The 288,358-nt window shown below is 45.0% G+C and overlaps 2 protein-coding genes across 4 annotated transcripts; one reads left to right on the top strand and one right to left on the bottom strand.

Annotated features, from left to right (window-relative positions):
- Nucleotides 1-6,860: 6,860 nt before the first annotated feature.
- SNX33 (sorting nexin 33) lies at nt 6,861-37,532 on the top strand. 2 transcript variants are annotated; one of them, XM_029574872.1, is made up of 3 exons: nt 6,861-7,737; nt 11,519-12,952; nt 35,121-37,532. In XM_029574872.1, exons 2-3 carry the CDS (start codon nt 11,527-11,529, stop codon nt 35,372-35,374), a joined length of 1,680 nt encoding a protein of 559 aa, XP_029430732.1. In that variant the 5' UTR covers nt 6,861-7,737; nt 11,519-11,526; the 3' UTR covers nt 35,375-37,532. The 2 variants fall into 2 exon arrangements, with proteins under 2 accessions (XP_029430732.1, XP_029430731.1); XM_029574871.1 differs by having other exon boundaries at nt 6,862-7,737; nt 11,516-12,952.
- Nucleotides 37,533-72,385: 34,853 nt separating this feature from the next.
- CSPG4 (chondroitin sulfate proteoglycan 4) lies at nt 72,386-287,022 on the bottom strand. Of its 2 annotated transcripts, none has more exons than XM_029574975.1 (10): nt 286,912-287,022; nt 115,715-115,878; nt 110,141-113,731; nt 108,568-109,044; nt 103,927-104,103; nt 93,936-94,137; nt 92,734-92,865; nt 89,066-89,238; nt 84,625-84,808; nt 72,386-75,611 (listed from the first exon to the last, which is right to left on the bottom strand). In XM_029574975.1, the coding sequence occupies exons 3-10, from the start codon at nt 113,621-113,623 to the stop codon at nt 73,672-73,674; spliced, it is 6,768 nt and encodes a 2,255-aa protein (XP_029430835.1). In that variant the 5' UTR covers nt 113,624-113,731; nt 115,715-115,878; nt 286,912-287,022; the 3' UTR covers nt 72,386-73,671. The 2 variants fall into 2 exon arrangements, with proteins under 2 accessions (XP_029430835.1, XP_029430834.1); XM_029574974.1 differs by lacking the exon at nt 286,912-287,022 and adding an exon at nt 224,209-224,392.
- Between the last annotated feature and the right edge of the window lie 1,336 nt (nt 287,023-288,358).

The raw sequence follows: 288,358 nt of genomic DNA, 5'->3' as shown, positions 1-288,358 counted from the left end.
AAGCTACGTAGAAATCTTTACAATATTGATAAAATATCTGATTTCTCTACTAGAGTGCACCAAACCCCCAGATTTGTCTTGCAAGGCAGTAATGTAGGCTTTACCTGTTTTATGTCTTAGTAGATTCATCCTTAATGCATCCAGGCTTATTACCATATAGGAAAAAATTGTGTTATAATATAGAAGACCCTTCTTAGCTCTCTGAGGAATAGGAGTGTTCAATTTTACCTGCATCACTAAGTACTGTCTTTTATGGTCTACTGTTGGGTTTCTGTGAAATTTGCATTTAACGCTCTATAACTGATGTTCCAGTCTCAAAAATCTCTTTAGCTATCATTTGCTTTTGTATCATGCTACACACGCAATAATGTCTCCCCTTAGCATACTTTAGCTGTTTCCCAAAACCGCTATGGATCTGAATGACGTTGTTCATTAAGGGGTAAATTTTAAAACCCACGCGCGAGCATGCAGGTGCGTGGAGCTCCCGACGCACGCACATGGACGAGGCCATTTTTTTTTAACATCTGCGTGTCGGCGTATGCATGCTATAGAACACGATTCCTGCATACACATGCACACCCGATTTTTATATCGGCGCACGCATGTTTGGGCGGGTGGTGTCTCGCTTGTGTAAGAGGGGGGGGGGGGATTTTTAAAAAATTTGCGCGACGACGCAATTGGGAGGGAACTGGTGTAGGCCCAATTAAAGAGCGGACTGAGAGGGAACTTTCCTAGCCCCCCCCCCCCCCGAATAGATGAAGTAAGTTCTTTGTGCCGGCCAGTTGCTGGCAGCCGCTGTCCCGGTCGGCCCCTGACCCTCCCCTTTCAAGGAGCCCGGCACTTCCACACGTACTGGGGGATATGCGTGTGGCCAGGCTGCTTTTAAAATGCACTCGCCACGCACACGGCCCAGCCTCCAGTTTTTGTGCATGCTGGGCTTTTCAAATTTGGGCTTAAATGTACTGAAGTCTACCCATTTCCCTGGTAGATATTCTCAAAATATGTTTATCGTCATATAGTTACAGAGGAAATCATCATAATTGAAAATGAGATTGTGGAGCACAACTTTATTCACCCACACTGGAGCATGATCTGAAATCTCTATTGGGCCAGACTCTGACCCCAATACCTGCAAAAACTGGAGATGGATAATAGTATATAGCCAACCGAGAATGAGAATCATGAGCCCTAGATATGTGAGCACGATCCCTTTCTGTTAGATATAAACTTCTCCATACATACAATAAATTCCAAGAGGTGCAAAGATAGGGAATCCCCTTGTTCTGAGAGAAAGATGCCAAGAGGTTTGTAGGGGATTTATCCTTGCAGGGTCAAGTGTAAGGTTAAAGTCTCTTCCCAAAATAATAGGTATATGAGAATATTACACAAGGGGATTAATCAACTTCACAAAAAAACTATGGATATAATAATTTGGAGCATATACATTACCATCGCATTCTTCATCTGGAAAGGAATTTGGTGATACATCAAAATGGCTACTCCCACTCTGTGCAGACCAAATGAAACATAAAAAATTTGCCCCTTCCAATTTTGACGTAATTTACTATGTTCTTCATCTGTTAACTTTGTCTCCTGTAAAAATGCTATGTCAGTTTTAAATTGTTTCATTGTTTGTAGCAATTTATATCTCTTAATGGTAGACCCTATAACACAAACATTCCAAGTAAGTATTCTGGATTCTTGTCCCATCTTATCAGCAAAAACTGTAAATATTGAACAGAATAATGTAGATGAATACATGAGGAAGTGTCCCCCCAGCCTGAACGCATCCTCTCCGGGGCTGGCGGAAGCACTAAATGAGCTAGGCCTGGCCCTAGGGTGCCAACCATTAGGGGGTGTGAGCGGCAGCAGCAAAGAGGATTGGGGATTCAAATCTCCACTCCTCTTTGCCGCCGCTGCTCGCTAGCAGCCGAGGTCACTCGATGTCACTGATACCAAGCGGGACACGAGGGTTCTAGAGAGAGGTTCCCTGTCCTTCTTCCTCCCTTCCCCTTCCCCAACCCATCCATCCCCCCTCCTCTCCCACCCTTTACTGCTCCTATCCTTCCTCCCCCTTGAACCCTCATTAAATTTATCATGCTCTCTATATAGAGAGTTAGTCATTAGCATGTGGGAGCAGGTGCCATCCCTCCATCTCCCTCATTGAAGTAATCAACTCTAAATAACAAGTGTCGTTATATCGTTGTTATAAATGATAGTTAACCAATAAACCAGGTGGAAAAGTCCTGGAAGAACTCATAGATCATATCTTCTTGTAAAGAACTGTAGGCACAGTATCTTGGCACCTTCGACAAATAAACAAGTGTACAGCCTCTCCGATACAGGAAATACTGGGAAGTTCGTATTATTCCAGTAAAAATACATGACTCTCTACTAATAAGCATTGTAATGCTGAACCAATATAAATACCACTTTACATTTCATAGTTCTTCACTGCTTTCGCATTTGATAACTTCCTACATACTTTTCAACATAAAATTAAGCCATAGGTTCATAAATCACTAACGTACAGTCAAACTTCCAAAGATTTGATATATATTTTTGCATCTGTGAACTTGTCAAATACTTGTGTTTTGCCATCTTTCCAGATGCACAGCCTTGTTGGAAGTTGTAAAACAAATTGAATCTGTTTCATAGCTAACTTGGAGCACAACAATGTAAATTCTTTCCTCATATTGGATACCTTCAACAAGTAATCTTGAAAGATCCTTATGGAGTGACTGTGATATTGCAACGCTGACTTCTTATGATAAGCTTGCAAAACTAATTGTTTTTGCACAAAATTCAAGAATTTGGCAATCACCACTCTAGGACTTTGATCTTTATCTTTTCTCGGCCCAATCTTGTGCACTCTTTCAATGAGGAGGAGACCTGCCATGTCTGGTAGATCCAGCACTGCAGGTAGCCAGGCCACAATAATCTCCTCCAGTTGTTGCTCCTCTATCAACTCCTCAAAACCCACAAAGCATAGTATATTCCAACAAGATCTATTTTCCAGTTCATCTATTTTGTTGTCGTGAGCTGCTATCAGCAATTCCAATTTTTGTAACTTCCCTGCTGCCACAAGCATGTTGTCTTCTGCCATCAATACACGGCCTTCCATTGCATCCAGTCTTGGCCCATATTCCGTCAGCAAATTTTTAAAATCAGCTATTTGTTCAGAAATTGAATCTAATTTGCCCGCAATTGCCATGGCGACTGCTGCGGTTATATCGCTTACCGATGAGCCCGCTAGAGAATTTTGCGCACTGTTTTCTTTCCCGGGGGATATCTTGTCTTCAACAGGTTTAGTCTTCTTTTTCTCCTTCTTGTTAAGTTTTACCGGCATTCCACTTGGGAATCAATGTATATATTTGTTGATGAATATGCAGTGCAACCATAAGATTGAGTTTTGCTCTTTTGAAGTCATCTAGCTTGCAGATGTTCATGGATTTGTGGGAGGTGGCACCCAGAGCTCTGACAGACATGCCTACTTGAACTCACTATATCATGTGATTCTTCTGGGCACCAGTATTTTAATTGTCATTTATCTCCTTTCCAATTATAAACAGTACGAGCTGTCCTTCTGTCAGCATGTGGCATATTGCTTAGTTCTGCCATCTCCTTGTAGAGCTCCAGTGAGTCCAAGCTTATGAGCTTCCACATCCTGACATAATTGCTGCCTGGGGTTCTGCCTGGCTCGAAGGATCTGGCAGCCTGGTGTAGCTCTTCCAGTGAGAGGCTAATACATGGCTGCCTTTGCTATAGAATCTATAATTTCAGTGACTCCCTCCAGGAAGTTGTCAATCTGGATTGACTTGGTCTGCTTGGGGGAGTAGAGGTTCTCTTAGAAGTCAATCAAGACCTTCATGACATCCTCTGTCTTGCCCCTGAGGTTTCTGTTCTGGTCTCATGGTTCTGTCAAGGGAATGGCATAGACCCATTGAAAAGGAGGAGTTGCATTCATCATCCATCTCTAATTGCACTATTTTGGACTGGAAGATGAAGTTCATGAATACTTCCTGAAAGGACTTTTTCAGGCCATGTTTTGTTTCATCCAGGTCCTAATCCACATTATATATTGTAATTTTGTATGTGGCATTTCAGGACATATGCACAATGCTGACTTGTGTGCATAGACACACATGACAATCACCTGCATCTCATGCACAGTGGTGTATCTAGATATAAGTATTGGTGGGGAAGGGCGGCATAACACGAGGCAAGTTAAGTATGAAGGGGGCAAGCCAAAGTGACCAAACAACTGCCAGCATGGTTAAATGGTGAGGTGAAAGAGGGTATTAAAGCCAAAGGGAATCTTTCAAAAACGGGAAAGTGGATCCAAATGAAGAAAATAAGAAACAGTGTAAGCACTGGCAAGTTAGATGAAACGTATTAATAAGGCAAGCTAAAAGAGAATTTGAAAGAGTCATAAACTCAAAATAAAATCTTTTTCAAAAATATCCAAAACAAAAAGCCTGTGAAGGAATCAGTCAGACTGCTAGATGACTGAGGGGTAAAAAGATTGCTCTGGGAAGTCAAGGCTATAGTAGTAAAAATGAAATGAATGCTTTGTTTCAGTCTTTACCAAAGAGAGTATCAAGGCAATACCTACACCGGACACATTCTTTAAGGGTGATGATTCAGAGGAACTGAAGCAAATCACGATGAACCAAAAAGATGTAATAGAAGAAAATGACAAACTAAAGAGTAACAAATCACCAGCACCATATGGTGTGAAATGAAGAACAGCAGGCAAAAGGCATAGCGTGAAATCCCTTTCTGAGAATGCTGTTGGAGATGTGGAGCAAAATGGATGTAATAAAATGTACTGGGCTAGTATAAGCATTATCCAAAGACGTTGCATTTAGGGTCCTTCTCCAGCTGTCAAGGATACCAGAGAATCAATGAAGCACTAGATCACTACACCACTGTAGAATAACAAATGATTTCTGGATTGTTTGAGCCCTAAATTTCTTACCAGTAATAGTATTTTATACATTACACTGAATTAGGTTCCCTAATGCTAATATTATTATATGCTAATTATGTCTTCCAGGCAAATATATTGTATATATTATTTAATATTTCATCTTATTACAATATGTACATCCCTCAGAACCAGGGCTGCAGTCGTGCTGCTGACACAAGCCAGAGGCAGCCTTCTTAGTTCTGATATTCCAGTGTATTTACTCCTGGGAGAATTCCGCACGACTGAACAGTGCAGAATTCCCTTCATGGCATGCAGTATTCTGTATTTGACATGCAGAATTAGGTGCAGGGATCAGAAGCCAGCAGTACGGGCCATGTGGGCTAAAACAAGGACTTGTCAGCATCAGCCCATGCAGCCAGAATGAGGACTCAGAGCAGCAGAAGCTGGAAGATGAAGGAAGCTGCAGCAATAGGAGTCCACTCATGTGGCCAAGACAAAGGGAGCAATGGGTGTAGAACCTGAAAGAGAGAGAGAGCTAGAAAGGAGCTTGGGGGTAGCGATATCAGAGACCTTTAAATATTGGAAGCGGATGACATCATCTCAGGGTGATGCCCCTGAGGTTCGTGCTCTTGCTGGTACATCAATCAGAGCGCATGTGCGCGCCCTAAGTCTTCAGGCAATATGGCGGATCTGCAACGTTGAGCTGGTCCGGGGACACTGGAGGGAGATGGCATGGAGATGCTGCGGCAGCCAGCCGTCCATCAGACCCAGAGGGAGTCGCCACAGAGGTAAAGAGGGCGGAGTGAGGACCTTGAGCAGCGATGATCGCAACAGTGCATTACCAAAACAAGCCCTGAAGTAAAATCCTGCTGATCCTCTTCCTGCTCTGAGCCCTGTGCTTCCTAAACCTTCCTGTGGGTGTCCCAGCAACAGCTCCAAGGCTGTGGAGGAGCATCTTGCTAGTTCAACAGGGCAGGAAGCGCTGCCTCTGGAGGGCCGTGTGGCTCCAGGATCTCTGCTCTTCCTGCATTCCCTTCCCCTGCTTGTGCTGCATTTGGCTCAGCCCTGTTGCAGCTCCTGCAAAATGACCCTGCCACCGTAGGCATACACTGGGTCATATATCTCACACATTTTAGATCCCGGTCCATATCTATTCCAGGGAGGGGGGGGGGGGGGGGTGGTGGTCCTGGGTGTGCCTGACAGTCACCCTGCTAGCCTCGGGCTGTGACATGTTTTTTCCCCCCCAAGCTTCTTAAAGGTACAGAGCACAACACTGCCTTTATCCAGGAAAGGGAAGTTTGGGGATCTTACCCAGATTGCTCTGGGAGAACAAAAGCAGCCACCCTTCTCTACCTTCCTGCTACACTAAATGTCATCTACTGTCTGCTGGAGGCAGAGAACTACTGATGCCTTTCCCACTGTCCCAGAATACATAGGGAGGGATGTCAGGTCAGATGAGCTCTCTGTCTCCCATCTGCTGGCAGAGGGGACAGATCTCACTTGTCTGGACTGGTCTGGCAGTGATTATTTTTCCCTCTCCTGACGTTCTGTCCCATGCCAGATCTGGCAAGGTTGTACATGTTTTACATTTTGTTCCCTATCTCATGTCATGGTAGATTTAGTTTTAGCTTATTTAAGTTTTGATACACCAGTTTTTCCCATTTTATGTCTGTGGGAAAAACGCTTCGCATATAGGCTGCTAATTGCCTCTTTCCAACCAAGAGGTATTCCCTGCAAGATCAATGCAGTTTTGGGCATTAACGAAGGGCCAGTGCCTGCAGGAAACCCAAGGAAGAGAAAGCAGCATGGCAGGTTGTGGGCCTGCTGTCTCTAGAGGGCAGTCTGGCTCTTCTCCTTACGATTGTCTGCTTTTTTTTTTCAGTTCCGTACTGTGCCTGGAAGGGTTTTTCAAACTTTGCGTCATGGAAAGGTTGCATTTCATTGTGGCAGGCGCGGAGGAGCTGTGGAGGCTGGGAGAGCAGCGAGGAGCAAAACCGGCCCAAAGGAGGAGCGAAGGCGAAAACTAAGCGGAAGGAAGAGCGCGTTTCGGCTTGGAGGCTGGGGCTGCGATGCTGGGAGCTTGGGCCGGGCCGGTGAGGCAGGGCTCGGCTGCCGGCTGAAGCCCCCAGGCAGATCCGCCATGCTTCGGCCCCGCCGCGCCGGAAGCCCCGCCGATCCCGGAGCCGGAGGGACGAGGCTGAGGAAAGCGAGCAGCTCTGCTCCCAAACGGAAGTGAGAGCTCGCTCTCCTCCCCTTCCCTGGGCGCAGGAACACTAAAGAGCTGCTTTTTTTTTTTTTCTCTGTTCTCATCACTGGAAAGTTTAGTATTGTTTAGTGTTTTGCTTTTTTTCATCAGGGCATTTTATTTTTTTTTGGAGCGCAGTTAGAACGTAGCCTTTAGGATTTTATATAAAAATAAAAAAAGGCAGGGGGTGGGATCGAGCTTCTCGTGCAAATCATATTTCTAGATCAGAATTTGATACCTTTTTGTCAGGTATTCATTAGGGTTTGGGGGTTTGTTTTTTTTGGTTCCTAAACTAATTATTCAGAGTTTCTTTCCCTCCCCAAACTGTCAGTTTTGGGGGGTTTGTGTGCTTGCCTGGTTTTTTTTTCTTCTTTTTCTTTTTTTGTGGTTCTGTGTTTTGTCATTTTAAACGCATGGAAACTGACCAGGAAAGCAACAGCTCCCGAAAAGGGGACTCGAGGTTTGATCGTTGGAGCCCCCAGCCTTAAAAACTCTGCAATAAAGTAATAGTTTACGAAAACAACCAAGCAATCGAGCTGGCTTCGGAGAGCTAACTTTGGTGAGTTGCACCTCTCTTGCCTCTCTGCGCTGCTGTCCGTGGCTGAATTTACTAAAATCACTTTCCCGCAAACCTGACCTTTTATTGTAAAATTTGGCAACTTGCATGACTTTTTCTTTGTCGTTTTTAACTATGTTGAGATTTTAATTCTTGATTGTTTTTCCCCTCTCCTGACGTCCTGTCCCCAGGCCAGATCTGGCAGGGAATAACTCGAGCATTTTGCAAGGCAGCATTTAAAGGCCCGGAGGACAGCGCGTATAAGTTGCATTTTTAAAAACGTTTAGCAATCCTTTGCGGGGAGTGCTTCTAATTTCTGAAAGCAGTGCGACTTTTAGTGGCACCGAATCTCTCTCTTGTGAGGCTTTATTCCGGTTTTGGGGAAAAAAAACAACAATACAATTAAGCAAATACCTAGTCTTGATTTTAGCAAGTTGTTTGTTTGAATATGATCTGGGATACAGCAAAATCGAAAAACAAAGACAGAGCAGAGAGGGATATCCTGTCAGGAAGACGTCCGACTGATAAAAAATATTAAATTTTAGCAGAATACTGCTGATTCCCCCCAGCGAACAAGGGTATTAGGACCTGAAGGAAGGAAAGAGGCACGAATCCAACCAAAACAATTAGGCTTTTGACCTATTGTCATACCCATGTCAGCGGTGCATATCTGCTGTCACCTTGAATGTCGATGGCTTTTAAATCTGGAATCTGAGAATAGTCATCTCTGTACTTTTCATTTAAGGGGTAGCTGGCAAAGATCTGTTTTCTTTTGCCACCGTGGAAACCTTGGAATAGAGGCAGCTGGTTGATAATTTGATACATCGGAAAGGACTTTTTTTTTGAGTGTTTTAAAGCTGTAATATTACACAAGAGCCAATATTCACCAAAAGTATCTGTACAGCTAGCCCACTGGAAGTAAACTGCTAATCTTTATTTCCTGAATGCTTATTGTCAGGAGCTCTCTAATTTAATATTTGTCTATTATTGCTAGTATAACTGTTTTAGTTAGCTTTCAGCTAATGTTTCTGTCTAAATCATAACAAAATAAGATGTGTCATGCTGGGTTAGGACAAAGGTTTATCAATCCTGTCTCTGGTGACAGTGGCCAACCCAGATCTCCAGGAAGTATCCAGCAGATCCCGAAGAGTAGATCCAGTTCCTTGTTTCTGACCCTCAGTGATAAGGGATTTCCCAGAGACCACTTTGGTAAATAACTGTTCATGGGCTTTTAACTTGTCCACATCCTTTTCAAACGCAGATATGCTAGATGCCTTGACCACATCCTCAGGCAACAAATTCCACAGTTGAATTGTGTGCTGAGTGAAAAATCCGGAGCAAGGCTGGAAATAAAATAATATAATTTCCAGTGCAGCATTTCTCTCTATGTTAAAGCCTAAAGATACAGAACTATGAAGCACAGAGACCCGGGTTCAAATCTTACCTCCGTACCTTATGCTGTGACAGAAAATTATTTAGCACCATCCTATCCCACTATGCATAAGTTTGGAACTACAATGCCTGAGGCTTTTCTGTCCACTTTTTATTTTGTAATATTATGATAGGAGGACACTGATAAGTAGCAACAAACCTTAGACAAGATCAGTAACATCAGATAGCCCCAGATCCTGAAAGTCACATCATAATTAAAATTGTTGGTAGGAAAATAATATTTAAAGAACTATCATAATATTCCCTGTTGTGCCTCGTCCTTCCCTTGTGCAATTTCCCCTGTTTTCATCCTCCCTCCCTCCCTGGTACTTGTTCTAAAGGCAAAGAATTGTCCCCAAGCGTTGCCTTCTCCTATCTCCTACTCTGAGAGGACCCAACCCTTGAGGGAAGTATCACGGAGACCTTAGATAGGTGGAAGAGGGGTTGATTGATTTTGCCACTGGTGCTACCTCTGTTCGCGCTCACATTTAGGCTGTAGGCCGCTTGGAAAGGTACCTGTGAGATCAGCCAAGCGGCTCACCTTGACAAGCACCCCCCCCGTCCACCGATAGCCCTCTATAAATAATAAATATCATTGCAGTTAAAACGTCCCACCTGCATAGCTGGCTGGAAAGTCGAAGCCCTCTTGCCTGTTAACATCTCTTGATGAAAATCCCACACTGACATCTGCCTCTGGGATTTTGGGGGAGAGTTGCTTAGGGAGTGGGGACTATCCAGCAAGGGCCTAGGAGGGTTGCCAAGGAAGGAGCAGAGTTTCGGTGCCTCGCAGCCCCTCCAGATCTGCAGCGCATAACTTTTTATACATTAACGATAGTTTGTTTTCCTGGGAAAGGATGCCTGTGGTCACTTTTTAGTGCTGTGCGTTTCAAAATGGCCCACGCTCGAGGGTTAATAAAACCGCAGACCGATCTCATCGCGCCCGGAGCACAGATCCCTTTAGCTCAGGAGGGAGATGCCTGTGGAATGTGAACACTTTTTTCTACATGAAAACGTCTCTTTATTATCAGAATCTGGGGGGATGCGAGGAACCATTGTGTGTTGATGCGGCCCAGCCCGGGCTTAATGATTTTAAAATGGCATCTGGCTTTTAAATGCCCTATTGAGCCTAGTTTAGCAGAGAAGTAGAATGAGGATATTTAAAAAAAAAAAAGTTATTTTGTTTTACCTTAGTTTGCTTCTCAGTGGCTGGTAGGATCCTTATCGACAGGTTTTCCCTGGACGGTGCACTAAATGGTAAACATTACTGTTTACCCTTGTTGTGTGTTATAATATAGTCTTTACTTGCATTTCTTTGCTGAATTTTTTTTTTTTTGTGTGTGTGAATACTTGAGTGGTGCAATCGTTTACTCTCGGAGGTGCCGTGAACTCACCAGCAGGATAGATTTTGCGGCCCTGTACTTGCTGGCATTAATTGCCCCCCCTCCCCTATGATTACGCCATGGAATTTGCCCAAATACATTCCTCCCCTCTGCCGGTTTTCATCTTCCATTCTTACTGCGCTGCAATAGATGAAGATTTTCCCGCAGTTCTACACAAAAGTGCACTCAACACCCACACTTTACAAATTTTCTCTGTACATTTCTTTGACCCTGCAGTTTCCTTCCTTCCTCCTGTTGGGCTTCCGGCTCAGACCGAACCAGGGCTGGGATCCTGGTGCCATAAGCCTTCATTCTCACCTGGGGTTCCCCCCCCCCCCCCCCGGGGATGCGAATGCCAACCAGGGAATGGGAGACCCGGCTCGGGTATCGACCATCGGGTCCGCAGCACTCACTTTAAACGTGTCCGGTTTGCACTTTTCCAGGCTCAATGGAAAAGAAAGCTGTCCTGGTGCCACCACGCTGCATTTACCCAGGACCGGTTTTTATATTTTTTTCCTGGGAAGTGGCTGTAGGAACCTCTCTCCTGGGGAGTGGCATTCTAAGCGATGTTACCCGGTGCTTTTTTTGTGAATGCATTTGTGGCCTCCCAATAGGAGCACAGGAATTTTAACGAGGTGTTCATTAAATAGAGTTGATTTTTTTTTTTTTTTAAATCACAGAGCCAGTGGAATGGAGAGTTCCTTTGTATAGGGCAACTAAAGAATGAAAGACTAAAGATTAATGAAGGAAAAACTAGTAAGAACGCCCCGCAGGGACTCTGCGAGCGCTTGACTAACAGGATATGGCTGTAAGAAACATTTTTGCTGTGCTAGATTGGACCTGATGGTGACAGATTTGACATGCAAGGGCAGCAAGTAGAAACGATCTTTGTTTCTTACTTATTTTGTTTTATTTATTTATTTATTTATGTGTTTGTTTGTTTGTGTATTTATTTATTTATTTTTTTGCAGCAGGGACAACCATGGTGTTGAAAGCCAGAGCACTTTACAGCTTCCAGAGTGAAAACAAAGAGGAGATCAACATCCAGGAGAACGAAGAGCTGCTCATCTTCAGCGAGAACTCCTTGGATGGATGGCTGCAAGGGCAGAACAGCCGCGGAGAGACCGGTCTCTTCCCTGCCTCTTATGTGGAGATCCTGCGCTCAAGGGGAAGCTCTGGCTACACAGACTACTCCAACAGCCCGTCCAGCTCCCCGGGAATCGATTCCTCCTTCTGCCCTCCCTCCTCCAGCGCCAGCTTCTGCCACCAGGGCAGCTTTGAGGATGACGACGACGATGACTGGGATGATTGGGATGATGGCTCCACGGTGGTGGATGAGCCCAGGAGGAGCCCTGGCACTAACGGACACCCGACCCCCAATCAGCCCTATCGGAATCCCAACGTAAACTATCGTCTAAAACCGAACTTGGAAAGGCAGGATAGCATAGCGAGCTCGAAGAGGGGCAGCGTCGTGGGGAGAAACCTCAACCGGTTCTCCAGCTTTGTACGCTCAGGGGTGGAAGCCTTCATCTTGGGCGATGTACCCATGAACTCCAAGAACTCTGAGACTTACTGTGTTGAGATGGGCTCCAAGGGTCCTCAGTGGCGGGCCAGTCCTCACCCTTTTGGATGCTCCGTGGAGGATCCCACCAAGCAAACTAAATTCAAGGGCATCAAAAGTTATATCTCCTACAGACTGACCCCTGGTCACACCAACACGCCAGTCTACCGGCGGTATAAGCATTTTGACTGGTTGTACAATCGCCTGCTGCATAAGTTCACAGTCATCTCGGTGCCACACCTGCCAGAGAAGCAGGCCACAGGGCGCTTTGAGGAAGACTTCATAGAGAAGCGAAAGCGGAGACTTATTCTCTGGATGGACCACATGACCAGCCACCCAGTACTCTCCCAGTACGAAGGCTTTCAACACTTCTTAACCTGCTCCGATGACAAACAATGGAAGATGGGCAAGCGCCGGGCAGAGAAGGATGAGATGGTGGGTGCTAGCTTCTTGCTGACCTTTCAGATTCCTACAGAGCATCAGGATCTGCAAGATGTAGAGGACAGGGTGGACTCTTTCAAGATGTTCAGTAAGAAGATGGACGACAGTGTTCTACAGCTGACCAACGTGGCATCGGAGTTGGTTCGCAAGCACTTAGGTGGCTTCCGGAAAGAGTTCCAGAAATTGGGCAACGCTTTCCAGTCCATCAGTCACTCCTTTCAGCTGGACCCACCTTACAGCTCTGACCCGCTCATTGGTGCCATTTCCCATACGGGCAAGACATATGAAGTAATTGGGGAAATGTTTGCAGAGCAGCCCAAGAGCGATCTCTTTCAGCTGCTGGACACTCTGTCTTTGTACCAAGGACTCCTCTCTAACTTTCCAGATATCATTCACCTCCAGAAAGGTAAGCCACACGCAGCAACCCTTGCAATTTTCCTGAAACAAAAGCAGGTGAACATTATAGCTCCTTCCGTTTTGTATTGATCAAATCAACAGCTTGAGCTATAAATAATAGGCGAAAATGTGAAATGATTTGATTACATAAGGGATAGGGAACCTATTTTGCTTAGGAGCTGGTGGAATCTTGGGTCCTTTACATCATGGATCAAGTGACCAACCCCTTCAAATAACCTTAAAAATTGTCGGATCATTTCTGTGTATCCTATTGGAACAGGAGAAAGACATTGGTTCTCCCCCCTGTTGTTGATTTAGTGTTCTTTCTCTTTCCTTGGGCTCTTCTCCTTTCTCCTGTGTTTTACGATAAAGCTTTATGTATGTGATAAGTTGCGAGGCCCTTGATGCTTCCTTCAGTGCAGTGGATACTGTGAGAAGTGAGCTAACAGAGGGGAGAAAGAAAGAGTGGGCTGTATGATAGATTTTAGGCAATGTGCCGTCAAAAGAGGTTGAGATGCTTGAAAGCTACCTGTTGAGTCTTTAAGGCTATGTAAAATCAGTTAGTGGTCTGATTTTAGTTTGCAGTGGAAAATGCATGCAGCACTGACAATTTATCATTAACTAGCACTGTAACAGGAAGGCTGAACTTCCTTCTTATCTTTAAAAGTGTTTGTTTGTTTTTTTTTGGGGGGGGGGGGAAAGGGTTGTGGATTGTTTGTTTTGTGGTGTTTTTTTTTTTTTTAATTGGCTATTTCCTCTTGCTTCTTTGGGCTTGCAGGTCAGTTGGCACTAGGGTTGGGAACTGACGCCATGAGCCTCCCAGTGTCCCTAGCCACGGTTGGCTCGGGGAGCAGGAGTTGAACCTGCTTGGTGGTGCCACCATGCTGCCACCGGCCCTGGTTCCGGAACGGTATCGTAGGGTTTGTGGGAGACGATTGCACTGCACAGCCAGTCTAAAATACCAACTTTATGATTTATGAGAAAGAAGGTAGATGCATGGAACAGCCTCCCAATGGAAGTGGCGGAGGCCAAAACAGAATCTGAATTCAGGAAAGCCTGTAGAGAGGATACCTGGTTGTGAAAATGTAACGTTGGATCTTAAACAGCAAAGGAAACTGGGCTGACTGCAGGGGTCTTTCTCTGCCATCACGGCCTTGGTTTTGTATTGTTGCTTTTGTTTTAAATTGGCGCATATATGATAGACTGGATGCAGAGCCTGACTCTATGGTTCCTCAAATTGTGGGGTCTTAATGCCTGCAGTGATAACAGCTTTGTCTCCTGAGCTGTCGTGTCATTGGAGGCGGTGTAGTAGCTCTTAGGACTTATTTGCTGCCGTTGGTGCTCCTGGGCCTCTCTAGGGGCTGATGGCAATAAAACCAGATTTCCCAAACTCTTTGGTTCCTCTCAAGGCAGTTTTGCCAAATGGGTTTGTTCTGCGCACACCTTGACAGGAATGATCCCCATTCGTAAGCCAGGCTATGCTGGGAGTGATCTCAGTCTCTCAGATTCACTGCTAGTGCATTGTGCTGAAGAGAGCCACCTTTGGAGTTCATAGGGTGTAATTTTTATAGGCAACATATCAAGGTACACGTGGAAATTCTGCGCACACCTTGACAGGAATGATCCCCCCCCCCCCCCAATTCGTAAGCCAGGCTATGCTGGGAGTGATCTCAGTCTCTCAGATTCACTGCTAGTGCATTGTGCTGAAGAGAGCCGCCTTTGGAGTTCATAGGGTGTAATTTTTATAGGCAACATATCAAGGTGCACGTGGAAATTCTGCGCACACCTTGACAGGAATGATCCCCATTCGTAAGCCAGGCTATGCTGGGAGTGATCTCAGTCTCTCAGATTCACTGCTAGTGCATTGTGCTGAAGAGAGCCGCCTTTGGAGTTCATAGGGTGTAATTTTTATAGGCAACATATCAAGGTGCACGTGGAAATTCTGCGCACACCTTGACAGGAATGATCCCCATTCGTAAGCCAGGCTATGCTGGGAGTGATCTCAGTCTCTCAGATTCACTGCTAGTGCATTGTGCTGAAGAGAGCCGCCTGCTGGAGTTCATAGGGTGTAATTTTTATAGGCAACATATCAAGGTACACGTGGAAATTCTTAATCGGGCCACTGGCACCCAATATAATTAGGGCTATTTCTGTATCTTTCTGCCACATTTTCTTGGGCTCTGATTGCATCTCTTGCTGCTTAAGGATCTTTGCTTTCTCCATACAATCCACAGAATAATCTCTGGGCACTGACACCTCTATCAGACACTGCAGTACTTGTGCTCTTCTCCTTCACCACAATATCTGGTTTTCTAGCATCGATGTTCAGTTGATGAGATTAGGAATGTCCCAGGCGATCCTAACTTCTTGGTTCTATTCTATTAAGGTTGTGTTCCCAGTGAGTTTTTTTTTTGATATGCCAATGTTATCTATACACAATTTACAATGCTTAAGCCATGCCACCTTGTTGTGCCTCGCATACAGGCTTTCTGACCTCATCAAATCCAGTTACAAGATGTGTAACCCTTTCCAGTTCTGCTCCAGAGCATCTGTCTGGTTTTACCAGTCTTTTCTATGCTGGCGCTGTGCACCATCTCATGCACAGACCACCGTCCTGTGCTGCAATTATCAATCTCTTATCCATAGGTTTGAATTCACCTCTCCTCAGCCATGGTTGTGCCAAATCTTGTTCCAAGTGGGGCTGCTGAAGTAGCTCTCTGTACCTGTGCTTCTGCCAATTATCCTTCTTTGTTTGTTGGTCTGATTCCTTAAAGAGGATTTTTTTTTGTTTTTTAAGTTTCGTTTTGCTAATTCTGTACCTTCTTACCCTTACTGTACTTGTGGATTTGCAATCATTCTCTCTATTCGCTGGAACAGTTGTGCAGTGCGGAGATTGCTGTGTTTGTTCAGACGCACATTTCGCTAGTGGTGCCTCATAAGGGTGTGTGTTGCATGCGATGAGCCTGTAAATCTGGTAGCCCTGAATACCTGTGACGCCATAAAGCTTCAAGCAAAAAAATAAGTTGTGCTTTCTCTTTTTTCCAAGTAAAATACTGTGTATTACTCACATTGCAGTTTTAAAGACAAATACATCTTTGAGCTTTTTGACTTGGCTTACAGCAGTTTTCGTACGCTGGACTGCTTCTGCCACATTTTGGGCTATTTCGTTGGTGCTTGCAGTAACTTCTTGGGTGTTTTGTAATCTCCTCGTAAGCCTTGTCTGGATCTGACAGTATTTTCTGTTGACTTTGGGTAAAATATGGACACCTTCCTTTTGATTTCTTATAGTCGAATCTGTGTGGTGGTTGTTTAAGATGGTAAGTGTGTATAAAGAGTGTTTATCATATTCTTATTTCACATTTGTACCAGAAGAATCGAGGTTGTCTTTCCCAATATGCCCCTCTGTGCCTGTGAAAGTTCCAGATTTAGACATTCATGGCTGACTTAGTACCAAGGATCCCCCATCATACATAGTCTGATATGCAGAGATGAGTATATGCACGTTTGTTTGTTTATTTATTTATTAGCTTTTTTATACCGACATTCGTGGGTGCATCATGCCGGTTTACAATATAACTGAAGGAGGGAAATACAAAAAACCAGGGTGTTAGCACTGATGGTTGCTCATCTTCATCCTCCAAAAAGAAAGTGCAGTTTGTTACCATATAAAAGGGGATTCTCCATATAAGCATAACAGAAGGGCGATCAAAATGATAAAGGGGATGGAATGGCTTCCCTATGAGGAAAAGCTAAAGAGATTAAGGCTGTTCAGCTTGGAGGAGATGGCTGAGGGGGAAATATAATAGAGGTCTATAAAATCTTGAGTGGGGTGGAACGAGTAAATGCAAATTGGTTGTTTACTCTTTAAAAAAAAAAAAGAAAGAGGACACAAAAGTTACAAGGTGATGCATTTAAGACAAATAGTAGAAAATATTTTGTACTCAATGTATAATTAAACTAAGGAATTCATTGCTGGAGGATGTGGTGAAAGCTGTTAGTGTACAGTAGCTGGGTTTAAAAAAAGTTTTGGACAAATCTCTGGAGGAAACGTCCATAAACCATTAACCAGATAGACTTGGGGAAATCCACTGTTTATGCCTGGGCATAAGCATCATGGTATCCTATTTATGTACCTTTTGGGATCCTGTCAGGTACTTGTGACCTTGACTGGAAACCGGATACTGAGCTTGATGGAGAAGAGACGGCTGAGGGGGAATATGATAGAGGTCTTTAAGATCATGAGAGGTCTTGAACGAGTAGATGTGACTCGGTTATTTACACTTTCGAATAATAGAAGGACTAGGGGGCATTCCATGAAGTTAGCAAGTAGCACATTTAAGACTAATCGGAGAAAATTCTTTTTCACTTATCGCACAATAAAGCTCTGGAATTTGTTGCCAGAGGAGGTGGTTAGTGCAGTTAGTGTAGCTGGGTTCAAAAAAGGTTTGGATAAGTTCTTGGAGGAGAAGTCCATTAACGGCTATTAATCAATTTTACTTAGGGAATAGCCACTGCTATTAATTGCATCAGTAGCATGGGATCTTCTTAGTGTTTGGGTAATTGCCAGGTTCTTGTGGCCTGGTTTTGGCCTCTGTTGGAAACAGGATGCTGGGCTTGATGGACCCTTGGTCTGACCCAGCATGGCAATTTCTTATGTTCTTAACATTTGGTATGTTCCAGTATGGCAAATCTTATGTTTTTAACATTTTTTGCTGTACTATATGATTAAGTTCCTGGTTCAGGTATAATGAAGTATCCTATCAAGATAAAATCCCCTTACTGTGGGTAAGGCCTGGTGCCTTAGTGCTTGGTGTCCAGCACTGCCAAGTGGGAGACTTGAGTTCAGTTCTTGGCACAAGTTCATGCTCTTTTGGCTGAATTCACACTTGCAGGTGGAAGGGAGAGGGGAGAGCTGGAGTAATGTAACGGCTTGTGACAGCTCAAAGCTTCATTATAAGTAGCTCTGAAGGGAGCTGCATTTTGCATGGTTGCAGGTCACTGCAGGACATGACCCGCACATTGGAGGCCATGTGGACACAAACCAGAAAAATAGTAGAGGCGGTGTTATGGTAAATGTCTGAGGAGAAGCAGATGGGAACGAGTAAGGGCTGGGGAAGATAAGTGGAGAGGCAGGCAGGCCTTCCCTATTCGTTTTTGTTCAGAGCTTGCAGCTGTAGACCGAAAACATTCCCAGGTAGCTTAATGTGTGTGTGTGTGTGTGTGTGTGTGTGCGCGGGATACAACATTATTTAAGCCTTTCTGCACTGCCATACGCTTTGTGCTCTGATGAATAAACTACACTTGGAAGCTAATATTATAAGGATGTAATTCTATCTCGGGTTTCTGGTGACACAAATAACTCGCTCAGCCTTCAGTCTGCTGCTTTTTAAAATCAACAGAGCACCTTGATAGAGTTACCTCCCTGTGTTGTGCAGCTGGGAGCCTCTCCTTTATTCCCTTTCTTGGAAAGCTTCCCGCGCGCTCTTTCTCACCCAGCTTCTTCTTTTTGGGGGGGTGGGGAGAGAGGGTGGCAAACGTTTTCTCTTGCTCCAGTGGGGCTTCCAGCTCCACCAGAGCCAGGGGCTGGGATCTGGTGCCACGACCCTTCGTTTGCAACTACCTCGGATTTTTTCCCCACTATTTTGTATCCCACCTGGCCCAGCCTTCCTTGGCTGGGGGGCCATGCACTAGGACTCCTTCTGAAACCCTGCAGTCAGGCCCTAAATCCAGCCACCCAGGGAGCAGAGGATGTGACCCACGAATTGAACTCTGCAAGTTAGAGCCGTTGAGGTGCCGACAGGGCCGGTACAATGGTATGAGGCATGTTAAGTGAACCTTTTAGCTGTGTGCTCGGCTTTCCCCAAGTTGCTGGATAAGTGCCAGTGTTGACCGCAGCCGTCGACACGTCTACTGTGAACTGTTAAGTCCTGAGTTCAGTGGATAACGTGGCTACGTGCTCTGGATCACCTCGCCTAACAGTTACTTGCTAAAAAACGCCTACACTCAAAACAACATTACCATTCTGGCACGCTTCGCTGTCGTGCACAACTGGGAAAAAAAAAACCAACCCACCACCCAGATCCCTGTTTGATGCACAGCATTTATTCACCAACCTCCTCAACCATGCCGTCTCACCCGAAAGTTTCATTCTTCCATTCAGACTATCAGTCATCATCTGACTCATCCCACGTCTCCCCTTCCAGTCTGTCTGTCACCAGGGCAGGTGGAGGTGCTGACTCGCTGACAGGCCGAGGCAATATCGGCACGTTAAACGGGCGCCTGCTCTCTGAACGCACCACGCCACGCCACTTCTCACGGGCGCCCGGTTTTAATATTTAATTGGGCTGCCGGGGTAGAAAGAAGGTGCTGGGGGAAAATGGTGCGTCCTTAGTGCCTCCTTGGCATCAGTCGCCCAGGAGAGAGGAGGCCGTCAGTGGGTTAGGAAAACGGATGCTCAGTTGTGCGAGCATCCATTTTCCTAACCTGACCGCTGGCAATGCTTTTTTTTTTTCCTGTATTCTTTCGTTAGGTTCCTCCAACTTCATATTGCAGTAATATTAAGTCGGAGGAACTTCAGAAAAGCAGTAGAAATCTTTCCCCAAAAGGTGAGGTGCCAGATTTCCAAGCACAGCATTAGAGCTAACTTGTTCCATATTTTGGGGCGGTGCAGCCGAATGTGCATGGGAGCCTGGCGGAAGCCAGTGGAGGGAGGAATAAAAAGGTTTGTTAGGAAGGGACGGAGGGGGTCGGCTGGGGGTCATGTGCTTGTGTATGTGTGAAAGGGGAACAGGAGGAGAATTTTTCTTGTGTGTGTGAGAGGAAAGGGATCTGTGCTGGATTGGGGGGAAGGTAGAGAGGAGATGAGCATGCAAAGGGAAGTAGAACCGGCACAGGGTAGGAACCCCATTTCCCCCCCCCCCCTTCCCCCACTATAATTTGGATCCTCTCTCCATCTGGATTCTGTTCCCCCATATCCTAGATCCTTCATTCCTTCTTCCTCTCCTTTCTCCCTAAACCCTGGAACCTACTCACTACCCTAATCCAAGGTTCTTCCTCTTATGATCCCCCTCCTACTCCTTCCTTTCCTTCCTCAATCCCAGAATCTCCCTCCCCCCCCTTTTCCTGGATCCATCCCATCCCCTACCCTCGGTGCCCTCCCCTTCTCACCCCATTCCTCCTTATTCTCCCAGATCCCTGGTTTTTCCCTCTCTTCTCTCCATTCTTGGTCCTCTCACCCTCGCTGCCTTCTCTCCCCATCCCTGAGATCTCCTCCTTGTGCTGATACTTGAGATCTCTCTTCCTCATCCAATAAAAATAAAATAAGGTCTGCGGACACAAGCAAGCTTGGGAAACTGTTTTGAGCTTGATATTCAAAGAGTTTGTCCAGCTAACTTTTGTGCAGAGAAGAGCAAAAACAATGATAAAAGGGCTGGAATGGTTTCCCTGTGATGAGAGACTGCTAGGTTAGGTCTCTTCAGCTTAGGAGAGAGACGGCTGAGAGGGGCCATGATAGAGGTTTATAAAATCATGACTGGGGTGGAGCAGGTAAATAAAGAAGGGTTATTTACCCTTTCAAATAGGACTAGGGGACACTCCATGAAACTGACAGCAAATAGTATAAAGTACTTTTTCGCTTGGTGTACAATCGAGCTGTAGGACCTGTTGCCAGAGGACGTGGTCAAGGCAACTAACATTGAGGGTTTAAATACGGTTTCGACAAGTTCGTGGAGGTAAAGTTCATAAAACATTATTAGTCCTGGGAGTGAGTAACAGGAATTAGGTCTTCTTTATGGTATCTGTCAGGTATTTGCAGCCTGGATTGGCCGCTGGGCTCAATGGACCTTGGTTAGACCCAGCATGGCACCCAGGATTTGCCAGGATTGAAATATTTCCCTTGCCCGACACACAAGTTTTACCCGAAGCACATCTCTACTAGTTATGTTCTGACATATAATTTATGTGCACGATTTCATTTGATTTTTGTTGGTGGTTGTATGCTTTTGACGGTTATTTTGTGTTTTGTTTGTTGTTGGGTTTTTTTTTTTATTATGTATGCATTTGTGTGATCCACACTGAACATATTGGAAATTACGGAATACTGGATGGATAAATAAGCAAATAAAACCCCAGCGGAGATGCAGCAGAATAGCACCGGCCTCGGGGACGACTGTTGCCTGTGGGGCTGGAGTGACGGGGAATTGCTTCCGCCCCAGTTGGACTTCGGTGACCCCCCCCCCCCCCCCCCCCCCCCAGACAAAGATGCCTCCAGGAGCGGGGAGGGGAGAAGGAGATGGGGACAAGCATCTCTTTCACCCCTGCTACTGCCTTCCTTTTAGGCCCTCGGCACTAAGAGCTGGCCAGACCAGTGCAGACCACTGCTGGTGCTTATGCAGTGCTGCGGGGCCAGCTTTGGATCGGCAAATTACATTGCACCTAGCAATTTTCCTGTATTGGAAGAGTCACAGCAGGCTCAGTTTACGGTTCAAAGACCGTCGTGCCCCTCTCTGTAGCAGGCCTCCCGCAACTGATGGTCTTTTTTTTTTTTTTTGGTCCAGCCCGGAAGCGTGGGTCCCTTCTAATGCCATTAGCCAGATGGGTCAAAGTGTAGCCGAGTCGGCTCGTTATGGGCTCACGAAACGAAAGAAGCCGAAATCGCCGAATCTGCTTTTGAGTCACTTTTTTTTGCGGCGATCCATTCCTGAATTCTGAGGTTAGGCCCAGGGCGTTGAGGCCTGCCTCGACCTCCCGCATTGTCTGCAGTAAATTGGGTTTCACTAATGCAGGGAGATCCGCCGTGCTTTGTCTGTGGCGGAGGCAACTGCCAGGGACTCTGTTCTAACTTTGAAACAGAAGCTGCTGTGTTGTTTTAGAAAGCCGAAGGAAGGCTTCCTTCCTTGTCGTCATCCTGCTAGAACTATCCAGACTGGTGGATTTGCTCCAGCTCCCTTTTCCCATGACGACATGATCGGATGTAAGGGAGGTGGCAGCCTAGGCCCGTGCATGGACCGGTGCAGCAGGATATTTAGTTTTTCAGAGCCTCGGTTAGACCTTGGCCTGGTCGAGCAGGCATTGCATTGCTCTTTGGGGGCCCGATTCCCCTCGTTGAGCAGCGCTCTCGGGGTCTCCTTGGTTAAGCACAGCCTCAGGGTTGATCCCTAGCAGGTCCCCTGGCCTGATTTGAGCCACAAAGGCAGGAGTGGGAACCTCAGTGAGTAAGACCCCCCCTCCTCTCCCACTCCCTCGCTCCTTTACTTCTTTCTCTGCTCAAGGTGCAGCATTGCAAAAAAAAGAGAAAAAACAGCGGAGCCATTTTGTAGCAGCTTCCAAGAAGGGGTTTAGTGACAAGAGGAAGCCCTGGGGGAGAGGGTCCTCGCTGGCTTGTGACCCTTGGACCTCCTTTCTTTTGCCAGCATGAACTGTGTGGTCACAGATGCGAGGCCTGGGGGAGCCAACATGTCTCCAGCATCACAGGCTCTTATTTTTTTTTTTTTTGCCCCACGTGCGATGGGGATGAAGGGCCTTCCGTTTCTGCCCAGGATCTACCACCCACAAGCCTCGGTCTCTCTCCAGGGCCTCCAGACCCGCAGAGCAGGGGGGGGGGGAACAGGAAGCCGGGGGTCCTGCCTGCATGAGGCCTCCCTGTCTTCAGGCCTCAGCCCCGCTCTCTTGAGACGTCTGCTTCCCTCTCTCCCTCCTGAGGAGCGAGGCCTGCTGGTAATGGTTTTAAAAGGCCAGAAACAGAGGGCAGGCCTCAAGGGTCAGTTTTCCAAATGGAGCAAGGTCGTTAGTGGAGTAGCACAAGGATTGGCACTGGGACCTGTGCTGTTTAACAGTTTTCATCAATGATCTGGAAAAGGGAACGAGAGAGACGATCACATTTGCAGACCCAAAATTATTCATATTTTGTTAAAACAGGAGCAGATTGCAAGGAACTGCAGAAGGATCTTGTGAGTCTTGGACTCCAGGCAACTGAATGGCAGATGACATTTAATTTGGAAAAGTGCAAAAGGATGCACAGAGGGAAAAATAATCCCAACTACAGGTGCACGATGCTTTGGGTTCTGTATTGGGAATCCCTACCTAGGAAAAGGACCTTGAAGGCCTTGTGGACAATACGTTGAAATCTTCAGTTCAGTGCACAGCGGTGGTCAAAAAAGCACATAGAATGTAAGGAATGATCCAAAAAAGAATGGAAAATTAAAACAGAAAATATTATTTTGCCTCTATATTGAGCCTTGGATGAGAGCATGATGAGCTGGAGAGTCCATTGTCACAGTTAGGTGACCTAAGGTAGTATCATGGCCTATAAAGACACTGGAGACCAGGGTTATCCGGTTAGCTATGTCAATCAGTGCTATCAGACATCATCACAGCAGTAGCGTATGTGAACAAGCAAGGGGGCAAGTCTGCTGTTCCAGTGGGCAAAGCAGAACTTACTTCCTCTCTCAGTGGCCCGTACTGCAGAAACCAAGAGTGTTCAGGCTGACTTTCTTAGCAGAAACAGGCTAGATCCTAGGGAGTGGGAACTCAGCCAGGAAGTCTTCCATATAATAGTAAGTCAATGGGGGTCTTCAGTTTATGGACCCTGATGACAACCCGCAGGAAAGTCAAAGCTGCCAAGTTCTTCAGCTGTCGGAAGGAAGTGGGATCGGTGACTTGATCCTGCCTGGCCAAAGGACAGATTCCTATATGTATTCCCGTCCTGGCCTTTGATAGATAGGATATTGAAAAGGCTAGAAAATCACTCCTCCATGGCGATCCTCATTGCTTCAGTTTGGAAGAAGGCCTTGGTACGCAGATCTGGTAAGATCACTAGCCGGAGCACTCCTTTGGCTGTCTGACGGTTGTAAACTGTTGATGTAGGGCCCACTGCCAATGGAAGATCCAACTCCATTTGGTCGTACAGCCTGGCCCTTGAGAGTGCTTGCCTATGCAGGAAGGGATGTTTTCCTTCCTAGTTATTGCAACCTGCTAAAGGCTCGCTAGAGTTCCACCTCCCTGGCATATGGTCAGGCATGGTGCCTCTAAAAACATTTTTGTGAGGAACTGACAGTTTCCCCCTGAGGGCGGACATTGCGTCTGTTTTGGCTTTCCTTCAGAGAAACCTGCAGAAAAAAGTTTGCATTTAATTCTCTGAAGGTTCAGGTCGCAGCTGTCATTTACTAAAGAGGCCAGCTCAAAAGGATCTTGATAGCTGCACATAGGGATGCAGTCTGTTTCCTATGGGGCATAAAAGTATTCAACCTCCTTTCAGGTCCCTGCTCAGTGCTCTGGTGAGTCCACCCTTTGAACCACTGAAACAGACTTCTCTAAACTAAGGATCTCTCTTTAAAATGAGGGTTTTCTGGTGGCCATCTGTTCTGCCAGCCATATTTTGTAACTTCAGGTTTTACCTTACAGAGACCCCCCTGCCTAGTTTTTTTTTCACCAAATCGATTAACTTTCGACTAGTCCCCCATCCTTTATACCAAAAGTGATGCCCTTTCACATCCAGCCTTTTGGGGGAACGAATGTCGGGGTGAAAACAGCCCACGTCATCTCTTAGATGTTCCTCGCATGCGCCTCGGGTATCTGAAAGTGACAGCATCCTCTTCAGAAAACAATCACGTTGTTTGTCCTGTACAGAGGCCCTCCTAAGGGTGAGGCAGCTTCCAAGGCTACCTTGGCTGGAGGACTAAGGAGGTGATCGCATCAGCATACTTACTGGAGGGCCCACAAGCGTGAGACATGCTTTGTGCACATTCCATGAGGGCCCAGGCGTCCATCGTGGGCAGAATCCTTTGCAGTGGCCCCAGAGGATATCCATAGGGAAACTGCTTGGTCTCTGCACTCCTTTGTTAAATATTTCAGGCTGAACGTACAAGCCAAGGCCAACACTGCCTTCAGAGCAGGGGTTCTCAGGGCAGCCATGTTTTCTTCTCATCCTAAGTAATTTTGGATTGGGTACTTCCCGCTTGTCTGGGTTGGTCTAGCAGGGTGATAAGGAGGGAGAAATTGAGTTTTACTTGTTAATTTCCTTTCCTTGAGTCTTACTAGACCAGTCCAGGATCCTCTCTGGAACATAATGGCTGCCTATATGGACTATCTGTCTCTTCTTGGCTAAGCCTCTCAGTAAGGCATAATGATTATATTCGCCTTACCTCTCTTCTGTTGTCAGAAGTTCCTCCTGTGCCTCCCAGCTATGTGCCATGTTGTAATCGAAGAGAGGGTTTTTTTTTTAATTTTTTTCGCTCGATTGCTTTGACAGAAGTGGCTGAAAGGCAGAATATAAATCAAATGAATAAGTGAATCCACTAGTCTGGACTGGTCTAACAGAACTCAAGGAAAGGAAAGTAACAGGTAAAACTCATGTTTTTCCCTCCTTATCACCCTGCTAGGAATGCAGCATGCAGTATAACCACCAGAAACATAAAGTCAATTGCATCCTCGCACTATGGCAGGAATACCACAGGGGTGGGAACAGTGTCGTCATCAGTGCAATTGTTCTTGCCTAGTTACATCTGGATCAGTCAAAGCACTGCGAGGCGCAGCAGTTTGCAGCAGATCACCCAGAGCCAGTGACAAAGTCTGGCTTTCCAGTTTTGTGCTCCAGCTATTAGCCCATACCTCCCTATCTGTGGCCAGGAGTGGGTGTGAGACGGTGATATTAGACAGAAAGAGACTAGGAGCAACACCTTAAGAAGGTACTTGCAGGCGTGTGAGGGGAAGCGAAGGGAGGTGGCTGCTGTGTGCGTGCCTGAAGAGGGAAAGGAAGCACTAGCATGCCGATGCAGGAAGGGGCATTCAGTTGAACGCACATTTTCTGTGCATAAAACTTACTGCCGACGCAGGAAGGAGATTGGCGCACAGAGAACGTGCGTTCCTAAACGGGAGTACTGCTTAGTGCTTTTACATGGAAATCCCATGCAAATGAGGGCATTAAGCAATACCCCCCCCGATACGGGGAGACTGCATCTGGCCGGCGCACCTTTCTTGGTGCTGGAAAATTAAGCCCTGATCAGAGCTGGAGTTAAGTTTCGAGCACTACAGCGCTGGCCACAAAAAAAAAAGGGGGGGAAAAGTTCTGAACACTATCCGAATAAGTGCCAACTTGTCTGATTGCGGCAAGCTACTGTCAAACAGCTGGGTAAGTCAGTACTTATCCCGGGAAGTGGTGCGGCCTGTCAGGGATGCCTCCCCCTCCCCCCCCCCCTCAACCTTACCGCAACGTGCTTTTTTAACGTGCATTATCCTACTGCATCGGGAGTTTAAAAAAAAAAAATTACTCTGGGTGTTAAAAATGTGCGCTGAAAACCAGCACACGATTTCTTAACGCCCAGATTACTACGTCGGCCTATTAATGAGCTGATGCAGAGGCTCTCGGTCATGTCTTCTGGTTTGCAGAAGAGATCTGCCTACATTGGAGACAGCCTATGCAAATCTGTCTCATGCATATTCATTGTGATAGCCTGACTAGGTAGTATGCCTCCAGGGCAGGGTTGAGAACCACCCGGAGATGTTCAGGCCCACTCTTCATCGCTCCACAGCCATGCACACGCACTCTGTCTCCTGGAGTATTTACACTGCTATGCACGCGTGCGCATTCGCTTTCCATACGTCCAGTGTTAACGTTTGTGCTTTGTTTTTGTCGTGGTTCTCTTGGCATCTGAGGGCTCGAGGCAAAGTCAGATATGTGGTCAGCTGCAACTTCCTCCTGGGCAAATGTTTTATGAGAGGAAGTCTGGGACAGGTAGGACTGGGTTTGCTGCCAGCTGAGTGTCTGTGCAGATGGCCTGTGGAAGAGGCAGGGCTTGCATCACCTGATACCTTTGCAGGTATGAGTCACACTTGGCAGGGCCGAGGAGGGCGAGGAAGGTGTGTATGAGTACACACAGACACACCAGGAAAAGTGTGAAAGATGGGCGAGGAGTACACACACACACACACACACACACCAGGAAAAGTGTGAAAGATGGGCGAGGAGTACACACACACACACACACACACACACACACACCAGGAAAAGTGTGAAAGATGGGCGAGGAGTACACACACACACCCACCAGGAAAAGTGTGAAACATGGGCGAGGAGTACACACACACACACACACACCAGGAAAAGTGTGAAATATGGGCGAGGAGTACACACACACACACACCAGGAAAAGTGTGGAAGATGGGCGAGGAGTACACACACACACACCAGGAAAAGTGTGGAAGATGGGCGAGGAAGGTGTGTATGAGTACACACACACACGTTTTATACCTCAGTCTCCAGCTTTTCTTGGCTGGTCTCCCTAACTTGGGCAGCCTGTATTAGATTTCTAAATGTCGCTGTTCTCTGTTTTCTCTTTGGAGAGAAATATGAGCTATGACGGGAGTTGGGGGGCGGGGTTGGTAGCAGATGAGGCAGGGGCTTTGTCAAGTTTTATTGTAGTAGGTTACAGTATAACCCGCTCTGCGCGTTTTCGATGGGATGGGTAAATTATCAAAGTAAAAAAAAATAAATGAGGGAATGACGAGGTTAAACTCCCAATTGCTAAAACAGTATAAAAGCAGACTTTTCTGGCTATCGACACTGCCAGCCATCTTTAGCTGTAATGTCTGTAACTCCGTGGCATGCAAGCACCGTCTCGATCATTCTGAGCCCTGGCACAGGAGTCTGAACAACTGGAAATGCAATTCTTGGATTTAAAATGGCATCTGGATTCCAGTAACATCAATTTTTACAAATAGCTATCTTGACATTTGGAGCAGGCATCCAAATGCTTTGAAATGATTGATCTCAATGTCAGGATGGCAGTGTCTAGTATAAAAATAAAGTTTAGAACTAGTACTAGGATTTGGGGGTCACGCCACGGAACTAACTGGTATCCCAGATAGAAAAGTAATTTACGAAAGTAGTCGTGGCTTTTTTTTTGGTCAATGCACAATTAAGCTGTGGAATTTTTGTTGCCGGAGGATGTGGTCAAAATTAATAATATAGCTGGGTTAAAAAAAAATGTTTGGATAAGTTTCTGGAGGAGAGGCCCAATAACACTTATTCATTAGCCAGGCATGGAGATCTCTACCTCCGACATCTGGGAATAAGCAACAGGGAAGTGCTTTCCCAGGTTTTCTAACTACGTGGATTAGCCACGGTCGGAGATGGACCATTGGTCTAATCCAGCATGACAAACCTTATGTTCCTTATTGACTCATGATTTCACAAGCCTCTCTCATAGCCCCTCTCAGCCATCTCTTCCCTAAACCGAAGAGCCCTGACGTGTAAAAGCCTTTCCCGTTTTGGGTGTCCAGATGCATCCTGGGTTCCTGACCCTTGGATGGGATGGAGTGGCATGAAGTTGATATCACAGAACCATGTGTTCCAGCATTCTGTTTTCTGTCATGTGCCACTAAAAGGGAAGGATGTTTGAGTTTGTGGGGGGAGGGGGGGGTAGAAGGTACCCCGGGAGAGTCACTAGCAACAGGGTGGCTTGTGGAGGAGCTGCAGAAGAGAGGGAGAGAATTGTGTCACAGGAATGAATTCCAGTAACCTCATTGGTCTTGAAGGAAACTGGATTATTTGCAGGTTGTGTTGCCCAACAGAAGAATAAGCCAAAGATAATGCTCGTGAACTTTCAAGGCCACGTGGGTCCCTTCTTCCGATGAGCCCTCTTTAGACCTGTCAAGAAGGATCCTACGTAGGGTTTTGAAAGCAACAACCTCCTAAGACAAGTCCATGGGGGTAGTCCAATAATAAGTGTCACGGGGAAGAGACAAAAAACCAAAACACAAGCACAGTGCATACATAGCTCAGCCATTTTCCTCTTCCTGACATCTTGGCAGTCTGGATGCCTGCATGGTGTATGACGGCTGTGGCACAGACAAGGGAGTTAAGCACATCGCAGGGCGAGTCAGGTCCCTCTGCCTCCTGGCCCCACTGTGATCCTTCCCCCCCCCCCCCCCCGCAGCGAGCATGCAGAACAGTGGACAGGGTGCCTTCCTTAAGCGACCTGTGCTGGTATTTTAAGGGCCTGCTGACGGAGAAACAATTGCAAGCTGCGCTTTTGCAGTTTGAGCAGAAGCCCTTGCTGGCAGTGCAGGCCGTTTATAGGGGACAGCCCCTCCATTATCCTCCGATGTACCTCTTCCTTCCTGTTAATCCATGGTGTCGGTGATTATGGAGAGAGAATTCCCAGGCGCATGTACACGGGTGAACACTATCTGCTTTCCCCCAGGGAGTTCTCCTATCTATCCCCAGGCAGTGCCTCACATAAACAGAGCAATTTGAAAACCTCACTACATAGGAGGAAATGTCACCTTACCATGTGGCTGTTTGCATAATTGTGCTTGGATTAGCTGGAAGGATGAGGGAGCCTGTGAGTGAGGGGATAGGACTGGTTTTTTCCCTCCAGCTCTGTGTGTTCATGCAGGTGTGGGGTGCCAAGGACTCACAACCTGGCACTTTGTGTGTAGAGAGAGAGTCCCCTGGGGGGATGGAGTTTGTTCCTTGCCACGGTTTTAAAAGACCTGCCTGGTTTGCACTCACGCTGTCCATATTGTCTGAAGAATCCTTTGCTGGCAGCCGTAGTCCTGTTGCGTTTTTTTGTTTTGTTTGGGATTGTTGGGAGCTGGCTGAGTGGCATTGCTTCGGAGCTTTGCTTTTGCTCCCCTTTTCTCCAGTCACTTCTGGGCATGTCAGGTAGGCCGAACCGGGTCACCCGCACGCACAAGAACGTAAGACGGGCCTTGCTTTGTCAGACCAAGGCTCCTTCGAGCCCGGCCAGCAATACTGTCTTGGAGAAAAGCGATGACCCGCAAGGGGACCGGCTGCAGAGGTGCAGCAGTACCTGGACGCACACGCGTTCGTTATGGGAGCGAGGGCATTGGATGGCATTTTCCAAATCTTGAAACGCTAATGTGCCCTTCAGAACTGAAAGCAAAAACCAACAACCCCCACCCCACCCCAGACATTCAGGTAAAGCACAAGAACAGGGTTACTCCAGGAAGTGCCGGTACCAGGCGGATCTTCTGTGGAACATGTGGAGAGAGAGAGAGAGGAGATTTCCAAGTAGCTAAAGATGCAACTGGAGACCACGAAGATGAGGCAGAAAGATAAAGAAATAGTCCCAGTGGTGTTGGGGCAGCACCGGCCTGATTAAAAAAAGAGCTTCCAGGTCCACCCTGATACGTTGTCTGTGCACCTTGCAGCTTACGAATTCCAGGAGGGAGGCTCCCTGGATTTAGAGAGCCTCGGGCTGTAAATTGAAGAGGCTGCAATCATAGGCAACATCCTTTGGCTTGCAAGTGAAGTTCCCTTCTGTCATGGTCTGCATGAAAACGACACTAGCCCATGAAAGCAGACGACAAAACGGGAAGGGAAGCATGGGATGGAGTTTATTAGCTCCCACTGACCACTGAATTGCCTTAAAAATCAACTTCTTTTTTTTCCCCCCCTTTGACTGAAGATTTATTGTGCCCTGTTTGGCCATCACCTCAGCAGTTCTGGCCGCTGCTGGGATCGGCTGTCTGACACCAGTTACCCTGAGAGGCGCTGCTGTGTGGGGAACGCGGGGATGCTCTTTCCGGGTAGCTGCGGTAGGGCTGCGCTCTGTAAACAAGCAGAAAAGGAGCGAACGCCTTTTCGCTGGGCGTCCTTTCATGCACTGGTGGTTTTGGAAGGTGGGGAGTGGGCTCAGAACCAAGATTCAAACGCCACTCTTCCCGCCGACACTCTCTTGTGACCTTGGGGCAAGTTGCTTCAGGTACTCCCTGAGTGATAATGCACATTGTTAATACATTAATGCCCAATGGGGCCTATTTGTTATCGTGTTTTGGGACGTATGCTTCTTAGACTGTAAGCTCTTTGGGGATGGGACTTATTGCAGAATACTTATCACTGTTGTACAGTGCTGGCTGGATATGTCCAGTAGTGTTATAAAAAATATGCATGGGAAGGAGTACAGAGGTACTTTCTGTGACAGTTTCTGAAAGCTGGGCAGTGATGGGGCAGCTCCCTCCCCTCTGGGGCATGACCCAGTCGTCATAAGCACGGAGGGCAGCAGATTGTGCTTTTGCACTGCCGTTGCCTCAAGCAGCCGCCCGGAGGGTGCGGCACAGGAGTGAGAGGAGCCAGCAAGAAGGGTCACCGGCGTTGTTCTCATTACCAGTTTTGAAATCGCGCTGCGATTAGATGGGCCTGATCGACACGAAGGCAATTATTTGCCGAAGGAACAGTGCTGTGGCTCCACATTGGGAACCTTTCTGCAGAGCCCAGGTCAACTGGGACCCTGCACGCAAAGGGTTTTGCTCGTGTGTAAGGCTTTTCTTTCGGGTTTTTTTTTTTTGCCTCTTATTTGGTTTTTCTTGTTTAGTACAGCTCCAGGCAGTCTCATCGCAGCAATGCCTCAGGGTGTGGGAGCCTGTTCCTCAGCTGCAAGAGCGCCCAGATTAATCCATCTGCGCTCTCCACTTTCTGAAACTGTATCTGCTGTGTGGAGGATTTTGTCAGCAGCTGTGTAAAACCAGCCTTGTCCTCCACCCAATAATTCTTTAAGTGAGATAAGCCAGTAGTGCCCTTCCCTACAGTAGTGCAGTTGTTCAGCCTCTGATGAACAGTGCACAGGGTTTGAAGAAACGAGTGAGATAAACAAATTGTATCTGCAATTTTTCATCCGGCGCAAACACAAGTCCTCGGCTGCCTGCTCTGCTGGCTCTCTTTCCGCGCCCTCTCCCTGCCCCCAGCCTCATTTCAGGTACCACCCAGAATGGATCTACTCTTTCTGAGATCTGCTGGGTACTTCTGACCCAGATGGCCACTGTGGAGGACAGGATGCTGGTCCTGATGGACCTTTGACATATCTTATGTTCTTCTTAGGCGCATCATGAGCCGTGCCAGACGGGGCCTAGCCTTGGAAGGAATTAAAACGAGCCCTGTCCCCTTCCACCGGCTAAAGCCTAACGAAGGATTTCACCCAGAGAACAGCATGTAAACGAGACCCATGAAGAGGCTTCACAAAGGTGGGAAGAGGGTTGAGGTGGTGGAATCCGCAGTGGCAGTGAAATTCGTGGAAGCAAGGTCATTGGTGGGACCCCCTTGAAGCAGGCCTACATGGGGCCAAAATGTGTGCATGTTTTTTTTTTTTAATCTTTTTTTGCAATATGAGGCCAACAGGGCTTTGTGGAAAACTTGTTTATAGATCTAGAAGACTCTTTAAATACATTTAAAATGCTTTCGCTGACAGACTCTTCTAATCTTGGGGCCTATGATTAACGTCAAGGGCTGATGCTAGCCTTTGCTCCCGCTTTAACGTTTTTTGAAGACCTTTCAAATGTTTTATTTAGATGCCGTTCTCTAAGTGAAAACCAATATAATTACTACTTCAGAGGTTAACTGGGAGGGACGCTTCAGGCCCAGCCTCAGCCAGCATGATGAGCAGAAGCTGGGCTTGGGAGCCAAATATCTGGTACACTGACGTATCTACTCTGTTCATTTCTGCCCCCTCTTTTTTTTTTTAAGGGGGTCTGTGATTTTCAAGCTGCTGCGGTGAATTACTGATGTTTGAATTCAGCTGCTATTACTTGGGCAGGCCATGGCTTCCAGGATTGAAGCTGGGAAGTAGTATGGCTAATGATTAGGCGTTTTGATGGCTTTTTAGTTGTTAGTTTATGAATGTTACTTGTAACTGGCATGCTAATTAACATTTTAGGAAGCTGTTAGTGACTGGAGTGCTATTTGTTGTTGTTTTATGATTGGTTGTTTTTATGGTAGGTAATTGATTGTTTTTATGTTTGAGGTTATGATGATGATTTCCATGGAGTGTTGTGTTAGGGTATTTGTTATATGTTCTGTTTATTTTTTTGGAGTTTTTATATGTTTTATTATGTTAGTTTATGAAATGCTATTATGATATTGTTTTATTTGGAACTGGCTTGGAGCATTGTAGCATAAGGAGAGAGAGAAATATAAATAAACAGATGCTCAGAGAGTAGAGTGACTAGGAGCCTGCAGCTATGCTGATTTTCACTGAGCAGCAGCACTGGAGGAGCAAAACAACTGCGTAAACTCTACAAGCTATAAACAGTGTATACACAATAGGCTTCATCATTCTATTGTTCTTGTGTCAGAAATGCAGGCAGTTAATTGATATTAGGCCATGCAGATCAGTGCTTCAGACCTGAACTCTAGCACTGTGAGAAGCCTTCAAGGATCCTTTCTGCCTTTACATGGTAGAAGAGCAAGTGCAGTGCCCAAGAGATTGTCTGACTCCCCATCCAGCAGCACTTCCTTCTCTTTCTCACTGTATATTCAGTGCATGTGTTCTCAGAAGACCCAAAATGCTGCATATCCATGTTTTGGGAATATTGGCTTGTATTTGAAAATCAAAATAATCATTCCCGGTTTTTAAAGGGAGAAAAAAAAAAAAAAAAGCAATTTTCAAGACTTGGGTCTTTATAGCTATGGGGTAGGATCTTATTGACTTGGCTCTTGAAATACCCTCCTGACCTTTTTTGTCCTTTTTATCAAACATTTTTAATGTATAAATAACTATCCAATAGGAGCTGATTGATTGATTGATTTGGTTTAATATGTAACTCGCTTCATCATTGTCCTGTGCCCAAGCGAGGAATGAGGATGGTACTGCCCTGGGAAAAACAATGGCGACTGGGCCGCAGGGTGGAGCAGGGTGGAGCAGGGTGGAGCAGGCACGGCCTCTGCCACCCAGCTGCACAGTGGAGGAGCCATTGCCCGAGTGTGCCCCCTGTCAGCAGGCCACATAGAAGAGGGAATTACTGGTGTTGCCCAGGGCATCCCTCTACTAATGAACCGCATCTAAAATAAAATACAAGCAAGAGGGGAGGAAGAGAAAAGCCAAAAGATGTTTAACCTCTCCCCAAAATAATGAAAGAAACAGTAAAAAAAAAAAAATTAAAAATTAAAAAAAATAAAAATTTTTAAAAAATATACATGGAACCCCCCTCCCCCCCCAAGAATTTTCCCTGGCTCCTAAAACTTTTGGCTGCTGCCTAAAAGTTTTTGAAATAGTTTTCCAGCACTGACTGCCTCAGTCCTCCTCTGCATATCCAGTCTGCACGAGAAACTGATCTCTCATGGGCTCGTGTACTTTAGAAATGTCATCTGTAGGCCTGGGTTGGGCTCTTGGGGCTCAGCCTTTACTCTCTGGGCTGGCACCGACTCTGGCTGGGAGGAAGGGAGTGGCTCGGTAGTGACACTTGCTTGTTGGTGCCGTTGAGGCCCAGCAGGTTCCACAGAGCGCAGTGGTCTGTGGCGATGGACTGGGGGGGGGGATGGCCCGTGGTGCCCGCTACCCACTAAGGACTGTCTCTCATTGAGCTGGACGCCCTCCGTCATCACCAGACTCAGCCAGCACAAGGAGCTGAAGCTGGGCTTGGGAATCAAACCCATCTCCTGCGTGGCAGCGCGCACAGCACCGCCACCGGGCAAGCATCCTTTCACACTTATCTGCTTTTATTTTGGTATCTACCAATGCACTATAACCTTCCGCACCCCTTACTGTTCCAGTGCTGGTCTCCCCTTCCCTCCCCAAAACCTAGTTCTGCGGGTATAGCTCAGGTATGTTCAGGTACCGGGCCTTAGGATCTGCTTTCTCTTGCTATGTGTGTGTTGGTTTCCTGATCTGTCTCACTTTCTAGCTCCCCATGCCATCCCTCTCTCCCAGTTGTCATTTTCTGTTTCCACATTTGCTCTTAGGCTCTCGGTAGCAAGGCTGAAGAAAGACTTGTGATCTCGGGAGCCATTGTCCCCTGCTTGTCTGCAATAGCTTAACCTGCTTTTTTGCTGCAATACATCACATGTCCGTTGTTGTTAGTACTATGGACTGCATACATTCGACTCTAGCATTTTGAGGGATATGTTTTGGATTAGAGGGTGTTGATCGCACCCACTCACAATGTCTTTGCACTCAGGTATTCCTGCCCCAAGTTCAGGCTGTAGGCAGTTGCTAAAAATAACGCTCTTGAACACTTACCCACTAAATTTCACCCTTGATGTGTTTGGTATTTTTCTCTTTTTCTCCCTCTGCATTTGGGCATTTCACTTTTTTTTTTTGCTTCTGTCTCTTTCTAGTCTCCATCTTCTTTAGGGAAAATGAAAAGATGAGCAAAGGGTTAAAAAGGGAGAGCATTTGCTTCCAATGTATTAACTCTCACTTCCTTTTGTGTTGCCTTCTCATCAGGAGCATTTGCGAAGGTGAAAGAGAGCCAGAGGATGAGCGATGAGGGGAAGATGGACCAGAGTGAGGCCGATGGCATTCGGAAGCGCTGCCGTGTGGTGGGCTTTGCTCTGCAGGCAGAGATGAACCATTTCCATGAGCGGCGCATTGAGGATTTCAAGCATATGATGCAGGATTACCTGAAACAACAGATTATCTTCTATCAGCGAGTGAGCCAGCAGTTGGAGAAGACCCTACGCATGTACGATGCCCTCTAGCCCTTCTTGTCGTTGTGCTGTCCCGCCACCCCTGTTCTCAGGCGTCGGCTTTGCAAGACAAGACTGAAAACAAACATGAACTCATTTACGCTAGCGACCAGTTTTCACTGTCTGTGTTTCCTAATCACTTAATTTGCTGAAACCAAATGGGAATCCCCAGAGTCTCAAGATTTCGGCATGGTAGTGTCTCCTTTTCTCATGACAGCAAGACCTCAGCGCTCCAGGGAAGTCATCTCTTTTGAGATAAAGCCATCAGGAAAGTCTAGTACAAAAGCACAACTTTGGAACTGAAGATCTGTTCAGCCTTCTGAAAAAGAAATATGCACATATGTAATCTGTTGATGGAGTACAGCAACACACAGATAATCAATGGATTGTGGGCTTATTATGGCTGTCAGGGCTCATGCTTGTCTGTTATGCAAGATGACTGTCCCTACTGGGATGCACAAGTGCTCTCTTGCTATTTCAGGATCTGGCTTGGGAGCTGATTTAGTTACTGAGAGAAATGGTTGGAGAATTAATTCTGTACTGGAGCTTATCCAGGCCAATCTGCTCAAACACATGGTGAATGCTAGCTGCACGTTTTCTTTCTGTGTGAGTCCCTGGGGGAGTGAGAGATTTTCAGGCAGGACTATCTGAGGTGGGGGACAAGGTCCGTAGCCCTGGCATGCAATTCAGCCTATTCCTTCCTCCTAAAAAATTCAGTTTTCCATTTTTTCCCACAGTTAAGAACACCCTACTGTCACTTTGTATGACGGGTTTTCTTAGGTACCACTCGGTTCTGTTAATCCCAATTTACATTCCAACCTTTCTCCTCCTATACAATAGAGTAGCATAAGCTACTTTCCTCATGTTGTTTACTCTAAGATACTACTTTAAATTCCTCCCTTGTTCTCGTTTCTCTGCATCAGTTTGATCCAATTTGTCTCTCAACTGGAACTGCATTCCAAGTGTAATACTCTCCTTTAGTAGGCTGAGCTCCTCAAGATATACATTCCTGTTCTCGCTTGGGGTGTGAGGCTCCAGGTGACATCTTCCCAGCCTGCATCTTTGGTCAAAATGGTTTAGGAAAATCTCTCTTCCTTAGCATCTCAATATAGCTCTTCCTCTTTTGAGACCCAAACGTGAGACTGTAGGCTTTTACAATGTGAATTAGTAAGAATCAACAGCAATAGTAAATGAAAATTGGAATTATGGGAACTGGAGCAGCCCAACTTGATGTTAGCTAACAGTGGGGAAATCCACTGCTTATCCCTGGGGGAAAAACAGCTTGGAATCTGTTGGCCTTCTGGGATCCTTCCAGGTATTTGTGACCTGGATTGGCCACTGTTGGAAACAGGATACTGGGCTCAATGGACCCCCGGGTCTGACCCAGTATGGCAAATCTTAATGTTTTTGTGTTCTTATGTGCTTTCATTTGAAATCATCATCAATGAAACTGTCTATATCGTTTCTTGTTGTTATGCAAATGAAACAATACTAAAAAAAAAAAACCCCCCACAAAATTTTATTTTATTTGGGTAGTTTTGTTCGTTGGTAGTGCAAACTGTTTGAGTTGGTGTGCACTATTTTGACTTCATGCACCCTAAAAGCAAAAAAATGAAAAATCATACAACATGAAACTGAAAAGAAAACCAAAATGAAAATGATTGCCTTGTTATACCCCTAGTAGCTGGGGGGCCTCAGAATTGAAGACTTGCTGGGACTTTGAAGTCCAGCATCACAAACAATAGCCATGGTCCCTAGACTATAGGGCAAAGACAGTAGCCAGAGCCCTACGACCACAGGAGAACTGAATTAGCTTTTATCCAAGGACTTGCAAAGTTTATATCTGTGGACAATTCAGTTGTGCTACTGCTCACGTTCTTCTTGGATGGACAGTGCTGAGTGGCTCCTCTCCCCACCGGACATAAGGTAATGAAAGATGGGAGAGAGCCGTAGTCTGAGACACCTTATTTCTGGGGGGGTTTGGATGAACTTTTATATTTTGTGGTATTTCTTGAATGACCAGCCTTATGGGGATTGATTTCTTTTGTCTTAGAAAATATATTTTGATGAGGTGCTGCTAAAACAAAACAGAAATAAAATGGATTTGTGTTTTAGATATATTTTGGAAGATGTTTAAGATAAAATAAGAAATAAATCCATTTCCAACTCAATGGCAGAGCCAAAGGTGTTTGTGAAGAGAGGAAATATTTCTTCTCTATTGGAACGGAGAAGATGGATGAGAAGCCTGCAAATTACTACATCTGCTAAGAAAACCGTGATTGCCAGACGTGGCAGAGTAGATCTGAGCAGGAGGGGAGCTGTGGGTAGAAGCCAGGGACCCTCGTTTTCCAGTTTTCATTTGATTTTTCCTGGGAATTTCAATGTTGCAACAACAACAAAAAAAAAATCAGTGGAACCAGTGACCTTGCTATACACATGGGAGATAAATCAGTAGAAAAGTCATTGTGCCGCTGATTTTTATTTGTGATAACCTATTAAATTCCCAGGAAAATGAAAATAAAAACTGAAACCGAGGGTCCCTAGGTACAGCTCCTCAAGCTGGGCCCATGTGCGTGCTGATCTGCCCCAGCCTCCTTGCCGAGCAGTCCTCAGCTTCCCTTCCATTTGTTCACCTTTCCTCTGAGTTACAATGGCTTCTTACATCTCTTCCGACCTTATTCAGGATAGAATTTGTTTCCAAGGCACAAAGTTGGGGGGTCTCCATCACCTCTAACCAGCCATCAGGTTGGAAGATCTGAACTGAAAGCATCACTTTCTGTTTGAGCAACAGGGAATCATCTCTCAGATGGAAAGTCTGACGGGAACGTTTTAACGTCTTATCCTGCAGTGTGGGATGGTGGCTATGAGATTAATCACGAGAATTACTTATCTTGGGGGAAATATGGGCGAGGAGCCTTTTTGGGGGGGTCTAGCACATCTTTCTGCTTCACCTTGTTTGGGAGTTGAGCTTTGAGTCTGATCTACAACCTCTTGGCCAGCAGGGGATAGACGCAGCTACGCATGGCATCGCCGGTCTATGACCATGTCCGCATTCGCTTTGGGTGCAGCTTGGGTATCCAAGTGAAGGCTGGAGTCAAAAGGATTCTTTAAATGCTGCAATATACGAATACTGGCACTTGAAGGTGGGAGCGGAGGATTTATGAGCTGCTCCAAACCCTTCTCTGCAGTGACTCCTGGAGGGAAGGGGTGCAAGTCTCTCCTGTAGCCATTCCCTGCAGTAATCTGAACCTACAAATGTCTGATTCCCAATCGGGAACTCTACTGCTGAGCTCAAGCAGCTGTAGGAGAATGCGATCTATTTCAGCCGAGTTGCTCGGAAATCAGTCCCCTACACCCTGTCACACCCTCCTAGCTCTTCCGAGCCTCCCCCCCCCCGTAGCCTGCAGTGAAGAAGACCAGAGCAAAGGTCTTGCCCGCTGACCTCTGGGTTTCTCTCTCTGCTTCCGCCTCAGGGTGTACTTGGTGCCATTCTGGCCAGTGCTTTCATCCAGCAGGGTAGATAGTGCTGGGTTTTGCATGCAAATGTTAAAGGCTTGCACAGTCCAACTCTTCAGTTCTTGTTTGGTTCTCCTCCCCTTCCCCCCCCCCCCCCAAAGAATCCTTCATGAAGGAAAATGGTAGATGTTTAACCCCTTTCATTCCAAATTAGTGTTGGCCATTTGATTGACTTTATTCCCTCAATTGTTCCAATCGGAAACAGAGAGACTGCATTGCAAACAGCCAAAGCATGAAAGTGTGCAGTGTGCAGCAAGGGAAGTGGATAGCAAAGCACCAGGCAACATAAACGCTCTTTCTCCCTGAATAATCTTGCCTAAGTTTCTTGGAGCTCAGGGAAAGAGCTGGCACCCGGTGGCTCCATCCCTGGGGCATTTTCTGCCCAGTCCGTGACTGGGCCCAGTGCTGGCTCCACCTCATGAAACCCACCCTTGCTGAATTAACCGGACCCGATTTATCTGGTACAAGCAAAACAAGCCGGGTCTTGCGTTCAAGGTGGCGCCGTTCCTGTTCCCTGCCATCCCGAGTGGGCCGGGGGGGGTGGTACTCGGCCTCGGTTTATTCAGTTCCTTTAAAGATTTTCCCAGAAAATGCCAAGAATGTGCAAAGTTCTGCCAGAAAAGGCCGCAAGACAAAAAGAAAATGAAAAAAAAAATCTGTTGTGTATTAACATTCCTGCCTTCTCCGGGGCCAGGCCCATCCGTGGCAGGAGGCCCTGCTCCTGACAGCCCTGGCCCCTCCCTGCCCGGAGTGCACAGTTTAGCAGAATGAAGCTGAAATGACTCAGGAGGGATGAACGTTTTTTTTTTTGGGTGTTTCTCTTTGTTACCTGAATCTCCCAAACTATACCTTTTTTGAATAACCTCAGCCTTGCCTTTCAGGGTTTTTTTTTTTTTGGCATGGGTTGGGGGATGAGACGATCCGATCCCATTCCCTTTTGTTAGATGCTTGAAATCACTGGGCATGCTGTTTGCTTGCTGGCGGGTGTGTGGCACGGAACCGGCTCCTGGAAAGGTGGACAGGACGGTGCAGAGAGCCTGGGCCACCTTGAGAATCCGAAAGGAGACCCTCTGGGTGCGGCCATGAGGGCATCGGCAATGCCAATATCTTAGCGCTTTTATATTCAGACCCTGTTATTTTTATAAGAGGGTCTCGAATGCAAATCGCTGATGTCCCAATTGAATAACAGGGTAAAATACAGCAAAATGTTTAACATTGCCACTCGCTATTTCTGTGTTATGTTTTTTTTTTACCCCTCTCCCCTAGGATTATTGTCCTGTGAGTGAAACTTCATAGGACTTTCTTGTCCTGCGGTGGTTGGTCTTACTTTTCCCTCCTTTGAATGTCAGAACCTCTCAGCCGTGCTTTGCAGTTCTCACATGAATAAAGGTTTCCTGCAACCAAAAGGGCAAAACTTTGGGTATTTATCCCCATCTGCGGGGATGGTTGGGGGTGGGGGTGGGGATAAATCCTCAGAGACTATTCTGTTCTTTTCCAGAGGCTCCAGCACAATTCCTGAAAAATGTCTCCGGCGCAGATGATGGGAAAGCCGTCGGGAGCGAGGTCCCCCAGCGAGATGAGTGGAGATGATACCCGAGGCTTTAGGTGCTGTAGGGTCTCTGGGTGCACGGTCTGTGCTCAAACCACTACAGTTTTCTCTGCTGTGTGCCTTTAAAAAGAAGGCGGTAAAGCAACCGGCTAGATCCATGCCAGAAGGTGAAGGCCAAGCCAGTCCTGTTTTTTACCCTCTTGCAGAATTTTAGTTCTGATTTCCCTTAAGGAAAACAGGGCTAAAGTGCAGAGGTCGGGCAGACTCGGACCTTGCTAAGCCCGTCTGCCTTACAGCATGGAGCTATCTGGTCATCGTGTAGGACGGTAAGAGGTACATTTTCAATAAGCTGCAAAGCACATGGGCCCTTTCCGGACGCCCCCTCTCCCCCCGCCAAAGCCACCTCCTGTTCAAACACAAAAGTCCTCGCCTAGTTAGTGTTTGGGCAGTAGGTTTGTTATGCGCATAAAAAATAACGCACGTATGTTAAATTGTTGTAGGCACGCAAAGCGTGTGGCTGAGCTACGCATGTACGTTTTTAACCCTTCACTGTACATATGGAGTTTTCTCCTAAAAGGAGCTACATTGTGAAAGTCCGGGCAGATGTTTAGCCACCTGAAAATCCACTTGGGAGGACCCAGCCCCCACTTTTGCTTGTGTAGTTCCTCACTATGACTTTGAAAATGTTCCCCGAGTTTCTTTGGTTGGCGAGTGACTCTTCCTCTTGCAATGGTTTACAGCTATCAATAAAATATGCCCCTTCATCACGCTAATGCTTTGTGATTAATTTCTTCATTCCTTTTGATCTTCAGTTTACGGAAATGTGTGCCTTCTCGGACACTGACGGGATGAGGTTCCCTCATTTTTCTGCCTTGCCCGTCGATGCCTAGCAGAGCGTCCTGCTCCCTTTGCAGTACTGGAGGAAGACGGGACAGGTAGAGTTTCTTTTCACAGTTTGTGGGCCTGTCCTACTGTGTTTACTGTGGCCGCACCCAGTCAGGTGTGTGTGTACTTAATGTAGGCCTCTACCTGTTGCTTGGGAGCAGGAACAGGTGGGGTGAGAAGTTCAAACAATGCACTGCAAGGGGTTAGTCTTCTGCTCCCTGCCTTGGGATCTCCGTTCAGGGCCAGTTCTGAGATCAGAGATTACAAAATTCAAACCTTCTGCTTCCTGCCCCGGGATCTCTGTTCAGGGTAGGTTCTGGGATCAAAGATTACTGTCTTCAGATCTGCTTCCTGCGCTGTGTTCAGGGCAGGTTTTGGGATCAGAGATTACAGAAGTCAATCCCGCTTCCTGTTCTGCGGTCTTTATGCAGGATAGAATCTAGGATCCGAGATGAAAGGCTGAAACTTGTTTTTGCATATATCTAAAATTAGTCTGTGACTGGTAGTGAGAGCTCGGTGTGTGCTATCCCTGGGTCTGGAAAAAGCAGTAGGACTGAATGTGCTTGGATCAGTGACTGTAACAGTGTGTATAAATGTACAGAATTCCCGAGGGTGTGTAATATGCACATTTTTGACTGCAGCATGACAAGTATGCATTATGTACATGTGAGAGAAATAATCCATGCATTTGTGACTGTGTACTGTGTACAGTATTCTCATGCATGTGCCTGTAATATTTGTTACTATTGCAACACAAGTTTACAGTATTGCATGTATGTGTAATAAACGGCCCAAATGACTGGCATCATGTGTGTGTGTGCACAGCATGTGAAGCATCATAACAGTGTATGGGAGGGCTCAGTATGTGTAATAGGATTGGGAAGCCCTAAATTAATGCCAATCTGTGCCAGTGCTCTACAGCCGGTTAAAAGTTTAGGTTAGCCACAATGATTAGGCATGAGATGAATTTGCATACATTGGAGACCCAGCATATGTAAATTAATCTCATGCAAATTAAGTGTGGATATCCTGAAATCCTAACTGGCTGTGTGGGGGTCATCAGGACGGATTTGACAAAGCTGTACCTTAGTGCAAGGGTAGGCAACTCCTGGTCCTGGCGTGCCACAACAGAGTCTGGTTTTCAGGATGAATATGCAGGAGGTATATTTGCATGCATTGCCTCCATTATGTGCAGCTGTATTTCATGCATCGTCATGGGGGATGTCCTGAAAATCAGACCTGTTTGTGGCACTCCACCCTGCATTAGTGACTAACTGTGTGTGTGAATACACTGTACAACAGATCAGTGCTTCGCAACCCTGTCCTCAGGGCATACTGAGCCAGTCAGGTTTTCGGGATATCCCCAATGAATATGCATGAGAGAGATTTGTGTGCACTGCTTTCATTGCATGCAAATCTATGGCTTGCATATTCATTGTGGATATCCTGCAAACCGGATTGGGTAGGTCTGCCCTGAGGACTGGGTTGAGAAGCATTGAAATAGAGCAGTGGTCCCCAAACCTGTCCTGGAGGGCCACCAGCCAGTCGGGTTTCCCGGCCCTCCAGGACAGGTTTGGGGACCACTGAAATAGAGCATGCATTCATAGCTAGTAGAGCAGGGCTGCCCAAACCTGTCCTGGGGACCCCACAGCCAGTCGGGTTTTCAAGATATCCATAATGAATATGCAGGAGACAAATTTGCATATATTGAGTTTCCATGATAGGCAAATTTCTGTCTTGCATATTCATTGTGGATATCCTGAAAACCCAACTGGCTGTGGGGTCCCCAGGACAGGTTTGGGAAGCCGTGTAGGAGAGAGAGAGTGTGTGCGTGTGTGTGTGTGTGCGCGTGCGCGCACAGCATGTAACAGATTATGCATTAGTCACTCATTGCATTAGGGACTAGCAGTGTATGTGAGTGTGCAGTGCATAACAGATCATGCATTAGTTAGTTACTAGCAGTATGTGAGTATACAGCATGCAATGCACGATCATTGTGTACAAATGTGCAGTGTGTGCGTGCATGCGCGTGACTGCTTTCTGGATGGGTCACATAGCTGAGCTGTGATGTAATGGTCCTCATGGCACTGGAACCTTGGAATATGTTGCTCTTTGAGATTTGCTAAACAAACAGCCTGAGCTGGTTTGCAGCCCTGCCCCCCCTTGCTCACAAAGCACATAACAAACAAGAACCCAGCTGTCAGCTGCTCTAGGCTTCTGCAAGCAGCTGAGCGTCAGTCAAGGAGGGAAAACAAGATGGCAGAACCGACCTTGTCGCTCAGGCACACATGGTGTAAGCCACTGATGTGCCGTAAGCTGGAAGTCATTGAGAAAAGGATCTCATTTTTTTCTTTTCACAGTAGGCTGAAAATCAGTGTGAAAAAGAGTCACTATTTTAGCACAGAGAGAAAGGTTAACAAAAAAAAAAAAAAGTGATACCTTTTTATTGGATTAAATATTTTTTTTATAATTTTTTATTTTATTGCAGGTGTGAACAAACTGACAGCACATAATATTAACAGCCAAAAGCAAACATCAGTACGCCAGTATGGGTTAAGTTTGTTATCTTGCAATGAAAAATAATTCAAAATAGAGCAAATTAATTATCTACTGCCCCATATTATAAAAATTCAGAAATCCCAAACTCACTTACATTTGGATATCTTCTCCTTGACACAGCATGATAACCTTTCAATAAGAGTAATTTCACTGATTTCACCAATGTGCAATTGTCAGAATGTATTTTCAGTGAAGAGCAATAGTAAAATGAGCTGACAAGAACAATTGTGTAACTAGAGACATATTTATTAGGCATTAAAGAACCATCCTAGCAGACCCAGAAGTGGTGAGCTATCCAGCGGGAATTTAATCATTATGGAAATCTATAAGATCACCACGTGTGAATGTTTGTCCCTAGCCTCCTGCAACCCTGCCAACACAAATTAGAAGCAACAGAATCAATTTTGGTAAAAAAAAATAAAATTATGGGTTTTTTAAGTCTGAAATTGCCTAATTCGGAATGGTTTGAGAGAACTGAAAAACAATTGAATGTTTTCCGAAATTTCAGAAAAAATTCATTTTCGGGTTAGTGCGCACTAACTCTGCCACGTTAGTGAGCACTATCGGGAGTTAGTGCGCACTAACCCGAAGCACATCTCTACATTCTATGCCCTATCTTCCAGATTTTCCCCCACTCCAACTCTTTATTCCATTTAATCCACAGATCACAGAAATATTCTGGTCCTTATTTAGTGTCCATGATGCCCTTGTAAATAAGAAAAGTCTCGTGCAATGACAGCTGTGCCTAACATAGCACCACCTCACCCAGTGTTTGCTCTGTAATCACCCATCCCTCAACAATATGATTTTGCAAAGCTTATCTGAATTGATAAGCACTCAGGATCTTGGAAGATCAAACTCATTTTAGAGATTCAAAAGACCTCAGAAAGGGAACACTGTAAAGCTGCCAAAGCTATTTCAAAGCTCTAACCTGCCTGTCGCATAACCCGGAAAGAAAAGTAGTTACACCCATACTTGGATTATTTCTGAAAGGAACGATGGGAGAAAGGCTGTGTTAGGGTGGATAACATATTGGGAGCAGGGGCAGTTCTATAATGAGGCGCCTGTTTTAGGTGGCAAACTTTGGAAGCAGCAAAATCTGCCCTCCCAAACTCCGCTAATGGCCGCCTCACCCTGCCACCAAAAGAACAAAGGTCCCGCGCAGAATTCCCCCCTCCCGTACAGCTGGGGTCTTCATCTTTGCCATTTTCTGTGCAGAAAATGTCAAAGATGGAGGAGACTCTGGCAAGCCGTGAGCAGAGAATGTCCCACTCGTGGCGAAAATGAAGGCCCCAGTGAAAGTGTGTGTGTGTGTGTAGAGGGGTGTGTGTGTGTGTGTGAGAGAGATTGAGACCTGGGGGGGGGGAGAGCATGTGTGAGAGTGCTTGGGGGGGGTGGGGGGAGAGAGCATGTGTGAGGGTGTTTGGGGGGGGAGAGAGAGTGTGAGGGTGCTTGAGTGTGGGTGCCAGCGAGAGGGAACCTATTGGGGGGCAGGCAGGGGAGCACCATCTCATCCCTTGCCTCAGGCAGCAGATTGCATTGAGACACCTCTGAGTGAGAGAGTGGGATGGTGCTTTTATGTTAGGGATGGCATAGAATCCAGCAGGAGTTAAAATGCACAGTAGAATTTTTATGGCTGGAAATTCCATGTATGGTGGGAAAAATATAGCAGTAGGGATATACTTCCACCTGCCTGGCCAAAATGAACAGACCGACAATGAAATACTAACAGAAATTTGGGAAGCGAACAAATTTGACAGCATAGTAATAATCAAAATTTCATTTACCCCCAATCTTGACAGAGTAAATGTCACATCAGGACATGCTAGGGAGATAAAGTTTCTAAATATAATAAATGAATGCTTCATGGAGCAGTTAGTTCAGGAACCAACAAAAGGGGGAGGTATTTTAGACCTAATTCTTAGTGGCATGCAGGATTTGGTTCAAGAAGTAACCGTATTGGCACCACTTGGCAATAGTGATCATAATACAATCACATTTGACTAATCACTGGAGAGAGGACATTAAGTAAATCTACTACTTACCATTTAATTTTCAAAAGGGAGATTTTGATAAATTGAGGAAAATAGAAAAAAAAAACTTAAAAGGTTTACTTCAGGTGTGGACATTGTTTAAAAATATGATCTTGGAAGTCTAGACCAGATATATTCCATGCATTAGAAAAGATGAAAGGAAGGCCAAATGACTGCCGACATGGTTAAAAGGTGAAATGAAAGATGCCATTTAAGCCAAAAGAACTTCTTTCAAAAATTGGAACAAGGATCCTACTGAAGAAAATAGGAAAAGGCATTAGCATGTTAGATGTAAGGCAGGCAAAAAGAGAATTTGAAAGGAAGCTGGCCGTAGAGGTAAAAGCTCCTAAAACGTTTAAAAATATATCTGAAGCAGAATGCCTGCGCGGGCGTCATTTGGACCGTTAAAGTAAAAAGTCATGGGATAGGTGGCGATGTCCTTTCGTGGATTGCAAACTGGCTAAAAGACAGGAAACAGAGAGTAGGATTAAATGGGCAATTTTCTCAGTGGAAGGGAGTGGACAGTGGAGTGCCTCAGGGATCTGTATTGGGACCCTTACTGTTCAATATATTTATAAATGATCTGGAAAGAAATACGACGAGTGAGATAATCAAATTTGCAGATGACACAAAATTGTTCAGAGTAGTTAAATCACAAGCAGATTGTGATAAATTGCAGGAAGACCTTGTGAGACTGGAAAATTGGGCATCCAAATGGCAGATGAAATTTAATGTGGATAAGTGCAAGGTGATGCATATAGGGAAAAATAACCCATGCTATAATTACACGATGTTGGGTTCCATATTAGGTGCTACAACCCAAGAAAGAGATCTAGGTGTCATAGTGGATAACACATTGAAATAGTCGGTTCAGTGTGCTGCGGCAGTCAAAAAAGCAAACAGAATGTTGGGAATTATTAGAAAAGGAATGATGAATAAAATGGAAAATGTCATAATGCCTCTGTATCGCTCCATGGTGAGACCGCACCTTGAATACTGTGTACAATTCTGGTCGCCGCATCTCAAAAAAGATATAATTGCGATGGAGAAGGTACAGAGAAGGGCTACCAAAATAAGGGGAATGGAACAACTCCCCTATGAGGAAAGACTAAAGAGGTTAGGACTTTTCAGCTTGGAGAAGAGACGACTGAGGGGGGATATGATAGAGGTGTTTAAAATCATGAGAGGTCTAGAACGGGTAGATGTGAATCGGTTATTTACTCTTTCGGATAGTAGAAAGACTAGGGGACACTCCATGAAGTTAGCATGGGGCACATTTAAACTAATCGGAGAAAGTTCTTTTTTACTCAACGCACAATTAAACTCTGGAATTTGTTGCCAGAGAATGTGGTTCGTGCAGTTAGTATAGCTGTGTTTAAAAAAGGATTGGATAAGTTCTTGGAGGAGAAGTCCATTACCTGCTATTAAGTTCACTTAGAGAATAGCCACTGCCATTAGCAATGGTTACATGGAATAGACTTAGTTTTTGGGTACTTGCCAGGTTCTTATGGCCTGGATTGGCCACTGTTGGAAACAGGATGCTGGGCTTGATGGACCCTTGGTCTGACCCAGTGTGGCATTTTCTTATGTTCTTATGTTCTTAGATGATCAAGGGGGTAAAGGGGCACTTAGGGAAGACGAGACCATAGCGGTAAAACTAAACGATTTCTTTGCTTTGATGTTTACCGAAGTGGAGATTGAGGCGATAACTTGGCCAGAAACTGTATATAGTGGTGATGATTTGGAAGAACTGAAACAAATCATGGTGAACCTGGATGGATATAATAAGGCGGATTGGTAAACTAAAGCGTACTAAATTACCTGAACCAGATGGCTTGCACCCCAGAGTTTTGAACTAAAAAAAATGAAACTGCAGTTCTATTACTAGTAACTTGCAACCTATCATTAAAATCTTCTATTGTACCTGAAGATTGGAGGGGAGCCAATGTGATGCTGATCTCCAAGAAGGGCTCCAGGTGTGAACCGGCAAACTATGGGCTGGTGAATGTCACTTCAGTGACAGGAAAAATCGTAGAAACAATTTTAAAGAACAAAGTCATGGAACATATAGAAAGACGTGATTTAGCATGGATTTACATAAGAGAAGCCTTGCCTTCCCAATCTGCTACATTTTTTGACGGGGTTAATAGACGTGGAAATTGGTGAGCCAGTGGATCCTAGTGTATTTGGATTTTCAGAAGGCATACGTTAAAGCTCCCATGAGAGACTCTTGAGAAAAATAAATAGTTGTCGGATAGGATGCAATGTACTACTGTGGATTGCAACAGGTTAAAAGAGAGAAAACAAAGAGAAGGACTGACTAAATGGTCAGTTTTCTCAGTGGAGAAAGCTAAACAATGGAGTGCCCCAGGGATCTGACCTGGGACCGGTGCTTTTTAATATATTTATAAATGATCTGGGAAAAGGTATGACAAGTGAGGCGATCAGATTTGCAGATGACGCAAAATTATTCTGAGTTGTTAAATCACAAGCAGATTGTGAGAAATTTCTAGGATAACCTTGAGAGACTGAAAGATTGGGTATCCAAATGGCAGCTTAAATTTAATGTGGACAAGTGCACATAGGGAAAAAGTAACCCACACTGAGGTTACACGATATTAGGAGTTATCCAGGAAAAAGATCTGGATGTCATCCTGGACAATTACTTTCAAATCTTTGGCTCAGTGTGTGGCAGTGGTCAAAAAACAAACAATGTTATGAATTATTAGGAAAGGAATGGAGAACATCATTATACCTCTGTGTTGCTTCAAGGAGTGACCACATCCAGAGTACTGTAAAATCCTGGTTGGTGGAACTGGGAAAGGTGTAGAAATGGGCAACCAAAATGATAAAGGGAATGGAATGGCTCCCTTATGAGGAAAGACTAAAAAGGTTAGGGCTGTTCAGCTTGGAGAGGAGATGGCTGAGGTGGAATATGATGGAGGTCTATAAAATCATTAGTGGAGTAGAAGAGGTAAATGCAAATCAGTTGTTTATTCTTTCAAAAGATAAAAAAAAAGATGAGGGAACACTATTGAAGTTGCTAAGCAGCATATTTAAAACATAGCAAAGAAAATATTTTTTCACTTATAATGCACAGTTAAGGTCTGGAATTAATTCCCAGAGGATGATGTAAAGTCAATTAGCATAGCCATAGCTGGGTTTAGAAAAGGTTTAGACAATTTCCTGGAGGGAGAAGTCCATAAATCGTTATTATCTAGGTAGACTGTTTGGGATTCTTTCAGGTACTTGTGACCTGGACTGAACACTGTTTGTAACAGGATTCTGGGCTTGATGGACCCTTGGTCTGACCCAGAATGGCATTCGTATGTTATTGGTGCCACTTGCTTCTCTGTAGGTGCCTTGGAGTGTTCTTACCACTATTGTTGGTGCCTTTAGTCCACTATAGGTGCCTTGTGGTGTTCGTGCCGCTATTGGTACAATGTTCTCCTCTGTAGTTGCCTTGTGGCGTTCATGCCGCTATTGGTACAGTGTTCTCCTCTGTGGTTGCCTTGTGGCGTTCGTGCCGCTATTGGTACAGTGTTCTCCTCTGTGGTTGCCTTGTGGCGTTCGTGCCGCTATTGGTACAGTGTTCTCCTCGGTGGTTGCCTTGTGGCGTTCGTGCCGCTATTGGTACAGTGTTCTCCTCGGTGGTTGCCTTGTGGCGTTCGTGCCGCTATTGGTATTCTCCTCTGTGGTTGCCTTGTGGCGTTCGTGCCGCTATTGGTACAATGTTCTCCTCCGTGGTTGCCTTGTGGCATTCGTGCCGCTATTGGTACAGTGTTCTCCTCCGTGGTTGCCTTGTGGCGTTCGTGCCGCTATTGGTACAGTGTTCTCCTCGGTGGTTGCCTTGTGGCGTTCGTGCCGCTATTGGTACAGTGTTCTCCTCGGTGGTTGCCTTGTGGCGCTCGTGCCGCTATTGGTACAGTGTTCTCCTCAGTGGTTGCCTTGTGGCGCTCGTGCCGCTATTGGTACAGTGTTCTCCTCGGTGGTTGCCTTGTGGCGTTCGTGCCGCTATTGTTTGTTCTCTTTGCTCATGCCATGGCTGCTGCTGCTGCTTCATCCCTCTCGCTTGCTATTGTTTGTGCCATTTTCGCCTCTTGTGGTGCCTTGAGCTATGTTGCCCCTTACAGAGCCTTGAGCTGTTGATAGCACTCTGCTCATGGCATTGCTCTGCACCTAGCTTTGTGGTTTGAAACACCAATTCTCCTGCTGCTCTGAGCCGCTCTTGGGTCCGTGGGTGTTTCTGTCTTTGCTCCTACTGTCTCCAAAATCCTTTTTGCATTCTCTTACCATACTTACTGACCATTGGTCATGCCGTGCCAATCTGATGCTTTATAAATTTGCTGCACCACTCATAGTCCCTTGGTGTCTTTATACAATTGTTGTCAGTGCCCTTTGCCCCGCCTTTGGAGCTTTGGGTTGTTCTGCTTAGCTCCTCTCATGGTGCCTTGGGCTGTGGATGCCTCCGTTTGGACTGCTTTACCCTGTCACAGGGCCTTAGACTGTGCATGGTCACTCTTGATGCCACTTTGCCCCACGTTTGGTATCTTGGACTGCCCTTCTCTCTGCTGTTGAGTTCTGCCTGTGGGTTTCACTTAATGTGACTAGGAAACCCCAGTTTAGGAGCTCAAAATAAAGTGCATTGCTTCCCCCATTGACTTTGATTGGAAACAATTGAAAAAAATAGCACAAATATAGACCAATTTGTTTTGGTTTGAAACAAATTGTGGAGGCCTACACAACAAATTAATGAACTGAAATGAAAATTTGTAGAAATTTGCGTTCATGGTAATGAATGCCTGTGGAAATTTTGTGTGTTTCATGGGCATGAACCTTCTCATTCTTGTGTCCCTTTCACAGTTTCCCTGGCTTTTGATGTCCTTTGGTTTTCTCTGAAATAATTATCTAGTCTGCCCCTCTCCTCAATTATGCATTCCCCAGTCTGATGCCTATTGTATTCTGAGCCAGATGCACCATGCCCGGCCTCTGTAAAATCTTGTTATCTGCTTTGCCATAAGGAGATCCAAACTTTACATGGCATTCCTGCTGTGCCCTCAGAAGGCCCTTGCACATAGCTGCTGAAGTACTAAAGCTAGTTGACACGCTCCTCAGGAGATTACAAAATGGCTTAAAATCCAATTCTTGTTATTGCCGACCTCCAAGTACCAGTTAAAATGTTCTCTGCATCCCCTCTGCCCAGACTCAGGATGCCCCCCCTAACACTCTTTCACACTGCTGTGGTTCCTGAGAAACGAGAGATCAGGACATGCTGGCACTAACTGGGTTTCTCCTTGACTGTGCCCTTTAAGCTCTCCATATTTTGCCCTGCAGAGAAGATCAGGAAGACAGAAACAAGGCGGACCACACCCTGGCCATAGGAAGCGGCAATAAGTGTTGAAAGGGGACCTTCCAACCAATGTGCACCTGATCTACTGCCTTTCTATTTTGAACGTGTCAAGAAAATAATGGTAAAAGTAGGAAACATCTTCTACATTTGAAATACTTCAGAAAGCCCCATTCTCCTTAGACGAGCAGGATGCGTAGGGCAGCTGGACCGGGCATTGAAGTGTGAGTAGTCCTGCTTTTTATATATGAAATCAGCCTGGCAGGTACCGCCATGCATCAGAAAAGATTATGAAACACTATAGGACTGGCCCAAGTTCTGCCTCCGAAACCCAGGAGGGCATGAGACGCTCATTCAGATGGCTGCTGCTGTCTTCCAGGACTGAGGCGGCACTTCCATGAAGGAGCACTTCTCAGAAGCAGATCACTGCATCAACGACTTCATGATCAGGATAACTGAAGGAACATTTAAAACAATCCAGGCACGCAAGACGTATTTAGTTAATATGATCAGGCACTTCAGAACTGACAAGATAGGACTCCCCAAAGACCTAGGTTTAGTAACTCTTTATGAGCCAAAACATTACGCAGCCGGTCACCTTCTGATCTCTCATCAATCCCCGCCACCACCACTTACATCCTTCCTTTCCTCTTCATCCTGTCTTTGGAATGCCGTTTATGATTCACTTATTTTTTTTCTGGTAATGTCATGATTTGTTACATAGTAATGATGGCAGATAAAGACCAAATGGTCCACCCAGTCTGCCCAGCAAGCTGCTTATGGTTGTAACTGCTGCACTGTCCAGGTCACCCCCATTTCTTCTGTTAAAGGTGGTAACTGCTGCTCTATCCAGGTTACCTCTAACCTTTTAGGGATCCGCAATGTTTATCCCAAGCCCTTTTGAATTTATTTACTGTTTTTTTTCATCCTCATCACCTCTTCCGGGAGGGCATTCCAGGCATCTAGAACCCCCCCTGATGTTGGTTCTGAGTCATCCCCCCTCCTCCCCCGGAGTTTCATTTCATGACCCCCTAGTTCAACAGTTTCCTTACCAAAAAAAAAAAAAAAGGTTTGACGTTGGTGCATCGTTAAAACCTTTCAGGTACCTGAAGCTCTATCTCCTATCTCCCCTGCGCCTTCTCTCTTTCAGGGTGTACATTCTGTATTTAGATCCTTTACCTATGCCTCCAATACAGACCCCCACACCATTTTGATCGCCTTCCTCTGGAGCGCCTCCATCCTGTCTCTATCCTTTTTGAGACCCAGACTCCAGAACCGTACTCCAGATGAATCCTCAGCAAGGACCTGTACAAGGGCATCGTCCGTCCTTTTCCTTACCGGTTCATTCTACTCTGACTCGAGGAAGGATGTATTAGCTCCTGAAAGCTCGCCAAGAGAAGTATTTCGTGAGTCCAGTAAAAAAAAGGTACCACCTTATATCTATTTTTTATTTTGTTTTTATTTGTTAATCTTTACTTCCATGAATTCAGATGGCCTAGCCCTGCAGCCCACACTACTTGGTCAGCCAGAATCAGCAGCCTCCCCTGCCTTTAGAAACCGGTTTTAGCAGTTCATCCAGTGGCTCTCCCCTACCCACCCCCTCCTCCTCTCACCATCCTCTTTGTTCTGCCTCAAGACAGTCTGTTCTGTTCTCTTTAACTTGACAGCACCTCTTGGAATTTGGGGAATGTGCTCTCCCGCTCCCTTATGTGAAGGGAGGGCTCTGGAGCAGGCACTAGCAGATGGCCGTCCTCCTCTTTCTGCTTATCGTTCTTCCATGTGCTTGGGGATTATATTTACTAGGCTGGGTTTAGAGAGCTGTGAATGGGGCTCGGTTTCTGAATCTTTTTGGCCTTTCCTGGTTTTTTTTTTTGGAATTGCATCCCGTTGCGCTTTGGAATTTGCAGTACTGCTGTTTGCATCTGAAATGACCAAAAGGCTTCATCATGAAACTGAGCCACATCACATCTTTGGTGTAACAAATCCATCTGTAGCATCTCTCAGTACCTGGCTTTGCACCCTAGGCTTTTCAGGTCACCAGGTGCCACAAAGTCAGTCCTAGTTTTCCCTATGAAGTGTGTAAGGAAGACAAATTATAAATTTATAGCCGTCATGGGGTAAACCTAATACTGACTCCATCTTTCCCTGGGAATATGGAGCTAACAGAGAACTTTACAAGTCTGGGCAGTGCTACCTGCAGAAACCTCGCCAGGTCACTAGGAACGTGTTGGTCCGGGAAGACCTGGTTTTTTTTTTCACTAAATGACCCTGGAAAAATAAGAGCTCTGACTGTCATGAGAGCAGGGTTGCCAGATGACTCCGGGTAATGGGGAAATAAACCAGGCTTAGTCACTTCTCGGCTACTTTCTCCAATGCCACCACAAACAGGGACAGTCCTGCCTTCTTTAGCAAAATCACAACTACACATCCCAGAATGCAACTGAAAATGAGTCAAGAAACCTAGACTGGAGTCGTCCCTGATGCTCTTGTAATCTCTGCCCAGCAGTGGTTGGAAGATGGATCCTTTAATGATCTCACATGAAGAAGGAAGGGGTAGCAGCGTCCATCTGTACTACTCTCCATGCTGAGATGGGGGGGGGGGGGGGGGGGAGGGATGAGAGTGGAGGAGAGCAGAAGAGGAAGGAAAAGAGAAGAAAGGGATACAGAAGGAGAACTGTGAAAGTGTGAGATAGCGAGCATGTGGGAGAAACGGCGAGAGAGTGTGAGGAAGACCACGAGGAAGTACAGTACTATAGGTGTCTGTGTGAGGGAGTGTATGGGAGGAGAGTGTGCGTGCATGAGAGGGTGAGTGGCAGGGAAAGAGAATAGTTAGAATTACACCAGTCTAGAAACATGGAGATCCCACTCACTATAAAAGAGTTTGTGTCAACAGCAATATAAATATCCTCACCAAAAGAATACCTTATAGACACATTAATAAGCCTGTAAAAAACACCTTCTCCAGGAGAATTATTTGCATGTTTTATTAACTAAAAATGTTTGTGACTATTTGGCATCCTGGCCTCAACCTCGTCACTGTAAATGGGGAGGTGGAGCTTGGAACCTGTGATCTAATTTAATTCATGAATTCATCCATCAGCTGTAACCCAAAGATAACCTGTAGGTAGCCAATTTCAAGTAGGAGTGAGTAAGGAGAGAAGAATTATTGCCTCAGACCTACCCTCTAACATCTATGTCCACGATTTCCTCACGCTGCTGGAGAGAGCCTCAGCTCCGGGGCTGGAAGAAAATAACTCGGAGATCAAATGCCTGCTGTATGCAAACGCTCGGTTATTTTATCCTCTAACCCAGAAGGTGTGCAAAGGAACAAAAACCTGCTGGAGAATTATTGCAAATCTTGAGCCCTACCGGTGAACGAAGAGACGTCAAAAATTATAATTTTCAAGAAAAAGTAAAATGTCCAACAAAAATTCAAATTTTTACCTAAATAAGCAAGAAATAGAGCACATCTAGACTGTGCAGTCCTTGCCTTGACAGTATGTGCATCTGGGAGCTTTAAAGTTGGCTATAAAATGAATACAAGGACCTCCTATGCAATAAAGAAACACCTGGCTAGTATCAACTTGCAGTAACATTATTACAAGTATTCAATAGCATTATCTAACTGATTCTTCTAAATGGAGGTAAAGTCTGTCATCATTAACCCCAAAGTGTATAGAATGATAAAACCCCCAGAAAAAGCTTGCATGTCATTGCCTCACCAGGCCCTGCTTCCGCCTAAACACTGCCTTGACTGCTGTAACCCCTGGGTGCATAGTCCTGGATAGGGCCCAGCTATTCACTGCTCAGTCCTCAAAAGGAGGGTCAGAATGCTCTGAGTGTCCAGAAGCCCCTGCACGGGGGGGGGATAAACTTCCAGGCTCTGAAATGTGATGATTGGGTTGAAGCCCTTTTTAGGCCATTGTACACAGCAGCACACAGGATTTCATAAAAGCAGACGGCAGCAGCAATAGCCACTCTGCAAGCTGGGTGCTTTCCAACTCAGTTAATAAGATGGATGAAAGTTCCTTACAACTCACTGATGTTAAAGTCCAGCTGATTTACAATCAGATTTCTACATAAATTTGTGACCTTCAGCTTCCAGCAAATGTCTTTTAAATGAATAAAGCCAATTCCTCCAATAATTTAGCTCCTTCTCCTTGCCAGTTTGTAAAATGATTTGTGGGGTTCTTCTCAGTGTGAAATGAACAGAAAGTTCATTTCTTCTCCCAGACAAAGTATGAAACCCAACGTTTCATTTCTGCTTCTCTATTGCAAAATGGATAGATATTTAGTCCTCCCTGAAATCCCAGTTCCTCTCCTGCAATCTTCCTTATTCTCCTTTTTATTTTCCTGGCAGTCCTGGACTGATACAGCATTACTCCTTTCCTTCCAAGTGATACATGCTCTTGAATGCATCTCTCAAACTCCTTTCTGGTAATGCTTGTGAATTCGTTCTTCCCTGATGATATAAATACTCTTCAGGTTCTTTCTAGGCGATATCCTCCACATGTTAACATAATCTGAATCCCCTGGGCCTTAGGATACTCAGCGGAACTCAAAGAGAAAATCTTACCCTAAGGGAAACCAAACAAGAGGCAGGAAGGGTGGAAAAAAACCAACTTCCTCCTCAGACAAAGAGGTTCCCAAAACCATGGACAAAAATAAGGGTGATCCTCCCTTGTCTCCACAAAAATAGTCAGAAAGTAGGAGCAATACAGACAGGCTGCCCTGAGAGGGTTAACTCGAGTAAACCAAGCTATAAAAAAAAAATCCCTGTTCTGAGACGGTGGCAGAGGTTTATACACTGTTAGAACAAACCATCTGAATCTCGCACATGGCAGCGCCCCAACTCACAACTACTGCTAACTACATCACTCTGCTCCCCTCCCAAAGGACTGGATTAGTTCTTCTAGGTGAGGAGCCTTTAGGTTAGGTCCTCTGCACCAGTGCTTCTCAACCCAGATGTACCTACCCGGTCAGGTTTTCAGAATATGCATGAGCTAGTAGAGATGGTTCGGGAGCGCTCAAAAACGAAAGGAAGTTTTCCGACATTTTTGCAAAATTCATATTTCGTATTCGCGCGCACTAACTTTAAAATGTGTGCGCTAACACGAAATTTGGGAACCACAAAAAAAAAAATATCCCAAACCGCAGAAAAAAAACGAAATTAGCTGCGGGGGACCCGAACCGAACCAAGAAACGAAAAAAAAAAAAGAAACATCTCTGAGATAGTGAGCAAATCTATCATTGTGGATATCTTTAAAACCTGACTGGGTTGAGAAGCACTGCTCTTCCCTACCAATCTAACTCCTATTGCAGAGTAGGGTATGCATGACAAAAAGTTTTGTTTTGTTTTTAGTTTTTCATTTTGTAACATTTCATTTTGTATGAATTTTTTTTTTTTTTACTGTGTGCTACCTCGAAGGTCACTAACTCAAATGGTGTGCACTATTTTTGATTTAGTGGAAGTACAGCCATTACACAGAAATGTGTGAGCATGAAACAGGATGCTAATGTGTGGGTCTCTCACCCAATGCACGAGGCTGGATAGGTCTGGTATTGGGAGGTGCAGACTGGAAAACAGATCAAGCTGGATCACTGTTGATCCCTATAGAGAAAATGCGCATTAGCAGAACCCTTCACCATAGTCACACATGCAGAACACAGACAGACCCTTACCAAATGCAGAATAAGTAACTACAAATTTAAAAGATAGAGACACGTAGATAAAAACTTACCTGGAAACCTCCAGAAGCCAGCCTGTGCATGCAATGCACCACTGGAGAAATAGAAACGGAAATGCATTTCCTTCAACAAGAGATTCAAATTTCCGAAAGCTAGCAGAGAAAATAAAAGACTTCCCACAAACGAATGAGCAGGATAAACTCTGGTTCTTCCTCTGAGAATTAGGAGAAACAGCAGCGAACGCAGCAAAAATAGTGATCTCAGGACATGGAGTTGGGTTGGAGGCACTGCAGATGCCCCCAGTTCAGTGACCTGATCAAAGTGAGCTTATTTCCAACAATGCTCTGGGGAACAGAAGGACCTCTCCTCCCTGAAATAGAATCAAGTATGATATTAGGAGATGGTGAAAAAAAGACCAACATAAAGCAGCAACCTGGGGTAAATTTCAGGTTGGCGGTGGCTGCGACAGTGTACCCCCCCATGACGCCATCAGAAGATTAGTTTCTGTTCCCATGGCATATATGGGAATTGCTGTAGTCTTTCCCTTTCTAAAGGAAATCATCACTGCACTAATCCCCAGACTCTCCTGTTCCCTTGTGGCAAGGGTTCTGATTTATTTATTTAAAAATCTTATATGCCACAGTCTGCAGTTTTGCCCAATGCAGCCTACAAAACAACATACATAAAGGCCGATCCAGTAAGGTCGCATGGAAAACGGGTGCTCTCTGTGTTGACGAAAACGGACGCTCAATTTTACGAGCCAATTATGCACAGCCATGGGTTAGGAGAATGGATGCTCGTAAAATTGAATGTCCATTTTCCTAACCTGACCACCGGCACACTTTAAAAATAATATATTTTTAAACTTTTCGTTCCTCCGACTTAATATCGCCACGATGTTAAGTCAGAGGATTTTCTGCTTTGCTGTACACTTTTTTGGGCTGCTCAGAAATGAACGCCTGCTCTCGGGCAGGCGTTGATTTCCGAACATAAAATGTGCGGATCGGGCGCACATTTTTTTTCCTATATCTGGGGCAAATAGCTAATAGCCTCATCAACATGCATTTGCATATGATGAGGGCTATTGGTTTCAGTGGGGTATGGATGCACTAAACCTCTTATTATATAAGGGGTAGTGGACGCGTATCCAAAACGCGTGTCCAACCGCGAATTAAACAGCGTGCTCATCTGAACGCACTTTACTGTATCGGCCTGATAATGATATAAACAACATATCATAAAATTGACAAGTAAACAATGCTCATGTCAAAAGCGATTGAATCTGTTGAAAGGAAGTGCCTCATTTATCACGGCAGTGGCTTAGGTGCTGAAAGCCTGTTTAAACAGGAAAGTTTTTAAGTTCATTTTACAAAGCTTGATAGCTGCCGTCCTTCTTAAATCTTCAGGAAGTGAGTTCCATAATTGTGGAGCAGATCATTTAGAAACCCCCCCCCCCCCATCACAACTGGCACAAGGTCACTCAGTGCAGTGGTAAAAGTGAGCTTTGCTCTCCTTGATTCACCAGAGAGGACTGGATCGTGTGCCGAAAGAACACAAGGTTGGGTTTTAGATAACGTTTTCATGTCAAAAAAAGAGCATGTTTACTAGAACTGGAATACATTTGGGAATGAGTAAGAAAACAGGGAGAGCAGAGGGCTTTGATTCCCCCTGAATTATTCGCTTAACACCCCCCCCCAGGCTGATAATAAGTGGCGATTTATCCGGCTAAGTGACAGCGGCTGAATATCTGGCTCCATTCAGTGGTCGGCAGGTAACCGGAGAAGTACTCATGCATCTCAGTGGTGGGTGGGAAATGGGTGTTACAGGGAGGAGTTCTTATCCGGTTATCTGGATAAATGCCAATACTAAGCTAACCAGATAAGTTAGACCCGCTCGGTAGCAGGTCTAAAGTTAGCTAGATAAGACTTATTCGACTAACTAGCAATTTTGGGGGGAATGTTCAGTAGCATAGACGTGCTGCTGAACATCACTTGTAAGTCTTAGCCAGCTAACTTATCTGAATTTTTTTTTTCTTAATATTGAGCCTTTAGGTTGTAATTTTTCAGAGGCGAAAGTTTTTCTACAGCCCCCGTGAACGCTATTGATGTGTCGGGTAACATCGAATGATCTGGTTGGCTCCTGGAACGAGCCCGGCCCGTCTTACCCCAACCCAGCTTCATTTTACTGCCCCTTGCGGAGATCTTGCTCTGCGGAGGCTTCCTGCCAGGCGCGATGCCCTCCTACTCCCGGGGAACGTGAGGAGAAGCAGAATTCCCCCGACTGAGAAATGCGGCCTTTATTGTTTCCATGGAAACCGGAGCTTTAGTTTAACTTTGAAGCCGATCTGAGTAACTCCATCAGGAGGCTCTCGTGCAAGTTAAAAGCACAGTACTACAGTGCCTGGGTGGAAGAGAAAGCTGGCAGGCAAGTGTACAAGCAAGCGAGAGCCGAGGTTAGGCCTCATTTTAATCTTCTGCGGATCCTTTTCCAGTGCCTCTGCCACAGCTGCTACTGCTGTTGCTACCATTTATTCCTAAAGTGCTACCAGATATATAGACTTTTAAAATGTATTTGTGTTATTTATATTCAGCCCCCTATACAGATGCCCGCAAGAGAAAAATCCCTGCTTTGTAGAACTTAACAATCAAGACAAACATACAGGATGATACATGAGAGATTTCAGGAATTTAATTTATAATAGAAAATAGTTGAAACCAGCAAGGATATGGTCAAGAGAACTAGAGCTTAAGATTTAAGAGCAGCCTCAAAAAGTGAGTTTCTAGGCTGGATTTGAATAAGGCCAGGGGTAGCGCATGGTTCACTGATTCAGGAAGTCTGTTCCAGGTGGTACGGGAGAGGAAGACGGGAAGCTTGGAGTCTGGCAATGAAGAAAGGCACCGTGCTGCCCAAATGGCAGAAGATGAGTTGCACGTGCTGTCTGTAGGCAGAGGAGCCAAGGGCTGGAACGGAGGCATCGATCTTGCCTTTCCTCCTCTCCTGGGGCAAGTTGGGGCTTTTTGAAACAATGAGACAAGCTCTGATGTACCTCTGTACATCAGAAATTTCATCAGGAATCCAGTCCCAAATCTCAGCCTGCTTGTCTGACATTGCTGCCTGGATGGGGTAAAACCATCCTAAACTCAATATGGCCAAGACAGAGCTCCTCATCTTTCTCCCAAACCCATTTTCCCTCTTCCTAGGGATGTGCAGCTGGAATTTTTTTTTATTTGGTTCATTTCATTTTTATTTGCTTTGAGGTATTTTTCTTTCATTCCAGTTAGTGCACACTAAAAACAAAAACGAAAAAAAAACCCCAAATTCACATTCCTCCCCTACCCCTTCCCCCTCTCTCTATCTCTAGAGAGAACACTGTCATCTTCCCAGTCTCCTTTGCCTGTAATCTTGGGTCATCTTTGGCTCCTCGCTTTCCTTCTCTACATGCAGACAAAACACTGCTAAAACGTGTCATTTCTTTCTCTGTATCATCACCAAAATCCGACCCTGCCAAAACCTTTCTCCACTCTCTCATCATCTGCCTCTTAGAGTACTGCAACCTGCTCCTCACAGTTCTCGCCCTGAACCATCTCCCTTCAATCTATCCAAAATTCAGCTGTGCCCCAATCTTTTACCAGAGTTGCTTCACCAAACCCCTCTTCTTAAAGTCGTTGCATTGACTTCCTATATCCTTTTCCGCATACAGTTTAAGTTCCTTTCACTTACTCTGAAGCTCCTCACTACATCTCCGTTCTCCTCTCTTCCTATTCCCCTCCGCTCCCCAGGGAAATCACTCTTATCTATGCCCTTCTCCTTTACTACTAACGCCCGACTCTGTGCTTTCCACCTGGCTGCAGTGTACATTTGAAATAGACTTCCTGCGTTGGTACCTCATGCTACCTCTCTTGCCTGAGTCAAAGCCAGTCTAAAATCCCACATTTTTAAACATGCTTTTAAATCATGCCCCCTGATTGACCCTCTCACAGCCTTATTGACTTTAACCATTTTCTTATTAAATAAAATTCCCAGTTTTTCCCTGTATGTTTGTCTTGATTAGACTGTAAGCTCTACAGAGCAGGGACTGCCTCTTATGTGTTTTTGCAGTGCTATAGTAGTGATAAGTAGTTGTAGTAGTAGAAAAGGCTAGACTGACAGTACTGGAAGTTATAAGTACTTTCGCTCTTGCTGTTGCAGCCTAGGGTACAGTGCCTGCTCTGTGGTATAATACCTGAGCGTGAAGGCATACAACCACACGCTTATACCTACTGTATTGGTTTAAAACGTTTCAGAGCTACGGCACCTGAATAATCGTATGAAGGCCAGATAACATTCTTCTTCTATCTCCTATGATTGAAAGGAAAGAGTGTAACTCTCTCCAGTGCTGCATCCATCCTTAAGGCACCATAGGAGTGGTATCTCTTCTTAGTCATCTTCAGAAGGCCTCTGATGAGGTACCCAAGGAGCAAGGACCAGAGCCCAGGCTCAGCTTAGCAATAGCAGCCGCAAAACAGAAATGAATGGAGCAACGACTACTTGATGATCATTCAACCAAGGGAGGATGCAGCCACACAGTCACATAAGACTCCCCCCAGGTCAACTTCCCAGAGCCAGCAAAGAGGGAAAGAATAATGCAGGACTGTACGGAAAGGGACAGAAAAGATCTACAAACATCAAAATCCTTCATTGTCACTGCCATTCCCCCCGACGCTGGGATGGCATCTGTCCCCCTCCTCTTTCTCCGTCCTCCTCCTCCCCTGCTCAGCAGGCAGAGGCAGCTGGAGGCTGTCACCACTCTGAAATAAACTGCCCATTCATTGCAAAGCTGACCTCCCGGGCCCTGTTTCCCGGAGTGATGGACACCACCTCCACTGTTATGCTGCCCGGAAAAGCAGCTCTGAGCTTAGCCGCTGCCTCTTCTCATGCCCGGGCTGACAGCTGGGCAGCTGCTGCTGCATCCGCTCGGGTTGTGCAAGATAATGTGGAATGCGCTCCTGACGTTCTGCACTGAAGGGAAAGGGGGGAACTGCGGGATATTATCAGACGCTCATGAAGGCCTCATCCAGATAAAAGTGATGCACACAAATGTAATCTTACCCCTCTTCAAATGGGGGCTGTGGGCCTCAGCTAGATCGCTCTCGTCCTGTTCTCGTGCATCGGTCTGCGGAATCCCCCGCGGAAGCAATCATTGGGGGGGCACGAGAATGACCCTTGGTGGCTCCTGAGCAGTGTCTGTACCCCCACGGCGCCAGGGCATGTAGTGGTGCTGCTTGTGGGGGAGAACACACAACCTGGGCTCCTGGGGCAGCTCGGGAGCAGATTCTGTAGCAAGGGAGCCCAGACTTCTGCCCTGCAATTTTGTCTTACATTTACATAAATAAATATGCCCAAAGCTAATATTTTGATTGCACAAGTGTCAATGTAGTGTTTTAATTTTTTTAAAATAAAGTGTGTTGGAATCTTTGTTGAGCACATCTGGTTAATTAGGTTTTTTTTATGTTCTCTATTTCTATTCTTTATTCCCTTTTTAGTTTGTTAATTTTCATTTCTTTTTTTCCTCCTCCTCTCTGCGCTTCTCTCTTCCCTCCAAAATCGCCTTTGTTTTCTCCTTTCTCCTATAGTCTCTCCCTAATCCCTCCCTTCTATTCTCTTTCCATCCCATCCATCTCCCTCACCTCCTAATCCTTTTCTTCTCTCCTCTGCCCTCTTCCTTCCCTTCCTCTCATCCACTTGCCCTTGGCCACACCGCCCTATCCCCGTGGCTCTGTAGCGTGGCGCCATCTGGCACTAATGCTGAGTTAGAGTTGGCACTGCTTGGCCATGCAGCTGCTCGTTGGGCTGGCAGGGGAGCTGGAACGCTTTTCGTAGTGGGGGAGGGGTGGGGACAGAGAGCGATTTTTTTTTTTTTGACCCCGTGTTTGATGAAAGACCGCGCTCTCGGGGAGAGCTGCGGCACCCTTAGTTCCGACGCCTATGTGGGTGGGGAAGTGGCGGCAGCAGCATTGGGGTCTGCAGACTGCAGGAGGCAGAAGTATGGACCAGCTTAGGAGGAAAAGGGCTGTGTGGGCCGTTTCCCCCAGCTCTACGGTATGGACCCTCTATTCTTCAGCAGGAGGCTGCTTCTGTGGTCATTGCTGCAGCCACGGAATCGTGGAAAACTGGGGGTCCTACCTCTCACCCCAGCTCTGTACCTTCTACTCTACTGGAGTCACAATTTTTTTAATATTCTGTTTTTTTTGTGGCACTTCAACGCAGATTACATTTAGTTACTTCCCTCTCCCCAGAGGGCTCACACTCTAACTTTGTACCAGAGCAACGGAGGGTAACGTGACTTGCCCCAGGTCACAAGGAGCGACAGCGGGATTTGTACCCTGGTTTCTCTAGTTCTTAAGCCCCCTGCTCTAATCCCTAGGCTACGACAGTAGTCATACAGGGCCGCTGGGGGTTCCGTAGGCTGATGCGAGGGTGGCATTTTTGAAAGCAGCGAGCGAGGGTGGAGAGGCATGGGAAAGGTCACAGTGTGTGTGAACGGAGCTTTGGAGGTTTGTGGTGTGCGGGGTTCGGGTTGGTGCAAGAGGAGAGAGGGAGAGAGAGATCACGTGAAGCCGTTATGTCATCGCCACCTATGGTGGCTGCAGACCTTTCCACCGGCACTGTAGTCACATAAAGTATAGAGGCGTTCCCCAGTGGCAGAGCTGGGTCCACGGAAATCCGTTTAGCTGTGCGCATTCAATTTTCACAAGCTGTGTGCATAAATGTTTGTGTAGACATTGACCCCTGCTCTCTAGAGGGTAATTCTGCTTTATTTTTATGGATTTAGGGGCACTTCAGAGCAGGTTCATTTATTATTTTGAATTTGCTACTGCAAATTCTATGTTTGTAAACCGCCTTGACATGTATTTGAAAGCCGGTATATAAAGTTGAACAAATAAATAAAATAAATAAATAACTTCAGAGCAGATTGCATTCAGGTTCTGTAGGTATTTCCCTACCTCCAGAGGCCCTGATTCATCAAGGTATTTTCTCATAGAGGCAGAATGGGAGAAAAGCCCTACTGGTCGATTTTAAAAGCCCTGTGCGTGCCAAAGTCGGGAGATACGTGCGCGACGCGGCCTGGCGCGCACCGTGTAGATTTTTTTAAAACTGCGCAAGTCGAACCGTATCTCCCGGGACGCGCATAAAAAAACGTTTTCTGAAAAAGGGGGCGGGGCCGGGACCGCACCATGAAGTCAGCACGTAAATAGTTACGCGCACGAGCGCGCGCCGGAACCCCCTGCCGTGTAACGTTACTTCTGCTGTGGACGGCGTGTAAGTCATGTAACAAAAAAACCAAGGCTAGTCAGCGGGGTTTTAAGGCTCAGGGCTAATAGGGTAAAAGGGAGGCAAGTTAGCTAGGGGGTGTAGGAAGTCCTCTCCTTTACTGGGGCGAACTGGGAAAAAGGCCTAATGCGACGCCGCACTTACCTACTAAAATTCTCCCACTTAGGTGCTAGAGAAAGCATTCGCACTCATCAATATAAAACGCATGCGCATGTGTCTTAAATTTTACTTCTTAGTGAACGAGGCACTAAGGGATAGCTTTTGAAAGGTGCGCACGGGTGTACATGTGCGCGTGCTACCCAGTGCACACATGTACGCCCGATTTTATAAAACGCGTGCACAGGCGTGCGCGTGTTATAAAATTGGGGGTCGGCGCGCACAAGGGGTCGCGCAATTGCTCACCGAGCCGTGCTGCCTTCCCCCGTTCCCTCCCAGGCCGCTCTGAAATCGGAGCGGCCTGGGAGGGAACTTCCCTTCCCCCCTAGCCTGACCTTCCCACCCCTTCCCCTAACCTTCCTCCCCATCCCTACTCTAACCCCCCACCCCCACCCCCCCGACCTTTGTATTACCTGTTGTGCCTGCCTCCGGGCAGGTGCAAGTTGCTCGCGTCGGCAGCCTGCCGGCACGCGATCCTCCGACGCAGCGGCAAATGGCCGCTTTGTTGGAGGCCTCTAGTCCCGCCCCGGGACTTACACGCATCCCGGGGCTTTATGTGTGTCGCCGGGCCTTTTGAAAATAGGCCCGGCGCGCGTAAGACCGGTTACGCACATAAATCCTGGTTTCTCTAAATCCTAGTCCATTGCTCTAACCATTAGGCTACACCTGCCCTTTGAGGAATAGGACTGAAGTCCACATCAGCCTATGTGAGCTTGGGCCATTATGAAATTACCCTCTCTATGTATCTGTCCATTTAGAACAATATTACAAAAAAAAGTAATATTTATAAAAATATTCATAACACACAGGGTTTTAGACATTTCCCTTTTATAGTCGCAGTACTCCTGACCTAACAAACTGGTATTTTTCATGGTAGTGCCTGACTTTTAGCAACCTGTGCTATCTTTTATTGGTCCAACATAAAAAGCAGAGGCAAGGGAAGAGGTGAGAAGGACAAAAAAAAAAAAGAGCAGTTAAAGGAGGTATGACCTAGTGAAAGCACAGACCATCGAAGGGGCTGGATTTCGTTTAATTTGATTGATTGCTATTGTAATGAAAACAGGCAACATGCATAAAATTTGCACAAAATAAATCATTACAACAAAACCAACTAAGCAATACATAAAAATAAACCAACAGAAAACAACCAGGTCAATGCGATCAGATCAGTGGTAGCTGAGTTCTATTCCGCAAGGCCAAGGGAATTTAGGGAACTGATTCTTCAGGCACTGACCTCACTAGTTTTTGTAGCTCTCTACACACAGTTTGGTGATAAGGTATGGGGGAGCTATTGGAGTAGGTATTGGAACTTGCATGCTCATCTAACCAAAATGCTAGAGAACCAAGGAGTAAGATAACAGCAACTGATCTGGATAAGAAGTGATATCCTACAAGCAGTCTAGCTTCTACAGCAGGCAGCTGAGATATATCCTTAGGAGTGTGGGCAGGAGGCAGGAATAACTGGGCAGATTGGATGCATCAATTGTTTTTTGTTTTTTTTTAAATCTGCCATCACCTACTACGTTACAATGTTACTCTTATCCAAAAATGTTGTTGGACTGCATGAGCTTTGGAGACTATTCAGGTCTCTTCTTCAGATGTAGGTGTTGTGACCCTGTCAATTGACCCTAAGTCAGCACGGAGGTATCCATTATGTCTTGTAGTGCCTTGCTTGATCAACGGGAACACAACAGTCCAGGTTCTCCTGCTGATCTCCCTTCTCTCTTGAGTTCTCATGCTCTGAAGGAAGAGCGATAACAGGAAAATGAAACTATAATGGGAAGAGTATGGTACAGTGAGAGTCAGGAAAAGGTCGTGGAATGTAACTTGGATGTCATTTATCACAGACTTCCTTGTGACTAAGTTTACCGAACTATAATTGGATAATAACAACATTGTTCCTTCTCTCTCTCTCTGCCCTTTGGAAGTTCTCATGCATTTCAAATGCCAGAAATGTCCTGCATGCTATCCACCCCAGAGATGGCTTGCAAGCATGTTTCTGATAAAAGCAGGGCCCTATCTTTGCATCTTGCACAAGCCTAGGCATGGGATTGGCAGCATCTTTCCTGTCCAAGCCCTCTTTGTGCTTTCCATTAAAAAATGAGACCATCGGGGAGTAAGGTGGAGAGGAGAGCCCCTCTGAAGATCTGGGAGAAGAGACCGGGAGGAAGAGGGGGGTTCCCCCTCCAAATATGGTGCAGGGACTGGGAAAGCATTGGACAGTGATCCGCTATTCCAGGACTAAACCTCCTCCTCATCCCCCCTCCCCCCCCCCTGTCTCTCTCATCTTCCTCTGGCAGGCTCAGGTGATCTCTCCTCAGCTCTACCTCCAGCACACATGGGGAATGCTGAATACTCGGTTGTGGATGATCATGTAATGGTGACAGAGGTGGCGGGAAGGAGGGGGCATGGCCATGGGCAGGCTGTGTCTGTGCAGGAAGAGGACCAGGCTGGGAATGGACGAGGAACTCTGGAAAGGGGTGACAGCGCGGCACCACCCCCAGTGCTGTGTCATTTGGCACCACCCCCCTCAGCCCAATGGCAGATCCAGCCCTGGATCAAAGGATGCTTTGTGCCTCTAAATTGTTGCCATTCTTACATTCAGATTAGGAAAAATTAACAGTGCTTGTTTAGCCTCTGTGTTTTCTGCCTGCTTGCAACGTCTCACATTATCATTTGGATTCTGAGGAGACTCTTGGGAATCGGGGAAGCCACAGGAATGCATTTTTTGCAAAGCCAAAAAAAGAAGGCACTTCAGTGGCACCCAACGGAAAGGAGAATTGGGTTCGCTGGGACACTCACCGGGGAACAAAGTTTTCTCAGTTAAGGAGCAGCGACTGCCACCTTATGGGGACATGCAGTTGCTTACTGGGGGTCCCTTATCCTAGTGCTGCAGTCAGTTCATCCATCTGATGATGTGCCCGCTAAAATAAGAGACCATTTGGCTTTCATCATTTCTTTTGATTTCCATTCACATTTTCTCTAGTACATTGAGCTCCTCCATTTCTTGACTGTTCCTGCTCATAAAAACGGGGGGGTCAGTTAATGAGGACCCAATGTGTGCCCTCCTCAGGTGAGTCCTTCAGGCAGCTCTCTCCCTCCCTTGTTAGCAGCACGGTAGGACTGGGCCTAGCTTTGCTGCTTCAGCTGTTTCACTAATTTAAAGCAATTTCCAAATCTCTTTGCAAACAGCGTTCTCCAGCCTCTCATCCACGGCACGTTTTGGTGTGGGCTGCATGCGGAGCTGCCTTTGCGGCGGTTTTCCTTCTGGTGCCCCCCCCCTGGCGAGCACGAATCCAGTGGTTCACAAACCATGACCAAAGTCACGAATACAGCAAGGGAAGCAGCTTTTCTGCCCCAGATTTATTTTACAAACAGCCAAAACTATCAACATTAATTGCTCTGTATCTGATAATGTGAGAGGCGGGTGATGAATCCCACTTGCAGGCAAAATTCTGCTAGTGGTGAATTTCTTAAAAAAAAAAAAGGCACTGGGTCAGGATCAGAGACGTCCTCCATCTGCCTCTCCTTCTGTAGTGGAGAGCAGAGCCAATGTTTCCATTACGAAAACTAGGTGGTCGCCTACGGTGCCATTCCTTAGGTGGCAGCAACATTGCCCACACTAGCTCCTGACTATTGGTCAAAGATAGAGAAAGACCTGGATAGACTACAGGCACAGCCCATCCCACCTGCGGCCGGAGATGAGGAGAGAAACCCAGTGGAGTTAAGGGTGGAGCCCATCCGGCCCTCAGCTGAAGATGAACAGGAGAAAAGCCCAGGAGGGCCGCAGGCAGAGCCCATCCTACCCTCAGCCGAAGAGAGGAAGGAGAGAGACCCACAAGGTCCATGGGCGGAGCCCATTCCATGTGCAGCAGAAGACAATAAGGAGAGGCTGGAGTGAGAAAGCAATTTGCGTTTGTATGTAAGTGAGAGAGGAAGGGAGCCTGTGTGTGTGGGAATGATAAAGGAAGGGAGCCTGTGTGTTTGTATAGGAGGAAGAGAAAGAGGGAGCTGGTGTGTGTGTGGCAGTGAGAGAGAGTGGGAGCCTGTGAGGCTGTAGGTGTGTGGGAATGAGAGAGCAACAGAGCCAGTGTGTTTGTATCTGAGTTTGAGGGCAAGGGAGCCTATGAGGTTATGTGTGTATGTGTGTGTGGGAATGAAAGAGCAAGGGAACCTATGTGTTTGTGATGAGTGAGAGACAGGAGCTTGTGAAGTTGTGTGTGTGTGTGTGTGTAAGTCTGAGAGCAAAGGATCCTGTGCATTTGCATGTGATAGAGAGAGTGAGCCTATGAGGTTATGTATGGATGTGAGAGGGTAATGGAGCCTGTATGTATGTGAGTTAGAAAAGGATTTGGTATGTGGGTGTGAGAGTGAGAGAGGGAGAGGGAGCCTGTGAAGTTGTGTATGTAAGTGAGAGAGACAAAGGGAGCCTGTGAGTTTGAGAGTGTGTGTGTGTGTGTGTGTGTGTGAGAGAGAGTGAGCATGTGTATGCACGAGAGTGGGAGATCATATGTATGTGTGGGAAAAAGGAAAACGATTATGTGCAACAAATCCATTTTCTACTTCACCTGCTAATCCATTACAATCTCAGGGCATCTGGAAATAAAAAATTCCCAGGTATGGAGAGTAGGGAATTTTATAAATCCTTGTTAGTTTTAATCATTGGGTTATTTTATCGGTGTGATGTTTAAAATTTTTAAAATAATTTTTATACAAGTTTTTTTTATTATTGGATGTTTTGTATTTCTCAGTTGATTTTAAATATTTATTATTTTTATTAATATGGTTTTACTATTATCGATTTATATTTCTTGATTTTATTGTTTAATATTTTATGAGGAATGGCAATGTTTCTGTTTTTCTGTTGTTGAGCTGCATACAGAGTCTGGTTCATTGTAGTTTCCAGTTTAATTTTTGTCTGCATGTTTCTGTTTTTACTTTATAGTCTCTTTATGCTGTATTTGGTGAGGATCTGCATGTGTGACCAAGGTGAGTATTCTCCTAGCATGTAGTTTCTGTGTAGGGATCTATAGTTCTATTTTCCTAACAGGAGGGCTTGGTGTAATATTTGCAATGTTGTCTTTTCATAGGTAAGGTTGTTACTGTTTGAGTGCTGGCAGTTAATGCTATTTTGATCCAGGATTACTGTATTGCAATTGCAATTCAGTTTACTAATGGCTTTCTGAGAGCCAAGCCCACACCCAAAATTTGTTACATTAGACCTAATTCCATATGGATTCCAAGTTTTGTTTTGTTTTAGGTGTTTTTTGCAGGGTTTTCTGCTTGGCACACAGCAGTGCATGTAAATATTCATATAGGGGTAGATTTTTTAAAAAAGCGCGATCGCGTATTTTTGTTCGCGCAGCAGGCGCAAACAAAAGTACGCAGGATTTTATAAGATACGCGCATAGCTGCGCGTATCTTATAAAATCCTGGATCGGCGCACGCAAGGCTGCCGATTTTGGGCAGCTTGCGCGCCCCGAGCCGCACAGCCTGCCTCCGATCCTTCCGAGGCCGCTGCAAAATCAGAGTGGCCTCGGAGGGAACTTTCTTTCGCCCACCCCCCCGGCCCTGTCTAACCCCCCCCCTTACCTTTGTCCCTAGATTTACGCCTGCGAGAAGCAGACGTAAATCCCCCTGCTGGCGCGCCGTCATCCGACCCGGGGGCTGGTCCCGGAGGCCTGGACCACGTCCCCGGGCAGGCGCCACACCCCCGGTCCCGCCCCCAAAACGCCGCATCCCGCCCCCGAAACGCCGCGTCGTTCGGCCCCGCCCCCGACACGCCCCCTTCAAAAACCCCCGGGACTTACGCGCATCCCGGGGCTCTGCGCGCACCGGCGGCCTATACAAAATAGGCCGGCCGGCGCGCGAGGGCCCTGCTCGCATAAATCCGGGCGCATTTACGCGAGCAGGGCTTTTAAAATCCGCCCGATATTTTTACCTTAGAAAACTGTATTTTGAACGTCCTTTTTCATGTATCATCTGTTATAATAAATACGTAACTTTTAATTGTGAGTGGGCTGGGCTGGGGAGGGAGGAGGTAAAGCTCAGGGGTTTGGGGATGGGGGTGGGTGGAGCAGAGGCACAAGGCTATAAGATTATCCTAAGGCATCTAATATCCTTGCACCAGCCCTGGTAGAGAAAAGGAAGGAATTTGTCACAATTGAAACATTTTCCAGGTTGGCGAGCTGGCAGAAAATCAACATTGGGTTCTGTGGGACCAGGAGAAGTAGCTGCAGCCAGATCCTATCTCAGCTGGCCCATCCTGGACAAGAGCAGTGCGGGAAAGAAAAAGGTTGCAAGATTTTAAAACTTATTATTGACAAAAAAATCCACAAAATAAGAATAAGCATACAAATGAATTTCAACCCGAGTAGGCTGACTCCAAGCTTGGGTAATGTGAGTCTCTGGGGCTTGGCTTGCTCTTGTTGCTAGCGGGCTGAGTGAGTGATAGACAGAGGTCAAATATCACTGCCCATCCGCTTCCGAAATATTCCTGTGAGGACAATTTTAGCAGCCTTCTCCTGGCGTTCTGCAGAACCATTCCGGGGCACTTTCTGTCCCAGTGCGGCTCCTTTGACAGGGGCAGCCAAAGGCAACCCCCCCTGAGGCTACTCAGAGGTCACCAGGTTGGATAGACTGGCTCACCACCCTGAGCCTCAGTGTGATACAATTTAAGGGAAAAGAACGAGGGGCTGGTTTTCATCTCCCAGTGAAATGTACAGAACTATTTTTTTATGAACAGTGATATTAAATGAAAGCAAGCATTTAAGCAGTTTTAGACAACAAGAGATTACCTTCTTTTAACTATATTAGCTGCAAACAACCTTTACAATGGAAAATGAACTCTAATGATTCTGCATTTCTAAGCCCAGCTCCTAAGCAAGAAGACCTCCAATGACTTCTCTTTAAGGCAGAAAATGTCTCCTCAAAATACCACGTTGTTCCTTTCTTTGCTCTTCTGCTTCCTCTTTCTGATCTTATTCCTAAACCTTTCTTTGTTCTTATCATAGGTCTACAGGTTCATGTATCTTTTACTAAGTCCATCTCTAGAGGGTGTGGCTTCCTGGTTCATGTATCCTGTTGGATGCTGGCAGATGAGGGTTCATATCCTACTTCTCCCGCTGGCACTCTTTATCACCTGCAGCAAGTCAATTTCTTTCTCTTTGCCTCATGTCACAATAGAGTGTAAATTCTGGGGGGGAAACTTGTATCTGTAATATATTTTCTTGTACAGTACAATCTAACTGCAGAAATAAATCAAATCTCCAGTGAATCTTCAGCTGTTCATGGTTTTTCATGATTTCCATATCTCGCTGCACTGCCTGTCAATCAAGGGCTTGGTTTACTTCCATTTGTAATGGTGGGTGTGGCTGAGCAGATGGGACGTTCAAACCTTTCAACACTAATATCCCCTTAGGAGTGAGATAATCAGATTCTTCACTCGTGTGCTCTATGGATTACCATAGCACAGTGAGGACAACAGGGAAGCGAGAAACCGGGCCAGTTTAAAATGTTATCTTGGTAATTTCCAGGCTCTTAAATCACATTCTTTAGGAGAAAAAAATAAATAAATAAAAAAAGATACTAGCCAATGACAGGCAGCTCTAAAAAAACCCCCAAAAAACTCTGGGGTGAGCTGACTAATGGCATGGTTGCCTTCAGAAACTGTTACCAAGAAAGAATTCTACTTCCTAGGGACGCACTTGTTTGGAAAAGGGAAGCTGATGTCATTTTGAAACCAGAACAAAAAAACAGAAAAAAAAATGTTTCCTACTGCTTTATTGTGTAATCTGCCAAGGGCCATCCCTACCTGCCCCCCCCCCTCCCCCACCAGGAAAGCATTCTGGAACTTGTAGTCTTGTTACCCTGTTGAGAGAGGTGGGGATTTCAAACTAACTTGCTCTTCACACTGGACATGATCAGTCTCATGCTGCACACTTAACACACATAGGAAACTTTAACGTTGCAGGCAAAAATACTTTCAGGATCAACCAAATCACTTTTATTTATCATCAATCAAATTTCCAGGTAATGGCTATGTATATTTGTTTAGAAGCAGCACAAAATCAGTAGACGAGGAATAGCAACCTGTTGCAGGGGCATAGACTAGATTTGCTACAGTCATTTTTGAGAGATTTTTCCAGAACGTGGGTGCTCTTGGCGCAGAGCTCTGTGGTTTCTTACATATGGCCATGTCATTTTGGAGTCAGGGGTGTGATCAAACTTTTGAAACACTCATTTTCTGCAAATTCAGACACAGAAAACCTGATAATATAGGCAGCAGAGGCTTTTTCATATTTAACTGTAAGCAAGAGAAGTGGAGCCAAGACGCATATGTAATTAACAAAAGTAGCTTTACAACGGAAAAAAAAAATTTCTAGTCCTTTTATTATTTTAAATAAATGGATTCTCCAGCAATCTATGGGGGAAAAAAACCCAGTGAGTACTGATCATGATGCCCTGCACACTTTAAACATACTTGCAGTTAGAGATAATTCAGGAGTCCCATAGTCTGGGAAATAAAGTAAAAGCAAAGCAATGTGCTTCTGGAAATATTCTGTAGGGTTTCTTTCTGCTGGCAAAAGACCTAAATGTGTACCTGTGGCTGACACAGGAGATGGGAGTCTTCCAATCACGTTAAGGTGGACGTCTTGTCCTCTTTGTATTTGCATGCAGTAAGATGCAAACATGCAGCCAATATACTGCACGTAGGTTTTGTAGATGTCACTTGTAACTCAAACTGCCTTACTCATCATTTGGGGAAACAATAAATAGCATTTCCAAGAACCAGATTTTGTATTACCAGATAAACGTGACTAGGGTAACCTGTGATTCTACCACCCTTTGATCACTTTGACTCAAGGGCACCTCACTTTGCCTGAATATTTATCTCCATGAAAAGGACAATTTCATCACTTTAACTTTCATATATGTTTGTTTTTTAAATATTGTCCTTAAGAGGCTTATGTGACTCGTCCAAACAGCTTATCACCTCTGTATTCAAACAATAACAGAAGATGAGGCCAGTCTTCTCCATCCCCTTATCCTGTTTCCAAGACAAACAAAAGAGGGAGATTATACAATAGCTCGAATTGGGGTGATTATCTGTTCGATAAGGAGACTTGGGACACCAAGTTTTGGTCCATGTCAGAAAAGTTTTCTTCTCTTTAAAGGAGAGACAGAAGTGGACACTCCTTCACACCTGGGAAACTTGAGAACCATAGATTATGGAATTGTTTTGTGTTTACTGTTTCCTTAATGCTCAGACCCAGTACTGATTGTTTTTTAGGGTGGGGTTGGATGTCCTACAGGACTGGAGAAGCTCTGGGTCTGCCTGCCTACTTGGTTCCATGCCCGTGGATGGTGGCTGTGATCCTTTGGACTCGAGTGGGGTCATGTTGCTTAAAGAAATAACCTGGTTTGGATCAGTCTTCCTGAAGGTCTCATGGTCCACAGTCCCATTCTTTGGTTTTGATGATGTCCCTTGGACTTGATGCTTCCCAGTTTTGTTTCGTTTAATGAGATAAAGGAGCAAAAGGAGGCCAACGGCCAAAAGTAGGAGGATTAGGCAGACTGGCACAACGATGCTGAACATATTGGCTTCAAGGAAGCCAAGGACTGTGCTTCCTTCCACAGGTGAGGCATTTGTGGTCGCTTCCATTTTCCACCAGGGTGAGACAGCCTTATTGTCAGTGATGTTGTTACTGGGCATTTCAGTTTCTTGAAGCCATGGTGCCAATGTTAGTGTTAGAGGATATAACCTGATTCCTCCTGTTGGTTTATGGGGTTCTTTAAATAATATCGCATTGTAGGGATAGGATGGGTCATAAGCCCCTGTTGTGAAGCTGAATATTGCAGCTGCAGGTGGAACCCCATTGGCTGCCAGTTCAAGCCTGAAGCTGTAATTCTGATAAAAGTGGCTATTATTCTTTGTGTCAAGCACCTTAAGACCAATTAGTCCTTCATTTAAGTCATTCTGGGTGAAGACATCAATAGGAATACTCTGACTTTCATTGTCCCCTGAGATTTTGATGAACTGGCTTTCTTGAGATGCTTCAAGAACTTTAAATGTAGGGACACTCTTTGTCCTGTTGGCCAGTTCATTTGCATCCAGAACGTGTGTGTTGACTAGAACTGTGGCTCCTCTCGGCCACAGAATCCCTTCTTGAATTCTAAGCAGAGGTTTTACTGTTACATAAACCACTCCTGAGGCATTTGCTGCTTCAGAAATAGCAAGAAACCAGAATTCATCATGAGAAGAGGAAAAATCTGTAAAAACAAAGGTCACTTCTTCATTGTTGACTTGTTTTTGAGTAAACTCTTCCACTGCTTTGTGATTGATCCTCAACTGGCCAAATTTGGGAGCACTGGTAACTTTGTAAAGGACCTCTTGTTGCCCTTTATCAGAGACAGCCAAGAGATTATTTTGGATTAGTGATGCTTGGTTTTTGGCCTGTAGAATTTCTATAGGCTTCTTGCATATCACAGTTAAGATCACAGGTAAGGTACTGACTATCAGAGAGGTTAAGATAGCTGGGTGATGCCCATCAGAGATACTTAAATGGAAGGAATCAGTAACATTGCTCTCAGTGACAATAAACATTAGGCTACCCTCGTTGATGTCCTTTTGGGTGAAGCGTGTGATGGGCACAGACTTATTATGATGATGTGCCAGGAAGCCATTTGTTGGCACATTGATGATGGTATATTCAATCTCTTCTGGGGTACTGTCAGGGTCTTCCACATTCAAGTGATCTGGAGTGAGAGTTACAGTAGAACCTTGAACAGCATGTAGTGTAGGAACATGGGTCAGTAGCTGAGGTGGTCTTTCGTTGATATCCCTCACAGTTATATTAAATATTTCTGAAATAACAAATGTTCCTACTTCCTGTGGAGGTATAGTAAATTCCTGAGATCTAGGCCAAAGCCAGGCCCTGAAACTAAAGCTGTCCGGCTGGACCACTGAGCCATTGTGGATATACGCTAGATTGCCCTCATTCAGATTTGATTGCAGGAAGTAAGGATGCTTTTCATTGATGGATCCATCAGCAACAGAGAGGCGTCCATAAGTAGGGAGCTGACTCAGCAGAAACACCACATCATAGGATGCTCTGTTGGATTCTGGAACACCAGCCAGTAAGTTTGAGGCATCCAGCATGGAGTTATCAATTGATGCATTCTGACCTTCTGATACGATAAGTCCTGCAGGAAAAGCAAATATCATTAGTTCATGATTAAATCTGCAGAGATATGGTTCAGTAGCTGTTGGTATATCTAACTGTATTTAAAAGCTCTACCTCATGGGTTGGTCCCATGGCAAGCCCTGCCATATGAGGACCCAAATTCAAATCTCAGGCCAGGCCTCTACTTTCTGGGCTCAAGGAGCATCATGGTGAAGATTAGGCTAGATGAACTGGGAGTGGGTAGAAAAAAGGAGAAAAATTCCTCAGCCTCCTGAGAATGAAGGCTCATGGTACTGAAGCTCAACAGAGGCCGGATTCAACTGAGTAGGAAGCCTAAAAATGCAGGAGGAAAAAATTCCCAGGCCAGGAAAAAAAAGAATTAAGGAAATGACACACAGAAAACTGTGCATTAAATTGATAATAGGCAAATATCTGAGGTGGGGAGAAGTGGAACTGATGTTAATAAACTTTTGGTTTTATTTAGCGTTTTAGTGTCTGTTGAGAAACTTTAAGAATTTGATATTCAAAGGAGTTTATCCAAATAATGTTTCAGTTATCTGGATACACCCTCAAGTTTGAATACCGGGTTTCTTTGAATTGATAAATGGGAGGCATTCCAGGGGAATTTAACTTATTTGATATTCAGTTAACAGATTAAGTTATTTGGCTAAGTCCGGACGTTCCTCTGAACTGGGTTAAAGTTCCGGGATAACTTTAATCTTAATTGGCTAAATAAATAAACATACAAACAATTAAATATATTCAAGGAATATAGAATTAAGAAAAGTGACAACACCCCCCCCCCAAAAAAAAAAACGTTGTGGGCCTACCGGCGTGAGCCCCCACCCCTATGACAGTAATGTTGGGCCTTGTGCTAGCATCGCAGTTCACTCATATCACTCCCCGTGGCCCAGAGGGGGATCAGGTGCAAGGGGTGGTGGTGGTGAGGGAGAGGGCTGGTAGGCCTGCTATGTTTTGTTTTTTTTCATCACCTCTTCACCGGCTCTATTCTGTGAATATAGCCACTCACGGTAAAGTTATCCAGGCACACACACCTGGATAACTTTGAAAGCTAACCGGCAGTATTCAAACAAAGACAGATATCTACCTTCTCTGGCTGAAGATCCCGCGGAAGCAGGACTTTTACCCTACTAAATGTCTCTGATAAGTTATCTGGCTGACTTTAGCAGGATAAATTCTTTGTTTTCTGATTTGCTGACTATTGTTCTCTTTGCTATCAGAGCAATATCATAAACTGTGTTGCATAATTCCAGAAGAGAGATAAGTCAGGGACATTGCTCTTTTCCCTCCTCAGGCACTCATTGTAGTTTCTGCTTCTACTGCATTCCTGCTTGTTTATCCATTCATAAATTTCGCCTTCAAGAATAAATCAGCCTCATTTTGAGCACCTTGATTGAAGATGCCTCAATTAAATCTGACACCAGAGTACTCCACAGCCTCGGGTCTCTCACTGTAAGGAATTTTCTCTCTGTAACATTCTACTATCAGGGTTACAGACACTTGAATTTACGTGGTTGGTATTTATGACATTTGATCTGGCACTTTCTTCCTTCTTTTTAGGTTTCCAACTCAGTCAGAACCAGGGCTGGGATGTACCCAAGGATTTTTCCCCTCCCAGCTGTGACAGGGGGGGGGGGTTGTCATGTACCTGCGGATCCTTCCAGAACCCTGCAATTAAGAGCCCTACATCTGGCCACCAAATTTTACAATTGCACGGTGTCTGGCTCCCTCCCCCACCCAGGAATGGTGACTGCTGCCTTTACGGAATCCTCAGTCGCAACTCTACCGAGGAGTGGACCTGACTCAAGATCGATCCCATGTCCCCTCCGTATGGCAGCGCACAACACTGTACCAAGTCATCAGGCCCGCCTGCATTCAATCTGCGCAGTCCCTGAGTAAACAGATTCTGCTACCTGGCTGATTCCACCAGTCCCCAGGAGGTCCCTATTCAATGTGAGGGTGAGCAGGTAAGTAATCCGGGTACCTTTAGCCCTGTTATTTGTGTGCATCTGTTGTTTGCTAAGATTCAGCCAGTCGGCGCTCAATATGGCACTGTCTAGCTAAACGTGTTAGCCTGCCCCTGCCACATCTCCAGGGCCAGAGTGTCCCATTAGGCGAACTAGGCAGTCGCCTAGGGCGCCAACCATTAGGGGGCGCCAAAGAGCAGCCATGTGGGGCCACAAGAGGAGCCTATCCCGCTCGTGGCAAAGAGGAGTAGAGATTCGGCGGACCTGCTCACGGCCCAGAGAAGCACACACTCAGTGGACACGAATGGGGTAGGAGTCGGGGCCTGGGGGGGAGGTGGCGTGACTGGAGGGGGACGGGCACAAGGCAGAAGCTTTGCCTAGGGTGCCTAATACCCTTGCACTGGCCGTGCACATCTCCAACCCAGCTCTCTTTTTTTTTGTCTGGGTACTTTTGTTCACACAAATGTGCCCTGAAAAAGGAGCCATATTATTAAAGAGGAAACTTTATGCAGGTATAAAACTATTTTACTCACATAAACCTTGCAAACATCAACTTCCATTCGTTCTAAAAGAATGCCCATAAATGGTGCTTGTAACCCATAGCCTTTACCAAAATCCTGGCTTATGCTGAATGAAGCTTGCTCAAGCAGTGCCAAGCAATCTGTGCCACCCTGTGCTGGATAAGAGATTATTGGAAGGAGGAGAACACTGCCTCCTGTAACACGTGCTACTGCCTTTGGTCTTTAACGCTGCTAAGTTTAACTTCCAGCAAGAAAATAAAACATGTGTGAAAGGATAAGGTTCTTTGAAGTTAAAAGCCTTGCTTTACAACCTGACAGCCTGATTTACTGAGCGTTCTTCCCGTAGACACAGAATGGGAAGAAAAAGTCTTAGCAAATCCATTCCTGAGGTTATAAAATGGTTAAATGGTGTCATTCTTTCCCTTAAACATCAGGTCTGAAATTTCAAAGAAACAATGGATTCTAACTTGAATACGGAGGCTCACATTAATCTGTTTGCCAAATCTGCTTTTTTTGTTTCAATTATTTCATATCTGTCAATTTCAGAAATTCTGTAATAACCCTGACTTGTCAAAATTAATATCCATGCTGGTTACTTCAAGATTGCATTACTGCAATTCTTTGTCCTAGGTCTTCCATTAAAGACCACGCGTAGAAAGAAATGGCTGGAGACGCATCGAGAGGTGTTATCTTTAGGAGCACGCTTTATAGTTTGATGATCCTGTAAATGCTGCATTACAATTCAGAATTTATCTTATATCTTTATTGAACCCACTCAATTGCATTTTTTTCTGGATGCAAAAGTGTGTGTGTGTGTGTGTGTGTGTGAGTGAGTGAAAGTGTGCCTTCCTCTGTGTGTGTGTGTGTGTGTGTGTGTGTAATGGTGGGTCTGGCTCATTTTTAGTTTTCTTTTTACATATTTCCTGGATGCTAAGTCCTCATTGGTTTGTCCTTGTATTACTCTTTTGTTGGTGGGCTACTTGGATGCTGTTGCGTAATTTCTTTGCTGGTTTTGCTTTTGTTTTCAGTATTGCATTTCTGATCAAGAGTTCTTTCTCCATTTCAGGTTCATATTGATCTAAAAAGTGTGAATAGATTACAACATAAAGCCAAAAAATAAAAGCCACCTGTAGACTGCAGCTTATCCAGAATGCTGCAGCATGATTCTTGTCATGTGCTAGGATTAGAGGCACTAGATCCCCTGTGCTTCCTATCTTGTTTGTCATGCAAAATTCAAACCGTTAACATTGGTTTTAAAAGTGCCGAACGCATGCGGCCCATTCTACCGTCAGGACCAACTGATAGCTTACGTACTATTATCCTATATTTCCAGAGTGGAGGAGTAGTCTAGTGGTTACAACAGCAAGCTATGACCCAGGGAAACCAGAAACAGTTCTGGAGTGGAGGAGTAACCCAGGGTTCAAATCCCACTGCTGCTCCTTGTGACTTTGGGCAAGTCAGTTTACCATGGCCTCGGGTACAAATTTAGGCCTGGATTCTCTAAGGTTGCAGACCTTAGAGAATCTGGCGGTAACGGGGGGCAGTCCTGCGATAACCGGCAGCGATCTCACCTCCTCGGTGCGGTTGCTGCCAGCTTTTGCGCCGAATAACTACACCATAAAAGGTGTAGTTATTCGGCACGAAACTGGCGGCGATAAGGAATCTTACCTTTCGCCGCCAGCGATGTGTCCGCAGCCTCGGCCCCGGTGCGGCCCCCGACTCCTCCTCTTCCGGGGCTGACTCCTCCCCGAGCTAGCTATCGCACGCGAAACGTCCCTTTTCGCGTGCAATAGCGTTAGAGAATGACCCCCTTAGATTATAAGCCCTTTGGGGATAGGGAAATACCTACAGCACCTGAATGTAATCCACTTTGAAGTACCAAAAAGCAGAATATAAAAATCTAAATAAATAAGGATGTTTATTTTCTTAGGTATTTCTGTTAATCTTTGGTGGTGGTTTTAGGGTCTTAACAGTTGGAATTTGTTTTCATTTAGGTCATGAGTTTTAAGGAACTTAAACTGAAATTTTCTTGTAGTTTTAGGATTTTATGATACTGTTAAACTGAATTAGGTTTTGCTAGAGATATTTTTATATTGTGCTTTGATTTTTTTTATTTTTTAACTAATTTTTTATCTCATGTTAATTTTATTATCTTATGTTAGATCTGTTTATTGACTGCTGTAACTTGCCTTGTTCACATATATGGAAATGCGTGTTTCCAAATAAACCTGTGATATTATGTTGTGTAAATAAAACTTGCCATCAAAAAGCCAAATTTGCTACTAGCTTTGGAGTCTAAAGAGGCTATCAGATGACTCGTAACCATTTCAGTGGCATGATTAGAGCAGTGGTCGTAGACAAACTAGATACATTGACACTGGACAATTTTTTTTTTTTACTGGCAAATTTTAATTCTTCTTGGTTTGAACAAGGCCCAAACAGTTTTGGGTCCTCAGTGGGGTCGGATGGCTGGGAATTTGCTACCGCCCACCCCTCCATTATTACAGAGATTATCAATCTCAGCCAAAAGGCCTGGAAGGAATGGTCCTCAGCTCATGGTGCAGACCTTACATGGCTCTATTTTCTTTGGCATAGTTTGCTTTAAAAGAATGCTTTCTTCAGGCTGCCTTAGCTGGACAAATATTTGTTTGTGGTGATCCAGAGAAAGATAAAACACCTCCTCTCCCTCCAAAACTAACCCCCTTTGGGTCACTTTTGGGCTATGGGTAAACATTCCTATCTAATCCTGAGAAGCAAACTAAACAAATCTATGCATCAGCATCTATCATCAGCCTGTTAACAACCCACACAACTTAATTGAAAATTTGTGGCCTGCATGCATTGGATTAAACAAGGGTTCCTTGGGATGCACCTGTTCTTTTGAGGAATGGGGGCTCTAACTAGAAATAGTGTCTGCTCTGTCAGTGTTCAGCGGTAAAACTCAGCCAGGATGTGACGTGAGACACAGGACACGGTCTGTACATACGGCAGACTGACCAGCTGACCCAGGGTCATCCTGAACAAGTTGTCCCAGTTCGGTCAGACCTCATTCCACGCCATGCACTGAGACAGGACGAGGTCAGCCTGCTCAGGATGATCTGGACCATTTGATGAGCTATGGACAGGGCCACATAGACTAAAACAGGGGTAAGCAGCCCCGGTCCTGGAGGGCCTCAGACAGGCCTGGTTTTCAGGATATCCACTAGGAATATTCAAGAGATACATTTGCATGCACTGCCTCCATTAGATGCAAATCTATCTCATGCATATTCGTTATGGATATCCTGAAAATCTGGCCTGTTTGTGTAACTCCAAGACTGGAGTTGCCTAATCCTGGACTGAAAGATTTCTTATGGGAAATATGCTCAATGCATCTGATCCAGGAGATGGAGAGCTAGAAGGGGAAACTGACACAGCTGGATCACAGAAATGAGACAGACTCACATCACTGGCCTGCTAGAGACGCAGTGTTACGTACCCGCTGATGCGTCATTATCCTCTCTTACCTAACCAATGCTGGGACACAATGAGATTTTGGATCAGGTTTTCTTTCAGATCTGGCAGTTTCAGCTCAGCCAGAACCAGGTCATGAGCCTTCATTCACATCCAAACCAAGCATTCCTAGCCTGGTCACTGCAGTGACGATCTCGTGCAGGGGCCATACACTAGGGCTTCCTTTGGAATACTGCAATCCTGGGCTCTGAATTTCACTGCTACATTAGAAAGCATTAGATGGAAATTTGGTACTATTTCCTGACTCTGTAAGGAACCAAGGTTTTCAGCTGGATTCAATCCTCAGTTGTAAATCACATATTAATCATTTGTTTTAAGCCAGGATATTATAAACTATGTTTATTAAGATAGCTCAAAGGTATCCTGTCAGAAAGAGAATTCAGATGTACAGCACAGGTCTTTGTTCTGACAACAGCAGATTATTGTATGTAATGTGCTGTTTGAACTGCCCAAATGTCGGATTCAAGCCTTACAGATGTTACAAACCTCTGCTACCTGGCTGATCTCTGGAATTAAAACGAAAGATCATATCACTCCAGTGCTTAAGCATTTGCACTGGTTGCCGGTTACTTATAGAATTAGATTTAAAATTCTTTTATTAGTGTTTAAGGTTGTCAGGACTTTAGGGCCCAAGTTATTTGTCAGAATTAGTTGCAAAATCTACACCTGCTCATAATCTTCGTTCAGATGATGATTGTTTTATTAGCAGTGCCTGGGATTAAAGAGATACCCCTTCAGAAATTACATTCTCAGGCTTTTTTTGGTTGTGGGCCCAAATTTGTGGAACACATTGCTGATCAATTTTTGTTCCATTTTAGACATTAAAAAGTTCCATAAAAACAGAAGGCCTTGCGTTTCTGACAGGTATTGACTTAATTCATTTTCTAAAGTAACTGTTGAGGTATTTCATGCAGCTTTCCTGTGTATTTTACTTTATTTTCTGTTATTTATTTTTTTCTGTATTATGTTTTAAATTGATGTTTATGTCTTAATTTGTATTGTTTTATGTTTTTTTTTATTGATTCTTAATGGATTTTATTTTGCTTTGGTATCCACTGAGCTAGCTTAATTTGTTCAAGTGGGCTATAAGAATTTTAAATAAATACTTGTCACTTGAGCAATGACCATGGTTTTCTCCCTTCCCCCATCCTCCCCGTAGGCTGTGCCTCCGCATCATCTCCAGTCCCAGGTCACTCGGTGATCGACCCAGGAACCTTCCTCATGTCTCACTGAGCCATTAGACCATCCGGATTCTGGATCCGTTTTGGCTGTTTAATCAGCATGACAATACACTCTGTAACTTGTGTTACTAGTTCCAGAATACACTGGTACACGAGACAGGAAAAACAAGCCTGAACTCTAAGCTCATGCTGACATGGAGATCTGCTGGCAACACTGCAGAATGAAAAGTAAAGCACGTGAGAGATGACAGAGACACAGGGAGGAGCAGAGAGATACAAACACAATCATGATTCAAAGCGACAGGTCAGGTGGAAACGGTGACAAAACAGAGAAGAGCTCTGATGGTCTTAAGCCCCCTCGTTGATCAGGGTTTACAATTTCAGAGCTCAGGTCTGCTCTGAGAATGAGATCTACTTAGGATGTTCTGCAGCTTTCAGGAATGTACAGTGCTGTGTATGCTGATGACACTCTGTAAATGCTAAGGGGGCCTTTCCAAACTGCATGTACCAGGACAAAGATGGAATGTACGTTTAGCTGCGGGCTTTGGTTGATTCTCACGGTGAAAGTGCGCTGACCAAGGATGAATTTAAAATTTTGCCATCCCTAAGTACTTTTGGTGTTTTTCACAAGGTAGCAGAGGGCTGATCTAGATTCAGCAGAGCTGGAAGGCAGTAAATCCTAGCCAGTTTGCTGTCCCTAAATGTACGCCGCTCTAGGCACAGGCATAATGGATGCCTACTGAGAAATCCGGGACTGGTGCTCACTCCAACTTAGAAACCTACCGTGGAGACAAAGCACGTGCCCGCTTTTTCTGCAGGTTGAATTTTGCTGGAATAGTGCACATTAGAGATGTGCATTCGTCCTGTTTCGGCAACCCTGAAAAACGAAGCAAATTTCCCCGTTTGAAACTTGTAAGCAGTAGAATCAGTCACTAAGGTCAAGGATGTCAGCTAGGGTAGCCTTCGTCTTGAGATATGTGTGTGTACTTTTCTCTCTGTCTGTAGGAAATAATACGTTTTCTTAACTTTGGCTCGGTGCTTGGCAGAGCTTCCTCTGCTGGATGTCAGCATACAGTAGCGCACCCCCTAAAACGACTGACAGTACTGTGACGGTGCCAGCAAGGAGCTGACGGACTCACAGCCAGGGACTGCAAGCTGGGCCTGACCAGCAGTCTCGTGTTCAGAGAGAAGACTGCCGTTGCGTCTTTACAGCACAGGACACCAAGTGACAGCAAAGGACACCGCGTGGTCGCCTCAGGGCAACCAACAAGAAGAATGTTGCTTCTGGCAATATTCAGTAACCCTAGGCTCTCTCATCCCAGTCGGGAGGGTTGGATTGTCATGAAATGGAGCGCTCCGCTTCTTTGACGGATGGTACGTTACTGGGACCACAGATGTGTGGCACCTTTATATAGAAATATCCAGCAGCCTCAAGAAAAGAATGAGCAAGAGAGGAAAATCAAATAGAGAGCAGTGGCCATCTGGATTAGAAAGGAATCCTCTGGATTTCAGCTTGGTATTTTCTTAAAGGGTCCGTGAAAGCGTGCAGAGCAATACAGCTGTAGATTCCCTCTGAGCGATCCACTCCCCCCAGGCAGCCGCAGGCAGCTCTAGCACCATAAAAACACAGCAGTTACCCCTGGGGCGATCCTACAGGTTTTAGGAATCGGTTCTGTAGCACTTGGGGGCACTTTCCCTAAATTAGTGCCTCTTGTGGACCTGGTGAAGAAACACAATGACTTTCCCCCACTGGAAAATGGACCCAGGGGCTCTGGACATGATGAGCACAACTTTGTAAATGGTAGCACTGTCTCTCCGTGCCTCTTTACCTGTATTCTTCCACAGGCGGGAGGAACGCTGGGGACAGGCCTCTTCAAAGGATATGGACACCCGGAAGCCCAGGCGCTCTGTTACCGCCGGAGACGAGGCAACGTGGAAGTGAAAAGCATCATGGGAAATCCAGAACGGGACCTGAGGCAGTTCATGCTGGTAAAAAATAACTCCCGCAGTGACCTGTGTTCAACGATACAAAGGGAGTAAAAGCTCTTTATTCCTGAGAAGATTAACCTTGGCGTTACAGTAGGCCCTGTGGGCTGACCAGTCTTAGCTGGATAAGATATCTGGCTGAATACAGGAGTTAGCTGGATATCTTATCCGGCTAAGTCAGCTCCTCCCTGGAACACCCCCTCCCTTCCCACCACATAACTAGTTATCTGTTCATTGCGGCCGGATATTCAGTCGGCGTTGCTTAGCCGCATAAGCCCTAACTTATCCGGCTAATTGGCGCTGAATATCCGGCCCCCAGAGTTTTTAGAAGGGGAATTGTTTTTTTATGTCTTGGTTTGTTTTGAATTTGTCTTATTGTTTTAAATATGAACGCTATTTTATGTGAGCTGCCTAGAGCTGCGTATAGGCCGCACACACATTTTTGAAAATAAATAAATAAATAGAATACTCGGAAGCCCCTTCAAAATCCAACTCAAATATCCCTCAATGAGCCGTACATTGACAGATACAGTGCCTTGTAAACGTCTGCATGCCCTTGTACATTTTTCACCTTCCACTGTCTAAAAAATACAAATCAAAATACATTAAAGTAGGAGTTTGTTTCACTGAGCCACACCACATACTGTACTTTCATTGTGAAAGAAAAATTGTATAAATATTCCAATAGTAATTAAAAAAAGAAAAAAACAGAGACTGGATTGCATAAGTCTTCACACCCCTTGACTCAACGTGTGGTGGAAGCCACTTTTGCAGCAATGACAGCCTTGAGTCGTTTAGGATAAAGTGTCTACCAGGTTTGCATGGCGGGATGGTACAGGCTTTGCTCCTTGGCAAGAGTTCAAGCTCTTTCAAGTTGATTAGGACTTGCCTGAGGCCTGCAGTTTTTAAGTCTTGCCTCAGATTCTCGATTGGCTTCAGGTCTGGACTTTGACTGGGCCACTTGAGGACATTCACGTTCTCCTTGCTAAGCCACTGCGTTGTGGCTTTTGCTCTGTGCTCAGGATCATTGTCCTGCTGAAAGGTGAATCTTCTCCCCAATCCCAGGTCTATGTCAGAAGAAAAACTGCTGCCGCCTAGCATTTGCAAAGAAACATTTAGGGGATACTGCACGCATGTGGGAGAAGATTTTGTGGTCTAATGAGACCAAAGTGGAACTTCCTGGTCTCAGTGCTAAGCGATATTTATAGAGCAAAACAAACAGAGCCCTGCTAACAGCCCCCCTACAGTAAAGCACGGTGGTGGCAGCGTTACGTTGTGAAGACGGAGGGAACGGTGGATGGTGCAACGTACGGGCAGATCCCCTGTTCCAGACTGCCACCGACCTGGGACTCGGGAGACGTGTGGTGTCTGGACATGAAGGGAGATGACACGAGAATTTGGTTTTTTCCCCCCTATGATGAATAGTAAAGGGAAATATCCTCATTCAGCCCAGCCAGCCAGTCTACTTTCAACCAAATGGCACATTAATCAGATACGATTTCTGAAACATATTTGTATTATGCGTGTATGTGTATCTTTATATATATATGCTGTATATGCACAATATGAAATGAAATTTGATATTTAAAAGTATGATGTCGTCATGTGTTTTTTTTACAGGATTGCTTTGGGAAGGGTGGTGGGGGGATTATTGTTGAGTTTAATTATCGAAATCTTAACGTGGGGGGTGTCTGAGGGGCTGAAAGCTAATTGTAGAGAGGGGGGTGATGTAAGGTTGAAGATTCATCTAGCTCAGTGGTTCCTAAAACTGTCCTGGGGGACCTCCAGCCAGTCAGCTTGTCAGGACATTAGCAGTGAATAGACATGAGCGAGATTTGCATGCAAATTTATCTCGTGCACATAGGGAAGGGAATTTTCAATCAGCCCGCACAGAGGTGCAGCCTGTGTCTATATCACACATTGTACATGCAAACTTTACCAAGTATTCTCAAAGCGAATTTATGCGCCTAAAGTTTGCTTTGAAAATCTTTGGTGACTGGCCGAGCGTGCGCACCCAGGCACTTGCATAGAGTTACCCCTCCACTTCGGATGATGCATCTCATGCATGCACACTTAGGCACATACTTTTTAAAAGCAAAAAGTATGCACATGGGTGCCAACTCCACCTCTCTGGAATGCCTCTGCTCAGTGCACGTAAAAGTATGCACATAACCAGGTTACATGTGTTCTTTTACACGCACTCAGTCCTGGGCTATTATAGCACAGCCATTAACATACAGAAAATCTGGTTTTATGCGCATAAATCACTAAAAAAAAATTACCCCTTTATTATGTATATCCAGAAAGCCTGACTAGGGAGTCCTCCAGGACAAGTTTCTGAACCTCAGAGCCTAATATCCTTGCAGCGGACCTGCTCATAGTGCAAGGCCCTTAACACTACACTTATGTCAGCATGCATAGGCCAGGAGGAGGAAAACACCTTCCACCACATGGGTCCGCATGGGTCGGAAGAAGGCAGAGGCATGCTTGCACAGGCAATAAGATGGTTAAGATGTGCTTGCATTGACCCACACAAGCCAGAAGGAGGCAGCAGCATGTGGACCATCTTCTGGAACGGAGAAGGAAAGCTGCTGGAAGCTTCAGATTAATGAGGGAGGGAAGATGAGAGGAAAGTAGGACAGTACTGGGATTGGGGTGTCAAAGAAGGACGGTGGTCAATTGTAGCCTAGTAGAGTAGAACCAAGGAAGCCAGGGCTCAAATTCCATATCTCCCACAGATGCTTCTTGTGACCTTGGGCAAGTCACTTATTGCCTCAGGTACAAACTTAGGGGTCTATTTATTAAGCAGCGGTATTGTCCCCAGAGAGGAAAATACTGCTGGATTCACTAATCTATGGTAAGTGGTCCCTCCACCCCCCAGTAGAGTGAAATCCCTTGGGTTCTACTCAACCCCTGGCCAGTCTCCTCTGCTGCCCCATGAAGTGGCCAAACTATCTCCAAAAAGGTTTAAAGATCTTGGCCTGGCCCCAACCCCTTTTTCAAAACCCTGCCCGCCATCAAAAGATTGTCTCCTTCAAAACCGCATGCCCTTGGAGTAAAATAATTCTCCCTCCACCCTCTGTCCCATCCAACCCTCCTCTCTTGGCCATCCTTGACCCCCACACGGTACTCACAAGTCCTTAGTGATCTAGTGGAGCCAAGAGGACTCCTATAACTTCAGACCCCTAGCCACTGGTTGGCTGCATATATATTTTTGTCCTATCTCATGATAGAGCCCCCCCCCAGGACATTTCACTCTACCAGGGAAAGGGGGTGCCATTATGTGGGCCACTTGGCATTAGGATGTGCATTAACGACCCACTGCTTCCGGGAAAAGTTAGCTACACCCCCTTGCAATCAAATAATGTGGCTTGTGAATTTTGAGGGAAGCCGCTTTATTTGATTTGCATAGCATCTCGCTATGCACGAGCTTATTTACATGTGTTTGCTTGCAAATCAGCTCATTTTAATACCAGGGGAAGGTAATGCCTGGTATCTGAGATACTGCGTGTCTTTGTGCATCAAGATCCGAATGCAGTTCGGTCAAAATAAGAGTGAAAAACCACTGGAGCAGGGAACTACCTATTGAACCTGATTGTAATTTGCTTTGAGCTTAACTTTGGAAAGGTGAATAATTAGATCTAAAATAAAAATATGGAAAAATAAAAGGGGGGCCCATCCGCAGGTGCTCGAATGGACCTTTTGCTAATGACTTTTATAGCAGTGACTTCTGTTGCAGCTTCCCACCAGTACAGAGCTGAGAAACAGGGGATTTTATCTTAGGGCTAGTGATATTTCCAGAAGCGGTGCTGATGAGTAAGAGCCCTTCCAAAAACAATCCATGCCTACCAGCAAATCCATACAATCATAGGAGGAAACACTGAAAAGAGACAACTTTCAGGTGTTTCACTCTGTTTTATATTCTCTCTTTTGATCCCTGGTCTTAGTAACCATCTCCATGTAGTCACTTTCTGGGGGACACGCTGTGATGGCATTTAGAAAATAATTTGGTAATATTATCTATGGTTCTTATGAAAATCATATCTGCACCTCTTAAGATAGTAAGCTGAGGATGGTAAGACGCTAGTTCGCATCATACAATTACCATCTATTCCTTCTAAAAAGATGCCCAAGGGACAGACATGCTGCAGGACCCAATTAAGGTGCCTTGGCAGAGCTGTACGTGTGGAAAGATGTCATAGTCCCTGCCTGGCTCCAGACAGTGCTGCTTGCTTCTCATGTTCATAAACAGTACAATTCACCCAGCTTGAAAGAAAGACTTGCCTGTGATTGGGAGAAGTTTCTCAGTCCGTCTCTCTCGCTACCTGTCCACTCGCTATTTACCAGTTTGCCAAGTCGAGGCGGCTCGTCGATGATGTACAGCAAGTGTCGGGAGGCAGCCGCGTCATCATTGGTCACGGCCTTTAGGTTCTGGCTTGTGATTGGCTGAAGGGTTCCTTATGAAGAAATGAATGAATGTGTAAATGACGTGAAAAGTATAAATTCCCAAGGGACTGGCTTACTGAAGCGTTATCTGCCAACATAGATCCAAACTACCAAGGCTAGGGACCTTATCACAGATGCCACCAAGGTCGAAGTATTGATAACGTATAACTTTAGGGACCAGCTCACCTATATACTTGCTTACAGCTCAGTTTGTCTAACAATACCTAATTTCTCCCTGATTCTTCAACTATAAATATGAAAAGCCTTTCACTGCACTGCTCTGGTGAGCTCTCCTCCCCTCACACAATTTTATTTTCAAAATTCTTCTGCTCCTTTTTTTTTAAATAATATTTTTCTTGAAAGCTATAAAGATCTCCTGGTATTTTCAGGTTGAAGGGTCCCTCCTTTATTTATTTTATTCTCATTTATAAAAGTTTGATATTCTTAGGAATTAGTCTCAAGGTGGATTACAATCCATAATTGCAATCAGTCTAATCGAAGACATTAAACATGAGGTTAGAGCATGCATATAGTTTTGGTTAAAGACAAGCGGTAAGATGACTTCTAGATTGAAACAGAACATATACGGTCCATTTTCAGCCACTGCGTGGCTGGGCTAGTTAGCCTGCTAAACACATCTGGCTAACTAGCAAGGCATATTCAGTGGCATGGCTAACTTTAGAACAGCCCTATTGCCCAACTAGAGTTAGCTGCATAGGTTAAGTGGCTACCTCCAAATATTGGAGCTAGCCATATAACTTATGTGGCTAACTGCTCCACCCGGAAATGCCTTCCATCCATCCTCAGAATGCTTCCGACTTATGCAGCTAAATTTTATCCACATACGTCAATGAGTATCGCTAGGTAGCCATTTAGACTTTTCAGTTATCCGTCTGAATGGCTTTCGAATATCGACCTCATAGCAGATAAAGGATCCAATGGATGAAACGGATAGCAAGAATATAAGATGGGTACAAGAGTACAGATGCATTTATACTGTAACAAGGTATTAGGGAAGCACTTTGGGCTGAAATAGTAAGAATAAATTAAGTAGGAGTTGTCCAGCGGTGGGTGAGGTTGTGGGCTCACAATCAGGAAGCTCTGGCACTCAGGTAGAAGAAGGAAGAGTCTCTGCCTTGGAATCTAGGGGAAGGCTTGACTAAACGGCCAAGGCTTTGTTGTTTTATTTCGAAAGGAGAGGTAAGTATTTTGTTTCATATTTTTGGGGGCACAGGAACCGAATGCATGAAGACTGGAGCAAGCTAATCTGGCCGAAGCCAGAGAAGGGGAAGATAGGAAGGCCTTTTGGGAGGATTGAAGCTCCCTCTTGGTTTATTCACACCCGTGAAGACAAAACAAAGAGAAATGGACACAAGATTGACATTATTTGGTCCCACTGATTTGGCCCCTACCAGAAGCCTGTGTTCTGTAGCAGTTGAAGGCCTTCGAGGTTGTTTTATGAGATGCCACCTAACAGAGAGTTACAGTGGTCTTCATACTTAGTGATTAGTGCATGTATTACGGTAACATGGTTGTGTTTCTGAAAGTATTTGTGCAGTTGGCAAATCCGGTGCAGCAGCAGAAAGGAGGTCTTTACCACCTTTGAGATGTGTATCGTATCCCATTAGATTATGGAGACTGCTAGGGGTGGAATTTAGGAATCACAGTGAAAAAGATGAAGACAGATTAAATTCCACATTGGAGTACCGTGCAATGGAGCAGCAGAAAATGATGACGAGGATAGGAGTGAGGGTGCATTAATGACAGGCGTAAAGTCACAGATCTATTTGATTTGCAAAAATTAACATTAGAGATCAGGGAAAATGATTCAGATCTATGCAAAATCTGAGATCTGAGAATGGAGTGGGAGGCAGAGAGAAGACAACATGAATTGCATATTATAAACAAACGGGAAATTGTGAGTTTTTGCAGGAGCTATGTTCCATGTTTGTATTGCACCTACGAGGACTTGACCTTTCTTATTGGGCCTCTGGCCTGTTTAATTTTTATTGTATGGTGAATATAATTCAATACCAGGTTTTAAAATAAAAAAATAACAGGTTACTTACTAGATAAGAAGGACACTTGTTACATCTCTGTAGAGAACCTACATGATCTCCACTAACAGGACTGTTCTGTTGTTCACAGGGGGAGCAGGAGATGTTGTTGGGTTTTAACTCCTCTATGTGGGAGACTAAAATGGCGGTGTCCCTCCGTTTTAGTGTTTGGAGGGGCAGCTTGCCACTCTGCTGTTCCCCCTTTTTTTTCGCTAATTGATTTTCTTAGGAGGGACCCTTAGGTCTCTAGGCCTGAGACCAGGGTTTAGTAAAGTGGGAAGGATGCCTTTGCCCAGCGTTACGATGTCTCCTTGGGAACCGTTTACTTTTTAGAAATGGAAGTTTGTCCACCTTTCCTTTTTCTATTTTTGGTTTCCCTTTTTCAGGTTTTTATTTTTACAACTTGCCTGAGTACCCTAGGGCCCAGGAGCTCAGTGCGGTTCAGGGAAGAGGAGTGGCGCCTCTCACCCAGAGAGCAGAGATGGATTAGTGGAAGTCCTCTGGAGGAATGGACCTGGGTTCATTCCTAGGGAAGAGAAGAAGGAGACCTGTAGCGCCCATCTGGTGTTAACTTCAATGACATCATCAAGATGTCGACGAGAAGAACATGGAGGGTACCCTCCAGGTACCAACGGGGAAGTAAGGAGAAAGCCTGAACAACTGGACAAAGGTATGAAGAAATGGGACTTTATTTATTTAAGTAGACTTAAACTGGGAAAGGATTATCCTATCCACCAAATTCTGGGAGGAAACTTATACCCAATTTGTTAGAATGGATCAGGAATGAGGAAAGCAATTGCCATTAGTTACAGAATAAATAAACTGGAAGCTTAAAGTCAGAAATGTATTAGAAGATCTAATGCTGGAAAAAGGATTTGTAAAGAACAGGAACTGTAACTGGATCATTTCATCAGTTTTCCAGGTCGGAAACCAAATCTGCATCCAACATGATTATTACTGCTGTGTACAAGAGACTTTAATCTTGAATTAAATACTGAACATCGCTAAGGGCTTAGAAGATAATCTTTTCCCCCAACAGGGTATCTTGGACATCAGATTTGGATTGACATCAAGAGATGACTTTAATCACTTAAACTCTTATTTGAGGTGTGACCTTTGGGGTCCTGAGATGGGGCTACAGTTACATTAGGAACTGGAAAAATGTGTTAATGTTGAACCAGGGGATGAAAGGCTGTAAGTTCCATGTGGCCATCACCTGCTCTAAACTTGATCACATCACCTTAGTGACCTACCATTGCTGAATAAAACAAAAGATCTGCACTTCTGTGACCTTCAGTCTACAAAGCTTTTCCCTCCTGAGAGCTCACCTGCTCTGCTATTTGCTGTAGTGCCTTGAAATCACTGACCTGATATGACCACATCCTTGCTATTGTCGCCTTTATATTTGGATTTGGATTGTTTACCTTCCGTCTGCTGAAGGTAGCTCACCTGGACACACAGTGAGATCCTGTTTGGTTTCCATGGTGATGACCAGCCTCTTGGCCATTACAGTGAAAAAATGCCCAGGGGATACATTTTCTCCATCAAAGACATCAAAAGCAAACCCGCCATCCAGAGGGCCTACAGAAAGAAATGACAAGAAAAAGTGATTCAGCAAAATGGATTCCATCGTTCTGCGGCAGAGGTTGGGATGAGTTCATGTTTCTACAAACACCACGAACGGCACAATTCAATGCTTCCAAGCAGCAGCTGGAGCCTTACATTCAAACTAAAGCAGCTGAAGAACCAACCATTTGGGTGTAAAATCTATTGTCCGGTCAGCAGAGCCGGTTCTTTCATTAGGCAAACTGTCCCCAGAGCCAATACTGACAAAGAAGGGAGTGCAGTCCTGGAGCCACTGCTGTGGGTAGAAGGGAGCACTGGGCTGGAGCTGTTGCCAATAGATAAGTTGGGTGAGGGGTTAATAACTAAAGGTTCACCAAGGGCGCCAAATAAGCTTGCACCGGCCCTGGCAGTCAGTCGTGGGAACAATAAACCTTTATTTATTTTGCTCTGAAAGCTATCTTTAAGAGAGCCTCTACCTATCTATGAGAGTGTCACCTTAGTAATAAAGGGGAGCTAAGAGGTTATGATGTGTTCTTCAAAGTGGTGGGTGCTCACGATTGAGTAATATTAACAACAACCTTTATTGTTTCTTTATCACCATCAGTGTCCTGGAAGAACAATAGCATGGCCCCAATCTAGAAGTCCGTGCCTTAAACACTATACAAGATACATCTCATGGTTATTAGGTCCCTTTCTCGCAGGGTAGTCTAAGATTGAGCATAGCAAGGAAGATGCTCAAGTTGCCACACTACATGGTGGTGGTGATAGTGGTAATTAAGATGAGTGGTGGTAGTGATGGTGGTGCTGGTAGTCGTGGTGGTGGTGGTAGGGGTAATAGTAGTGGTAACAGGAGCAGTAGTGGTGATGGTGGTGGTTGGGGTAGTAGTAGTGGGGCTAATACTGGTAGTGATGATGACAAGGGGTACTGCGTGGTTTCTCCAGGGTTTGGTGGGGGTTGAGTGTTGCTTAGGCTGAGCAGTCATGTATTAGGTACTTTCTTGGTGACAGCTCATCCTATGCAATCTGGTAACTGTTTCAGCATGCCAGAGAGCAATTCTCTCTCAGTTCCTTGTTTGTTAACGCACCTTTGTGCTGGAACAGGACAAGCCCTCGATTGACTTGGGCCTGAGTGAACTGCAGAACTTCCTTGTTGACTGGATGTGACTTCAGCAAAACTTTCCCGTTGACTGGAGGCTGAATGGAATACACCACTTTCTCAGGAGGGGAATCCAGATCATCGCTGGCCAGCAAAGCGGAAGTAACTTCAGCAGTAGTATCTTCCCACATCTTGGAGAAAAAATATCAAATAGGGGCAAGTTTAAAAAAAAAAAAATGCAGTTCTCCTTGTAAAGCAACTTCTTGCATGAATATTAGCAAATGGTACGAAGGAGGCAGACAAATACCTCCATAGTCATGAATGCCAGTATACAAAAGTATTAAATAAATAAAATAAATCAAGAAAATCAGCATCTATGAACCTTTAGCACTGTGCATTCATTGGAAACAAAACAGGAAATCTTAACATTTCTTGTTTCATTTCATTTTTTAAACAAAAGAAATGCAAATCTTTTATTCATTTTGTTAAAAAGAAAAGTAAGACTGTCACCACCGCCAGCCCCCCTGCATCCCCAGGACCTCTGCAGCCCCCCCAGCTCCCCCTTACTCCCGGATCTTCTTAATCGTTTACCCTCTGGTTGAATTTTTGTCTTGGGGCAGGAGCGGCCCTCGGCCCAGATTGATGCCATTAGGTATGGCAGAAATTTACAATGGGGGGGATTGCGTCTGTCTGCGAAGACATTTTCAGCAGAACGTTACGAGGATCCGTGGGAGGGGTGGAGTGCTGGGAAGGATCGAGGGAGGGCCCGGGGGTGGGGAGGGAGTCTAGCTGTGGACCTGACATTTTCTTCTTCTGTTTTCTTTTTCATTTTTTTTTTAATTTTCTTTGATATTTGTTTTATTTTTGTTTTAAAGAAATGAAACAAACAAACAAAAAGAAAAAAGACAAAAATGAAAGCTCACTCCTCATAAACAAAATGAAACACCCCTGCTCATCTTTCTGCATATTCTCAGAAAGTAATAGTTTCCTCCTAGTGTTTCAGAGGCCTATTTTGAAAATTTATTTTACGTGCCTGAACAGAATATGTGGGTCCCACCTTACTGATAATGCCGAATGTACACTGTGCTCTCTGTACCCTGTAATTTTCTTTTACCTTTACTGTCGCTTTTAGAGTTTCCTTCTCCTTATGCTTTAACCACTGTACGTAATGTGGTTACGCTCGTGGCACATTGTTATGCCAATAAAGTTTCCAGAATCTGAATTTCTATACAGCAAGACACCAGAGTGGACGCGTTTTCCTCAGCAAGAGCTGACAAACTAAAGCATTCTTAGCATTTCTGTTTTCCCTCCTTTTGTGTGTGGTTTATGGCTGACTCAGAGGTTGGCGTCAGGGCTCCTGAACACACCCAGAACTCATCCTGGGCCCTCCTGTTTCTGCTTCGTGGCTTTCCCGGCCAATAGACCACATAATCACCCAGAGTAAAATTACCACGGTTTCAGTGTCTTTTTTTCCAATGAAATAAAGGCAATTTTTTTAAAGGTTTCATCAGCATAAAACAGCCCTTTGAAAATTGCCCGGTCTTCTTGTGAGTGAAGGTGCACCCAATATTCCCCTGCACACCCACAGGAGTAAAGGGACATCACGGGGGGACTGGCTTACTGAAAACACTTGGGAAACCCAAGTGTTTTCCCCCACAGACCCATCCCCCCAGTTGTAGGTGCAAAGTCTGCAGTTGCAACTTTGCAAATCTAACTTTCAAAGGGAAATTCTCCAGAGAGTTTCCCTTCAAAAATAAGCTTGCAAGGCCACCTGTGGGGATTTTGAAAACTGCACCCTATTTCTGTAGGCCATTTTATAACAGAGTGTCATACCAGGCCTTACATCTAATTGTAAGATAACGAAAGAATTTAGTAATTTCCCTTGCGGGGACTCCCACCATCCCTCGCATAGCTCATTTACATGTCCCCAGCCCAGGTGGGAGGGGGCCTTCACTAGCCTGTAAGATAGCAGCGGTCTTGGAGAAGACGTTATCCGGTCCTATGAGAGGAGAGCCGAGACTTCCTGAGCGGCAGCGAGGATTACAAAGCATCAAAGGAGAGATCTGTAATAACAGAGGACTCTACATTGATTTCGGGGGTCGTCCCGGAGGCCACAGCAACACCTGGAGCATTCACTGCTGATTGATTTTGGTGCATTTTTTTTTTTTTTTTGCTGGACCGTATTCCCACAAGTTTTACTATAATCCTGGAAGAAGATTGCCCTCTCTCCTACTGCTTCAGTAAAAGGAGCGACTATGGCAGAGGTCGTCTAGAAGCAATTGCTTCCTTCCTCTCTGAAAGAACCACCAGGGCTGCAGTGAGTTTGCCGGGTCTCAGCGGTACCCTAAGGTGTGAGCCTTTCCCCGGCTGAAGAGTAAACCCTGTGTAAAGGGTTTCACGGACAAGAACGTAAATAGTGCACATTGGGGAAGGCAAAGACTTTAAGGATATTTCTGGAGACGTGGTTAGTGCAGGAATAAACAGCCCACATTATGTTTACTATTCTAAAAAAATAATTTACAGAGCTCAGCCTATTAAACAGGACACACTCACAGCATCATCTAACAAGATCTTCAAAAGCCGCTGGGTTATTGGCAGAAGGATCTCTCAGCCCGACGTCTCCTCTGGCTCACTAAAGCAGGGAAGTCACTTTCTCTGCTTTGGGTTCCTATTTACAGAGCTGGTGCCTCCACTAGGAAAACCGGGTGATTGCCTAAGGGCCAAGATATGGGGGTGAGGGTGGCAACATCCTGCCAGCGAGAGGGCCAGAGAGGGACGCACTGTTCTGGATCCACGGCCGCCGATAGGAGGGGGCGCTGTGCTGAAGCTGCCGCCAATACTTACGTTGGGGGAGGGAGAGCGAATGATCAAAGGTTCACCTAGGGCACCAAATATGCTTGCACTGGTCCTGCATATCTGATGCATTATTTGCACAGATAAAGCAAAGAGAATTCTTGGTCTGTGCTTAACAAGTCCAGCTGATGCTGAATACACATTTGACATGCAGATCTAACACAACTTGCTACACTAGGATACATTTAATGCTGCCAATGGCTCATTTTTTTTCAGGGCAGGCTGATCCAGGCCTGGTTTTACCCCATTGCATGCAGGGACTTGTAGTATTCATTTCCCCTAGCAAGAGGACTACTAATCCATACATTCAAATTAAGTTGACTTAGAGAATAGCCACCGCTATTACTAGCAACGGTAACATGGCATAGACTTAGTTTTTGGGTACTTGCCAGGTTCTTGTGGCCTGGATTGGCCGCTGTTGGAAACAGGATGCTGGGCTTGATGGACCCTTGGTCTGACCCAGTATGGCATGTTCTTATGTTCTTGGAGGAGAAGTCCATTACCTTCTATTAATTAAGGTAAAACCAGGACTGAATCAGTCTGTCCTGAAAAAATGGAACCAGCTGGCAACAGCAGGATAAATGCAGATATAGCGGGTAATTCCATTATATATCGCGGTAGCTCATGTGCCAAATGCGTGCACAACGGCATTGTACATTTACTTTGAATATTATCTTACCAGGAAGACTCACATGAATTACACTTGCTATCCAGAGCGCTGCTTTTCAATCCTAACAGCTTCTTGATTTTAACCATTTTCGTAATAAATTGATTTCCCAAAGTCTCTTTTGTTCTATATCTTTGTCTTGACTAGATTATAAACCCTATAGAGCAGAACTGTCTCTTATGTGTATTTGTACAGTGCTGTGTATGATAAGTAGTAGCAGTAGAGTTGACATCCATTGCTCAAGTCAGACTATTGCTAGAGGGGTCAGACTGTTGTCCAGAGGGGTAGTTCAGGCCGACGTCTCTGCCTCACTGCTCAGTCTCGTGGTATTCCTAGCTGACTGCTGTTCCACTAAGGGACTGATAACCCAGAGCCAGGACTTCCACCGCCTAGAATGTCAATATTTCTGGGGCAGCAAAATCCTGCCAGATGGGCACAGTGCCACAAGCAGTACTGCAAAAGAAGGGAGCACTGTGCTGGAGCTGCCAACAACAGGGAAACTGGAGGAGAGGGTGTATGAGCAAACGATTGCCTAGGGCACCAAATACTCTTGTAGCCTCTTCAATTGGTTCCACATTGTTGCCAGAAGGGATAGAAGGTAAAGTTTGTCTATCTGTGGATGATATTAAGATCTGCAACAGAGTGGACACCCCGGAAGGAATAGAGAGAATGAGACGTGATTTAAGGAAGCTTGAACGGTGGTTGAAGGTTTGGCAGCTGGGATTCAATGCCAAGAAGTGCAGAGTCCTGCATCTGGGGTGCGGTAATCCAAAAGAGCTGTATGTGATGGGGGTGGGGGGAGGTGAAGGGCTGTTATGCACAGAGCAAGAGAGGAAGCTTGGGGTGATTGTTTCGACATCTTCAGATCGCTAGACACTATGTGACAAGGCGATAGGAAAAGCCAGAAGAATGCTGGGCTGCACTGAGAGAGGAATAACAGTAAGAAAAAGGAGGTGATAATCCCCTTGTACAGATCCTTGGAGAGGCCTCACCTGGAGTATTGTGTTCAGTTCTGGAAATCGTATCTCAAAAGGGACATTGACACGATGAAGGCGGTCCAGAGAAGGGCAGCCAAAATGGTGTGGGGGTCTCCATCAAACGACATGTGAGGAGAGGTTGAAGGACCTAAATATGTATCCCCTGGAGGAGAGGAGGTGCAGGGGAGATAAGATACAGACCTTCAGGTATCTGAAAGGTTTTAATGATGCACAATCAACAAACCTTCTCCATATGAAAGAAATCAGTAGAACTAGGGGTCACATAATGAAACTCCAGGGAGGGCGACTCAGAACCAATGTCAGGAAATATTTCTTCTGGAGGAGGTGGTGAAGACAAAAACAGTGAAAGATTTCAAAGGGGCATGGGATAAACATTGTGGATCCCTAAAGGCTAGAGGACGGGAAAGAAGAAAAGAGTGCATGGGGGTAACTTGCTGGTGTGGCAGTTACTACCCTTAACCAATAACCTTCATACTGTTGATGCAACTCCATCATTGCTCTCTGCTTCAATGGCAGGGAGAAAAGAGGAAAAGGGGAATTAGATTCAGGCAGCAAACATCAAGGACACTGAATTTTGTGGTCAGGGAAAGCAAATAAGCATGGGGGTAACTTGCTGTTACTACCCTTACCCAATAAGTCTGAAACTCTTGATGCAATTCCAACATTGATCTTTGCTTCAACACAGGAGGTAATGGGAAACTGGACTCAAACAGAAACCAACAAGGGCCCTGACTTTGATGGTCTGGGAAAGTGATAAGTGCAGAAACTACCAAAAGCTTGCTGGGCAGACTGGATGGACCGCTGGTCCTTTTCTGCCGTCATTTCTCTGTTTCTGTGAAGACGCTGAACCCAAGCTCTGGCTCTCATCCGCCTGTGCTGAAAGCCTGTCTGAGGTTCTGGGCACCGCAGGAGCGGCGAGTCATGGCTTGGGACAGGGTCTGCACAGCCAGCACATCACCTCCTTCTTGGACCCAACCCGTCTGCTGCCTCAGACGGAGGCCGTTGCACTGCAATGACGGTAGCCACCGCATAAATTTACCACTGCTTCGCCGGCCACGTTCAGTGGACACACACTCTTTTTTTCACAGGACCATGATAATGTGTTGAATCTGTTTTTTTCCAAATAGGTTTTCCTTCTTCTATGGTTATAAGATCTGGATGTTTCCAGATATTACTAGAGTGACACATGAATGTCGGAAGAAATTTCTTGCCATGCGTCATGAGATTTTGGCCCTTGGCACAAAGTTTATCTAACGCTACCCTTACAAATGCATTTTAACAGACATAAATGCGAGATACTTTGAGCCACTACAATTAAGATCTTACTTGGATTCTCATGTTAATTAATCTTTATTCTTTGGATTGCTATTGGCATGATATTATAAGAATGCTGTTCCTCGTATGTTTTCTTATTAATGTAATGTTTTCTTTTTCTTAATATTTTTTTTGGCTCAGTTTAATCTTGTGCTCCCCCTTATGTCTGTTAGTATAGGATTTTTTTTGGTGCTAGGTTCTTATATTTTCTTTCATGAAAATATAAGAACATTAGTCGCAGCTCCAACCAAATCAACTCTAAGAAAAAGAGCACTCTCAACTGCTGGACCACACCAATGGAATGCGCTCCCACCAGTCCTACGACTCGAACCTAGTCTACCAGAGTTCAAAAAACGGTTAAAAACCTGGCTCTTCAGTCAAGCCTTTCAATTCCCAGAGGGTAAATAGGCACCTCAGCATGACTCTCAGTTCCAACCATTGCAGGTTGACATTAACACCTTGCACTTAATTACATATATGTACTTGCTTATTCGTTATGTTTATTTAACAGTCATTATCTACATACTATATAACAGTACATTTGCAGATTATCTTCACTACTAAAGTTCCTTGTAAAAAGTTGTTCACACACATTCTATTCCAAAACACTAATAATGTTAACTGCCATTTGCTAAATGTTATTTTTACCTTCAATGTTCCTTGTAATAATGTTTAATGGTTGATTGTTATTGTTCAATGTTTAATGTTCTATGTACAAAACCCCGGTCTAACCTCCCAGACCAGGGCAACCTTTTCGTTACTTGTAAACCGGAATGATTTGTATTGCATACAGGAATTCCGGTATATAAAAATTAAAAATAAATAAATAAATAATAAATAATGAATATATGCAAATATTGTAAAATCTCTCATTTTTTTTTCTTGTGTTATCTATAAAATTTTCAATAAATATAAAGTAAAAAAAAATAAAAATTCTAAAAGTCCCTCCCAATGCCAGCCCACCAGATGTCGAAGTTTACTATTTCTCTTGGTGGAGATGTTCAGTGGGGCCAGCGGGGGACAGATGAAGAGGTCAATTGTCCTTGGACCTTATTTTTCTCTCTCCCAACTTTTGGAGTCCTCTAGGAGAAGGGGGAAATAGGACAGGGTAGCTTGATGGTTCATTTTACATTTGAATCCAACAAAGAAGGGGATTTTCAGATCAAGCTTTGGAGATAGGTGAATTCCTTTTCCTGGCCTGAAAATAGATTTTTTTTTTTGCCTGACGCCTGTAGAGGGTGCTCAAGTACAGCACACAAAAAAAGGTCTTGTTTTGCATCAACAAATGATTTCATTGGAAGTCGAATTGCTCTTAAAATTTCCCTGCAGATATTGAGTGACAGAGCAGAGAAATATCGACATCACAGAGCTGATCATTAGGTCCTTTATTTATAGGATAAAGCTGCTCCAGAGGCCATCTCTGCCTAGGAGTCTGATCCTTGCTCCTAACAGTTGCGTTAGGAGTTTATAGACTGTCTGTAATGATGTAATTAGATGTTCAGCTCTGGCAGGATACTTGGCTTCCTAGAATTGATTCAATACCTTCCAAATTTTTCCAGCTTTGTCTTTTCTTTATTTTGAGGTCTATTTTTTTTTTTTTTTTTACTTTTTAAATTATTTGATTATTCCTGTTAATTGTTATCAGCCTATATTCCATGACAAGTTATTACTAGTATTAATTTTTGAAAATGATAAATAACATTTAAAAAAGTCAGTTCAACCAAGAATAAACCGTAACTCTCCCATTTAAAAAAATGAGGCAATGCTACCATCTAGTGGTTAAAGGTGTAACTGCAAAACATTTCTGTGTTGCAGAGCACTAGCAATCTTTTGGGAGGTTCTATATTTTTATTTTCTCATTTGATTTTTTTACCACTTCATTTATTACTTTGGCAACACACGTACAAACTGTCATGCTATTACAGTTTCCTAAATCTAAATTAGAACATAGTGGAGGTTAAAACAGTACGAGAATTCAATAAAACGTGGTTGCTAGATAGCAAAAAATCCAAGGGAAGAAATTCCTCGTTGCACTGCAGGCCATGGAGGTAGCCGGGCAGGTACCAGCAGGCTACAACTCTCCAGAGACTGGCCAGGCTGATGCAGCAGGCTGGTGGTGACAGGGTACTGCCCAAAAAGGCCACAGGGACTGCAAAGACTGATGTTTGGGCGACAGCCACACTAGTGTTGGCAGTTTCTTAGATTATTACAAAGCTTTGCGATTCGACGTGGAAGTGGAGAGGTGCTGGAGGCGGATTACAGAGGGGATCTTGTCTGCTCTTCTACCCAAGAAGGAGGAAGACTAAAACCTATCGTTAATAGAAACGATATCTAACAAACAGTCACTCTCTATGTCTGGCAGCTGGGATGTGTCCTTAGCATGGAGAGGAAGGCGTGGACAGACTGAATGGGCCAGTTGGTCTTTTTCTGCGGAAATCTACTGTGTCACTTACGAATCTGATTCTAATATCCCAGAATCAGATTTCTCCAGCATGCAAGAACATAAGTGCCGTGCTGGACTAGACCAAGCTCCATCGAGCCCAGCATCCTGTCTCCGGGTCACAAGTCCTGTCATATCCCAAATTGTTGATCTATCTCACTCCCGGGGATAAGCGCTGGCTTTCCCAGTCTACCTGGCTAATAACTGTTTATGGGCTTTTCCTTCGGGTGCTTGTTCAATCCTCTTTTGAACTCCCCACCACTATGTTAGTCGCCTTGACCGCGTCCTCTGGCAACAGATTCCATAGCTTGATTGTGCGCCGAGGTGAAAAACGTTCTAAATTTGCCTCTTGCTAGTTTAATGGTGTGCCCCCTAGTCCTAGTGTTGTTTGGAAGGGTAACTAACCTTTCCGTATTCACCCGCTCCATCCACTCATTATTTTATAAATCTCAATCACATCCCCTCTCAGTCATCTCTTTTCCAGTCTAAAGAGCCTTAGCCTTTCTCCATTGCCTTTATCATTTTTGTGGCCTTTCTCTGTCCCTTTTCTATGTCTGCTATGACTTTTTTTTCGAGATAGGATGACAGAACTGCACACAAAGCTCAAGGCATTTTGATGGTTTCAGTTTTCCTGTTTATTCCTTTCCAAATAATTTCTAACCTTCTGCTTGCCTTTTGACTGTCACCGCACACCGAGCCGAAAATGTCAAAGTATTATCTACCAAGACGCCGAGGTCCTTTTCCTGGGTGGTGACTCCAAACAGAGAGCCCAGCATTGTGTACCTGTAGTTCCCTGTGCGCATTACTTTTCACTTTTCCACATTAAATTTCGTCTGCCATTCAGGGGCCTAGTTGCCTAGCCTCACGAGACCCTTCTGCAGTCCCTCACCATCCGCTGCTGTTTTAACAACTCGGCAGTGAGAGAAGGAGCTTCCTTCATGTCCTAATAATGTGAAAGGAAATACAGCAAAACGTCTGGTGACAAGGATACAGCGTTTATAAAGTCTGGGGAGCACAGCTGACATGCTTTAAGAATGAATAAAGCACTGGATACCATCACTGCTGGCTTCTCAGAGAGGGAGAAAGACTGGTTGCTGCAAAGCATTCTGGGTACTTTGGCTAGCTTTGCCTCTTCAGACCAAAGAAAACAATTTCCAGGGCAATCCAGAAGGATCTGGAGAGAACCAAGGATGGAATAACTTGTTTTTCAGCCTTTTAACCTGTGCCTTTTTATAAAGCTAAAAAAACTGTTCAGGGTAAGATGTTCCCAGGTCTGTGACTGCTCTGGAGAATCCACCGGGGCCACGTCAAGGATTAGACCATGTTGTATGTGCTAAGAGTGAAGGAGCAGCCTGCACGTCAGCTCAAATGCCAACTCAGTTCTGCCTGTCTGGGGTCAGAATTTTGTCACGATTTCCAAGTCAGCTGCAAAGACATCTAAATAGAAATTCACCATTTCTCTTGCAGGCTCAGCTTTGTTAGGCTCGGTTCAGTTGGGAATGGTTTAGTGAAGATGGCTCGTTTTCCTGCCCGACTTGCCCAACCCGGCTGCACCCTTCATACCCACTCCCGTGCTGAGCTAAGTCTGTGCCCGCACTGCCTGGAGCATCCAGCTGGCGCTGTCTCCATGCCTGCCCCCTCTCCGGGCCCAGCGACAGAGGGTGGAACCCGGTAGGTGCGGATTACATCCGCCTTCCTGGGCAATTACCTGCAGTCCAGCGTTGTTGGTCAGCAGCGGCTCCTCATCGTTCTCCAGGGCCACGGTGACAAAGATGGTCATTGGCTGGCTCTGCTTGCCAATCTCGGAGGCGTTGGCCAAGATGGTGAAACTATCACTGCTGGACTCGCTGCCGTCGTGCTGGTAGAGGATGAGCTGGTGCCCCACCTGCAGAGTCAGAAGGAAGAGTGAAGGCAGTTCCCACCGATACAGCAGGATATGACTTTTGCACGTAGTTTTCTTATTATTCCCATTTTAGCAATAGTCCCCAAGTAAAGGAGCCGTGCCAGACTCTAACATGCAGTGTAAAAGCAATGATAGCACCAATGCAATCCAATTAACATGTGTAACAGTTTTATATTAAATCTTTTTAGCATGGATGGGGACATTTTGTATAGCAATTACATCATCAAACATTGTCTCTTTCTGGCATATTCACTGCGTTTGTCTGGTTAAGTTTGGCACTTAGCCAGACAAACTCTGGGATTTAGAAATCCCACTGGTCTGACCTCCCCGGCCTTAGCTGACAACCCTTTTATTTAGCTGAAAAGTTAGCAAGGTAAAACCAGGATGGGGGTGGGGGTGTTCCGGGATGGGGCCGGTTAGTCAGATAAACACCAATTTTCAGCATTATCTGGCTAACATAGCTGGATACTTTTAGGAGGCCAAAGAGCAGTCCAGTTAATCTCATGTGGCAAACTAAGATAGCCAGGTGGCTTGCTTGTGCTGCTGAATATCCTGGCTAAGGTAGCAGGATAAGTATCTCTGGATAACTTTCCTAGCTGGCCAGTGGCTGAATATGGACTTCTGGGTGTCTGCTCCCCTCCCGTCTTCAGTTAGCTTTGCTGGTCTGAGGGCCGAAGGGGGTCCTCCACAGAGATTAACTCCCGGCCCTGCTTGTTGGCCAGCAGGGGCCACCACAGCCGCACCATGCATCTGCTCCCTCTCCCCTGGGCCTGAGTGCACCATCTCTATGTTGCAACCCAGTCCACCCAGCCTTGATAGACAGAGGATCTGAACTTGCTCATGGCCTCAGCTACAGGGATGATCCTGAAAGGGCAAATATTAATACGTTTTTTTTAGTATTGTGCACCTCTGTAACGCATTCCCAGCTCAAAGGAAGCAAAATGACATTACAAGGGCAATCTTCAGCAGTCCATGCATGGCTGAAGTCTGCGGGTACAAAATACCTTCAGATTTTAGCCCGAAGTTTCAAAGCTTTAAAAATTCCTGAGCTGTGCTGCTATGCATGTGAACATACGTGCAGGAATTTACATCTCTTCCTAGGCAGGCATAACTTTCTGCGTGTACATTCACCTGCGTACTTTTCAAATCGATAATACAAATGCAAGTTCCGCACATAATTTTCCCTGCGCAACTCCTGGATGATTTTCAAAAGGCATTTTACGCGCACAAACCGGGATGTAAGTGAGCGAATCCTGAAAATTACCCCCAGAAGAACACCCCGTTAGTAATGTAGGCAACCAACATACAACAAATGTGTTGAAGTGGCACAAGCTTGAGCCTCACGAGTATTGTACCAATTGTCAAGATCTTGGCCCCCAACGCTAATTCAACTCTATTGCTTCCATGTTTTTGATAAAGGGAGACGTGACGTGCACTACTAATGACATCTCTAGGCAGGAAAATGACTTAATCTGCACATTGGCTAACTTAGATACCAAAGTTAGCCAAATAAACGTATCCGGCTAACCAAAGTTAGCCGGATAAGTTTATTTGGCTAACTTTGGTATCTAAGCAGTGACTGAATATGGACCTCTTATTGACTGGGGGAAATGAGCTAGTCAGCTCATTATTCCCCTATTTACATCATTTAAATACACAGCAATGATGTGCCATTTAACTCAGGTTTTCACCCTAAATCAGATAGGTAAAAAGCAGTGTGCAATTGGGGGATCGGAGCCAAAATGTGGTGGTTATATTTGTGATATATGCTGGTCAGTAAAAGAATGACTTTGTAAATCTCTATTGAAAGATTAATTATGACGTTTGCTACAGTAGTACATGGATTGTATATATGGAACAAAGGGAAGAATGACCAGCAGGAGTGATGATGTCCCTATACAGGTCCCTGGCGAGGCCTCACCTGGAGTACTGTGTTCCGTTCTGGAGACCGTACCTCAAAAAGGACAGAGACAGGATGAGGAAGCTATCCTTAGAAAGGCAACCAAACTGGTGTAAGGTCTGCACCAGAAGACTTATGAGACGAGACTGAAGGTCCTAAATATGTATATCCTGGAGGCAAGGATGGACAGAGGAGATATGATACTGACTTTTAAATATCTGAATGGTATTAATGATGCACAAGAATCAAACCTTTTCCAATGGATAGAAAGCTGTAGAACTAGGGGTCATAATATGAAGCTCAAAGGGGGCAGACTCAGGAACAAATGTTGTCAGGAAATACTTCTTCATGGAAAGGGTGCAGAATGCACGGAAAGCCCTTCCAGAAGAGGTAGTGGTAATGGAATTCATAAGGGCATGGGATAAAGACAGAGGATCCCTAATGGCTAAAGAATGGAAATAATCTGTGTTAACTTGGGCAACCTGCATGGAGTGACGGTTTCTTATCCTTAACAGAAGGCATGGGGTAACCTGCATGGAGCAGCAGTTAATACCCTATGCAACTTGCTGGGCAGATTGGATGGACCACTTGGGTCTTTTTCTGCTGTCATTTACTATGTTACTATGTAAGAGAATGTGGAAGAAAACAATACTGGCGTCAAGGATGACATACTGTAGATCAGAGCTTTCCAAAGTGTGTGTCGGGACACATTAGTGTGTCGCCTGTAGTGTGGAGGTGTGTCGCCCGGTCCACAGCACCGGCGGAAGCAGGGAACTATAGCAGGAAGATCGGCGGGCAGTGGTGGAGCTTACATCACCACGGCCCGAAGAAGAGGGTCACGTTCACTCCTCCTCCTCCTTCCTGCCTGTGCAGCCCCGGAAGAAAAACGTTGCCGGAGCCGCATGGGCAGGAAGGAGGAGGAGCATCTGCTGCGTACAGAAGAAGAGCAGCATTAATGGGCCGTTGTGGATCCCACGTCGCGACGGCCCGAGAAGAGGAGGAAACCCGATAGCAGGGCCGCTGCGGATCCCACATCGCGGCGGCCCGAGAAGAGGAGGAAACCCGATAGCAGGGCCGCTGCGGATCCCATGTCACGGCGAGGGAAGATCAGGGCCTCTGAAGAGCCCATCCTTCGGCATCCCATGCAGAGGGACAGCATGTGCCAGTGAGAGCCTGTGCTTGAGCAAGAGAGCATGTAGGAGTGAGAGAGCCTGTGTGTGTGAGAGTGAGACAGCATGTGCACGAGAGAGACAGTATGTAAGTATGAGAGAGAGGCATGTGAGAGCTGTGGATGTGTGAGATTGCATGTGAGTGAGAGCCTGTGTGTGTGAGATAGACAGCGTGTGAGAATGAGAACATGATTGTGTGTTTGAGGGAAGAAGACAGATGGAGAGAAAAGAAATAGAAAAAAAGACCCTGTAAAAGGAATTGGCAAAGAAAGGAAAGGTGGAAAAAAAAGCCTGTGACCAACCGATTAGAAAACTAAGATCAGACAGCAAAGGTAAAAAAAAAAATTACTTTTCAGTGATTGGCACATGTAATCTTTGGGAATGTGCAAGAGTAGCACTTTCTCTATGCCGATCTCACAATGTACGAGATCAGCATGGAGGAAGTGGAAGCCTGCAAATATTTATTATGAGAGGTTGTGTTGTGAAACATTTTATGTATATATTTAAGGAAACATACATAAATTGTTGAAATACATTTTGTTCGTTTAACCTTTAACTTCTGGTTTGCTGGTAGACTGAATTACTGTGTCACGAAATTATGTTTGTCTAAAAAGTGTGTCACCAACATGAAAAGTTTGGAAAGCTCTGCTGTAGATAATTAAGAATGGGATGCGCTGATTTTCTGTTTTAGGTCATAAGGATTTTTAGAATAGCTTATTCTAGGAGAAAGGAGGAGGAGTGAACAGGAGTTTTGATGTATTTTAGGATCACTTATGAAATGTCGATATTAGTTTCATTTTTAAGTTTTACATTGTTTTATGTTTTACTTGGCTGTTTTATTGTTTATAAATGTATTTATTGTTGTAAACCATTGTGATGGAATCCAAATGACGGTATATAAGATCCAATAAATAAATAAATATGCACAAGATAAACAAAAGCTATGAATCAGTTGACTTTCTATTCCCTCTTAGGGAATGGATTTGTAGCCCAATGGTTAGAGCAGAGCAGATGGCTGAAACCCAGGGAAGCCGGGGTACAAATCCTGCTTCTTCCACTGATACTCCTTGTGACCTTGTCTAAGTCAGTCCACCCTCCGTTGCTTCATGTGCAAACTTAGGGCCTGATTTACTAAAGGTTTCCTCCCATTTTGTGTCTATGGGAAAAATACTTAGTAAATAGGACCCTTTAGACTGTGAATCCTCTGGGAACAGAGAAATACCTACAGTACCTGAACGTAACTCGCTTTGAGCTGGGTTTGGAAAGATGAGTAAACAAATCTAAAATCCAAATTCAGGGACCTTATAAATGTGCTGAGCCTGTATTTTGTTGCCTCATCCAGCCCTGTATGAAACATGGCCATGTCTTTCACAGTACCTCGTTCCATGAAAAGATGTGAAGCTCGCTGTCTTGGTGCCTCTCTGCATTCTGAATGGTGCCATTTGTCGGTTGCTCCAGAACCACAAACTCGAGGTTGAGGGTTGTGAAATAAGCATTTTGGATACTGAGGATATCAGTGGAGAGAACCTTTGCTCCCCCTTCCTCAACAGTTATGTTCTGAACCTCAAGGGGAATATAGTTGGGAAGGACCTCCAGCTCAACCAAAATGTCCTCCAGTGTCTTAACCCCATTGGTCACGTTGAGGGTGAAGTGATCCTTCTCCTGGTCAAGCCTGGAATGGAGATAGAGGACACTGCCCTCATTGATGTCTTCTTGAGTAAAGGTCTGCACATTGTCCAAGCTGGGATCTTCGCTGAAGCTGGAACTGTGGGAAACCATCACTAAATGTCCAAAGATTGGGTGTCTCTTTATGGAGTAAACAATCTCATGAGGGAAACTGTCTTCATCCAGAACCTGAAAAATGGGAAGTGTAGAAAATCAAATCACAAAGTGTCAGAAGTAACAGATAAGCAAGACTCTGATTTCAAATTGACCTATGGCTTGTAAAGCAAATCCGTTCTGACTTTTCACGTGAGGCAGCTCAGATGTTCCAAAGCTTGAGGGGGCCAAGAGTGCTATGGTGGGACTGAGAGATTTCTCATGAGATCTGGAGATTTCTTACCTGAACTTGGTAAGCAGTCAGATGTCAAATGAATTTATGAGTCAGAAATGAATTTATGAGTCAGTCTTGTCCTGGTGCTGGGATCAAAATGGACTAAACATTTTTGAAAGCTGAGTCACATTGCCTCAAATGGCTTTTTTTTTTTTTTTTTTTAACGGAGCTGCCCTGGGACAGGGTTAACTGTGGCCTGGCAAATTGCAACTGTGCAGTGATATGTGGCCAATTTTTTTTTTTTTTTTAGCAAAGGACTCTCACCAGTTCTGCTTTGCTTGGTGAGACACTTTTGATTTTCATAAAATAATTTAACAGGCGGCACTCGAGAGCGCCCATGAGTGGAACAGTATCAAATTAATCTGAAATGGCTTGCCCCCTTCCCCTGTGCAAAAGACCCCCCCATTCCAACAAATATATGTTTATATAGGCCCTATGCAGCAGCTTACAGAAGCTGTAAAGAAAAAGTAAGGACATTTGCCCGTTAAAGACTAATTTAATTAAGAAAACAGAAAGGCTACAGAATTAATTGTCTGTGATGTCCTTGGTAGGTAAGCATAGTATATTTTGAATAAAGCATGTGATTATTCTAATGAAGAGGGGAAATTAACTTCCCCACTTAATATTTACCTGCTGATAGAACCCCCTGTTCTATCAGCAGGTAAATATTAAGTGGGGAAGTTAATTTCCCCTCTTCCTCCTTAATTTCCCCTCTTTCCTCCTTCTATCAAAATATCTCCAAAATAGCAGCCCCAGGGATTCAGCCCAGACACGATTGGGGTTTCCAGAAAAATCTATCCCTAGCAGGAACACTGTTCTTTTATTATGCAAACCTTTTACAGTGGGGCTGCATCACGAAAAACAAAAAAGTAAACATTACAGAGCCCTATCCCTTACCATTAAATACTCTTTCTTAATCTGAGCCGCTTCTCCTTGGAAGACATAGATTTTCTCGTTGTGGACAACCTCTGGAGGGTTATCCTGGTCGACCAGGATGATGGTGATCTCAACTGTGTCTTCTACCAGCACCTGGTTAGCTTCCACGGAAACTTCAAAATAATCTTTTGCATTGCTGCTGCCATTATGATGGTAGAGCAGCTCCCCTGCCAGGAAATCCTTTTGGGTAAAGGAAGTCACTCGCCAGCCACTTTTTAGTATCATCCCCCATTTTGGTGGAGTAACGATTTGGTATGTGATCTCATCATCATTCCTGATATCCATGTTAGTCTCCAGGCTGAGGACAGAAGCATCCAAAACTTCCCGACTTCCCTGGTGGACCATTAAACCAGTGTTGTTGATAATCTGCAAGTATGGGTCAGATGCCTGGACTTCTAAGGTGGCTGTCAAGTGGTATAAGCCATCAGAAACCTGGAGCTGGAAGTGACCGTGATCAGCACCAGAGTGGATAAAAAGTATCCTTTTCATCCTCAGATCTTCCTGGGTGAAGCGGTACACTTGGTGGGCGGTGTCGTCCACAAACACAATGCTGCCAAAGGGGATGCCCCTCCTGACAAATGTCAGCTGCAAGTCAGAACTCCCGGAGTCTGCATCAGAAAAAGCAATGTCACTGGTGGTAAGTAGGCGCTGGCCACTTCGTACCACCTTGAAGACTTTGTCCACCACTTGAACTGGTGGCTGGTCATTTTTAGGCTGAATGGAGACTCTGAAAACACCCCTGACTTCCTCTGCCTCTCCATCCAGTAGTAGAGCATCTGCACTTCCTTCATCTTGTCTGGTGGCCACAAAGGGTATATCATCCTCAGTGGTTTCAGAGTCATCATGCTGGTACAGTAGCCTGTTCTGAACAATGTCTTCATTGGTGAACTTTGTGATGGATTCATCCTTTAAGGACCACCTGGGAGATGTCTTGTGCAGCAGCTTCCCATGCTGGGGGCCTTCAATTACCTCGTACAGGTAATTCATGCTGTTTAGGCTTTTCACAAAGAGATAGTCTGCAGTGATAAATGCCTTTTCACCTTCAAGAACAGAGAGGATGACATTAGTCAGTATAGGTGCATCAGGGTCTGCTCCAATTTTTATCATGTAGGTATGCATGGGTGAATGCTGCTGCTGGTCAGCCGTCTGTACCCGGAACTGGAAGTAGTCCTCAGTTTCATTAGCATTTCTGATTGTTGCTTTGTAGCTCAGATGACCTCTGAGTAAATCTTCCTGGCTGAATCCAAAACCCTCAGTCAACCGTTGACCTAGCAGCAGCAGATTTCCCTTTCTTGGGGCTTGAAGAACCATGTAATAGAGGGAGGTGGGATTAAGGCGTTTATCTTCAACTGCAGCTTCCATTTCATGAATGGTAATGTTCTTTTGGAGTTTGTTTTTCAGCTCCAGAGGGATCATTTTCAACATTTTTATTGTTGCCCTTTTGATTTTAATAAAGAAGGTGTTGTTCTTCAAGGTTTTTTGGCCAACTCGAACTTCAAAGCTCAGCTTTTCTGTAACATCCTCATTGCGGTGTTCAGAATCAGTGCAGAGGTATTGGACGTGTCCCTGATCTATGTCTTGCTGCTGGAAAGCTTCCACTGTCTTCCACTCCCTCGTATTTATTTCTTTTCGAACCTCCCCAAATCTGAGGGGTTCTGTGATATGATAGAAAATGTTCACCTTTTGTTTAACTGCGTTGGTTTCCACAGAGAGGTTGGCAGAGGAAATTGTGGCAGTGTCTCCTTGTGAGATGATGAGACCAGTGTTGTTTCCCACTTGGATATCTGGCTCTATTGCAATGATTCTTAAGGTGGACACTGGGCTTCTTGATGTACCATCACTGACCTGAAAGGCAAGCTGTGATGTAGGTCCTTTCTGGTGAACATAGACCAAATTATCTGCCTCCAAATCCATACAGGAGAACTCATCAATTGGTTGTTCTGTCTCAGAGCTGTATTCCACATAGCCCTCTTCAGTCTTTTTGCTATTAAGTAGGAAAATGTTTAAGTTATCACAGGGTGTGTCAGCATCAACTATACGGATCACGTTGGAGCTTAAAACCTTCCGTGTGTTCTCAAGTATCATCAGAAGGTCTCCTTGTGGAAAGATTACCTGTGGTGCATCATTAACCGGGGTGATTGCTATCGGAAGCAAGTAGGTCTGACCCTTGTGCAGACATTCAGGAACTGGTACCTTGGTGTTGACAGTTACCTCTAGAACAAGTTGGTCCTTGAACCTTTCAGAGCCATCATGAACAAACCTGACTTTTCGATTTATTATGTCCAATAGAGTAAACTTCTTTCTGGTTTTAGCACCTGGAATATCCAGTTCCAGCTGTCCAAAGCTTGCATCATGTATAACACTGAAGAGGACCTGAGACTGCCTTATGCCTACGCTGTTAAGGTCTATCGTTGGTTGGGTATGTTTCCATTCCAAGAAGGTGGTACCTCCTTCTTTAATAATCAGTGGGCTGAGATTCAGCAATTTGGTGAAGTTGGTGAAGACAGGAGATAGGTTTGAATTTGGGTGACATGGTGCCACTGATGGTCCCCAAAGCCCATGCAAGATTTCTGAAGCGGGGGTGGTTGATTCCTCATAATCTGCATATATATTCTCATAATATATGTTAGTGTTCTGTCTTTTGCAGTCAGTAAATATGTCCTTTGTGACCAGAGCATCCTGTAGACTTTTTTCCTCCAGGTTTATCCTTAGGTCTTCCATACAACCAACAAAGGAGCCATATGCCATACCATTGCTTGCAATGCCAGCTAGTTGGTTTTCCTTTAGTTTTTCGAATGTATTTTCATCCATACCTCCTATGAAAAGGCTTCCCTGCAGATCTAAATAATTATTTCCACTATGTTTATCTATTTTGACCACATTGTTATCTACAGAGATTTCAAAATGGTTACGATTAATGAAAACTCTGACCTCGTGCTGCTGGTTATTGCTGACATAAAAGCTATTTTGTAAGATGACAACCCCATTTCCTTCATTAATAGCCCCCCTCAAGTGGCCATCTAGAATGTCTAGGTACACAAAATCATTCTGGAAGCCCGACTGGTAGATCAGTGGTGCCTGCTTGATGTTAGATGTCATTAAAAATTCCATTGTGCCTTCCTCCCTTGCGTTCCACCCAGGAAATGCAACGAAGGACTGTGGTCCCACAAAGCTGAGCGGGTCATCTGGTCCTGCAGAAAACTCCAGGCTGCAACCTTCTTGCACCTCATGGAATGTTCTGGATGAATGCCAGTACAGACAGTCAAGGTCATTAAAGTTCACCGTGTGGATGCAGCCCCTGAAAAACAGGCTGGCTCTGCTGAGGTAGGCTAGGTCCAGATTGCCTTTTCCACCAATGTAGAGACCATGATGAATGTTCATTTTCTGCTTGTTCCCCGGGATCCACGCAGAGGTGTTAAAGAGATGATCTAGGATCAGAGTCATCTTTCCGTCTGCAATTATCAGCTCGGCATCATGATCGATCAGGTTGTTGAGTTTCAGTCCTGCTGGAGAGCTGAGCAGCACCTCTCCAAATCCAAGCTGAAGTCTAACCTGTAGGTAAAAGAGTGAAAAAAAAGTATTTATCTCTTTATATGTAATAAACAGCTGGTCTTTTCTCCTCTCCCTCTCTTGCTCACCTTTCTCCATTAGCCCCTCCCTTCCCCCCTTGTTTCTCCCCTCCCCTTACCTCATCCCCCTGTCTCTGCCCCTCACCTATCCCTTACTGTCACCTATCTCCGCCCCCCCCCCTATCTATCTCCCAATGGCAGAAGAAGTGTAGGAGGTGTGGGAGCAGGACTGTGCTGTGGAGCAGGCTGCTGCTTACTCTTCCCTCTCATGGCTAATTGGATCGGGTGAACCGGATTCGTAAGCTCCACGGCTGGTCTCTTATGTGATTCCGCACAGCGCTGCTGCTCATATCTAGTAGCGCTTTAGAAATGATCAATAAGAATAGCAGTAATAGTAGCAGCAGAATGAGTCAATCAACGGGGGTAAGAGAGGCAGCCATGCTGTGGGGGGGTTAAGGGGAGAGGTGCGGGGCGACAAATCCTATGCTTCCTCCCGCTGCCACTGGCCTCGGCCATCTTTAGGTCTGTGTGGGTGGTGCGACTGCCACGGGACCTCTCCAGGGTGGTGGCGCCATTCACACTGCTGTAAAGCAGCCCCTGTGGGATAAATATCTTTGGAGCAGAGGTGATCAAAAGCTGCAACCCTACTAGCTGGGCTAACATCTGAGGTGGAGTGGATCCTGACAATGGAGAGGAAAGTAGGTTCTGCCTCCTGCTTGCTTCAAGTTTCGTTATTTAGACCCTTGCAAATAACTTTATGAGAGTTTGAAAATATGCAGAATGGCAGCCGAACATCTCCTTTTATGACAGTAACTATTCAGGAAAACTTGATGTTTGGTTGCTAGTGTTTGCTTCCTGGAAGCCAAAACCACCAAGAATGAACTGACCTCTTCATCTTTGTGTCCCTTTAGGAAAATCCTTCCCCCAAACTATTTGAACCTAGCTGTTTTCATCAGCTTGACTGTAATAATGGGTTTGCTAGTACGGTGCACTGTGATTATGATAGAGATGATGCTTTCATTCTGTTTGGGATCATCGATACTGTAATTTTGTACATTTGGTGCGCACTTCTCCGGGGTTTGATCTGCTGATTCTCTGCAGCTGCTGACAGATTGCAGGCTTGGCTCAGCTTGAGCAAACTGGCGGGACGGGGAAGGAAGGCGAGCTGAAGGAGAAGAGATGAAAAGAGAGGGGAGAAGTACGAAAAGAGTACAGGAGGCCATGAAGAGGGAAAGAGGTTTGGGGGAGGGAAAGGAGGGAGGGGGGCGGAAGGGCTTCAGATGTGGAGGTATTAGATGAGCGTACTACAGCAATTTCACTGCTGCCTGGCGAGTAAAATACACTGCAGTCCCAAGGGTCGTCATCCCGTATCCTTCAGGGCCTCTCTTGCCATTAGTGTTGCCCTGCAAAGGATAGTGGCTTGCCTGACTCCTGCTATTATTAACCGACTGACTGCCTCTGTACATCTCCCTAGTCTTCTTAATTTGTTTATTTGACTAACAGAAGTTTAAAGTCTGACCATTCTGCCTATACGGCCTGGGCCTCAGTATTACTTCCATAACCTGCTTACGTGACATGAAAATCACCACAGAATGTCTGAAATCCCATCACTTTTGGAGGCCTAGTAGGCCATCAATGTCCCCCATAGAAAGGAAATATACTGCTGTCAAAAGTAAGTCCCATAAGAGTCTTCTTCGGAGTGTAAACACTAGAGCAGGGATAGCCAACCCTGGTCTTCAGGTGCCACAAACAGGTCTGGTTTTCAGCATATCCATAATGAATATGCATGGGATATATTAGCATGCACTGCCCCCACTGTATGCAAATTTTATCTCATGCAGATGTCCTGAAAATCAGACCTGTTTGTGGCCCTTGTGCCCTGGAGTTGCCTATCCCTGCACTAGGGTATGGAGATGAAGGTAGGAAGAAGCATTGGAAGAGACTGAGAAGCCAGGACCCAGGTTACCTGCAGAGTACCCGATCGCAGTTCCACCAGGAGATAGTCCGACTGCCCCGCAGCCAGGAAAAGGAGACCAGTCCGTTGTCCAGTAAAAAACTGTAGGTGGAGCTTGACCTTGCTAGGAGCATCCTCCAGTGGTACCTTCACATAACTCTGTCCAAAGAAGGATGCTAGCAGGGAAAAAGCAAGAGCATTCCTGTTAATTCTTGGGTCTCATCCAAAGATACAAGTGCAAGGTACTCTCTAGAAGTGAGTCGCTTCCCAATGGCAGCCTTGCCAGCTCTCCCTCTTTAGAACTGAGGCTTCTTTCTCTTTGGGGTAAAAATGTTAACATTTTTTCCATGTTTTTCCCCCAGTAAATTCCCTCACTTCAGCACATGCTAGTTACTTAAAATTTCCACTTTGCCATTTCTCAGTTCTATTGCTTCCTGTTTTGGTCTTATTCCTCAGTCTCCTTATATTGTCTTATTGTACTTTTACACTTATGCATCTTTATGGCTATACCACATTTTCTTTGAAAATATCTCCTTCCCTGCATCTAATCTTCATGTATTCATACTTCATATGTATCAGCAAGTCACCTGCAGGGGGTTTTGATAAGAACTGGCATAATTGTACCCCAGTATATTTAGACTTACAGGGATACATTTTCAGTGGGATACCTGACTTCAAAATTAGGTGCATACCTTTCAGTCAAAACAAACCCAGATGATTTCAACACAGACGATGCCTACGTATTTTGTGATCGAATATCGGCTTGTGATGCAGCTAAAAGTCTACGCTCACACTTAAGTGTTATTGAATAATGTTGCAAAGTACATGCGTTAGCGGCTTGTCTACTACGTGCAAACATATTTGAAACTTAAAGGGTACGCACATTAGTTTCCAACCACAGCCCTAAAACACTCCTGGGAATGCCTCCTTTTGAATGCAGAAAATCCATCCTGCATGTCTACCCATGGAACGTCTTACTGCGAGTTGGCTGGAAGGGAGGGAGAGAAAGGAACGTTGGCCTTCCTGCTCCTTGGGGAGAAGGAGATGGGGTTTACTTGCCTACTGACCCAGAAGAGACATCCGCTATGTACATTGAATGAGAAAGCTGTGATTGCAGCTTTCGAGGGTACCACTTCCTACGAGAGGAGAGGCGAGCCATGACTGAGGGGCTGCAGAAAAGATAAAAGCCTGGAATAGCGACGGAGGATCCTACATTTATTCAAAGGGAGACCAAGGAGATCCTGGGAACCTTCAATGCAGGATTTTTTTTTTTAATGTGTATTTTGCTGGGTTGCGATACTGAGTTGATTATAATTCTGGAATGCACAGAAATAAAGGTTAAGAACTGAAAGCAAAACAGAAGAAAGATATATTGGGTGCTATCTTTTGATTGGACTAACGTAATGCATTTCTTGGTGAGCTCTCTTCTTCAGGTCAGACCTGTTTAATCTGTTCTTGAAAGCATTCATTCGTAGGCATTCCTCCAACTTCTTAGGCCACTTGTTGCAGGGCTTCAGCTACCCTTACAGTTAGAAAATTCTTATCAAGGTTTAACTTAAATCTTTCTTGCTGTGATTTCAAACCATTACTTCTGGTCCTATCCCCATTCTCTTTGTAACGTAGCAGGACATTGCCATCAAGCTACCCCTCACCACTTCTCAAGGCTACATAACCCAGCTTTTCCAATCGATCGTTCATCACAGGTCAATTTTATCTATAAGCTCTTAGCGTTTGTGTTGTTTTCCTTTGTATTTTTTCCACTTTGCCCACGTCTTTCTTGAAGGGCGAGGTCCTGAACTCAAGTCAATCCGTGAGGCCAGTGATGTGAGGAGTAATTGAAACTCCTTGAAGTCAAAGATATGACGCAAGGATGAAGCTCCTTTGAATTGTACGAAGCCAGCAGTGTTAAGTTTCCACTGACATGCGTGAGACAGTGATATAGGGAATGAAGGACGCCAGCTCTGAACATTTGTACGTCTTAAAGGAGCTGCATGGTGCCTTTTTGAGAATTTTGTGAAACCCATCAAAATCTGCCAGTGAAGTTTAATAAAATGTACTTTAAAAGAATCTGCTGAACAAAATATGATGCCAAATAAAATGATTTTCAGACTTTCAATAGTTTGAGAAACTATCTCAGGCAGGACAAAAGTGATCATCGGTACAGCCCAGACTTGCTTTGTAATGCAATACAACATTACTCAAGGGCTGTCAGGAAACACCGTGTGTAAATCAGTGAGCAGGGAAACCTTTATCTGTGCCACATAAATTGATTAGTGTTGGAAATATATTTCATATCACAGCGCTACTAGGACTTCCTTGCTATTCCTATGCTTACTTGCTTCCTAATTTTGAGTGAGTTGAGTTGCTGGGCTGCTTACAGCTCTATTTGACATTCTTAATAAAAGCAGTGCTGTTTTATTGCTCTTGTAAAGAAGATACCTCCTGAGCTTGTTTTGTTTTTCTTACGGAAACAAGCCCATTATACCACAAATCTCTAATAAAAAAAAAAGGGTTATAAGCCCAGGCAATATAAAAGTAGTCAAAGAGATAAAGAGAAAGTCAGAACAAATAAAGATATCCCTCAGCCAGAGAAGAGCGTGACTTGCTCTATTCAAAGAAGAAAAAATATCAAACGGTAAGAGAAGCCAGGTAAGCATATTGCAGAGGGTAATTCACACTGTCCAGTTAAATAACTTGATGCACCAGAACCACTGAAAATGACTCTTGGTTGTCAGCTATCTATTCATCTATATGGACTGGACAGAGAGAGAGGGAGAGAGGGTATGCTGAGCACTGTGGGCAGGTCCTGGGGAAGAGAGAGGATCATAGAGGATATAGAAACAGAAACATAGAAATGACGGCAGAAGAAGACCAAATGGCCCATCCAGTCTGCCCAGCAAGCTTCCCTCATTTCTTCTCCCATACTTATCTGTTTCTCTTAGCTCTTGGTTCTAATTCCCTTCCACCCCCGCCATTAATGTAGAGAGCGGTGATGGAGCTGCATCCAAGTGAAATATCTAGCTTGATTAGTTAGAGGTAGTAGGGGGTAACCGCCGCAATAAGCAAGCTACACCCATGCTTATTTGTTTTTACCCAGATGATGTTATACAGCCCTTATTGGTTGTTTATCTTCTCCCCTGCCGTTGAAGCAGGGAGCTATGTTGGATATGCGTGAGGTATCAGTTTTTTTCTTCTCCCCTGCCGTTGAAGCAGAGAGCTATGCTGGATATGCATCGAAAGTGAAGTATCAGGCACATTTGGTTTGGGGTAGTAACCGCCGTAACAAGCCAGCTACTCCCCGCTTTGTGAGTGTGAATCCTTTTTTCTTCTCCCCTGCCGTTGAAGTTATGCTGGATATGCGTGAAGTATCAGTTTTTCTTCTCTCCTGCCGTTGAAGCAGAGAGCTATGCTGGATATGCGTGAAGTATCAGTTTTTCTTTTCCCCTGCCGTTGAAGCAGAGAGCTATGCTGGAAATTCGTGATGTATCAGTCTTTCTCCCATGCCGTTGAAGCAGAGAGCCATGCTGGATATGCGTCGAGAGTGAAGTATCAGGTACATTTGGTTTGGGGTAGTAACCGCCGTAACAAGCCAGCTACTCCTCGCTTTGTGAGTGCGAACCCTTTTTTCTTCTCCCCTGCCGTTTAAGCAGAGAGCTCTGCTGGATGTGTGAAGTAACAGTTTTTCTTTTCCCCTGCTGTTGAAGCAGAGAACTATGCTGGATATGCATTGAAAGTGAAGTATAAGAATGGAGTGATCAAGCTAGTTGAAAGGCATCAGGAATAGAGGAAGGTGGAGGTAGTAATTTGGATATTTGGTTTGGGGTGGTAACCGCCGTAACAAGCCAGCTACTCCCGTCTTTGTGAGTGCAAATCCTTTTTTCCACATTTCCTCTTGCTGTTGAAGCTTAGAGTGATGTTGGAGTCACAGTAACCATGTGTATGTTTATTGAATAAGGGTATTGGCGGCCTCTTGACTTTATGGATCCACAGTGCTTTGCACAGGAAGGGGAGAGAGAAGAGGGGTGGGGAGAGACTGTTTGGGGTGGTTTGGGAGAGAGAGAATGACGGCTGGAGATGGAGGAGAGTTGACAAAGAGAAAAGGATGGAGATGAGATGGAAGACAGGAAGATACCAATGTGTGTGGGTGTTTTGGGGGAGGTCAGAAGGAAAGCACAAGTGGGCATGGGAGGAGAGAGAAAAGCAAGAGTGGGAAGGAAGAGAGAGAGAGAGAGGGTATGGGTCTACAGTGGCATTGTGGGGCCCCCCCAAAAATGATTTTCTCCTCCTCCGCACCCCAAAGATGGTCCTGCAACTTTGCATCATAACTTTTCGGTACAGGAAAAAGCACTGATGTACACAATCTATATCTGTCTGAGTAACAACAGAGTCAAGGGCACGAGGCACAGTCAGTACCGCAGTCCTTGCAGCTATTACTGCTGTCTCTATATTTTCACCCAGTATAATGCTTACGTCCTCCCTTATTGCCTAATGTATTAAGTTTTCACAAAACGTACATGAACTTTCTAAAATGTGGTTCTCCTTCTCATTTACTCTACGAGTGATTTGATTCTCTTTTCTAATTTCCCTCTCACTTTTGTTCACCTTTTCCCTTCCTCTGCCTCCTTTCTTCACTCTGTCCTCCTCCCTCCTCTTTTACAATCTCAATCCCTGGCAGCTCTCAGCATCACACAGCACTGCCCAGCATTGTACAGCTCTCGGGATCACATGGTGCTGTGTTGTATTTCCCAGTTCTCAGCACTGCATGGCATTCCCTGATCACACAGCGCTGTGTGTACTCGTGTTGCAGCTCTCAGCATCACACAGCGCTGCCCAGCATTGCACAGCTCTCGGGATCGCATGGCGCTGTGTTGTATTTCACAGTTCTCAGCCCTGCATGGCATTCCCTGATCACACAGTGCTGTGTGTACTCGTGTTGCAGCTTTCAGAATCACACAGCGCTGCCCAGCATTGTACAGCTCTCGGGATCGCATGGCGCTGTGTAGTATTTCCCAGTTCTCAGCCCTGCACGGCATTCCCTGATCACACAGCGCTGTGTGTACTCGTGTTGCAGCTTTCAGAATCACACAGCGCTGCCCAGCATTGTACAGCTCTCGGGATCGCATGGCGCTGTATAGTATTTCCCAGTTCTCAGCACTGCACGGAATTTCCTGATCACACAGCGCTGTGTGTACTCGTGTTGCAGCTTTCAGAATCACACAGCGCTGCCCAGCATTGTACAGCTCTCGGGATCACACACTGCCGCATAGTGTTTCACGGCTTTTATGATCACCTGGTGCTGCATGGCGTTTTACAGCTCAGCACATCACACGGTGCTGCAGGGTGTTTTACGGCTCCCAGCATCACCACATTTTGCACAGCAAGCGGTGACCGTATGTGAAAAGTTAAAAGTGCTAAGAAATGAACACATTCTTCCACTCTCTCACTCATGTTCTGTACCCAAGCTAAAAATACCCAGTTCACTGCTCAAAATGTCCCTGAGGAAAACATTTTTTTGGAAACGAGAACAAAAGAGGAGGAGGTGGTGGCAGGGCAGACTGTATGAGACAGAAATTTTTAGAAATGCTGAAACTCCAGTCACTGTTTCCAAGCTTCTGGCCAATGATTATAGGCCTCTTCTGACAAGCTTTTCTCCATATTATTATTATATACTGTGCTGCTATTCCCTCGGAAGAGAGAAAAAAACACAAATGAAAGATCTCTGTGTGGACTCTGGCTGACGGATGCACACAGGAAGCTGATCCTGGCCCTGGAGCAGGGGGGGGCAAGGGGAATGAGCTCAGAGTACCCTGAATGAAAGATTTTTTTTTTAAATTGGGGGATACTAGACTCTGGACAATGGTCGCTATCATTCTTTGCTTCCCTCCACTGCCTGCCCCTCCCATCCCTTAAAAGACACTCAAGCCTCCCTATACATCCTCCCGGGGTCTGTCACTGTTTAACCCGCGGTTGGACGCACGTTTTGTAGGCGCGTCCACAGCCCCTTATGCTATAAGGGGATTAGCGCCTCTACAGCGCGCGTCCAACGCGCAGCAAACTAATAGCTCTCATCACATGCAAATGCACGTCAATGAGGCTATTAGCTATTCACCCCACATGCAAAAATAAATAAATAAATAAATAAATGTGCGTCCAATCCGCCCACTTTTGCACTCAGAAATTAACGCCTGCCCAGAGCAGGCGTTAATTTCTGAGCGCCCCAAAGAGTTGTACAGAAAAGCAGAAAATACCGCTTTTCTGTACATCCTCTGACTTAATTCCGTGGCGATATTAAGTCGGAGGAAGGAAAAGTTTACAAGATTAAAAAAAAAAAAAAAAAAGAGTGGCGGAGGTCAGGTTAGGGAATTGGATGCTCAGTTAACCAGCGTCCGTTTCCCTAACCCATGGCTCTGCGCCAGTTACGAAAACGGATGCCGATAAATTCAGCGTCTGCTCTCTTACCCCGTGGACAGCCGACCTCTCCTGGGCGCGCGCTGCCAAGGAGGCGCTAGTGGCATCCTAGGGCCTCCTTGGCAGCGCGACCCCTAATTGAAATATTGCATGGCGCCCTCCGGAGAGGTGCCTGGGTGTGCATTAGGAAAGCGGGCGCTGAATACTCAGAGTCCGCTTTCAGCGCATTTTTTTTTTGCATCGGCCCCTTACTGAGACAGCTTAATGAAGTTACTTTAGATCCGGAGGTCTCAGCCCAGACCTTGCGACTCGCCCAGCTGGTTAGGTTTTTTAGGATATCCTTAATGGATATACAGTGCTTCCTCTATATGCAAATCTATTTCATGCATATTCATCGCAGATTTCCTGAAATTCCAGCTGGTGACTAGCGAGAACTGAGTTGACAACCACTGCTTTAGAGTACCAGAGAGCAGCATCACTGGCATTCCTGCTTACTTCTGCCCTCCAGATAGATGGGTGTGTGTGTGTGTGTGAGAGTGTGTGTGAGTGTGTGTGAGTGAGTGAGTGTGAGAGTGTGTGTGTGTGTGAGTGTGTGTGAGTGAGAGTGTGTGTGTGTGTGAGTGTGTGTGAGTGTGTCTCTGTGTGTGAGTGTGTGTGTGAGAGAGTGTGTGTGTGAGAAAGTGTGTGTGGAGGGGATATACTATGGCAGGGTGACATGGAACAGCAGGATTTGCTCCAGACCCTCATGAATCACATAAACACACACCACACTCTCTTGCAATAAAGCAGGGGTCTCCAAACTTGGTTCTTGAGAACCACATCCCAGGGATTTCAAGATTTCTGCCATGAAAAGCCATGAAATCTATTTGCGTGCACTGAATCCATTGAATACTATAAATCCCATGCATATTCATTAGGGAGATCCTGACAAACCCGATTGGACTGTGGCCCTCGAGGACCGAGCTTGGGGGACTCCTGGAATAAAGGGCTGTGATTTCCTTCCCATCGGAACTAATAATAATTTCCTGTAAGATCAGACAACATCCTGGAATGATAGATCAGCCTCACAGGAACATGAGAACATAAGAACATGCCATACTGGGTCAGACCAAGGGTCCATCAAGCCCAGCATCCTGTTTCCAACAGTGGCCAATCCAGGCCATAAGAACCTGGCAAGTACCCAAAAACTAAGTCTATTCCATGTTACCATTGCTAGTAATGGCAGTGGCTATTTTCTAAGTGAACTTAATTAATAGCAGGTAATGGACTTCTCCTCCAAGAACTTATCCAATCCTTTTTTAAACCCAGCTACACTAACTGCACTGACCACATCCTCTGGCAACAAATTCCAGAGTTTAATTGTGCGTTGAGTGAAAAAGAACTTTCTCCGATTAGTTTTAACTGTGCCCCATGCTAACTTCATGGAGTGCCCCCTAGTCTTTCTATTATCTGAAAGAGTAAGGAATGCCGGTGTGCACCGATTCAGATTCCTCATCTTCACCCCATTCCTGTGAAGAATATGGAAGACGTTCTGAAGCTACTTGTGATCTCGTGTGCATCTCGAGCTCAGGCTGCTGTTGCTTTTTGTCTCCTGGGTGTGGGCTTGTCCTTCAACACATTGCCACTGCTGGCACCGCAGACAGGTCAGCTTCTTGTCCTTTTGGCTGGCTGTTTATTTTTCGTAGCAGCACATTCCTCGCTGAGTCAAGTAAGCAGCTGTGACTGTTATAGACCATTACAAAGTTGAGTCTTGTTTGGGGTTGCCTGGCAGAGAAGGTTCGATCTGGGGAACCTTTACAAGGGGAAACCTTTCAAGAACATGGTGACATCTGGAAGGGATCTGGGGTTTTTTTTATTAGGCGAGGAAAGCTCAACGACACCCTGCTATTAGTCCATCAGGGACTGTCCTAGTCTGAAGCTCCTTTTAAAGGGGCTGATGCAAAAAGCTGATAAAAATGTGCATTGGCATTCAGCACACAGTTTATGTGCACAAAAAATGTGTCTTCTATTTAATTTGCACTTATTTATTTATTTATTACTATTTTCAAAAACTATACAAAGCAATGTAAATCTTTGTACAGTAAACTTAGAGATCCATTATAAAAGGAAAGTTATTCTATTATCAGAAAGAAAAAAACAAACCGCTCATTTATCTCAATATTGAATACACAAATCATTTCCAAAACAAGGGAGAGTTAGAAAATTGTGGAGATTATACACAAACTACAGTAGTTTTAACAATTCCCCCTTTAATTACTTTATGCCTAGGAATTACTCTGAATTATTATGGCCGAGGGTTCTTTTTGGCCTCCAAGAAATTACGCAGCTGATCTGGACTAAAGAAAATGAAAGCATTATTACCAATTTTTAGAACGCACTTACAGGGATATCATAAAAGAAATGTTGCACCACAATCTAATGCTTCTTCTTTCATATTTAAGAAAGCCTTACGACGATCTTGTGTTTTGGCAAATCATGGTTCATCCGAACTTGACCACCATAGAAGGAAATATTTAAGTGCTGAAAGTAGTGCTTCATTACCACATTTAAATCTTGAAAGGAAAGAAATGATAACAGAAGTGTAGCTCTCTCGAGCACTTCCTCTGTTGAACTTTCTAAGGGGGTCATTTATCAAAATGCACTAAGGCATTTTTGCATGCGTTAAGGGCTTATCGCATGCGATTGCACCATATTGTATGGTGCGATGCAAATTTGGAAAATAAGAGGAGTTAGCCTGTCTGTGAAGAGCTATTGCACAGACTTAATGCCGATTTTAACAACACCTTTTTGGATAGCATTAAGCTGTGTGATAAAGTTTTATTGCCTTTTCAGGCCTATTTCAGTTGAAGTGAAGCTCCCAACTAGCTATTGAGAGACTGTGGGTCTCCTACAGGTTTTCAAGGAAAAACCCCAGTGATATGAGAGAGAGAGAGAGAGACTAGATATAATGTTAGACGTACAAACAGAACAGTGGTCTCTTGTGAACATTTGCTGACCCTCGGAGTGAGGAAACTCACTCCAAGATGAGATTTGGGTAATGTTCTCTCAGCCTAGCTTGATGGACTCGCTACCTGGGTAACATCAAGCTAGGTGGAGAGAACATTGCCCAAATCTCATCTTGGAGTGAGTTTCCTCCCTCCGAAGGCCATCAGATCTTCACAAGAGACCACTGTCCTGTTCATACGTGTCACGTAGAATGTCAAAGTGGCCCCTATCCCCCTACACTAATACCTAAACCTCACCTCGAGTTACTAGGTGGGCCTACCATAGGGATACAAATACCTAGCCAGGGAGACAACATTATGGCTAGTCTCTCTCTCTGATATGATATACACTAAACTGACCCCTTTCCTATTTCATATTCCTCATTTGACGCACTTGAGCATTGATGTTATGACCATCATACTAGGTATCATTGTGTGGATATTCAACCACCTTCACTCAACCTTATATATAATCATCAGTCAGTCCATGTATTTTTTGACTGTTTTTGTGTCTCAATTCCACCCGTGAACAAACTTTTCAATTTTCAATAACCCATTCCCAAAATTCCAAATATTCATACATCTTCAAATACTAGTATTCAAATAGAGTACTTATCTTGTCACATTAATTTTCTTGCTGGAAAGCCACGTTATAATCTTTATCGCCAGCTCACTTCTTGCCCGCTCATTTCTTACTCGTTGCACAAGCTCACTTCATGCCCGACACCGTACAGTGTTTCGGACTAAACATGTCCTTCATCAAGGGCTATGTATCTGCGTATTTCGAGCAGCATGGCGTTTCTCGGCGTGTTCTTTACAACTTCTCAGCAAGAAAATTAATGTGACAAGATAAGTACTCTATTTGAATACTGGAGGCCAATTAAAGATAAGCCCCAAGCAGGAGTAGTATAGGACTCAAGGGCAGGGTCTTTTGCCTGAACGGCCGCCTCCCCTTTGGGCTGGATCCATGGGTTCTGGTGGCCGGCAGGACATCTCTAGCAGGGTTCTTGGAGCGGGGATTTAGGCAAAGGCGCAGGCAGGCAGTGGTCAGGCTAGGCAGAGGTCAAGCAGAGGCAATGTCAAAGGTCAGGCTGCGTCGGGAACGAAAGTCAGTCAGAGGGCAAGGAGATGCAGGGCAAGCAGGAACAGGGGTAGGTGAGAAGTCCAGGATGGAGCAAGGACAGCAGGACAGACAAGGAGACAGGAACTGGAGCAAGGCAGGGCAGGCACCAGAGAGAGAAGACACCAGAGGGACAGTGACAGGAAAAAGGCAAAGCAGAGGCAGGGCAAGTAAAACACCAAGGCCAGGACAGGCACAGGGCAAAACCGAAACAGAATGCAGGGCAAGTCAGGGATCAGACAAACAAGGACAGAAAACAGGCAAGAGGGACCCTGGGACAGGCAGGAAGGCCACTGGGAGACCACGCAGGAAATGGAGCAGGAAGAGGAGGGAGGGTCACTGGAAGACTGAGTAGGAGTAGGCAGGGGGGGCCACTGGGAGGCCAAACAGGAAACTGGGGAGAAATATGGGCTCCATGGCTTTTTTTTTTTTGGCAGGGTTTTCTGGTTGGCATTATGGCATCCCATGTAAATATAATATACATGTTGTGATATTTTTACCTCTGAAGACCCTACTTTGGCTGTCTTCCTTCATGTAAAATTATTCATAAATGCATAAATATTAATTGTGTATGGGGAGGGTGTGGTTGAAGGGGGTGTAAGACTGTAAGGTCCATCTAGAGTCCATCTTATACCAACTCTGGCCGCACTGGCTCCACCTGAGAAAGCAGGATTCCATCTGGAGCTCTGTGCGGGGGTGTAAGTCCTTCTGACACAGACACACACACACGTTCTCTTGCTCAGCCACAACACACACCTACCGAGAGCAAGAGAATGTGTTTGTGTCTTTGTTTCAGAGCGAGCGAGAGAGAGAGAGAGAGTGCGGGTGTGTGTCTGACACTGGCTGGCAGTGTGGATGTCTCATTAGTTGGCCACTGATTCAAGAGCTGATTGGTTGGCAAGCGACTAACACTAGACCAGGAACGAGAGATGTAACCAAACTTATGGGGAGGCAAACTGATTGCATGGATCTGGAAGGGGGAACCGCTGCTCTGTTTGCTCTCTCCTGGTCTAGGGTGTGCACTACTACTTAGTTATTTAGGAAATATATGAAAACTATGTTAGAAATTGTTTTGGCTCAATTCTCAAGGGGCAAGCTTGTGGGAGTTCTCGAAACACGTGCTGTAGGGACAGTGCATGAGGAAGTCAGGTACCCAGTGGGCTGGTTCTGGAAAAAAATCCCCCGGGGCTGCTGTTTTCCTGCCCCTGGATCCAGCATAAAACTTTACTGAAGTAGACGTTCAACACGAATAATATGGAACTCGATGCAAGTTTCGCTGGTAATGTCCATAAAGCAACTGAAAGCAGTAAATCTGTGCTTCCTTACTCTCTCCCTTCTTTCTCTTTGGATGGAACATGAAGCTGCCCTGGGGGCCTTGGAAAGGGTCCTCCTATCCTGTTATGGATTCCCCTGAAATACCTGGGATCTATTGCTTGCTCTCAGACTCTCCAGTTTTCTCCTCTCCTCTTCTGTTCTACCTCGTGGGCACCTTGTTAGTGATTTGCATTTAGGCAGAATCAGTGTGGTGGCTCTTTTCCTCCTCTCTTCCCCCAGGTAGGTTTATCTCCTGCGTAATCAGTCCTTCAGCAACCCAACTGCCCTCGGACTGTGGGATCCCTAAATTAAACCCCCCCCCCCCCCAACAAAAACCTCAACTCTTCACACCGGGAAGGTGAATAAAACTTCCTTTCAAGAAAAAAAAAAAGAAGAGAGATTTATTTATTTAATTATAAACTTTTATATTCCACTTTATTGGGCAGGTGACCATCCAAAGTGGGGCACGATTTAGGAAATCAGCTTACCACTGTCATAATATGTATGTAGACAAAATGTCATATAAATTACCAACCACTGAATTTAATCTTCTAACCATGACTCCTCAGCCAAAGCTTTGGGCATTTGTTAAGGGAACTGAAAGGAAAAGCTCCTGTCCTTTCAACTTCAAACTAAAATATCTACCCAGGCACTGGGTGTCACTCTACTAAATAGAACTAGGAATAAACCACTGCAGCGACCTCCAGTGGGGGGTGCTGTGGCAAAGATGGTTTATTCCTCTATACTGCAAGAACTTGCTACCAGCCACTGTTGCCAACCTCGCTTATTTCCCGCACGTTTGGGCTTTTTTTCCTAGTGATTCGCTTTTTTTTTTTTCCTTCCCAATTCGTGGGTTGCTTCTTATTGGCCATCTTTTTCTGCCAATCGCCTTTTTTTTTTGGGCTTGATGGGCGGGACTTGTGCCCCGCTGTTGCTGTGATTGGCTGCTGCCGCCGATGAGGCCTGTCCACAGCAGGCCCACCCAAAACTATTGCAGCAGTATAGCCGGCCAGAGCTGCAATGCTCACCAGCAGCACGTGGGCAGACCCCGCGCAGCGAGCAACAGCGTCGGGTGACCAAGGAAGCTTTTATGCAGCACAGCAGACCTGAATGCTGAAGGAAATGTAGCACTCAGCTGGCTACAAAGAGACGAAGTATCAGGAGGGGAGGAATGAGTGTGCTGGGAGGGGACCGGAGGCATGCTTGGAAGGGGTGGGAATGAGTGTGAGGGGGCCAGAGATGTGCATGGAGGGGATGGGGAGGGGGTAGAGTGTGTGGGGCCAGAGATGTGCATGGAAGGGGTGGGGGATGGGGAGTGGGGGGGGGGGGAATGAGTGTGAGGGGCTGGTGTTTTTTTTATTTGTTTTACACCATTTTTGAATTCATCTAATTTATTTTTTTTTTTAATTCTCACGTGTTTTGGGCTTGTTTTTTTGGAAAATTAGGGCTTGCTCTTTCATGATAACCTGGTAACCCTGCTACCAGCCCACATTCTTTAGTAGGGATCTCAATGGAGCCCTACACATAAATAGCTCTTTCAATTCTTCCTGAAGGAAGAAGGTGCCTGAAGAACACGGTCCACAGGAGGAGGAGGAGTTGCCCAGTGGAGCAGGAGAAAACAGGATTCAAATGCTTCTGGTCTCACTTAGACTCCTTCTGACTTAGGGCAAGTTACTGTCAGGGCATTTTGTGCTGGTAAAGGGTGACACCCCCACCTAGGGTGGGAGCAAGCTGAAGTCAGGAACAGGGCTGGTCAACGTTAGGGTCTTTACCTGACCAGCCACTTCCCCCTCGGGTTGAGCCTGCAGGTTCTGGCAGCCAGTGGGAATTTATAGGTAGCGCACAAAGACAGGAACTGGAGCGCCCACCAAGGCAGCAAGCTGCCGAGGCAGGAAATAAAAAGATGTCTACAACCAAACAACAAAACACAAGACATAGGTGAACCACAAAACCGGACAGGACAAGGACTACAAACAGGGCAGAAGTGAACAAAAGGCCACAATAATAGGGCCACCAATAGGACAAACAACTAAGCAAACAAGATATTAACAAGGACAAACACAGAATAACAAAGGCCACAAACTAGAGCCGGGAACAAACAAGAGGCCAAGTTCAAAGCCAACAACAAGGCTAAGGCTTGGACAAGGGCCTCAATAAGGAAGGATTCCAAGCAAAGGCAGGGAACTTACTGTGAGGCAGGTTTAAATGGGAGTGGCAGTGTTGGATCATTGCCATCATGGCTGCCGACAGGACCTCCAAGCCATAGGAGTTTGGAGGATTGGGGCAGCATGGAACATAGCCCTCTAAGACTCCTGCTGGAAGGAGGATAGCAATGCAGGCAATATCCTCACAGTTACTTTATCTCCGGTTGCCTCAGGTACTTGTTATATTAGAAGCTCTTTGGGACTTATTATATCTGAACATTTATCACCATTGTACAGCCCTACATACATCTAGTAGTGCCACTTTGGGAGTCAACACCCAAGAAAAGGATCTAGGCATCATTCTGGATATAAATATGTTGAAATCCTCTGCTCAGTGTGCGGCGGTAACCAAGAAAGCAAATAGAATGCTAGCAATTATTAGGAAAGAAATGGAGAATAAAATAGAGAATATCATAATGCCTCTGTATCACTCTATGGTGCAACTACACATTAAGTATTGAGTGCAGTTCTGGCCACCGCATCTCAAAAATGATATAACAGATTTAGAAAAGGTACAGAGAAGAGTGGCCAAAATTATAAAGGAGGTGGAATGATTCACCAAGAGGAAAGGCTAAAGAGGTTATGGCTCTTCAGTTTGGAGAAGAGAAGGCTGAGGAGAGATATAATAGAGGTCTATAAAATAATAAGTGGAGTGGAATGGGTAAATGCAAATTGGTTGTTTCAAAAAGTACAAAGATTAGGGAACATTCAATTAAGTTACTGGGTGATATATTTAAGACAAATAGGAGAAATATTTTTTTACTCAACATATAATTAAACTATGGAATTCAGTGTTGGAGGATGTGGTGAAAGCTGTTAGAGTAGTTGGGTTTAAAAAAGGTTTAGACAAGTTCCTGGAAGAGAAGTCCTTAAACCATTCTTAAGATGGACTTGGGGAATCGCACTGCTTATTCCTGGGATAAGCAGCATGGAATCTATTGACCTTTTGGGATCCTGCCAGGTACTTGTGATCTGGATTGGTCACTGTTGGAAACAGGATACTGGACTTGATGGACCCTTGGTTTGATCCAGTAAAGTAAATCTTATGTTCTTATAAGTGCTTTTAAAAAGCACACATTAAACATGCAGATTACATATTTATAGCCTAGACAAAATGTTATCTTTATCCAGGATGTGGTCAGTCTTTTTAGAAAGGTACACAATATCCAAACTGGAATTCCCACAAGTTCTTCCTAAGGAACTACTTATAGTCTTATGGCAGAAGACCAAGCTATAAGCCTGAACTTCCTAAATTGTTTTCTAAATGAGGTGATGACTGTTTTCTCTTGCATCCTTTCTAGACAAAACTGCTCTAGCAAGAATAACTTTCCTGTGAGAAAGTCCTGGCAGACATTCACAGTGAATTAATTACTCACTTCCTGTGCAGGAGATTTGAATTTGGGGATGATTGGGGGGATGGTGCAGAAGGGAGTTGGACATCATTGCTTGGTAGGGCAATAGAAATGCAATGAGGACTTAATAGTTTGCAGCTGGCATCAGAGAACCAGATTCAAAATTCTGACACTTCCGACAGTCATTGTGCGCCAAAACACTTCTCCGATCAATTGATTAATTGTCATTCAGTCTTGTTTCTTGCTTCATTTTTCTGCACTTTACTTCCTTCTCTTTCCTTGTATACACTAAAGCTCTTTTTTCATGTCATTCTTCCACTTTCTCACTCTCTTTCCTTTATCATTTTCCATTATCACAATAAAGAGAGCATTTATAGAGCCATGAATAGACAGGAAAATGGCTTGGTTGATGACATAGTTACATCAGTGATGGAGTAGGAGGAAACTGAGAAATGAGTGCACATAGACAGTGAATTCCTCCTTCACCTCAGAAGAGTTGGCGCCTCTGTGGTTGGGCTAGGATTATTTTAGTAAAGTAATAGGTAAGTCCAAATTTGAATGAATGTGGGGGCTGAATTTCTTTCTTGACCTAGAAATACTTAACCCATCAAGGACAGAAATTGGATGAATCAGTTGACCAGTGTTTGGAGGAACCCAAAGCTGAAATTTACTTATTGAATCCTCTGGAGAATGCTATTCTCAACACGTCAATGTGGAAGAATATAGTGGTTGCCTTTTATAACAAATCCTGGTTCCTGACAAACAGAAAGCTTTCCCTCTAAAATATGTATAGAGTAGAAACATAAAAACATGATTGAAGAAAGACCATATGGCCTATCTAGTCTGTCAATCTATGCCAACTACTCGGCTCTACAATCACTATAACTCCTTCGGAGATCCCTGTGTTTGCGCGACATTTTCTTGAATGCAGATTATTGTCCTTGTCTCCACCATCTCCACTGGAAGGCTGTTCCATGTTTCCACCACCCTTTTAGTAAAGAAATATTTCCTTAGATTACTCCTGACATTATCCTTTTTCAAGCTCATTCCATGACCCTTTTTTTCCAGAGCCTCCTTTCCATTAATAGAGACCTGCCTCCTGTGCATTGATATGTTGGAGGTATTTAAATGTCTGTATCATATCTCTCCTATCTCATCTTTCCTCTAGGATATATATATTTAGATATTTAAGACTGTCTCATACACTTTATAACAAAGACCACTGAATATTTAATAGCCACCCTCTAGATTGTCTCTATCCTATTTATAGCCTATTGAAGGTGTGGTCTCTAGAATTGTATATGGTATTCTAAATGAGATCACACTTGGGGCAATATCACTTCCTTTATTTCTGATGATCATTTCATTCTCTATGCACGCAAGCATCTTTCTCGCTTTTGCCATCACCTTATCCACCTGTTTGGCCACCTTAAGATCATCAGATAGGATCACCTACAAATCCTGATCTTTTGTACTTAAAAGAATTTCACCCTTATACTGAATCTCTCCCTTGGGTTTTTGCATCCTAAATGCATAAGTCTGCATTTTTTTAGCATTAAATCTTAGTTGCCAGATCCTAGACCATTCTTCGATCTTCATTAAATCCCTCTTCATGTTTTCCACACCTCTCTGGGTGTCTACCCCGTTGCAGAATTTGACATCACTGGCAAAAAGGCAAACCTCTCCTGCTAGCCCTTCCACAATATCACTTACAAAAATGTTGAAAAGAATCAGTCCAAGGACCAAACCCTGTGGCACACCACTAGTAGTTCCTCAGAGTGAACTCAGTTTATGACTACCCTTTCTTGCCTCCCACTCAATCAGTCACTTTAGGGCTCATGCTAAGGGCGCTCAGTTTATTTACAAGCTGCCTATGTGGAACCATGACAAAGGCCGTACTGAAGACCAAGTACACTACATCTAATGCTCTCCCTTGATCCAACTCTCTGGTTACCCAGTCAAAGAAATGAATCAGATTCATCTGACAAGACCTACAGTATCTCTGGTAAAACCATGTTGCTTTAGAACTTGTAATTCATTGGATTCCAGAAACTTTACTATCCACTTTTAGCAGCAATTCCATTAATTTGCTCATCACAGAAGTCAAGCTAACAGGTCTCCTCCTTAGTTCCATTTTTGTGAAGAGGAACCACATATGCCAGTCTCCCAGTCCTCTGGAACTATTCCTGACTTTAAAGAAGCATTTAAAAGTCTGTCAGCGGAACTGTCAGAACTTCTCCAATTTCTCTTAAAACCCATGGAAGTAGCCCATCCAGCCCCATCGCTTTATCTATTTTTAGTTTAGTTAGCTCCTCACAAATACAGTCTTCTGAAAATCGTTTGAGGTTTACCTCACTTCCAATCCTATTTGTGTCCATTTTCTACAGTCCTACTCCTACAGTCCTTCCTCGGTGAACACAGAACAGAAATATTTGTAAGCAATTCTGCCTTTTCCTCGTGAGCCTCTACATATTTCTCTCCTTTGCCTCCATCTCACAGTACCATTGTTGCACTTCCTACTATCACTGACTTATCTAAAAAAAAAAAAATCATGTCTCCATTTCATTGTATTTGCTATTTTTTTCTTCCATTTGAATCCACTCTCCTGACTACTCTTAGCTTTTCCAAATCTTGTTGCCCGTCTTCCTGTTGTAGTTTTTGAATGCTCACCTTTGTTTCTTTATCTTTTCAGCTACTGCTTTAGAAAATCATAGCAGCCTCTGTTCCTTTTTCTTTTATTTACTTTCCCAGCAAAATAGTTAGTTGTCCTTATAATAACCGCTTTCAATATTGCCTACTGATCTACTTCCTCTAGTTTTTCCCATCTAGCTAACGACTTTGTGATTCTCCTCCATTTTAACAAAGTTGGTTTTCCTAAATTCTAGGTTCCTCACCTTAGAATGAACCATAAATGCCACACCATTCAGTGATCATCCACCACAACATCATAAACACTGTCCCCATTGGTAAGCACTACGTCCAGTATCGCCCTTCATATGTGGGTTCCATTACCAGTTGATAGAACTTCCTGCAGAAAATCCAGGAACTCCCTGCTTCTAGAAGAAACCCCAGCTGGGATGTCCCAATCAACATCTGGCAGATGTTGCGTCCGTCAGTCTCAGACGGCTTCGACCTCTGTGCCTCACCTTTCTTCCTTCTCTCTCCTCAAGCCTTGGGAAGATGGCTGCTGCCGCATCTTCATGCCACTCTCTCCGGCGTCCCCGGATCGGCAACGGTGACGGTGTTCGCCATGATATTCCTGAGGGCCTCCTAGGGTGCGCGCGCATGCCACCCACATCTTTATCCACGTCATGGCGGGGACCTCGGGGGCGTCCCCTCCGAGTGACGTCATCACATCCTGGTATTTAGCCTGCCCTTCATTTGCTAATAAACTGAGTTAGCAAGGATTGGATTGGACTGCCTCCGGTCTAAGCTGCTCTGCCGCTTCCCAGCAGCCACAGGAAGCTCTCTCTGCCCTTTGGGGTAATTCTTCACTAACCTGGGTACCCGCACCTCGGGCGTCCCTCTGCTCTATTTCAGGTACCTATCTTGGGATACCGGGTACTCATTCCTCGAGGGCCTGCTCTCCCTAATCTGGTGCCTGCCACTGAACAACTTCTGCCTGCCAGGACCTTCTTCAATACAGCTTCTGCTTCAGTGAGTACTAATGCTTTCAGTCTGTCTCACCTTCAGCTTCAGCGCTCACTGTTTTCATCCGGGACCTGTTCCTGCTACACCGTACTGCCTATCATCTACTCGAGTGTGAGACTGATCTCCTTTGCTGAGGACCCCTGGACTACTTCACTGGGCTACCTTCACTGCTGCCCACCCTTGGGCAGTACCATCAAGCTGTACAATAAATACTACTTCTCTGTGTCTGCGTGTATAGAGTCTAGCCTAGTACTGCGGTTCCTCACGGGGCTCCTCCCCGTGGAGTGGCCATCACCGCAGTACCCAAGAATCCACTCCAATACCTCATAACCATAACAGCAGATTGAAATCTCCTATCAATAGCAGCAATCCTTTCATAGCAATAGTGTGACTATCCTCCATTAAATATCCATTTCTTCTGCCTGTGAACTAGATCTGTATATTCCATGAGTGTAAATGGATGTTCCATTCCCTCTTTCCAGATTAGTTTGCCTACTCCTTACCTTGTATACCTTGCAGTTCTGTTCTTGTAACATCATTTTTTATATACAGTGCCACTCCTTCCTACCCTATCCTTCCTGAATAGACTGTAGCCTGGAATAACTATATCTCAGTCATGATTTTCTGTGTACTACATCTCTGTGATAGCCACTGCATCCAAGTCAGCCTCTTCCATGACTGCTCCTAGATCAGACTTTCTTTTCCATACTATACGCATTAGTGTACATAGTTTTCCAGATGTTGCCATGTTCCCATTTATATAATATTGTTTAATAGTTTATTTATCTCTGGGATTTTTTCACTCATCCCTGATGATCCTAATTTAAAACCCTCCTCATGAGGTTTGCCAGTCTCTTCTGGAAGTCACTTCACCCCTTCTTTGATAGATGGACACCATCTCTGCTCAGCAGTCCTTGGAACATTATCCTATGCTCCAGGAAGCCAAAACACTCTTGTCCACATCATATATGCGACCATTCAGTTACCTCCAGAATGTTAGCTTCTCTGCCTTGACTTTTATCCTTGACCAGGAGAATTAGGAGAAACGACCTGCACATCTATCTACTTCACCATCTCTCCCAGAGCCATGAAGTCACTTTTGATATGTTCTAGGGGATATCTAACAGTATCATGCATGCCAACAGAGATGAGCAGCATTGGATAATAGTCAGTTGGTTTGAGGATTCTTGGTAATCTCTCCATGATATCTTGGATCTTGGCACCTAGTATTTATTTTATTTATTTATTTAAAATGTTTTCTATACCGTCGTTAAGTTAATTCACCATCACAACGGTTTACAAAAAAAGCACAAATAAGGTTAAAAGTTGGTTGATATAGATAACACATTATAGGTGTGCCATTAGGGAATGGTAACATGTTTTAAATATAAAAGCTATGTATTGAGTTTATTTATATTGTGGTTGAAAAAATCTTCTTTACGGTACACCTTAATAATTTAATATTCTAATATGTAATAGGAGAAAGGAGAGAGAAAATTTTCATAAACAAAAGAACTGATTGCTTGGTGTTTACTTATGTGCTTATTTGTTCTCTTCGTTCTACTTATAGAAGGCTTGTTTCAAAAAGCCAGGTCTTTAGACTTACTTACAAGCTTTGGCTCCTCCTTAGCCTGAGAATTTGTAGTACTTTTCAAATTCCATTGTAATACACCCTCCGTATAATAAATTTGTTGACTCCTAATTTGTTTGTCATAAAAGTGACTTCTGTAATGATTGGGTACTTTAAGTAGAGCCTAGAATTGAATATAGTGTATCATGGATATCTCTTATCCATGGAGGAAAAGATAAGATTCCTGCAGGCCAACAATGGAGATACCTCATTATGATGACAAAATGTGCATTTTTATTACATTTGAGATTGGTGAAGACTTTGTATGTTATAGGAGGTGAGACACTGTTATCCAGCAATCAAGAGGGATACCTTGGGGTGATCATATCGGATGAAGTCTAGGTAGAAACACAGTGCAGCAAGGCAGTGGCTAGAGCCAGTAGAAAGCAGGATGCACACAGGGGGAGGCATGAATAGTACAAGAAAGGAGGAGATAGTGCCTTTGTACAGGGCAATTGGCAAGATCTTATCTGGAGTACTGTGTCTAATTCTGGAGGCCATACCTCCAAAAGGGTAGAGGGGAGGTGGTCCAGAGAAAACCTGTCAAAACGGTACAAGGTCTGCATCAAAAGTTCTGTAACACTGAAATGCCTAGATATGTTCACCTTAGAGGATAGGAGAGAGAGGGGGCTTATGATCGAGACACTGAAAAGCCTCAAATGTATAAATAATGCACAAGAAGCAAACACTGGTCAGTGGAAAATAAGATCTAGAACCAGAAGACATGAGGCAGACTCAGAAAAAAACATTAAAATATATCTGTTGTAATATTCTATGTTAATATTCTGTTCCTTAGCCCTGATATTAAGTGTTAACATGTTCTGCTCTATTGCTTCAAGCTCAAATTTTGATTGGGGTAAGATGATAGAGCGCCAAAGCCTGGAAAGTGGAGGATGCTAACCATCAATAAATAAGTAAATGCATTAAAAAAAAAAAACGGCAACTGTTTAATTGCTTACAGACTATTGAAACTTGTTCCAGGGAAAACAGATGCATGTTCATTCCCGCCTTCCCTGCAGCACAGAGAGCAGTTCTGTTCCTAGCCACTTCCTGCCTCAACGGACAGAACCAGCCCACTCTGTTTTTCTCAAGGTGGATAAATAAATCCTAGGAGCCTTCAGACAGCTCTTGAATTGTCCCCGGGAAGGCGGGTCACGGTGTTTGAGGAGCAGCAGCCAGGATGCCTTGTTGTTATTTCCAGAGGTAAATAACCAGTAGGGAAAAAAAGAAGAACTCAGAAAGCAGTTGGAAACAGCTGGAAACAGCTGAAAGAGAGAGAAATGGAAGGGGGGGAGGTGAGGATGAGAGAGCATGGGAGAGGCTGAGAAAGATATGGGGTGATCGAGAGAAATGGGAACAGTGAAGGAGACAGGGTGAATGTTCAGCGTGAAGGAAAGGAGGAGAATACAAAAAAAGAATATTCAAATTTATTCTGGTGTCACCTCAATAACAGTGCTGCATTCCATTAGTACCAGGTACTTTGTGACATAACACAAAACTATGCAAAAAACACACACTACATCTGTGTAGCAAACCTGCGAAACCAAAACTGTAGTAATTCCCAGGTGCCAAACAGTACCAATCCTATGAAAAGGCAGCACTGCAAATATTACACTAGACCCTAGAACACCAATACGCCTCCTAGTGGGAAAACAAAACAAGCCAGGCTGCCGTAGATTCCTACACAGAAACTACATGCTAGCAGAATTCCTCACCTCGATCACACATGCAGAACACAGACGGACCCTCACCAAATACAGAAAAAGGGGCCACACACTAAAAATAGCAACTTGCAGACAAAAACTGAACTGGAAACCTCAAGACGCCAGAGTACGCATGTGGTGCAATCCCAGAGAAAAAGAAATACGTTTCCTTGTGTGGTATGCAGAATACAAAGGTTAAAAGAGATGCACATTTGCAAAGCTGACAAATAAAATCTATTTATGTTTATTCCAGTTTATCTCCATCGTTCCAAAAAATGCCAAAGGCAGAACATGGTACATAACACGGCACATAGCATACAATATGATAAACGATTAAAAGAAGAAAAGCCCCATGTAGGATAAAAATAACTAAATCAACTAAAAATCGACACATTTAAGAACTAAAAATAGAAAAACAAATACAATTATTATTAAATATATTTTAAGAAGGAAACATAGAAAATAAACAAAATTCATTATTATTAAAAGTATTTTTTAATTTGGTATTTATCCTGCCCTTTCGACAATTACATCAAAACATAAACATTCCAACAAATAACACATTTTACTAAGGGAACATTTTTAAAAATCCCTTGTACTACCTACTACGATGGTAACTTTAAAACAAGCGCGCGGGCGCTCATATGTGTGCGTGAGTGCACCTATGCAGGAATTTTAAATCGTGTGTGCAATTGCGCACTTACGATTGTAAATGCACCCATCGTGCATATATGTGTCCTAATTTTAAGTGGTTACATGAGCAAACAAAGTTCGCATATCTTCCTTAGGTCTTTGTTGGCTTTAATGCACGAACATAAGAACGTAAGAAATTGCCCTGCTGGGTCAGACCAAGGGTCCATCAAGCCCAGCATCCTGTTTCCAACAGAGGTCAAACCAGGCCACAAGTACCTGGCAAGTACCCAAACATTAAGTAGATCCCATGCTACTGATGCCAATAATAGAGGTAGCTATTCCCTAAGGGGCAGATTTTAAAACATATGCGCGGGCATAGATTTGTTCGTGCAACCCGGCGCGAACAAATCTACACCCAGTTTCATAACATGCTCGCGCTGCTGCATGCATGTTATAAAATCCGGGCTCGGCGCGCGCAAGGGGGTGCACACGTGCACCTTGCGCGCGCCAAGCCCGATGGGAGCCCCGATGGCTTTCCCCATTCCCTCCAAGGCCGCTCCGCAATCGGAGCGGCTTTGGAGGGAACTTTTTTTCAGGCCCCCCCCACCTTCCCCTATCTAACCCACCCCCCAGCCCTACCTAAATTCCCCCCTTACCTTATTTTATGTCTTACACCGGCCAGAGGCAGGCGTATCTTGCGTGCGCCGGCTGGCTGCCGGCACGCAAACCTCCGGCACGGCTGGAACAGAGGAGGGCTCGGGACTTGCTCCCGGACTGCTGTCATGCCCCCGGACCCGCCCCCGGACACGCCCCCTTTCCGCCCCTTTTTCGAAGCCCCGGGACATACGCGCGTTCCGGGGCTTGTGCGCGCCGCCAAGCTTATGCAAAATAGGCTTGGCACGCGCAGGGGCAGATTTTCTCGGGTTACACGCGTAGCCTTTGAAAATCTGCCCCTAAGTCAATCTGATTAATAGCAGGTAACGGACTTCTCCTCCAAGAACTTATCCAAACCCTTTTTAAACCCAGCTACACTAACTGCACTAACCACATCCTCTGGCAACAAATTCCAGAGTTTAATTGTGCGTTGAGTGAAAAAGAACTTTCTCTGATTAGTCTTAAATGTGCCCCATGCTAACTTCATGGAGTGCCCCCTAGTCTTTCTATTATCCGAAAGAGTAAATAACCGATTCACATCTACCCGTTCTAGACCTCTCATTATTTTAAAGCCCTCTATCATACCCCCCCCCCCCCCCAGCATCTCTTCTCCAAGTTTAACAGCCCTAACCTCTTTAGCCTTTCCTCATAGGGGAGCCGTTCCATCTCCTTTATCATTTTGGTCGCAAGTAAGCAGATTTTATAACATGCACGCATGAAGGACAATACCAGTTATACCAATTAGTCCACCAGTTTGCCCAGCCTAACTCTACATCATCCAGACCCCTCTGGTTCTTCAGTCTGTACTCCCCCCCCACTGTACCCAGTTCCCTTACCCTGACGTTTTAGGCCTAAAAAGAGATTTCTGCAGACTTAGACCTCAGCAAGAGCAGAAGTAAATACACGCGGCTAACAGCCCACTGCATGCTGTGGCTGCCAGATTTAAAATACGGATTGAGGTGTGTAAATGTTGGGTCCGGCCCAGAACGCTCCCGACATGCCCTGACTCCACCCCTTCTCCCCAAGCGTTTGGTTGCTGGTGCACACGCATATACGTGCATAATTGGGCCATTTTAAAGTATGAGTCACTTCTGCTCGGCCCAGATACTCACGTATAGGGGCCTTTTAACGTGAGCAACTCTTTTAGAATTCACCCTTAAATTACTAATATAATCACAAGACCAGATTTAAAAATTGTATTTAGCAATAACAGTGGAACTGACCATCTTAAAACAAAGCAGACCAGCAGCATAAAAATTACAGTAGGGAACTTTACATTTATATTAGTTAAAAACTGATAAAAGCAGCCATGTCGTTGTTCGCTTTCTGAATTTACGGTTCCCCGGTCTTTCTTTAGGGAATGCATTCCACAAAATGGGAGCCACGCATGAGAACACTTTCTTCTGCGTTTCCTGTAGCTTGACTGCTACAAGCGTGGGAGTACGACGATGTGCTTCCTGGCTAGAACCAAGAGATCTGGATGGAATGTGACATGAGAGGAGATTTTTCAGGTAAGACGGGCCAAGATTCTGCAGGGCTTTAAATGCTAATGCTAAAACTTTTGGGAACAGAATGAGCAGGAAAAAAAATCTCTCTGGATGATCGTGGGGGAAACAGGAGAAAGAGCAGCTGTAGCAGGAAAACCTGCCACATCCCAGTGCTTCCCAACATGTTCAAAACCCAAAGCACACCTACATTAACAAAGGTGTGACACAGCAACCTCCGCAGAGCAAGCGGTATGGATACAGAGGAGACTCGTATGGTCAAAAGAAGAGTTAGGAAAGCACGGGAAGCCCTAACGGTTTCTCTTGCAAATTTTAAAGCAAAGTGAGAGAGAGAGGGCAGAGACACACATGGACCTGGCACAATGGAGCAGCATTTCAGTGAATTTGAAATTAACTGGTTTGGAAATAGCCTAGTGCTTAGAGCAGGAAACTGAGAACCAGGAAAGCCAGAGTTCAAATCTTACTTTTCCTGCTGATGCTCCTTGTGATCTTGGGGGAAGTCACGTCACGCTCCATTGCCTCACGAACAAATTTAGGGGTCATTCACTAACCCACGGTAAAAGCCGTAACTCTGGGCTAATGTGTGGTATTTCAAATATTGCACATTATCTCCCCTGCAAGGCGGGAATGGCAATGAGCTGATTAGTATGCAAATGCATGCAAACCAGCTCATTACTAGGCAATCAGTTGCAAATGAAATAACACAGCTTGAGTGAAAATTTGCAAGCCACATTACTTTCAGGAAAGTTAGCTATAATCAAAAGCTGTAGTGAACGTTCCCTGAGAGCATTGGGATGTCAACACACGTCACAATGCTCTTGGACGTTGGTCTTAAAGGGGCTGTTGTCTGGCCAGACACCCCTCCCCTCAAGTAGTAAAATAAGTGGGGTTCTATAAGACCCCCACCCCCCTGGCTGTCACATGAAGTGGCCAAAAGTTACAAATGAAAAAAAGATAGGTCCTGCCCCTCAATTTTAAGACCCCCTTGTCAAAAAAACTCTGACCCTTGGGACCCCACATCCATCACATGGGCCCTTTGCCCCCCCCCCCCCCCCAAGCATTTACTAGTAGACTTGGTGGTCTAGTGTTTGAAGATAGCATGCCCCCTATGCTCTGTACGGCTGCCATGTTCAAAATGGCTCCAGCCAGTGTCAAGTGACCCTTTGACCCTAGAATTGCAGTGTTCTTTCTGTACTTTGTAATTTTATGCTGCCATTACTATTATATTCGTTTGTTCTTTTCTTGTTTAACTATTCTGTGTATTAATTTGCAACACGTGTTCAAATTGTCATGCTAATAAAAATTTTTTAATCTGCAAGAAAGGAAGAGAAAGGGCAGGAGAGAGAAAAAATTAACTTATAAAATGCCTTTATTCCAAACGTATAAGAAAAATATTTACAAATTCAGAAACCATTCGCCATTCACAATTTTGCAAAGTATTTTCTTAATAGCCCATTTTGTTTTAAATTTTTCAATATTGTGACTCATTCTATAATACTTCTACCTTAATTTGGATCTGATAAAGGGAATGTAGCACCTGAAAGCTAAAAAAAATGTATTAAGTTAGTCCAATAAGAAAGATATCACCAATGTCTTGCTATCATTGTTCTTTTCTTCTGCATTTCTGTGTTTTTGCATGGCTTGAAATCTTGATATATTTGTCTTAGCTTGATAAGTGTCTTTCTAAATTACTATGTTTAAGTTAAAGAAAAGCGTGTATTCTCTGGGTCTGGTGAGCACAGGGAACTTTAGAAGGTCATCAAGAACTGCTTACAGGATTCTCTACATATCCATTCAGCTTGTTGCCAGATAAACTGAATATTAATTTATAGATTGATTTCCTGCTGTCATCATTCTTTTCTTCTGCATTTCTGTGTTTTTGCATGGTTTTGAAGCCGGCAGCAATCGCACCTCCGCGGTGCGATCACTGCCGGCTTTCGCGCCGAATAACTACACCATAAAAGGTGTAGTTATTCGGCGCGAAACTGGCAGCAATAAGGAATCTTAACTTTCGCCGCCAGCGATGTGTCCGCAGCGTCGGCCCCGGTGCTGCCCTGACTCCTCCTCTTCCGGGGCCGACTCTGCCCCGAGCTAGCTATCGCGTGCGATAGCGTTAGAAAATGACCCCCTGTGTTTGTTAATTTAAAAAAAGGGGCTGGTATCTCCAAAGTTGCTTGTTCCCTCCCATCCTACCCCATACCCACACATCCTATGTTCTTCTTACATAGTTCTTTCAAGGACTTAGGTTAAATGAATAATATAAGACCTAAATACCAATCTAACAATTTGTATATTAGTCACTATTATCAGAATGTCTTTTATTCAGTGTAACATTTGTGGTGCTTATGTCCCAAGACCTACCATTTGAAAACTTAAATGTTGTCCAATTTGCTTTTGGCAATGAAAAAGCAATGACTCACTTGAAAGAGGAATTGTTCAGGTTTCAAAGATCCTCTCTTACATCTTGAATCTCTCCCCAGTTCCGACAGAGGATTCAGAAACCCAAGTATAAATGGTTTACAGTGGGCTCTGGTAGAACAAGACATGTGACTATATGATACCCGATTTTCCCAACTGTGCAGCATCCTGAATACTCACCCTCACTTCCACAGAGAAGTCAGACCTCCAGGATTCAGAAACCCAGAAATAAATGGATTATAGTGGGCTCTGGCAGAATAAGGCTTGTGACAAAGAGACACCCTCTCTCACCGCTGTTACACTTACATAATACCTTTTCTGCACTGGATAACGAAGAAGCTCCAGAAATAGAAAATGAAGTTATGTTTGAAAAGGATGAGGTCACCCAGTGTAACCAGAAACCCTTAAACATTATTAAATTTCATAAAAGGAAGCTTCTTCTCCTGAGAAATTCTGTCATCAGAGGAACCAATTTTGGAAATCATTTTGATGGGGATGCAAGAGTTAAATGGCTTCCAGGATAAGAACATAAGAACATAAGAAATTGCCATGCTGGGTCAGACCAAGGGTCCATCAAGCCCAGCATCCTGTTTCCAACAGAGGCCAAAACCAGGCCACAAGAACCTGGCAATTACCCAAACACTAAGAAGATCCCATGCTACTGATGCAATTAATAGCAGTGGCTATTCCCTAAGTAAAATTGATTAATAGCCATTAATGGACTTCTCCTCCAAGAACTTATCCAAACCTTTTTTGAACCCAGCTACACTACCTGCACTAACCACATCCTCTGGCAACAAATTCCAGAGCTTTATTGTGCGTTGAGTGAAAAAGAATTTTCTCCGATTAGTCTTAAATGTGCTACTTGCTAACTTCATGGAATGCCCCCTAGTCCTTCTATTATTCGAAAGTGAAAATAACTGAGTCACATCTACTCGTTCAAGACCTCTCATGATCTTAAAGACCTCTATCATATCCCCCCTCAGCCGTCTCTTCTCCAAGCTGAACAGCCCTAATCTCTTCAGCCTACCCTCATAGGGAAGCTGTTCCATCCCCTTTATCATTTTGGTTGCCCTTCTCTGTACCTTCTCCATCGCAACTATATCTTTTTTGAGATGCGGCGACCAGAATTGTACACAGTATTCAAGGTGTGGTCTCACCATGGAGCGATACAGAGGCATTATGACATTTTCCGTTTTATTCACCATTCCCTTCCTAATAATTCTTAACATTCTATTTGCTTTTTTGACTGCTGCAGCACACTGAGCCGACGATTTTAAAGTATTATCCACTATGATGCCTAGATCTTTTTCCTGGGTGGTAGCTCCTAATATGGAACCTAACATTAACCAGGTAGTCAATTAAATTACAGAAGAAAGTACAGACTCTGATATAAATGTTATCAGCCATCTGGGAACCCATGATTTTGCAGGAAATGGTATCCTTGAAACATGGAAAGATTTCCAAAATCTAAGGAAGAAGATTAGACACATGACAAAGATCATTGCATTTTCAGAAGTATTACCTGTTCATGTAACAGGGAAGGAAAGGCTCTGCCATATAGATTACTTCAATGTCTGGCTCAAAATAATGCTGTAAAGAAAGTGGTTTTGGATATATTGGAGGCTGGGGGCATGTATGGAGGGCTAGAAGATTATATGATTAGGATAGTCTACATTTGTCCTTGGCAGGAAAGAAAATTCTAAGTAAGAAATTTAGATAATATATTATCAGGCATTTAAACTAGAGGGCGGGGGTGGCAAGAGGTGGCCATTGAAATTGGCATGTCACTCCCACGTGATAAGGAAGTGGGAGAAAATAACAAAATCAATCAGCTCAAAAAAACAGAAAAGGTGAGTAGGAAGAGCAGCAAACCAAAGGAGAAAAGTTGGAAAGCTATGACCACAAATGCTCGTAGACTGGGCAATAAAATTCCAGCCCTGCAGGCCCTAGTGGTGGAGGGGGACATGGACATTGTTGCTGTTACAGGGACATAGTTCATTGAGTCTCATGATTGGGATATGGCCATCCTGGTCTATAATTTATAAAGGAAGGATAGAGAGGACAGGAAAGGGGGAGGAGTAGCTCTTTATGTCAAAGCAATATCCAAGCAACTGAAATGCAAGAGAAATGGGCTAGGGAAGAAGCATTATGGGCTGTCCCAAACAAAGAAGATGGTGCTTCCATTTACATGGGTGTGGTCTACAGGTCTCTGATTCAGACAGAAGAGCTGGACAGAGATCTGGTTGGAGACATCCAAAAGGTGGGAAAGAAGGGAGAAGTATTGCTTATTGGAGATTTTAATCTGACGAATGTAGATTGGGATATTCTTTCTTCAGAATCTATAAGAAGTAGAGAGATAGTGGATGCCCTTCAAGGGACTCTGCTCAAACAAATGGCAATGGAACCCATGAGGGAGAGAGTGATACTTAACCTAGTGCTCACAAATGGGGATAATGTCTCTAATGTCCTTGTAGGTACCCACTTGACCACCATTGATCATCAGACGGTATGGTTTGATATCACAAATAAGATACAGAGAAGTCACACAATGACCCGAGTTTTGAATTTCAAAAATATGGACTGTGTCAAAATGGGGATGTTCTTGCAGGAAGAACTAGAAGACTGAGAGAAAATGGAACAACAGTGGGCCAAACTAAAAGTAGTTATTACATAGGCAACAAATCTGTATGTTAGAAAAATAAGAGGACAAAGAAACCAATCTGGGTCTCAAAGGAGGTGGCTGAAATAATAAAAACAAAAAGAACAGTATTCAAGAAGTATAAAGGATCCCAAAAAGAGGAACACAGGGAACACAGGGAAGAATACTTGGTGAAACTGAGGGAGACGAAGAAAGAAATCAGGAAAGCAAAAGGTCAAGTGGAAGAAAGGATTGCCAAAGAGGTAAAGTGAGGTGACAAAACATTTTTCAGATATATCAGAGACAGGAGGATGTCCCTAAGTGGTATAGTGAAATTGAAAGATGACAAGGAGAGATGTATGGAGAGAGACGAAGAAGTGGCAGAAATATTAAACAAATTCTTCAGTTCAATATTCTCTAAAGAAAATCTTGGAGAAGGACTGTTGATGGTTGAGAATTCTGAAGATGGGGGTGGGATAAATAAAACTCCGTTAATAGAAGAGAATGTATGGGAAGAGCTAGGAAAACTGAAAGTAGACAAGGTCATGGGGCCGGTGAGGTAAACCCTAGGATACTGAGGGAGATCAGAGATGTGCTGGCGATTCCACTGAAAGACCTTTTCAGTAGATGCCTGGAAACAGAAGTGGTGATGTATGACTGGAGAAGAGTGGTGGAGATCCTGCTTCACAAGAGTGATAGCAGAGAGGAAACTGGAAACTAAAGGCCAGTTAGCCTCACCTTGGTGGTGGGAAAATTAATGGAGACTCTGCTGAAGGAAAGAATAATGAACTATCTACATTCCGGAGGATTGCTAGATCCAAGGCAGCATACATTCACCAGGGGAAGGTCCAGTTAGATTAATCTGATTGGGTGACTAAAGAATTGGATCAAGGAGAGCGCTCGATGTCATCTATTTGATTTCAGTCAAGCTTTTGATAGGGTCCCACACAGGAGACTTGAGAATAAAATGAGAAGTTTGGAAGTGATCGCCAAGGTAGTGGCCTGGATTACAAACTGGTTGACAGATAGAAGATGGTGTGATGGTAAATGGAACCTACTCTGAAGAGAGAATGGTGTTAAGCGGAGTGCCTCAAGGATCGGTGTTCAGACCGGTCCTGTTCAATATCTTTATGAGCGACATTGTGGAAAGGATAGAAGGTAAAGTTTGTCTTTTTGCAGATGATCTGCAACAGAGTGGGCACACCGGAAGAAGTAGAAAGAACTTTAAAAGTGGGTGAATGGCACCCAGAGATTTCCAGGATTTGTCACCCCCCCATATTTTGACATATAAGGTGACTGCCTAGTTCGCCTAATGGAAGAAGCAGCTCTGACAGGCAGACAAAACGAAACCATAGGCTTACTAGCTGCTGTGGAGGTGTTATCCTTGGAGCAAGAGCCCTGGGACTCAATGGTATAGACAGAAACATTGGAGATTGACTGTCTAGACCTGGTGGGGCATGCAAGACTCTGAAGACTGACCATTCGTATTCAGTATGGCAGAGGAAATCCCTTTGTGTCAACCTGCTCCCATTGCCGTGGCATCAGGATATCAGCCTGGAGCTCTCAATGGTATGTCAGGGCCTGGGATGAGGACATAAGAACCTCTGCTACTGGTGCGAGGTCCAGGCTAAAGGCGTAAGCCTCTCCTGTGGCAACTGGGCCCAGGCGGAAGGGAGTCAGGCCACTGCAGATAGGCCTGAAGAAGGACAAAAATGTGAGATGAAGGATGAGGGAGCAGCTGGAGGTAGGCTGGAAGGAGGGGAGAGCAACTGAGAGGCTGAGGCTGGAGAACAAGAAGAAGCCTGGCGAGTGTAGGCTGAAAGGTGGTGAGAACAAGCTTGGGGAGTGGGGGATGAAGAGCATAAAACATGCCCTTTTAAGTTGCCATGCAATTCAATACTTGTTTGTTTTCTGACCTTTATTTCTGCATAATTTCATTCTTGAAACAGTTAAGAAATGGAAAACAGCAAAAGCATTCTCCTCCAGTTCTGAACTAGAAAAACTCTGTTCTTCCTGCTTTTTTTTTTTTTTTTACAATATCCAGGTTGCATTATCCCAGCAGGAAATCTGCAAGACACCCACATATCTCTTTTCAAGCTGATACACAATCTCAAATTTAAACACCGCGTCAAAATCAATAGATAATACAGAAAAAAATGTTCTTCATAAAACCAAAACAAAGTTTAAACCTAGGATGCTGTAGTAACAACTAACAGATGGTTTCTCTGTTTGAATAGAAAGGCCCTCTTCCTGCCACCTCAGAGTTTAGAAACTTCACAAACATTGCTGGAGAGGATGCCTCATAGGACCTTCCACGAGATGATGAGATGGGGGCTGTATATAATCTTCTCTAAGTAGGCTTTATTGACACACCTGACGCCCCTATTCAAAAGAATATTTGGGCACTTATCCGGCAATGTTTTAGCCAGATAACCGGGAGGAGCTGAGCTAGCTGGATAACTTATCTGGCTAGCTCTGGTCGGTCATTATGCCTGTCCTAAAGTTAGCTAGATAAACGTATCCAGCTAACTTTAAGATAGCCGGATACTGCGCTGCTGAATTTATAGGCTAGGTTAGCCTTATAAGTTTATCCGGATACCTAGCCGAATCGCACAGCGGCCGAATGTGGATCTCATCTGGGCTTACTTAATTCATCCCCCTCCAAGTGGTAACTGGGATATTGCTGTCTAACTTTTACTGGAAGTATGTATAATTTCTTATTATTATATCAAAATCAGACATATATATCATTAAAAACTAGCAAATGAGCAGGTCTATCTACACTGGGTGATACTATAAGAGAGGAGAACTGTCGGGAAGGTATTTCTCTGAAAGCCAGATTTCTAATACCTCTAAACATTCTCTAGGAAGAAAAGACTATTTCCAACACAAGTTTTTCTGCATAATGAATTAATTTTACGCATAGCAGAGCAGCTAAAGAACCCTCTGACATCCTCCTGAAATTTCTGCAATCCACTAAGTGATGAATATTTGTTATGCCTGCAGTGATGACTAAAGAAAGCAAGCTTCTAGAGCTGAAGATTTCAACACGGTCTGATGGAGAACAGTCCCCAGTAGTTTTGGTCATCCACAGAGAGCTGTCCTCTCTCTAAGCCTTCAGAAGTCTCCATGCTTTCCAAAGATTAATGAAGCCCATTCAGCCAGCATCGTCAGTCTTTTCCGTATCTATCAGGATCGGCCCTCTCTGCAGAGCTAGTCTACCCAGTCTCCACAGAAAGGTAAACGCTATCTGTCTCCAAGAGAGATGCTCATTGGAGAGCAATAATCCGTGCAGGGATTTAATCCTGAATGCTGCTGCTCTGTTTACAAGGTCCATCATCCCTTGACTTCCTTCCACTATAAATGCAAGCATGCGCTTATAACCAATGGCAGCTATTGCAGAAAAGTAATCTGAATTCTCTCTTGAAATCAAGACGCTGGATCCAAAACAATAATTTTATGCCACAACATTGATGAAACTAAATTATTATCAGTGCTCGTCCTGTAAAAGAAAAGCTGGATAAGAAGCCCTGTCACCTCCTGCAAACTTCCTTTAACCTGATCTAGGATTCCTTCTTAGTTCCGCTGAACAATAAGATCATTCCCTAGAAAAACGCCTACCATTTTCCACTCTAGCTCATCTGACAGCCCAGTAGGCTGCAGATTTTTCCAGTCTCCTAGCAGAAGTGTTTTCACTCTTCCCCCAGTGAATACAAGCAGAAAACATTTTTTCAAAAGTTTTCCTGACCTGGCTGTTTCCTCCTGCTCTTTTGGGCTTCCAGCTCAGTTGGAACCAGAGCTGCTTTCCTGCTGCCAGGAGCCTTCGTTTGTATCCACCTGGAGATTTTTACCCTTTTTTATAACCCCCTAGTCTGGTCACTGCAGTGACAGTCCTTGTTATCATGGCTCCTTCTGGAACTCCACAGTCATGGGCACTGAATCCAGCCACTAGGTGTCACTCTTGAGTTAACCCTACGGGCTGTAAATGTTGCCTTTGCAGCTCCCCAGCCTCAGTCAACTTGGGGACTGGAAAACCTGACTTGAGAATTGAATGATAGACTTTGAGACACAACGTCAGCCTTTTAAAAAAAGTATCTTGACAATCTGTCAGGCGTTTCACATCTCTTTCATGTTTAACAAACACGAACATTATCAACATATGCTGACACCTTCGAAAGTTCACACTCTGTAGGATATCACTCCTTATCCAAGTCTGCTTTGTTGAGATATACAACAGCCATAAGTTAAAGCCTACCTACAATCTATTGTAAGCCCACTGGGTGGCAATGTTCTGTTTAGAAGGCTTAAGTAAGAGCGGAAAATATTTTATTTTATTGCCTCCCCTTTGTACTGAAGTGTGTAAGCTGTGTCGCTTTGTGTTCCGTAATTGTTCTTACTGATCCTTCTCTAAGGAGATGCTACCTGTCTCAGGCTGTAATAAGATGGAAAGCCCCACATACTAAATAAAGTCCTGTTTCAGATTTCTGCTGCATCTTGCTCTTGAGTATGCTAGAATAAGCTCTCTCTGTATTAACTGATTGTTTTCTTCTGGATTGGCTCTCTCCCAGTTATTTGCGTTGAGTTTTCCGCCCCCAGCCATTATGAAAAGTTGGCTGCTATGATAGTACTCATGGCTAACGTTAGTGGTAACAGAGTTAGACCTGTGAACTTGCTCTGGCCCCACTTTGCAAATGATCATTATAATGTGCCGTCTACTTCCATTTTCTCATGGGAACCAGAACTAAACCGGTTGGTTCATGTATATCGATCTGATTACTTGAAACTTAACTGGCTTGAACTGTGAACCAAACTAGAACAATTTTAGCTGCAGCTGAACCTGAACTCAAACCAAACCAATATTTTAATGATTTGATTCCCTGGTTCCTTCATGAATGTGGGACACGACTGGTTTTAAAGGTCTTTTCTTACTAACCGCCTGTATGACTAACCTCTCCCCCATCGCTCCTGGCTGGATCACAGAAACACTCTTTGGTCGCGCCACTGTGACTGTTGTCTGTATCCTACGATTCATAAAATCTCTTCTGTTCCCTTTTTTTGTCTTTTCAAATATTCCTTGAAAAGCCCTCATTTCTCTTGTCTTGTAATGGGGAAAGAGGATGGCAAGACCTGGATCAATATGTCTCGCCTATAGCACAGTCTGTAACTGTTCTGGAGAGCTTGTCCTTCAAGGCTTTGCCAAGCGGCACAGTGCCGGCATCATCTCTGAACGAAACATCAGCTGAGCCGCCCCCAGCCCCAGTAGCTGCATCATCGGTGAGCACCACTGCCACCTCAGCTGCCAGTGCGCAGTTGTAACAGTCTGTGGTAAAGGGAGAGCTGGAGGAAGCGACGCCGTGTCCTGCGTTGGCCGCGGCACCAGAGACCACAGTAAGTGTGTGCCTGAGAACTCCGTGGAAAGGGAGTCATGGATCTGAGATGTTCAAGAAGTCGCAGCACTGGAAATATGGAGAGGGGAAGGAATTCCTGGGATGAGGATAGGAATCTGGGTTGTGCCCTAACGGAGACTCAAGGGAATACCTCTGAAAGGCTACAACTAGTGCGAGAGTCTCCCAGCTTAACCTTCTCTTCCCAATACACATCTGCGCTTGGAAGATAAATTGAGTTCATTAACTATGTCAAAGTGTGCATTGCTAGAAAAAGAAGTTCAGAGTCACAGGGAATGGCTTAGCATTTTGGAAATGAAGGTGGAAAAAAATCCAAGGAGATGAGTACTCCTTGATTAAAGATGACAGAATGAATAAACCTGAGAACTTGGAATTTATTCATAAAGTAGGAATCTGCACTTTGTGAACTAAGGTTCCAGCAGTTGTCCTGGGGGATATGCACAAGTGACATCTTACTGAGATCCTCAAAATGACAACTGAGGCTTTGCCCTCATCCACTAGACTGTATTATTGCCCCTCCTAAGAGAAGAAAAGCAGCCGAGGAAAAAATCCAGGAGCCGAGATACCTTAACACTCCTGGAGAAATCAGAGGAACAACAAACAACCAGCAGTACTCCGATTGCTAATTTTGTACTAGAACCAGAGAAGGGGTCTTAAAGTTTCTCTTCCAGCACATGAATCAACCTTTTTTTTTTTTTGAACAAGAGAATTTGAGTGGTTCCAGATGTTGCTCCAGCTACTCAGAAAAAAAGGAAATCTTTTTTTTAATTTAAGGAATACATTCTTACAACTGGGGCTCACGTCTTCCTTAAATTTCATGCAAGCGTATGTCATTACATGTCAGAGCACTTGTACGATTATTTATTGATCGCGAAAAGCAAACCTATTTAGTATAGGTTGTCACCTTAATGAGGACTGTCTTTGGTGGGGGGGGACGACAAATTGGGGTGCCTGTCCCAGCCCTTATGCATTGCAGGGCCCCGTCCCCTGTTGTGCCAGTGAACATTTGACTTTACTTCCTGTTACTCAGTGCCATCAGGCCAGGGATCAGGGCAGTGACAGCGATCTCAGTGGCTTGCAGATACAGAGGCAGATGGTTCAGAGTGGGCCCCCAGCTCTTCAATTTCCATGTTGATTCCCTGCCCCCACGTTGCAGGCTGGGGCCCAGTCCAGTTGATTCAGTCCAGGCCATGCACCGAGGCCCTCGCCTCTTCCAAGTCACTGTTCTTATATGGTGCTTGGCTCTAGGCTTAGAGCCATTGCTGGCTTAAGAGACACTTTTGGGCTATTTTGTGTCTGATTTTTTTTTTCCCTTTACAGTTTTGAACTTGGATCTCCCCCTTATTTAGTGGACGGTTTTACATTGAGTAAAGTTGTCTTTCTTTTTTTCCCCCTCTTGGTTTATATTGATACTGTTGTCATTAGGTTATCTATTCAATATTATTTGTTTCTCAAGAGGTTTTCTTGGAAATACTCTGCCAATCGCAATAGAAAGAACACAACAAAAAAGTAAATAAAAAAAAAGACAAGTTGTAAGAATACACCCGGGTTGTTTACCAGGAAGCATGTGCAGTGCACCCACTAAGGCAAATGCTCAGGGGCTAGAGGAGGACGGTAGTGTAATGCATGAGATTTTGTGGAAGAGATAACAACAAGGAGCACAGGCTTTGGATTCTCTGCTCTCTTTTCTGCAGTGGGTCCAGAGCTCAAGGTCAGAAGAACCTTGGGGACTCTGCAGAGAACAAGTGCTTGCTGCATCCATGAAGGGCTTCAGGAAGGAATCTGTGTGGGATTCCTATTTTGGGGGGGGGGGGGGGAGTACTTTCCATACTCCTTGCTCCCCTGGGATTTATTCTCACCAGTGTGTTTTGAAGAAATGGAAAGACATCAGGGAACAGAGCTGGTTCCAACGTGTCTGCAGCTGGTGAGATTCCGCTACAAAAGAAAAGTGAAACAGGAACTATTTCCAGTGTGGTTTTACAGCGCACTGCCAAAGGATGGGAGAATCTACTCTCTGGACCAGAATACACTACCCTGTTTGTAGGGCCCCACTGGGATCCCTGCTGAAGGAGTATGGTCAAGAAGTTAGGTTAGGGTAGTGTAGAGTACAATAGTGGGTCTCAGCACAGTCCTTAAGACACACTTAGCCAGTCAGGCTTTCAGGATATCCATAATGAATATGCATGAGATCAATTTGCATGCAATGCCTGCATTGTATGCAAATCTCTTTCATGCCTATTTATGGATATCCTGAAAACCTGACTGGCTAGGTGTGTCCCAAGGACTAGGTTGAGAACCTCTGGAGTAGAGGAATATACCAACAGCCAGAGCGCCCCCAAGCAGCGTTCCTGCTTTTTATAAAAGCCAGTGACCCCTATTGTCTATGTGGATTTTTAATTTGAATTTCAAGAGAATAGGAGTGTTTCCTTTCACTTCTTTTAATTTTTCATAATGAAGGCACAAAGTCTTGGCAGAGAAGCCTTAGAAAGTGAGGAACTTCCAACTCGCACTCAGTGGTTGTTGAAGTACCTATAGTGATTTTGCAGTAAAGTATTCTATAAGATTTTTGTTTGAGAGGAATTGTTTATCCATCCTTCTTGACCAGAGGGATGAGGAATAGTTCATAAGAAATCTTGTTATTTCTCTGTCTGAGGGGGGATTCCATTGCCCATTCAGCAACATGGTTTTAGAAGAGGAGGATACGCATCCAGTATACAAGAGGGAGAAGAAGTGGCCCCCACCTGGTGTTTATTCACAGAAAATACCCATTTGGTATACAGAAGAGGAGTAAAAGAGGTTCCCATTCAGTGCAATAAAATTCCAGAGGATATGAAGTAAAGAGAAGGATGCACCTAGATCATCAGTAGAACTTGGGATCTTTACTGTGGAAGGAGTGTAGTATACATGGGATATAAAGTATTGCCCCTAATATTCAAGGGAAAGAGAGATCTGGTATAGGTCCCAAATTTCAGGAGGAAAATAATGGGACCCAGTAACAGAAAAGAGGTGAGCCAGTTGATATAATGTATTTGGATTTTCAGAAGGTATTTGACAAAAGTCCCTCATGTCAGATTTCTCAGGAAATTGGAAGGTCATGGAATGGGAGGCAATGTCCTCTTGTGGACTGGTAACAATAAAAGATAAGAAACAGAGGGTAGGACTATATGTTGAGTTTTATGAAAGGAGAAAGGTTGTTGAGTGCCCCAGGGGTCTGTATTGGGACCTGTGCTATTTAGCATATTTATAAATGATCTGGCGAAAGGAATGATGACTGAGGTGACCAAATTTGCAGATTTATTTATTTATTTATTTATTTTTAATTTTTATAAACCGATGTTCCTGTATAATATACATATCACACCGGTGTACAAGGAAATACAACTGACGCCTCGAAGGGCAGTTTACATCGAAACATGATAACAGCTAACATAAAGGGGCAGGGGAACTTGGAGGAGGTTACAGTGATTAAAACATTTCTAGTTACATAGCGATAGCGAAATGAACAGTAACTATTTACAGGAGGTAATGGTCGGTCTGAGTCTATGCAGATATTGTGTTATTCTGGTTCTTAGCTCTCCGGGAAAGCTTGTGCGAAAAACCAAGTCTTTAGCTTCTTTTTGAATGTTATGTGGCAGGGTTCGAGGCGCAGGTCTGGAGGGAGCGAGTTTCAGAGAGTGGGGCTGGCTGTGGATAGTGCGCGTTTCCTCAGGGAGGTTTTCGCCGGCTGGGTGAGTAGCATATTTCTGTACGCACTTCTAGTCGGTCTCTTAGAGGTGTGTGGCTGAAGTTGATAAGTTAAATTGAGAGGAGATAGGTTATGTAGGGCCTTGTGTGTCATCATAATGGTTTTAAATTGAATTCTGTATTTGATTGGTAGCCAATGTAGGTGCTGGAGTATTGGGGTGATATGATCCTTTTTTTTGGTGTTTGTAAGAATTCTGGCCGTTGCGTTCATGACCATCTGAAGTGCTTTGGTGGTGCTACCGGGAAGTCCGAGAAGGAGTGAGTTGCAATAGTCCAATTTCGGTACTATGATGGCTTATAGAACCAGGCGGAAGTCTCTGTAGAGTAGTAGTGGTTTTAATTTTTTTAATACTTGCAGTTTAAAGAAGCCCTCTTTTGTAGTGTTGTTTATGAACTTGTTGAGGCTGAGTTTGTTATCTAGGAGTACTCCTAGGTCTCTTACTTGTGGCGAAGAGATGTCTTTGGAGTTGATAGGAGATTGGCTAGAAGTAGAATTGATAGGTGGGACGTAATTTTCGGGAGCGATAAGGAGGATTTCAGTTTTGTTTGTGTTTAGAACCAGGTTGAGGCCATTGTTTCAAGTCATTAAAATGGCAGCGAATTGTGATGAACTGCAGAAGGACCTGGTGAAACTAGGAGACTGGACTCCTAAATAGTAGATGAAATTTAATGTGGGCAAGTGCATAGATAGAGGAATATCTAGTAGGAAAAAAGAGGTGTTAATCCCCTTATACATGTCCTTGGTGAGGCCCAACCTGGAGTATTGTGTTCAGTTCTGGAGTCCTTATCTCAAGAGGGTCAGTGATAGGATGGAGGTGGTTCAGAAAAAAGCGACCAGAATGGTGGAAGGCTGTCATCATATGAGCTATGAGGCCAGGTTGAAGGTCCTAAATATGTATACTCTGGAAGAGAGGAGGTGCAGAGGAGACATGATACATACAGACCTTCAGATACATGAAAGGTATAAACGATTCACAATTAAAAACAAACCTCTTCCACTTGAAAGATATAAATAGAACAAGTGGGTCACAATATGAAACTCCAGGGAGGAAAACTAAGATTGGATGTCAGGAAATATTTCTTCACAGAGAGTGTAGGGTGGTGGATGCCTGGAACGTCCTTCCAGAGCAGATGGTGAGAATGAAGACGGAAACGTCTTCAAAAAGGCATGGGACAGACTCTATGGAGCCCTAAGGTGCTAGATCCAAGAGTCATGGGGATTATCAGTAGGGATGTGAATCGTTTTTTGACGATTTAAAATATCGTCCGATATATTTTAAATCGTCAAAAATCGTTAGGGCCACGATACAATACCAATTCCCCCGATTTATCGTTAAAAAATCGTAAATCGGGGGAAGGGGGAGGGCAGGAAAACCGGCACACTAAAACCCCCTAAAACCCACCCCCGACCCTTTAAATTAAATCCCCCACCCTCCCGAACCCCCCCCAAATGCTTTAAATTACCTGGGGATCCAGCGGTGGTCCAGAACGGCGGCGGTCCAGAACGGCCCCCTCAATTGAATCCTGTTGTCTTCAGCCGGCGCCATTTTGCAAAATGGCCGCCGCAAAATGGCGGCGGCCATAGACAAAAACGATTCGACGCAGGAGGTCGTTCCGGACCCCCGCTGGACTTTTGGCAAGTCTTGTGGGGGTCAGGAGGCCCCCCCAAGCTGGCCAAAAGTTCCTGAGAGTCCAGCGGGGTTCAGGAAGCGATTTCTTGCCGCAAATCGTTTTCCGTACGGAAAATGGCGCCGGCAGGAGATCGACTGCAGGAGGTCGTTCAGCGGCGGTCCGGAACCCCCGCTGAACGACCTCCTGCAGTCGATCTCCTGCCGACGCCATTTTCCGTACGGAAAACGATTCGCGGCAAGAAATCGCTTCCTGAACCCCGCTGGACTCCCAGGAACTTTTGGCCAGCTTGGGGGGGCCTCCTGACCCCCACAAGACTTGCCAAAAGTCCAGCGGGGGTCCGGAACGACCTCCTGCGTCGAATCGTTTTTGTCTATGGCCGCCGCCATTTTGCGGTGGCCATTTTGCAAAATGGCGCCGGCTGAAGACAACAGGATTCAATTGAGGGGGCCGTTCCAGACCGCCACCGTTCTGGACCACCGCTGGATCCCCAGGTAATTTAAAGCATTGGGGGGGGGGTTCGGGAGGGTGGGGGATTTAATTTAAAGGGTCGGGGTGGGTTTTAGGGGGTTTTAGTGTGCCGGCTCACGATTTTAACGATTTTCACGATAGTTTACACACCCAAACGGCAAACAATACGATTCCCTCCCCCTCCCAGCCGAAATCGATCGTTAAGACGATCGAGAACACGATTCACATCTCTAATTATCAGTAACAACAGTGAGGGAGAAAACAGTAAGGACCTCAAAAGTAAATGAAATAGACTCTGTGGATTCCTAAGGAGCTAAAACTAAGAGACATGGGGGGGCAGCAGAAAAGTAAATGTTAAAATTGTAGATTTATTTATTTATTTCTATATACCGATATTCGTTGTAGCTTCATACCAGTAACTATAATGGCAAAGGAAGGGCCCAGACTAAAGGTCTGTGAATCCAATTTCAAGTAAGGTTGCAGGGCAGACTGGATGGGCCATCTGGTCTTTTTCTGCCGTCAGTTTCTATGTTTCTAATGTCGCAGGGATGGGCAGAGTAAATAGACCCAACTGGTCTTTTTCTGCTGACGTGTTTCTAGGTTGTCAGGAGAGGTGCAGAGTTACAGGGATTAATCAAGAGGATTCTAAAAGTCTGGGAGAATTCCTTGGATGTGGCCTGAGATCTCTGAATGCTTGTGGACTGGCTCAATGACTGTTTGCATTTATTTTATGGATATTACCACAAGAAAATGTACCCCTTGTCAACTGATTAATATTCAACGAGTTTTAATTCAGCGAACATTTCATTTTGGAGCAACGCTTGCTGGTGTGGCGTCGTCTTTATTTTCAAGACACAAAAAGCACTTCACTGTCTCTAAAGGCCCTGAAGCAAGACTTATCCCCTGCCAGAAGCCCCCTGGGGAGCCCCCTGGGTTGCATGTTAGCCCAAAAGCTCCCGGATGTGCGCCTTTGTTGAGTCCAAGTATGTGTGTGTGGGAGGGGGAGGCGGGCGAGAGGTTTACACGTGCCATCTGAAGTGACCTGGCATGCTAATGCTTGCCCGTTCACAAAATTAACAGCAGCTTTGTTCATTCACGAAGCGGACCTCATGCTGCATTGCTATTCCAGCTTTCTGCCAGCACACAGTCCTCCACAGAAACACTTCCTGGAGGTAGTATTCTAATCCAGCGCCTGCACGTTAAAAACCTCATCGTTTTCACATGGGTGTATGATTTTATATTTGGCTGTAACTTGCTTTGTGATGATCGATGATAAGGTGGATAATCAAATCCAAGAAAATAAATACAGTAAAATAAATTAATGGAGATTTCCCCCCTGAATTGATCACCATTCTCAGGGTTTGCGGAACAAAGTTGCCTTAATTAACTCCCACAGCCTCCAGCCTCCAACCTACCAAAGAATATTGGTCAACAGGTCAACCCAAACGGGCTGATCTAGCCCTGGTTTTGTCCCATAACATGCATGGAGGTGCCATTCTGATTTTTCCCTGATTTCCCTAAGAAAATCAGAATGACAAATGCATGCATGCAATGGGGCAAAACAAGTGCTAGAAGAGCCTGCCTGGTTGACTTGGGGGTGAGGTGGAAATGCCTATTCTGGACAGACAGAGAGAGAGAGAGAAAATGATGGACAACATCGGAGGGTTAGAGAGGAGAGTGAGAGAATGAGTACAGTATGTCAGGCATTTCCTGTTTAACGTGCGCATATATCATGCGTGGGAGAACCAGGTCAAGCAAGGTCAATCTTCCACTCCCCTACTACTGTAAAAATCCCCATGTAAAAAGGTGCACCGCTGCTCTGTGATTTCCATTTCCCACCTGCTCGCCACACTAGCAAAATACCTCTATTTGCACACTTGCTGGGTGGTTACAGAGCCCTTTACAGGGAGGTCACTGGTTTCAGGTCCAGTTCAGGTCTGTCAGGACCTGTAAAGTAGGTGGCCTACGTGAAAATGAATTAATGGTCTCAGTTCACTTTCAGGGGCTGTGGCAGAAAACATTCATGTCACAGCCCTTGGCAGATTCCTAATAATTTGCGAATTCGGCTGCACCCCTTGTCACTGATTTGTGACAAGGACACCAGGGGCAGGAGCACTACATGGTGAAATCACAAGCTCAGGTTGTGTTCCTCTACAATTAATACCATCAGAGGAGAGGAGAGGAGAGTCACTGAATTTGTTATAGAATGATGCCAGAGGATAAGTCATTGAATTTATCTGATTATATTAACCACAAAATACTCATCCGTGGCCACTGCATTCAAATTTCACTGTTCAGTGGCCAAATATGTGAAAATTGGAATTTCATTATTCAAGTGAGCAGATATGAAAAGGAAGTGACAGGACACTGACAAAGGACGACCTACAGAATTGATTTTCATGCAGAGCTTGACTTCCAGAAGGACAATTTAATGCCTGCAAATAAAAATACTTGGGCATTCGTGGGCCGTGCCCATAGCATCTTCTGTTTATGCCACATTTGGATGTTATTTTCTGCAATACGTAACATAAAAATGACTGATTTTTTTTTTTTTTCAGTAGTTCTTCTCGCTGGCTGCTTCCAGCGCTGCTGGGAACAGGCGTCCCGCAGAGAGGTGCCGTGGCCTTAAGGAGCACAGCAGAAGATGCAGAACGCCATCTTTGCACCTAATTCTCCTTTTACCGACTGGAGCAAGGCCTCGCCAGCCTGCAAGTTTTCAGCTTTACAGGTCAGAAACTGTCATGGAAAGTCTTCTTCTACTGTTTTGCAAGTCAGTTTAATAATAATAGCAACGATATCACACTTGTAAAAGAAAATGATGGCGGGTGCTTACGTGTTCTTCCACCTTCGTAGTTTTGGATGTTTGTGGAAAGAGAAAAAGCTAAGTACAGATTAAACTGAAGCCCTGCCATAGGTTCTCCTCAAATGCTCTCTCTCCCCCCATCTGTCTCTCTACCTCCTCTCTCTTTTTTTCCCCCTCTTTCTTTCTCTCTCCACCTGTCTCTTTCTCTCTCTCTCCCTCCTGTCTCTGTCCCTTTTCCCTCTCTGTCTCCCGCTCTCTGCCTCCCCCAATCTGCCCCCTCCCCCTTTCTATGTCTCTTTCTTTCCCCTCTCGTGCAGGATTTAATTGGTTCTCTTTTCTTCATTCATTCACTCTCATGTCCTTTGCTCATCTCCCCTCTCATCTTCTCGTTGAAAGTTTTCCCCCTTGCTTGCTTCCCCTCCTTTTCATTTCGCACTCTCTCCTTCACACCCTTCCCGGGTCTCGTCATCTCTTTTCCTTCCTCTTTCTCCGGTCCCCTGGGAGTTTTCAGTGCTTTCAGACACATCTGGAACTTCTCCTCCTCCTCGTGCATCTGGGGAGAAGCAGCGGGCTGGTCAGACCAGAAATGAGCAGAATATGGGGAGAATCCCAGCTTCAGCACTGCAGATATCAAAAGGCTTTTCCCAAGCCCCTTTTTCTCCTTCTCGGATTGCAATTTACATAAAAACTTTAACACATTTCTTATTACATTCTTAAAATAATCTCTAAAGCATGGTTCAGACAGATGCTTAGGAGTAAATACATCATCATTGCTACAAATAGCATTTTACAATAAAAAAAATGAAAATGTTTGAAACGACCAGCCAGACACCTACTACAAAATAAACATATACAGTACATAAAATCATAATAGCAAATTATCAAATGACCGTATATCACCTTGACCAAAATTAGAACGTGGAGGGCTAAAATGGGTCCAAGCTCCAATGGTAACCGCTGTTAGCTAAGAAGATAAAATGTTAACGGGATAAAACAAATCATGGAAATACTTTGGCCAGCAGAATTAATCATTTTCTTAAAGCAGACATAAAAGTGCTAGACCAAACTCAAAAGGTGGATTTTGCTGAAATAAGGAGCTGCCCGTTTTCTGTTCCTAGGAAAATGTCCGGGCGCCTTACAGACGCGCGGCTGGCCCTGCGGGCCCTCAGTAGGACCGGGGTTTCCGCCAGACCTCGCCTGGCCCGCCCTGTGATGTCAGCATAGTGTCAGTGTGCTAAGGAGGAGCACCGCTCCCCAATGGGAAGGGGGGTTCAGTGCAAAACCCCTGCCGCCATGAGAAGCAGGAGGCGGTAAAGAGAGGATTCATAGGACTGAGTCCCGTTGGAGCTCTCCCTTCACGGAGTAGCACCAGGGCTTTTCCCCTTCCCAGAGAAGTTAGGAGGGGAAGGATTCCAGGGTAGGAGAAAGATGGGACGAGTGCACTAGGATGTGCCACCGGAAGGACTGCTTGCCTGGGGACGTTTACCAGAGTAAAGCCGGGAGCTCTAAGGAGGAGCGGATGTCCCTGGAGAGTGTACGGACTTGTGCACTGGGAGGCGCCAGGGGAAGGGCCTTGGAACAAAAAGGTTACACAGTTACTAAACCAGTCCTGGAAGGGCCCGGGCTAGGAGTACCTGTCCCAGTGAGCTGATCTGTTTTGGGGTGAAGAGAAACTGTGCTTAATTTTTGTGACTGTTTGAATTCAGCTATTGTGGGATCACTCTTCAGAAGTGTATCTTGTCTGGCCTTTGATTTCCCTGCCATCCGTCAGTAAAACATTTTGTTTTGAGCAGCAGGGCTGGGATTAAAGTGGTCTTTAACCGAGTGTTTGACTGGTGAGCTGAAAGAGCCTTTGAGCAAGCAAACCCTCAGGGCTTTGAAAAGTGCATTTTTCCCCCCTGTGCAGGAATCCCAGGCATTCACGGGGTCTCGCATGGTCTGTGGTCCTCCCCGCGTGCCCTCCATATTCAAGAAGTGACTGGGACAGGGGCTGCACCACCATTACAGGGAATGTATTAATCAAAAACTGCAATTAAAAAACACAGGGGCCCGTTTAATCCACCTAAATTTCATTTTCAGTACAAAGCCAGAGACCCTTAGCTGATCTCTGGCTTTCCTCTCTGCTTCCTTGAATTACGTGACAGTTTTTGTCTCCACTGGGAGGCCGCTCCATGCTTCTACCAGGAAGAAATGTTCCTGATGTTGCTCCGGAGTTCTCTATATTTTTTTTTCCTCTGAAAAACGTTTTCTTCTTGTGCATTATTATGCTACACGGACCCTAAAGGATCTCTACCAGCAGTTGGAGCCATTTATTATGGGGTGGAGGACATGGCTAGTTCCATATGGGCTGTGGCTCCCCCATGAGAGAGAGGGAAATGGTCTGCTCCCACGCTATATAAAGCCCTGCCACCATTTTACGAGTTGATCCTTCTCGAGGCAGCGTGCTCCAGCGCTGTTCCCGTTTGGTTGTTTTCCCAGGGAAGGGCTCTTGGATCCCATTGAGTGAGATCTGGGTGCTGTAAAGTCAGGGTACCGTCGCCATAGATTTTGGAAACCTTTTTGTTTCTGAGGAGGAAGTTTCTGCCTCCTAATTTGGTTTCCATTTTTTTTAGTAAGGTTTTTTTCCTTTTTGTGTTGCCTGGGTACTGTAGGGATCAGAGACTCAGATTTGGCAATCATCAGAGGAAGAAGTGACTTTCATAGGGAAAGACCCAATTGACCATTTATGTCCTCAGGGAGGAATGAATTCACCTTCCTTCCCTGGGCGAAGAAGCTTTGAAGAAAGAAGACGACTGGGGAACTCGATCAGGGAATCGCAGTCTCTCTAGGAGATCTGTGGGTGAAGAGAAGTGAAATCTGGAGAGTATCCGACAGGTACATGGGAGAGGGAAGAGAGGAGAATGCTGAACACTAGGACTGAGGTATGAAATTGGGACTGGACACTAACATTAATCTGAAACACAGCCATTATTATCCTTAAATGGAAAGGAAGCTCAACCACTACTTCACATATGAATCTGGAACAACTGCAATAGAGGAACAATTAGCTTTATTCATCCATTCAAGTAATTTAGAGAGAAATGTCACAAATTTCTCACATTCCTAATTTGTTAATTTAGACTTGGTAAACATTCCAAAGCTGAAAGAAACTTTATCAAATTCAAAAGGAGGTTGGAAAGTATTCCTGGAGTCACAAGAGCATACGATTTGCCTGTCTAGGTCAGACCAAAGGTCCATCAAGTCCAGTATCCTGTTTCCAACAGTGGTCAATCCAGATTACAAGAACCTGGCAGGATCCCAAGGTGAAGATAGATTCTATGCACCACGCCCAAAGCCCCACCCCAAAACGCCCCTGAATGCCCCGCCCAGACACGCCCCCCCAAGCAAAGCCCCCAGGACTTGCGCGCAGGGCTTTTAAAATCTGCCCCTAACAGTTTCACCACACCCTCTGGCAACGAGTTCCTGAGCTTAATTATGCATTTAGTAAAAAAAAAATATTTTCTCCTATTAATTTTACATGTATAACTTAGTAACTTCATTGTGTGTCCCCTAGTCTTTGTATTTTTTGAAAGAGTAAACAATTGATTCACATTTACTCATTCTGCTCCACTCATTATTTTATAGACCTCTACCATATGCCCCTCAGCCATCTCTTCTCCAAGCTAAAGAGCCCTAACCTCTTTAGCCTTTCTTCATAGGTGAATTGTTTCATCCCCTTTATCATTTTGATTGCCCTTCTCTTTACCTTTTCTAATTCTGCTGTATCTTTTTTGAGAACTGCACACACTGCTCAAGATGAGGTCGCACCATGGAGCGATACAGAGGCATTTGGACATTCTCTGTTTTAGTCTCCATTCCTTTCCTAATAATCCCTGGCATTCTATTTGCTTTCTTGGCTGCTGCTACATACTGAGCAGAAGATTTCACTGTATTAGTAACAATAGCGCCTAGATCCTTTTCCTGAATAGTGATTCCTAATATGGCACCTTGCATTGTGTAGCTATAATTTGGCTTATTCTTCCCTAAGTGCATCACTTTTTCACTTGTCTACATTAAATTTGCCATTTGCATGCCCAGTCTCCCAGTTTTGCAAGGTCTTCTTGCAATTTCTCACAATTCCCTTGTGATTTAACAACTTTAAATAATTTTGTGTCATCGGCAAATGTAATCACCTCACTCATTCCCATTTCCCAGTCATTGATAAATATGTTAAAAAGCATTGGTCCCAGGACAGATCCCTGAGGCACTCCACTATCCACCTTTCTCCACTGAGAAAATGTACCATTTAATCCTACTCTGTTTTCTATCTTTTAACCATTTCCCAATTCTTAATAGGACACTGCCTCCCTATCCCATGACTTTTTAATTTCCTAAGAAGTCTCTCATGAGGGACTTTATCAGATGCTTTCTGGAAATCCAGATACCCTATATCAACTAGCTCACTTTTATCCACTTGCAAGCCAGCGTGATTATTACTGCCATTGGCAGAGAGAGAGAGTTTAATGGGTGATTAAAACAACACTAAGGGCCTTAGAAAATAGCTTTCTCCCTGTCCAGGGATCATGGACACGCAGATTTACTAACATTAGGAATTAATTTTAACACTTAGTAATGGATTCAAGGTATGGTCTTTGGGGTCCTCATGGATTGCAATACCTTTGAAGTACTTGAAAGTCTCTGCCATATCTCCTGTCTCTCCTTGCCACTAGGATATACATATTTAGGTCTTTAAGTCTCATCTCATATAGCTTTCGGTGTAGATCATGCACCATTTTGGTAGTTTGTCACTGGACCACTTCCAGCCTATGTCCTTATGGAAATATGGCCTCCAGAACTAGACACAGCATTCTAGATGAGATCTCACCTACAATCTACACAGTTGCATTATCACCTCCTTTTTAAATTTAATTTAATCCATATCTAAACCATCTTTCAGGATTTGCACGGTCTTTCCCCCGCTGGAGCAATGTATAACAGTAAAGCAAATTAGAAGAAATATATTATATAAGCAATAAAAATGACTCAACCCACTTTCATAGAAGGCAAAATTAAAAACAAAACCAACATATCCACATTATGTCGTCAACATCCATATATTTTGTTACCCAATCCATTTCAGCAAAAACTGTCAAAAATATTTTTTCTGCCAAAATATTTCCTTAATTGAAGTATTCCATCCAGTGCGACACATTTATTTATTTGATGAGTTTTATATACCGTCATTCGGTTTCGCCGTCACAACGGTTTACAAAATTAAAATGTTAAAAACATGATGAAACCTAAGTTAAGAAAGGAGTCAGTAGAGTCTTTCTGTGCAGGTTCCGGTAGATGCATTGGAAGAGTTAATAATGTGCTTTTCAAGGGGATAGGAGATGGTTACATAGCGCAGGAAGGGTATCGTTGTTTATGTGGGACATGAAAGGTATTCAATGGATATAAGGGGTAGGTTGTATAGTTACAATGTTTATATCGGGCAGGAAGGGTATAAGATGTTTACTTTGAACAGCAGTGGTACATCTTGGTTACATAGAGCAGGTGGGGTAGGTCATGAGTATCACGGTCGGGAGCTTCTTTATGATGCAAGGAGGAGTGGAGGTCATTGGAAGTTTTGATAAACTGGTGAACATCCAGGTTTTCATTTCTTTCTTGAAGGTTTTTAGGTTTTGTTGTGTTCTAAGTTCGAGTGGTAGAGTGTTCCAGAGTTTGAGACACATCTCAAACAGATGGGAATAACCGGGTCTTTGTTTTCTAGGAACCAGGAAATTGTTCTCCAATCTAAACTCCAAAGGGAGACTATTCTGTAAAGTAGGGGTCATAACCAGAAATGTTCTAGCCCTTCACTATACATGGTTAACCTGGTGAACTGATGGCAATCTTAAAAATGCCTCATGAGATGAGCCTCGTGAGATATCCTGGCCCATACCAGACTAGTGTCTTCGCCAGTTCAGCAGGGCCGTTTTCTCAATGCGTCCTAGCACACCTCTTGATCTGGCGACCACCTTATCACACCATTGTGCTACCTTGAGATCTTCAGAAACATTCAGCCTGAGGTCACTCTCCTGGTTAGTGCACATCAGTATCACCACCCATTCTGTATTGCTTCTTTGGATTTTTCTACCCTAAATACACAATTCTGCACTTTTGTAAACTGAATCTAAAGCTATCAAAGCACTCAACTACTTCTCAAGCTTTCTTAGATCATCTCTCATTCTTGCTCCCTCGGTGTATCTGTTCTGTTCCAGATCTGAGTGCCATCTGCAGAAAAACAAATGTTTTCTTTTAAACCCTTCACAAAGATACTGAAAAGAACCAATCCTTGAGGCACTCCACTCCAGGGCCAATCCTTGAGGCACTCCACTAATCTACTTGTGGCCTATATTTTGCATGTTTATTGTGTGAGGTTTAAAAGTTGTGCAATTTATTACATTGGGAAAATTCTGGTCTCCTTAGTCAAAGGCTAGGAAGAAGTGGCTACTATGGGAGGAGAATTGTGGTAGCCCTTACCCCAGGATGGTGTTTTCTAGCAAGGTTAAAGGTTTATCTTATTGTGTATAAGAGGGAATGTTCCAGAATAAGGGTAAAGGGCCAGACTAGTAGGTGTGCATAATTGGTATGAATGGCAGAGTGATTTTTAGCCAATGGCTGTGTGAGTGTGATGCAATATAACAGGAAGTGTTGCACACGGACAAAGGGCCGGTCACTGAGGAAAGAGCTCGAGAAGGGAGCTTCTGGAGGATCCAGGCCACAGGAGTGCGTGGCATTATATCTGGTGCTCCCCTCAGGAGTACATCTCTGAAAGTTGCAAGGAGAGAGCGGAGGAGTCGTGGAATAAACAGACATGAAAGGAGAGACTAGTGTGGATTACTAAATCCTCTGAAAGCCCTGTCAGCTTGCTTGAGAGAAAGGAGCGTTGCAGAAGTTGTGTTGCAGGGTGAAGAAAGAAGTTTATTGAAGTTTGGAAGTTATACAAAAGAACGGGGGGGGGGGGGGGGGTGGGGGGAGGCTGACTGGACCTAGGGGAAGAGGTACTGGCTGGTTATTTCATCACAGAGCTCAGGACCCTGCATTGGCCCAAAGGAATGGGGTGCAACGTCCCTGCAGCTGCTCCTGAAGTGTGCTGTCTGGATTGTGAGCTGCTTCGGAAGAGTGAGTACGGTTTTGAGTGACTTCTGTGAAAGGGGAGAATTATATCTATGACCCCCTGTGATGCTTTCACCTGGTCCGTACACCGTCTGCTTGCGTCCGTTCCCAGTTCCAAACCTTGACCGAGCTTCCCTGGTCCCTTGGAAACTCAAATAGCAGTTTAAACATATTTATCTTAAAAGTCCCCAGGTGGGATTTGAACCCTCACCACCTGGATGGAAGGCAGATGCCTTCCCCGCTGAGCCAGCAACTCACTTTCCAACCACTGACTTCAGAAGTCCCTCTCAAAGTCCATAGTTCAAAATCCAGCCCCACTGGGCCTAACTGCCACCTCCCTCCGTACCTCTGGGACCTCAACCCTTCCCCAGAGGTACAACCACCCACCGGCAGTTCTCCAGGCAAAGTATCCTTGTCGTTCATCCAACAACAGAAGTCCCCACGCTCACCTTCTCTGTGATAGTTGCGGCAGTCCTTCACACGGTCAGGGAACGTCCAGCCTCGCAGTCTCCCCAAGCAGCCAGGAAATCCGATCTTTCCTCCTCGGTCCCCCATAGGAGACTGAGACTGCTCTACTAGGGAGTCCTTTTCATCCTATGGAACTCCTCCTCTTCTGCCAGCTGATTGGCTCCAGGGAAGTCCCACCCTTAACCTCCCACACCTGTGGTTCTTCTGTCCTTGTAACATCCGGGGGAAGGAACCAAGGGACGTCTCTTGCCTGGTGTTGCTGTATTTTCCTTCCCCCTCTTCCCTTGAATCTTTGGTTCCTAGCTTTATTCTTCCTATCTAGTCTAGCATAGTGACCCCGTCACACCCCCCCTAAAGGTCCTAAGGAATGCAGACTGTGTGAAGAGATTTGGGGGAGAGAGAAAAGAGAGAGATTGCCCTGGGGAGAATTTGGGAAAAAGAGTCTGTGGGGAGATGAACTCTAGCTGCAAAGGTTTGGGGAGGAGCCAAGAAGAGTGTTGCATCACATCAACTTTTGGGAAGGAGTAAAATTGAGACTCTGACTTCTGGTGAACGAAACACTATAGACAAGAAATGGACTTTGAAAATGGACTCTGATTCTATTTTGAAGTTTTCTCTACTACTATTTTGAATTTTTTAGTGTTTTTAAATATTTTTTTCTTTTTTGGAGCACAAGAGCAGAGTAGACATTACACTGAATTTATTTTGGGAGGTCCCCATCCTAATTTGGTCTTACACATTGACTGTAGCATCCATGGTGCACAGTGATGCACAGGCACCACCAGCTTTGAAATGGGGTGCGCCGTGCACCACCAACTTGGGAAGCGCTTGCGTCTTCCCTGGCTCTCCCCCCAGAACACCACCACTAATGTTCACTCTGAAGTGAAGAGGAGGCCACCGGGGCTGTGAGTGAAAAGGAAGCTGGCGGGGTGTGGACTAAAGAGGAGGCCATGTGTATTTGTGTGTGTACATCTGTGTGAGAGCTTGTGGATATGTGAATATGTCTGTGAGAGCCTGTGTGAATGCGTGTGTGTCTGTGTGAGATCTTGTGTGCATGTATGTGTGAGAGTCTGTGGTTATATGTATATGTTTGTATAAGAGCTTGTATGTGCGAGAGCCTGTGTGCATGTCTGTGTGAGATCTTGTTTGCCTGTGTGTGAGCTTGTGCATCTGTGTAAGAGCCTGTGGGTGTGTGTATATGTCTGTAAGAGACCCTGTATATGTGAGAGCCTGTGTACATGTCTGTGTGAGATCTTGTGGGTCTGGGTAAGAGCCTGTGGGTGTGTGTATATGTCTGTAAGAGGAGACCCTGTATATGTGAGAGCCTGTGTGCATGTCTGTGTGAGATCTTGTGGGTCTGGGTAAGAGCCTGTGGGTGTGTGTATATGTCTGTAAGAGAGCCTGTATGTGTGTCTGTGTTTAGAGGCTGTGTGTGTATATTGTGTGTCTGTGAGAGCCTATGTGTCTCAAACATGCTCTCACAGGCACGTGCACACACACACACACAGAGTGTATATGTGAGGAAGAGAAAGCCTCTGTGTGGGTGAGAGAGAGGGAGTGTGCAAAAGCATTGGCATGTATATGAGAGAGGGAGTGTCTGAAAGAATGGATGTGTTAGTATGTGTGTGTGTGTGAAGGAGAGAGAGAAGATAGTTTGTGTGGCCCTACCTCCCTTAATGCGCGATAATCTCAGGATGATCGGAAATAAAAAGATCCCAGGAATGGAAAGCAGGAGGGTTTTTAAAAAATCCTTATTGGTTTTAGTTATTGGGTATAATTTGATGTTTCTATTGTTTTCAATTTTTTTTTTTAATATTGGAACATTATTTAATTATTGGATGTTTTGAAATATTTTATTGGTATTTTAGAAACATAGAAATGACCGCAGAAAAGGACCAGCGATCCATCAAGTCTGCCCAGCAAGCTTATGGTAGTCTTTGCCGTGCCATACACGTCACCCCCATACTTTTCAGTTTCCCAGACCGTCAAAGTCAGGGCCCTTATTGCTTGCTGTTTGAACCCGAATCCCCATTACCTCCTGCCGTTGAAACAGAGAGCAATGTTGGAGTTGCATCAAGAGTTTTGGTTAAAGGTAGTAATAGCTGCATCGGCAAGTTACCCCCATGCTTATTTGTTTTACCAGACCACAAATTTCAATGTCCTTGTGGTTTGCTGTTTGAATCTAATTCCCCTTTTCTTCTTTTCCCCCTGCTGTTGAAGCAGAGAGCAATGATGGAGTTGCGTCAACAGTATGAAGACTTGTTGATTAAGGGTAGTAACCGCTACACCAGCAAATTACCCCCATGCACTCTTTCCTTCATTCCCATCCTCTAACCTTAGGGATCCAGTGTTTATCCCATGCTCCTTTGAAATCTTTCACTGTTTTTGTCTTCACCACCTCCTCTGGAAGGGCGCTCCAGGCATCCACCACCCTCTCAGTGAAGAAATATTTCCTGACATTGGTTCTGAGTCGTCCGCCATGGAGTTTCATTACGTGACCCCTAGTTCTACTGATTTCTTTCCAACGGAGGTTTGTCGATTGTGCATCATTAAAAGCTTTCAGGTATCTGAAGGTCTGTATCATATCTCCCCTGCACCTCCTCTCCTCCAGGGGATACATACTTAGGTCCTTTAATCTCTCCTAAGTCGTTTGATGGAGACCCCCCCCCCCCCCCATTTTGGTCGCCCTTCTCTGGACCGCCTCCATCCTGTCTCTGTCCCTTTTGAGATACGGGCTCCAGAACTGAACATAGAACTGGGAAATATTAGAACAAATTTATGCATTTTTTTTTAATTGGATGTTTGTCAGCCGTTTTGACATTTAATCTGTTTATTAGCATTGCTTTAATATGATGTTTTATATCTCTAATTTTTTTTGCTTGATGTTTTGAGAGGAATGATGATGTTTCGGTTTTTCCATTGTTGCACTGCATAACACAGTTGGGCTTGTGGTTTCCATTTCAGGTTTTGTTGGCACTTTTCTATTCTGTATTAGGTGAGGGTCGGTCTGTATTTTCAAGGTCTTGTTTAACTTTAATTTTTGCTGTGAAAATGATGGTACTTATCACTGGCTTTTAGGGCATTATGGTCCTCTCTTCCTCATTTCTATTGTAAACAGAAGTTTGCTCTACATTAATTTCACTTGCGTACATAAAGCAGTTTTGAATGTTCTTGCAGAAAATATTTTTTCATTCACATATTTTAACTGCTGCTAGTAGATTAGGTGTTTATTTTAAGGAATAAGCTAACGTTCCCTCTGAGGATTGGGTTGCTGTGAGCATAAAACTGATCGGCTTTTTGCATCAAAGAAAGTAGTGCTCACGCGGTAATGTAGGAGGGTGTACTGGGTTCTAGGGCACATAGCAGCAGCAAATTTTCTGATGCACCACCTACTTCAGCAGTCCCCCTACTCCCCTGGTCTTACAGGAATACCTGATCCCGGCCCATGCCCAGAGACGAGGTGTATCCCACCTTAGAGGAGCTGCCCCAGTATTCCCAGGGTAGGGAAGGTGACCACCAGAGAAAGGAGGGGGTGGAGGATTCCACACCCTTCTTTCTTATCATAAAATACATTGAGGTGAGACCACAATGATGCACTGCAATTGTCAGACTGGAGACAAGAGATATTATTGTCATTAAGTCTCTTAATCCCCACCAGTCCTGTGAATGAATGTGTTTCCGGGGGAAAGGTGTGTTGCACTGGAGGGGAGGATGCCCATTCACTATAATCTCAGTACAGTAAAGCACTGAGAGAAATTAAGCTGTGCTCGGATGTGCGCTTGAGTGCCATATAAACAATAGGGGGAAATAACTCAATTAAAAACGTATATTTTAGTTTGTCTATCATTTATATTGCATGCACCAGACTCTCCCCTGTGAGCTGCTGTACGACAGGGTTTGGAAGCCAGCTGGGTGCAGAACAGATGGAACTTGGTAGGAAAATTAAGGAAATAATTTTGAAATGTAAGTTTTCCTGCAAGGGGCATGTTCCGCTATACATAAAGACAGCAACTCCATACGGTGCAGCTGGAGCTGATTATTTTGTCAATACAGTCAACTTCTTGGTTGGACTTAATTTCATGAGAGCGAAGGAGGTTCAGTACGAGGAGGGATGGGTTGAAAGAATAGGAGTATAAAGCCAGGGTGGCAAAAAGAAAAACAACTTTCCAGAGTGAGCCCAAGCAGACAATCAATCAGACAAGGGGGATCAAATGAGCAGACATCCCAGAGACTGCAGTGTCTGGACAAGAGTTATGCCTCCTGTTATTTATATGCTAATTTTGACATATGAGATAAACAGGAGTAGAGGGTGGGGTAGGGAATAGGGGCAGCACGGACCACATAGGAGAGTTCGGAAAAGAAGTGAAATATAACCCGAGTGCACCACTGTCGCTCGGGTGGTTTGTAGGCCCAGACAACAGGCCCCATTTGAGAAAATAAAACGACCTGTTTTTATATTGTGACCCGAAGCCGCATGGTCATTCTGCAGCAGACGGCAGCTTGGCGAGCCTCGGCCTTTGCAGTACTAAAGCCCCCTGGATGCCAGGGCTGGAGTCTCTGCACGTCTTAGAGCAGAACCTTGGTCGCAGGCATAAGGAAGCCCTCCTCCTCCCCCTCCATGCATGCAGGGTTTGGTAGTATCGTGGAGGCAGGAGGCTCAGGCCCTCTGGGCAAGTGCATGACCTGTGGTGACCCCCCCCAAAAGCACATTGAAGGGTTCGGCCTCAAAGGAGCCTTCTTTCCCAGCCTCTGGTAAAAGCACCGGTCAAGTCTCAATAATGTATTTATTTTACAGCTTTTATCTAAACAGGATCTTAATGTGGTTTACAACTGAATACTTCATAAAGTCATGAAGAGCGGGCGGTCTCACTGGCCTGACAGAGCATTTTCCCACGTCCCGTGGAAGCTTCCAAAGAGGGAAACAGGCTGGGGGTCGGAGGAGATGAATTATTATCATTGCTCAATTGCGTTTGGGTACAGGAAGATAATGTTGAGTGTTTATCCGAAGATTACAGAGAATGGTGGGATCCCGGGAGTTCAGCGCTCTCCTCCCCAATCACAGGACCTTATCCTTCCCTCTGCCCTGTCTGCCGGTTGTCTGCCTTCGGGGAGAGCAGATCTGAGAAAGGCAATAAGGGAGCAAAGATCCACAAGGATAAAGAGATGCATGACTCTCAGACCGGGCTGGTGGCGTCTCCCTGCCACCGAGGGTCGCTTTTCTCACAGTAGCAGGCGTATATCCCAGCCTCTTGCTCTCTGTGCATGCATTCCTTCCTGCTTTCCAGGCAATAGAGTCCACTCTGTGCAGCAAGCGTCACTGAGTTACATTCCAGTGAACGCACAGTTAGTTTTTTTTTTTTGCAGCGCTTTTATTTTATTATTATTACTTTATAAGGCAGAAAATTCCCTCAGTCCCAGAGTCAGCTGTAAGGGAAGCCAAGTACTTCTGCTCAGTCTGTGCCCAGAACCCGCACATGCACGTTACACACTGGGGCACGCAACGGTCAGGGAGACAACTTCCCTTTCAGGCTGCCCTACCTGCCTGCTCCTGTTCATTGAGGAGGCAACCAGGCACTCTGCACAAACCCGAATAACAGTTCTGTGTGTGCAGGATATGTGAGACCCCCTTTGCACTGTGTAGTGAACAGGGGCTCACAGATCAAGGAGGCTGGAGTGGGACGGATGTTACAACCCATCACTACAGGTGGTACATGCTGCCTGAGCCGGGAAAGGCATAAGGGCCTTCCCATCCATGCAGAAAGAAGATCCTTGATAGGCCTTTTCATTGGAGTCCACTGTTCCCTATATTAGTTAATGGGAAAATAAAAGCACAAACATAAATCTTTGACATGGGGTTGTGCAGAATGAAGCCCCAGAGCCAGGACCAGCTTTTTCTGCACCCGGGGCAGATATTCAGAATTACGTCTTGCCCCCTCCCCTGCCTCACATTCACATGCACACATTCACAAGCAGATGCGCACACACTCTCAGACATCAGACACACGTTCTGCTATTGTGCTGTTGCTCATGCGCTTCCACAGTGAGTATTCCCCCGCCTCAGAACTGCCACATTATGTAAAGTTCTTGTTTGCTGCCAGCCCTGTCCCAGCCTGCAGCTGCCCCCTCCCTCCCGGCATAACACTCACGTAACACCAGTTGGCCATTTCTGTGCTAGCAGAATGCATGCAGAACACAGATAGACCCCAGAACAAAAAAAATAAAAGAGACCATGAAGTAGAAATAGAAACGTGCAAACAAAAAGTAAACTGGAAATCGCAACAAGCCTAACTGTATTATGCAGTGCAATAATCAAAAAAGAACCACCACCATTCTTCATAAAACACCAAATAAAATCAAGAAATATTAAATATCATTCATAACTGTAAAACCATACTAATAAAAAGAATACATTTCAAGATAGCCGACAAATAGAACAAACAATAATTAAAAACTCACATAACTATTTTAATATTTTCCCAAACACCAATAAAATATTTCAAAACAGCAGACACATAAAATAACACCCCAAAATTAAAACCTGATGCAGTAACCTAATAAAATGCAAATGCATGGAAAATTTTAAAAAAGCATGTTTAGAGTAAAATGTGTGTTGGTTACAGGACCAACGCACATTTTAACTCAGGAAGGGGTGGGGAAGGCATCCCTGATAGGCCATGAATGTCAGCAGCTGCCACCACTTACCTTGGTAAGTTTGTACTTATCTGTGGCCATTTTAAAACTTTTTAAAAACATTTTTTAAGGGTTTTAAGTGCCAGTGCAGTAGTACTGGAAACGTAACTCCAGCTCTAACCCAGAGTTAGATTTCCAGCACTAAAAAAGGTGCGCCAGCCAGGTGCAGTCTCTCTGCATGGAGAGGAGAGGGACAGGACAGGAGTCCTGCTTAATGCCCTCATTTGCGTGGGATTTCCATGCGAGGGTGCTAAGCAGTACTCCTGTTTAGAAATGCACATTTTCTGCACGCAAAGCTCCCCGCTGCATTGGCAGCATGTTTTGCGCACAGAAAACGTGTCTTGAAGTTCCATCAGAAAGATGCATTTGGCTCAACACACTTTTCTGCATCGGCTTGTCTGTGTTTCTGCTGGAGATATGAAGGTCCCTGCTACATACAAACAAACCCAATTCTGAACCTGATAAAGGAGATCAGGCCTGAACTAGTAGAGGACAAGGAGAGAAAAAAAAATCCATCAGGTTATGGGCCCAGAGAATCCTAAAGGCCTAAAGAAAAAGGTTCTGAATCCAGGCTGTGCCGATCCAGGGAAACACACAGAGGTGATGCAAACTTGAAGGAAACTGAAGAAAAAAGCTCTGCTAGTTATTATCCTTATAAGTAATACAATAGGACTTACTGGCAGGTGGCTAAACTGCTTCTTGTAGATCAGATGGGTGGGGAGGTCAGATGATCAGTCTGTGCCCAAATGCTTGCTTCATGATAGAGTAACTTCAGAGGAGCTGCTATCGTGATAGTTAAAGACACACTTTTTTTTTTTTTAGCAGTGTGTCCTTAACAATCACGGACGATATCCTGGTCAATCATGGATCACATTATGTGCACTCTGGAGTCACTGTAACTTTCCACCCAGGATGTATTTTGGTTTTGTAAATAGATGCGTCTCTCATTGTTTTGGTAAAAGAGGAGAAACCAGGAGAGGGGCCTTTTAATGTCTGCCTGCACACAGGGGCTATGGACAGGTCCTGGATCCTGGCTTTTTTCACTAACATCAGCATTTTCTAGTATTCTGTCTCGGTTTACAGAATGTAGCATGATTTGTCACGGAAGTTAGCTTGAGTCTCTTCTTTGGCCTGAAGAACTGTACCTCGAACCTTATCCCTTGTATTACATGCAATGCACAAATTTAGCAGAAGCAACCTACTGCAACATACCCTCTCTTGAAACTGAGCGAAGGCAACTGACATAAGAAAATCTAAATAAACAATCTAAGCAGGAGTAATAACTAAGCCAATAAAAATAACATAGTAATAATACTATAGATAACAGAATAAAAAAAAAAAGCTATCAAGAAAAGACTATTAGTATATAAGATTTTGAAATAACGAAATAATTCTTGGAGACCAGAAATTCACCCAAATAAACTATTATATTTTATTATAAGGACCACAAGCACTACAAAAGGTCATTTTTTAGAAAGCTTTCCCTTTTTTGTATTTTTTATTTTTTTTCAGGGAACATTTGCTGAGTACTATTTTTAGAGGTTGTGACATCAGCCACACCCAACCCTAGTGCAGGGCAGGTGCTTTCCTCACACAACTCTCATTCCTCATATTCCATCCCCAGGCATTCAAATGGATTTCATTAGTCATAACTTCACTTGTAGCACTCCCTGCTATTCCAGTACTGGGATACAAACACAGCTCTGCCAAGGCACCTCAGTCCTGATCAGAAATGGATTTCAGCTTTTCCTGACTCAGGATGTCCCTTCCCTTATGGACCTCAGTTCTGCTCCCTTAATATCATTCACCCACTACCTAACATATCTCTGATCCCATTCTTTCCCCAGCATTTGTCCATTTCTGTTCTCAACTCTAGTTCCCATGTACCTGGGATCTGGCACTATAAGTCTTCATTTGCTATTATGTGAGAATTTTTCTCCTATTTTATTTATCCTCCCAACTTATTTATATTTATTTCCCACTATTATAAACTGCTTTCCCATCAAGATAGAGCGATGTACAACATAATTTAGAACAATAAAACCATAGCAAACCACAACATTAAATGACCATTCTAATCACATCATAAAGTTCAATACCACCACAACTAGACTGATCATAAAATACACCACACTCAATAAAATAATAAAATCACTTGAATGGGTCAATAACACAATATCGAAATTAAAATTCTATATAAAAATAAAGTAACAATATAACTGGAAAAATATAATTTAAAAGCCTGTTTATCTATTTAAGAAATGTATATCCCGTACCCTCCAAAATTCGGGGTGGAGTACTATTAATCATACATAAAATCATCTAATGTTGAAGCAGCTAAATCTACAGTTCTTCTAAATCTTGAATGATCGGCTGTTTTACTTGGCATGGTATTCCACAGCTGTGGGGCAGAGCTAGAAAAAGCTTATGTGAGTTCCCACTAACTTAACCTCAGATAGATGTGCAAGAGGCCTTCTTTGCTTGATCTTAACTTTTGAGATGGTTGTAGAGACTTCTCGGTTCTCTACTGATTCAGGCTTGACAAGTTTTGGATTGGGGAAGAACAGGATGGAAAATAGTGAGTTTATCTGATAAATATACCCTGATCACCATTTTACCTTGTGGATTTTTCTGTTACCTATCCCAGGGTCAGTATACCATTGCTGTCCTCGGTTTATGTTTGTGTTCAAAGGGTAAGGCCTCTGGGGTCTCAAGAACTGTGTTCTGTAGGGAAGATGGCATCAAAGAGCCTTCCTTTCATTAAAGACCTATGGAACCCTCTTGGGTTTGAAGATGGGAGTTTTTCTCCACCCTCCCTATCATTATGCTTTCTGTCAACTAGGGGCTCAGGTTTCTGTTTTATCTTGACATCCAAAGGAAAGGTCCTCTTCATTGAGAAGGGATCTAGGATCATCAGTATCCTTAAGGAAGGATGACTTACTGTTGTCCAGAAGGACAGAGGAGGAGAGAGATGTCTGCTTGAATCCCTATAGGGTTCACATATCTGCTGAAGGTTACTGGAGAAGAAGAGTGTATTCAGTACCATCGGTACTATGATAAGAGAAAAATTCTATCGGAGAGGTAGGAGTTAAGAGTCCGTTTTATTGGATACATTCATATTGAATGATACTGTCAGAATACCATTCACAAGAAGGAAGTTTAAGCCTTGCCCTGAACCATGCAGGAAGGAAGGAGAATTACATTTAGAACTGGACAATTGACTCAAGAGATTGGATAATTTACAACAGAAGAGAGATCACAAATTTATTTGGATCTAAAAGTGTAACATCTGGATTGAGAAAAGGCAGCTATAAAGAACTTGCAATCATTTTATCTAGTTTCAGTAAAGATTGTTGGAAAATATCATAGCTTCCAGCATTGTTATTGCTGCTGTATATATCAGAGAGAGCTCATCAGTGCTGTTGACACAATATCATTAATTAGGATAATGAGTAAAACAATGCACAGGGTCTAGAAAATCTAACTTCTCTTCACTGAGGGAATCATGGGCGCTCAGATAGGTTAACAACAAAGGAAGATTTTGACTGGGGGAACTGGTTTGAGTTGTGGACCTTTGGGACCTTATCTGGAACTATCTGCCCAGGGATTACATGGGTTCTAGAGAACCTAGTGGTCTCATAGGTAGTCTGATCCTAAATCATTTAAACCTTTAAAAGCAAAAATCAATGTTCTAATTTGGGATCTAAAGCAAAATGGGAAACAATAAGGCTTTTTTAATACTGTACTGATCATATCTTGAAAGTTACAATTTGATAGCAATATGTACAAGATGTTACAATAGCCAATTGGGAAATTGCAGGAGCCTGAATTATAGTCACCTGGTCTGATTTATTAAGAAATGACCATAGTCTCTGTATCGTATGTAACTGACTAAACACAGACTTACAACTGCTGCTGAGACTTCATCATTTACGTAATGACAATGTATATTTTGTTCTTATGATGAAAGTATTTTAGTTTAGTTTTATTTGTTTTAAAAATGTTTTTATTATGATCTTATGATTTTCTGTTTTCTTTTAGAATTATTTACAATGTTTGTTATTTAATTTTATCACCTTCACTTTACGTATATTTAATCTGTTATTATTTGTATACATGATGTAAACCGGTTTGAAGCTACCACGAGTATCGGTATATAAAAATAAATAAATAAATCATCAAACCAGACTCCATCCATAATAAACTTGAATCATAGAATCAGGAATTGCTGTTCTACCAACTCAGAGTACTTCAAGTTGCTTTTTAGTATTAAGTTTTCCCATTAAGTGTTCGTAATGCCATAGTTGCCTAATTCAAGGACGGGAGCTGCCAGGATGCACGGCAAAGAGGTGAATGTGAAATATTAGAAGTCTTAGCGGTACCGGCTTGTTCGACAGGCTGTAAGGGCAGAATCGGTTCAGTAGCTGGTCTTTAAGGCTCTCCCCGACAGGGACCCAAAGTATTTGGCTAACGACTTGAAGACCTATGTTCTAACTCGCCCCCTTATAACAGGGGAAGACTTTCGGTCATTCGTTCCGGCAGCCGAGGAAGGGAAGAGCTCTCTCATTAGTTGTGTCTAATTAATGGAACTTCCTTTCTGGAGAGCTGCAGCTGGAGCAGGAGTCCATGAGGTTTATGTGCATCCTCAAAGCCCTTTTTTTTTTTTTACAGTCAAGAATTGCCTAGAAGGTCTGCTGTGCAGCTGGGAATGTTGGGACTGCTTCCTCTGAAGCTTGGAGGGCTTTGCACTTCACTACTTTCCATTCTGCCTGTTGATACTGCTAAAATTGAATAAGATGGGCTTGCTTTCATATTACTTTATTCATTTTTTTTTCATTTTACCCTGTATATTGTGCAGCGCCCCCCTGTTTATTGAATGTGTTTAATTTGTAATTGGGTTTTTTTTTTGTTTTGCTATTGTTTGTATTCCCTATTTCTTATTTGTTTATCACCTAGGACGTTTGGTTAGGGGATTCAATAAGCCCAAATAAATAAATCAATAAATAAATCTGTCTGGCAGGCTGCAAGATCTGTAATTAACCAGAAGCCCGAGTGGAGATGCAAGTGCTCGTGTAGCTGGATCTCTCTGGCAGGCTATGGAGGGGACCTAAGAGGATGGATGTTTGGACAACAGGGATGCGCATTCATTAAAAACGAATGCTAAAATTATGAATTTTTTCATATTTGTTAAAAAAAAAAAAAAAAAAAAAAAAAGGCCTCCCCCAAAGGCTTTCTGGTAACTTCCCACCCCCAAGAAAGTCAGCTGGGCTCTCCCCCGGTCCATCCGACCCCCTGGAAAAACTGTCTAGGCTGGGGAGATCCCAGACCCCCACTTACCCCTTTGTGGATCCCCCTGGCGTCCAAACAACAAAATGGTGGCGGTGGCAGCTGAGGCAGGTCTGGCCAGTGCCGTTTATAAATGTGCCCCGAGCCAGGGCAGGACCGAGTGAGCATCACCCCTGACCTTTGGACCCCCAAGAAAATCCACAAAGCAGTAAGTGGGGGTTGAGGAGGCCCAGGGTCTTCTTTTGTGGAGCGGAGGTCCAGGCCCGAGTCTTTTGCCGCGGCCTGGCCTTTGTGTGGAGCGGGAGGGGGGGGGGGGTGTCCAGAGAGGGCCGGGGAGACCCAAGCTGACTTTCTTGGTTGAAGGAGGATGCTGGAAGGCCTTTTTTTTTTTTAAAGTTATGTTAGCTGGATAATGTTTAAAAAATGCTGTTTATTCGGTTAACTTAGCCATTTAGCTGTCTCTACCTCAGAATGCCTCCTGCGGCCCCATAAGCTTGCAGCAGCATGTTTTAGCTGGATATCCGGCTATTTTGGGGGCCGGTTAGCAAGGCGGGATTTTCAAACCCAACCATTAGTCCAGCTAAGTATGACCACAGCTGGACAAGTGGCATGGATTATGGACCTCCTAGATGACGTGTGTCATGCATGAAATTCTGTTACATTTTCTTTTCCGTATATGACAAGATTGAAAAACAGGACAAAGGTGAATCCTGTTCTTGTTTAAACAGGAGATATGGTTTCTTTTTGGAAAAATCTGTCCTGACTGTCCTCTCTAAAGCAGGCCACAAGGCCGGGCTGTGCTGCGCCCCCTGCTATTTCATTACTACTACCCACAGATAAGCTCTGCAAATGCACCTCTCCCCTAACTAGCATCAGGCCCTGCTATCCCAAAACTGATGCTCACATGCTCTTATCAGTTCACCTCATTCCTGACCAGCAACACCCCCTTGCTATGCCAGTAATGGTGTCCACACACAGCTCTGCTGATCCAGTTCAATCCTGACTTGAAATACCTGCTTGTTGTTCCAGTCCCAGGTTACCAAACCGCTTAGCCTGTGCACCTCGTTTGTGACTTGCAGGAACCCCCTGCTCTTCCTGGGGTTTTTTTTTTTTTTTTTTACTGGGCACAGACAGCCAAGTGGGCCTCACTGCCTAGAAATTGCAGAATGAGAGCATTTGCTCAAAGCAGATAAGCGTTTACACACATCCAAAATTATTTCACTGCTAAGGTCATAATTAGACTATAAAAGAACCCCTATCAGCAAGTAATTCACTTTGCACAGTGCCAAGAACACATATGGGACTCCACAGAATGGGATCCTGTTTTAATTAGCAATTAGAAGTAAAAGCTAATAAATAAAAATAATATAAGTGCTAGCTTTTTATTGGACTAGCTTAATATACATGTCAGGTCAAAACAAAACAGGGTCAACTGATTGGGCACTGAAACTGGAATTGCCAAGCAGGATTTCAGAACCCTGTGTCTGCACATTTGGGGGGAAAAAAACCCCCAGAATAAGCTGTGCTCTGGGTGTTTGGAGAGCTGCTGCCACCAACATTTTGAAAGCATTTTTATGCCCTTATATGCTTCCCTCCTCACTCTCCAAACATGGATAATGCAGAAGGAGGCCCCCAGGACCATCCAGGACTTGAAATGTAAAAAACAAAAAAAAACCCCCCAAAAAACCTTCTGATAATTAAAAAAATAATGTAAGTCTTTCCTTATGTCTGGTGTTTTTTGTGTCAGACCTAAGGCATGGAGAGCAGGAAGGAGTCACCTTGGAATACCGCAGGACCACCAGACCCCCCTTCTGGCTGGCCGCAAGCACCCTGCTAGCAGGTCTGGAGCTGGCAGGGACATTTTAAACATTTATACAAGATGTTGAAATCGCCCATCTGCAGTAGTGTTTGAGTTTTCTCTACCCCTGGCTTTTACTGCTCAAAGCAAAAGGAGCGGGGGATGTGCAGAGGTCCCTGTAAGCACGAATGCTTCAGACATCTTGATTTACATTAAAGCATCCCTGCCACATGCTGTTTTTCAAAAAATATCAACTTGTCTGTTTCTTGGCTCTGCTCTTTATACAAACATCTCCTTAAATATTTTGTTCTTCCTATTTGTATATTTCTACTAAATGAAAGGCAAACACCTTTTCATTGCCATGTTCTATCTTTTTAGCATCTTCTTCTTACAGGTCTCGCTTCATTATTATTTTCAGCATTAAGAATATTGTGTAACCATATAAGGATCTAATGCAGTCAGATTATATATAGGGAGAATCTACGTGAGCTCTCTTAAAAATCAGGATCAATAATGTACTTATATCTACAAGGCAGAGAGAGATGAGCTGATCCCTTCCCCCTACATCTCAAAATTGGCAGGAAGCAGGGTTTGCCGAGTGTGGAAGACTTCATCCCATCGAGGTTCCAATTCAGGCCTAATACAAACTCCTTGCACTCATCCAGAACATATCTACCTCACAAGAGAGTTCATATGAAGGATATTTAAGGAAGAAAGGATAGCTATATTTAATTTTCCATTGAAATGCATTGAGGCAAAAAAAAAAAAATGTATAGGAGGGAGAACGTGGAAGACAGTCATATTGGCTGACTAGGAAGATGGAAGAGTATAAAATTCTGCCAGAAATAGAATTCATGGGCATACAAGTGATATGACCTTGTTGGCATTAATTGGAGTAGACGATCAGTGCCAATCAAGTTTTCAAACATTGCTGACAGTCTTCAAACCACCATGCTGGTGGTTTAATGGTAGATCAAATGTTGGTCTGTGCAAGAGTAAAACTCAAAAAGGACCAGGTTTTGTCTTGGTGACACTGATAAGATTCAACATTCCAAGTTAACATTGACTTGACAGATCCAAGGCAAGCATAGGTGACTCGGTCACTCCTGTTATGGATACTTTACAGTAGTGAGCTTTTAGTGCAAGAAGCAATGAAGCTGTTGTTTTGCAGGTCTACAGTTTTCTTGCTTATTGCGGGTTTGTATTTCTGACAGTTGGCAGCCAGCCCACTGTTCATAAATTGTAGCTGAAAAGTTGGGTTATCTTAAGCTTTAGACATGGCCTACCCCCTGAAGTCTACTGGTGCTTTTCTCATGCTTCTCTCAAATGGGCTTCGGAATCTGTCTGATCAAATATAGCTGGAGAAGGGATGATATCTTTTGTAAAACCATAGAGACATTTCAAGACCTAATTTGATCATTACAAGCAAAATCAACAATTACTAAATCAGGGCCACAGTAAATTATGACTACAAAGAGTGAGAATTTGGATGGCACAAACTGGTCAGAAAAGCTCAATTGATTGTAATAATCAAGTGCCAATAAATCGAAATGCTTTGTACACAATCATATTTTAGATGTTAGGGTACCAGTAGACCTATGATTAATCAAGTCTTTAATTTTGTTATTCAAGATCAATTTAAAAAAAGCCCTGATTTTATGATACATAGTTCTAGAGGTCTGTACAATAAAACTAGACATCCACATTGTTGATTAACTTTTATTATAATTATTTTAACTCCAAAAATATTTTATTTTATTTTTTTACTGATTTTTGTGATAGATCCCATGAAGTGCTCCAGTCTTCCTCGTGTTGATTCCTTTGCACTTGTATCATTGTTAAAAATGGCTCTTCATGTTAACTATAGTACAGAAAATCTTGGATAATGAAAGATAATTTTATAGTTGTTTGCAGGTCTAGCTCGACCTTGTGCACTTGTATGCAGGCCTGGATTTTTGCGCAGACCTACCAGGCCCTGTGCCTGAGGTAGCAAAGATAACTGCCCCCCTTCCAGCTCCGCAGAACTCCGATCCTGCCTCCCTGCTCAGACCCACAGTCCCAGTCTATTCCCACCTCCAACGATTCTTTCTTCCCATCATCTCAGAGCTCTGGCTCTGCTGCTGGTGCTGTTGTCACAAAGCAGCATGCGAGGGGGGACGGCGTGGGCCCCACGATCCCACACTTACAGGCCCTGCCTCCTGCATGGAAGCCGGGAGGAGGAAGGGATTATGGCACTGCATGTAAGTGTCCCCGAGCGCACTGCCATGTTAATAACAGCACTGTTGGAGCTGCAGCTCTGAAGCCGGGGGGAACGTGAGAATTGAACCAGTTCAGAGGTTTGGGGGAGGGGGGTGATAGGGTAGAGGGAGAGGCAAATGGAATAGCACCCTCCCAGATACTGCCTAGGGGCAGCAGAGGAAAATATCCAGGACTGCTTGTGAGCACACTTCTGGGCCTGGAACAACACATATACTGTATGTGCAATCACACACACATACACATGCACACCTACAATCACACATAGAGCACACAGATATGAAGACAGAGAAAGGACTATGGGAGGGGAGGGAAGAAAAAGACTGAAAACAAGAGAGAGACAACAGAAAGAAAAGGGAGAAAAAGGGAAGCACAGAGAGACGCCACAATAACTAATGGAAGGCTGAGAACTACTTCTTGTGAACCACTTTGATTAGTACAGAGAGGCGGGTCTATTAAGAACAAAATAAACTAAAGATAGTCTGAGACAGAGAGACGTCAAGAAGAAACTTTCAGAGAGAGGGAGAGATGGCAGGGAATGGGAGAGATCTTTTTGAAGGAAAGGAGGAGAGAGGAAGCCCAGGTAAGACTGAATATCGAGAGCCTGATGCGACTGTGTGTTTCAGCGAGAGATGGAGTGGGCAGGAAGGGGAGCTGGCCGCAGTAAATGGGATCTTTGTGACGTGCCTTGGAGGATGACTCAAACTGCTCTAGCTGCACGGCTCAGGGCTGCCAAAAGGAGCTGGCTAGGAAAGATTGTCTCAGCTCCAGAGAATGGAGTTTGAAGCTCGTTCCAAGACCCATTTGCCTTTCCTTTCCTTTCCTCTTTCTTAAAAGGTCTTTATTTGAAGTTGGAAGGATGGTAGAGCTCCACCCTGCCCCTAGCTCTGCTACAGGCCTTTCCTGGTCACAGCTGCATGGGGGTGAAGGAGAGAGGGGAGGGAGCACAGTAGAGAATCCACCCCCCTCCCCCTAAAGTTTAGGGGATGTCCGCACAGGAAGCAGCATGCCAGCCTCACTCTTCCTTTGACGTGTCTTGTATTTTATTGCCTTACATAGACTTGTAGCATGAAGTGGAATGAATGCCTGACACAGAAACGCGTGAGCCACAAGGGCCATGGAACAGTACAGCTAATTTGCTAATGATTAAAATGATTTAAAATACTAACATATAACAGTCCAGATAGCAATGCCCGCTGCCGATCCATAATCAACGTACGAAGGACCACAAGCAGCTCATTGCCCCATGAATACTTTACAGAAGCCCTGGAGTTCCAGCCCCAGTTCATTAGCCATGGAACGAGGCTATGAACCAGAAAATCACGGAGCATTTTGCTTCCAGAGGTTTGACAGATATTTAGGAGAAAAATTAGGAAGCCCTTTGTTTAGCAGAATCAAGTGAGTCTGTGGACTAGTCTGCCAAAAGCACATGTAACCAGTGGTTGATGGGTGAGTTCCAAACCCCTCCCTGGTTGCTGGGCTCTTACTGAAATGTAGTCACCGAACCAGAAGTGTAATCTGCACCAGATAGGGCTGACTGAGCCTCTCTGTGGTGGAATAACTCCCTGAAAAGAACAGAACAGATTTGGCTTTCAGGCTGGGGAAACCTCTGGCAATGCGTATGGACCCAGAAGTCCATTCCCCATGCAACAATTCAGGCTGACAACCATGCTAATGGCTCCAACAGGGTCCGTTTATGTAATAGCTTCCAAGAAAAATAGCAACATATATTTCCCACAGGACTGAGACGTCCAGTATAGTACATGACCCTTCATCACCCACAGAGTGAAGACTTTACAGCTCTGAGCTTAAGAAACAGATCTCTCCTCCCATTCTCCACACAGTCCACACTTAGAGTTATTAATTATGCCAATCCTCCATGCAGAGTGTTTGGTGAAGCCTTTCCAAAGGATCAGGGAAATCATAAAGCATTTCTGCATAGTCCTCTGAGTGGCTGTTGATTTAGGACAGAACCTAGGAGATGGAAAGTAGGCTGAAATTCTCATGTTGGAAAAACCAGGAACTCAGCGAAACAGGTGCGGACTTAGGTTTCCTACTGCAGACTCCCTCTCAGCTGAAAACTACTTCTAGAGGTTTCACCACGTGCTCATATGCAAAGGGTCTCCAGGCTCGTTTGAAATGGGTTAAAGACTAGGGATGCGTGTTGGTATTCTATTGTAAACCGCTTAGTGAGAAATTGGATTAGACTGTATATAAAGTTTAATATAATAAGTAGCTATGTGCTCAAAATTTTCAGTTCGGTTCATTCATCCACTTGGGCCTACCATACCTGCGCCATTTTCCAAAATGGTGCCCAGCATCAATGAAATGAGTAAGCTAAACAATTTGTGGAGAGATACAAGTGAAAAAGCAGACATGATAAATACTTCTGTTCAGTATTCACTGGAGTGGAGTTTGGAGAAGAACTGCTGTCAGGTTTTTGGTCCGGAGGCATTTCACTGGATGTGGGGGCCAGAGATAGTTCTAGGCCACAGCCAGCCCAGGGCTAGTCTAGTATTAGTTAGAAGTAGCAGATGAGTTTAGCAGTAACAGGTCCAATGCAAATCAAAGTACTGATAGATGAATATGTCATTCCGGTTTCAGGATGAGCCACCTCTGTGCCGAGGTAGGTTCTGAGTTTCAAGCATAAAGTTAGGTAGCATTCAAATTGCCAGGAATAGCTTCCTGGTTCCCAGCTACCTCTTTTCAAGGCCAAAACCCAATTGGAGTCCTTGGGGTGTGGTTATTGACCTTGGCATCAGACTCGCTTGTCTTCAGCACCACAGCTTTCTCTGTGCTGAAAAACTTTAGCCTAGTGACCATAACAGCACTCTCTTCCTCGGGCAGTCCCAGGTTTAAGCCCCATCGGCTACCAGCCCTGACAATTACTGATTGTTGGCATGTGTACATATGGAAGTGAGGTACATATGGTATATTACTATGTGAAGGTTCATACAGATTCCTAACATTGCATATGCCAAATACCATCAAAGGAATCACAATTCAATAACATTTATTATCAAAATATAAACTGTTACAATACCAATATACATATCAATTATTTTATTTATTTATTTATTTAAAATTTTTATATACCGGCATTCATGATACAATCACATCATTCCGGTTTACATATAACAGGGGTGTACAAAGAACAAATGAGTAACCTATTAGTGAGGAGGAAGCAGTTACAAATAACAAGGTACTAGAACTGGGAGTAGAGAAGAAAGGGAGAGGATAACATTAGATAAAGATATTTACATTAAATTAACATTTTTACAATGGGAGGTAGTTCAACAGGCTGCATGATGTTTTGCCGCATGGATCAAACAAGTATCATTAGGTTACAAACATCAGTAAATACAATGCTACTTATAAAAGCAACACACCAACCCATAACCCCATACACATATCCAGCTGTCTCAAAACAAACAACAAAACTCAGTTTGTTTTGCCTATTCAAGCTTCTTCAGGGGCGTTTATATCCCATTCTGTGCTCTTACACCTCTGAGGGGACCCCTTAACCTCTGAGGTGGGGGTACACTTCAGATTCAATCTGGGCTCCACACCTCCCTTGACTAGAATACATAGGAAGAGGCATAACCAGCGTATAAAAGGTGGTGATGTCTCTTCAGGTCATTGCTGAGACCTCATCTAGATTTATTCTATTTATTTATCTATTGTGTGTTGCGTCGGAGGTGGACCCTTGGGCCAAGGTGGGGTTGACGCAACCCGTAGGTAAGGACGTACGGGTCCACACCGTCGGCAGGCAGAGTGGGCTGATAGACAGAGGCCGCTGGAGCTTCACCTATACCAGCCCTCATTCCCGGCGGGTTGAGCCTTTGGGTGCCAGGGCCGGCAGGACTTAGGTGGGCCTCTGTGTGTAGTCGAAGTAAAGACTGGTTCAGCCCTGAGACAGCAGATGAGAGATGGTACAGTCTTACCCCGGACAGGGTTATGTCCTGGAAAATTGGGCGCCAATGGAACGGAGGCAAACAGGGGGTGCTCGAGCACAAGCAGGCCGAAGCCTGAGTAGACCACTTCCAGGGGGTAAGCCGGAGAGGCGTCGAAGAGCAGGCTTGAGTCAGGGCTGGCGGCAATCCAAAGGCAGTGGCAAGCAAGGCTGTGGTCTGATCACGGAGATAGTCAATGGCGTAGTCAGGCGAAGCAGAGGTCTGGATCTGGAGACAGGCAATAGTGTAGTCAGGCGAAGCAGAGGTCTGGGTCTGGAGAGAGTCAATGGTGTGGTCAGGCGAAGCAGAGGTCCGGGCTTGGAGAGAGTCAATGGCGTGGTCAGGCGAAGCAGAGGTCCGGGCTTGGAGAGAGTCAAGGGCGAGGTCAGGCAAAGCAAAGTCAAAGTCCGTGTAGTCAATCCGAGGATTGAAGCAAGGTAGGAACAAGGAGAAAGGAACCAGGAACAACGAGGAACAGAAATGCAGAGATGAGACGAATCTCTAGGAGGCAACGAGTACTCGACCAGCAAGGAGACCTGTTGCAAAGGCGACGCTAAGGAGCAGAGCCTGAGCTTAAATACTGTAGCTGAGTTGATGTCATCATCCAGGGCCATGGCTAGGTTCCCGCCGTGGTCCCTACTTAAACATCAATGGTGCGCTTGTGCCTAGGGAAGGGTATGGCGCGAGTAGCAGCGTCTCTCCGCGGGCCATGCAGAGAGGCCCGACAAGAAGTGGTGTCAGGACCGGGAATGCCAGAGACTGCAGCAGGGCCAGAGACACCAGGGGAGGCCCGAGAACGGAGCTGATGGCCCACCGCCACCAGTGAGGATGAACCAGTAGCTGGAGTCACTGTAGAAAGGTGAGGGGGCCGTGCTGCGGGTCTTCCGTGTGCACGTGTGCATTTTGCTCATGCCTTATCATTGCTCTATCCTTTGATTCCCTTGCTCTCTTATGGGACATCATTGTACCAAGTGGAAGTTATAAATTGGTAAAGTAATCCTCCGATAGATTGACCATGCCAGGGGCCCCAAAATATCTTTCTCCTCATCCGGACTTGGACCCGGACTCGTAGCACCCCTGAAAGTGGCTCAAACATCCAAATGGGGACATGCTACAATAGAATTTAAAAAGTGTGAGATGAACACGGGGGGGGGGGGGGGGGCCTAGTGGCAAGAGGATGGTAATGAAGCATTGGGATAAGTTGCTCAGTGGTTTGGCCCAAAACATCAGTGGAATTACTGCATTGTGCTTCCAAGAAGGAATGGGGTAGCATGCATGGAGTGGCGGTTTCAACCCTAAACAGAAGAGATAGGATTGCCCTGAACCTCCAAAAAAGCACTGGGTAACCTGCATGGAGAAGTGGTTCAGCTCAATAAGTGTTGCGTCTGTCGCTGCTCGACGCCCTCACTCCACCCTCTTTACCTCTGTGGTGACTCCCTCCGGGTCTGATAGACGGTTAGCTGCTGCGGCGTCTTCTTGCCATCTCCCTCCGGCGTCCCCGGACTGGCAAGATGCTGTGGATCTGCCATGTTCCTGATGACGTAGGGCACACGTGCACGCGCGCTCCGATTGCTGTACCAGAAAGGGCGCGAACCTCGGGGGCGTCCCCCTGAGATGACGTCATCCGCTTCCAATATAAAAGGTCTCAGAATTTGCTAACACATCGAGTTAGCAAGGGTTACTCTACCTAAGCAACTCTGCTTCCTCGGACTTACCAGGGGTACCCGCTCCTCGGGGGCCTCGCTCTCTTTTCTTTATGTCAGATTGCAGATAGGAACCGGTACTCGCTCCTCGAGGGCCCATGTTCCTGAACACTCTGAAGATTCTCTACGCCTGGAAGCTATCGCAGATACAGACGTTTGTGAGTTACCACCTCTCTCTCAGAGCTTTCCCTGGAACCAGGTACTCGCTGCTCGAGGGCCTAACCCTTTCCAGCTACTGAGCTTCCTAAAGACCTTATGTGAGTTTTGTCATCTAGTTCTGGCTATGAACACAGCATACCCTGTCTACTCACTATCTATAGCTTCTCTACAGCTCAGCAACCCTGGGATCACTGTTCCAGTATCTGAGGGACTTCAGCCTGCCGGGCATATCAGCTCACTACTGTCACCTCTGGTGGTTCTACTAACCTGTCTAATAAAAGAATTATTTGTGTCTGTCTCCGTACCCAAGCCTAGCTGGTGGGCCCTCTCAGGATATCCTGCTGGGGGAGCAGTCATCTGCCATTGGCCCAAGGATCCACCTATCTACATCCCTCTACAGCTGAGTGTCCTCTCCAAGCACACCGCTGATAACAGATTGCTATTCCTTCTCCATCAGGAGTCTTCAGCAACAGATTCATAACAGATTGCTACTCCGCAGTCTTAACCCTAACAGATTGTTTTCTACTCCCTCTACAGGAGCTGAGCATATCAGATTGCTACCTCCTCCTTCCACAGGAGCAGATTCATTACAGATTGCTAACTCCTCCCTTCTTGAGGAGTAGATCATAACAGATTGCTAGCTCCTCCCTTCCTCAGGAGGCGAAGCATACAGATTGCTAACTCCTCCCTCCGTAGGAGCTAGTTCATAACAGATTGCTAACTCCTCCCTCCGTAGGAGCTAGTTCATAACAATAAGGAAGTGATATGATTGCATTGGGCCTTCAAGAAAGCATTGGGATAACCTGCATGGTTGGTTACAACCCTTGATAGCTGTGGAACAGCAGCAGTGGGCTTCCAAGATGGCTGGGATGACCTGCAAGGAGGGACCATGGTTAAAACCCCACATTCAATTAGTATGAGGAAGCTGGATCTTTTGCAGCAGCCTCACTAACCTATGTGGCTGTTGGGATTATTATCATAAGACAGAAGAGGGCTTAGGTAAGTATCAGTTGTGTAAGAAGAAAAGGTGATAGGCACTTAGACAGGTATGGAGGGCAGTGGTAGAAAAAGGGTTGAGAGATCAGGTAAAAGACAAAGAAGAGGGAGTTGATGTTTGATATCATATAGACATTGGATGAATCTCAACAGGGCAGACTGGATGGACCATTCTGGTCTTTACCTGCCATCATTTATTGTTGCTAGGTCTAATTGATGAAGGTCTAAATTGTTAAACTAAAACCAGGGCCGGTTTTTCCATTAGATGAATTAGGCAGTCACTTAGCATGCCAAACTGTGAGGAGACAGCAAAAACCTCCAGGTGCCACCTACATACTTTAGAGGTACAGCCCCACAATAGGGAAGAGAGTGGATGTTGGGTAGATGTAGGGGAGTGAAGACACAGAAGAAGGTGAGTGGGTAGGAGATTTGTGCAGAGAGAGTGCTGGGTAGGTGAGGGTGAAGAGAAATCCTGGTTGAGAGAAAGGATGCTTGGCACTGTAAAAAGGGGGGGGGGGGCAAGAGACTGGGGTGATGTTGCTGTGCTGAGCAGGGTGTGAAGGGGAGGAAGAGGAGGATGCTGGGAGGAGAAGAGGGAAGAGATGCTGGACAGAGGGATAGAGAGAAGGATGCTGGGCAGTGGACAGGGAGCAAAATGATGGAGATACATGACTTGGCAGAGGCTGAGAGGAGAGTATGATGCTGTGCAAGGTGAAATGCTGTGCCAGAACTGCTGCCCATGGGAAGGGTGCAAGATTGAAGGATCACCTAGAATACCAAGTATTCTTCCACTGGCCCCGACTATGATGTTGGCACTGAACCTATGAATTGAATAGTCTTCTTTCTGAATCCTTCTGGAAATGCATGTGATATGATATGGAATGATCAGTCTCTGTGTAATGTATATCCTAGTATCATAAAACACATGCATTTCCAGAAGATCCAGGCTGACTAGAACTTGTCTCTTCCTCCATCTCTAGGCGCTGGATCTCTCTCTCTAGAGACCAGACTCACCATTGACATTTAGACCTTTTGCCACTTGGTGAAGTGTTGGCTCTTTCATCAAGCCACTACCCTGAACAGAAGGCTAGGGGGGAGCCTGCATGGAGCGGCAGTTACTACTACCCAACAATAGCTTGCTGGGCAAACCAGATGGACCATTTTGTTCCTACGTCTGCCGTCTTTCACTATGTAAGCTTATCCGTGTTAGCCAACAGCTACCTTTTTCACCTGATGTGACCACAGAACAACTTTCATGCAGAGCTCTTGTAACCCAGGGTGCCATGCATTATCTCAGTCCTCTGTTTTCAGGAATATATTGATCTGCGTTGTGACAATCACTATTAACTCTAGGATGTCTTAACCTATGCCCCCATCAATGTGTTTTATGATGCTCTCAGCCTCATTACTCCAATGTTTGATCTTATTTTGTTGTTTCTCTATGATTCCTATCTGTTGTCTATCCTATGATGCCTTGACTCTTTCACCTTGTTATTGATGCATGGTTTTTATACTTATTGATTTCTATCTGTTGTCTATCCTATGATGCCTTATACTTATTGATTTCTCTGCCTTTGATCCAATGTCATCTCTACTGATGTATGGCTGCTATACCAGTTAATTATTCTGTACCATATTCAGATAGTGGAGCGAATCACAAATCCTTGTAATAACAATAAAGTATGTGCACCATTTATTTTATATATTATCATTATTTATCCAATGTATCATTTGTAAGCACATAGCAGTGCCTATGTATGAGGATTATTTATCCTATGCTCCATCTGGAAGTCTCTGAGTGCATGAGTTTTCCTGCTGTTTCAGCTTATTTACATTGTTGTACCCCCACCTTGGGTAAATTCTCTTTCAAAAAAGGTGGGTAATAAATCATAATTATAACCCCCCCCTCCCCCACCCATGAGCCGCACATTTTCACTTACCTAGTAGGATCAGCAGCCAAGTGTGAAGCATTCAGGAGAAAGTCTCAAATTACCAGGAAACAAAACCTTTTCTTTTGAAAGTTCTTTCCGTTTCTGGAGAGTGTGTGGCACTGTGGGTGACACTGGGTGTTAATGTCAGAGGTGTGGCTGGGCAGCTCGGATACCCTTTTCTTTCTGAGGGATGCTGAGAGCTCCTGAGAGCCCCATCCAGCCCAGCCGACTTTGGAGTTGGCACAGTTGAGGGTTCTCCTTTGATTCTGTCCCCTGATCACCTAAGATAGTAGTGAGGGTGGGCAGGGAGTGACTCTGTGTGGGAGAGGAGGCAGTCTGCAAGCAAATTTGCTGACTCGCATTTTGCAAAAAAAAAACCCCAAAAAACGGGCAGGGGCAGGGAAAGGGGGAAAATACTCTGTTTTGCTTTTCACATCTTTTGCACAGACTCGATTCAAATAAAATTTTTATGGGACAGCTTAGATTAAATCTCTCTCCTTAATTCTCTGGGAAAAGAGAGCCCCTGCTCTTAATTATGCCAAACAGCTCGGTGCAGGGTTAGCCAGAAGAATTCCATACTCGCTGCCAGATCCAGATGACAAGCTCTCAGAGGGGAAGCGGAGCGACTTTTCTGTACCTCAGAAGCATCTATTTCTCAGCTTAGCCAACAAGAACTGTGTCTCTCCGCCTCAGGAAAAGAATAATAGGACAGCAGTGCCTGCGCTACTAGACCGCCAAAGAACTGAACACCCGGGAGTGAGCCCCCAGTGAGAAGCTTTTTCATGCCTGCTATGGCTTTTGGATAGTCACTGACACATCCACAGAACAGAAACCATCCCCCTTGTTCAAAATCCTAAACCAACATGACCACATTTAAAAGGCCGACCATCCTCTACCTCCTCTATGCCTTGGCAGTCAGATCAGAAGCAGGGACAGAAGCCCAGCAGCGCAGCGACACTGCACCCACTCCCCCATGTCAGTAACTGCTCCTCCCTTCTCTCCTGTGCTTCCTGATTGCAAAGGAAATGCCCATCCTGGGGAAAAGGCAGACAAAGAGCCAACGCTCGCCATGTCCCCACCTGCTGCTCTGCCACTGGTCTGGCCATAGTACTGTGCCCAGAAACTGAGAGGAACCCAATGGAGAGGAGGGGGAGATGGAGATGATCCTGAGGAAGTAGGGAAGGACCTAATGGAAAGGAGGGGAGAGAGAGAGAAATCCAAGGGGACCCTGATGGGTGAGGAGGAGATGAAGAAGAACCTGTGGGGTATGTGAGGAGAAGAACCTAAAGATGAAGATGGAGATGGATTGAAGGGGAATGGGAGAGGAGGGGGACACGCAGGTGAACCTGGGGCAGAGATTTATTTATTTATTTATTTAGGATTCTTATATACCGACATTCTTGTATAATATACAAATCATATCGGTTTACAATACAACAGAACAATCGTGGCAGAGGCGTTACATTGAAACATATTGAAACATAAACATAGCGTCTAATAACATATAATATAATACAACCGAACAAACATTGCTAAGGCATAACATGAACCTTAGAGTCTATAAGAATATAAATATGCAAACATATGGATAAATGCTAATATAGCATAAAGGGGGGGGGGGGTCCTAAAGAACAATGGCACTTTAAAACTTTGGAGCATAATAATAAACAATCACATGATCCGTGGATTTTAACTTTCCTGCTTGAGTAGAATGGTTCAGGATACTTTGGCGTGAAGATGACACCGGGTGCGGAAAGAGGGGTTAGGGAGAAGGGAGAAGGAGAGGGATCTTGGCTCCCTAAAGTGACCTCTTAAGTCCTTTTAACCAGTGTCAGAGTGGTCTAGGGGTTCCGAGAAGGCTTGTCTGAAAAGCCATGTTTTTAGGAGTTTCTTAAATGTTTGGTGGCACGGTTCTTGACGGAGCTCCGGTGGCAGTGAGTTCCATATGGTGGGCCCCGCTGTCGAAATTGAACGTTTTCTTAGTGTGGATTTGACCGGTGGGGCGTATAATGATCCTTTGTATGCGTTTCTGATTGGTCTGTTGGATGTATGAGGACGGAGTTGAGAGCTTAGTTTGAGATGGGCGATGCCATGAATGTCCTTGTGGATCATCATTAAAGCTTTGAAGGTGATCCTAGATTTTATGGGAAGCCAGTGAAGGAAATGAAGGATGTGGAAATAGTGGAAAACGGGAGGGGGTGGTGAATAAGAACTTGGAAGAAGCAGACAGGAGAGAAGGCAGGGGAATGATGATACCCACCTTTTTAAAATCCCAAGTCTGCCCATGTGCATCACATATGAAAATCAGGTCAATTTCTTTCTCTGTGTATGGCCAAACTGAAACGAACAGGGATGATTTTATGTCCTGTTCTTGCTTAAATAGGACAGAGGATATCTTCTTTAAAAAAATTGGTCTGTCCTGTATGAAGCAGGACATCTGAGCACCCTATCTGGCTCCTTGCATTGACCCGGGGATCCTACCTTGTGGATTTATCCCTCACGCCCCTTTCCTGTGATTAATCTGTGCTCTTCCACCCAGGTGCATCTACTCGAAGCGCAGAAATCAAGCAAGGCTGGCAAGACCCCAGAACACAGAGGCTCTCTAGCATTCTGCAGAGATCAGATTTAGGACTTTCAACACCTGTGAAAAGTAATTTAAGTCAAATAAGGGAAAGTAGGTGCCACAGTTGGAGACATCTCCAGACGCCTCTTCATAGAAAGCGATGACGGCACAGATTGTTCCGTAGGTTCCTAAGCAGAACTTCCCCCAGTACCCGGCGTGAATCCTATTGTACAATCACACGGCAAACCACGAGAGTGGATACACTCAGCACCATGCTTGTTATTGGTCAAAAGAAAGCCAGCAAAACTTGGGTAGAAAAGAGTCCTTTATAAGGCCAACAATGTTTAAATATCCAGTGATCGAAAGTGAAGAAAACCAATGGCAAAGGATTGTTAAGTACGTTTGTTTTCTTTGAACTGCATTTGGATTCGTTTGACGACAACTCTTGGAAGTTATGTTTTCTATACATATTGCAAAAACAAAAAAATTCTGACAATGTTCACAATATGGTAAATGATTAGAGCGCCATGCTCTTCTGAGTCACACATTGACTTTTTTGCACATGTATTTATGATATGATGCTTACTGAGAATTTGTGAGTATCTTCAGATTGGTGATGAAGTGATAACTGTACCACTGTTTTGTTTCCACTTTCGATCACTTGATATTTTTTCTATAGTACAGATTTTTTTTTGTTTGTGTGTGTGTGTGTGTGTGTGTGTGTGTATAGTTGCAACAATGTTTAAACACTGGGAGGGAAATCTTTAAAGGGACTTCTGTGGTTAATGTAGTGCTTTACATGGAGAAATAGCTCTGTAGAAAATTGTGCAACCAATATGCATGTGCAAGGGGTGCTTTGCTCCCTCACTGGTAAGACTACCCCTTGGCTTAGTCCAGAGCATACATCTAGGATTTTTCAGACCATCCCTTAGGCCCCCCTAAACCTAGGTTGTTGGGATTGGTCAGCCTAGCAGTATAAAACCCAAGCTGAGCATGTGCAGAGTGTGCTTGTTGACTTTGGTTTTGGAGAGCAAGGAGGAGAATTTGAGTGGTCCCCAACTTTAGGCCCCACAGCCTGTTCCAGAGGGGATAGGATCTTACCCTGCTTACCAGTGCCCTCAAGGACCTGCAGAAGGAACTGTCCTGGAAGAGAACATAAGAACACAGGAACATAAGAAATTGCCATGCTGGGTCAGACCAAGGGTCCATCAAGCCCAGCATCCTGTTTCCAACAGAGGCCAAAACCAGGCCACAAGAACCTGGCAACTACCCAAACACAAAGAAGAACCCATGCTACTGATGCAATTAATAGCAATGGCTATTCCTTAAGTATAATTGATTAATAGCCATTAATGGACTCCTCCAAGAACTTATCCAAACCCTTTTTGAACCCAGCTACACTAACTGCACTAACCACCTCCTCTGGCAACAAATTCCAGAGCTTTATTGTGCGTTGAGTGAAAAAGAATTTTCTCCGATTAGTCTTAAATGTGTTACTTGCTAACTTCATGGAATGCCCCCTAGTCCTTCTATTATTCGAAAGTGTAAATAACCGAGTCACATCTACTCGTTGAAGACCTCTCATGATCTTAAAGACCTCTATCATATCCCCCCTCAGCCGTCTCTTCTCCAAGCTGAACAGCCCTAACCTCTTCAGTCTTTCCTCATAGGGGAGCTGTTCCATCCCCTTTATCATTTTGGTCGCCCTTCTCTGTACCTTCTCCATCGCAACTATATCTTTTTTGAGATGCGGCGACCAGAAGAAAATCGTGCTTTCTGAGTTTTTTTTTTTAACCTGTTCTACCTGAAGTCACCCCTGCCTGAGGGGAATAGGAGAAGGTGCTGTTTTGCCCTGCTGTAGCTGTCGTGTGGGGTTTTTGCAGTGGCCCAGAAAAGAGCTGAGAGTGAAGAAATATTTTGGGTTTTTTCCCATTTTTGTTGGGCGAAAACCTGCCACTAATGTCCTACCCACCTGAAAGGGAGAGAAACCTTCTCCCTACTTTTCCTGTCACCAGGAAGGGACAGAGGCTCGGTTTTTGGTCACTGAGAATACTAAGTTATTTGGAGTTTACCTTTGTGTTATGTCAAAAGCTTTTAAGCTTCTTTTGGTGATTTTGGGCTCTGATCAAGTTTTACCTAAGTTACAGTAAAGTTCTACTTGAACATCACTTTAAGTGTCCAGCCTGTTGCTTCAGGTTCGCGGTTGTGCCAGCTGAGACAACAAGGAGTGAGTAAACGTGGAGACAGCGGTTGTGAGCGTGAGAGAGACCGTTCCAGAGCTCCCACTCCCAGGAGCCTGTGGCCCCATAGGCTTTTCCTCCTCCATGCCAGCATGAACCCCAGCAGCCTGGTGGCCCAGAAACTGTATGAATGGCCCCATGGATTGATGTGCGCCCCTGCATGCCGGGAGTCACCCAAAGAGGGGGGTTACACGAGTAAAATTGAACACATACACATGCTATGTACATACCAACTTATTTTTTTTTTATTTAACCAGATAAGTTATGCGTTTTTTGTTTTTTAAACTGATCCTTCTGTAATTACTTGTGTAAATTCTCTTGGCAAGGCTGCTTGCCCCACATAGCTGGTGTGTAATTCTAGTGCTATAGAAATGTAGTAGTAGTAGTAATTGTGCGCATGTTTTGCTGGGATAATTTTCAAAGCAGACCTATGTGCACAAGTCTGCTTGGAAACCTGGTGCAACTTATGTGTATATCTGCCGGCTAACTTACGAGGGATGTTACAGAATCAGCCTCCCCCCCCCCAACGCTTGCCATCACTAAGGACGGAATGTAACGGACCCTGCATGGCCAGGGGGAGGGGGTCCCCTCCGATGACGTGGCTGGCCCCGCTCCACTGCTGGCGGCGTGGGGTCCGCACCCCAGCCTGGCACTGCAGATAAGTGCCCGTCCTGTTCGGCTCTTGCAATGGCCACTGCCTGAGGGAGGGGCTTTAGGACTGTCTAAAGCGTATATCTTCCACGATTCAGTAGCCTCACAATCTAAAAATAATTTTCTTTTTTTCAAATGTTTATAAATAACATTGAATATGCCCAGGTATTTTGATAGGTTTTTTTTTTTTTTTTTTTTTTTTAACAACCACGCTACTCCATTTTTATCAATAAAGTAAGCCTCCGTGTTTTGACAAATACACTTTATTTTTATAAAAAAAAAAAAGAAAATTCTAATTTTGGGGAGAGTTACTCAGTTACTTATGAGTCTACAGAAGGCAAAGAAGGGGGAGGTACGAAGCAGTCCCCATAAGATAAAAATTCCTGCATCCCTATTGCATCCTGTAGAGAGGGGCCCTGTTTATTCTACAGGACGAAACAAAGATGACATTTTATTCCACAAGGGTCTGGTTTTCCGGGAATGCTTCTGACCTCCCCCTTTCTTTGCTTTCCACCGTACAGTGCACACAGAGGGAACGGCTCGCCTTCAAAACAGAAGTCGCATTCATATTTTGGCAGCAGGTATGCTAGCCCTCCAGTGGCTTTGGCACGCTCGGCATGGAGTGCCTTGTGCTGAGACAGATTTATGACAGGTTTTCTTCAGCCGGGCCTCGGGAGAAAGCCAATAATAAACGAGGCCTGCTGTTTATTTCTGTTTGTGCACTTTCTTACAGTTATGTACAACGGCACGTAGCTTCTGACTCTCCCGGTGCCATTACAGATCGGGGAGACGGGGGCGGGGACGGAGGCCTGCAAAAGTTACTGTACGCCATTCCCTCCCTCCCTCCGAAAACAGATGCCAAAAATAGCACTTGCTAAACAGTGCACGAGGTAGACCTGGGAAAAGCAGGGCGGTGGTCCATGTCAATTGCTACATTGTAGATTTTTTTTTTGGCCCGACCAGCTTCTCCTGCTGCTTTGGGCTTTCAGTTTAATTGGAACCAGCCCTGTACCGGGGCCTACACTTCCATGAAACTTCGCTTACAGCAATCAAAGTCTTTTCCAACCATTCCTCCCCCCCCCCCCCCCCCCCGTTCAACGCTACCATTGTAGCGACGGTCCTCGGCCAGGGGTTCCAGGTCACAGGCCTCTTCAGTACACGTGCGCCCTGAGGCAGCCAGAAGGTGTCGCTGTGGTGCCAGGGTTGAGATTCCCCATGAACGTTGCTCTCACAGCATCCCCAGCCTGGGCCGGCGCAGGAAGCAGAAGCCAGTCTTGGGAATTAAATCCAGATTTCTTGCATGGCAACAAACAGCACTGCTACTGAGCTAGCCTAGCAGAGGGCCCAGTGGACATATACTTTTGGCAACAATATTATAAACTGTATATAGAATGTATAATAACTTAAATCCTTCAGAAGTCAGTATTACATTGAAAATAATGTTTTCTGCATTTCGTCTCAATATTTTTCTCATTCTTATCAACCCTCCTTCCATCCTATAAGCCCATCTTCTCATTCTCCTTTCCAACCCTTCAGTTCCCCCTTCTCCATCTTTACAAGCTCCCATCTAACTCTTTCCATCTGTCACTTCCTCTCAGCTTCTGTCTTCCTTTCTCTATCTTCTCCTGCTCTAAAAGGTAATTTTCAAAAGGATTTACATGCTTAAAACTGTGTTTTACACACGCAGATGCTTTTGAAAATTGCTATAGTATATGCCATCGAGTGGTCAATAGGTGTTATGTGCATAGGTGCACTTTGAAAAGTTAAAAAAAAAAAAAAAAAAGTTACAATTGAAAAATGTGAGGAGTTTGAAGGGCCTGGGGTGAACGGGGGATGTGTAAACTAAACAAACCAGGGGGGTGGGAAGACCTGGCTGAACACTGGGCAAACCGCGGGATGAACTGGTGAAACTGGTCCTCTGCCGGACGCTCATCTATTTTAAAATACAGGCTGTTGCGCGTCCGTAAGCCGACTTATTCTGCTGGGTGCGCATAAGCTTAATATTAGGCACACAGGTACGTTTGCCTAGGCTATTTTATAGCATGCGTGTGTATGGGCGCACATGTTCTGAAACTTCCGAGTATCTGGGTGCGCCGACACCCGTGCGTATATGTGTGCCTGCGCACCCGCTTGAAAGTTACTGTCCCTGCAAGCAAGTAGGCTTTTGAAAATTGCTACAATAGTATGTTACATTTACATGCATAACTCCTTTGAAAATGACTTCCTGAGTCTATTAACCCCTTCCCATCCTCCATTTCCCCTTTAGTCTCTCACCCTCTCTCATCTCTGCGTAGCATGCAGCTCGGGAGGAGGAATAGTGGCCTCAGAAACAGTAAGGGCGTGTCCTGAATCTGTACTTGAGGTACTCCCTACCACTGTTGCCTTTCCAAGCAGGAAGATGAGGGGCAGATGCTTAATGTGCTGCTGCAGCGGCTGACTCAGAGCCCACAACCTCAATGACTATGCCAGCAGACAACTGAGCAAGAGTTCTGGGAGGTGAGAGGGGCAATACTCAACACACAAATCTTCCAGAAGAACCATGAGGCTTGGATTAGCTTTCTGTAATGATCATCAGATATTTAGCTGGTCAGTCAGATGATGCTGGCTGAGGAAAGAACGCCTAAAGATGTAGAAGAAGGGATGAAAGAGGAAGTTATGACAGAAACATTCAAATTTCTAGCAGTTTTTCCGAAGGTACAAGAAGGTAGCATTTTCTGTAGAATGAAAAGCTCATGGTCAAGGGGTTGTACCTGCATGAAGTGGCAATTACAACCCCAAAACAGCAGGGGTGTGACTTTATCAAGGCTCGAAGAAAGCAAGGGGAGGCCATCGCTGCGATGTGTGATGGACTTTGGCCATGCTTGGGGTAGCTATGAGAGGAGAGTTGAGAGATCAGGTGGAAGGCTCCAAAGGGAAAGTTGGTTTTGGGTTGTATTTGGGAATTTTATATTCACATCTACCAAGCGAGGACAAATTTCAACTGGGAAGACTGGATGAGCCATTTTGGTCTTTAGCTGCCATCACTTACTGTGTCACTATGCTACTATATGTGATGTGATATGAAGCTGAAGAGAGAGAGAGAGAGAGAGAAGTTCAAAAGGAATGCAAGAAAAGGCTTTTTCCCTGCAAGCGTGGTGGTCATCTGAACGGACTTCCATTGGAGGTGACGTCAGCCAGAACAGTAACCAATTCAATCACGCTTGGGCCGTTATGCGACATCAGTGCCAGGAGAGAGAGGACCAGAGATCTAGGATCTGAGACAGCACAGTAAGCAGGTACAAATGGCTAGGCTGGGTGGACCACATGGTCTTTATCTGCCAACAGCTATGTTTTCTAAGGCAATCAGAAGGTGCCCTGCAACAATGCATCCCTGGAACAATGCATTCAGTTTAAATGCCCTGTAATATCATCATTGCTGAGAAATTTAAAGAACGAGTTTATGAATTTCAGCTGCACACGTGACTTACACAGTAACATAATACACACAAATGGATCAATTGTCTCAGGGTGAGAAAACTGGTCTTTTTTTTGTTTACTACGTTAGCACCTTGTCTGCCCAGTTGCTCCAGTCTACACTGCTCTAGTTAAGGAAATCCCGATTGTTTGACCACCTGCAGGGTATCGGCTCCTCCCCCAAGTCAGCTCTGTTGTCTTTCCACTTTGGTCCTCCATCTCTCTGGGAAGATAAGCACACAAGTTCCCACACCTAAACCCACACCCTGCTTCCTCAGTGTCTTTTGTTCAAATCTGTTTATTATCAGAATTCAGACAACTGAGCTTACAGCCAAAATACAGAGTGTGACTTTCATATACCCCAAGAAAACAGCAATCAACATATCCCAACAGTTATCCCACCTTATTATTCCTGATTATGCCTACCCCTCTCTTTCCCTCACAACCCCCTATCCTCCCAATTAGTTATTAGAGAAATGGGTACAATAAAAACCGATAATAATAAACCAGAGAAGAACATAACAATATCAGTCTAAGCACCCACTGGATAGACATTAACCTGACATTACAGGTCATTAAGCACATTCCTTCTAGTTTTATGAGCAGAGACCGTATGTATGATTCCCAAATGTTCAAAAACTGTTTCCTCTTTTTAAAATAACCATATTTGCCAATATACTTTTCCATAAGTAAGTTATGTAACGCATTCCACCAATGAGCTGTAGATGGGGGGTTGACGATTTCCAATCCCAAAGAATAGTTGTTTTAACGAAGCATGAAAACTTTCTGTACCCATAATTCCTGATGCAAGTCCCTAATCTGCAATATTGACAAATTACCTAGAAATACCAAAATCAGCATTCAATGGCAAGGGGCATCCCACAATGCTTCCTATATATATCTCGCAACCGTCTTCCATAATAAATGTCCCAACGTTCCCACCTCTTGCTCACATTTAAAATATGAATAGGAAAGGCCCTCTTCTGTGAAAAATATATAGTGTTTCCTGTAGCAGGGCATTCTTGGGTATCTTTTTAAACTGTTTAAAACAATCCTGATGTATTTGTGCATGCACGTGTACCCGTTTCTTCAGCCCACTTTTGTACTATCCCGCCCACATCAAAAGCAGAGTCGAATTGCAATAAGACTTGAGAAAAAGAACTAAACAGCATGAGGTTCAGGATTTTCTAAAGGAATTTTCTTAGCCAGCACCTTCCACTTTGACCTCCCCAGATGTTCTCTCTCCAGTGATCGTACGTAGTGACGGGCTCGTAAGTGCATACAAAAATTGCTTAGAATGTAAAGTGTTTAGAAAGTTGGAAACCAAATCTAAGCCCTTCAAAGTCCACTCCTGAAAAAGTGATTTTTGTAAGTCAGGCAAAAAAAATCTCTGCTACCGACTAAGGGTAAAAAAGGCGCAGCTGAAGACAAAGCCATCTCCAAGTATACCTCGACATCTGAACCAATATACTGTCTTTCAATTGGGGGACCGAATTGAGAAGGCACAGAATGAATAACATATTGCAAATCCAATGGTGCTTCTAAAGCCAATTTTATACCTAAGTGGTATAATAGAAGTATGCATTATCCAGTCACCCAAGTGTCACAAGCAAACTACATTATAATATTTTAGATTAGATAAGGCAAAAACTCCATTATATTACTTCGAGTAATGAAACCTCACGTCAAGATCTTTTTTATTCAAATACTTATTTTATTTAAAACACTTATAAGGCACCACTGTGCTAAGCAGAGTACAATGAAATCATTAAAATATACAGCCACTTCAGAAGAATCATCATTCTGAAGAAATGGAGGTACCCCCCCGTCCCCCCGACCAAGACAAGGGAAAGCTAGAATATTGCAAAAATTGCTTAGTCAAAATAATTGAGAAATGTATATGACACAAAGTAGAAATATTTAGGAAGAGTAATCCCCAGGTACTGAAAGCGCTCATCGGCCCACTGCAAAGGAAATGTAGGTCCCCAGCACTTATGTAAAAGACTACACCAAAGGCATAGCCTCTGACTTCCCCAAGTTCCATTTGAACTCTGCCAGCTTTCCAAAGTTGGCAAACTCCGATACAACGTGCTGTAAACAAACCACTGGTTTAGAAATATGAACCAAAATATCGTCTGCTAATGCTCCTACCTTGAATTTCTTATCTCCTATTTTAATCCCTGAGATAGTAGCATTTGCCCAAAGATGTTGTAAAAAAATGGTCCTAAAGATAGCAAACACAAAAGAGTAGTTCAGGGGACAACCCTGCCTGGTACCATGCTGTAATTCCAAGTCCTGGGAGTAAGAACCACTGACCATCACCACCACCCTTGATCTATGATATAACGTTCTAACCACTCACAATATTTCAAAGGCCTCCAGCGTGTCAACCAAAAATGTCTACTCTGTCAAAGGTCTTTTCAGCATCAAAACGTATTAGAAGGGGGCTGAATGTTGTACCAATCACAGAATTCAATAGAGACCAATATTATTAATTATTGCATGCCTGCCTTTAACAAATCTCACCTGATCTTCCACAAGTAAAGTAGGCAGCACCTGTGTAAGCCTATCCACCGTAATCTTTGCCGGACGTTTAATATCAAAATCCAATAAAGATATAGGCATATATGAGCCAGGTATCATGGAATCCTTACCCTGCATAGGCAACACAATAATACTGGTCTTATTACCTTTTCCAGGGATATCTCCCTGCTCAACAAGATAATCAAACATTTTACCTAAAGGGAGACAGAGTTGATCCACCAATAACGTATACAATTCCCCCGAAACAAACATTGGGGCTGGGGCCTTCACCAACGTAGCCTGCACAATCCCATGCCTAACAGAAGCATTTAAAATTTGCAGTCGGTTTCCAACACCACAGGCAAGACAGAATTTGTGCACGTAATCCCTCACTTCCCCTACAAACCCAGGCTACAAGGTATAAAGTTTTAAATAGAAATCCCTAAAAAGGGCACATAAATCCTTAGTAGAATTTATAACCACCTGTCCAGAAGCTTTTATCATAGCCAAAATAAAATTCAGACCAATTTCTTGTAAGATTAGCCAACATTTTGCCTGCCTTGTTACCAACATGAAACAACCTATACTTATAATAGACTATTTTGTGTACGTTGGTGAATTAGAAAATTTAAAGCACTCTGTGTAGCAAAAAAAAATAAAAAATTATTTTTTACACTAGGCTCTCTGCTTAAGATCATTTGGTCTCTACACAATTGATCCTCCAGTCTCAAGAATTTCCTGAGCAACATCCTTCTTTTTAAGTGTATAGGAAATAATTTCCCCTCGCAACGCTGCTTTCGCTGACTTCCAAAACAAGATGCGCGTGGACTATGCTGCCTGTTAAGTTCAAGATAATCATTCCATTTCTTTACCAGGGAATCTTTAAAACTTTTATCATGATAAGTGGGGAATCTCCATCTAGGACCACAGCCTTCCTGATTACACCATACCGGAGCACGGTCTGAAATGACCAGAGCCCCAATATCTAAACTGTTAATTCTAGAGAAATGACTTCTGTGCACAAAGAAATAATTGAGGCAGGACTGACACTTATGATCCCTTGAAAGGTATTTGAAAACTCTCTTGGATGGATGAAGGGTTCTCTATTCATCCACCATATTCAAACAATGGCACAAATACAGAATAACCTTATTCCTGCCAGGGGTCGACACAACAGAGGCAGGAATTCGGTCCTATTGGAAATCATGAATACAATTAAAATCTAATCCCATTTGAAGCTTCACTATTTCTGTGAAAAAAACCCTGTGAGAATAAACATTTGGTGCACATACATTACACAATACATAGGTTTATCAAATAAAGATCCATCAACCACCAAGATTCTCCCTTTAGGATCTTTTAAAAATTATATGCTCTGCAAACATATTTTTCCCTTAAGTCCCTCTGCAATATTATTAGTAAGGAAACTGAAATTTTTCCTTCATTCTGTAGCCTTGGACCTCTTCCCTTGAGGGGAGAAGCCTCTGCAGGGCCCCACCGCATACTGGCTGGTTATTCTAGGCCATTACCTCCTGGTGGTCCATTCCTCTGCCAGCTCCATCCTAGAAAGGGCAACTCCCACAGAAAACCTCCCAATCACATACCTCAGAGTCTTAAGGGGACCAACACACCACCCCTTACCCCAAAACACATTACGTTACAATGTTCACCTCTCTCAAAATGCCATCCAGTGGTCATTTACTATTACTGCAAGTTCAAATATTCAACACATTTCCCAACAGACCAAGCATGATATCATCCAGAATATCTTGTGCTACCAGAAACCAGATAGAGGCTCAAATTCGGAGGCCTCCCCACATTAGAGGATCGTATAGCTCTCGTTTGCCTTTGATAACTTGCCTAACGCAGAGATTTGTTGCCTTTCTCCATACTTCCTTTTATGTCTGCCCAGTTCCTCTGTACCCTTCACCTCTTGGATTTTTGATAGAGCTTTCTCAACATTATTACTCAGCATCTTGAAGTCAGCCCTCCTGAAGTCCAGGACCTCTAGTGCTAGAATGGTTCAGTTCAAGTTGGAGTCTAATATTCAATCACATAGTGCAATGATCACCAGATGCTAATTTTTTCCCTTACCATTACATGCCGGTGACACTGGGTACCGGGTTCAATATAGCTTCCTTTTCAGCTGACGTCTAAGGGAAGTTGCAGCAGGTAGATTATAGCCTCCATCTGGGTAACCAAAGTCTCCAGGAAGCAGGACCTCCTCTTTGCGTGCCATCATGACGACGTTTCTTATTATGTCTGAATCCACCTCTTTTCCTTTCCCTGTGCTGGAGATCTGTATGTTACTCTCACATACACAGACATTTTCTTAGCTGCTTTTATCTTCTCCCTGCTCGCCATGTATTTCAATGACTACAATTATGTTCCTAATGTAAAACAATGGTTCCCAAACCTGCCTTGGAGGCACAACTAACCGGTTGGGTTTTCAGGATATTCACGATGAATATGCATGACAGATTTGCATGCATTGGAGACCCAGTGTATGAAAATCCCTCTCATGTATATTCATGGTGGCTGCCCTGCTTAGGTACACCTAACCAGGGAAGCACTTATGAAGAGAGCCACTCCTCCCTTCCTTTCTCTTCTGAAGAGATCATAGCCTGGCTTCCATTACACCAAGACCTGGTAATTGCAACCACATCCAAGTCTGCCTTTGCCTTGTAAGCCTCCAGGTCTGTGATTTTGTTAATCAGATTTTGAGCATTCGCACACATGACTCTCCGCCAACTTCTCTTTTTACTTCACTTTGTTCTTTCCTTATTTTCCATTAACCAATTTATCAGCTATCTCTCCTCTGTTTTGGATTGCTGACCTCCATATTTTATTGCATGGCATTGATTCTGGGATTCTCCCTCTTCAAGGCTTACACTATTTACATCAACGGTTGTATGTTGTGGATGAGAGCAGTTTGTACCTCCCCCTATGCTTAGTTTAAATGCTTATTTAAGTGGGACTTTAACTTACGGCCAAGGGCTGCCAGTTCCTTTCCTGGATGGAAATGTGCGGCCCCTATTCATCATATACCCCACATCCTCTTCCATGCACCAGTCTTAACCATTTGTTTGTATAACTCCTCCTGCTCCCTGTTGTATGCAAGTAACATCTGACAAGCTGTCTAGGAAAGCTCCGCTGCATAAGTCTATTTGCGCATTTTACATGCTGGGTGTTTCATTAAATCTACCATGTGGTTCTAACCCATGACTTCCATCTGCTGGCAACAGATCTAGGGAGTAGGCAGAAAGGGGGAATGGGGGAGATGTCCTGGCATTCTTCTTCTTGATGCCCCACTAATGGCACAGTTAGTTCTTGGGAGGGGGGGAAAGGATTTATATGTCTTCCCCCTTTCTGCTCCTCAGAACTAAGCAATGGAGGAGTTGATCCTCAAGTCATGGGTTGTTATGTTAATCGAGCAGGGTGGCGCCTTGCGTGGTCTTGGGTTATACCCCAGGCATACTTTCAGAACTCAGGAGGAGTCACTCACCGAGACATTTAGCCAATTAGCAGGGTTTCCACCCATTCACCGTCACCCCTAGGCCTGAGGAGCAGCCTTGTGGATCTGTTCCTCCCATTCTCCTGTGTGCATTCTTCCCTCCGGTCTACTAAAAGCATCAATCCTCTTCCCTCCCAGACCTCACTGTCTCCAGCCCCAGTCCCTCTCTTGATTAATAAATGCTCCTCCCGCAGTTGCTATCTTGGCCTCTGCAGTATATCTTCTGGGATGGGTGAGCAGAACCTCTGAGGATGGAGTAAAATTCCTTCTCCCTGTGCAACTGGTAAATGCCCCTGCCGACTTCTCCTCTGGCTGGGATCTCCGGAGGCCTGTCGGTGCAGCAACCTCCACATTCGATACATATTAGTGAAATCAGCATGCCTAGTAAACGTTGCCTGTTTTAACTAGAGTTTATTTTTCCAGTTTTCACCACTATCCTTCCCTGGGTAAGAAATCAGAACAAACCTGGGGTTTGTGCATGGAAGAAAATAAATGCATGATCTCACCCTCCCTGTTTATAGAGGGGGTTATACAGAAAGGCATTGAGCGTGTATGGGTGTGTGTGCCGCTGGAAATATGTATGCATGTCACGGTGTGACTGTGGATGAATACCTGTTGTCAGGAAATGTGGCAATGTGCTGGTGATGTCCTGACTGAGGCCCTAGGACGTCATGTGTGGAAGTGCTTTCGCACGTGCTCATATCACGGTATTTATGTGGATGGGTACACAGCACTTTGCACGAGTGCCTCTGCGTGCACAAATCATTGTGTGGGAATGCATGTATGTATACGCACGCGCATATTGCTGTGTGTTTATGTGCATGGGCATGCATCCCCTTGCATAAGTGTCTCTGAGTGCACACGCCCCTGGGTTAGAGTGTGTGTACACTTATGTGCACATGTGAGACTGTGTATGTGTGTGAGTAAGATAGATGCAGTGCAGTCCTCAGCTGGGTGTAAGTAGTAAGGGAAGAGGACTTTTCCCAGGCACCTTCCCCTCCAGGATGAGGGGGCGAAACAACCTTTTAATCCCCGAGAAACGTGGAAACAGGAAATAAAATCTAGAGTGCTTGAAGGGAACGCCACCGAGCATCCCTCTCCAGGGGCTGAGGGGCTGGGATTCGTTCTGCTCACCATCTCTCACAGCGAGCAAGGATGCAAAGCTCTTTTTTAAACAACTGTCTAATTTCTAACAGCTGGACACTGCGGTGACTCAGAAGAAGCACAGCATCATCCGGTGACAATGTGAGCAGTGGCAAAATTGAATGAACTGTAATCCAACTTCAAAATTCTAACTGCTTATTTTCCCTCCTCTGGACTAATGTTTCAGCTTCAGTGCTGCCAAGCAGGAAGCCTGGCTCTGACTCCCAGATCAGTTGCCTGCTCCCAGGGCAGGAGGTAGTCGTTCATTTTTAAAGGCAAATAGGTGCTGATGAGAAATGCCAGACTGACATCACTAGAGCGGATGTCCTCCCTGTCTCCTCCAAGTTAGCAGCACCTAAGCATCAACAAATGCAAAATTTTGGAGGCTGAGCGTCTCAGCCGCCAGTGCTATGCAGAGTTTAAAAATTAAGCAATGCCATCCCTGGCCCATAGCCGGAGTGAGGCCACCCGTTAGTTACTGTAACAGCAGATCCTACAGGAAGTTCAGGGGTCTTTTGTGTAGGGAAAGCTTTTAATACATCAGGTCCCAAATAGCTTAACAGGAGGGTACCACCGTGCTGCCGAGGGCCATGCCTTCTAGATGAGAAGCTAAACCAAGAATCTGCCTCCTCTTTGGGTCTCAGATATGCGAGGGAATATCCTTGCAGGACTAGAATGCTAATCCAGGGGAGTGTCCCATAGACACACAGAACAGGAGAAAAGCCTTAGCAAATCAGATCCCTGCAAAAGTTTCCAGTAAAAAAAGATCCCTTATAACTTGCAATAACCGTTCTCCCCTATACTGATCTTAAGTATCATTAGTCTTATAACCTTTAGCTGAGGGGACTGGATGGGTCAATGGAATGGCTCAAGGATACAGAGCCTTTCGCTTTAGGGTTGCTATCTCAAGTTGGTGGCATTGGAAAGTCAATTTAGCATCTGAAAGCCATTCAGGAGTCTATGTGAAATGAGTTGGTGCTCTCAGTCCACTTCCTGGCGGAAAGTTCTCCATGCAGAAGTAGCACTGACCGGTACCCGAGCTTATAGCAAGTCTGATTGCAGTAACTGAAGCATCCTTTCACCTTCCTGCCCCGAGGCGTGGTCCCTGCAAAGAAAGCCCGATGGATACGGGCTGGGATTGGTGGGGGGGAAGGCTGCACTCTGGCTGCTCGCCCACCACCCGTCGTGTGGATGAATTGGAGGACCTTCTGATTCCAATGTGATTAATCTGGTACTTTCCACAGCAATAAATGCTCTAGAATTACGCGAGGAGAGAAGCACAGTGCTTCACAAAAAAAGCACTGTAAAACCAAAACACACAATCCTCTCTCCTGCGTGGCCAGAGGCGCAGTGGCCTCCCCGGGAAGGGTTGCAACACAAGGAAATGGGGCTGTCCCAGGGCTCCGGCGATCTCGTGCTAGGCACTGCCATGCTGAGGGAGTCGGATTTCGTTCCCGGGCCGGCCAGGACTAGGGAGGCTGTGTTCACAGCGTCTGTGGAGAGGGAGTCCCATTCCTTACACGACGGTGACACCTGGTGGCCGCATGACTGCAGGCCTTTGGAAAAAGCCCCCTGCGCACGGAGCACGAGACCAGGAGGCTTTGCTGCACCGATGGGAGTGCAATAATCCGGGAGGGAGTATAAAGTAGGGGTGGGGGGAAAATCCTTAAGGTATTGGCAAACGAGGGCTCACAGTGCCAGATCCCGGCTCCGGGTTCTAATTGAGCAGGAAGTGCAAAAGAACCAAGAGGAAGCTGCCAGCCACAGCCCTCAACTCCCTCTGGAAAAAAAAAGTACAAAAAAAAAAATGAAATGTCTCTCCGAGCTGCTAGGTTTAGGAGCAGTTTCCGTTCGACTGAAAACTGCGCGAAAGAATAACATGTAGGGCAAAGCGTTGGTATGCGTTACTGACACCAATACCATAATTCATTGCATATAAAAGGCTCTTTTCATATCTGAGTCACTTCTCAGCTCGGGTGTTACAGGGCATACGTCCCCGCCACTAGCTCAAACCGTTTCTTTTTAAGGGGGAAGAAAAAAAATGCAGCATCTGTGGGCCCAGCACCCAGCGTGGTAACCACCCCTCCCCTGTCTGCGGCGCGGGTCCTCCACCATTTGGCAGGCTTCATACGGTAGGGTTTTGCCTGATCCTGCTTGCTTGTCAGGAGCCTGCCTCCTCGACTTCATGTATGATTCGCACAAACGGCTGCAAACACTTTGTGGGATTTCACCACACTCTCCGTGAGATGGAAAATATGATTTTTTTTTTTTATGGCCCAGCAACTGCTGCAGCTGTGTTTGAGGCTTTCCATTTGAACTCCAATCAGTTAGACCGTCCTCCACTCCTATACTCACTGTCTGCTTACAAGATGGAATTACTGAGACGCTTGCTGTACGGGTCCCTCCGGCTTTCAGCTGGGAGGGGGCGGACAGGCAGACAAGCCTCGGTCTTTAATCTTTCTGCAGTGCCGCCTCATGCAGTGGAACCGCTCACTGTTGTCGTGGGGGATCTTTTCTTTGGGTCACTTTCCAAAGTAAAAAAATCCCTAACTTATTTGAAACCACCTACGAATGTAGGCTTCAGTAGGTGCTTCGGGAGGAGGTAAACATGCTGGGGCCAATGACACTTAATATCTAAAAATATTCTCAAGCACTGGGCCCTGACTAGCCCTGTAACTAATAGCACACACACAGGTTGCTGACCATCCTTACAGACTGTTCATATAACAACATGCACCCAGGTTACTGACTATCCCTTCAGACTCATCACATAACAGCACACACGTGGATTTTTGACTATCCCTACCGACGCATCCCATAATTGCACGCACCCAGGTTACCGACTCGACCTATAGATTCAGCTTACAGCAGCACATGCCAGGTTATTGACTATCCATGCAGTTTCATCACACAGATTTACTGACCTTCCCTGAATACCCATCACACAGCAGTGCATATGTGGGTTAGTGACCCCCCCTGCAAATTCATCACAAAGCCGCACAAACAGGTTACTATTATCCCTGCAGACTCTTCATGCAACAGCCCGCACAAGGTATACCGACAATCCCCATAATCTCATCACACAACAGCAAACATCTACTGCCTCCCTCCCCCAGCCTATGGCGGGGTTACTGCGCGTAACTTTGCAGACTCCTCACACTGTAGCACGTGCCATTTACCTACTATGCTGCTGTGGCGAGTGACTGCAAACTGCACAGATGTTGGTGCTTTTTGGGTGCATATAATAATCATTTAGAAGAAATGGAACAAATGCTACGTTGGAAATGCAGGATGCTTGGGTTAGATCAGGGGTGGCCAACTCTGGTCCTCAAGAGCCACAAACAGGTCTGGCTTTCAGGATATCCCTAATGAATAAGCATGGATGAGATTTGCATGCATGGCCTCCATTGTATGCAATTCTAAGACCATAAAAAGGTGAAAACCACTGCTCTAGCCAGATCCTCCGGGGTGACCACCAGTTCAGTCACTGGGGCTAATGCAATAAGGTGCGCTAGCCTAACCTTAGCACAGGTTTTTAATCCTGTTTTAACCCCTAAAAGATGTGCACTAAAACAGGAGTAGAGACCAGAGCTAAGATTAGTGTGGGGGTATTTTATTTATTTATTTATTAAAGGCTTTTATATACCGACTTTCTTGATACAAATCAAATCAACTCGGTTTACATCAAACTAAGCAGTAACTATAACCAACCAACCAACCAACAAGAGACAATTTGAAGGAGCATAAAGTTACATTGTAACAAGGATGCAAATCCCATGTAAAAGGTATGCAAAATCCCATGCAAATCCCATGTAAAAGGTATGCAAAATCCCATGTAAAATGTATGCAAATCCCATGTAAAAGGTATGCAAATCCCATGTAAAAGAAGGCATCAGCTATTCCTCAGCAATGCAGGAGGTGCGTTAAAGGACAGGCAGCTTCAGGCATATTTTCTTAACTCCTGGGTCAGAGGAGTAAAACTTAACTCACATTTCTGGTGGCCATGTACTACTATTGCTGTGCCCAGTGTGGTGGGGTCTAGTTGCTTCTGTCAGACTGGACACAGCAACAGAATAAGTTTGGCCACCGGACATGTGAATCTACTCCACCTCATACCCAGGAGCTTCATTTCTAGTGTAAACTCTTGAGGTGGGCATCTACAGCTGAACAGAATACCGGCACTGGGCGTCCCGACTCTGGCGTACTGCTTAACTGTAGATGCCCACCCCGGGGTGCTTTCACTTTGTTCAGCTAGCTGTAAGCACCTACTCCAAATTCTTGCATCCAAAACCATTTTGGCAAAATCAAAGCATAAACTCCCTGGGGGGGTCACCTACGAATGCCAGAATCAGAGGCACAGCACCAAAGTGCCCACTGTTCAGCTGACAGTGCCCACTCTAGAGAGCTTCTGCTTTGAATTTCTTGCCATGCCTTGCTAAAATGGCATTACATGTGAGACTGGTGCTGTGCATCCCAACTTGTGGGCACGTTCTCTCATTCAAGGCCATTTTGACAAGGCATGGCAAGTAAAATAAAGAATAAGCTCTCTGGGGAAGGCACCTACAGCTGATAAAGAAAGCTTAGGCTGTCTGGGTGGGCACCGAAGGCAGAACAGTACATACTTTAGCGCTACATGTGCGTGTGCTGTCCAGCTGTTCAGGAAAACAAAGAAAACCTGCAGCTGATGCCTGCCTCAGAGATTTTAGGTTGGAAATTTAACTCCTGGGACTGAGGGAGTAAAATCACATTTCTGGTGGCAGTGTGGTCTATTCTTGAGTCCAGTGTGGTTCTCCACCTCAGACTCAGGAAGGATACATTTCCAATGTCAGTTTTCTGTGGCTGGAACCTACAGTTTAACAATGCATAAGCTCTCTGGGGATGGCACTTACAGCTGAACATTATGCCAATGCCGGGATGCACATCACCAAAGTGCATACTACTCAGCTAAAGGTGCCTGCCCCAGAGAGCTTATGTTTTGTACAGCTGTAGGTACAAGTCCAAGACATCTTATGCCAGAAATGTAACTCTTTTGGTCTGAGGTGGAGTAAACTCACATTTTTGGTGGCCAAAAATGATTCTATTGCTCTGCCCAGTGCGGCAGAAACAGCAAGATACTACCACCTGAAAACAGCAATAGAATATCATGGCCGCCTGAAATGTGAATTAACTTTTACTCCACCACAGGCCAAGACGTTAACCTGAAAATCCACACTGCTAAGTTAAAGCGCTTTAAAACAGGAGCGAAAAGGTAAGTGCTCGAAGCTGGAAGCAGTGTGAGCAGCATGAGCTCGCAGGGAAGACTGGCACCGGGCATCCCGACCTGGGCGCAGCCTTGCGTGCAAGGCCATCTAGGCAAGGCATGCCAAGTGAAAGCAAAGACTGTGCCCGATGCCAGTCTTCCCTGCGAGCTCATGTTGCTCACAGTCCTTCCACCTTCGAGCACTTACCACTGTTCTAAAGCACTTTGCTCCATTAGTGCAGACTTTTCAGTTTAAGTAACTCACATTTTAGCATGCTTTTTTTTTTTTTGTTTAGCACTCATTTTTAACTCCTGTTTGATTTGCATCCCACTAGCTTGCTGCATCCTGTGGAAGACCCTTTGTTCTTAACACGCATGTTGAATAAAACCCGCACTAAAACTGAACTCTGATTTTAGAGTGGGTTTTACTACATTGGGCCCCTCTAGCTTTTGTTGTGAAGGCAGAGTTAACTGCAGTGCAGGAGGGAGGAAATTCATCTAGTGGACAAGGAAGCCAAAAGGTGCAACCTTTGGAGACCGTTCCCAGCTGGGAGCGGCTGTGCTGAAGCCCACAGCAAGAGGAGGCAAGAGAGGATCTCTTCTGCTGCTGAGCAAGAGAGGAACGGATTAACTGAGAGCTGCCACATCAAGAGAGATAAGACTAAGAGAGCAGAGAAAGGAAAAACAGGACAGAAGGCAATGTAGGAAAGACAGAATGAGGCGAAGACTTGGGGGTGGTTGGAGGGGGAGATTCCACTCTGTCACACCATTAGTTTTATGTGTTTCACCAACCGCCACTACCTACAGCAGAGGTGGCCAACTCCGGTCCTCGAGAGCCACAAATAGGCCAAGTTTTCAGGATATCCACAATGAATATGCATGGGATAGATTTGCATACAGTGGAGGCAGTGCATGCAAATCTATCTAATGTATATTCATTGTGGATATCCTGAAAACCTGGCCTGTTTGAGGCTCTTGAGGACCGGTGTTGACCACCCCTGGCCTTCAGCAATAACTTACAGGCTAGAAACAAAGCCGTTCTATCTCATACTTGTAACCTCTACACAGTATCAGACTATCATTTACAGCATCTCTTTTTCCCCCACAGAAGGCTGGTAATAGCATCCCAACCCTAACTGAAAAACTCTACAGGTTAGAAACCCATACCCTCAAAACCTACAGCATAACACGTGAATAGAGATTAGAAACATCGGTCCATGGTAATGTGCAACAAAACTGAACAGAGCAAAACACAGAGCTAGTACCATACAACTACACATCCGCCTTTAAAAATATCCTGCCTATATGCAATAAAATCCAAAACACAGTGCCAGTACCATACAACTACACATCCGCCTTTAAAAACATCCTACCTATATGCAATAAAATCCAAAACACAATGCCAGTACCATACAACTACACATCCGCCTTTAAAAACATCCTACCTATATGCAATAAAATCCAAAACACAATGCCAGTACCATACAACTACACATCCGCCTTTAAAAACATCCTACCTATATGCAATAAAATCCAAAACACAGTGCCAGTACCATACAACTACACATCCGCCTTTAAAAACATCCTACCTATATGCAATAAAATCCAAAACACAATGCCAGTACCATACAACTACACATCCGCCTTTAAAAACATCCTACCTATATGCAATAAAATCCAAAACAGTGCCAGTACCATACAACTACACATCCGCCTTTAAAAACATCCTACCTATATGCAATAAAATCCAAAACACAGTGCCAGTACCATACAACTACACATCCGCCTTTAAAAACATCCTGCCTATATGCAAAAAATCCAATAAATAACTAGTTTTATTAGGATACATAAGCGTGAGACAGTATTTCTGTTTCAGATTTAACTTTCTGCTAAAACAATGAAGTATGGGTTTAAATCGGGATGTGCCAGCACCAGCGAAGCAGTTCCCATAGGGAATACTTCAGAATTAGTGAGTTTACCGAGCTGCCGCTTGTGGCTTTTTTTCTTTCATTCATTTTCATACTAAGCATGCATTTTGGAAAGTTTATTTTAATGTTTGTAGAAGATGAAAGTTACAAATACTCCTCTGTAATTGCATCACAAAGTTCAGCCTTGGACCTCCCCTGTATAATAATGTGACTCCTTTGTGGTGGGCAATACACAAGCAACATTGTATTAAGAATTTATTTCAGCCTGCCTGAAACCCAAACATGGGATTTTCTTTTTAAGAGGCATAGATCATATGTGCTAATTACCTATCCCGTTATTGGTGGAAGCAGAAGGGTCCCTAAGTGCAACGTAGCCTGATTCATCGAGGTCTTTTCCCGTAGACCCAATCTGCTGGGGATGGAGTCTGGGCGTTATTGCTGGGACCAGAAGAGCCTAAACTGAATTAAGTCTGTGCACACTATCCATAGGGGAATGTGGTCTGGATTTCATCACCTTGGAAGAGATTTCTGGTCCATTTTCAGCCTCTTATCCAGCTAACTTTGGAGAGGTATTCAGTGCCACAGCCTCACTATTAAATCATCTCAACTATCTTAAAAGGTAATTGGATAGGTTTAGGCAGCAAACTTTAGGACTGCTCTACAGCATGACCAGAGTTACCTGGCTAACTCTGAATATCAGACTTATCCGGATAACCTAACTATGCCCAGGGATGCCCCCATGTTATGTGGCTAAAATGTATCCAGAGAAGCAGCAGAAATAATCAAAAGTTAGCAGAAATAAATAACAATCAAATCAAATTGAGACAGATAATTCACAAGTTATGTGGCTAAATGCCAGTGAATATGGACCCCTTCTGAATATTGGCAAAGAGAATAGGAAAACCCAAATCAGACTTTTGGGCTGACCTGCAGTGAGCTCTGTGCAAAGATGAACCGGATCTCAGATAGGGGGGGGGGGGGGCCTCTCTGGGGTGAGTAGAAATTGAAATGGACTTTTTTTTTTCCACCACCTGGACTGCATTCTGCCACGGTTTGCTATCCAGATGCAGCCGAGGGAGGTCACCGAGCAGCACTACAAGCTTGAAACTCTCAGCGGCACATCTGAGCAGATTTCATTGTTCGCCTTGGGACGGAGTTATTTGGTATCATCTCTGCGGTCTGACCTCGCTCCATTTCTGGAGATCTGGCTATTAATACGCTGGCGGTTTCACTGCTGCTAAATATACAAAGTTAGCTTTATATATTCCCACGACACCGAGTTGCATCTCGGCCCCTTTCTTCTCTAGCATGGCCCAGCGGCTTTTATGATGCTCTTCCTTCCCATCAGTGGGAAACCTGGCCAGCTGTTAAGCACGTCAGTCCTCCAATATTTGCATGCAGCGTGATTATACTGCACAGCCATAAACAACATTTGGAAGTCAGAAATGGGGGGACACACACACATCTCTTCACCAATTAATCAATGACAACAGCACGAGCCACAGATTCCTTAGCCTGAGATGAACTCTCGCTCTGCTCCATTCGTGCTATGCACATCCCCTCCATTGCCACCCAAGCCATGCGGAGAACTTCATGGAGCCTCTCTCGTGAATTCGTATACATATAAAGCAGTTTCGGTAGGTATGGAGACCCTCGTATGCCAAATGATCGTTTGAGGAACCGCCATTCTAAAACACCATAATCAGTAGCAGTTAATGATGGCAAGCCTTTAGCACAAAAAGTGGGACATGCGGGCTCTAAACGAGCAGAAACTTTCATGCAAAACCGACAGTTCTAGGAGCTTGACAAACTCCTAAGGGGGTGGGGGATTCTATACAGAAGAGTATCTCAATATCGGGCCGATACAGTAAAAACCGCAGGAGAGCGGACGAGCGTCTGCTCTCCTGTGCGCTCAATTCAGAAAACAAAATTATTCAAATTAGGGCCCGCGGTAAAAAGAGGCGCTAGGGACAGTAGCGCGTCCCTAGCGCCTCCTTTTTGACAGGAGCGGCGGCTGTCAGTGGGTTTGACAGACGAGGCTCAATTTTGCCGGCGTCGGGTTCTCAAACCCGCTGAAAACCACGGGCTCGGAAACCGGACGCCGGCAAAATTGAGCGTCCGGTTTTCAACCCATGAGCCGTGGGCCGATTTTGAATTTTTTTTTTTTTTGAATTTTTGATTATTTTTAACTTTTGGGACCTCTGACTTAATATCGTCATGATATTAAGTCGGAGGGTGCACAGAAAAGCAGTTTTTACTGTTTTTCTGTGCACTTTCCCGGTGCTGGTAGAAATTAACGCCTACCTTTGGGTAGGCGCTAATTTCTGAAAGTAAAATGTGCGGCTTGGCTGCACATTTTACTTACTGAATCGCGCAGGAATAACTAATAGCGTCCGCAACATGCATTTTTTGCATGTTGCGGACGCTATTAGTTTCGGGGGGGGGGGGGGGGGTTGGACACGCGTTTACAGTGCGCTCTGTCAGAGCGCACTGTACTGTATCGGCCTGTATATTTGGTAAGGAGTAACTTGTCCAGAGTGCTCTTTTTATTATGAAAACGGAAGCTGCTATGGAAAAGCTGAGCCCAGGTTGTGCTCTGTGCGCAGCAGTTTCTCTAGAAGAGCTATGGTAGTAACATAGTAGTGAGTGCAGAAAAGGACCAGCTGCTCCATCCAGCCTGCCCACACTGCTAAAGACATATCCCGGCTGCCAGTCATAGAGCACGACTACTTGCAGGGTCTCTCTCCTTGTCCAGGAGAGGCTTGGCATCTTCCTCATTTCTACTCTACCAGATGAGCACCAGGAGTCCCCGCTCTGTTCACACTCAGCACTCTTCTCCTCCCGCATCTAACCACAGAGCTTTGTGATAATTTAAACAGCTAAAGAGTTGCCCAAACTTCAGGCCTCCTAAATCCTACGGGGTAGGTTTTAAAACATGCATCGGCGCGCGCAGGTTATAAAATACGGTTCACGCGTGCACATGTACGCCGGATTTTAAAATCCGCACACGCATGTGCAGGCGGATCGGAACTCGCACACGCACGGGAGGGGAATTTAAAAAGCTATGCGCGTGAGTAGGGCTTCCCCAGTTCCCTCCCAGTCTGCTCCTTAATTGGAATGGACTGGGAGAGAACTTCCTTATACCCCTACCTAACCTCCCTACTCTTTCCCCCTCTCCCCTTCCTCGCTATTATAATTTTTTTTTGTTATTAGACTCCATGCACCGGCCACATGTTTCCCCAGGACAGCGGCTAATGGTGCTGTCCTGGCCCGCTCCCTGCCCCGCCCTTCTCCGCTCAGACCACAGCCCTCGGCCCGCCCCTCTCAGACAGGCTGGCACTTTGGCGTGTATCGGGATACGTGCGTGGCCGGGCCGTTAATGCGCGCGGTGCGCACAAGGCCCAGCCACACGTGTAACCCCTGAAATGTACGTGTGCGGCCTTTTTAAAATTGGGGCGTACTTGTAGTCTGCTGACCAGACTCGCCTACGTGAGCGCATGCTTTTCTGGAAGAGAATTTGATAGGTGGGTTTTTTTCTGGAGGTGGGTTTCTTTAGACATGGTGAGGATGGTGCCTTTTTTTGTAGTAGAATTGATTGTATGTTGTGTTGTACCATACTTTGGACATTGTTGGTGGTAAAGCATGTAAGAAATAAATGTTATTATTTCTAATTATTATTGTAATTGCCACCTGCCAGACAGACCCAGCTGCTAGTTTTATTATAGCATTGCAACTTAATCTAAATAACTACCAATAGTAACTTAGATTGTAAGCCCTCTGGGGATAGGGAAATACCTACAGTACCTGAAGGTAAACCGATGTGATATCTCAGATCGAATGTCGGTATATAAAAAAACAATAAATAAATAATGTGGCTGTTGCCCAAACATCTGATGTCCTAGGTCACTTGAGGAGCCTGCCAGACACACCATTTATGTAAGTGCTTGCATTCAACTAGACCTTCAAGTTATTACCATACTTGCAGCCTGCCAGACATACCCAGCAGCTAGTCAATTCTACCATCACAGCCAGGCAGGCAGCCCCAGCTGCTAGTAGGCTTGCCAACTGGCTCCAGATTTTCAGGACTGGTTGAGCCAGTCCTGCTTTTACTCACCTGCTCGCTGGTACTTCTAGTTTTTGCTTTTCTTAGGGAATGCAATAGGGAAATCAGAATAAATCCCAGCATGCAATGGGGTAAAGCCAGGACTGGATCAACCTGTCCTGAAAATCTGGAGCCAGTTGGGCACCCTCTCTGCTAGTCAATTCTAGCATTACAGCCAGGCAGGCAGCCCCAGCTGCCAGTCAAGTCTATTATCACAGCCTGCCAGGCAGGCCTGGCTGTGTAATCGCATGCTTTTCCGCTGGGACATTTCATATTACCCACTTTGCAATTCATTTTAACAGCCCCAGTGCTCGTTGTTCAGTCATTCAGGTAGGGCACTTTAAATCCTTCACCATGCGCTACTAGGTTGCACATTCACTATCTCTTCACTTTTTTTTTTTGCAGCTAAAGATCTTCTGTGCTTATCGCATGCCTTCTTAAAGTTTATTACTGTTTTGAACTCCATCACTTTCTCCAGGAAGTTGTTAATGCATCCACCAGCCTTTCCATGAAAAAAAATAAATTCCTGATGTTGTATTGAATTTTTACACCCTCAGAGTTTCATATCAGGACCTCTTGTTCTAGAGCATTGCTGGTGAACTCCAGTCCTCAAGTGCCGCAAACAGGCCAGGTTTTCAGGATATCCACAATGAATGTGCATGAGATAATCTGCATACAATGGATGCCCTGCCTGCAGATCTTTCTTATGCATATTCATTGTGGATATCCCGAAAACCTGGCCTGTTTGCCGCACTCGAGGACTGGAGTTCGCCATCACTGATCTAGAGCTTCCTTCCCAGTGACAAAGGTTAAATTGTGTATTATTATTATTATTCTTGAAGTATCTGAATGCCCATCATATCTCCCCTGTTTCTCCTCTCCTCTTCGGTATACCTGCTTAGATCCTTAAGTTGCATCTCATTGGGCTTCAGGGCACCATTTTAGTGGCCATTGGACACAATATTCCAGGTACAGCCTTAACAGCAGAATCACTTTCCCTATGCACTTTAGCATCCTTCTAACTTTGGCCACAGCCTTGCCATAGTTTCTTTACCTTGAAATCATTAGATATAATCATCCAAGGTCTCTCTGCTGCTTCATGGATATCCTTATCTCACTCCTATTGTGCACCAGTCCTATGACTTTCTGCATCCTAAATGTATAACTCAGCATTTTTTTTACCATATTTGCCAAGCTGGCCCCGCTCTCCCAGCTTTCACATGTGGTATTCCCTAACTTATTTAATTCAGAAGATTATTTCAAGTGCGTGTCTGTCTATACGAAGTAGTGGGTATAGTGGACCTCCTCGTTTCCCATTTGGAACAGAAGGGTGTCTTTACCTAGGGTTATTTAAGCCTCACTGAACATGAGACAGCCAAAGTTATTTAAATTGGTTGCGTTTAAAGAAGACCAGGAGGTCATCAAGTTCAACTTTCCTTTGCTGGCCTGCGAGCTCTTTCTATGACTGACAGAAGGGGGAGTGTTTGCCCGAGTGGCTATTCTACCTAGTACTGTAATGGCGGCTTAGCCATACAGCAGGCTGGTCTTTCATGGATCAGAAAAAAACAGGACTGCAAGGCTATTCGGTCTGCTTTCTATGCCATCATTCACTATCCTGCTGTATATTTTGCCTGGCTATTGCAGTTTGGCGTGAGTCTTTGACGTCGGGGGCTACTTTCAAACTGCTCGCATTGTTACAGGTCCTTTGTACCAGCTTTCAGAGGGACCCGTACTTTCATTTTGAAAACTGTCCACCTGCAGAGATCTGCGTCTCTTTTTTTTTTTTTTTCTTCCTGTGGATACTTTTCCAAAAGCCAAAAGCACGCACATAGTTTTGAAAACCCACTACCGTGCGCGCAGTTTCCCCATCCTCGGGAATGCAATGTGCGTAAAAGCCTGTGGGTTACATGGAGCTAGTGGCATACTTTCAATGTTCGGCATTTTACCTACAGAAATCCCTTTGCAAATTGCCCTTCTCTTCCTCCTTACTTCGCCATCATTGAGGATTTTTTGTGCTGGTCTCGTGTTTTTTGAATTCCGGTGTGGTTCTTACCACCCCCGACCCTGCGAGATTGTTTCATGCATCTCAGTGCTTTTAAGAGTGCTCAGCAAGTTAGATGGACACCCATGATAAGAACATAAGAAGATGCCATACTGGGTCAGACCAAGGGTCCATCAAGCCCAGCATCCTGTTTCCAACAGTGGCCAATCCAGGCCATAAGAACCTGGCAAGTACCCAAAAACTAAGTCTATTCCATGTTACCATTGCTAATGGCAGTGGCTATTCTCTAAGTGAACTTAATAGCAGGTAATGGACTTCTCCTCCAAGAACTTATCCAATCCTTTTTTAAACACAGCTATACTAACTGCATGAACCACATCCTCTGGGTCTTATTCAACAAGGATTTATTTTCATAGGCAGAGAATGGAGGAAAGTCCTTTTTGTCTTAAGGCACAATGTGAAAGAGCAGCTTGGGGACTGGAAGAGCTGCTTTTTAAAAGAGAACAATAATAATAATAAAAAATAAAAAACCAACCAACCAACTCCCCCCCATCCCAGCTCTGATGGCCATCCTATTGTTCGATCATGGAAAGGTTTGTGCTTGGCTTCTCGGTGAGGTTTACACTCTTGCAGGTCCCCCAACAACCCTGCTTTGAAAGGCGGATGCTGCCGTGGGACGGGTGCCCGTTTTGTGCCAGCAGCAGCAGCACCAGTGAAGCGGTGATGCTGGAACCTTCCCCGCCGTTGCGGGGGAGGAAGGGATGGGCACATATTCCGTAAGAAACAGTTTCCAAGGCAGGACTGTGGATCCTGGCTTGGCTCTACAGCTTAGATCCCAGTCAGGGAGGCACTTTTACCTGGCTGGGCAGTAAGATTTCCTGCCTGAGAATTCTTTATCAGAACCATAAGAAAAGGAAAAAAATGTTTGTGCAGCGTTAGACCTGGGATCACTTGGGAGTATGACCCAAACACCGGCACTGTGGGAGTTCAAAGGCACACTGTATACCATGAGCTGATTTTATTTCTATCATTGAATTGTTTTATTAGTTTTTATACAGAAATTTTACGGGATCTTTTTACTTTTCATTTCCGATATCAACTCCTATCATATTTCATTTAATTTCTATTATAATTTTGAAACATTTTATTTGTAACTAATATTTATATATATATATATATTTTATTCTTTCTTCTTTTATGCATTTAGTACTTTTATGTATGAAATTAGGAATCTGAAACTGGAGTAGAAACTTTTATACAAATGTTGTAAACCGTTATGCTGGATCCCACCGAAGGACGGTATATAAAAATGTGAAAATAAATAAAAAAATAAGTAAACAAACACACAAACTCCCTCAGTACAGGCGTACCCCGCTCCTGCCATGCAAAGGGGCTGTATAAGAGAGCTGCAAGGCTAGGTGTATAATATGTGCACATGGGGGAAACAGTCCTGGGGACCCATGTGGCTTGCACAATCAGCAGTAAAGTCTCTTTGGGTGGGATGGGGCTGGAGCGGAAAGACTGCCAGAAGAGAAGGAAAAGCAGAGACTGAGCACCAACCCGATGCCTGGCTACACCTGGCTGGCACTCGGAAAGCTCATGCGATGCACTTGAAACTTGAGGCCAGTGTATGGGCCACGACATTACCCCAGAAGCAAGCAGGCACTAATATGCCACACCAAGTACACACAAGACTGGTGCGCACACACACACACTTACACACAAACCCACACTCCCTTACACAAGCATGCACACACACACTTACACACACACACAAACCCACACTCCCTTACACACACACACCCACACTCCCACACACCCACACTCACACACACACACACACCCACACACAAACCCACACTCCCTTACACACACACACACCCACACACAAACCCACACTCCCTTACACACACACTCCCTTACACACACACCCACACTCCCTTACACACACACTCCCTTACACACACACACCCACACTCCCTTACACACACACACACACACTCCCTTACACACACACACACACACGCACACTCAGTGCTTACAACCTTTAGAGTATCGCCGGCTTATAAATCGGCTCCATTTCAACCAAGAGGCAGTGCTGAAAACTCTAGGACTGGGTTTAATCTTTTTCTCATCTCCTCTTTCTTTGTCTCAGTGTTAAGCTTGTCTTGGATTGAGGGCTAATGCCCCTGCCATTCATTCTTTTGGATCCTTGTAATTGCTGTCCCAGTTTGAGCTGGTCCAATCCCCCCCCCCCAAATAAAAACCCCAAACCTCTGCTTTCTGAATTCTCTGTCCCTCTGTCAGCCTGTCAGGACCGGAGGGCCAAGCCTGAGGTTTCCTCTGGTGATACCGAACTCCTAGAGATCCGGATCCTTCAGGTTTAACCTCCCCCAAGTCTCCCCTCCCATTGATTCCTCCACATGGGGGGGGGGGGGGCCTTTGCTCCCAGCGCAGCAGAAATCTGCCCCCCCCACGGGCAGTGGCTTCAGGACTTACCTCCAGAGCCGGGTTCTGCCCGCCCAGGCAGCAGGGAACAGTGCAGCAGCAGCAGCAGCAGCACCGGGACAGCCCTCGCAGGCTTCATCCTGGGAAAGGAGCAGCAGCAGCAGCACAGCCCAGCCAGCAGCATTTCCACCCCCGGCAGGAACAGTCAGCCAGAGAGCGAGACAGAGGGGGATCTGTTTCCAATTGAGGACTCTGCTGCTGCTACTATTACTATATTTAATGAACGACTTCTGAGGGCGGCCCCAGCTGGCTTTACACACCAGTTAAAAATGGGAAACTTAGTTAAACAAGCAACTCTCAGATTACAAGCGTGCGCCCCTCTTCCTTAAAGGGGCCATGCAGCCTGGCCAGATCCCCACCCCCCTCGCTGAATGTGCCCTTGTTTCACTCAGAAGGTAGGGAGGGGATGGCTTGTCAGCATCTGGGGAGGGCTCTTATATCCTCACACCCCTTGCTAAAACGCTTTCTGTTTCATGGAAAAAAAACCCCAAAAAACTACTTTTTAGAGATGTCACCAAAATCGAATCTTGTTTTACTGGCCTGGTTAGTAAAAGAGAGAACTTTTATCTAAAACCCACTGCAGTACTTCTTTTTTACAGAATACCAGAGGGTTACAGAGCGCTGTGTACACAGGGCTGCAAACTGATTTTTAACTTTTATCGGTACCTGCCCTAACCATCAACGCCAAAACCTCAGGGTCTCAACAGATATAGAGATAATTACAACACTAGTTACATCTCACCTTACGACGCTCACATCTAGAGAAAAAAAATTCCAGTTCTGGTGTTACTTCAGTAGAAACCACACAGACTCCCTCCGCTGTCAGGCACATTGTGAAGTGACACCAAACCCTGCTGAAAAGACTCTCCGAACCTGTACAGCAAACCTGCCATACCATAACAGCACTAACCACCAGCAGTCAAAGAGCAATAACCCTACCTATGAAAAGGCAGCAGTGCAAATATTATGACAGGCCCTAGAACACACCAAGCTGGACTGCTATACATCCTGACGCAGAAACTGCACACCTTGGTCTCACACACACAACTCAGACAGACCATCACCAAAGAGAGAATAAGGGGCCAAAATTAGAAACAGAAAGATGCAATTACTGAACTAGAAAATCCAAGAAGCCAGACGCTGCATACAACAGTAGAGAAAGTGAAAAAAGAAATGCATTTCTTCTTGTACTGAGCAAAATAAAGAAATGTAACAAATGCACATTTCCAAGATTGTCATATTTCAATCACTAAACAAACTAAAATGCATTTATTCCTCCTTTGATTTCTGGATATTTTATTTTTTTCATCACATTGGTCACAGTTTCTCTTTTCCATTTTCCTCCATAAGCAAAGCACGTCAAGCAACACTGTCTGAATTTTCAAGCAAGCTCATCACCCAGTAAAAAATCGTTGGTAGCTGCAATTTGTATGGGTATCATAAGGCTTGGGAATAACTGTACAGAGGGACAGTTAATACCCTTAAAAGAAACATGGGAGTAAGCTGCCTGGAGTGTTACTTAACTACCTTAAAAAGCTTGCTGGGCAGGCTGAATGGCACATTTGGTCCTTTTCTCCCATCATTTCTATGTTTCTATTGCTCTTCTCCTCCTAACACCTCTTCCAGGGTCTTTCTATTGTCTGTTTCTACTCTCTTCCTGTCTTCTCTTCTACCCCTACATCTCTGTGATATTTCCTTACCTCTCTATCCACTCCTAGATTTCACTCTTCCTTTTCCTCCTCTCACTCTCCAGTTCTTTACATTCCAGCCTTTCATATATCCCCAGCTTTCTCCTCCGTTGCCCCCTCTCAGCCCTCCCTTTCCACTCACAAATCGCCAGCTATCTGGCTTACTTACCCCCCCCCCCCCCCCCCCCCCCCAACAGCTGCTTCCTCCTATCTGGATCACTCTAAATCTCTCCCCCAGCATCCCTGCACAGTCTCCATGTCTCTCTCTGTTTCCAACATCCCCTCTCGCTTCTCCCAACCATTCCCTGCAGTCACCCCCTCTCATGCTCTCCCATCCCCATCTCTTTACTTCTCCTTCCTCCCCAAATCTCCACATCTTTTACTGTCTTGTACCCTTTCTCATCCCATCTCAAGCCCTATTGTTGTTCCCAGTCCTCAATCTCCCTCTTTTTACCCCTCACCTACCTACTAGTTTTCCATCTTCCTTTCTCACCTCCTACTCAGCTTTCTTATTCACCTCTCTGTTCTCGATCTTTCCCTAGCTTCCTATTTCCCTCTCTATCTGCTCCACCTACCCAATTCCTGAGTTCTGTTCATCTTCTCCCCAATTCCTGAATCCTACTTCATTTCGTCTTCCCTCCTCCCCAAGTCCCACTTCATCTTCCCCCCTCCCAATCCCTGAATCCCACCTGACCTCAAACCCACCCTCCACCTCAGTGGCCTGGCCCCAACTGGCAGGAGAGTGAAGCTTCTCTAACTTGCTCTTTCTGAGATCAGCACTTCTATGCCCACATGGTTCTGTTACAGGGAACGCTGGGGGTGGTCCCATTTCTGGAGATTGTGTACCCTTGGGCCACTACACGACCACAAAAGAGCTCTGGGAAAGCGCTGAGGCAGGTGAGGAGTGCCCAAGCATGGGCTGGAGATGAGGAGCCCTGGCCTCTGCCAAACCTGAACACATCAAAGAGACCCAGCAACGCAATGTTGGTCTCTGGAGTAGCCTTCCGGCCACTCGATAGCCCTTTCGTACCTGTCGTACGGGAACGGCAGATGCGACAGGACGGACAGAGGCTGAGGGCTATAACAAACAGGTTCAGACAAAGACTCAGGATACTTGAAGAGATGAGACGACACTCGGGATACTTGGAGATTCAGGTTGCTTGAAGATTAAAACGAAGATTCAAGATACTTGAAGGACTCAGACGGAGTCACAGGTTGTTTGAAGATTCAGGATTACGGAGAGTACTGAGTAGGTGCTGCTACGCCGTGCACCCTACACTGCCAATCAAGGCAGGTCGTGGACCACGTGGTCATGAAGCAGGTTCCAGTCTCAGAAGAAGGCAAAGACTCTGGCGAGGCCTGTATTGAGTTGTGCCCTCCACAGCCAGTCAAGGCAAGGCACGGGTCATGCAGGAACAGAACAGGTTTAGACAGAGTTCATAAGCATGGACAGAGGCAGACGCAAGGGACTCTGAAGACCCAGACAGGATTGAGGTTTTGGAGTAGAAACTCGGAGCAAGGAAGACGGAGACGAGACTTGGTGCTTGGAAGATTAAAAGCAGGAATCTTCCGGAGGCTTGTGCTGCCAACGAGAAGGACATCTGAAATAAAAGAAGTCATCTAGGACAACAAGAGGTTCCGAAGATTTAAAGGGAAGGTCCAGAAGAACATCGGGACAACTGGAACTTCAGGGAATCTGGAAGATGAGACATCAAGAGATTTGAAGAGAAGGACAACAGGAACAGCAGGATGTCTGGGACCGACGAGATGGAGACACAGGATCAGACGGGAGACCATGACGAAGACATGGAATTCCAACATGGAACAGAGTGCCTAGGAGAAGCTGGAAAGCAGAGAAGTCCTAAGGAGGACTGACTCCTTGCGAAGGCAACGAAGCAATGAAGAAAGGCCCTTCTTATAGGGCTGAAGAGGAACACCCACAGTGAAGCATTCAGGAGGGGCCGAGGGACTACTCCCACCGCAGGCCCTTTAAGAAGTGAAGAGAGGCGCGGCCTCACGCCTAAGGAGGAAGGGGCAGGACCTTGGAGAGCGGTGTCCCTGCCGCTGAGTGGAGCAGGAGCAGGCCGCAGAACAGGCCCTGACGTAGGCGGTGGCATCCAGGCCGCAAAGAAGAGAGTGAGGGCGGCTCCATGCCGCAGGTAAAGCTGAGGACGGAGGACCCTCCCCACGGAGGGGACAAGGTAACATCGGCGGTCTCCGGGCTACGTGGGAATGCTGTCGGCGGCCTCCTAGCCACATGGGCTGCACCCAGAGTGGCTCCAGCCATGCAGAGAGGACGTCGGCAGCCTCCGGGCCGCTGAAGAAGAAGAAGGGGAAAAAGATGAGAGGCTACCCGCGGCACTGGCCGCGGGTAAAATCGTAACAGATTCAGTCTCAGATCAGCTGTTTGTATCACACGGTGATCTGTAGGTTTCTATGGAGCATTGTTGAGGTCAAACCACTGTGAACTGCATGGGAAGGAGAGGTGCTGGTGGTAGGAGTGGATTAGAGAAGCACCAGGCCCATCAGTCCTGTTCTCCTCTTCCGTCAACTGGGGCTGGGCTGGGAGAGATAGAGCTGGAACCAGGGAGGTGAGATAGAGGATCCAGCTCTGGAGGAGCAAGCCATTTTTTAATGGTGGGACGAGGTACTTGGCCCCTCTGAGTTCCCCACCTGCCCACCATGGGGATGCCTGTGCTTTCTGATATGGCACATTGGCAATAAATATCGTAATGGTTTGATATACCTGACCATACTGATATACTTGCACTTGTGGGGGTGGGGGGGAAACAGAGTATAATTAGAACATGAAGCGTCAAACAATGCATTGCATACAGATTATGTTAATGGAGTTGTGAGAGTATCAAATGTGAGGGTACAGAATAGTCAGAATGCAGTTGTCCCATTCAACAGGGCTGAGAAGTCATACCAACAAAATTAACTTGTCCTGCTTTACCAAGGCAAAGTAGCCTAGCCAGTGAGATGACAATCATTCTTGCTACATCCCCAGTCCAGTGAGTCAGGCCAGCTGGTGTTTTTCTTCTGGACGGCTGTGTAACTGGGTTTATATGGTCAGTGGCTGTTTCTCCGGACTTGGATTTCCAGGGCAGGCCATGCCTATTCTGATTGTTGACAGGCCTGACAATTTTGCTGAAGCCACCCTCACATTCCCTGGGGCATGACGAGCCACATAGTGGTCTATTGTCTTACCAGATATAGTGCTGGTGTTTGATTAAGCAGCTGAGGAAAGCGACCAGCTGATGGGTTTGCTTACTCACAATATTGCATGTTGGGGTTTCCAAAATGCACCATGGCATAAGGGGCAGACTGAACGAATCCTGGTTTTGCTCTCTTGTGACTATGGATTTGTAATTCAAATTCTCTTTTCTAAAAGCCTCTAAATGCAATGGGGGTGAAAGTAGGAGTGGCTCAGCCTGACCCTTGTGATATGGAGTTTGTTGGCAACGTTACTGTGCATAGTGCTAGCTGAACATTACTCTGCACAGTAGCCATGCACACTGATGGCACACCGAACTCCAGCATGCGTCACGGTCCCATCATTGGCAGAAACATGCTGCAAAGGCTGGTGCCTCTGATGAGGGCGTGATGGCTTGATGTGCACGGGCACCTCATGCCAGCTTCTGAGAGATGAAGCTACGCTGGAATAATATCACTGTTTCTCCACCCACAGGAGGGGAAAATGTCCCTTGGCCACTGGGCAGATCCAGGACTAGAGCCCAGGTTGACTGAGGCAAGCACCGCCCGTCATAGTGCCTTACAACCGCTGGAAAGGTTTTTACACAGAAATCACACTGCCGGATGCCAGGGATAAAGGGCTCATTGACGTCCTTAACACTCAAGTTGGAAGTCATGTGTTGTTTGCATGGAATTTTTCAGCTTGAAACAGATGAGCAGACTCGATTATACATACAGAACATCCCGTGTCAGTTTGCAGATTCTGGCTCTCCCTCTCTTAGGCACTTCGTTGCAGGCAGTCAGCTATTGACACGGTAACAGGGCAGGCGACAGGAAAAGACCAAGCTGCTCATCCAGTCTGCCCACACAGCAGCAAGCAGAGAGCGGGACAACTTCAATGTATCACTGCTCATCCAGAGCAGTCTTTGTTATCTTCCTGCTCTGTATGTTCGCAAGCTTTTCTTGAAAATTTACCTGCATGTGATTTGAGTTGCATAACATTGAAATAAACATTCAGCATGAAAAAAATATTTGTTCAATATACAACAATTATGACATCCATAGGGAGGTCTTTAGAGAAAAATAAGACTGCAAACACTTTATTGCACAGATCCTAACAAAATACAGAATTGTACAAGGCATGTGCACAAATTCAGACCTTGCTCCAGTTTGTCCTCCATGAATGCCTCTGCTTGGTCTGGGTAAGTACACACATGGAGATGATGTGCACGTGTACATTTGCCCGTATACTGGATGGGCAATTGTGTAAAAGACCTTTTCTGTGCAACAAAACATTGCTTTATGTGCAGAAGTCCTTTTGCAAATGATCCCATTAGAGGGCAATTCTCAAAAGCCATTTACCCGGATAGATATCAGTTTATCTGGACAAAAGGGGTTTTTGAATATTGTCCATCCTCTGCAAAGCTAAAAGCATGTATGTTCTACAATGAGTGTACGTTGTGTGAGATGTTCCCGGCAGTGGGGTTAGTATGGGGGAGGCAACAATGAGAGTGGTTTTTGCCTTTTCAAAACGACATGGGCTATTTTCCACAGAAAACGTCACCATTGAAAATGCAAATGCATCAGCCACAGAGCAAATGCATCAGCCACAGAGCAAATGCATCAGCCACAGAGCAAGGACCAATAGCTATGGAGAACCCGCCCAAGTTCTTGCTTACGGCCTGCCTATTGAGAGGAGAAGATTCAGCCAGAAGGGATACTCAAGTCGAGTGATCATGACATTGCTGAAAGCCAGGAAGAAAACAACGTCACTAACTTACGGATGGATTTGGAAAATATTTGAAAGGTGGTGCAAGAAAAGACGTCTAGCACCTAGAGAGAGGGAAAGTGCCAGAGAGCCTACAATTTTTACAGGAAGGCCTGGACAAGGGTCTGGCAGTAAATTCGTTAAGGATCCAAGTAGCAGCAATAGCGTGCTTCAGAGGTTACCTTAGAGGCAAGTCAGTGGCAGCTCATCCAGGCAAAGCAGGTCCATCTGCCTTGCTAACCAGTGGTACCTCCTCGGGACCTGGATCTGGTCCTAAGGACCTTGGCTAGATCACCCTTTGAACCAATGAACGATATTTCCCTGAAGGATCTGACACTCAGGACAGTGATGCTCGTAGCAATAAGCTCAGCCAGAAGGATATCAGAATTGCAAGCACTATCATGTAGAGACCTGTACTTGTCATTCACCAAGGATAAGGTGACAGTTAGGCCAGATTCAGCCCTCCTACCGAAAGCGGTGTCAGATTTCCATATTGACTAGTCCATTACATTGCCGGGTTTTAAGAAGACGGAGGTAAATGCAGAGATCCGAGGTTCTTGAATATTTGTAAGGTACTGCTAAGGTACCTGGAGGTGACCAATGAATTTAGAAGGTCAGATAGGCTGTTTGTACTAAGCTCAGGTCAGGGCAAAAGTGAGGCAGCGACTAAGGCCTCCATTGCCAGTGGATTAAAGAGGCAATAGCCTACATAATGAAGGGAAAGCCAGTACTGACAGTGCTAAGGGCACAGGCCGCTTTGTGGGTGGACTATAGAGCAGTGGTACCAATCGATATCTCCAGGGCAGCCACCTGGGCATCAGTGCAGGCATTCATGAAGCACGGAAAGGAGGGAGATGAGTTTTGCCGCGGGGGTTCTCGAAGCAGCTGTGGGTATCTCCCACCCGAAATAGGAGGACTTAGGCACGTCCCATCAGTGTACCGGTCTGACAGGACGATCAGGAAAGTTCAATTAGGGCTTACCTGCTAATTGGCTTTCCTGGAGTCCTGACAGAACAGTCCAAATTCAACCCAAGATGGTGGGGGGGAGACAATAGCTAACTAGAAGTCTCATAATAAAAGGATGCGCTGGCAGGACAGGGGCACAGCAGAGGAGCAGACTGTGAGGTGCAAACAGAGGGTTACTCTCCTCCTTACTTCATCATTTCTTTTTTTTTTTCTTTATTCATTTTGTCTCCCCTTCGGCCTTTCCATTTTGATCAGAAGTTGGCGGGTAACCGGTTTAAAAGGCCAATTAGTTTTTCATTTTTTTAGGGTGAGAATTTCACCCAAGTGCCTAAAAGTCACGGGCATCCCCCATTAGACGGGGAAAGCAGTGGATGCCAGGGAACCAGAAGGTAACAGACCTGGGGAAGGAAGCCAAGGAGAGGCTCTGGGAGAGAATAGTCGCGGATTACAGAGTCACTTGGCGAATATTAATGCAAAAAAAAAAAAAATCCAAACAAAAACAACAAGCTTTGGCAAACGACTACTGACAGTCTCCCTGCTGGGCCAGCCCAGCATATATCCAGTTGACTTCACAGGAAGAAGTCAGGCACTCTACCCCCATCTGCTGGTAGGAGGGAGAATCCCATCAGTATACTGGTCTGTCAGGACTCCAGGAAAGCCAATTAGTAGGTAAAATCTACTTGAAGCATTTGTTACAGCAGAAGTACCAGGCTGGGTCAGACCAACGATCCATCAAGCCTAGCATCCTGTTTCCAACAGTGGCCAGTCTGGGTCGCCCAGAAGTACCTGGCAAATCCCATGGAAGTCTGTTTTTATATGTCTCTCCCCAAAACTTAAAAGGTGGAGAAACCAAAGTCTACCTGGCTAATATAATTTGTATGGATCTGTCCTCCAGAAACTTGCCAAACCCTTTTAAAACTCAAGCACATTTTCTGGCAACAAGTTCCATATTTTGATTGTGCATTGACTGTAAGCAAGCTTATTAAAGTTACAGCCAAAATGATTTCAAACCATGATAGAGAACTTGATTATAAAATATTATGTCTTATTATTTACTTATGAGAAAAATATTGGATAAAGTTTGTTTATTTCACTTACTTTTCTAGCCCAATGTAAATTCCTGCTGCCTGTAGTTGGCTGTTTATTCGACAATAAATTCAGTTAGGCGTGCTTAGGGTTTTCTATAAATCTTTGATTTTTTACTATGTAAAGTCTTTCCCAAATCCCTGCTAACACATCTGTAGCCTCTGCTTCCTCCTTTTCCACTAGGAAGATGGAGTTGGGGGGGGGTGTTCCCCTGGTGGAAGGAAGATAAGCACTATTGATGCGCTCACACACAAGTAACAATCTCCACACGGTACAGTTGTTCCAAAGACAAATATTTACCGACCATAAACTTCTTAAATAGTAATGATCTCACACACAATATGCACTCTCTTCAGTATTTCTAGTAACGTCAAATGCCACTGCATAGCATTAGCTGTTTCCAAGGAGTAATCACAAGATTTAGCTCTCCTAATAAGGCTTCTTTACCCAATTACCAGTGTCCTGGGAATACTGCTATAACTCGCAGAGACTCTTGCTGTTTTTCACGACTGTGTTTGATAAATCTCTTAGCAATCTGCTCGTTCACCACTCCTTATGCAGACCACAATACCCGGAGATCCTGGTTCTTAAAAGTGTCCTCATGCTGCAGGTACATCTCCTCGCCTGTAAACTGCTGGCACCAAATGGGGTGCCCTGCAAGTAAGAGAGCGTGATTTCTCCTCTTTTTCTCCCTTTAGTATACAACCGGCTGCCGCCATGGGATTCCTAAAAACCTCTAGAGATCCGGTAGTGAAGCTCCTTTGTTGTAATGAGAGTCTTCTCCTCCTCTTCCTCCTCTGGAATGCAACAGTTTTCTTTGTAAGGGAAAACAGCTTCTGCCCTCACCTCCTCTCGCAGGCTTGTTTTCTCTGTAACGCCACTGGAACTCATTCAGTTGGACGTGAATGGGGGTCTCTGTACCTCCTGCAGGAAAACACTCCCATTTCTAGGCCCAAATGCAGGTGTGACTTTAGAACTGGCAGAAACCATTAGGGATGTGCAATCATTTTTCCCGAATTAGGCAATTTCAACGAAATTGCCTGATTTGGAATGGTTCAGGAGAACCGAAAAGTGATTGAATTTTTTTCCGAAATTTTGGAAAAAATTCATTTTCGAGTTAGTGCGCACTAACTCTCTGTTAGTGCACGCTAACTCCCCGTTAGTGCGCACTACTGGGAGTTAGCGCACACTACCAAGAGTTAGCGCGCGCTAACGGGGAGTTAGCCCACAGTAACTCCCGTTAGCCCGCAGTAACTCCCGTTAGTGTGCACTAACTCCTGTTAGTGCGCACTAACCTGAAAATCGGGGCCCCCCCCAAAAAAAACCCCCGAACCGCAGGAAAAACGAAATTCCCGCAGGGGGACCCCGAAACGAAGCCCAACACGAAAGCTTTACCCAAAGCACATCTCTAGAAACCATTATGGTCCCTGCACTAGCCATTTTAATTTTAGTGGGGAACCCTACACGTGCAGTTACAAACTGGAAAAGAATTAGCAGAAGGAAAATAAATTCACATTGAACTGCAATTCTAATAACTCATAATTCTTTTGCATGCAAATTTCCTGCTGAAAGACCTACTTATTGCATCTGATCATAGAGTAAAAAGATGAAAGGATACAAAGGTAACATCTCCTTAATGTACAAGTCAAATACGGAGGGGGATCTAAAGTTATTTGTTAAGTTCTTTGGGGCAGGGACCCTGGCTAGCTTTTACTTCTCCTCCCATCCCAAGGTGTAGGTCCTTTGGACTAGGGGTCCTCTCCGGTCCCAGTACGGGGTGACTAGTGAGCTGTGCTGGCATTTCCTCTTTCTGCTGTGCGCCGGGTGCCAAACAAACCACACTTGGACCACGTAGGCAGTGTCCAAAAATAACGCTTTACTGATACGGTTTCGTTGGATGGCAGAGTTAAATATGGTAAATCACACACCACAGTCTCTGCAGTTTCTCTCAGAATTACAGATCTTTTCTCTTCTATCTGGGCATTGGTCATTATTAGGCCAGGAATCCATCCACACTTCTGGATTGGATTGTGCAGTGGTCCCTCTGGGCCAGGCCCCCTTGGATGGCCAGGAAACCCTTCCTGATGGCACAAAAATCTATCTTGGCTCCGAGTTACTGTCTCTATCCCTCAGAGCTCTTTGTGGACGCCGGATGGGTGTCCTCCTTTTAATGCAAATCTTCTTCTCAGTTAATAGATTGATCTTCTGGTGGGATCCCTGGTGGGAGGACTCCTTGCAGACTGAAGTTCTTGCCCGTCCTCTTGATGGGCAGAAAACTCTTCCTCCCAGACGCTGGAAAACAAATCTTCTTCCCCAACGTAGATAACTGTAGGAATCCGCTGCACCTCATGGGGAGAGGACAGCAGTGGAGCCCCTTTGGCTTATCCTGAAGGGGTCTTGGAGGGTTTCTGAGGCTTCAGGTAGGCCCAAAATCCAGCTTAGGAAAATACAACCTCTCCCTCTGACTTTCAAGAAATACTGCCCCCCCAGAGCCTATAGCAGAGCTCTGCTATAAAACCTCAGGACCAAGGGTATCCATTACAGCTCCGCCAGTGGGAGGGCCGTCCACGCATGGATACTCCCTTAATTATCTCTCTAACTGCATGAGGCTGTTACAGGACTTATTAGTAACCCAAAAAGGGGTCTTGGTTACACCAATATCAGTGGAGAAAGTGGGCCCGGAACCCTGGTTTCCAGCCTATTGCTCTAACCGCTTAACAGCTTCTCCTGCAGAGAAGCTTTAGGTCATATTAAAAGCACGGCAAAGTAGCTGAGGAAAACATGACTGACTGTTCTTGCATGTGACAGAGGATGACAAGATATCAGCTACAGGGAGTTCATTTCACCTTGACTTCTCAGGAGAGGCTAGGACACGTGTCCTTTGGGGACCTATGTAATATCCCTTCTCCAGCTGAGTGCCATTTGTGGCTTTATTTGTCCAGATCTGACCCTATGCCATCAGTTATTAGGTTTGTACTGTATATATTAAATAGACAGCAAAATTCCTCACAGAAAAGAATTGCACTTATTTTGATCCGACACCATTTAACCTGTGATTTCTCAAGTACTTATTTATCCTCCTCAGTTTTATCTATTCACAATTATATTAGTGAGTGTAAGAGAAAGTGGTGAGCCCTCAATAGGAAATGCATGAGTCACAACCTCCTGTTCAGTTTGACTGCTGGCAAAATCCTGGTTATAGTAATAGCAGGCGAGATGAGAAGCCTGTGTGAGCGTGTATATAATACGCTCTGGAGCCCGCGGTGGGGGCCGAGCCTCGGAAGTAGACGGGTTAGTAAAACAGGCAGAGGGAGACAAAGCCTGTCTGCAGGAATAGCACCAAACGTCCAAGGCCTTCGCTGATTTATTTTCTTATTTTAGAGGTTTTACATACACCGTCGTTCCAAGTGAAAACCACTAGATCACCACGGTTTACAGTGTCAGCATTCACAACTTAGAAATCACGGTTTACGGCAATAACATTCACAATTATTAGTGACTAGACAGAGAGGAGCAACACGGATTGAATGAATGCTCGGGTGATAAATGATTTAGATAACAGATAGAGCAAATCCCACTGAAACCAGGCAATATATGCCAGTTATAGAATAATATGGTATCTGAGCTATACCTATTACAGCATCTTTAAGTTATGGGCAAAACTAGGGGAAAAAAGTAAACATCCAAGAAGCCTGCAAGTTAGTTTGTACAATTTTGAAACAGCAAATCCTCTGCCCAAAGGATTATATTTTCTTGCAGTTTTGGGAAGGGAAAATAATGGACATAAATAATGCAAGCAAACTCTTCTGTGAAAAGACCAGAAGCTTGGCTCCTAAGGGCTCGGTGTACTGGTGCTTAGGTAAACCCTATGTCTGGAAAGGCTTACACTGTTTTTCCTATGCAACGTTTTCCCTTACAGAAGAGGCGGGAAGGCCTGATCGAGACGCCCTGTTTCAAAACTGCACAAGCAATCTGATGTACAAACTTAAATCAGGCACTTAGCATCAGCGCGGCAATCCCCTAAAATACAGAGAAAAGTTTTTAAAAAGTTAGTTTACAAAATGGTTTTACCTCCAAAGGGCATTTAGGGCCCATTGTAGTGAAAAGGTTTTCCTGTTTTGAGCCTGCTAAGCCCATGTGTCATTATCGCATGAACTATCATGGTTAGGTGCCTGTGCAAATGAGCATGCAAATCACCATCGATTTCGCATAGGTGAAGAGCCATGTTAAAACAAAAATATTTGCAGCCATGCATGTAAATTTTTGCAAAAAGAGGATAATCATTTCATAAGTTATTAAACCCCAATTCACAAAGCTGCCAATCACGGAGCACAATTTTGCATGGTCTGCTTACTGCAGCACTGACAGACCCGGGGCACTAGCCCCTTGCCAGTCACAACTCATATCACCCCTTGCCCACCTGAAACCTCAAGAAAGACTCTGCCCATCCGATTAGAGCTGTCTTTAGGCTGGAGCGAGGTCTGGTGTGGTAATGAAATTAAGGATCCCTCATTTCATGATTGCACAGGTATATCGATAGCTTTCTGTTCCCCCAGCTCATCCTCTGTTTGTGCCCTCTCTCCTTTCATCCTCCTTGATCACCCCACTCTCTTCCCCCTTACCTTCCTTCACTCTCGCTCACTCCTGTCTCCCTGACCTGCTTTCTTCTAGTAGCAGCACTCTCTCTATAGAGGGTCACATGACCTAGTAGGCCACTGCTTCTTCTGTTCTCCTCAGCCCATTGGCTCCTTGTGTTCATGAGAACCAATCGGCTGTAAGAGGCAGGGAAGTAACGGCAGGCTTGCCATGTTGGCCGTCTGCTGAGCACCAGGTCTCCTATATCATACAGATGGCACTGAGGCTGAGAAGCAGGCGTGCTGGGGAGAAGGGCAAAGCGTCTGCTTCCTCCCACTGGTGGACCCACAGAGCCAGCTTCACCTTTTTCCCCACCACCAGCCCTGCAGAACCTGCCCTGCCTCTCTTTTCTGCCACTGGGGCCTCACAGGGTGGCTTCCTCCCTCCCCTTCCACACACCGGTAGCCCTGCCATGGTTTGCCTATCTTTAGTCCTGTGCAGATGTGATTCCTGTTGCACCCCTCCATGTTTGCACCGGCCTAAAAGTATCTATGCATCTGATCGACCAATAACCAGCCTGGCACCGGCTAGTGACTGTAGACTCTCTTTCATGATGGTGATGGTGTACGGTGCCATTCAGTATCCACTTCTGATGCAGCATCTCATTGCTAAGTCAAATTCCTTATTGGCAATTCCACAGCTCTTGAATTTGGAAAACAGTTTTAATAAGGAAGAAACCTCCTGTCCAGAAAGTCACACCGAAAGAAAGGCAAGCGCCATTTTGTTCCTGAGAACTGCTTCTGTTTATAACATCGCCATAATCTCCCCTTGCAAAACTCTGTGATACTATAAACAGAGTTAAATGTCAGGCCTTACAAGCAGCTGTTCCAAATATATTTCCAAAGAGTTACAAGCACGTGTGCATCATTAGTTCTAGCTTTGTATTTTGAGTTATCATCGTTTTGTTTCTACAGTTTCAAAATGCATGTTAACCCAGACAAGACCCCAGATTTCAATATTTCCCCTTGCTCTCTGGCGAAATGTTGTCTTGTTAACTCTTAGCCACACAATTTTGCCAGGTAAAAAGAGGTGATTGAGGCATTCTTGGAGTGTGGTTAAATTTTAACGGGTGAGTATTCATTTTCTGCACTACCTGGCTAAAGTTAGCTGAGTAAGTCTGGTGGAAAAAATACTTGCCCTAAAGTTACTCAGATAACATTATCTGTCCAATCTTAAGCAGGTATATTCACTTTCCTGGCTGTGTTCCACTGGGTCTCTGGGTAAAGTTATCTGGGGATCTTTCCTGCTCACCGGCCTGCTGGATATTGATCTCACTGGTTCTTACCAGAATCCAGGTTACAATGGCACAATCAATAAATGTAAAATTAGAGGCACTGCAACAAAATTGCAAATACAGGTTGCATTTGTAAGTTTTGCCTGTTACCTGGAGGCTAGAGAAAGTGATTCAAGGATGTACTCAAGGCCAACATGAAGAACTGCGATATCAACTCCAAATTGTAGGAGACTTTTGCCCAGGACCACTTCAGAAGGTGGAAAAGTCTGCTAGAAAGGATCTCAGCATTTCAAAAGTGTACAACAGCAGCAGAAAGCAGAAAATCAGGAGCACTCGAAAGAGCGTGCCACTCACTGAATCAGCAACCCAGGGTTACCTACTCAAGGTTCCCAGACCTCCCTGATTTTCAGGGAAGTGTTCCTGATTTGGGACTGATGTCCTCAGTATTAAGGAAAACAAAAACACAATAGATGCCTCAGTCTTATTTCAGTATTTATTAGAACAGAGATGTGCTCAATAATTGGGCAATTATTGAGCACATCTCTGTTCTAATAAATACTGAAATAAGACTGAGGCATCTATTGTGTTTTTGTTTTCCTGACGGCTATCATAGATCGCCTACCTCTTTGTTTTCTCAGTATTAAGGTGCAAGGCATCCTTCTGTCCCTGATTTAGTGCAGGGACTTCTCTTCTTTCCTCTGTATCCCTGTTTGTGGCCCAGCTTGATCTGTCCTTTCCTGTTGTAATCCCCCCCCCCCCAATCCCTGCCAACAGGAGGTAGGGTGCTTAATACTGCATCAGCTTCCTGTGTAGTGGGAAGGTGTGGTGGGGAGGCGCAGTCTTGCAATATTAATAACTATGAGATCTAAGGAGATCCACATATTTCCTATGGCAAGACTGTTTCTGCATGGCACAGGAAGCTCACACAATATTTAGCACTGCTCCTGCTGCCGGTGGAGGTGATGATTGAGAGAAGACAGGGCAGGCTGTACTGTGAGGCAGAAGGCTTCGGGGATGGGAGGCATAAAGCCAGGTCAGACCATACTGGGGGTAGGGGGAAGGAGGGACAGAGTATACCGGGGATTGGAGGAGGTGGGCAGGGAGGATGGGGGGAAAGGACAGAGAGTACCAGGGATCATGAGTGGGTGGGAGGTTTCCTGGGATGGAGGGAAGGACATACCAAGGATTGTTGAGAGCAGAGAGCAGTCTGTCCTTAGGGATGCTTCCAGCATCCCTAAGGACAGACTGGAGCCTTCTTCCAACTGGAAGTGTTTCTCTGGACTGTCTCCTGCCTCCCAGGGTTGTTTTTGGCCTCTTCCCACTCTCCTGCAATACCAGATATCTTGTTTCCTGTGCTGAGGAAGCCCTGCCCCCCTGATGATGTCATCAGCAAGGACTGACCTGCTATAAAGGGTCCCAGCATCCCAGTGGGGCACCACCGAAGAGGCACAACTAAGGTACTTGCCCTTAGGTGCAACTACGTGTGTTGTGTCTGACGATCTGAAGGTAGCGAAGTAATGTGATAAGGCAGTAGCTAAGGCCAGAGGGATGCTGGACTGCATAGAAAGAGACATAACCAGCAGGAAAAAGGAGGAGATAATGCCCCTGTGCAGGGCTTTGGTGAGGCCTCACCTGGAAGCTTCACCTGGAGTTCAGTTCTGGAGACTGTATCTCAAAAAGAATAAAGGCAAGATGGAAGTGGTCTAGAGAAAGGCAATCAAAACGGTATGGGGTGTGCACCGAGAGCCTTACGAGAGGAGACTGGAGGACAGAAATTTGTATACCCTGGAGGAGGGAAGGGAAAGAGGGGACGTGATACAGACTGAAAGGAATTAACGATGCACAAAACCCAAACCTTTTCTGATGGAACTAGGGGTCATGGTATGAAACTCCAAGAGGAAAGGATCAGGGGCAACGTCAGGAAGGACTTCTTCATGGAAAGAGTGGCGGATGCACAGAATGCCCTTCCAGAGGAGTTTATGAAAATGTATTTATTTATTTATCTGGAACCTTTTTATAAGAATGGTACTGGAATTCAAAGGAGTTGGGATAAACATAGAGGATCCCTACTGGATAGAGGATGGAAATAAAGAAATGGGATATAACATCCCTGCAGGAGACAGACTGAAAGGACTAATTAGGTCGTTATCTGCCGTCATGTGCTATATTACTATGTTAGGGTTTGGATATACTATACATATGCCTTTGTGTGCCCCTTGTGGGCACCGTTGTATGGTTTAAGATTAGTGAGAGTTTTTTTGGTTGAGTGAGACTAAGGAAACTTGCCTCTGCATTTGCTAGTTGTGAGTACTAATTAATTTTCTTTCTAAATAGATTGGACACCCATTATTGCAGCTATCCTGCATTCCTATTTATTTTGAATATGTATATTCAGTTAATGTCTAATTTTTATTAGTATCTTGATTAGGAGTATTGTTTATTTATTTATTTATTTAATTAAGGTTTTTAATATACTGACATTTGTTAGACATATTGGTTTACAATGAAAACATAACAGCAGAATTGCTTTACAGAGGAACCAAGATTGAAAACATTAACAATAGATAACATGGAGGGGGAGGAAAAGGGAGCTGGGGGAGCCATTATAGATAATGGAATTAAGTTAACTATAAATAAAGATTAGAACTTATTTACAACGTTTTGTTAATTGATGCTGCTTGGTATCAAGTTTGCAAAGAGTATATGTTATTGGTTTACTGTTAACACCTTCTTGGAGGTGTCGAGGAAATGGACAGGGCCTGGAAAAGTCAGAAGATGAATTGAGTATAAGTATTGTATATGTGCTGGGCAGGCAGGATGGGCCATATGGTCTTTATCTGCTGTCATGTTCTATGTTTCGTGTTCTATGAGAGAGGGGCACATGACGTAAATTTTAGGATAAAAAGGAAGGGGGTAGGGCAGGAATGCTGTCTCGTCTACCCTCTGCTCTTTGATGGGCAGGGATTGGGTCATAAAAATAGCAGGCAGATTAGCCTTATGTTTTTTGAACGCTAGATCAGTGGTGGGGAAAACGTCTTTATTTTATGATGCAGATGAACAGGCAGAGATTTTCTGCCTAACAAAAACATGGTTGGTTGACCCAGATGATGTAGTGTTGGCACAGCTATGCCCTCCTGGGTTTAGCATTATACAGCAACCTAGACAGGGGAAATGAAGAGGGGGAGTAACTATTATTCATAGGGAAGCTTCTGCCTTGATTAGCTGGCCAGTTGCACAGCCACCGTGATGTGAGTGTTCACTATTATGTCCAGAAAAGAAAACCACCTTAGTCTTTTCGGTTTTTTTTTACTGAATACCAGAAGATATTACTAACTCTATTCAACATACATGTTATACATGTTAGCAGATGTGACCAATGAATCAGGAAAGCATTTAGTACTAGAAGACTTTAATGTCTATGCGGATGATTTTAGTTCAACCTGGGCTCAGGATTCTTTTAAAATACTATGCATATCTTAGGCTTTGAACAGGTTATGAGCAAAGCAATTCATCAGGGAGGGCATGGGTTAGACCTTATATTTAAACCTGCTCAGAATTACCAATACATTGATGCTGACAATATGTTGGTTTTGTCACTCTCTTGGTCAGATCGAGTTTTGATGAAATGCAAGGTGGTGGACGTAATAAAGGTTTAGAGTGAATTAAACTCCTCAGGAAAGATATTATGGGGGGTATGACCTTCACTGGATGTCTTTGTGGAATCTCAACCTCCATCCCTGTTGAACTCTAGTTGAGATATTAAATAGAGAGACTGATTGATAGCACCATTGGTTACAGTAGCTGTGCTCAGACTTTGCAAGGTTAGGGGAAAATGCCCAGCACCATGGTTTACAGTGGAAACTCAGAAATTAAAACAAGGCAAACAAAGTATTGGGAAATGATGAAAAACATATGCAAAATAAGACACATTTTTATATAAGGTGTATTTGAGAATGTGTGATGAATTGCTAAAGGCTAAGAAAAGAAAATTCTCCTACAGAATAAAGAAAGCTAAACAAATCAACAAAAGAGGCTTTTAGGATTGCAGACAGTTTTATGAATGCACCACTATGTTTGCCCCCATCAGTGGCTACTTGTGAGATGTTGGCTAATCATTTCATAAATAAAGTGACATTAATTAGAAATAAGATAACAGCTGCTCCAATGGGAGAGATTGTACTTTTCTCTCAATTCTGTGCTGAAGTGGTGCTGAATGAGTTTCAGACAATAGAAAATGAGACAATAGAAGAAATTCTCAGACACCAACCTGACAACTTTTATCTTGTCCGCTTGCCCTTCTCAGATCATTAAAGTTTCTGGGGATAAGTTATTAGACTGGACTTGGGCAATTATAAATTCATCACTGAAGGAGGATGTTTTTACTGATTTGTTGAAAGAGGCAGTGGTGCACCCACTATTTAAAAAGTCTTCAATGGATCTGCAACATTTGAATAATTTTTGCCCGGTCACTAACCTACCTTTACTGTCAAAGCTTATAGAGCAAGCAGTAGCCCAACAGATTAGAAAGCATATCAATGTGTAAGATTATTTCGATTCTCATCAAGCAGGATTTAGACCAAAACCTAGCACCAAGACAGTCTCATTGGCTGTGAGAGTCAACCTTTTAAGAGCACTTATAAAGGAACTTTAGTTGTGGTCGTTTTACTTGATCTGAGTGCCTTTGATACCATTGATCATGCTTTGCTATTGGATAGAAGAATATACTCTTAGCTTGTTTAAGATAATTTTTGGACAATCAGGTCCCCTACTCTCTTAGCTGGGATATCCTGCTACGTTTCAATCTGAGCCTGGAGTTGTTGACTGATCTGTTAAGAATCTATGGATTCGGGTTTTATATTTATGTTGATGACATTCAATTGGTTCTGTCTTATTGGACCCAATTGCTGGGATAGAAGGAGGGTTGATTATGAGAGGATTAGATTAGATTTACTGGTTGACAACTCAAAATAAATTGCTATTGAATCCAAAGGCAGTTTTTAGTTGGAAAAATGTTCCCCATTTCTCTTAGTTTATATAGAACCTTATTGGCTGGCAAGCAACAAGTTTGCAGCCTTGGGATAATTTTAGATGAAAGACTGTCTAGAGAATAATGTTTCCAAGCTTTTCAAGAATTTCTATTTCACTCAAAGCAATTTGGAGATTGTGTCTCTATCTATCCAGGCTGGTTGTGATAGCTGTAGTCTAAGCTTTAATAACATCATAGACTATTGTAATAATATTTTACTAGGTCTTCTTTTTAAACTGGTCTACAAACTTCAATGAATACAGAATACCAGGGCCAGGATTATTGATGAGGTTAAATGGAGAGTTTACCAGTCCTTCACAATCTCCATTGCTTACCAGTCCTATTTAGAATCATATTCAAGATACATTTGGTTTTCAAATCTCTGAATAATTTAGCCTTTTGTTATCTTAGTATGTGGCTAAATTGTTACAGTCCCATACGAGTCTTTACATCAGCCTCAGAGGGCTTTTAGAAGTACTATCAATGAAGGCATCAAACTGTCGAAAGAACCTTCTTCTGTCAAGCCCCATTTATTTAGAACTCGTTGCCTAAAGAAATACGAGATATTTCGGAGGTGAGCCAGTTCAAGAGGCAGCTGGAAACATGGTTATTTGTTCAGACATTTGATGACTGAAGGTGTCTGAATACATTTTTAGTTAGTAAGTTGATTTATTGTAAAGAAAGAAGTTGAGATTGAAAAGTGATATGTGGAGGAGGTTCTGAGGAAGATACTTTATGATATCTTATTATTTTCTATGATATTGGGAATGATTTTATTGCATTTATTTATGTATTTTTAGCATATATAAGTAAACCATAAGAAAAATATAACAACTAAATACAAATAACATTAACAAGTAAGAAAAGGGAAAACATAAAAACACCCCACAATTGAATACTGCACCTAGTCAGAGTAGCCCCATAAACAGAAAATTAGTTTGTGTGCCCTCAGGAAGCTGAACTCCCCAGGCAAAGGGTTATACCATTGAGAAGGAAAAGCCCCTGAAGGTTCTCCACAATTTAGAAGCCACCCTCGGTTGAAACCAGTCCCCTGCTGGTTTCTTCTTTCTTCTATTCCATTCTGATAACCACTTCAACTTCCTGCCAGCACCCTCAACTACCACTTTTATAATGGATGTCAACACTCCCTGTACTGGACCTTGTTTCTCAGCCTTCTGTAGTTTCCTATGACTTTACTTTGTAGGTTCTGACAAAGAAGGAAGGTCAAAGTGTTTCACTTCTGTTGACCCACTTGGCATCAGAAGGCTGCAACCTGTTTCAGGAGACTTGATTTTATGAACCAGTAAGAAAGGGGAGAGTCTTTTGAAAGTGGGCTACCGGGTTGTTGTTTTTTTCAAGAGAGAAAAAAACAGGCTGCTCTTATTGGGGAAAGGTTTGCTAATCTGTGCAGAGATCTGGATAGTGAACTCCTTTCTTAGTCTGAGCTGTTACCCAGGGCCAGTGAATCTCCACAGGGCCAGTGCATCCACCAGGTGGACTAGACGGTTGCCTAGGGTGCCAACCATTAGGGAGCAGCAAAGAGCGGCAGCGTGGGACCGTGAGTGGAGCTCATCCTGCTTGCAGCCTGGAGGAGCAGGGACTCAAGCAGAGCCCCATTCCTCTCGCGGTCAAAGATTTGTGCCAGCAGGGCTGCGGACAGAGCCAATCGTGTCCATGGCAGAAGAGAGAGAGAGAGAAGATAGGCCAGGGAGAACTGGGGGCAGAGCCCATATGCCTGCAGAAGAAAGAAGGAGAGACCAAGAGAACTTGTGAGCCAGAGAGAGATTGGAAGGGGTGTATGTGGATGTGAGGGTGTCTCTATTTGTGTGTGTGTTTGTGTGACATAGAGGAAGCCTGTGTGAGGAAGTGAGAGTGCAGGTGTGTGGATGAGAAAGGGAGCCTGTGTAAGGAAGTGTGTTCCAGATAGAGAGGGAACCTGTGTGAATGGGTGTGTGTGTGCAAGAGACAGCCTGAATGAGGGGGTGTATGAAAGAGAGACAGAAAGAAGGTGTGTGTGAGAGAGAGGGAGCCTCTATGAGGGAATGTGTATGTGAGTGAGAGAGAGAGAGAGAGGGAGCTTGTATGAGGCTGTGTGTGTGAATGAGAGGGATTGTGTATGTACAAGAGAGCAATGGTGTTACTGAGAGAGAGGGAGGAGCCTGTATGAGGGTGCATGTGTGAATGAGATAGGGAACCTGTGTGTGTGTGAGAAGGGGCCTGTCTGAGTGAATGAGGGCATGTGTATGTGAAGGATAGAGGGTGTGAGTGAGAAAGCATATGTATGTGTGTATGTGTGTGTATGTGCATGTCTGGTAGAGTGCACATGTGTGGGAGAGCCCATGGGTATTTGTCTGTGAGAGAGAATGAATGTGTACAATTGTGTGTATATGAGAGAGAAAGGAGAAAGTTTGTGCACAACAACCCTGGCTCCCCACCCTATCAGCTAATCCACCCCATTCTCAGGGCATCTGGAAACCAAAAGTTCCCATGTATGGTGAGTGGTTCATTTTATATCCTTGCTCATTTTAATCATTGGGTATTAATATTTGATGTATGTGCTGTTTTTAAATTTTGGTTTTGGAGTTGGAACTTTTTTTTTAATGAGTTTTTAATTATTGGATGTCATTCTATTTGTCTGCTATTTTGCAATATTCCATTTACTAATATGGTTTTACTTATTGATGTTTTATATTTCTTCATTTTATTGTTTAATATTTTATGTTTGTTTTTGTATTGTTGCACTGCATCCAGAGTCTAGTGCCATGGTTTCCAGTTCAGTTTTTGTCTGCATATTTTTTATTTTTACCTTATGGTCTCTTTATTCTGTATTTGGTGAGGATTTGTCTGTGTTCTGCATGTGTGATCAAACTTGAGGTATTCTGTTAGCGTGTAGTTTCTGTGTAGGGTTCCATAGCAGCTGGGCTTGTTCTGTTTTCTAATAGGAGGTGTATTGGTGTTTTAGGGACTGGTGTTGCTTTGTCATAGGTAGTGTTGTTACTATTTGAGCGCTGGTACTTAGTGCTGTTTTGGTATGGGAGGTTTACTATATTGTAATTGTAATTCACTTTACTCATGGCTTTGAGTACCAAGCCTACACCCAACGTGCATTACAATAGGTCTAATATCATATGGGTTCCAAGTGTTTTTCTTGCCTTTTAGCAGGGTTTTCTGGTTGACATTCAATATGTACATCATATTTACATGCACTGCTATAAGTGATACTTTTATGCCCGAAAACTATACTTTAAATCTCCTTTTTCATGTAAAATGTATTATTATAAATGCATCATTTTTACTTTTTGTTTGGGCCGTGGGGGAGGGGAGGGGGGAGGTCGGGGCGAGGTAGAAGGTTCACCTAGGGCAGCTAATACCCGAGTCTCCAGTGTTGTGCTGGAAGCTGCTTTAGCTGCCCCTTGAGCAGAATTGTATGAGAAGACTCGGAAGAAAGAAGCAGCGTGAGGCAGCTGCAGGGGGGTTACCGGATCCCTGAGAGCTGTACTGAAAACCGTTTCTGCTGTCTCTCCAGCCGTGGATAAAAGACTTCCGGATTTTCTGGTGTGAAGTGTGAGTACTACTGTGACCCAGGAATGGGGGAGCAGGCACTGAGCACAAGGCTCTGGGTTAATCTTTGCTTCTGAGCTGCTCTTACCCTATTGTGACTTTACTCATTTATATCAAAGAAAATTATCCGTGGCCTCTATAAACCGTGGTATTACAAGGCAAGCCAAGTCTGAGTTGTCTAACCATTAATTCTTCATTCCTCAACCCCCATCGCCGTACCCCCAGGGGTATAAGGACTCCCCCATTTTGCTCATCCGGTTTGCAACAGCCTTGTGCTACAACTATGATCTGCCACGTCCCGAAGGTTAAGGGCCTTCCGTGGCTGCTAATTCCTGGAGTCAAGGAACTCTACGTACTGAGTGCACTCCTGTGGAAAGGGCGAGGAGAGACGACTGTCTCTGTTTATCCATGAACAAATACTGGGCCCAGCAGCTGGTGGCGTGGCATACCCCCCCCTCCCCGACCTCCAGGGGGAAATATAGTGAGCGCACTGATAAGGTAGACCAGGCCTGGATACCGGCAAATAAAAAGTTGTACTACTTTAATGATTAATGGGGATTTTTTTCAGCTCAGAATGTTATGTAAGACTGTTCATATTCATTATGGGAGTGTGTATTGGCAGGTGTGATAGATTACTCTAAAGCTGCTTACACTGTTTATAGATTTTAGCACTGGTAGATGTACTTAACCTTTTGTTTATGCACAGCTTTTGATGCAGTTGTCTCTTGCAATAATAAAGCAGCATTGCTTTATTCCAGAATATTTCGGTTGGTTCACGGGGGTAATACCCCTCTGAAGTCTATTCAAGGAGGGGGGGGGGGGGGGGATCTGTTACCACACAGGCCACACCCCTGGGAGGAGCTACACTTCTTAAAGGGAAACCTTCCATAGACACCTACATTTTATACTGACAGTACAAATACATTGTGTAAATTTACCAGAATAAATGCCATCTAGTGGTCATTCGTCATATCGCACCAGTCATTCCGTTTCAATTAGCAGGAAAAGGCACTTTCCCCCTGTTTTGCAAAATTGTCACACTCTATAGCAACATTCAAGCTGAAATCAGGAAGTCTCCCCCCAACCAGAAATCTACCTAAGGGTCTCTAAAGTGACAAAATGGGTTCCTTGATAGGAAACCCATCACAGGGAGAACATTTTCAAAAGCCATTTCCAATTTACCCGGCTAAAAGAGCTTTTTGGAAAACACTTAAAAGTACACATGATTGAAAGGAAACGTATGCTTCCCATGGACAAATGGTACCCATGGCATCGCACCAAAACGTATAGTCCTAAAATTGTTCCCCATACTTTTAAATATTGTTTTTTTTTTATTCCGAATTCACAATAGGTTAGCTCTAACGCTGGTGCTCATCAGTCCTACATCAACATGGCTGACAAGGATTTCCAGGACTAACCACCTTGCCCGGGGGCTGCCTACCAACTCCACCGGAACAGAATATTAACATTAGTTAGGCATCAGCTAGCAAAAATGCTATGCAACAGGATGGCCACAGCTTGTGTGCAAAATAGCGTTAAAGGGCACCCAGTAGGGGACGTTAGAGAGCAGAAGAGGACAGGAAGTAGGAAAACAGGATCAAAGCTGGTGCAAGCCATGGAGATTGCAGGACCTCTTTCCTTTTAACCATAGACAAAGAACACAAGAAAACGCAGGGTGCACAGGAGCAATCTCTTGGAAGCAATCAATCAATTTCTGGAACTGAAGCAGCCTTTTATCGACTCAGCAGTGCATGCTCCTTTCATTGCTGCAGCCCGCCGCAAGGTTCTGAGTCAGGTCAGGCGGGGACCACTGCCAAGCCGAGGATCAGTTTCCACTTATAAGCGAGGAAAGGGCTGGCAGAAGCTCTCCAACTGCATTACTCTTCTGAGTGGGCTGGTGGTCCTAGATCCTCCCTGCTGTGTGTGCTGCTGCCGCTTAGAAAATCTTGTTTTGCTCGCAAATCATGTTATCGACTCAGTCTGCTCTTCCATAAATACAACTTCATTTTCTCTACAAATATTTCATTTGGAACAAAAACAGGATGCTCAGTGTATTAAGAAAAACTCTTTTCCTTACAGAGCGCAAAGACCATACTGTATTTGCTGTTATGTCAAATCTATCATGCTTCGTTGTTAGTTTTTATTTTATTTTTCCTGGGAATTGATCAGTGTTTATTTGAGCAAGATCAAAAATGGGAGAAATCAGTGGAAAAACAAATGACTCATAATTTTTCCCTGTAAATATATTGTTGTAATAAACAATTCTGTTCATTTTATCTCCTAGTGAATTTACTGTTGAGCTTGAGAAGCTGATCCAGTTCTGGGGCTCTTACTGCCCATCCTCATATTTGGATGTTTGGACTTCCAACTCACTTGTACATAAGCCTCTACCGGGCTACAGAGCCACAAGGCTTAATTCACAATTACACAGGGAAACCCTAGAACGACTGCGGCACCACAAGCAATGTCTGCTAAGTGGATGGATCTGGCAACAGCCATTCCCTCTGCTTGGCCGTCTTTCGCTTCCCAGACTGTCATCTGCCATTGACACACGGTGTTCTGCCAGATTGGATTACTGTTATGCTCCCAATCCATAACTTGATTTATTTTCAATGTTTGCTCCTCTAGATGTGCCATGTTCTGCGATGCCACGTGAAAGGCTGCTTCAGAAATTGCTACGCGTAGGGGTACCAGTGCCAGGGTGTCCTCTATAGCCTTCTAAGAGCTTTTCCCTTAGACACAGAATTGGAGGAAAGCCTCATAAATCCGGCTCTAAATATATTTAAGATCTCTTTTATTGTTCTCTATGGGAAAGCAATGGAAAACATGGAGAAGGAAGATGATTATGCAATGGAATGAAAGAAGACTCCATCCCATGATAGCAGAGAGAAGAAGGTCTGTTAAAAAAAAAAAAAGAGCAGCTTACAGTTTTAGAGTTGTATCTGAAAGTAAACTAAGTTTCTAGGTCAACTGCCTGCATGAACAAATACTGAGCTTTAATATTAAAAAAAACAAACTTAACTGGATAAGTTGGACTTCTCTGGCTAAAGGTCTCTGCTGTATGTCTGGCTACGGTCAGCAAGCACTACTTAGCAGGATGAATGACTTATCTGGCTTTTGGCCGGATAACTCAGGAGGCAGGTTTTTAGCTGGATAATTCAGGTGGAAATCCAATATTCAGAGCTAGCTGGATAACTTATCCTGCTAACTTGCTGAGCAGCACAGAGGCTCAATATGGATCCCAAGGGGAATATGCAAAAGTGTAATGATTCACTTTTGATGCAAAGCAAAAAGCTGCAGAGCTGACCAGTAACCCAGTGACCCAGTGTCTGGGTGGAGGGCATCTGAAACTTGTTCCGGTGACCCCACGGCTAGTTGGGTTTTCGGGATATCCACAATGAGTATGCATGAGTGAGGTCTGCATGCAAATGGATCTCATGCATTGCAGATATCCCGAAAACCCAACTGGTTGTGGAGTCCTCAGGACAGGTTTGGGAAGTCCTGGTCTAGGAGAAGAATTTAGGTTAGTCCTTGTCTTCTGACATCCCTTCCTAATGGCATTAGGAATCTGTAGAACTGGTTCCAAATGAAAGTGGCAGGACTACAAGTGCCACAAAGGATAGAGATGTAAAATGACCCCCCTCCCCCTTTTTAGGAAAATGGACAAAGTCTCACTTCAGACACCGGGTCACGTGGCAGCTCTGAAGTTGTATGTCCTAAATGGGCTTTCACCTGGAAATCAAGAGTAAGATCCAAGGACTGGTGTTGACTTGGTCATTTTCAAGGAGAGGTCGTGGACTGGACCTCTCGCTGCCTTTTATGCATTCGGCTAGAGGCGTTCAGCTGCTTAGAAGCTGGAGTCATTGTTCTGGGATCTTGGGCGCTGCAAGGAGCTGTAAAGGCGCTATGCTCCTGGCCCGAGGCATACACTCAAATTCTGAGCCCTCAAGCAAAAATTTCAGAATTTGGCCCCTCCACAGCTCCTTCTGCGAAGCTGTGAGAGCAGAGAGCCCCAGTTGTGATGTATTTGAAGGGAAATGCATGAGACATAGGAATGATTCAGGGTCTCTCTCCGCCAGACCCTTACCCCTCTGCTTCAAATCTGATCCAAGCTCTCTCTCCAGCCACTCCCACTGGTCCCGCCTTCCTGATCTCCCTGTGATATGATGGAGTTACAGCTTCCTTATCCTTGATCCTTCCCCTGTGATACATCACTGAACTACAACCCCTTCCCCCTTCTACCCTTCTTCCCCGATTGTGAAGTATTTGTAGAGAAAGGCGTAAGGCATACTAACGATTTAGCATTGCCCTCCTCCAGATCCTTCACTCCAAACCTGATATAAGCTCCAGCCACTCCCACTGGTCCTGTCTTCTGGAAACCCTCTAGTTAGTTTACTGAATTTGATTAATCGCCTTTCTAAAACGAATGCAATCAAAGTGATGTACAATAAATAAAATAAACATGGCAATTACAATAAATAAATAAATACATGCAACAATTAAAAATGGCTATGCATTGCCATCTCTACTATTCCCAGGATGACTTTAGCAGGAGCTTCCATACACCATTGTGCCACGGCTCCAGCGCGGGCCCAACACATGGCATCTAGAGGTTTCAGGTATGTTTTGGGAAATTCAGTAATTTCAATAAAATCCCGGAGTTCCCATGTATGTATGTTATTCATTGTGTGTTCTAAGGAAACTACAATAGTTTGGATCTGATGCGTCGTGGATAGAACTACAGTCTTCTCACTATTAGTGAAAGCATTTGCTTACATCCTGTGATAACGCAGTATCAGCAAGATTTCTCAAAACGTCACCTTGCCAGCTTCTCGTTGCTTTTCTTGCCCTCGGGCATCTGTTTTCCCTGCTCTTAATGATCTTCCCTGAGTCCACACTTTAGTTTTTCGTGCCACATTTCCGCTTTCGAGGCAGCCCTTACGATGCCTGCATGGGTTTCTGATGGGAATCGGCACAGCAGCCATCAAACTGACTGGGATTCACACTGGTGTGAATAAGTAGGAGATGTTGTGTTTACTTCTCTGGAACGGCATAGCAGCCAGAATGCATTCAAAAAGGGAATCTTAATGATCTTATTTAACTACGAGCGCGATCACTTCTAATTATTTTTATTAGCCTGCTGCTTTAATAGGCACTACATGGGCCAATATTATGTCACATTCCAAGGAAAGGCAGAGAGTAAACTAAAATACTTAAGTCTATTTTGGCACCTGAATGGAAACATGAATATTTCCTTCCCTGTTCTTCTTCATCAATTTTTAAAAGGTTTTTTTTTTTTTTTAATCGAGGGTGGGGGTGGGCCGAGGTTTGTTTGCAGTCTCCGTCTGCTGGAAAATACCCAGATTATGGGTGGAGATCACAGCTTTTCAATGCACCTCTATTTATATCCATGCTAGAGCAGCAATAATGAAGACACGAGACACAATAAAATCCAGCCGTGGCTCGGCACGAACTGGCGCAGCATGGTGGGAGAATCATATTGCTTCAGTCTACATCTCTTGGGCTGCTGCACCACGGTTGTCAACAAATGCCAAGGAATTTATTATTATCGTGTCACCACTACTGAAGGATGTGCCTGGTCCAGTGGTATAAATTCCACGGAAGCAGCCATCGCACTTTCGGGGAGGGGGTCCCTTCGAGGAAGATGGGAACCTGCCACCCAAGAACAACCAGCAACAGCAGAGAAAATCAGCGGGGAGCCTGTCAGCCAGCGCATGATCACAGTCACTCTGGCGGCTCCAGCTAGTCTTGCTGCATGGGCTTCCTGTCACAAAGAAAGCCTGTGAGGGGTGGTAGCCAACAGAGGGCCTGTGGTAGCCATGTTGGCTCACAGGCCCTGTGCTGAATTTTCCTTCTATTGCTGCCTGAAAATGTCTGCTGCTACCAGGCCGGGACCAGACAAATGAAGGGAGGGGAGGAAAGACCCAGGAAGGAGAAGACCAGTAAAGGGACTGTGAGAGGAAAAGGGCCTGAGAAGAGGCCATGAAGGAGTGAAGGGGCCAGGAGGGGATAGGAGCAGAGGTATCACTGGGCACTGGCACATAGGGTTCATGTCTCAATTGCATGTGCTTGTGCCCTAAATGTCACTGTTCTCACAGAGGCCCCTGAATTCCTTTTTCTTTACGGAGGGTCAGGTGGGACACATGCCATTATAGATGTAGGTGATCGTGGGTCAACTCCTAATCATGCATCATATCCAAACCATTCTAGTTTTTTTTTATGACAACACAATGAATAATATGAAGTTACTAGGTAGTATATTTCAAACTAATAGGAGAAAATATTTGTTTATTCAATGCATAATTAAGCTCTGGAATTCATTGCCAGAGGATGTGGTGAAAGCTATTAGTGTAGCTGCATTTAAAAAAGGTTTGGACAAGTTCCTGGAGGAAAAGTCCATTAACCATTATTAAGGTAGAGTTGCAGAAATTCACTGCTTATTCTTGGGATAAACAGTTTGGAATTTCTCTACCTCCTGGGATCCTGTGACCTGGCTTGGCCACTGTTGGAAACAGGATACTGGGCTTGATGGACCTTTGGTCTGACCCAGTATGGGCAAGTCTTATGTTCTTATGCGAAAGAGACTGAGCTCTGGTTTTTGTATTTCAGACTGTGTTGCTGGAGTGCACTTCCACTAACATGCTTGTTTTCTATTTGTTTTCCTGCCACTGGTTTGCGGTAACAACAAATCTGGAATGAAGAGTATTTCTTCGGTGTGCCTGGACAGATGTTCAGAACAACTGCAGAGAGGTTTTCTTTTCCCCCTCCTGTGCCGGAACCCCGGAAGGTCATGGGTCCCTATGCCCAAGAGCTGACCAGGATGGGGGGGGGGGGGGGCTACACATTAAGGAATACATATTTTTTGCCCTTGCATTCCACTTCCTGTTGCAGATACATTTTTAGACCCTGGGAGTGCATCTAATAGGACTGAGTCACTGGCAAATATGAAAATTTCACTGGAGAGTTTTGGAAAGCCCTTGAAAGATGTGCATGATCTGTGTTACTTCCTCCCAAAAAAAAAAACCAAAACCATGTATAGTTCCAAATGCTTCCTTGGCATCGCCAATCACCACCATGTGTGGGCATTTTATTTAACAACAAAAACGAACGTCTGCCCGGTTAGGGAATTTCGGAGCATCGCTCCATTCAGCCCAGAAGATCATCCTTATTCTTTTCCATAACATTCGAACGGTGCCTTGGCAACATCCAAATAAACAGCCTTCCGCATTCCCGGCCGAGATTATTCATTCCCCTAGCAACCGCGGAAGCAATCGGAACTAGAGATCTTGTGTACATTCCCTCCCCAGAAGAGAACCTGATATAAGCCATTCACTAGCTGGCATCTGGCATTTCTTGTCATGCTGGGTGATGAGCAGTAAATAGGACAGCAGCTCCTGCTTAAATGATCATCCAAGAGTAAGCACAGTGTTCCACCAATATCTGCCAGACAGTTGCCCGCTGGAGTATTATTGGTGAATAAACGTCACTGTGTGCATTGAATAGGTAAAGGCAGCCAATTCTTTTCTTAGTGGATGTGGCCAGGGTAAGAATTATTATTCAAAAGCCAACCCTACAGTGCGAGACAGGTTCTCGGCTCCATCAAAGTAAAACCACTCCCTTATTCTAAAACTGTAATAATAAAAATGCCAGGGTCAACAGTGGGAGACACAAGTTACTGAGGAGGCAGACTGCAGACCTTGTCCGCTGACGTTTTGTGCTTCTCGCACTTTGACAGTATATCTGGTCAAGAATGTTCCAGAAATCGAGGTGACAGGTGAGACCACACCAATCCCTTTAGCTAGAGGGACTCCATTATGGTCAAACCAGAGAGGCATGAGATTGGCGCTATAGCATGGGCTCGTGGAAGAAGGAAGGAGGTGGGTCGGGAGTGTGGGCCCTAACTCCACCCACTCCCTCCCAAAATGGGGGACGCTACTAGAGCCATTCATGGGCCCCAGCCGCTGGAACCGCAGGCTGTCAATGGGTACGGTGGGGGCCTATGAAAAGTCCTGCAGTTCATTACCGTACCAGGTCCCACTCCAGCCTAAAGATGGACCCGATGTTCCCTATCTGTCTAGTCCAGTACAGGAACTGCGAAGAGGTCCGTGGAGTTCCAAAATGAGAGAGCAAAGCACAAAGCAGCCAATGATTGTTGGGGTAACCGAAGGTGAACAGCAACGTCCACTAGGCTATTTGATTGCAGATTTTATTTCTCAGAAAAGATTCCCATAGAATTCGGTGGAAGCTAAAATCCATCATTTGTTTTCCACTGACCTCATCAAGGCATATAGAAGCGAATATTGAAAGCGGTGCATTTGTTTTCAACAGAGAATTCAGTGGGAAACCATTTCATGAAACAGGCAGAAAAAAATATAAGAAATTGCAAAATGTTCTCATTTTTCTGCCTGTGCAAACCTGCAAGAAACCTGCAGAACTGGCAAGTTCTGACATTTGAGGGGGCAATAATTAAACTGCCTGCACTGATGCCAACACTACCGGTACCTTTTACCCAAGGGGTTTTTACCAGTACCCAAAGCTTAACGTACAGGTAAAGGTACATGCAGAGATTTACTCCTGCCTTTTCTGTGGGTACTTTTCCATGCAAAGCAATACCTGTAGTCTGGAAAATCCAGAACCATGTATGTTATTGCCTCCCCTGATCTAACCTCGCCCCGGGAATGCCTCCGGACTCTGCGGGTAGAAATAGCTGTACTTTTACTCACATGGAGTATGGGCAATTTTCAAAAAGTCCCTTTCTGCAAGTAAAACACTGGTTTACCCTTGGAGATGGCTTTCAAAATTTCCCTCTTTGGGGTCATTTTGTAAGAGCCCTGCACAGGAAAGCCAGCAAATACATGCGTAAGGTACACCAGTTTTCAAAGCAAACTTTGGTGTGTATGTTTACTTTGAAAATTATCTCTGCAAACCTAGCTGGCTAATTTGTATGCAGAAAGTTTCCAGGAAAATTTACACTCATATTTCCAAAAATGCCAATGGATGCATGTAAGGCAGAGATCCCTAAACCTGTCTTGGGGACCCCAGAGCCAATCGGGTTTTCAGGATATCTACCATGAATATGCATAAGATAAATTTGCATATCATGGAGACTCGGTATATGTAAATTTATCTCATGCATATTCATTGTGGATATTTTGAAAACCTGACTGGCTGTGGGGTTCCCAGGCCAGGCTTGGGAAGCTCTGATTATAAGGCCAAACTCATTTCCCGCCTTTTCCCCCCCAAGAACGTCTCCACTCAGTCTGGGTAAACTTACACACATTCAGGACATATGCATGGAAGTTTACCTATAGAATGGGCAGATAATTTTATAAAAAGTCATTTCCATGGGAAAAGCACTCATTTACCCCAGAAAATACATTTTTTTGAAATTTCCATTGCAAGACTGTGGTAAGTATTTTCATGGCGATGAGAATTTTGCAGAATATTCCTGAGGTGAAAATGTTATTTTTTCGCACATGCTTACCCCAAAGCAGCACTCTTCCCCTTAACTAAAGCTTTCAATAAAACATGAGCCCCCTTCCATTGCATACTAGATACTTGTCTTCTTTAAAACATTTTCCTCCTAGTTTGTAGAGTTTTCTCGTTCAAATCCCTTTTCTTTGTAGACTCACAGTTGCAGCACACTGAGGAAATGCTTATAATAGCTGCGAGGAACCCAAGCTGTGTTCTGTTTTTTTTGTGACATCATCAGACAATTACCCGCATACTGTCTGACAATGCTACTGGAAGAAAGAGCACAGCTTGCCATTCAAAAGCCATTTTCCATGTACAGCAACAGAATGCAAAATAAAATTGTTTTGATTGTTTTTTTTTTTCTGCAGGTCTGACCTGGAAGCTACAGGATATATACACACACACACACAGATAGGGCTGCCAACTGGCTCCGGATTTTCAGGACAGGTTGATCCAGTCCTGGTTTTACCCCATTGCATGCTGGGACTTATTCTGATTTACCCATTGCATTCCCTCAGAAAATCAAGGCTATAAGTACCTGCGTGCAGGGGAGTAAAACCAGGACTGGATCAACCTGTCCTGAAAATCTGGAGCCAGTTGGCAACCCTGCACACACATACACTGACTTCCTTCAATGGGGAAGATTCGTGGATCAGTAGAACTTGTCTGTTTAAGGAAGGTAGTAAGGGGATAAAGCATTTTATTAGAAATTTAGAAGACAATATGCAAAGCCATTTACCTATTTAAATAGTGATTTTGGATAAATTGGCCTTTCTGAAAATTGCCCTCTCTCAGTTTGGCGAATAGTACATGTGCAGAATGAGGAGGGGAGGTGTTCTCCGGGACGTTTTGGTAGAGTTTGGAGAATTGTGTGCATAATTTGCGTTTTCAGACCTGTGACCATCGTTTTCCGTAGAAAGTTTACCTGCACACAAAGAGGGCACTTTATCCCTATGGCAGTTTTCAAAGAGAAACCAGATCCGTGGCCCTCACACCTGTAGAGCAGCCACGAACTTTGCACCTAGATGGAGAGTTTGAAAGTTGGACCTCGTAGTGGCATTCTCAAATGAGGCGGTCTGGGACTGGAGGTAAGGGTACGACTAAATGAAAACAGCTTTGTGGGTGCTGAAAAAAATGAAAGAGAAAAATACACTTGTGAGTCAGCTAATGTAGAGCCCTGCACACAAAGGCAGAGTCACTGGAGTGCCTCCTGTCACAATGGCAGGAGAACAGAGATGTTAGTTTGTGGCAATCAGTATTGACCTGTGACCACTCTGTTTATACTGGGTTCACAGAATTAACCCCATTTCTCTACTGCGTTATTAGCTAGGAAAACAACCACAGGTTCTCCCAGAGCAAAGGGAACAAGTAATAACCCTTGTAATATAGGTTCAGTAAAAAAGAGTATTTTTGCATATAAATTTGTGAAGGGCAGGTGTCCCAGGCATTTCCTTTTGATTAACATGGAAGCTCCGCTGTTTTAATTCCAAAGAATTACGGAATTTTGTGAAACAAGGTACAGCCAGTTATAACATATGGCACACACCATTCACATGGTCATTTAACAGCAATGACAATCTAAATAATTACTTTTTATCCTTTGTTAGAGCCAGGTTAATTCGGATCAGAATAAATGAGTCCTCTTTTGGTAAAATCACGTGACACGGTGCAAAGACTGAAGACTCGCAGTGCTGCTCCTGTGTCTGAAGGTCAGGCATGACGAAAATCCCCAAATACTGTCGCTGGGAAAAACGGGCTCTCTGAGGCAGGTTGTCCCAGTCCCCTTGGACTAACAGTGACTACTACTAACTATTCTTAACCTCTAATAAATTCAAGATGTGATTGTTTTCTGTCTATTCATGATAGGGACCCTTTTACATAAGAGCTATCTGTTTGTCTGGCAATAATCCTACCAAGGATCTATTAGGATCTTGGTATGCAAACCGCTATGAGATTATTAGCCAGTGCCTGCAGCCACTTTTCCCTGCCGTGCACGTGCGCTCTCTGCAAAATCTCATGTCGGCCTTTCCCAGAGATCTGGGATCTTCCTCCTTCTTTTACCTGTACCTCGGCTTTTCTTTAAGAGACAGAAGGTGCTCTGAACACTCTGTCTCTTTCACAGGAACTCAGCTTTCTTTCTTTTCTTACACAGACCAGCAATGACCTGCCTACCTCCTATCTTCTGGAAAAGAGGGATTTGCTTAGAGTTATCCATGCCCTCATTACCGCCCACCCACTGACTGACCCTGCTCCATAGAGCTTACAGTCCGGACACGACAAAAACACATGACAAAACGAGACCATGGGAAGTGCATTTATCATAGAGAAGTGGTTAGGAATTTACAGCAGCCTCAAAACGTTGAGTTGGCGCACGAGCTCAGGAAGTTTATTCCAGGCACATGGCACATCAAGGAAGAAAACAGGAAGTCGGGAGTTGGCAGGGAAAGGGAAGAGCACAGATGAGATCTGATGAATGGAGTTCACGAAGAAGGGAAGACAGGAAGTGAGAAGCTGCAGAGTGTAAATGAATTTGAAGGAGAAGCTTAAACCGTATGCAGAAGTGGACAGGGAGTCAATGCAGTGACTTGAGAAGAGAGGTTACACTGAATAAAGATAAGTCATGCAGAAAGTGGCAGCATATAGAGAGCCAGTGTAGTGACCAGAGTCACATGGTCCTGTCTAGACCACTGTAACGCATTGTTAAGGAGAATTCCAAAAGAAATACCTCAGTTGTTTTCGGCTTATTCCGAATGCCGCTGCCTGAATTATAACAGCTTGTTTCCTAAAGGATCAGATAACTGAAGAAACTACATCATTGGCGTCCCATGGAATATAGGATGTGTCAGAAACGCCTCACCCTTGTGTATAAAACGTTTCGGGGACAGGGACCACTGTATTTAAAGTAGCTACAGCCGTACATTTCTGAGTGGCTGTTGAGGTCCTGGCACCACCAGTTAAGGGGGTGAGATTGGCTGTTCCACACGGCACAGCTTTTAGTGTAGCCACTAGTCCTTCACTATGGGACAGGCTCCTTCTGAAGCTGAGGAGTTTGGACTCTTTCCCTTTCTTTTCGAAAGGCATTAAAGGCCTCGCTCTTCCCTCAGGCATTTTCTTAAGTGTGGAGGGAGTAAGACGGACTTTGGTCTTCCATAGATTTGTCTGCAGAATTCTGCAGCATTATTTAAATAGGTTTTTATTTTAAGCTACTATTTTATGTTCAGTTTGTTTGGATCTTTATTGAATCTGAGATCTTTTGGCATCTCTATTGTCTGTTTCTCTGTCTATGATGCTACTAACAGTTTAGTACATAGCTTGTTGTTATTGTGTTATTTGTTTTAGGTTACTGTGTACTAGTTATTCTTTTATATTATTATGATTCCTGTAAATGAAATTTATAATATTGTGTGTTATGCCTGGAGCATTATTTTGATCAAGCATAAAACAAATGTAATAAATCAATGAGGCAGGCTTAGAAACTTTCACTAAATAACTCTGCCAGTTGCACACTCATGGTCTCTAAATGTGTTCAAAATGATCTCATTGGCTAGCAGAGCATAGGCTAACTAAGTAGTCAAGAAATGGATTAAATAATCTAAAAATGTAATGTACGTTTTGATTGGTATGTTCTCCAGTACATAGTCCAAGATTTTTTTTCTATAAGGCTGACATCATCTGACAGTGAGCTCTAGTCAATCAGTTAGTGCGGACATCTCTTCACTACAGAAAGACAGGGGGAGTTTGGGGACCGCAGCTCCGGTTCCTCGCTGACCAGTGAATAAAACAGTTCCTAATTACAAGGCCACATACATTCCAAAATGCAATTAAGCAAAAACTACAGTGCATACAAGGAAAAAGAGCCAGTGGTTCACACTAATACTTAAACATTGAAACTGTCAAATTCATCAGGCCCCAGTCTCTCCGTAAGCAGCCTGGTGTATGGTGGCAGGTTTGAGGGCCAACCAGGTATGCACACATTATTTTAACTTCAAGACTGCGAGCCCAAGGCTCACCAACAGGGAAAATAGTTCACCCTGTCCCTAGTATACCGAGACTGTACTTTCACACGCATAAGATGATTGTCGCCAAGGATTTACTTCACATGAAGATCACAGCTAGTTACAGGCAGCCTTGCTTGCCTTCTACAGTATAATTATTTTTCTATCCCTGCTGCTCCCCAACTAGGAGGTAGAATAGTTGATTTTTTTTACTTTTATTGGGGCACAACAGATATTAGTTAAGCCAGAAGGTTGTCCCCCCTCTCCAAAACTCTCTCTAATAACCAGCTCATGCGATGATCTCATTCAAGCGAGCACCATCCTGTCCCCACGGCAATGCTCTGTGATTGTCCCCTCCGGCCCAAAGAAGTATCAGAGAGGACTCACCCAGGCATACTTCCAAGTGCACTCACTGGATCCGAGTCTGGATGTTGTAAAATGCTGTTGAGTTCCTACCATAAATTAGTTTTAACTGCTCCGGGACCTGCAGCCACGATCTCTCTCCCCCATAGTCCGGGATTGTCCTGGGGAGTGCTGCTTTCTCACTTTAGCATTCAGGGAAGAGACTCAGCTTCTTCCTCGTCACTCAGCTGGCAAAGGGCTCTCTCTTTGCCATTTAGAGAAGGCAAATCCCACGAGAGCCGCCCGGTCTGGGAGAGTCTCTGCCCCCCACACCTGTGCTTGCAGGACAAGCAGGGAGCTGGCTGCGCACCCAGCAAATGAACCTGGGGTATGGGAGCTCCAGGTGGGGGCCCATAGCTTGGGGAAATGCTAGTAACTCGTTCAGATATAATTTGTTTTTAAAAAGCTATTATATAGCTAGCAGTTAGATTATGTTAAGTGTGTATATCTTCCTGTAAGAGCCTACCAATTGCCCTGTTCTGAAAAGAGTTAATCAACTACTTCCTGTGATTGGCAGGGAGAGAGCTCTTCTGATTGAGGTAACTGTTGGGCCGATACGGTAAAACCCGCGGGAGAGCCGGCGCTCCGAGGCGAGCGCCCGCTCTCCCAACGCGCGCCCAGGCCACTCTCCTGGGCGCGCGATCAAGTATTTAAATGAGGGCCCGCGGTAAAAGGAGGCGCTAGGGACACTAGCGCGTCCCTAGCGCACTTTACTGTATCGGCCCGGGTGTGACTGACCGAGACAGACCAGCTAATAGCCAAGCTGTTCTCTCTGCTGGTCCTGGTTGGGGGCAGGGAGAGAGAGCAAGAGTTTTGTTTTAGGGCTTTTCTGTAGAGACAGAGGCCTAATCAAACCATAGAATGCGGAAGTCCCCGTTCTGCCTTTGATCGCCTTATGCTAGTTTAAATAATACATAGTGTGGATCAGCTTCACACCAGTCTGAGCCCCCTGTGTCTGGGACTCTGCCTGGAACAAAAAAAGCCTGTAAGTTTCTATAAGTTCCAGGTGTCTGATATTTTGCCACCTGTACTGATTTGCATGTGTTATATTGGAAATGTGTGGGTCCCTCTCTCAATCAGTAAAGAGTGGATAGGTAAGTCTCCATTTTAATGAATATGACATTCTCCAGACCTATAGGATCCAGTAACAACTAGGATCAGACAAAAAGACCAGAGACTGAGATGTGGAACCAATGAGGAACAATTGCAATGTGTATCTATATTTAGTCAGATAGGTAAAGTGGAAACTGTGGCTAAATTTTCTCTAACACCTGCAGTCTGTACTTAAAAATCCAAAGGAAATCTTCAAAATGTGATTTTTAGTTACTGGAAGCAATTATTTGTTTGAACACTAATTACCAGAGGAAGCATGCACAGCAGGAGGCCTCATCTCCAGGTGGTGGGCACTGTTCTTTTTTCCGAAGCCCAAGAGTCATAGGCACAGATGGACAATCACTGGATAGCACCTGACGGGTAATTAAATACTGTGATCTCTAGTGACCTCTAGTGGTCAGGAGGTGTATCGTCGCTTACATTTACCTATTGCTGTGACCTCTCCTGGTCACGTAACATACATTTATGTACTTATATTTTCTTGTCCTCCTCTCCAAAGAACATGCTCCTGGTGGGTTACAACATACATTTTCACTTATATACCACCTCCCCTTTTAAAAATATGAGCCCAAAGTGATTTACAACCATGGTAAAATTATAATTTAAAATACCACAGACAGTATACAAGGGCAATCCCTAATATATGGTCTAAACCTCATTCCACTCTTACTAGGAAAAGGCAGCTTTTGAGATGGAAAAAATTCCTGTTATGTCAAAGTTATACTACTTGCCTACAAAAAGAGTGCTTCAAGCCCAGGAGGGAGGGCTAGATAGTCTGATTAGTCCAGGAGTATCCACTTTTTTGGAAGACTCCATGGACAATATTCACACTAGGGCAACGTTATTGGTTTCCTTTTCTTTAAAAAAGGATAAAGACTTATTCTTCTCAAAATACTTTCAAAACAAAGATTTTTTATTTTGCGGGCAAAAGATTTTAGTATTTCCTGATGTTTCTCGCGCAACTCAAGCGCGTAGAAAACAATTTCTTTCCTTTAAGAGACAAGTCCTAGAAATAGGAGCGAGTTTCTTTCTTAAGTTTCCCTGCAAATGCCATATAATGTATAAGAACAATAAGTTTATTTTTGTAGATCCCTTACACTTGGAGCGCTTTTTGCAAGATAAAAAACAGGAATAATAAGTGTTGTTTAGGTTTCAGGTTGTATAAGAGATAAAGACACCCAACAATAGGAACCCCTTCTCCTCCTAGATGTGGGCTGGATTATGAGAATTATGTGTTGAAATTGTACTTATAATTGTTTTTTTTCTGGAAATTCCTGGATTATTACATTTGTTTGAATGTTATAAATCAATAAAAATAAAAAAAAAATTAAAAAAAAAAAGGAAAAGGCAGACGCATATTCTAGCAATGCAGTAAAACAGTATTTCACAGCCTTTTCAAGCCCAAGGCACAGCTACATTAACAAAAAATGTTGTGTAGCAAGGCGCAACCTCCTCGGAGCAGGCAGTGCAGACATGGAGAGGACTCATATGGCCAAAAATAAGAGCGAAAGAAGTGCTGAAAGCCCCACCAGTGTCTCTTCCACATTTTAAAAACAAAGGGAAGAGAAGGAGCGAAGAATATCTAAATCTGTCAGAATGGCCCAGCTCCCTGTATGTACAAGTGCAGAAGGGAGAGATCAGTAGGGTGCAGACAGTTAGTTACCATGTGTGCTGCATGTGGCCGCCAGGTTCCTCACCATTGCCTCTTCATGCACCCACAGGTATCTCTCCATCTCCTCCTCCTCCCCTGCCAGGATCTGATTAGATTCCCAGCCAGGAGGCCTCCCCCTGAGTGTAGGGCCCAGAGATAACTCCAGGCTTCTCGCTGTCCAGAGCAAGCCGAAAGCCTGGTCTACGTACATTAAAGAGTAGCTGCTGAGTTTACCGGTACCCGTTCCAGTCCAAATCATCAAGGTATCGGTAGCCGAACGGATCACTCCATTTTCAGAATAAGCCACCTCTGGGCAGAGGAAAGGCTTTAGGTTCAAATTACAGGGCCAGGTAGGCCCTCAAGATGCCAGGAATGGCTTCCTGTTCCCAGCTACCCCTCTTCAAGGCCAGAAACCCAGACAGGTTGCTCAGGGGGCATCAGACTCATTCCCTTCTGCACCACAGCTTTTCCTGTGCTGGACATTTAGCCTAGTTGTCAGAGCACTGGCCTCAATCCCCCAGCAGACCTGGTTTAAAACCCAGCCAATTTGTAGCCCTAACAGATCCTCATCATCTCCTCTGCTGCTGAATTACTCTGTTTTCTCCCCCTCTTTTTAATTTAGTCCCTTCACCATCCCCCCCCCAAGATTTTCTCTCCATCTTCTTTTCCCCTCCTCAGTCTTCAGGGCACTTTACTATGGGCAGAAGTTCCTCTCTTCCTTCTCTCCTGCCAGGATCTTCTTCACCCCCTCCTGCCCTGGGATTCTTCTCTCTCTTCCTTCCTTTCTCATCTTTTTCTTCATCTTCTCCGCTCCATCTTTCCAGGCTCCTCTCAATTTCTTGGGGCTCGATCCTAAAAGCAGGGTGGTGTCCGGCCCCCCAGGGTATGGAGGGGCCGGACACCTTGGCTACTTTCTCCCATGGTGCAAGCTTCCTTCCTAATCAGGAAGAACAGGAGGGCCTGGGGAGCAGCTGCAGAGGTGAGGAGCGCGTGGACACTGTGTCACTGCTCTTACTGCCAGGGAGGAGGGGAGGCAGGGGACAATCACATGGTGATAGCTAGTGTGGCCTTTACCAAGAGGATGCCCTGTCTTCTGAGGGTGGATTAGTGACCACCCTTTTGGCAGCTGTCCGCAAAATGTTGGCCAACAATTAACACGTGAAAGTATTTTGGCTCCTCATCTTTATTTCACCCCTTTCCAAGTATTTTTACACATTTTTCAGTGCTGTGGTTCCATTCATTTTGCTAGGCTTGGACTTGCCGGCCCTGGCCTGTCAACTAGTATTGAACTGAGTGGACATAGCATCAAATCTCAACTCAAATTAATGTTTTGCCGGCTTCCGATGAGGTTCACCAACCGGGTCAGACGGGAATCTTAAATGGACCACAACAGAATTTCCCATGTACTCTCCCCAATGAAAAGAAAACTGCAGTTCTGCCCACTGTAAACAATGAGATCCAGTCCACTTACAGTTAGGGTGACCAGGTGTCCAGCTTTGTGCTGGACCAGGCCTCTTTGTTTGTATTCTTAACTGGGAGTCCAGCTCCCCAATCCCCTCCCCTGGCCAAAAAAACATTTCACGATCCCGTCTAACCTGCCGATAGCGCTGCCATTCCCTCTCAGATTCTCCCACCCTCCCAGGGCCGGCTCAGGGCAATACTGCGATGTGTGCAGCAGACACAGCTATGTGGGCGCAGTGCCTGCCGTAAGTGGGAACCATGTGCAGAAGATTAGCTGCTGCTGCAGAACGAGGCCCACCCTGCCGATCTGCCACTAGCCGAAGGAGAGACCGCGGGAGGGTCTAGAGGCCAAACTCAGATCCACTGCCCCGGCCGTCCTAAGCAGAGGGAGTAACTTGAGGAAGACCTGTGGCTGCTGACGGAGGAAGACACTCAGCCAGAGAGCACTGCGGTACTGCAAGGACCACCTGGTAAGAAGAAGACAAGATCCTTTAACTCAGAAGGGAGAGGAAACATGGCCGGGAGTGAGGGGAGGGGGAGCGGGACCTGGCACTGAGCAGAGGAAGAGGGATTCGGGTAGGCAGAACCTGCACTTACTGCTGGCCAGAGGGGAGGGATCCTGATAATGTCCAGGGGGGAGAGGGAGAGGGCCATGATGCTGGACAGGGGAGAGGGAAAAAGGGGGATTGGGTGCAAAGGGAGGTAGATGATTGCATGTCTATTTAAATTATAATCCTTTATTTATTTATTTACTTATACAATTTTTGTTTACCGTTGCACAGTAGTTCCATCGCCACGGTTCACATAACATAAATAGTATAAAATTAATACAAAATATTAATATTAAATTGAAAACATTTAAATATTACAATTAATATTCGAAACCATTATAAAACCTTAAAAGTACTTCTAAGATTCAAAACTAACATATTCTGCTAAAAATATTGGACTCAGATTGCTTATTTGCCTTCACTCTCGTATGCCTTGCGAAACAACCATGTTTTTAATTCCTTCCTAAATCATAGATTTGTAATATTGCATCTATGCAATGCATTTGCATATTCAAATCCATTTTTGCTAACTATATATGCAAATTTGTGTCCTGCATTGTGATTTCCTTTTGGGGTTTGCGTTCTCCTTTTGGAGGTGAGGGTCCTCCTTTTGGGATACTCCGAGCTGGCCACTTTATTTAGAGTGCAAGCTTCAAATCTCAAAATTCAATTAATAAAAATTGTAATTCCACCCCCCCTATCATTATCTTTATTTTCCATAAAATGCAGCCCTCTTGGGTACAGCATCTAAGGAACGGTCACTCCTCTGCTGGAGCAAGGAGCTGGGGCTCTGATTCACTAAGGCTTTTCTCCCACTCTCTGTCTATGAGGGGGAGAGCCAAGTGCGCAGGAACCTGGATGGGCCACCCCCCCCCCCCCCCCAACGTCCTGGAGCCCTGTGCCCAGGGCTGGACGTTGTGCCTCAAAGCTCCCAGATGGTTCCGATCTGAGCTCGGAGGGCAGAAAGTTTAGAATGGAAATGCACACCGGGTCTTTTTTTGGTCAGAGAGGGGCAGTAGTGCTCTATGTATACGGAAGATTCTGTCACCTTTCCCGTTTCCGTTCCCTCAGCACATTCTTACCACAGCAGCACTACTGTGCCTCGTCTCTCTTTCTCTTTAACACTGCTTCAGTTTATCATGCCACATTATTTCTATGCTTCTCTCTTTCCCCACCCCTGTCTTCCTATGATCATCCCATATTATCATTACTCTTAGTGTCATTTGTATAGCACTACCTGCCGGGCATGTGCAGCACTTTATAGAGACACACGAGAGGCAGCTCCTGCTCCTTGGAGCTTGCAGTCTAATGAAGACAGACAGAAACACAAATAAGAGGCTTTGAGTTAAAGCAATGCATATTCATGGTTAGGGGCCTTGCCCATGGAAAGGATTCTCCCAGAATCTAATTCATACCCTAATGCACAATAATCTATGGATGGGCACAGCTTTTGGTCCGAGGGCCATATTTGTCCCACACAGAAATGTGAAGGTCCAGGGGTACCCCCTGCCTCCTGCTGCAGATTTATCCAAAGAGAGGGAGGGGTATATGTGAATCCCCCCTCCCCCAGCCTCACATTGAAATGAACTTTCTTACGTACACAGCCTGTATCTACCCCCCCCCCCCCGACACATACACTCACTTTTTCTACCCCCATACGTATTCTCTCTCTCAGCCTTCCCCAGGCCTGACCTTAGCCCTCTTGCTCTTCCGGTTTCCAGGCCCAGCCACACCAGCCTATGTTCATCTGTAGCCGCCAAGGGGCAACTCCACTGCAGACGCCTCCTCTTTCTGGCCTATGTGGGCCGACACAGCTGACCTCTTCTTTCAGCCCGTGCTGACTGACCGCCCCCTGTCCTGAGGCAGCGTCGTGCTGCAGAAGAGAAAGAGGCATCCAGCTGCTGCGGGGGTTGCTGATCTCTGCCTCCCGCACCAGTTAGCACCTCGGGGGGGAGGTGGATCAAGGGGCTCCTGCCACTGCTCTCAGGACGGCGACGGGAAGCAGGAGGGAAGCCCTCGGCAGCTCCCACCGCCAGAATTAAGCTGTGGCTGGGTCCGGGCGATGCAGTGATGTCATCACCATGGGACCCAGAAGAGGGGTCTAACCACTCAGAAATTAAGATATATTGCCCTGGAACCTCCCTTGGCTGGAAGTTTCCACGTTCTAAGAATAAAGTGAGGCCTAGGCAGCCTTATCGCAGTAGAGGGGACTCTGGGGGGAGTAAATATATATGGAGGGGGGGGGGGGCTCTGGGGAGGTACGTATGGGAAAGGGGAGCTGCAGAGGTTAGGTATGAGAGGAATGTACATGGGAGAGGAGGAGCTGTGGGCATTGTGTATGCGAGAGGTGTATGGGTGTGGGGGGTGGGGAGTGCTCTGCAGGCCTGAATTTCTGTGCGGGCGCACCAGGTCTGTACCTAGTGTGGCAAACATCTGGGGGTGGCATGCAGGGCCGAACACTGACTCCTCCTGCTCCTCAGTCCAGGGACAGGCCAGGGCCCTACCTGTGTTGCTTTCCCACTCAATGTGGTATTTTTTTTTTCCCCTCCCAGAGCTGTTAAGGGTGGGGAGCAGATTTCAAGTCAAAGCTTTTCAGTTTGCTGTGCAGATTGCCACCTCCCCCCCACATCCTTCCAGGGAGTAACTTATTATGTATTTATGTTTTCAAATGCCTTAGCACCAAGACTCTCTACAGCAAATGATTATTCATACCGGTGGCACCAGGGGTGAAGCAGGACAGATGACAGCCATTTCCCCTACCTTAGGCTGGCATAGGGGGAAAAGGACAAAATGAAAATAAAGAACGTTCCAACCTGTGTGTCTTTAGTTTGATTTCCCTCCTCTATCTCTGCTCGTTTTTCCACTTCTCTTAGTTCCATTTGTCTCCTTTTTATTTTTGCTGTTCTTCCTTTCTCTCTTCCTGTACTTATTTATTTGATTTAATTCCTTTGTTTCTTCTGTTCAGTGTAGATAAGGGCGACCAAAATGATAAGGGGAATGGAACAGCTCCCCTATGAGGAAAGGCTGAAGAGCTTAGGACTTTTCAGCTTGGAGAAGAGACGACTGAGGGGGGATATGATAGAGGCGTTTAAAATCATGAGAGGTCTAGAACGGGTAGATGTGAATCGGTTATTTACTCTTTCGGGTAATAGACTAGGGGGCACTCCATGAAGTTAGCATGGGGCACATTTAAAACTAATCGGAGAAAGTTCTTCTTCACTCAACGCACAATTAAGCTCTGGAATTTGTTGCCAGAGGATGTGGTTAGTGCAGTTAGTGTAGCTAGGTTTAAAAAAGGATTGGATAAGTTCTTGGAGGAGAAGTCCATTACCTGCTATTAAGTTCACTTAGAGAATAGCCACTGCCATTAGCAATGGTTACATGGAATAGACTTAGTTTTTGGGTACTTGCCAGGTTCTTATGGCCTGGATTGGCCACTGTTGGAAACAGGATGCTGGGCTTGATGGACCCTTGGTCTGACCCAGCATGGCATTTTCTTATGTTCCTTCTCTTTTCTGCCTTCTTCTGCTTCTTCCTTGTTTCCTTCCACTCTTTCCTTTTCCCATTCCTCCTCCCTTTTCTCCTACACACTGCCCTCCATGCCTCTTCCCTTGTTGATCCAGATTCATTCAACTCCCCCTCTCCCCCCAATCCAGGGTCCTCTCTCTCCCTCACATCCATCACTAATCCTCTCCATCTGCCTTCATTTATGGTCCTCTCCCCTACTATCCCTCACTTTGAGTCTTCTATCTCTTTCCATCATCCACCTTTATCCTGGGTCCTCTTTTCCTCTTCCTCACCCTCATCCCCAGTCCTCTCCCTTATGCCTGGTTCTGTCTCTTTCTCATCATGGGTCCTATCTCCGCCTCCTCCATCCTATGTATTCTCTCTCTCTATTCTGGATCTTCTCAAACTCTCCCTCCACTCAATGCCTGGTCCTCTCTTCCTCTACATTCCCCCACCCTGCCTTCTCTCCAGTTCCTTCCTTCCAGTTCCTTCCACCCTGCCTTCTCTCCAGTTCCTTCCATCCCCATGACCATGAAGAATATCTAAATCTGTCAGAATGGCCCAGCTCCCTGTATGTACTCTGGATCTTCTCAAACTCTCCCTCCACTCAATGCCTGGTCCTCTCTTCCTCTACATTCCCCCACCCTGCCTTCTCTCCAGTTCCTTCCTTCCAGTTCCTTCCACCCTGCCTTCTCTCCAGTTCCTTCCATCCCCATGACCATGAAGAATATCTAAATCTGTCAGAATGGCCCAGCTCCCTGTATGTACAAGTGCAGAAGGGAGAGATCAGTAGGGTGCAGACAGTTAGTTACCATGTGTGCTGCATGTGGCCGCCAGGTTCCTCACCATTGCCTCTTCATGCACCCACAGGTATCTCTCCATCTCCTCCTCCTCCCCTGCCAGGATCTGATTAGATTCCCAGCCAGGAGGCCTCCCCCTGAGTGTAGCTCTCTCATTCTATCTCCCCTTCCTCTTCACATTCAGACTGTTTATCCCCAATCCCCAGTAGTCTCTCAGTCTTCCCTCCACTTGAAATCTGGTCCTCCTCCCTCTCTGTCCTGTCAGGCCCCCTCCCCCCCTTTTGTCCCTTCTCCTTTATCATGGATCCTCTTTTTTGCTTCATGCCCCCACCCCAAGTTTTCTCCTCCTCTCTATAACGTCCCTTACCTCTCCAGTGGCCCTCCCCTGACATAGCTCCCAGCACTGCGCATCCAGTGGCCCTGACTAGGAAGTAGACTGCAGTTCCTGAGCCCTGATAGACCCTACACTCAGGACTTCCTGTGGGCGCTGGCTGATGACATCGCCACTCTCTTGGGTTATAAGGGAGTGTAGTGCAGTGAGCCAATGACTCAGCAGCAGGTCCTTCTGGGTACGTCTGGCTAGGAATGCACCTTTGCTCTCTCTTCCACACCTCAGCTGCTGCATGTCTGAGACGGATCCATGCTTGCACAAACCAGGCTGCTCCAATCAGACTGCGGCCCAAAAGCTCACCTCCCTGAAGTGTTACACTCTCTCTCCCCCTCCATCTCATCCCACCCCCAATTCCAGGCCTTCTCCCCCACTCTCCCACCACTCTCCCTTTTCTGACCTCATTCTACCTGCCCCTCATCTCCCCACCCCCCGTGCATTCTGTTTCCAAAACACCCCATCTCATGTGCAGTCTCCCTGTCCCTCAAACCCCCATACTTGGTCTCCCGCTCCGTCACGCATCACCTGTGGGCGGTCTTCTTCTCCTCCCAATCCCTGGAACTCTCCCTCTGCCATATCTATAGCTTCTGTCTGCTTCCCCGACTCAGTGGCCATCATGAGGAGTGGTGCTTGATAGCATGTCAGTTCCCCCTCTGCTGCATGGGGCCAGTCAAGACCTGTAGATCTCATGGCTCATCCTGCGAGAAGAGCCTTGCGCAGCCACAGGAAGCTGATGGGCTGTTTAAGTGCTGCTCTTGCCGCCTGCTTCCTGGCCTTGCAGGAGATGAGAGAGAATATCAGGAGGGCTGGGCCGAGCCGCGGCGGGGACTGGGCAGGAGTTTGGGCTGCTAGGCAAGGAGTGCAGGAGATGGCCTGCAAAAGTGTGAGACTCCTACCTGTTGCAGAAGACTTGCCAAATCTGGGCAACCCTCTCTGAGTCACAGCTCCAGCACCGGAGTTTGTTTATTTTTTTAAATTTTCTGGTGTTTTAAAAACTTTTCAACTGGAGGTGACCCCCCCCTCGAGGTAGTTTAAGTTACTCAGGATAAGGGAGGCGCAGTCAACCACAGAAGAAAATATTAGCCTTTAAGGGGGTAAAACTACGTCTCTACCCCAGTATCACCTTCTTAAAAAGCCCCTGCTTATAACACCATGCAATATATAAAATCACCAGACAGAAAAGGACAAAATAACTGTTTTACTATGAACTTGGGGTAAAGTAAGAAGCATGAATAGGTGAAAAAAAAACAAGATAAGTAGGAAATGCACAATAATAACAATAAGGAAAGCAGTGCCAAGTGCAGGCAATTGTTATGCAATGCAAATACAGCAAAAGCAAATGCAGTCACACTACCAGTTTAACTACTCAGAGCCAGTTAACATTGACCTCCCCACCGCACAGTTTTGTCATTTTTATTACCCCTGGATTCAACCCCAAGTCTCACAATCCTCAGTAAAATTGTGTGCACACAAGAACAGAAGGAGAAAAAAAACAAACAAACCTGGGCCCTTTGCTACTTTTGGAAAAAATAGATGGTGCTTGCAGAAAAGACGAGAACTGAATCCAGTGGAGTGTTTACTTCTGAGGAGAAAACCCAACCCCTCTGCTCTTTCCACGTGTGAGGGGCAGACTAAAGCCAACCTTTAATCAGCAGGCCCCTGGCACTTGGACTCGATGCCCTAGCTGGGCAGTACCACCGAGGGGAGCCTGGGCCTTGCTTGCAAGGAGCTGCAATCCAAAATGCGGCCCTGCCCTGCTCCTCTCACCAGAAGGCTTCTTAGACAAGAGATGTGATATCCATCTCTGTCCAGGAGGAGAGACAAACCGGCTTGAGTCCCTGCTTGGGTGAATCCCGAGGTGGCCATCACAAGACAGACGCGCCCAGTGACTAAACAGCAGGATGGCAACGCAGGGTTACCGGTAAATCTTTTTTTTTTTTTTCCCCAACTCTCATCCAGCCAGGAAGGTGTTGTTTAAGTAATCAAAAGTTGTTCTGATAATGTTCACATTAACAATGTGATAACTTGCTGAGAAACGTGATAGCCGTGGCTACTAGTTAAGTGTGAAAATCCAGTCCTAGAGAACAGTAAATATTGTGAAGTACACGAGACAACTTGTATGGGAAAGTGCTAAGGAATTAAGCTCTGAGTAGATCTTAGGAGGAACAATTATAATTAAGTCACAGTGGGTTTCCTGTATTGGTGTCTCTTTAATGAGATATTCTTCCTCTCCGTGTGAGTCATTTCTCTGCACTGCCTGGATCCTTTCTGTGGTCCATGGCCAGGACGGAGGTGGGTATAGATTGGTTTATGGAGCAGAGACTTTTGATCGCCCCACAGGGGACATTGACTTTTGGGGGCCCACCCAATGCATAAAGGTGATCAGTGACTCCTCCTAAGGAACTGATCTGTTAAAAAAAAAAAATGCTGCTCTTTCAGAGCTATTTAGAAAGGAGTTAAAAAATGATTCAGAGCCCCTCAAAGGCCTCAAAATGTTCCCAAATAAAAACATGCAGCAAGCTCTGAGCATTTCTGTCCAAAATCTCCATATCTGTTTGGCTTTTGGTTGAAGGAAGATTTGGGGGAGGGAAGCCGTGGATGGTGCTGGTATATGAAAGTTACTTCAGGCTGCTCACTCCCGTCTTCCACAAAGTCTGTCTCTGAGGCCAGTTAATCGTTCAACTCTTTATGAAACACATAACAGCACAACACGTGTGACGAGCGGATGTGCCGACGCTCGCAGTGAGCTGTCGAAGAGGCACAAAGGGACCTGTATTTGAAAAGCTTTAACATGCAGGTTAAGGCTGCTCTGCATGTGCCAAAGGTTGCATGCTCACGTGCATGTTTAAATGCTGCCTCGCACACTAATGAGTAAGTGCGAAAGTTAGCAGTTATCTGCAGCTAAATTATGCACACATGAGATGAAGCCCTCTCCTGCTATTTCCTGTCAGCTTGGCAAAGGGCAAAAGATAATTCCTGCTTTTGGCCAGGGGTTGCATTTTTTACTGTGCATGCTGCAGCTCAAAATCCCCCACTGCCTTCAGTTTCAGGTTTGGAGCCGAACTATGCTAAAATCCGCATTATGCTGGAGCCTTTTGATCTTATTTGGAAAGGGCAATGCAAAGCATTGTCTGCCGTTTGCCAGCACATCAGGGCTATCCTGGAAGCAGCTAGCACCCCCTAGTGTTCATGAATGGTTCCAACAGGCACTGCTTAATGCCGAATGGTCACAATTATCAGTATTTTTGTCTTCAAGGAAGTTCAACAGATTATTGTTAGCACTATGTAGAATAAAGCCAGCATTGCACTTGTAGAGAGCCTTTGGTGTCCACTGTCCAGCTGGTCCCTAGCTAGATCCCTAGGCTAGACTTTTTGTAGTTTGCAGATGATCCTTGTAGGCGCCTCCTCAGAGGTTTGCCTGGACTGGCCGGCAGTGCACTATAAAATCAGGATGTGCCCGAGGAGCAGTGAGGCATTTTCTGTAGGAGTTCCAGGAAGCTGGAGGTTTTTTTTTTTTTCTTCGTGATCCCCATTGTTGGGTCTTCAGCCTGACTCAGTGGAAGTGACTTTTGCTGTGGGTTGTGTGTGGTTTTGAGTTGTCGTTCTGGAGCTCTTCCCATGTTGGGGGCCCCCACAGCCCGATACAGGGGAAGTGGCAATCATTTTGGAGGGTTTGGAAGTGAAGCAGCAGAGTGGCAAGAGAGATTTCCCATACCGGGCACCCAGCCTGGAAGAAGGAGAAGAGATTCTGCCCTGGACGACACCCCACATTCTGGAAGAGAAGGAGTGAAAAAGAGTTTGAAAGAAGCTCTGGGAAAAGCTGCTTTTTTTGGTGTTTGTTTTGCTTTTGGGATCCTGCTCCTGCCTATGGGGGATTTTCTACCCTGCCTTGGGAGGTCAGGAGGGTACTGTGACTCCCTCCACCCAACTCAGAAGAGGCAGCAGTGACCCGACAGTATAATCAGAGAAGAAGAAAGCAGTATTTTTGCAGAGAGTTTTGTTCTTTTTTTTTTGTTTGGAAGGAATATTTGCACCACCAGTTCTTGCCCACAGAGAAGGAGAAGAGATTTTTTGGATTTTGAACACTTTTGGGACGTTCTACTACCAGACGTCCATGCTTTTACCATCCGAGAAAGGGATCCCAATCCTGCTAGGAGCCCACGCTCTATCATCCAGGAGCATTGGGCTCTTTTCCTAGTGCCTGCCATCCAAAGGGACACTGACCCAGCCAACCACACTGAGAAAAGGCGCTTTTGGACTGTTTATTTTTCTGAGAAGATAAATTGGAGAATTTTCGTTTTGAATTGGATTTTGGTTGCAGTAAATGTTTTCTTGTACAACCCTACCAGAGGGTCCAGCGTTTTTTCTTCAGGGTCAAGGGTGCCCTCTCACATCCCAAGTGTGGGTCAAGAAAGCTTAAAGGAAGTGAGAGACTGTGTGCGGGTCCCCAAGCACTGTGAGCGTAGGGTCCCGGGGGTTTACCTGCTTCCTTTCAGCATGAACCCTGGTGGCCTGCTGTGAACTGTGCTGCTGTGAACTGTGCTGGTGTGAACGGAGAGGAGGCAGAAAGTCGGGAGCATAAGTGGCCCTGGGGACAACAGTATGCGCCCTACATTCTGGGAGGTCCCCAAAGAGGGAGTTACATGCCAGAGAAGGGAGGCAAAGCAGATCAGAAGGTACAAAAATGTAATCACGTGTAACGGTGCCCCGAAAGTGAACCCGTACCGTTAGGATATGGGGGTCTGCAGAATCGTATCTGTGAAGTTAGTAGAGAGGTGTACACAGCTATTTCAGACATTTCCCACTGCAAATAGAGAGGGAGTGCGTTTCTAAATAGAGAGGCCAAGAATGCTCTCTGTTCCTTTCCTTTTAGTTCTCCTCCAGGGAAGGTGGGCTGGGGTTCAAGGGTGGAGTGCCTGAGCCTTCAGGAGAGGGAGTAGAGCTTGGACTCAAGGAGGATTCTAAGCTCCTGAGTAAAAAAAAGTGATCCTTAGTGAAAGGGACGTCCTCTGTACTCCTTATTTCCAGGGGAGATTACCTTGCATGCCTTACATCATGTAGTCTGGAGCAAAGAAAGGTTACCAGACCCGTGGATTTGCCTCAGGAATGGTAAGAGAAGGCTCACAGAGGTGTCTGTGTGTCAGAAGAGTCTCAGATGAGGAACTCTCAGAGGATGTAAGAGGATATTTCACAGTTAACCGGGAGGAATTTCAGGTTTCCTTTTTGGACAGGAAAATCTGCCAGGTTTTGTCAGGTGCCAACACAGGAAAAGCCCCAGTAGTGGGAGCATCCCTGCTAGAAGTGGGAGAAAAGGCAACCCCTAGTCTGCAGATTATTTGGCTATAAAACCATAGACATTATTGTGCAAGCCTTTTCTCTGACAGGGTATGTTTCCAAGGGCACACAAAAGTAATTTATTCTGGAACTGTCTTCACGGATGCTTGTCCCCTCCTGCTTGTATTATTACCCTAAGGGGGAGCTCTTTCTGTTGGGGGTGAGTGTGGGGGAGCTGATGCTTAAGGCATTTTCCCACATGTGTCCTTATGTCTTCCCCAAACAGCGCAATTTTTTAGAAGTATCAAATGTTATAATCCAGGTTATTTAACCTTCCTCCCCCCCAAACATATTTCATAAGAGCATAAGAAATGCCATGCCGGGTCAGACCGAGCCTCATTGAGCTGAACATCCTGTCTCCAAGAAAGGCCAGACCGGGTCACGAGTGCCTGGCAGATCTCAGAAAGCAGATCTATTCCTTGCTGATCACTCCAGGGATAAGCTGTGGCTTTCCCAAATCTACTTGGCCAATAATATGCTCTGGACTTTTCTTCCAGGAACCTGTCCAAACCTCTCTTAAATCCCGCTTTGCCAGTCACCTTGACCACATGTTATGGCAACAGATTCCGCAGATTGATTGAGCACCGACTGAAAAAATACGTTCTCCGATATGATTTAAATCTGCGGATTGTTAGTTTCATGCAGCGTCCCCTTGTTTTAGTATTAGTTATAAGGGTAAATAACCATCTTTTATTAACTCATTCCACCCCACTCATGATTTTATAAACTTCTATCATGTCCCCTCTCAGCCACCTCTTCTCCAAGCTGAAGAGACCTAACCTGCGTAGGCTCTCATCATCGGAGCGATGTTCCAGCCCCTTTATCATGTTGCTTTTCATCTGCACCTTTTCTAATTCTGCCATGCCTTTCTTCAGATAGGGCAAGGAAAACTGCACACGACTCTCAAGGTTCAGTAAAGAGGCAATATGATATTTTATATTTCTCTCTCCATTCGCTTTTGGATCACTCCTATCATTTAATTTGATTTTTTTGACTGCCACTGCACACTGAGTTGAGGATTTCAACGTATTGTCCACAAGGACTCCAAGGTCCTTTTTCCTGGGTAATGACTCCCAATACATTGCGTATCTCTCCTCACCAGACTTAAAGAGATCGGTCTGCAAGACACTACACTCAACTGGTTCAAATCATACCTCTCTAACCGATCCTTCATTGTCAAGACAAACTCTTCTGAATCCTCCCAAGTGCCCCTCACCCATGGCGTCCCTCAAGGTTCTTCACTATCCTCGACCCTCTTCAACATCTACCTCCTCCCACTATGCAAATACCTCTCTGATGCCAACCTCACCTACTTCGTTTATGCAGACGACATTCAAATTCTACTCCCCATCACCAAATCCATTGAACTCACCATGGAAAGATGGAACAAACTCAGTTCAAATTTATCTCAACTGCTATCACAACTATCACTCTGCCTCAACCAAGCCAAAACAGAAATCATTCACATCCAGGACGACCGTCCCTCTTCCCCCCTCGAGAGCACCCCCTCAAACAACCCAGGAAGCGCAAACAACACTGGGATGCCAAACTTATCAAGAACCTCACTCACACCATCCACAAAAAACCTAGGAGTAACCATCGACAGCCAACTCAACTTTAAACGACACATCGCCAATATAATCAAAGATGGATTTTTCAAACTTCAAATACTTAAAAAACTCAAACCTCTCCTCCAACCGCATGATTTCCGAACAGTACTGCAATCAATTATTTTCTCAAAACTCGACTACTGCAACTCCCTCCTCCTTGGACTTCCTGAAATCCACATCAAGCCCCTCCAAGTACTACAAAACGCCGCCGCCAGAATTATCACCAATCACAGAAAATCCTCCCACATCACACCCACTCTCAAAGACCTCCACTGGCTGCCCATCACACAAAGAATCCAGTATAAAACCCTCACCCTTCTTCACAAAAAAATAAACAACAACAGAATGGTCTGGCTAAACAACACCATCCAACCATATATCACACAAAGAAATCTCAGATCCTCCAACTCAGGTCTCCTCTCCATCCCAACTCTTAAAAATGCTCACCTCAATACAACACGCAAACGAGCCATTACAATAGCTGGCCCTACCCTGTGGAACTCCCTCCCCCCACAGCTCAGAAACGAACCCTCACCGCAAGTCTTTAAAAAACAGCTCAAAACATGGCTGTTCTTGAAAGCATTCCCTCCTGAACCCCAACATCCTAAAATAAACGCTCTTGAAAGCCTTACCGCATATCTTCTACCCTGCACCAACGCATAACCCCTCCTCCCCCTCTCTATCCTCCCTTTTTCCCTGTCCCCCACCCTACTCGTAACCAAGTCATATTGTACATATTGTATATAGGCTATATGCCACTTCTATATACCCACATTTAATATTTAATTTTAATTTTATTCATATGTTACAATGTTCCTTATATTAATTGTTTAATCAACTGTTATCTTGTTACAATGTAAAATAGGGCAGTTCCGGCTCTATTCAACCTGTTATCTGGAAACCGATGTGATATCTCGATCGAATGTCGGTATACAAAATAAATAAATAAATAAATAAATAAATAAATGTGCAACACTTTGCACTTGTCCACATTACATTTCATCTGCCATTCAGATTCTCAGTCTCCCAGGATCCTTCTGCATTCCTTACAATCTGCTGCCATTATAACAACTTTGAATAATTTGCAAATTCCCTCACTTGTTGCTGCCTTTCCTAGATCATTCTCACTTTGGAACTTCACTATTGGCCTTTCTCCATTTGGAAAACTGATCACTGAGTCTTCCTCTCCGTTTCCTTAAAGCCTCCTAAACTTCAGGAGAACAGGGTTCTATTAGCTGTATTTGTCTGGAGGAAACCAGGTTTCAGTGCTATTTGTGATCCTTTTTATTGGATCACCACAAAAACTATTGAAAGATAAGAACATAAGAGCATGCCATGCTGGGTCAGACCAAGGGTCCATCAAGCCCAGCATCCTGTTTCCAACAGTGGCCAATCCAGGCCACAAGAACCTGGCAAGTACCCATATGGGGATCACATAGGCCCCCTTCTTTAACAGCTAACAAGCCTGGCTTTAGAGAAAGGAAATACCGAGGCATGCACCAGCTGTAATTAAAACAGCACTTTATAGCAGACAAGGTAGCTGCAGCCAGATTCAAGTTGGAGCAGCCCAGGAGCTGAGCACCCCAGGAAGGCTCCTCATGCTCTGGACTTCCTTTCAGAGAGTCAAACCTGAGGAGCTGCGTGCAGTGATTTATGTCTGGTATTATTCAAGTACAGTGAAAGCCTTTGTCTTTTTTTTCTCTTTGTTTCTATCAAGGACAGCTTTTTCTTCTATGCTAATATCTGGCTAGGTAGGTGTTCTTACCTGGCTGGAAGCTGGGACTGCCCAGTTTTAGAGTGCAAGTACAACCCTTAGCACTAAAGAGCATCAGGGCAATATGCCACTATAAGGCCACGTAGCATGACCGCTACATGCCTCAGCTACGTGGAGCCACTCTGCCGCCTTGCTGATTTACACACTTGGAGCCTGATTCATCAAGGCATTTCCCCTAGAAACGCAGAATGGTAGAAATGCTTTAGTAAATTAGGCCCTTGGTTTGTTCTATCAAACTGCAGAGGAGCAAGGGGGAAAAATAAACGAGGATTGACAAGGCAGATTTGTAAGAGTCGGAGAAAGGGAGGGAGAGAGAACAGGATGAGAGCTGACGGGCGAGCGACCTTATCCCCCCCCATCCCGTCCACTGGGCCTGCTGTGCGCTGTTGCTGTCTTTATCTGCTGCGGCTGTGGTGATGTCCCCGCTCAAGTACCAGAGACAGCGGCATCAGCGGGGCAGTGATGAGCAGGTGGAATTCCTACCATAAGCAAGGCAGACGCAGGTGGGATTGCTTCCATCCATCACGCCATCGCTGCAAAATCAGCAGACAGCGAGAGGAAAGCGAAATGATGAGGCAGAGAGGAGACAAGGAAGAGAAAGGGAAGAGAACATATTTTCCGTTCTAAATTTGCCCAACCATATAACGATCAAAAACAATACATGATGGTGCAATGAAATCTCAAAGTGTCCAAAGTCTTTTAGCTTTAAAAGATATTTATTTATAACTGCACAGATGGTACGGTAAATGCCTCAGGAACACCTATTCTTAATGTGTGGAAAGGTGCACGTGTTGTGAAAGAAGACATTTATTTCAGGCAGCTGCAGATCCACCCATGCAGATTCAGCCAGTCTATCGGTGTAATTCTCGTTTTTACCCCTGTAGATCCTGACCGAGCCTTTGGGAATTTGCCTTTAAAAGTACCTCCAATTAAAAGTCAGAAACAGATTTACTAAATCTAAGGTTTCTTCTACGTACAAAGGATTTGGCAAATTGAAGTCCTCCCAGGACTTTATTGAAAACATCCCTCTTCAACCAACTCACTTCACTGTGGTATTTGAAGGCAGGGGGTCATAGTCCTGAGGCTTAGTCTGTTCATAGTCCCAAACAATCCCAAGGTGCTGGGGGGGAGAATAGACCTCTGGGCCCCAAGGCATAGTGGGTGAACCTCTTCTGTGGGTGTCATTCCCAGTAAGTGCAGTGTGGAAGGAGGTAAATGCCAAATAACCAGACAGGACACTCTAACTGGATGTTCCAGTTTAAACTTTACTGCGGCAGATCTTCAATTTTAATCATTTTGGTATCGTACACACTCGCCCTTTGATACATCCATTTCTCAACTCAGTTTTTCCAAATTCTCTTTGTCCTTGCAGGATTTGATGTCCTAAAAAATGATCTCATCCTCCAGAGCATGGGAAAGTGAAAATGGGCCTGGGCATTCTAGATGTGAGTGGAAATCTCTTCCCAACAAATACTTGAGGTCCAAAGGTTCGCCAGTACTTCACAGCTCCCAATCTTTTTCTCTTGTCTCAGAGTGAAGAATCCAGTGGGTGTCTCAGGATGAAAAAAATACTCTTACTCTTACTTCTCCTCTCCAGAATAGCTCCTACTTCTCCAAACTGTAACTAGGAATGTCAACATGATCTCGGAATCTGCCTGCACTTCACAGGCAGGAGTCTACTACTTCAGCCATCACACAGGGAGTGCTGTAACAAAGTGGTATATTCCCTATCAACATTCTCTACCCAAGGTCTTCACTAGGGCCATCTAGTGGAGATCCCAAGGGTGTCACCCCAACTAGGACAAATCAAAATGCAAGGAATTGTGTTTTGCACCTCTAAAAAACATCTAAGAAGGTAGCAGGCTTGATGTTACCTGGGTTACCATTAAACATGGTCCCCCAGTGGTTGTATGCAGGAAATACAACACGTCTGGCACTTATCACAAAGTCTGAAAAGACTATTGTGCTAACTTAGCTCTTTGCATAGGTAATTAGCACAAACTGTCAATTAGCATAAACCACACCCCTTTTGCTATCATATGCAATACTTATTGCATTTTGATAAATCCAGGCCTAAGTTGTCCCTGAGGCAACAGAGGGGAAAGTGATTTGCCCAAGTTCACAAGGCACTACAGCAGGACTTGAACCCTGGTCTCCTGGCTCATGGCCCACTGCTCTAACCACTAGGCTACTCCTCCAGTCCACTAGGCTACTCCTCCAGTGCACACTGCAGTCCTGATGACCATAGTCATCTGCTATGCACTTTCCTATATTGCTGCTTTCATTAATCTCTTTCATATCTCTCTACCTGCTCACTCCGACCTGGATCTTCACATAGGTAACTTATCTGCTGGTAACTTATTCCCGGTAACTTATCTGCCCTAAAGTTTTGTGATTTTTTTCCTAAATGTTTAAGAAGTAACTTCTTATTCCGATGCTAACACTACGTTCATCTATCTGTTACATTGTAAACCGATGCGATGTGCATACGAACCTCGGTATATAAAAACAATAAATAAATAAATAGGCAATGTAGGCAACTGCCTAGGGCAACAACACTTTAAGATGCCACTTAATCTTGACGCTTACACTAGCCCAGAGCACAAAGTGCACTGGCTAAGATCCAGGTGGAGCCTAGCTGCAATTTAAACAAATGATCAGCACGGGCTCGTGAGCCCCTCTCCATCACGGAAGTCGCCCCAAGCGCTGTATTCACAGTTCTGAAGCAGTTCAGAGTCCGGTCCTTACAATCCGGTCCTTACACTCCAGAGACCAGTGCTGATCCCAAACCTTGCGCTGAAATAACCCACGGACACCTCCCCCAGTTTCTCTGCACAACTTCCAAACTCATTCACATTGCAACACAACTCCTGCTGCTTATCCTGTTTTCTTTGGTGAAAGCAGATGGAGGCTTCCGGTTGACTTCTTTGTGCTCTCACACCAACCGACTTGCAATCCACCAAATCCTCTCCTCTCACGTTTGTAATTCACACTCCAGAGTGTAAATCTACCTCAGGAGGAAGCACTAGATGCTTCTCCTCCAACTCTCTTTGGCATTGACCCTCCAGAGCCTCCTGTCCTGACCCCTCCATCAGTCGACCAGCCCCTTACCCATGTGCTCGCACCCCTTTTATACTGCGCCACACTCACGCAGCCACTGGCTACCACTTCACAAGCCACTCACCCACTCCTACCGGGCCCATCCCCTGAACAAACGCTAGAACCCTTCCCGCATTATAGAATAAGGTAACCTTTTAACCTTTTGGAACAACCCCCCTCCCAGGGGCAAGGGCTGCCACAACTCACCTCCCCTGGAAGCCGCTCATTTCTTGTAACCTCGGGATGACCCCTTTCAACCAAGACGTTCCTGTTATAAAGTGCAGCACAAACTTTAACTGTGAGCCCTCGTAAAATGCAGGATTAAAAACCAGGCCATGCAGTGGCACCCGGCCATATGTACACAGTACATGTGTGTGGGTTATTCGGGAGGGGAGTGGGGAAAGGAAGAAAGGGGGAAGGGCAGTCATAAAGACTGGAAAAACTAGGAACCATCCAGGAAGAGGAAGGCAGAAGAAGGAGGGGGGGGGGGGGGGTCCTCCTGCTCACGCCCCCCCTTCCAACTGCTTCCGTCCCCAAATCATTTTCCGTACTGCAAGAGCTAAGAAACCGTGGCTCAGTGGCTCTGCTGTGCCTTGCCTTACAGTCTCGGCCATTGCTCCCTTGGTGGTCAGAGTTAAAGAGTCCGTGGTAGCAGAGGGAGCTGTGGTTTGGGCTGGCACTGCGCTGGACGGGCAGAGGTGGGAAGTTGTCAATACTGGGGGGGGGGGGGAAATGTTTGGGTAGGTAGGAATGAGCGCTTATGGGGAGTGGGGACAATAGCCCTGTCAGTTCAAGTTGTGATTGGCTTCTTAGACTAAAGGAGCAGGAGGAAACCACTGTGCCAAAAGAAACCCCTAAAGGGCCGTGGAAAACTATGAAAGGGAAGCTGCAGCAGCAGCAGTGATGCCAGGCCCTGGGGTCGGAGGAAAGTTACTTCCAGACCAGCCAGCGAGAGTGCAGCGACCCCTCTGCCCACTGTCCCGAGTCACCCTTTGGCCACCCTGCATGCCGGAGAGCATGCGCCCAGGGACTGAGAAAAAAAAAAGGCTCCCATCTCTTTCTCTCCCTCACAGACTTAATTGCTCACAGTCTTCTTGCACTAAGACGTTATGGCCCATATTTACTCTGCCAATGACTCCCTTCGGGATGGAGTTTAAAAAATAAAGCCTCTTGAATTACCGCAGTTGTTCTAGGTTGGTTTTTTTTTTTTTTGGTAGTTTTAGTGACCTTTTTTTTATACTTGAATAGTTTAAAAAGCCATATCAGCTCCGCTTGCAGTCACAGGTTGCATCTCAATGTACAGCAGGAAGCTAACCTTCTGTAAATCAGCTGTAGTACAGGCTCACCTTCTCTCCTAAAGGCCAAGAAAACCCACCTGCTTCCGATGGACAGATGTGTATCACTGCTGACCCCCAGGTGCCATAGTCCTGCAGCAGAATAACCGAACAAAAGCGAAGTAGAGGAAGCTGAAATGCTTGGCTGGGGCTGGTAGGGGTACCAGGTGGCTCCAGGTCTTCATCGGGAACAGGCCGAGCCAGTCCTGGTTTTCCTCCCTTGCATGCAGTGGAAATTCTGCTTTGCAAGCAGCCTCCCTTGAAGCGGCTGAAAGCCCGTGCGCTTACGGTCCTGTTTCAGGGAGGCATTAACGTGCGGAGATCCTGCTTTCAAAGGCAGGCGCGTTTATTTTCTTTACAGAAAGTCCACGTGTCTGCAACGAGAATCCACGGGGAAGTCTACGCGCACTCACTCTCTTTGCAATATGAAGTGCAGCCCGCAGGTGAAAAGTACCCGTGGAGTTTGCCCCCCCAAACCTCAAAAATTGCCTTCCCCAGGGAGGCTATGGCGCTCGTGAGCCCGTTTTCCCTTTGAAAATCTCACGCAGGCTGGAACCAGGGGAATCCTTTCCCTGCAGGGGGAAGAACACTCTGAAGATTTCAAGATGAAACCCTCCCCCACCACACCCAGCATTGCCCCCTTTTTCCCCACACAGGGAGCTGGGCGATGATTCAAAGGGAACCCCCCCCCCCCAGAAGTAAACTTCTACTACCTATGGAAATCTCTTTCCAAGTTACAGAGCAAAAATGAAAATAGTCATGTGGCAATGATTTTATTTTTTTTATTTTATTTAAAGCATTTGCTGTAGCTAAGATTTCCCTTGTGCAGTCATTCAGGTACAAAGTGTTCAGGCTGCTGCAGATCGGTGCAAACTGGATTTGCTAAGGATTTCCCCCTAAGCACAGAATGAGATGCAGTCCTAAAGTGCCTGGGCTCTCCTGTGCACTGCTGCTGCTCCTCTGAGGTTTCAGGCTCAAATACACTTCTGCAATATTATTCATAGCACCGGGCGCATCGCTGCAATATTATTCATAGCACATCGTACTGCCTGCCTGCTTCGGATGTGTAAGAACAGGGAGGTGAAAGGACGCGGGGATTTCAAAATCAGGGGTTCAGACCGAAGCAACGGGATTAGCCACGCCCACTGAGCTGGATCCTGTGCAGCTGCTGCCCAGACTTGTGACCAGGCTTGGTTATAATAAATGTCAGGCCAGGCAGCTGTAAAACTACTATTTTTCATTGATAAAGTTACAAGCGGAATACCCACTGCCGGCATAACAAGATTTCTCGCTTAGTGATTTTCAGATTCTCACCTTCACAAAGACCCAAAGGGCCACACCGGAAGTGGGAAAGACTTGAAGCTGGGTTGGCAAGACTCACACTTCTGCCACACGTTCTCCAAAGCCATTTGACAACTTTTAAAAGTTTCTTATGAAGGAGATTTGGCGGAGTAAAGTGAAAAGCATTAAGCTTCCACTGAACTGCATTGATGATATAAGGGACCTCTTAGAAAGGTGAAGTCCTATATAGATTTATCAAATACCCCACTGTTTGAATAGCTATATAGAGGGCAGTTTGTGGGACGTTCATAAAACCAGCAAAAGGTTTTCTGCTTTGATTGCTGTTAGCTGTAATCATTTGTTGCAATAAGTCTCTTTATCTATTTATTTTTATGTATGCATCTAAAATTCTTAAGATTCTTTACTTCCCTTAAAAAAACCACGTTGAAAACGGCATAATTATCCATAGTTCTGCCTGACACAGTGCCTGGACTGGAGCTGCTCTCTGCAATCTGCTCCATTTCTTTATTCTTGCTTTACAGTTATGGCATTTCTATCAACTGAAGGAACAAATGATTGGAAGGAATGCTTTTATCTTGACGGAGAGACCAGTAAGCAACCTCTTCATCAACCTAAATGTTTCTCTTGCTTAATTTCAGGAATTGCTAATAAATTGTATTCCTTGTAGTTCAAAAACAAGCTTATGATTTAAGTTTTAAACTAATCTTGGTTAAATACAAATTCTTATTTTTTATTCAGCCGTCTTGGCTAGAATCTTTTTTTTGTGAGTGCTTCTCAAGCAATTGATCCATTTGTTAGACTTCTACATGGCCTATGACACCAGATATTAAAGGAACAGACTCTAAATCAGGTTCCCTAGTTTGCCCATTCGGGGACAATGTCTACAAATTGAATATCCATTGTTCCTTGCAAGTAAGAAGATTCTCTCAGTCATAGCTTCACCAGTCTAAGCGAGCTTAATCAATAACCACCTATCAGATTTCCTCAAATATTCATGCTATAAAACATGAACTATTATAGGGGCCTCCATTTTAGCAGTAGGGACACAGGTTTTATATTCAGTTACTCGATCTTAAAATATGTTTGGTTCTTCCCACATAATATTTTTTACATGGCACTCTGCCATGCAGATAACACACGTTAATTTACATTTTTATTCCAGTTGATTGAAAAGGAATGACTCCCCCTTGATGACACATGGCAAATTACCACAAGGGTAATGTCTCTTGAAAGCCCCATGTGGCTGGATAGATAAAGTCAAGACTATCAGCAAAATAGACTTCACAGCTCTTTCCTTGGTATTAAGCCCCTGACAAAAAAACAATATTTGTGGAGTACGATCAAATATTCTATGAATGCCCAATACTGGACAGTGATCTGAATAATATTGCACACATCCGATAAGAGGGCAACCTACTGGAATATATATCTGAGAATCGGAAGTGTGTTTGGGAGAATTCTGTAGAATAAGATTGTGATTAGTACACAGACCTCTAGTATAGGCTTGCTTCACACATTGAGGATAACCCTGATCTAAAAAGTGCTTTTCCATACATTGAGCTTGATGTTTACATTCCATGGAGTCAGAAGAAAGGTATCTCAAGGTAAACTTCATCTTAATTGTGGTGGATGAAGACTTCAACAGATTATTTTTATCTGTACATTTACCATAAATGTTATGCTCCGCGGCCGTGGCGCCCCACGACCGCGTTTCCCTACCTGACTCTCAGCGCCGGGAAGGCTCCGACTCGCCAGTGCTGCCTGCTGCAGGGGAAGCCGTCCTGCTTTCCTCAGCGTCTCTCCTCCACCGGGAGATCAAGATGGCCGCCGCCATGAGATCCAAGATGGCCGCCGTCAACTCATTTGCATTTAAAGGGACCTGGTCCCTTTAACTGGACTCACCTGTTTCCAATGATCCAGAGCAGAGGAAGTATATAGGGAGGCTCCCTCTGCTCATTCCTTGATTTGGCAACGTCTCCTGTGAGCTTTGTCCAGTCTGCTTGCTTCAGTGAGTTCTTTGAGCTTGGCTTCTGCTTTGTCTTCCTGGTTCCTGACTTTGGATTGGCTTACGGTGATTCTCTGGTTCCTGACTTTGGATTGGCTTACGGTGATTCTCTGGTTCCTGACTTTGGATTGGCTTACGGTGATTCTCTGGTTCCTGACTTTGGATTGGCTTACGGTGATTCTCTGGTTCCTGACTTTGGATTGGCAAGCGGTGATTCTCTGGTTCCTGACTTTGGATTGGCTTATGGTGATTCTCTGGTTCCTGACTTTGGATTGGCTTATGGTGATTCTCTGGTTCCTGACTTCGGATTGGCAAGCGGTGATTCTCTGGTACATGACTTCGGACTGGTGAGTGATGACCCTCTGGCACTTGACCTAGGACTCCTTCAAGACTCCGTCTCCAAGGGCCCACCTAAGTCCCAGCGGCCCGGGTCCCTACGGGCTCCTCCTGGGGGGACCGCGGGCTTCCAGGGCGAAGCTCCAGTTGGCCTTTGCACTGTTGCTCTGACCTCCATAGGTCCACCTAAGTCCCAGCGGTCGGGTCCCTACGGGCTCCTCCCGGGGGGACCGCAGACCACAAGTGGTGAAGACACAGCGCCTCATCTCGTCTCTTCATCGCCTCTGCATTCGCCTCCGCGCCTCCAGTGCCAAGGGTCAGCTGGTCCCGCCTCCTGTTCTGCCTCGCCACCCGACAAGAGAGCCTACGGACCCTCCAAAAGGTACACCATCCTCTTGTCGGCCAAGGGTCCACAAGCCTGAGCATAACAATAAATGCAGGTAAAAATGTGATTGCCGTGTTTCTGTATAGCAATATCCAAAAAGGATAAGTGTTGTTGATAGTTTAAAGTAAATTTAATCCTGCTGATTTAACTAATTATGAAATAAAATTAAATCCTTCTTTGCTGTCTTCCACAGCAGGAATACAGTATCCTATATGCATCTCTTCCAACCGAGGATATTGCACATTCACTCATTGCTGTATGAATATTGTTGCTCAAAATGTGACATATAGATATGTGATGTTAGGGGTCATTGTGGCCCCCGTTGCTGTTCTTTGCATTTGTGAAAATAATTCTTCATCAGACCCCCAGTAAGTGTGACAAACAGCTAATTTTGCTATTTCTTTAATAAATTCTGTGGGAATTTGAGCTGCGATCGATCA

The sequence above is a fragment of the Rhinatrema bivittatum genome, chromosome 13 (assembly GCF_901001135.1).
Source record: "Rhinatrema bivittatum chromosome 13, aRhiBiv1.1, whole genome shotgun sequence".
Taxonomy (NCBI): domain Eukaryota; kingdom Metazoa; phylum Chordata; class Amphibia; order Gymnophiona; family Rhinatrematidae; genus Rhinatrema; species Rhinatrema bivittatum.
The sequence above is the reverse complement of the archived record's forward strand: the minus strand, read 5'-3'. Positions and strand labels throughout refer to the sequence as shown.

What these genes read in the sequence shown, in the direction of transcription:
- CSPG4 (XM_029574974.1), bottom strand. Translation starts at nt 224,341, where the DNA reads ATGCTGCTGGCTGGGCTGTGCTGCTGCTGCTGCTCCTTTCCCAGGATG. An exon ending in TTAAGAAAGAGTATTTAATG is followed by an intron (nt 109,045 to 110,140) that starts GTAAGGGATAGG and finishes CCCATTTTTCAG; the next exon opens with GTTCTGGATGAAGACAGTTT. An exon ending in ACATCTTTTCATGGAACGAG is followed by an intron (nt 104,104 to 108,567) that starts GTACTGTGAAAG and finishes CTGACTCTGCAG; the next exon opens with GTGGGGCACCAGCTCATCCT.
- SNX33 (XM_029574872.1), top strand. Translation starts at nt 11,527, where the DNA reads ATGGTGTTGAAAGCCAGAGCACTTTACAGCTTCCAGAGTGAAAACAAA. An exon ending in TATCATTCACCTCCAGAAAG is followed by an intron (nt 12,953 to 35,120) that starts GTAAGCCACACG and finishes CCTTCTCATCAG; the next exon opens with GAGCATTTGCGAAGGTGAAA.